This window comes from Centropristis striata, chromosome 17 (genome assembly GCF_030273125.1).
Source record: "Centropristis striata isolate RG_2023a ecotype Rhode Island chromosome 17, C.striata_1.0, whole genome shotgun sequence".
Classification (NCBI taxonomy): Eukaryota; Metazoa; Chordata; class Actinopteri; order Perciformes; family Serranidae; genus Centropristis; species Centropristis striata.
Window position 1 is genome coordinate 12836789 of NC_081533.1, and position 262968 is coordinate 13099756.

General features: G+C 38.0%; 10 protein-coding genes across 16 annotated transcripts; 7 read left to right on the top strand and 3 right to left on the bottom strand.

Moving 5' to 3' along the window:
* The first annotated feature begins 2917 nt into the window (after positions 1–2917).
* bcl6b (BCL6B transcription repressor) lies at positions 2918–9297 on the top strand. 2 transcript variants are annotated; one of them, XM_059354820.1, is made up of 12 exons: positions 2918–3079; positions 3421–3498; positions 3612–3838; positions 4182–4430; positions 4540–4671; positions 4828–5020; positions 5114–5322; positions 5938–6044; positions 6134–6268; positions 6351–6481; positions 7603–7740; positions 8328–9297. In XM_059354820.1, the coding sequence occupies exons 3-12, from the start codon at positions 3618–3620 to the stop codon at positions 8466–8468; spliced, it is 1656 nt and encodes a 551-aa protein (XP_059210803.1). In that variant the 5' UTR covers positions 2918–3079; positions 3421–3498; positions 3612–3617; the 3' UTR covers positions 8469–9297. The 2 variants fall into 2 exon arrangements, with proteins under 2 accessions (XP_059210803.1, XP_059210802.1); XM_059354819.1 differs by having other exon boundaries at positions 2920–3079; positions 4537–4671.
* Positions 9298–14033: 4736 nt separating this feature from the next.
* On the top strand, positions 14034–26196 carry slc16a13 (solute carrier family 16 member 13). 3 transcript variants are annotated; one of them, XM_059355463.1, is made up of 7 exons: positions 14034–14190; positions 15190–15246; positions 17254–17499; positions 19340–19483; positions 20060–20316; positions 21153–21684; positions 24156–26196. In XM_059355463.1, the coding sequence occupies exons 3-7, from the start codon at positions 17271–17273 to the stop codon at positions 24416–24418; spliced, it is 1425 nt and encodes a 474-aa protein (XP_059211446.1). In that variant the 5' UTR covers positions 14034–14190; positions 15190–15246; positions 17254–17270; the 3' UTR covers positions 24419–26196. The 3 variants fall into 3 exon arrangements, with proteins under 3 accessions (XP_059211446.1, XP_059211445.1, XP_059211444.1); XM_059355462.1 differs by lacking the exon at positions 15190–15246; XM_059355461.1 differs by lacking the exons at positions 14034–14190; positions 15190–15246 and having other exon boundaries at positions 16760–17499.
* A 2295-nt stretch (positions 26197–28491) lies between these two features.
* acap1 (ArfGAP with coiled-coil, ankyrin repeat and PH domains 1) lies at positions 28492–65292 on the bottom strand. Of its 2 annotated transcripts, none has more exons than XR_009395970.1 (23): positions 64156–65292; positions 59196–59253; positions 53715–53834; positions 51919–51972; positions 51670–51728; positions 49444–49627; positions 48392–48436; positions 48178–48273; positions 44506–44580; positions 44270–44382; positions 44010–44061; positions 43781–43881; positions 43455–43566; positions 42806–43014; positions 42652–42721; positions 42376–42470; positions 39774–39964; positions 38620–38664; positions 38277–38452; positions 36313–36422; positions 31959–32069; positions 30558–31878; positions 28492–29176 (listed from the first exon to the last, which is right to left on the bottom strand). XR_009395970.1 is itself a non-coding variant. In XM_059354950.1 (23 exons), exons 1-23 carry the CDS (start codon positions 64206–64208, stop codon positions 29079–29081), a joined length of 2289 nt encoding a protein of 762 aa, XP_059210933.1. In that variant the 5' UTR covers positions 64209–65290; the 3' UTR covers positions 28492–29078. The 2 variants fall into 2 exon arrangements, 1 of the variants encoding a protein (XP_059210933.1); XM_059354950.1 differs by having other exon boundaries at positions 31817–31878; positions 64156–65290.
* Positions 65293–72959: 7667 nt separating this feature from the next.
* Positions 72960–97622, top strand: agfg2 (ArfGAP with FG repeats 2). 2 transcript variants are annotated; one of them, XM_059354947.1, is made up of 14 exons: positions 72960–73367; positions 74217–74310; positions 77340–77455; positions 79644–79788; positions 80956–81076; positions 81178–81282; positions 83832–83864; positions 86884–87132; positions 89409–89481; positions 89604–89647; positions 89844–89936; positions 91377–91496; positions 94831–94901; positions 96583–97622. In XM_059354947.1, the coding sequence occupies exons 1-14, from the start codon at positions 73201–73203 to the stop codon at positions 96628–96630; spliced, it is 1479 nt and encodes a 492-aa protein (XP_059210930.1). In that variant the 5' UTR covers positions 72960–73200; the 3' UTR covers positions 96631–97622. The 2 variants fall into 2 exon arrangements, with proteins under 2 accessions (XP_059210930.1, XP_059210931.1); XM_059354948.1 differs by lacking the exon at positions 83832–83864 and having other exon boundaries at positions 72961–73367.
* Positions 97623–103639: 6017 nt separating this feature from the next.
* Positions 103640–159412, top strand: si:ch73-335l21.1 (insulin receptor substrate 1-B). The gene is made up of 4 exons (XM_059354610.1): positions 103640–104499; positions 117209–117510; positions 118066–121249; positions 158854–159412. The coding sequence occupies exons 1-4, from the start codon at positions 104151–104153 to the stop codon at positions 158859–158861; spliced, it is 3843 nt and encodes a 1280-aa protein (XP_059210593.1). The 5' UTR covers positions 103640–104150; the 3' UTR covers positions 158862–159412.
* Positions 159413–177911: 18499 nt separating this feature from the next.
* On the bottom strand, positions 177912–184403 carry LOC131989678 (uncharacterized). 2 transcript variants are annotated; one of them, XM_059354981.1, is made up of 3 exons: positions 184125–184403; positions 183911–183981; positions 177912–180495 (listed from the first exon to the last, which is right to left on the bottom strand). In XM_059354981.1, exon 3 carries the CDS (start codon positions 180345–180347, stop codon positions 177948–177950), a length of 2400 nt encoding a protein of 799 aa, XP_059210964.1. In that variant the 5' UTR covers positions 180348–180495; positions 183911–183981; positions 184125–184403; the 3' UTR covers positions 177912–177947. The 2 variants fall into 2 exon arrangements, with proteins under 2 accessions (XP_059210964.1, XP_059210963.1); XM_059354980.1 differs by having other exon boundaries at positions 177912–180499; positions 184125–184395.
* An 805-nt stretch (positions 184404–185208) lies between these two features.
* On the bottom strand, positions 185209–187470 carry si:ch73-335l21.4 (E3 ubiquitin-protein ligase-like). Its single transcript, XM_059355303.1, has 2 exons — positions 186952–187470; positions 185209–185610 (listed from the first exon to the last, which is right to left on the bottom strand). The coding sequence occupies exons 1-2, from the start codon at positions 187421–187423 to the stop codon at positions 185552–185554; spliced, it is 531 nt and encodes a 176-aa protein (XP_059211286.1). The 5' UTR covers positions 187424–187470; the 3' UTR covers positions 185209–185551.
* Positions 187471–197471: 10001 nt separating this feature from the next.
* si:ch73-335l21.2 (RING finger domain-containing protein) lies at positions 197472–198125 on the top strand. Its single transcript, XM_059354387.1, has one exon. It carries the CDS (start codon positions 197478–197480, stop codon positions 198123–198125), a length of 648 nt encoding a protein of 215 aa, XP_059210370.1. The 5' UTR covers positions 197472–197477.
* A 5610-nt stretch (positions 198126–203735) lies between these two features.
* Positions 203736–232757, top strand: dvl2 (dishevelled segment polarity protein 2). The gene is made up of 15 exons (XM_059355431.1): positions 203736–204205; positions 212596–212665; positions 216250–216404; positions 219406–219515; positions 219763–219892; positions 220756–220846; positions 220958–221027; positions 222198–222337; positions 223616–223692; positions 224784–224851; positions 224934–225068; positions 226961–227092; positions 228830–229006; positions 229438–229662; positions 231075–232757. The coding sequence occupies exons 1-15, from the start codon at positions 204045–204047 to the stop codon at positions 231635–231637; spliced, it is 2304 nt and encodes a 767-aa protein (XP_059211414.1). The 5' UTR covers positions 203736–204044; the 3' UTR covers positions 231638–232757.
* A 4496-nt stretch (positions 232758–237253) lies between these two features.
* Positions 237254–261888, top strand: acadvl (acyl-CoA dehydrogenase very long chain). The gene is made up of 21 exons (XM_059355034.1): positions 237254–237367; positions 237586–237673; positions 237761–237824; positions 240611–240682; positions 240880–240952; positions 241058–241122; positions 241232–241366; positions 242094–242238; positions 244419–244548; positions 244688–244813; positions 246158–246356; positions 247515–247619; positions 248410–248496; positions 248983–249045; positions 253086–253187; positions 254566–254663; positions 256953–257025; positions 257148–257220; positions 258348–258420; positions 258622–258697; positions 259928–261888. The coding sequence occupies exons 2-21, from the start codon at positions 237600–237602 to the stop codon at positions 260063–260065; spliced, it is 1971 nt and encodes a 656-aa protein (XP_059211017.1). The 5' UTR covers positions 237254–237367; positions 237586–237599; the 3' UTR covers positions 260066–261888.
* Positions 261889–262968: the final 1080 nt, after the last annotated feature.

The following is a 262968-nucleotide window of genomic DNA, read 5'->3' on the forward strand; positions in this document are numbered from 1 at the left end:
TGGTTTTTTCCTTTTTTTTCTGTTACAAAGCACACAATTGATCGGACCTCCATCCAAACAAATAAAAGCACAAGGACACGCGCACAGGCTGAGCCACCACATGCAAACACTTCACTTCCGATTGATATTTTTCAAAGGATTTATACCCAAACATGGTCATGTTTTCTGATTTATTTCATGTTTGACACATTTGCTTTACATAAAACACATCTATAAAATATATTTTACTGTTTTATAAGTTGCAGCTCAAAACTAATCCTGATCTGACCTCCGTCCAAGCACCAAAACTATAGTCTCAGTTAATAGTTACACACCCCAATGATGTTTACTACTACTTCTAGTTTACTATATGTGCTGATTTCTACAATACCACACACTAGGGCTGCAAATAACGGTTATCTTCTTTATTATTTAATCTGCTGATTTTTTCTTGATTAATCGTTTGGTCTATAAAATGTCATAAAATAGTGAAAAATGTCCATCCCAGTTTCTCAAAGTCCAAGGTAATGTCTTTAATGTCTTGTTTTGTCACTCTTAAACCCAAAGATATTCAGCTAAATATGATATTAAAAAGAGAAAAAATGAAAATCATGATGTTTGAGCATTTTCTGCCATCTTTGCATTAAAAATGACTTTAATTGATGATCAAATACTTGTTTTTATGTGTACCAACTACTTGATTAGTTGACTAATCGTTGCAGCTCTACCATTGTTTTTTCTATTATTAACACACTGTATACACTCTTTATACATTCTTGCATCATCCTGCAATCCAGGCAGTACTTATCTCAGATTTCTCTCCTCCTTCTCCTACTTCTGTAACATACTTTGATGTGAAGGAAATACAGTTCATAGTTCAGTTTGCGGCGCCTCAATTAACTGTCCTGCCTCTAGTTCTCTGTGAACCCAAGGCTACACTGAGGATGAGGTGACTTTCCGCTTGTTTTTTTAGTTATTCATGACCTCTGAGCCCTTGTCCCTCACTGCATTGCCCCCCTCCTCCATGTCCATTCCTCCTCCCTTGTCTCCTGCTCGCTTTATTATTGACGGATGTCCTGCGCAGGCGTTTTCATCCATGTCTCTGAGCAGCTTTGCAGGATGCATTCAGAAGTGTATGTGTGTGTGTGTGTGTGTGTGTGTGTGTGTGTGTGTGTGTGTGTGTGTGTGTGTGTGTGTAGGGCAGCAGTTCCTGCACATCTGTCGGCTGCATTTCTCTCAGTCGGGGCGGGGCAAAGGTTGTTTTTCACCACCCGGAGAAGGTGTCTCCCATCCAGAACGATCGATTTGGTCTTGCTTCCTTCCTTTTGGTCCTCATAACACAACGCCTCTGCTCTCGGGCAGCAAGCCAGAAGCTTCCGGACTGTGGAGCACTTACTAATGCCCCTTTACCTGAAATGGTCAACTCAGCAATGACACAGTTTCTGTTATTTTCTAATATTTAGTGGTATCCTGGAGAAGAAGAAGAAATGACATGAAATAAAAGTGAAAGTTGTATGAGTAATACAAAAAACTCCCCTGATAAGATAGAATTTCAATGATAAGGACACAGCTTGTTTATTTAACAAAAAGTGAAACAATAGTTAGTCTTCCAGCTATCTCTGTCCATATATGGAGTTGGGCACATACTATGGGGCCCAAAGTGTCAGGATTCCACCTACCAACCACAAAGACAACTACAAAGAGACTCAAAAGGACTTGAAAAAGAAACTAAATTACCTCAAAGACGCACAAAACAACTACAAAGAGACACAAAATGAACACAAAGAGACACAAAACAACTACAGAGAAATGCTAAATGATGACAAAAACACCACAAAAAAACATAAAGAAACACAAAACAACTACAAATAAATGCAAAATGACCACAAAGTGACACAAAAAACTACAAAGAGATGCAAAATTATGAAAAAACACCACAAACAATTTCAAAAAGATACAAAATGACCACAACGAGACACAAAACAATGACAAAGAAATGCAAAATGACCACAAAGTGCCACAAAACAACTACAAAGAGATGCAAAATTATGGGGAATAAACACCACAAAACAACTCCAGAGAAATGCTAAATGATGACAAAAACACCACAAACAACCACAAAGAGACACAAAACAACTAAAAATAAATGCAAAATGACCACAAAGTGACACAAACAACTACAATGAAATGCAAAATTTTGAAAAAAACAAAACAAAACACCACAAACAACTTCAAAAAGATACAAAATGACCACAAAGAGACACAAAACAACTACAAAGAGATGCAAAATTGTGGGAAAAAACACCACAAACAACTATAAAGAGATGCAAAATGACTGAAAAGAAACACAAAACAACCACAGTGACACAAACACCTACTAAAAAGAGGCAAAATAATAGATAAAACAATTACAAAAAATCAAACAATTACAAAGTGACACCAAAGAGACACAAAACAACAACAAAAATGAGATGTCAATGTGTGACTTCTCAACTCGCCAAATGGGACGCTCCAAGGAGCATGTGAATGCACTTTTGGCACCATGGTGAGCTGGAGGAGAGTTGGAGGGGCCTTCAGCATGTCGGTGCCCAGGGGCCCATTATCTCTAGAGTCCGCCCATGTCTGTCCTGGAGAGGGCCGAAGGGTAGGAAAGCGTTGGCGGGGGAAGCCTCATGCTCTCGTGCTTACCCCTGGATATTCAGGCACGTACCGCCTCTCCCTGAGGGTCCTCGTATATATTTTTTCAACTTGGCACAAAAACACACTATGCTTTCCTGCCATTACTTTGCTCAGAGCTATGGGGGTTTAGAAAAACTAATAGGCCACTAAAAATACTTGGAGCCCGGGGCTTTTCCTGCGTTGCTTCCAGTGTACGCGTGGGCCATTGAGGAAAGAGGAAACGAGCAGCCCTGGTTGCACGGGGGCTTCCTGCACGACATTATAAAGAGTTCCCTCCTCCAGCCTCTGCTTACAGTGCTGTTCAGAGCCAGTGGAGACTGTGGGTGAGCCCCTGCTCCACATCTTTGATTGTAAACTGAACACCGAGCCGGGGGTTTGACGTCAGCGCGGTGCACGTTAGTTCTCGTCCCTGCTGGTCGGGGTGAGTTGGAAAATTATTTTCTCTGTTAATTTTTTTATTTTGAATGGGCTGCTTTGATTGGTTTGTTTATTTTTAAGTGGAAATGTTAATGATTTTGTCATTTTTGGATTCAAAGTTTAAGTTGAGGATGTATTTTGATTTAAATTGTTTTCCCTGAGGTCAATGCAAGACTTAGAAATTGGTTGAATTTTAGATTTTTCGGAACATTTAATGTCCTGATGAGCTTTCAGTTATCACTACTTTGCTGCATTTTGCAACTTCTTTGTTTTCTGCAATAATGTGAATAGTAAAGCTGATGAATTCATATTCAAGAATGGATCTTATTTTTTTCTCTTATGCAGGTACGAGTAGGGAGCTGGTCTCACCTAACAGATGTGTCTGGGACACTCCAGTCTATTTATTCTATCAGTTACATATAGGTAGGTGATTATTGTGCATCCTGATTTTAAAAAAAATCAAAAATTCACTTCATGCAAACATGCAAAATAGTGTGCATTGGTGGATTTCTTCATACATAATGCCTCATCTACAGATACAGATGAGCATGATGGAAGTGTTGGAAGGATACAGGGTGGACAGAGTGCAGGAGATGAGGCCAGCTGCCCTGGCTGAGGGATATGTGAAGGAGTTCACGCGCCACTCCCATGACGTGCTGCTGAACCTGAACGAACTCCGGCACCGCAACATCCTGACTGACACCACCCTGGTTGTTGGCAACGTACAGCTACGGGCGCACTGTGCTGTGCTTGTGGCCTGCAGGTTGGTGCACTGGTCAATGCATTTGCACAAAATAGTCCCTCTGGAGGAGGAGATTTTGAAGGAATTTGTTTGTTTACAAGGAACAGTATTCTTTTCCTTTTATGGCACCGTCCTCTTTGTTCTTTCCTCTCTTCCTCTGGCTGACTCATAGCTGTTTTTGTCCTTCTAATTGTGCCTTCCATTCACATTTTCTGTTTTCCAATCGGGACATCCATTGTCTCCTCCTTCCCATCTACTCTCCAAAGTTTCTGCCTCATCACCTATATTTTAAACACTGGATATAAATAACCTAGATCAAATGCAAATCCCTTAAATATGTCTCTCTTCCCGTCTCTCCTCTCAGTGGTTTCTTCTACACGCTGTACTCCCGCCGCGTGTTGCTTCAAGGGCGTGGTGGCAGCGGGGAGCAGCTCATGACGGTGTCCCTCCCCAACACCTTGGACCCATCCAGCATCTCCCTGCTGCTGGACTTCATGTACACCTCCCACCTCCCTCTGACAACCAGCACCGTCCCCGGGGTGCTCGCTGTTGCAACCTACCTGCAGATGGACCACGTGGCCGATACCTGCCGGGATTTCATGCAGCTGCACTGGTGAGAGACTGAGAAGAAAATTTGTTGTCAGGCCAGGACCGGTGCAGTTATTACGCCATCTTGCATGATTTTGACTTGAGTTGCTAACATATTCTTTGTTTTTCAGCAGGGAGAATATGAGTGCAAGGCACCCTCAACTGGAGCTGGACTCCAGGGTGTCTGTGGCCTCTGTAGCCCCCAAAGGAGGGGACCTGCCCAGTTCAGGACCCCAGAGAGCTCTCCCAACTGCAGTGGCAACAAGGTAGGAGCATTATGTGTGGTCTGAAGGTGTCTGAAAGTGCTCTGTGGGTGCGACTTTGGGTTTTATTGGGTTTTTGTTTACAGCTGCTGTGCCTTGCGTGCCTTTGTCTGTTGACAGGTTTAGCTCATTACAGCACTTCCTCTGTTTCTCCTGCAGGGTCCCTGGGGAGGTCGGGGACTCTCTCAAGCCAGGGGCTTTCCCGACCTGCCAGCCCGGGTCAAAGGAGCTGAAAGGACAGCCCGAGTCGCCCCTCATGGGCAGTCCGACTCCATCTCCAGACAGCCCCGCCCGCTCCAGCTGCCAACCGAACTCTCCGGCCGAATCCAACACCTGCAACAAAAACCTTGTGGTGAGTTTAAAGAAGACTTTTAAGAGTGTTTTTTTTCTGTTTACATATCAGAGTTTTCTTTAACATTTGACTGGGTTTTGCTTATTTCTCTAGAGTGATATCAAAGCCACGCCAAACCCAAAGGCTTGCAATTGGAAAAAATACAAGTACATCGTCCTGAACCCTCTCTGTGCAGCCACCACAGTGAAGGAAGAGGAGATGGAGGAACCACAAAGTCACACATCACCTGTTGTTGACAGGATGGGCTCGACACCCAAAGCAACAGAGGCGTGGTCTGGAGAAGTGCCTGGTCAGATTGATAGGTAAACTAAAATCAAGTGAATATGAGATATGGAACTAGGCCTGTCACGATAACACATATTTTAGGACGATATATTTTCCCAGAAACTATCACGATAGATCAATGTCGTTTTAGTTTTATAACGATATTAGAGCATAATAAGTACATCCTTTTCCACAGCAATGAATTTTTAAATCTCGAGAATATTAAACATTGGAATTGAAATGTGGAAAAGAAATATAAAAATATCCTAGATAAATAAAACATAAATAAATAAACTACAAGCAAAACAAATAAAATAGACTTTCAGGCTGTTAACAAAAAATTGCACTGAGATAATCATTATGTATTATCTTATATTATTATTAAAAGTAACATATAAACAGCTGGAATGGCTGCTTGGGAAGTATAATATTTTTACTGCCTGTCAAACATTAGCATCATTAATTTAAACACAACACAAAAAAGCACAAAAAGTCACGCATGTAAACAACAAAATATTGAGTCCCGAAAAAAACTATTGTGTCCATTTTTATATATTGAACGATAAGTTGATATTGTAATTATCGTGACAGGCATATATGGGACTAATAAGACATTTTTTGCAAATATAAAATAATGAACCCTTCTTCCTCAGACAGGGGCAGGCCTCCTGCTACGAGGGTTCTGGCCGAGCCCCTCCCCTCGGGCCACCCCCCTCTGTGGACCACCCAACAGTGACTCACACTCACAAGCAAGGAAAAGGTACAAACCAAAGGCATTTTACTTTATCCAAAGGCAAACATTATGCCTTTAATATTTAAAATGTAAAACTATTTTTCCTGCCTCCTCAGTCTCACCTTGCACCGTTTTCCCGAACCTGCACCCGACCGATCCAGAGGCCGCCCAGCATGCAATCAAGCGTGAGAACTACTATGTGCCCTACTGTTATTCTGGCAACATTCAAGGAGCCAAGACTGTCTGCTCAGGTGAGGCTATGAGAAAAAATCTCTTTCTCATTCTCTTTATTTCTTTAAAACCAATACCTGACGTTGACCTTTGCCCCAGCAGGTGACAAGCCGTATCGCTGTAACGTGTGCGGCGCCCAGTTCAACCGACCGGCCAACCTGAAGACTCACTCTCGCATCCACTCAGGAGAGAAACCTTACCGCTGTGACACCTGCGGAGCACGATTTGTTCAGGTGAGGGTTAACTCTGTGTGTGTGCGTGTGTGTGCTTGAGGCAAGAGGAAGCGCACTCATTCATAAACACATGTCAGACAGAGGGTTTCCTCTTTTCTCATAAAACGACGTCAGGCATAATAAATGTCAGATTCAGTTCGTTTAACCCTGTTTGACATTTATAGCACCTGCTCCAGCATGTATCCAGTCGTGTGTGTGTGTGTGTGTGTGTGTGTGTGTGTGTGTGTGTGTGTGTGTGTGTGGTCCTGGAAACACCTACTGAAGTACTCTGACAGGTGTCTGTCTGTGGAGTGAAATTGACAGCATGATAGTGTCATAACTGTGAAAGATGCAGTCAGGAAACTTCACAGGTTTGTAGTTAAGATCCATATGAAGGCCGGGTTTATAGATGGGTGTGGTCCGAGCCAGGGTAGGGGGTTGGATTTGACATTGTGGCTGGTGATAAAGTGGTCTTTAGTTCACATTTTAATAACAAAATATAATTATTTCTAAGAACTATAGGGGAACAAAAACATCAAAAAGTGAAATGCATCTGGAAACTCAAGAAACTAGAAAGTACAGTCATGGAAATGATTAGACCACACTTTTCCTCCAATGTCTTTTTCATTTTAATACCTGGTACAACTAAAGGTACATTTGTTTGGACAAATATATTGATAACAACAAAAATAGCTCATGAGAGTTTAATTTAAGAGCTGATATCTAGCCATTTTCGTTGGTTTTCTTGGTAATAACCAAAATCATTATCAAGAAAACCATGGAAAATGTCTAAATATCAGCTCTTAAATTAAACTCTTATGAGCTATTTTTGTTGTTATCATTATATTTGTCCAAACAAATGTACCTTTATTTGTACCAGGCATTGAGATGCACCTGTGAAAACAGGTGAAAACAATACCAGCCACACACCATCGGGGCATGTAATCATTCAGTTGGATCTCAGATAATTCTTGAATGCTTGCAAGAAACTATTTGAAAATCAAACTGTGACTTCTTCCGGGCAGGAAACATATTGTACCCGAGTTATGTGATGTCTAAGGGTTGAGGCTGCTAAACATTTTTAAAAAGCTCAAATCCTGTCACGCTTCTAAACATGTTTGTGTGGTTGTTGATGGTGCTAGGTTGCCCACCTGAGGGCCCACGTTCTGATCCATACGGGGGAGAAACCTTACCCCTGCCACACCTGCGGCACCCGCTTCCGCCACCTGCAGACCCTGAAGAGCCATCTGCGCATTCACACTGGAGAGAAGCCGTACACTGTGAGTCACACACACACACACACACACACACACACACACACACACACACACACACACACAGAGTTATATATAATCCAACAAACATGCAGAATGTAACACACAGAGGATCATAAGATAAGATAAGATAAGATAAGATAATATAGGATAACATAACATAACATAACATATTAATAATAACTTTATTCATCCCGCAGTGGGGAAATTTAGTCATAGATAAGAATAAGAATATAAAAAATAAGGCATATATATACATGATATAGATGCATTTCTGCTATTTGGCATTATTATTAATATATATTATTGTGTTGTTTGTTTTCCTGAGAGTACTTTGCATTTTACAGATATTGCACATTGGAAAAAAAATACATTTTAGCATGTTAAAAAGGTTAAATAAGTTGTTGCATGTAGTAGTATGACATCAATGAATAAATATATTTAAATATATGCAGAGATATACACAGTATAAGTGGTATATGAGAAATATAATACAGGAAAAAACACAGAAGGGCTAATATAGGCCTAATGTGGTCAGATGTAAACAGAGATAGTGCATGTCATGACCTGCTGTTTCATCTGTTGTTTTTCAGTGTGAGAAGTGCGACCTGCACTTCCGCCACAAGAGTCAGCTGCGTCTTCACCTGCGTCAGAAACACGGGGCCGTCACCAACACCAAGATCCGCTACAAGGTCCTGACTGAGCCCTACCAGCCCATTCTGCAGGCCTGCTGAAGACATCTGACCTTTGACCTCTTAAATCACACCCAGCACATTGGTCAGAATAATATGAAAAATTTGAAATTTGGTGAATGAATTTAACATCAGCAGTTTTTAAAATTCTTAGCACCTGTTTGTTTAATAAAAGGTGATAATTCATAACTTAAAAAACTGGTAAGAAGTCCTAATGGACATGACATGAAAAGTTGAGACGGATTTGGAGAACGAGACATTTTAGCATCAACATGTTGTTGGAGGAGGTTTGGAGCTTGGAGATAATTGTTTGTATGAATCTATATAATTCATTAGGGTGGCTTTGAGATGGAGATGGTGTGAAGGAAAAGTTTTTGTTGTTTTTGAAGGTTTGTGAAGTGATGGAAAGAAGAGAACGAGACATGGGAAAAAAAAGTGAAATATTTCAGGTTGTGTGTACACTGAATTTTGCAGAGTATGTGAACAGTTTAAACGAAAGATAAAGCAAGTTTTATGAAGGAGATGTGGTGGATTTGTAAAGTTTTGGAGTAAATGAAATCCTTACATTTATTTTAAGCCTGGAAGTTTTCTTCTTAAATGTGTATTTATCTTAACTTTGAGGCCTGGGGCCTGCATGTTCTTTAAAAAGTATGCAGTGATATCTGCTTTATAGTCCGAGCAGGCAAAGGACTTAGTCACATGTACTGAGTGTAAAGTATAGAAATGAAAAGATATATTGTTTCTGACAATTTAAATAAGATGCCTGTAAGCAATTGGATGAGTAATAATGATATTACAGTTGTATGAGTTTATTTGCTGGACAAAGATGGTTTTGTAAGATCTAAATTAAATCATTTTTATATGAATTGGAGCTGTTTGTGTTCAGTGTCTCACTTATTATTATACAGTCATGTAAAAAATATTAGACACATTATTGTTCATTTTAATGCCTGGTACAACTAAAGGTACATTTGTTTGGAAAAATAAAATGATAACAACAAAAATAGCTCATAAAAATGTAATTTAAGATTTTCCATGGTTTTCTTGATAATAACCAAAATCATTATAAAGAAAACCATGGTAAATGTCTATCAGCTCTTAAATTAAACTCTTATGAGCTATTTTTGTTATTAACTTCCAACTATCCAAAGAAATATACCTTTAGTTGTACTAGGCATTAAAATTAGAGATATTAGAGAAAAACAAGGGTGGTCTAATATGTTTTTTCCATGACTTTACTATTACCTGAAACGTCTCTGGAATAAAACAAATTGCTAATATGAAAATGTTCAAAGTGCTGACCAGACTCCACACATTTTTCTGCTCTTTTAACAGCATAAACTCCTTCCACACTTCCCTCCTTCGGCCTTTCTCCTCCCTGAACTTCCTTCCTCTCATTAACACACTTTTTCTACCCATGAATCATGTCTTCTGTTAAGGGCAAATCCGTCCTGCCATTTTTTTTTTTTTGCAGATTTTGTTTTGTTTTTTCTTGGTTTTGCTTTTGTGGAAACAATGAAGCCGAGGGCACCTGTTTCCTCCAGGTCCCTAACACTGGGCACTCACTCCACCAGCCGACAACACGTGTGTGAGCTCACCGCTGCTTCCTGAAGGTGAGGGGGGAGGGGAGGGGGGGAGTGCAGACTCCTGCTGAACTCTCCCACCCTCTGTCATCCCCGCTTCCTGCTCCCTGATGAGTTGTGGCGAGCTGGCCTTATTGTCCGTGCTCAGCAGACAAACGTTGGAAGTCTGACGGGACTTTCCAACCTTCATCCCCTCTCGTCTGAAGAAAAATTAAACCCGTTACAGAGTTTTTCCCCCTCATCAACGTGTGCCCCATGACACAAAGTAACGGGGTCTTCCCAAAAATCAATTCAGAAAAATCGCAAAAGGGTTTATCAGAAAATAGGACTACTGTGGAACACATTTCAGGAACTGAATATGACATGGGGAAAAAGTGTGGAACTTATTTAATAAAGTGCATATTATCAGAAACCAAAAAAAAGCAATGAATATCACTGTGTAGATATGATTTGAAGACATATAGCAATTGGTGGTTTCTCTCCCTCTTTTCCCATGTTGTTTCTATCCTGTTGCCTTTGAGAATGGAAACTCAATTAGTCATTATTTTGAAAAAGTTCCTCACTATAATGGCTGACATGATTTTTTTCTCATGACATTGACAGAAATTGGCTTCCATATTTAGGCATCTATCAGCAACTTTGGAAACATAAATACATTGAGGAATTTGCAGCATGTAAGGACAACATTAACTGAAATATTTAGGAATAATATTGCAAACATAACACTTATTTTATAATTTTATATGTCCTTATTATTGTTATTATTATTATTAACATTATTATTAACATTATTATTATTATTATATTTTCAGTACTTCTTAAATTTCATTATTACATTTTATTTGGATATATTCTTTTTATATTTACTATGTACTGTTTTTCTTTAGCTGATTTTTTAATGCTTCTTAAATTGTACAATTCTTTTTTAATTTATTATATATATTTTAGATCTTTTTATATTTAATATTTTCAATTTTTCTTGAATGTTTTTTTAGTACTTATGCATTTTATAACCTTTTCTTTTGCTTCTTAATTTGTATTACTACATTTTCTTTTATTATATTTATTTTATGTATTTTTATTCAATACTAATTGTTTTTCTTCAATTGATTTTTTAATGCTTCTAAAGTTGTATAATTCATTTTTTATTTGATTATATATTTTTAGATCTTTTTATATTTAATATTTTCTGTTTTTCTTGAAAGTATTTTTAGTACTTGCAAGAATTTATTGTTACCTTTTTTTAAATATATATTTTATGTGTCTTTTTATATTTACGATGTACTATTTTTATGGATTTTTTAGTGCTTCTCAAATTGTATTATTACGTTTTTATTTCATTATATACATCTTATATTTTTTATATTCAATACTAACTGTTTTATTTGAATGGATTTTTAAAAATGTTATTATATCTTATATGTCTTTTTAAATTTACTATTTTTCTTCAGTGGATTATCAGTGGTTAATGCTTCTTAATTTTATCGTTACAATTTATTCATTACATTTAATATATCTTCTTATATTTCATTTTTTTAAAATGGGGTCTCACAGTGAAAGAATTTCACATGATTGTACTTGTATAACTGAAGTGATGATAAACATCTTGAATCTTGAAGAGAAATCACCTCAAAGCATTTTCTCTTCAATCCACATTTCCAGAGCTTGTGGTTGCCTCCATCTAGTGTCAGACACGTGGAACCATGAAGATAATAAAATCTGTCTATCCTCTGTGGTGGCTGCTGCTTTTTGTAAAACATGCATACTGAGCTGTAAATATATAATTAAAATGTATCTCTTTGACTTTCAACAATGGATCTTCACTCTTACTGGCTCTATGTTTTATTTATTTTGTTAATGCTCCATATTTCCATGGTAAATATGTTGCCTTGCCTCAAGCTGTGCACTCGTGGCTTTTGATCTTTTTCATTTCTAAAAAAGGATCCTTTCTTTTCAAGCTTGTGTGAGCAAAACACATCCAGTCATGTGTTTTATCACGTAAGAAATTAGGGCCTAAATATTAAGTCTTTGAGAATATTTGATGACATTTTTTCAGCTAATATTGTACATTTATAAGCATGAGCGTAAACTAAACTTTTCCAACTGTCTAGCTCATTCCTGGTCCGACTATAAGTTTTCTTTTTAATATATATATATTTTTAATGAATATATCTGAGCATGCTGGAAAAATTAAAAGAAAGAAATGTGTTGGAGTTACTTCAAACTTGAGAACCGGGGCTACCTGCATTTGTTGACTGGACAAAATTAATTATTTAGAGAAAGTTAAATCTTTGAGAGCAGATTTTCATTAAATATGAATAGAAACAAACCTTTGAGTGTACTTTTTTAGTCTCCCTATGTGTATTATTTTAGTCTTTAGTGGGCTTATGTTTCTTCATTACTGTGATTATTTTTCTGTTTTGTTTCATAAGCTGTCTTTCTTTAAAAATCTATAAACATTAACATGGAAATGTACCGATAGAACAGGTAATATTTATCTAATGTTGGACGAGTCTGGAGAAGGTTCATTTTAGCATCTGTAATAGAGGTCATAAAAACTACTGTTGAGCAATATAAGTGTTGCATTTTTATGTGTTGCAAATGTGTCAATTGTAATGCACCCCTTTGGAGTTTTGTAATTGTAAATTATATTATAATACTTCACTTCTAATGTAATTAAAATTAATTTAATTTAGTCATTTTCAATCATTTTAATAGTTTATTCATTAATATGTCTGTATCTATGCATATATTGTGTATATGTGTATTATAAAACTGTATATTTGCAAATAAGCACACACATTAGTAATATTATTACTTATAAAATGAAAGCTCAATAGTTTAATTCTTATAAAATAGTACTATACTGCCATAAATCTACGTGACTAGATGTTTTACTCAATTGAAATGAGAAATGCTGACATGTTAAAGTGCTTCAAAGTATTTCTTCCTGTCAGGCAGTAGCGGAATGTAATACATTTGCAAAAAAATCTGTACTGAAGTATTATTTTGAGGTATTTGTACTTTCCATTTGGTGCTGGACTCACTGGGGGTAGTGGTGTAGAGATGCATAAGGAGTAAGCTGGTGGAAGAAGCCCTCTTGACCCCCTGTGAAGCTTTGGCGAGACCTAGTTGGGGTTTGGGACCCTCAGATTGGGAACCAGTCGGCCTATATGGATGGAATAAGCAGGCTTCATGAAACCACTAAAACAGATCTGTTGTGAGATTTAAATGTTGATGTAGTGTCATAATTAAACTTAATGTTAACCTTAATGTTGATATCAAGACTTACCCTTTTTAAATTTGGCTTTTACTTGAACCATTGGCCTAATTGATTAACTGATAATTAAGGGTTTTGCACTGCACTTCTTAGGAGACATGTCATCAATACAATTACATAATCCCATTATAACTACACTGTTTACAGCCCTGGCTGTCGCCAAGAAAACAATCCTCCTAAACTGGAAAACAAGAAAAAAACTGAACATCACACACTGGAAGAATTTGTTAATAGACCTAATCTCAATGGAAAAAAAATGTCAGCATCAATTAATCACAATATACCCTGATTCAACAAAACTTGGTCTACATTTATTCAAAGATTCACGTCTACAAATGCCTGATCCCAGTTCCACAGAACTTTGCAACACATCTCTTTTTTCCTCCCTGAAATGTCCACACATATATACAAGCACTTATAAATACAAAGTACACGCACACTTACACACACACTCACACACACATACGCATCAATAGCATTTACAAAAAATTCCCCCATTGGTCTGTCTGTCTGTCTGCTGATTTCCTTATCAGCATACCTGTATGGCCACACAATAGCCCTCCTCCTACTTCTGATTTACTATCAGAAATCAATGTTAACAGCAACTGGTATTGTAAATATCTACTCTTTATTTTTTTGATTATTTACTTTATTTTTTGTTTAAGTTGTTAGACATCTTCTTGTTCTGTAAATAAAAAAGGTTATGCACATATGCACTGTTATTATCTAGGCATTAAGACTGCGCATGCGCACCGTGAGCTCCTCGCTGTGTCGGTAGTGACCACGGTGACTGTTGAACTTTTCCCCCGCTGCTCCTGCTGCTGGAGGCACCGACACTTGTCCTGTTTACCACCGTGAACTTGGACCATGTGCTGCTCCGGAGGAAGCTGACACGCCGGGGGTGAGTACTATCCTCGAGTTAAGCCGAAACTTGTACAAGCCCGTTGACGGTTTTTATATTACTTGAATAGCAACGGTTGCTAAGACGTCTTAAAGGTTTCAGCTGGTTATGAAACGGTTAATTTCTCATCATTCGTACCGCCACAGCAAAAACCTGACCAGCAACAGTTCAAGAATAATTCAAAAACACTCTAACATACATAAACATTATCACTATATTATCAAAAATATCCACAAGCCGGGACAGTTTTGAACATTATGTTTTTTGTGTGTCTAATACAGCTGTGTGTGTATGTGTGTGTGTGTGTGTGTGTGTGACAGCCAGTGCGCAGGCGCAGTGTGAAGCTTGCGTCATTTACGTGAGTTATGTTATGACAGATTGGAGAGGCCACATGCACTGTTTTTAGTGCGCGTTCCCGCCTGTCTCCCTGTTCATGGCTGACAGTGTAATTAATAATAAATGAGGCTGACTGCTACTGGGAGGAAAGGCTGGGTTAACACGTGATTGCAGGTGTGTGTGTGTGTGTGTGTGTGTGTGTGTCTCTCTCTCTCTCTATTATTATTACATTTTAGGCATTTAGTAGCCTCTACATGGGTCAAATAATCTCAAAGATTATTAGAAGATTTTTATCTAGTCACAATCTATTGCCGAATAAGGTAACATAATGGTGATTGAGCACTTGCATTTGCAGTTTTTTAATAACTTGGTGTCTGTGGCGAAATTCCTGGCAAAAATTCATACAATTTATGATGTCAACAGTAGCTGCTGCCCCTTTAGTCTTAACTTTGTGATTGGTGATTTTGGCCGATATAAATAAAATGGATTTAACTCAACTACAGCCCTCACCAACACCACTATAGAAGTTAAGAATGGGGACTTGTGTCATGATGCTTGTGCCTCGGAAGTAGATATCTTTGATTATTTACCTGTCTTCAGTGCAGAGCTAATATAACTTAAAGATCACATGAGCCTTGTGTAAGATCTTGCATTGCTCTGCAGATTTTTGCTTCACTGAAATCTGGTGTTTGTGAACCTCCTGCACTTCCCCTTCAGCAGGTAGGTTTCATATTATACAGCAATGTCTTTAATTCTATATGTAAATACACCGAAGAGACACACAAACAGTCTTCAAACTAATATGAAATCACGTTTTTTAAGCCATTTGGGTATTTCCTAAAGTCTTATTGCATGTTTGTTTGTGAGAGTGCAGGGCGCAAAATTCCTGTCATTCCTGCAGCAGTGAAGTGAGTGGCATTATGTTAGGATTGTTAGGCTTATTTTGAACTCAAGACAAAAACTCACCAAAATTGTGCAACAGAGGAGAAAACACTGGTCAACCAACAGCACGAAAAAACTGAATTACACAGTATAGTAGTACAGAGTTTGGTTTTACATATTATATTGTAAGTATATGACCAGAAGTGTTTCCACTTTCCACTTTTTCTGTTTAACTGTGGACATTTTTTGCAGGAAAGTTTACAGAAAGCAGCTGCAGGAAAAATAAAACAAAGCACGTTCATGTTGAGAGCACATGACAGATTTTTTTCTATGTCAGTGAGCTGATCGGCTACATCAAACAGGAGGTACAGTTTACAGGAAATCATAAAGTATACCAGCTGACAGATGATTAAAAAACAAGAAGTGTGAAAATGGGAAAGATTCCTCCGGAAATAATAAAACACGGACAGTCCGTGCATGTTGGCAGCAGCAGTTAACAGCTGTGGTCAGTGTCGGAAGAGGAACTTCAGTCCTGTTTGCTGATTGTGCAGAAGAAGAACTGGTTAGAAGGAACATACAGAGTTGCATCTGACTTTGACTTTTATCCTTCATAAACCACTAAAAGGTGCATTTGTATAGTGGTCTGCATGTGGTTAACAGACGACAATGTCATCATGAATTTAGGATAATTTTGCAAATAGTCTTATAACTGCATTTATAACGACTTAAAGTAAGAAATGAACTTTTCGAGACTGCTAAAGAACAAGTGAAGAATGAAAAAAGCTAAGTCTGCTCAGTGATGGAAAAATCATATTTTGATTATTTATGTTGATATTGACATCACAGTTATTTAAAATTAATTTTTATTAATGTTAGAAGCATCATGCATTTATTAAACTTGAAAAAAACCCCACTTGTCTTCTTAACAGTGGATTTTCTTGAACTATATAAATATAACTAAAAAATAAATAAAAATTAACTGAAAAAAATAAAAACTGAAAAAATAACAAAATAACTGAAAAACAAATGAGAAAATACACGTAAAAAAACGTATACACAAATAATGAATACAATTATACATAATATCTAAATATATATATACAGTCATGGAAAAAACATTAGACCATTTTATTTTTCAATTTCATGTTCATTTTAATACCTGGTACAACTAAATGTACATTTCTTTGGACAATTATAATGGCAACAACAAAATTACCTATACATATATATATATATATATATATACATATATAATACTATGTTGTAATGTACATGTAACATACAGACAATTCTTAAACATTTATTCAACAGTCTTATAAACTATATATTCAATATAGTTAAGCATGTTTATAAAGATTTATAACACACAGATCATTCTTTTATATTGATTATTTTGTTTTATACTCAAAAATTAAATATATTACAAGCAATAACATGAAAACCTCTTTGAAAAAAGTCAAACGAGGAACAAATGCATGTCACCCACTTTATTTTTCTGTGTCACATCTTCTGACCACTATTGTAAAAACCTGCAAAGTTGATGAAGGGTTCTTTTTTTAATCTATTGAACATGCAACTACTTCTTCAGCAGTCACCTCTCACCTACATCTTGCTCTCAAATGAAGGCCAACTTGTTAACCAGCGTTGCCACACTTACATGACTGGCCAGGGCCTTGATTGGCCTGTTGGGAGTTAATCATTACGGCTATTGACATGCACAGAGAGAGTCTGAGGCTAAAGCAGACAGCTGTCACCTGCTGATGCTTTTATCTTCATGTTCTTGCTGCCTCCTTTCACTTCTAATCTGCCCTCTTTGCTCTGCTTGTGTTGATTTTTTTTTTACAGATAAATCTCTCTTAGACATGTCCAACACCAAGCCCAAAGCGGAGAGCCAGAGCGATGAAGCGGAGGGCCCGGACGGAGGCTGGGGCTGGGTGCTGGTCGGCGCCCTGTTCATCAGCACGAGCCTGGTGTTCGGCCTGATGCGGAGCTTGGGGATCTTCTTCGTGGAGTTCGTCCAGTACTTTGAGGAGAGCGCTCAGGCCATCTCCTGGATCTCTTCCACGGGCCTGGCAGCACAGCAGTTCTTCAGTGAGTCGCTGTTAAAGTAGGAATGTGTTTTGTTTTGTAATGATGGCTACGCCCAGCAAATGTGTTCATCACTGATTAATCTGTTGACATGAAACCGGCCAAATCATGGGTAATTTGTCTTATTTCATCTACAGTCATGGAAAAAATTATTAGAGCATTGTTTTCTTCAATTTCTTGTTCATTTTAATGCCTGGGACAACTAAAGGTACATTTGTTTGGACAAATATAATGATAACAACAAAAATAGCTCATAAGATTTAATTTAAGAGTTGATATCTAGACATCTGCCATGATTTTCTTGATAATAACCAAACTAATCATCAAGAAAACTGTGGAAAATGGCTAGATATCAGCTCTTAAATTAAACTCTTACAAGCTATTTTTGTTGTTATCATTATATTTGTCTAAACAATTGTTGTACCAGGCATTAAATGAACAAGAAAGCAAAGAGAAAACAAGGGTGGTCTAATAATATTTTTCATGACTGTATACCGATGACACAGGAAGAGGTGTAGCCAAAGAAGTGACAATTTCTAGAAGGATTTTTTAAAACTTTTGAGCCATTTTAGACAGGTCTGTCACAATAATTATAAGTTTGAGTCATCAAGCAAGAGCTTAAGATGTCTTAAACTTTTTTAGCACAGAGACTTTTCCACATTGTAAAAGCTAAATAAACAGAAAAAAAGAAAAAGAAAACTATTAATTTTGCTAAAATTTCTGGTTGCACTACTTTTGCAATGATATTGTTCATTGCAATTATTTCTGGGACAATATGTCAAATGAGGAGGCCAAATTTTACATGTGGTTTGTGAGAAAGGAGCTGCAACTCATTAACTGTTTAACAAGCACCAGTGGGTCACTCATTGCAAACTCAAACAACATTGGAAACATTGTCCAACCTCACAGAACGTGTTGAAATTTCCACAGATGCCAACTATGTCCGAATTTAGGAGAAATGTGTAGAACTGATGCACTACATATATTAATTTAATTTTTATTGCAGTGTAAACATCATATACAGTCATGGCAAAACTATTAGACCATTGTTTTCTTCAGTTTCTTGTTCATTTTAATGCCTGGTACAACTAAAGGTAGTTTTTTTTGGACAAATATAATGATAACAACAAAAATAGCTCATAAGAGTTTAATTTAAGAGCTGGTCTAGCTATTTTCCATGGTTTTCTTGATAATGATTTTGGTTATTATTGTACCTTTAGTTATACCAGGCATTAAAATAGACAAGAAATTGAAGAAAAACAATGCTCTAATAATTTTTTCCATGACTCTAGCTTCAACGAAGAGCTGGAACAAGCTGATGTAGAATATATGTACTTTATTTTAATAACTTGAAAAGTACTTGAGGTGAAACAAAAGAAGAAAGTTGTACATTATTGTTTCAAAATGAAGATGACTTTAATATTTTGTTTGGTATTTATTGTCAGCCATTAAGATAAGAGATAAGATATGTCTTTATTTATCCCGCAGTGGGGAAATTTAGTTGTTACAGCAGCTCGAGATACAGACACATATAAGAACAGAATAAGAATATAAAACATGACACATACATACATTCTATACACATTATATACATACATTTCTGCTATATGGCATATATTATTAGTATATATTTTTGTGTTGTTTGTTTTCCTGACAGTACTTTGCATTTCACAGATATTGCACATTGGAAAAATTTATTTTAGCATGTTAAATAGGTTAAATAAGTTATTGCATGTAATGGTATGAACATCAATGAATAAATATATTTAAATATATGCCGAGATATACACAGTATACACAATAATAACAAATTAAAACGTGTGTGTGTGTGTTTGTTTTGCAGGTCCGCTGGGTGCAGCGTTGTGTAATGCATATGATGCCCGGGTGGTGGTGATGACGGGGGGCTGTCTGGCCGGGCTCGGCCTCATTCTGGCCTCACAGGCCACCTGCCTTCTTCACCTCTACCTCACTATGGGTGTTATTTCAGGTAATTAAAGCTTTACACAGCGTTCATACGGATGCTTGAAATCCTTGAAAATGCTTAAATTTTAATGTTGTATTTTCAAGGTTTGAAAAGTGCTTGGATTTTGGATAAAGTGCTTGAAAATGCTTGAAATTCTTACTGTATTTCTCATGCAATCTGACTGTAGATAATCACATGTTCAGTGAAAAAAATACTAAATTGAATATTGAGATTAGCAAACTGTTCTTTTGGTTGTTAAAAGCATAATACCATCGCTGTTGGTATGGTTGAGTGAAATTACCCCTTTTAGCATGTAAATACTCATCTAAAACATGCAACTTACAACCATTGTAAGGTCCTGGAAAAGCTTGAAAATGGACCTTGAAAGTCTTTGAAAAGTGCTTGAATTTGACCACTGAAAAAGTGTACGAACCTTGTTTACAACAACCATCAAGGCTTAGTTTTTGTTCTTAAGAGACAATTTGATCAGAAAACACCTTATTTTACGATGTTTTGTAAAGCAGGCCATCTTTTTTTACCCAGTTAACTGTTAGTTACATGCAGGGGACCAAGGTGCTCTCTCCCTCCCGTCTGCTTCAGGTTTGGGCTGGGGGCTGGTTTTCACTCCCATGGTTGCTACGGTGATGGCTAACTTCACTCGCCGGCGCACCCTGGCGTTAGGACTGGGGTTCTCCAGCATCGGCCTCTCCTCCTTCGCCTTCAACCCGCTCTTTCAATTCCTGGTGGAGATGTACGCCTGGCGAGGGGCCCTCCTCATTCTGGGGGGCCTCAGCCTCAACATCGTGCCCTGCGGAGCTCTCATCCGCCCACAGCGACGCTCAAAAGCCCCAGCAAAGGTGGGACAAGTCTCTACTGTCTTCCTCCAGCTTATAGATACAGTCATGGCAAAAAAATTATAGACCACCCTTTTTATTCATGTGTGCATTTTAATGCCTGGTACAACTAAAGGTACATTTGTTAAGACGAATATAATGATAACTAACTTTAAAAAAATAGCTCATAAGAGTTTGATTTAAGAGCTGATATCTAGACATTTTCCATGGTTTTCTTGATGATGACTTGGGGTTTTTGTCAAGAAAACTAGCTCTTAAATTAAACTCTTATGAGCAATTTTTGTTGTTATCATTAAAATTGTCCAAACAAATGTACCTTTAGTTGTACCAGGTATTAAAATGAGTAACAAATTGAAGAAAAAGAGTGATTAAATATTTTTTCCATGACTGTACACAGCAGAGAAGTTAGATCCACTTTCATCATTCCTGACACAATATGTTGTTCCACATGAATCAAAGCTGCTCCATGTCCCACAGAGTTTAACTAGCCAAGTGCAATTTAATCTTAAAAACACACAATCATGCAATTATAGTCATGTGGTGTGCGTGCAGATAAAAATTTAATGAGTAATTCACACAAAATCTGGTCCCAGATCTCTGAACCACTGCTCATATCTTAGGGTGGTGTGGATCTTTTTTCTGTCGTTTAGAAAGGAACTAAGTGTATCTGGCATGAGAACAAACACCCCAGCCTCCCAGGGTGAAAACATGGCTGCTAGGGAGTGGGGAATTATTTGTGGACCAGCAGACAAAGTGACCGATATAGCTGCTAAAAACAGGGACGATGGATGGCGTTACGTCTGAAACTCAGCATTTCTTGGTCCTCCTCTCTCCTCCAGGTGGATTCAGAGAACAGGTCATCATGTGCTGCAGTGCTGCACCGAGTCTCCTCCCACCTGGAGCTGTCGCTGCTCTTTGAGAGGCCTTACATCACCTACACGCTGGCCGTCACTCTCCTTAACGTCGGCTACTTCGTGCCGTATTTCCACCTGGTGGCCCACAGCCGCCAGTGTGGCTTCTCAGAGTACCAAGCTGCTTTCGTCATGTCCGCTGCCGGCGCTACAGACATTCTGGGCCGCATAGTGTCCGGCTGGTTCTCAGACCTGGGTCACTTTCGGCTGATTCATTTGCTGACCTCGTGGACGACGCTGGCGGGCGTGTTCATCATGCTGCTGCCCGTGAGCTCCTTGTCCGGTTCCTACACTGCACTGATGGCCATCAGCCTCCTGTACGGATTCTGCTCCGGGGCGTTGACCTCTCTCGTCTTCGCCGTCATTCCCATGATCGTGGGTGTGCAGCGTACGATGGGAGGCCTCGGGCTGCTGCAGCTCATCGAGAGCAGCGCCGGACTGCTGGGGACGCCTCTGTCAGGTACGACCTCATTAACCCATTAAGCCGGGAAAGCATTGCCGCATTTCTACCATTAAAACCAGGGGCGCTGTTGTGTTATTCTACCATTAAAGCCGGGAAAGCGGATACGTTGTTTTGTAGTATTTGTAGTTTTTCCACCTATTTTCGGTCTCTTGGCCAATGAAATGCATCAGAATACATGTGGGAGTGTCGCAATGCAACATGGGACTTTTCCAGAACGTTGAAATCATGGCGGAAGAGGACTATAGCGGAGGGAGCTCAGATATAACATATAAGCTCTCAAATACTTTTTAAAATTTCATTTCTATCTGCTACAGAGGCTGAAAAATCGGTTATTTAGTAGGAAGCGTTGACACTTTTGTTGAATTTCCAGAAAAACTTCAGGTTTTAGGGGGTTATTTTAAAATCGCCCAGAGGTTTTACAGGCATTTTGTCCAGGTGTTTTAGGCCTAAATGGGTTAAAGGAGCAGAAGTCTAGTCTTTATCTCCAGTGGAGGTCATGTCACCTTGTTTCCTCTAATCTCAAGTGACCTAAATCAGTCCATAACACAAGTTAAAACTAAAAGTAGTCAAACATTAACTAGGTAGGGGTCAGCCAGGTCTTTCACTATTCTTTCTGTTTTTTATTTTTATTTTTTTCATGTTTTACTTCAGACACACGCTCCTACAGGGGCAACTCAATAAATAAGAATATGACGGAAAAGTCCATTTCCAATAGTTCAAGTCAAATAGCCCCAACCAAGTATTGAGTCATATAGATGGACATACTTTTCAGAGGCCAACATTTCCATATTAAACATACTTTTTAAAATTGGTCTTTTGTAATATTAAATTTTTTTGAGACACTGAATTTTACGTCTTCAATAAATGTAAGCCATAATCATTAGAATTAGAATTTAAAAAAAATTAAGACATGAAATGTTTCATTCTGTGTGTAATGGATCTATATAATGTGTTATTTCCACTTTTTGAATTGAATTACTGACATAAACTTTTCTATGATATTCTAATTTATTGAGATGCACCTGTATATGGCGGATGGATGCTGACAAAATAATAAATGAATAGATAGCTCGGTAAATAAATGAAACAGTATAAAAAATACATGTTGGCATTCATTTTTTAAATAACAATAACATAAGTCACAAAAACATGACTTTTCTGTTTTAATTGGGTCTTAATTCATTTATCTTTTTATTACAACTACAGGGTACTTACAGTTTACATCCAGTAATACATTTAATTGCACTATTTACTTAACACTCCAATTCATCAGTTTACATGATCATTATCACATCACTGATGTCTTCATGTTGAAACCTAATCCATTTTTCCAAATTTCTGTTAAACTCATCTTCCTTCAATCTTAGAGAATAGGTCATTTTTTCCACTATAAATAATTCCTGTACTATATCCAGGGTTTGTACGGGTGCTTGAAATCCTTGAAAATGCTTGAATTTAAATGTTGTATTTTCAAGGTTTAAAAAGTTCTTGGATTTTGGATAAAGTGCTTGTAAATGCTTGAAATTCTTATGTATTTGTCTTGCAATCTGGCTATATCCATCTATAGACTATAGATAATCACATGTTCAATGTAAATAATAATGAGTAGTCTATTTAAATGAAGACCGTTCCTCCTAAAAGTCTAATACCACTGCTGTTGGTATGGTTAAGTGAAATCTCCCCTTTTAGTATGTAAGTACTCATCTGAAACATGCAATTTACAACCGGTGTAAGATACTGGAAAAGCTTGAAAATTGACGTTGAAAGTCCTTGAATAATGCTTAAATTTGACCACTGCTAAAGTGTACGAACCCTGTATATCTAACCACTGACTGTGTCTGGTAGGGCCAATTTCTTGTGATAGCTTTTCTGCTAGCTTTGAGCAACATTTTGGCTAAGTAATTATCTTCCTTTCACACCACATTAGTTATATTCTCTAGGTATAAAGCTAAACATATTTGGGAATTACATACCCTAATACAGGGGTGTTAAACTCAAATACACAATGGGCCAAAATTTTAAACTTGAATAAAATCGCGGGCCAACATTGAACAAATAAACCTTTTAATATATACCAAACATGTTTTGCTTTAACATTAAATATGGAACCAGCAACGCTTATAAACATACAATATATAACTAAATAGTGCAGATATGCAAAATCAAATTTCAAATAAAAAACACATCAATGTCATTAATTTACAATAATAATATAATAATTTGGTATTGCCTCGCGGGTCAAATAAAATTACACTGCGGGGCCAAATTTGGCCCGCGGGCCAGAGTTTGACACCCCTGCCCTAATACCTCTTTCCCAGAATGGCTCTATTTTGGGCAGCTCCAGAAGATATGTGAATGGTTTGCATCTATATGCCCAGTTTTATTTCTGATTTGAATTTAGGTATTTCTTATCTTTCTCATCTCTGTGTCCTTTTGTTCATGTATTGTGTGTTTTGCTGTCTCCCAAGGGTTACTTAAGGACGTCACAGGCAACTACGTCGCCTCCTTCCTGGTATCCGGCAGCTTCCTCGTCCTCGGCACTTTGACCATGACCACTCTGCCTCACTACTTCTCCTGCACGGACCCTCCGCTGCCTTCACCTGATGACAAAGATAAGGGCTTACATCAAGAGTTGGAACAGATGCACAGCTCCCAGTCTGACATAAACTACAGAGGAGTTAATGATCTGGCAGGTGAAGTAACCAATAAGCCAAAAGAGTGTGTAGGTTAAAGGGCTAAAGAGCCTTGTTGATACTCTTCAGTCCAGCCAATGTGGTGAAGACAATCTCTTCTTGAGCTGCTCTACATTATACCTCAGAGATTCAGACCCAAAGATGAAAGAAGTGCACTGTGAAAACTGCGACAGCATAAAGGGGCCAGTGAGTTCCTCACTCTGTTACACATCCTGACCTCAGTTTAATGGAAAAAACGCTGAGCATTTAAATGCACAGTAGGATTGTAAGCAAGATAGGAAACATGAAGGAAAATGTTTTTTGTTATTATAACTTGACTTAAGAAACAAGCAGAGGACTATTTTCTTTTCTTAGTATTTCATTTGAATCTGCAAATATAAGTTTTGCACATACTGTACATGATTAATCTTCACTTTACCTGATTTAAACTATATTCTGTTAATGAGGCGCATGCACATTGTTTAAAAGAAGTGGATGTGATGTCACCCACTGGTTTGTGTGGAGCACCAGTTGAAAGCCTTGAGTCAGCCATGCTGTAAAGCTCTTCTTTATCATCTATTTTACTCTAAATAAGAAAGAGTCATTTTATCATAAACTTACATATACGATCATGTCTACTTTTTGAAGCCGGTGGATCGTCCCCCGACTGGCCATTAGAAAGAATGCAGGATTAGGACCCTTCAAAGACTCTAGTTCCACTTCTTTTATACAGTCTACAGTCATGGAAAAAAATATTAGACCACCCTTGTTTTTTTAAATTAATTGAAGATGGGTTTTTTTTGATAATAACCAAAATCATTATCAAGAAACCATTGGAAAATGTCTAGATATCATAGATATTTTTTGTTGTTATCATTATATTTGTCCAAACAAATGTACCTTTAGTTGTACCAGGCATTAAAATGAACAAGAAATTGAAGAAAAAGGGTGGTCTAATAATTTTTTTCATGACTGTATGTGCAGAAATGACACAACATCATAGAGCCTACTGATCAGCAGGGCTGGATTAATTCAATATTGACCCTTTTCACAAAAAACATTTTGTCTTGTCAAAGCAGGAAAAGCACAATAACAATGGCTGCATGCCATTACGTGAGCCAGTTCCAGGGCTCAGCCATTGTCTGGGACATTTAATTGGAATAGAGCCATCGTTAATGCACCTGTGCGTTTCCTGCTTTAAAAAAAAATGGGTCTCGATGCTCATGTGTGTATGTACATCTCCAGAAAAATGTCAAGTACATACTACAGATACACATGGCAACATTTCTGTAAACAAGCCCCTCTAAAGTCTCAGGTAATGAAACAGGACTTATCACAAGTCCATTGTGCCTATAACATACAGGTGCATCTCAATGAAATTAGAATATCATAGAAAAGTTTATTTATGTCAGCAATTCAATTCAAAAAGTGGAAAAAACCCATTATATAGATCCATTACACACAGAATGAAACATTTCATGTCTTAATTTATTTAATTTATTCTAATTAGAATGATTGTGGCTTACATTTAACGAAGACCTAAAATCCAGTGTCTCAAAAAAAATTAATATTACAAATGACCAATTTTAAAAAAGTATGTTTAATATGGAAATGTTGACCTCTGAAAAGTATGTCCATCTATATGACTCAATACTTGGTTGGGGCTGTTTGACTTGAACTACTGGAAATGGACTTTTCCGTCATATTGTAATTTATTGAGAGGCACATGCACATACATATATATAGATATATATATACAGTACTGTGCAAAAGTTTTAGTCAGGTGTGGAAAAAATGCTGCAAATAAGAATGCTTTCAAAAAAAGACATGTTAATATTTTTTTGTAATCAATTAACGAAATGCAAAGTGAGTGAACAGAAGAAAAATCTAAATCAAATCAATGTTTGGTGTGACCACCCTTTACCTTCAAACCAGCATCAATTCTTCAAGGCATTTTTTCACACCTGTCTAAGACTTTTGCACAGTTCTGTATATATAGTCATGGAACCAATCGTATTCATTTTAATGCCTGGTACAACTACGACAAATATGATAGCAACAAAAATATCTGGTAACACTTTACAATAACCCTTATTTATAAATGGTAAACAGATAGTTTATTAATGTTTAATCATCATTTATAAACTGTATATAGACCATTTAGAATGGTAAATACATAATTTATTAATGTTTAACTAACTACATCATTCATAAATGACAAATAGATGGTATATTAATGTAAGTTTATAGTTACTTTACCATTAAGAAACCAATAAATTATAATTAATAGTTTATCAATAGTTTTAGTTACACTCATTTTAACATTTTTAACACCATTTTAAGTATGTTAATGATTTGAAATGATTCATATACCTTTAAGAAATTGGTTGAAAACATTTAAAGATTAAATATATAGCACTTTGTTAATGGTTAATAACTGGTTTATAAACCATCTATAAACATTATTTAGTTGGTTATTGTAAAGTGTTACCAAATATCTCATAAGAGTTTAATTTAAGAGCTGATATCTAGACATGTTCCATGGTTTTCTTGATAATAACCAACATAATTATCAAGAAAACCATGGAAAATGTCTAGATATCAGCTCTTAAATTAAACTATTGTGAGCTCTTTTTGTTGTTTTCATTATATTTGTCCAAACAAATGTACCTTTAATTGTACCAGGCATTAAAATGAACAATAAATTGAAGAAAGCAATGGTCTAATAATTTTTACATGACTGTATATATGGTTTTGGTCTTCACACTACCGTGTAAAGTGTGGAAATGGATTTATGAATTAAAGAAACTGAATGCCATAATGACCAGCTCTGTTTTCAGCAACTCTCTTTCATTCTCAGGACTTCAGCTTTTCATTCCTGGATGAAATACAACACCATCAGTTATCAAATCTATATTTTTTCTTTTCATACAATCATTGCACTTTGTACTTTGTGTAAACGACAAATTTATATCCTTGTAAATCAGAGATATTTGTCTTGGACAGCATGAGCAGGACAGAGACAGCTGGGTCACTGTGACATGCTGGATCATTTTCAAGGCACAAGGCACGTGACTTATAAGGATGTTATTTCATCATACTGGCAGCTACTAACCAGTGTGTAGTTGTTGAAAGGTGTAAAATGCTCATCTAACCAGCTTTTCCTGTCAGTCTGTGGTTCAAAGGTGTGACCCTATAAAGTTACCACTCGAGCATCCAGGCTGCTGCTGCCTGACTGTTTTATGTCAAATATTTTGTACTGACTCTTGATTAAAAAGCCATGTATTTTGTTTTAACGCGTCTTCACTTTTCGTCCTCTTGTGTCTCAGTCATTAACATATCAGGCAGAAGGGGAGGTTTGAATAGGAAAAGTTAAGGATGGGGGTATTGTAAGGAGGGGGAGCTCTAGGTTGTGTCTGGCAGATAATTCATTATTCTGCCTGTTCTTTCTGATTTTATTCAGATTTAAACTCTGTGCCTATTTCTTTAGTTTTTAATGACTCCAATGCTATATGCACCACTATAAAGTACCATGAAAAGTAATATACAGTCATGGACAAAAATTATTTGACCATTGTTTTCTTCAATTTCTTGTTCATTTTGAAGCCTGGTACAACCAAAGGTACATTTGTTTGGACAAATATAATGATAACAGCAAAAATAGCTCATAAGAGTTTAATTTAAGAGCTGATATCGAGACATTTTCCATGGTTTTCTTGATAATAACCAAAATCATCATCAAGAAAATCATGGAAAACGTCTAGATATCAGCTCTTAAATTAAACTCTCATGAGCTATTTTTGTTGTTATCATTATATTTGTCCAAACAAATGTACCTTTAGTTGTACCAGGCATTAAAATTAACAAGATATTGAAGAAAAGAAGGGTGGTCTAATATTTTTTATTATTTTCTTTTTGGTAAATATAGCAGCTTAAAAATATCTTAAAAAGATATTTGATTAAAAATAAAAAAAACTTACTGGCCATATCTTTTTAAGCAACTCAATGGTAAAAAGCCGGTGCCCTCTGCTGGGGATTTGTGCTCATGACAGGAAAATATATTACTGTACACTCTATTAAAAATAAGAATATAGAGTCTTGTAATCATTAAAAACTTAAACACACCTAAATGCAACTTTTGTACTGCAGTTTATTTTATCATGATACAAATCTCAAGTACCTCCACAGTTAAGTAGACATGATATGTCTAAAAAAAAAAAGTCCCACATGTAAAAATCTGTTTACATTAAAATCAATGGAAGACAGTTCACAAAAAATGTTAAGTCCATTTTAAACACTTTTCATGTAACAAATTCAAAAAAAGAAATGGCACAGGAACATAAAAAACAGCCCTTTTAGTTTAGAAAAAAATAAACAGATTTACTGGATTTAATTAAAAAATAAGTCTCAGCAGAGTGATGGTGTTAAAGACACCTCACGCTGGCCTCATAAAGCTGCTCCAGTGTTCCCACTTGGATGCAATTGTTCTGCTCTGACGTGTTCACACAAAGAATTCACTGTTTGCAGCGTTCATCCCCTCTGAAGTCAACACCAGCTGAGCTATGACTGAACATGTGGCAGGTAGCCAGCAGACGTGTGTGTGTGTCTGCATGTCTGTGGATTGGATACTAGCATGTTATATCTATGTGTGTGTGTGTGTGTATGTTTAAAAGTATGTGAGTGTGAAATGTGGCGGGGTGAAGAGGAGGCAACAGCTGGTTAAGTTTTGGGGTCTGCGCTGCGGCGTTTGAGCTTCTCGGGGTTGTTGGAGGCCATGTGGGAAAAGTCTCTGAAGATGTCGTGATAGGTGTCGTCACCTGGAAAACACCAAAGAAGAAGACATGAGCTTTGAAGTTTGACATTTTGTTAAAAGTATTAGAGGCTTCAAAGCAGTTAGCCTTTGTGCATCCTTTTAAAAAAAAAAAGTTGCTCTGAAAAATGTCTGCATCAAAAAACTGCCATAAAATGATATATTTATATTATTTTCCTTTTTCTTTGGAGTTAGTTTTTCAACCAACTTCAGTCCAAATTACAAATATTCATTAATTTTCAGAATTTTAACCAATTAAATACCAGTCTGTTTACATATTGCAATTGTTGTTGTTTTTCAGCAAAACTGAATGATTTTCTGTCAATTAAAAACTTTTTTAGCATTAGCAACATTGATTTTGAGGCATTTTTGTTTTTGTGCAGTGACAGATTTAAAAAAAACCCAAATATATTAACTCCCTATAAATATAAAGTATTTTTATTGCAGTTTTAGGAAGCGGGGATTTTTGTCCTCATAGATAACAACTGGGTGTTATTTTTCTTCATCTTTTTAAATATGACACTGCACAAAAATACAAATTTCTCTAAATCAATGCTGCTAAAGCCAAAAATAAATAAATTCCCTTCTAGTTTTTAGTAAAGAGAAAATCGTTCAATTTAGCTAAAACAATTAAAAATAAAATTCTTAACCAATTTTGGTCCAGATCTTTACTAAAAAAAGTTTTAAATTTAATTAAAATTCTGTATACTAGAGGCTGAATGGATTCTTTCCTCCCAGTCTGGGATACATCAGTGATTAGGAACAATATGAATTTTGATGAAGTGCATTAAACACTGCAGTGCTCCATAATAAAGTAGCAACAATAGAGGAAGCGAAGAAAAAAGCATGTATTTGCCCCATAGGGCAAACAGGAGAAAATGAATCAATCTAGTGGAAAATAGTAAAAACTACAATTTTGATTTTGGTTGAAAGTCTTGTGCTGAAATGGCTGTGGGATCAAAACTTTTAATGGGTTTCAATGGGACATTTTTGTCCTTAAGGGGTCTGAATTACTGTATTCTGGCTGCACAGTTTCTTATTATAGGAGCTGAGGAGCTGAAAAATGATGCCACATGCATTAACACAGCCAAAGTGATTGAAACATTAAAAATTGAAAAGCCTAAAATGTCCACAGTGATGCACAAGGGTTAAGTTTCAGAATCCATTTCCAAATGAATGCCATCTCTTCTGGTTTAAAATTCTTAGTCATCCCTCTAATGAGACACAGCTGTGTTTGAGCCATAACGTCTTTCACTGAAAGCTGCATAACTCTGGAGACGACATATTTAAGTTTTAATGGCTGCAACTATTTCCTGAACACATTCAGAGTTGTAGCCCTAAAGCAGGAAGCATGAACGAATAAATGAGGGCATGCACATGCACTTTACCTCTGAGTTTGCAGTAGGTGGCACACTGCACAAGCTAGTTGAGACCAGCTGGACATCTCAGCGGGCAGAAGGCAAAGAAACATGAGTGCACACACAACAAAGACACACAGTGATAAAGCACAGCACGTCAAATACTGACCAGCAGTTGTTTCAAGCAGACAAAAAGCGTCACGTTTCCATTCCTTCATGAGTGAGACTGATTAAATACAGCTGACACACACAAAAAAAGCCTCCATAGCCACTAAAAGACAATCATGAAAGAATGGACTTTGCAGCTTGAAAAGGAGCCAAATGACAAAATGCAAACAAAAAAACCCACTTTAAGCTCAAGAGCTGCAGCACAGCGCTCTTGAAATTGTGATAAATATAAACATGTAATATAAAACAGAGAGTTCAGACTATTCACAGAATAGCAGGATAAAATCGTCCTTCAGAACCAAACTGAAAATTGAACTTAGCTTACATAACCGCACTGAAAACCATCCATATACATACACATGGACACAATAAAATCTGAGAAAGCCAGAACACTGTACATACTGTATATAAAAATAACCCAAATATACAATATCCTGATATAGGTCTATTATATATACATTTTCTTGAACCTCTGTTATACAACAGTGGAAACACCCACACGCAGCGCTCCCTATTGACGGGGAGATTCTGTGGGTTTCAAAGTGCAGGATGATGTGCGTTTGTAATTCAAAGTGCAACGTGGACTCCTGTAACTCTCACAATGTTTCTTTTTTGTTTCACAAAGACATTTCCCTGTCTTCACTAATACAATAAATCTGTTATCACTTGCATCCTTGAGCCTTTATACGCTTGTACCCTGTGTTCTGGCTCTTTCTTAGTATACAAAATTGAATTTTATGCTTTCTCAATGAAAGCAATTTCTTTCTTTTTTTTTATCTTAGAAGTGATGACGCACGTTTCCTTGGATGTTGCGAGCTGAAGGCCGGGATCATTTCTCTGCAGATGCTGCAGATAAACAGCACATGACACTGCAAAACCAGTGATTTATGATGCGTAACTGCTTGACTTAAACATGTTTTTCCTTTTAGCGTACAACCAAAAACAAGCCCATTCCAGTCTCGCTGCCCGTCTGTGGTCCCAGACTGATTTTTAATCATTTTGCCCCCCCAGAGCCCAGCCACTTATGTGGTTCTTTATAGCTTGGAGGCTCTTCCTGGTGTGGGCCCGCCCACCTCCTGTCCCGCCCACTAAAACCCCAGATCCCTGCCCCCCCGAGTGACCTGATTGGCCAAAAGCTTCGTCCATCTCCCGCATCTCCTTGTTCATTTTGGCGATCCGCAGCCTGAAAAGGAAGAAGATCCGTTAGACAGGTTGTTAACTGCTTCGTCACATATGAGGCTTTATCTGGTCTTAAATACTCACAAAGTGACGATGTCAGCGTTGGCGGTGTCCACAGCGATAGTTATGGGGTCTTTCTGGTTCTTGTCTTTCGCGTTGTAGTCCGCGCCTCGCTTCAAGAAGAGACAAACCAACCTGGGAAAAGCAAAGATGAGTGAGAAAAGCTTAGACTTTCACTCAATGGCTCCTTGAACTCATTTGAAAGAACTTAGAGAGCTCTCTTAAATTATATTGAATCTTTGTCTCTGCCCGATTGTGACGACTGAGCCCCCCCCCTTTGAATTTTTTTTACATTGTTTTTAAATTGTATTCAATTTTATTTATTGATTTAATTTTAGCTAAAAAAAAATAACAACAACATTTTCTTAACCAACTTTGGTCCAGATCTTTACTAAAAAAAAGTTTTAAAATTAATTAAAATTCTGTATACTAGAGGCTGGATGGATTCTTTCCTCCCAGTCTGGGATACATCAGTGATTAGCAACAATATTATTTTGATGAAGTGCATTAAACACTGCTCCATAATAAAGTAGCAACAATAAAGGAAGCAAAGAAAAAAACATGTATGACGACTGAGCCCCCCCGCCCTTTTGAATTTGTTTTACATTTTTTTAAATTGTGTTTATTTATATGTTTGATTTATTTATTTATTTGTTTGTTTATTTATATATATATTTAATTTATTTATATATTTAATTTATTTAATTTATATTTAATTTTAATTTTGATTATTATTATTATTATCATTATTATTATTACTATTCTTATATTTGTTGTATGTATCCTGAACTGTTCACAAACCACTGTTCACTAATCTTCGTTTAGTTCCCTTTGGTGCCATTAAGTGGTAGAAAGTCATCGCTCTTTTCTTTGTTTACCTGTAGTAACCATTTTCTCGCATTACTCCACTACATCTTTACATAGTAAGTAGTTGTTTGCGGCTATATAAATGTTCTGAATGAAGTGTACGACCACTTTAATGCTTCCCCTCTGTAAGAGTCTTTTCTGTATCTGTTCATTACATGAATTTAAACACCAGATTTGAGCAACATTAAAAAGTAACAAAAAACAACACAATGGTGCTTTGATGTTGTTTCGTCATGTGTGTGTAAACTGCGTCTCAAAGATCACTGTCATTTTTTTTTATTCCTTTTTGTCTAGGGTCTTCAAGTGACGAGGGAATAGAAAAAGGGATGCACAAAAAAGGGAATTTTAGTTCCTGAATTAAATTGGTCAAAAACTAAAAATGTATATAGTATATATTGATACAAGCACATTTTTTAAATGTATATTTAATAGGATTTTTAATAAATTATACAATTATTATATTAAATATTACTACAATTTGCATTTTTATTGAATAAATGTATTTATTTTTCACGCTTGAAAAGTCTTAATGTTCATAAGGTGTCAAATCTATTTAGTACTTTTGTTTATTATGTCTCTAAAAGTCAATAAAAAGACAATTACAAAAAAATAAATACCAGACAAGAATCTTTCAAGATTCCAGGCACACAGATCTTTGATAAATTTGTCTAAAACTAAACCTGCTTCTTAAATGTACTTAAAAAATAAAACCATCTCTTGAATTATGACAAATAATGCTCTAAACTTGAGCTCCACAGCAGCAGCCTGCAGTCTGACCTCGGCCAGATGAGATTAGAGAAATATTCAGACTGTCTGATAAGCAGCACAGGTACAGGCTCCATGTTATCTGCAGTTTCTCCACGTTCGTCTGGCAAAGATCACTTAGGAGAAATGTTGCTGTAAAGCCACAACAGGCAACTTTACACTGCTGAAATGAAACGTTTGCCATCAACACCTGCAGACCATGTTACTGCACAAATCTGTAACGCTTAAACATAAAAAACGTTCTAAAGTCGAGCTGTAAAAAGTCTTAACGCCTCTTTGGGAGAGAATTTGCTTCGTTGTTTTAATCCATCACTTCCTTTGTGTTCAGATTTCCCACTATACACAACACAGGAATGTCATTTGGGCAAACAAGAGTGAATCTACTTAGCTTGTTAATGGTTCTGGGCTCCGTGCCTGAAGGCTTAAACAGATTTGCTTTGAGTGTGTGTATATAAAGTAAATAAGCTGTTTATTTTCCTGCACTTGCGTTTCTGCCCGAGACACAAAACTGTGTCCGTGTCTTATTGTTGTTTGCATTTGTCTCTGACTGTCAGCGAGTCTCTCTGCTGTTGTTTTTTTAAATATTATGTTGCATATTGAACTGGTCATTGTTGTGTAATGTGTGTGGAATAAAAGCGCTATATAAGTGCACTCTATTTGTTATTCAGATTTTTTTCTGATTTAGCTTGATTTATTTTAAGCAGTTGTATTTTATTTTATATTCTCTTTTTTTGTAAGTGTGCAGCAATTTTCCTATGAAATGTTATTGTTCTTATAACAGCCTACAAGAGTGCGTGTGTGTGTGACCCTGTGTTTGCGTGTGTCTGTGTGTGCGTTTGCCCCAGTGTGTGCGTGTGTGTGCATGCTTGTGTGTGTGTGTGTGTGCGTGCTAGCGTGTGCATGTGTGTGTGCCAGTGTGTGTTTCAGTGTGTACGTGTGTGTGTGCCAGTGTGTGTGTGTGTCTGCGTGTGTGTGCCAGTGTGTGTGTGTGTGTCTGCGTGTGTGTGCCAGTGCATGTGTGTGTGTGTGTGCGTGCCAGTGTGTGTGTGTCTGTATGCGTGTGTGTGTGTGTGTGCCAGTCTGTACGTGTGTGTGCGTGCGTGCCAGTGTGTGCATGCGTGTGTGTGTGTGTACGTGTGTGTGTGTGCCAGTTTGTACGTGAGTGTGTGCCTGTGTGTGTGTGCCAGTGTGTGCATGCCAGTGTGTGCATGTGTGTGTGTGTGTGTGTGTGTGTGTGTGTGTATGAGGGGTATTTTATGCCAGCACACTATACTTAAACGCCTAAAACACGTCGCCTGTGCCAGCATAAAGTCTGATTAATAGGCGTGCTTACAGACACGCGTATTGCGAGTACACCAGATGACATGGGTGACGGGTGAAAAGTGCCACGAGCGAACGTAGTGGACGCCTGTGTGTGTGTGTAACGCGTGTACGTTGACAGTGTGTTACTCTGTGTAACAGTTCAGCTGTTACACAGAGTCTCAGCTTCATATGGTATTGTTTATAAGAAAGCACAACTTACAGATGAACTCCAAGCCCCCACAGAGCTGTCAGGATATTTCTATTATTTTCAGGCCAGTTTTTATTTTCTTGTTAACGAAATCTCTCTCTCTCTCTCTCTCTCTCTCTCTCTCTCTCTCTCTCTCTCTCTCTCTCTCTCTCTCTCTCTCTAGGTTTGAATGATATCGAATTGATATTTAATGATAGCAAGGGTGAAAGGGATAATTAAAATAATTTCAGCTACTTAAAAATAGTAGGCTAATAGTAAAGTGCAACGCTCACAGCCAGTTCCCAGCTTCGCACGCGGACACACAGTTCATTAAGCACCAGCTGTAATTAGGTAGGTTTACCTGCCTGCAGAAGCGGTAATCGCTGTCACCCCTGAATATTAAGTAGCCATGCGGACCTATCTAATGAATATTCAGTAGCCATGTGGACAGAAGTCTGTTCACAATATGATTCCATCGGACCTTATATCTACACTGTTTAACCCAATTCGGCACTTATGCACAGTCCCATTATGTTTTACAGACATTCGTAGTTAACTAATGAGGTAAAACATTTTGTTTAAGCTGCATTTTGCTGACTTTCACTCCTAAAACAGGCTAATTAAGCCTCCGGTTTTGGCCGGAAAAACGTTAAGTTTATCTGGTAAGTACGAGATAGTCTTTCTCTTCATCTATAAGTTGTGCTTTCTTATAAACAATACCATATGAAGCTGAGACTCTGTGTAACAGCTGAACTGTTATAGGCTTACACGCGTTACACACACACACAGGCGTCCACTACGTTCGCTGGTGGCACTTTTCACCCGTCACCCATGTTATCTGGTGTACTCGCAATACGCGTGTCTGTACGCCTATGTAGAATTGTACTTAACAGTCACGCGGGTCTTCATGTCACGTATTTGAGGCGTAGTTAACCCGTCACGCAGCCGTCACGTAGGCGTATGTGCAACAACGCGTGTACAGCGTCTGCGTGACGCCTACGTGACGCCTGTCTGTCCATTGAAAGTGAATGGAATTTACACGCGCACGTTAGACGTTTGATGTCATCGCATAGGCGCTGTACACGCGTTTTAGTATAGTGTGCTGGCATAAAATGCCCCTCATAGTGTGTGTGTGCGTGCCAGTGTGTGCATGTGTGTGTGTGTGTGTGTGTGTGCATGCCAGTGTGTGCCTGTGTGTGTGTGTGTGTGTGCCAGTGTGTGCATGTGTGTGTGTGTGTGTGTGTGTGTGCGTCCTACCCGGTGTGACTCAGGATGGTGGCGTGGTGGAGCGGTCCTCTCCCGCTGCTGTCTGCCTGGTTGACGTTAGCACCGTTCTGCAGCAGGAACTCGCAGGCTGCCAAAGCATTCTGGGAAGGAAACAGGAACATGTGAGCTGCCATTTATATATTTTTAAAATATATTTTTAACACACACACAGCCTACATGGTCCTCCATGAAGCTCTCCCTAGTATCCCCTTGTCCAAACAGGTTAACCATCAGTGTAAAAAGCCCCAGTAGCGAGCCCTAAAGGCAAGAAAAGAAAGTCTTCGAGCTGTACCAGTCATTATGCAAAAAGACAGTGTAAAATGTATCCTGAGGGCTTATGGTAAACAAACTTAATGGCAAATATAACATATTTTGACTGCTAAAGGAAAACTCATGGAGTGTCCAAAATGGAAACAGTTTATCCTCTGCAGAACACTTTATGATACAGCCTGCAACCTTTAGTGGAGTTTCTGAACATTTGCTGTGCAAGTCCTCTTTAATCAGAGTGTAAAATTGTTGTATAAATCTGTAGAGCACTGAAAACACTCACCAGTTCGTACTGGTACTTAAATGTAGGTGCAGTGTAACAAGGGAGTAACAACAATACATTTCAAGTATGTTAAATTGTATTTCTTAAGTACTTGGTACCAATTTATTCATTCTGTTTTAGAGAAAAGGAGAAATGATTTATTCATTAAGTGTTTTTATAAGTACTGGGTACTAGACGCAGCCCTCTAAAATCTGGGCCTCACTGGCTCCATAATGGCTGAAGAAAAAATTTGGGGAGCTGATTATCTGCATTCACTGCAATTTATAAGCGTATGTTCCATACTGTTGCACCTCTTCACTAACGTGTCCGTGTGGTATCCCCTGCTTTCCGGGCGGGAATCTGTGGTGTGTTCAGGTTCTGTGACAAATACAAAATACTATTTTTCCGACTTTTTTCCTCATAAATCTGCTACTTTTGTCCTGTAGATTTGCCACTTTAATCTTGTAAATCTGCAACTTTTTCTCAAAATATTACCCTCTGCCCCAGGTCCGTTTTTTTTTTACATACTTGGCCCTAATATGCCGTCGTAGGGTACCATCGAGGTATAATAAAGTAAATAATTTATATTGTAAGTATTTTGTCAGCACTGGGTATCTTTACAGTACAACTTATTTCTTGTTTTCTCTAAAATACCCAAGTGTTACTCTCTTGTTCTTCTGTACCTGCAATTTTACACTTTCTTAATTAGTTTAAAAGTATATAATCTCAATATACTAACACACACAAGACAAATAAAAAAAAAAATGAAATAAATAGAAATACAACAAATTGTATATACATTCATGGCAAAAAATGATTAGACAACCCTTGTTTTCTTCAGTTTCTTGTTCATTTGAATGCCTGGTACAACTAAAGGTACATTTGTTTAGACAAATATAAAGATAACAACAAAAATAGCTCAGGAGAGTTTAATTTAAGAGCTGATATCTAGCCATTTTCCATGGTTTTCATGATAATAACCAAAATCATTATCAAGGGTGGTCTAATATTTTTTTCCATGACTGTATATATATATATATATATATATATATATAGCATATCAATACAAAGAAAAAAATAGGTGTTCCTATATTAAAGTACCATTAGGACTCAGTAAGTATTTTATTAAAAAATGTTTTTTTTTTTATGAACTAGTAAGTATTTTAAATGTTTCAAATGTACTAATTCATACAATGATATGAAGTTAAGAGCAAGTTAATGTCGGGATATAACAATATGAGTCACAGGCTGTATTATAACTGTTACAAATTACAGTTTAGTTTGCTGTTGATGTTTGTTTTTTTATATGTACATGTGGAAATTTTGGCAATAAAGGAGATTTAAGGAGGTTGTCAGAACCATCACTATTCATCCCCTGGCGAACATTTATATTAACATGCCATGGTGTACTTAATGCTGTCCTCACCGCTGAGACGGCCTGTATCAGCGGCGTGCTGGACTCCTCGGCCGCGTTGACCCAGTTGACGTCGGCTCCGTGGGCCAAAGCGTCGGCCATGACGGGGAAGTTCTGCAGGGCGGCCGAGCGGTACAGCAGGGCGCCGGGGTGAAGTCCACTCAGATCCTCCTCTTCCTCTGCAACATCTGAGGGGAGCACAAGGTTAACGTTTAACACATCTTACACATTTTTTTTCTCCTCCTGCAGAGGCCAAAGTTTAAAACTGTTCTAGTCTGACAGTTGGTGTTAAACACATTGTACGGGCTCGTTTTTGTTGTCAGGTCAGAGCGTGTGTGTGCATGTTTTATCTCACCTTTGTGTGCATTGTTCTTTTGGACAAGGTCACTGGGGCTCAGCCCTGAGGAAAGAGAGCCACGATTACAGGTTTATCCTGCTGACTGAAACACCACACACACACACACACACAACACACACACACATAGCACAAGGCACACTAGGCCCTTAGGATTATCAACTTCTGCTGGATCACCAACTTTGGGGATTGTGTGAGTGTGTGGGTGTGTTTGGGCTTTGTTGACATCAGCAGGAGTGTGAGGAGTGATGAAGTAGACGGCAAAGAAGCATCCAGCTGAGCTATTAGCCCACTGGTTTCCAACATAGACTGTATAAATAATGGATGTAGTGACTGTGACGTCACCCGTTGGTTTGTGGCCCATTTGAGGCATCAAGTTCATCGTTACACAAATCGCCATCTTGCGTCGCCATCTTTTTTTCGGAAACGCGGAGCAGACCATATTTGGACTGTTGCGGAGCAAGAGGGATCTGACGACACTGACTACAGCCTCTCTACACCTCAACCTGACTGAGAGAAGCCGCTGCTAATTCATGTTAGCATTAACTGGGATGTTAGTTTTGGCTAGCAAAAAACAAAAACAAATGAGCAGCGACTCCTTGGAGTGTCTGTTAGTCCAACCAAACGCCGAACAAGACATTTTAATGAACAAATCGTTCAAATAAATGGTAAAGAAATGGTCATTAAGTCGAAACATAGTGTGAAAGAGTCAAAGTTATGAGACCAAACCGGTAAAGGTCCTTTTTTTATATCTATATAACGTTATATATAAATTTATTGACACGTTGCTTCTCTCCTGATGACGGCTCGCCTTGTTAGTGACCTGTCAATCAAAGGTAGCCACGCCCCAAATCATACGATTCTTTATCTTCTATTTTCTTCTAAATGGGGCCAATATTTCAAATTGTCTTCACTAGTGATTGAGACCATAGTGTTGTCCTAAAAAAAAATTTCTGAGGTAATACATCAAGTGAGAAGTTTTCTCATTTTGTATTGAAATGAATGAACAGAAATGCTTCTGCAGCTGCAATCAGCAACTCCTGTTGAAATTTTCGGTAGAATGCAGCTTAAGGCACTTCCTGGTTTGCCTCCCTGCTCAGACCTGGAGGTTACCGCCTGGCTTCCATCCATCAGGCCTGATTCTTGTCTCTCACCTGTGACACGAGGCAGAGTGGCTCTGTTAGGTTTGGGTTTGAGCGGCGGCCGCTGTGCCGTCCGGTCCTGCGTGGCTGCTCGGTCCCTCCTGGCGCTGGACCGCCTCAGCAGGGTGTTCCTGGTCTCTGGCAGCTTTTGGATAAACTTCTTTTCTACGTATTTTGATCGGATCCATGACTCCTTGTCTCCTCTGAGGGGACAGAAATGATAGATTAGAAAGAAAGAAAACAGATGGAGGGAAACTGATTTATCTTCATCTCACACAACACAAAACAAGCCAACATGCAGGGCTGTTTTTTTTTATTTGTCAGTATGTTTCTGGTTTAACTTGATCTCAGCTTGACCTCACAACGTGCTTGTGCAGCTGTGAGACAAAAATGCTGCACACATGTCCCCGAGGCGCTCAGTGTCTTTTAATTAAGCCATAAATTCAGTTTAAAAGAGCTCTATTTAGGACCCAAAGTGCCTTCTTTCTTTGCCATTTAATTCCTGCCAAAATGCGAGCTGGAAGACACTATAGGTGAAAGGTATCTGAAATGTTATGTTTAAATGTGCAGATGAGGCATTATGGTGAATTTAGGAGAAATCTACAGACACAAATAGACAAAATGCAGTAAAATAAGTGATTTTTAAAATGTTTTCTTTCACTATGGTAGCATATTTGAGCTCAATATAATATAAGATAAAAGTAAGTAAAGTAATATTTCAAAATGCAGTAAAACAAAAATCCACATAAGCCCAAACAAGACAAGCTCATGCTGCAGAGAGCATGCAGCCCGATGCAGCCTAACACGTTTCCGGAAGAAACTCTAGTCACAACGTTAATCATGTGTATGGTGTACCTGTGGCACTTCCTGTCTGCTGCGACAAACACAGAGGAGAAGAGGAAGTCAAAAAATAAGTCTAAATAGAGCTGCAGGATGCTGATTTAATCATATTCAAACCACATAGGTCTTTGCAGATGTAACATTTTAAAGCTCAAGTCATCAAGTCTTCAATTTATGGACAAATAGAAAGAAATAAACTTTTATGTAATGTCAGGAATATGACGGCAGGAGGAGAAGAAGTGAGTGTATTTCTGGTAATTTCTTCTGGTTTTGCAGCGACGCAAATAGGGACAATCTTTATCATCAGGAAATAAGTTCCCTCAGAGACACATTAGTAGTGCAGGCGTGTCTGTTTGTCTCATATCTCATTAAAACATACTTTTATCTGAGAGAGCCTTTCCTGATTTTACCTGAACTTTAGCTTCACTTGAACTGTCTTTTAATTGCACAGAACTATGTAATTTTCAAACATTATTTTTATCTGTTGTTTTATGTCCATTTTTAACTTGTCTTAGTAAAGCACTTTGTAACATGTGTTTTGAAAAGTGATCTATAAATAAATGATTATATAAATTATTATTATTATTATTATTATTGTTATTATTAATATGGAGGACCAAGCAAGACTTAAAACAAACAAGTAAAATGCCTAAATCAATTGCTGGATGAATAAAATAACACATCAATACATTATTAGATAGATAAAAGCAACAAACAGACTACTATGGACTTGAAAAAAATTGTTCATTTTGTCTTTTGCTTTCATATGAGGATTCATTTTCCATCAGCAGAATTTATTTTCCCTTTTTTCAAAAGTTTTTCTCAGCTATATTTTCCAGGGGTATGGCTAAAACGTGGTGTGGCCTAATTATTCTGTGAAACATGCGCACGTATATCGTCACAGAAGTCCCACATGTGTGGTTTACCCTGTGTGGCAGACCAGACCTAACATCTACTTTAGTGCTCCTACTGCAACCAGACCACAATCTGCACTGCTTTCACAAGCACTAAATAAAACTGACAGCTAATTTGAGCAAAGCAACACGAACTACTGCCAACATTTTATTAAAACAAGATGTCTAGAATGGAGCTTGTATTTGATCACCCGAAGTTCACATAGATGCTTTGACATATGAAGAGTTTGATTGACAGCCTAACAGTTAGCAATGTGCTAACTGTGGGCCAGCAGGGGGCGACTCCACTGGCTCAATCTCTTGTTTCAAGTCTTCTTCAATACAACATGATGTTAATATAGCAAATAATGGTCCCATTTAGAATAAAATACACAGGCTCTACTGCCAGCATTATATTACACCAAGATGTCTAGTGTGGAGGTTGTATTTGATCACCAGAAGTTCACATAGATGCTTTGAGTGTTTGATTGACAACAGTTAGCGATGTGAGATAATATTATTATAATTTTTCATTCTTGAGGGTTTTTTGGGAACATTTCTTCAAAGAAATTAGAAAATTAAACATGATTGTTATTTAGTTTGAACCAAGCAGCAACCTCCAGGTCGAAAAAAGTAAAGCTGCTGCCTTAACCCTGCAGTCTTTCTAATGACCAGCAGGGGGCGATTACACTAGTTGGAAAAATATATCTCGATTGTATAGAAGTCTATGAGAAAATGCCCCTAATTCTAACTTGATTTATTACCCCAACAAACATTTCCCTAATGAGTTTATGGTCTTAATCTCTTGTTTCAAATCTTCTTCAATACAGCATGAGTAGTACTCCACAAACCAATAGGTGACATCAGTCTGTGATCCGTACCTGGGACTGGAGGGGTGGGGCTTCTTGATGGTGATCTCATCGATCCGGGCCTCATAGATCCTGTTGATGACTGTGTTCCCTAATTCACACATCAACTGAAGGGAGAGAGGAAACAAGGAAATGTAAATTTATTTCGGAGCTAATTGCTTAATTTGCAGAGTTTAGTCAAACTAAACGGTTACATAATTCATTGCATAATCGCCGCACTCGGTGGAACTTCTTGTTAAAATGTGATAATGAGGTTGTGTAGCTGCTGCAGTTAAAAGGTGAAATTACCTTAATGAGCTCCGGCTCCCAGGAGTCCAGAGTGAGGGAGCGTACTTTGGAGAAATGGACTCCCAGGCTCCTGATGGGAAAGGACACCATTAAAGCTGAGGTTTCAGGCCAAGTGTGTGTAGGAGTGTATGTGTGCGTCTGTGTGTGTTTGTACCTGTGTATTCCTGAGCAGACAATACAAAGCGTGATGCCCAGGTTGATGGAGGCCCAATCAGGACCGGGCTCCCCACAGTCGCAGCACTGCTTGTTCCCAGTGATCGCCTGGACCTCCTCCAGCGCTTTGCAGCCCTTGTTCTCCTGGTCTCCTCCTCCTCCGCCTCCCCCTCCTGCCAAAGCCGTCGACACCGAGCTGCAGCGCTGTCTCTGTCACACACACACAGATACAGGAGTGAATAGACGCACAAAGACACACAACTTCCTCTGTATCTCGTCGGATTAAACTCCCACTGAAAAATGCACACACAGTCATGAAAAAAAATTATTAAACCTCCCTCGTTTTCTTCAATTTCTTGTTAATTTTAATGCCTGGTACAACTAGAGGTACATTTGTTTGGACGAATATAATGATAACAACAAAAATAGTTCATAAGAGTTTATTTTATTGGTGATATCTAGACATTTTCCATTGTTTTCTTGAAAATGAATTTGGTTTATAGCAAGAAAACAATGGAAAATGTCTAGATATCATCTCTTAAATTAAACTCTTATGAGCTATTATAGTTGTTATCATTATATTTGTCATTATATGTGTGTTTTTTCGTGTGTGTGTGTGTGTGTGTGTGTGTGTGTGTGTGTGTGCTCACTGGGCTGTGTGTGTCCTCTCTGTGCTCCTGGAAGGCCGAGGCGATGCTGTTCTGGACAGCCCTGATCCACGCCTGCTGCTGCCTTTCTGAGTCTGCCTGCAACAAACAACACCTACACACATGCAAACACACATACGCACACATACAGAACATGAGAAATAGATGGGGACAGATTCTCACCACCACCACCCACCCCCCTGTTGCAGGACGCTCTAATCCACACACACTTATCACTGATGAAAATCCACCACAGTCACTGAAACACACGTATGCACAAATGCACAAACATGTTGCACACACACACACACACACACACACACACTCACTTTGATGGGGAGACCACTTCAAAGCAGAACCGTCTCTCGTTTTCACTGCTTTGCTTCACTGTGCAAAGACGCAAGTCCTCCACCACAACTGTAGGCTGGTCCTGAGAGAGCAAAGACCGGAAGACAGAAGAAAGTGCAGGTCAGACCGTGCATGTTATTATTATGCACATTTGCTTTATGTTTTGCTTTTCAAACCTTTTATAAATAGCGACACTTGTCTAAAATATACCTTGAATTTCTTCTGATACACCAGCTGATTCTTTTTAATTGAAAACCAGCGCCTGTAGTGGAGAGAGAGTATAAAAGGGACATAAAGTCAAGGATTAAGCCTTTAGAAAGACAAAAAAAAATAGTGCACAAACACTCAGTTTAGAAAATATTTTCCAACACATTTGACTTTTGAGACCTTTTCACGAGACATATGGACAGAAAAATGGACAAAGACAAAGCTGCTGCTCTGTGAGAGGTATTTCGTGGGTGAACTTGTACCTGCTCCAGGTCTTGAAGGCGTTGCTGGCTCTCTTGTAGAGGTATCCCTCCATGGCGATCCCATTAGAGGCATCAGCGTTGAAATCCATGATGGAGTCGTCGTACGACACGTCCTTGAAATATTTAACAGAAATAAATCTATGAAGTTTCTGTCAAGGGCCTTTTTCTATATATTTTTCTTAATTGTTAAGATATTTTTATGTGTAAAAATGTGCATTTAAGTGCTTCTGTAAGACCTTTTTCTTGATTGCAGCGTGTCTTTGCTCCATGTCCCTCTTCTCCCGGGCAGCGTTTAGGACAAACTGAGTGTGCTAATAAATCCAAAACAGACACAGAGGTCATTCTCCGTGCAGACACAAATATTGATTTTTAAATGATGTACTTTATTCCACTTATAATAACTCACCATCAACAGATTTAAACAGCTCTTGTGTATAATCTATTACGCTTTCTGATGCATTACCTGATTTCCAGTTTCACTCAAGCCAGCTCAGGAAAACAGGAAATGATTAAGTGCTTTGCTCGATGATAAAACAGCAGGCTAATGACCCAGTCCAACATTTATCACACTTATTTGGGCTATTCTACACTTTTACATTAAACACTCCGGAACTTAATACAATGTATGAAAATCCTGGATGATGTAATTCGTTTGTTGAAAAAAAAATCTACAAAGATGGGGAAATTGGTAAAAATATATAAAAGTTTAAATAATGCTATGTATATATACATTTAAAAAATGAATTAAAATACATAAATATGAATGAAAATATCAGCTAGGACAAATATAAAAAAAATGTAAAAGAATAATTGCATAAACTCTATGTAGATGCTTTTTTAGATGATTTATTTTTCTTTTTCTGCTTATTTAGTTGTTGTCTTTTTGGTGCAGTTGTTTTAAATTAGTATTATTTATTTATTTATTTATTTATTTTTTTGCAGCTGTTTTTGAAGAAAAACTGTAACATTTTGGTAAAAAAATAAAATAAATGACTATATAATAATAATAATAATAGTAATAATAGTAATAATAATAATAATAATAATAATTATTATTATTATAACAACAATAATGATGATGATGATAATAATAATAATAATCATCATCATCATCATCATAAAAATAATAAAATAAAAATAGAAAAACTCTGATTAAACTGTCTTTTCCGTCTATTCACTGTACTCGGGGACAACTTTCCCTTTTTTCTCTTTCCCTTTCCTCTCCAACGTGTTTTTGAGAATGACAGACATGAAGAGACATCAACAACCTCAGAGTTATCACTCCTGCAGTATTTGCTCTTCAGGAAACAGGAATTAGGAAGTGTTGAACCTCTTCCTACATCCTGTGTCAAACTGAAGGATAACACTGCTGCTGTTCAGTGTTTTATTTCTTTTAAGTGTCTCTCTCTCATCTGCTTATTCTCTGATAGTTCCTATCATTTCCTGTTGAAACAGGAAGAGCGCTTTTTTCTTCTTCTTTTGCGGTTGGATTCGGACGGTTAACGCTGACAAATTAATTTCCTGTTTTACATTTTTTCATTCAGTAGAAACACTATACAATAATTCTGCTGACGTTTAAAGTTGACGGTGCAAAAGGTTTCTTCATCCCAGTTTGGACAAAGCAGGAAAACACACGCACACAGGCAAGCACGCACACACGCACACACACACACACACACACACACACACACACACACACACACACACACACACACACACACACACACACAGCCATGTGAAATATTTCCTGTTGTTGCTCACTTTTTCCTGTCACGATGAAGTGTGATGTCATCTTGTGACTCCTCGTCCGTGCCTTCTTAGAAAGATGCCAAACGCTCGTCTGGTGAAACTTATAATTATGTCTTGTGATTTGAGGCACCATGTGGTTTATTTCACCCAAATATGTCTTGGTTTCCATATCCCTACGCTGATTTTGAATCCATTTGATTTTAACAAATCTGCAAAGGAACCTGCATTTTTTTTATCACAGCGTGTGGTCATCTTCACTCCCTGATTGGCTCATTTGAACAATTCTTAGATGATGCAAAAGGAAGCAAACTATCCAACATTTCTGAATAAAACAGTTTTAGAGAATAAAACGCATACAAAAAGGAAAATTATATGCATCAAAACTTTGTGTTTCCTTCCTCCAATCCCATTAACGTGCATTATGTCACCTCTACCTTGTATGATGCTGAGAAGATCCAAACAACATAGATACTTGCTCATAAAAACAATGCACTTATATTTTCAAAAACCTCCGGAACTGCAACAAAAGGGATTTTGTGGTGAGATTTTCTTGCCCACTTCTGTTTTAAAGTATATAAATCCAATAGATCCTCCATTTAGGGCAACCTGTGGCTCTTTGGCTACTCTCCAGTGGCTCCCTATTGCTTTCACCAAAAAATGACATGGAAATAAATAAATGTTGCTTCCATTTTAATTCTCATTTGTCACTGTTGTAGGCCTACATTCTTACATTCTCCAATTATAAAAAATATATAGCGTATAGACAGAAAAAAAGAGAAAATTTCAAATCTTAGCCTACGCATGTCTGGTCCTTCGCCCTATTCTCAAACTTTTGCCAAACCTTGCTATTGCCATAGATTTAAAACCCCAAAAAGAAAAGTCTCACTGAGAAATAGACAGATTTGTTTTCTTTCATCTAGCTTAGCGGTTTGCTTGCAAATAGGTTTCATTAGGTGCGTTTCCACTATAGTCGAATACCCGGAATGAGTCGGGTCTCCCTCGCCGAAACGCCCCTTTGAATGTGAGCAGTCTCTAGCGGCTGTTTGACTATTCTTTTTTTGGCCTGTCTAAGCGACAAGAAGCATGAGCCCCTTTCATTGTGCGGCCCCGCAAATGTCCCGCTATATTGCCGGAAAGATCTGTGCCGGCTATTCGCCTGAGGGCGTTCATAGTGATCCTGCGAAGGCAAAGTGATTTTCTGCCCTTTCCTAGTGCAGTCCAGCATCGCGGAACAAGGTGCACAGTACCACAGTGCTAACAGGCCAACAGTTAGCTCTGTAGCAGTACAGTGTGTATGTGCTGCACCAGTATGTGTTCAGTTAGCGATCTCTGTTTGTTTACAACAAGCACCGGACACTCCGTGTACAGTTAGCATGCCGGTTTGTTTACAATCCGCGGCAGACACTTTGTGTACAGTTAGCGCGCCCTTATCTTTACAATAAGCGGTGGACGCTGTGCACAGTTAGCGAGGGTGGCCGCAGTTGTTATACATGCTGTCGGAACTGTAACTAAGCGATTACGCGAAGATCGGAAACCACACGTCACCTCCGGAGTATCGTAAATCCCTCTGGGGCCTTTTTTTTGTAATGGAGACACGCCGAGTGAGTGGCCATTTGAGAGGGCGTGGCCTGACACTTTCCCAGCGGCCACTCTTTACCCTAATGGAAACACACCGATTATAAGGCTCAAAGATGGAGCTGCAAATGGATTTTTTTTTTTTTGGCCAAAAATGGCTCTTTAAATGGAAGAGGTTGCTGACCCCCGATTTAGGGAATGAGGATGGATGAGGATTCTTTAAAATGCTCAGATAAAACATGAAATTTAACATCTGCATGAGGAGTTTGATATCAAAATTACGTCTGTGCATTAAATAAAAGTTTAGCCTGGCTTAGCCTTCTTCTTCACCAGCACTTCCAAATTTTAATGATTGACAATCAGTATATATCTTTAAACTTTGAAGCAGGCTGGGTTAGCGGTTTCCCTCTGCTCCTCAACTTTTAGGCTGCTATACTGACTAAAATCCCCCAAAACAAAATACCAACAAATCACTTTCATAGACTCTTACCCAGCACTCCCACACAAGACTGTGTCTCCTTTTCCTGCACAGCTGTTATTTACTTAGTGATAATAAAAAGAAATCAAATCAATCAGGATTTTACCTCTTCATTCAGTTTCCGTCGATACTCGTCCAGGTCTGCCAGAGACTGGTGGCCATGTTGGAAGAGCTGAGCCTGGGCCTCCATCAGTGACAACATCTGACAGGAAGCACGAGAATGTACTCATAAAAAAAAAATCACATTTTCTAAAGTATGTAGACACCACGTATTGACAAAAGCAGCAGAACGAACTTAAAATAGGTCAACGTGAACTCACTGCCATCATAATGTCTGTCTTCTTCTTGGCCTCGATGACGTTGATCTGAAACAAAAGGAAGCAGTGGTTTGAGGCAGTGTTCATCTTTCCATAACCAAAAAACTCAGCCAGTTTAACGTCTGGGAGCCACAACCACAAGTGTGGACAGAGAAGCCCCGAGGCAAACCTGTTATCATTCAAAACAGCAAAAGCACAACTATAATTAGCCGTGCTGTTGTGTCCAGGCTGTTTTTGGCACCTGAATGCACTGACTGGTTCTCTGCTCTGAAACTGTTTTGGTGGACTGGGAAGCTTGTTTTCTCACATAGACAGTCTGAGTTGAAGTGGATCCTGCATAAACATTGTTTTAATGCAAACACAAGTGCAGGGAAATTAAGCAATATTTTAATTTCGGCTTTATTATTATATCAAATCAATCAATCAAATCAAATAGTCTTTATTGTCATTATATAGTTCACTATACAACGAAATTGAAAGTGCCACTGCATAAAGTGCATAGTTATGACAATCATAACACAAAACAACATGAGTAAAAACATTTAAAAAATACAGAGCTAAACAAGGACAAAAACAAGAACAAGGACGTGTGATGTAATAAATACGTATAAAAATAAATAAATGGCTAGTGAAAATGCTATAATTTATAGATGAGGTACATATTAATTGTATTGCACATGTCTGTTTTTTGCACATTTGAATTAATTAATCCTGTGTGGGTGTTGAGAGTTCTGACAGCCCAGGGGAAGAAACTGTTTTTTTCATCCTGCAACTTATAATTAGCCTTGATGGAAATTAAGATTCTTTAGCTGGCATTATCAAAAAGATCACAAGCAATATTCAAGGACATAAAAGCAATAAAATATGCAGAATATCTAAAAAATAGAATATACAAATATACCAGTGAAAACAGCAGCCAAAAATGAAAGGTAAGATAAGAGAAAGATAACACTATGGGTAATTCCAAATAGGGGAGAGGAGCTAAAAAAAATACAGTTCCTGTTAAGATAAAGTAAGATAAAGTGACAGTGACTTCCCTACAGCTTTCTTCTCACCTCCAGGACGTAGTCCAGGGCCTCGGACCGAAAGGCCCTGCGTGCGTTGAGCAGAGCATTGCTCGCCTCTTCGACTTCGTGGACTTTCTGCCGTGGGGCCTGAGCGTTCCTCACCAGCGCCCCCTCCAGGCATTCACTGCCTCGCTCAAACTCCTTGCGCACATCCTTGAACCGACGGACATCTCTGAAGGACAAGGAGGGAAGGACATTTAAAGATATTTAAAAGGTCCAATATTGTGTCTTGGTAATGTTAAACTGTCCCTTAAATGAGCTGTCAGAACTACAGGTGCATCTCGATACATTAGAATATCATGGTAAAGTCCATTTCCAGTAGTTTAAGTCAAATAGCAGAGGCCAACATTTCCAAATTAAACATACTTTTTAAAATTGGTCTTTTGTAATATTAAAGTTTTTTCAGTTTGAGACACTGAATTTTAGGAGAAATTAAATGAATTAAGACAAGAAATGTTTAATTCTGTGGATGGATCGATAAAATGTGTTATTTCCACTTTTTGAACTGAATTACTGACATAAATAAACTTTTCTACGATATTCTAATTCAGTGAGATGCACCTGTGCTGTAAGGTTTTATTAATCCTGACGAAAATTATTGCGATTCATGATTATTGAATCACAACAATGATTATTGAAAAGTCTTAAAACTGCAATAAAAACATACTGGCATCACTCTACATTACATTTTGGAAAGACACCACTTTTTTAATGAATGGAGACTTTAAATTGGAGGAGCTGGTGGTCCAGCAAATTCTGCAGGTGGGTACCTCATCTCCCTTTTATTTTTTAGGTGAGAATCCATAATATTTACACACATCTCATTTTAAGTAAATCAATAATGATTGTATGTTAGTGAGCTGGATAGCTTTTTCAAGTCACTCGTGTGAGGAAATTCAACAAATTCTCTGATGGAAATTTACCATTATCAACTTATTTTGAGTGTTTCATTTCGATCCACAATAAAATGATATATCGTCCCATCCCTGGTCACAACTATACCATATACATGTATAAAATGCTGCTACAGTGTTGTTTCTGATGGGGCAGAGAGGCAGTGAGCCCAGATGTGGAAAACCCAGAAACCATAACTAATCAGAGCAGCTTTTAAGGAAGAGGGGCTTAAAGAGACAGGCACTAAAAAAGAGTGTTTTAAAGAGTACAATACATGTATATTCAGACAGTGAGAAAAACTAAAACATTTCAACAGAAATCTTGAGTTTAACAATACAGCCAGAACTTCCTATTACGATATAATTACTCTGTGGGGCCTTCATTTTGAGAAATAGCTTTGTCCTGGTTTTCCTGTTATGACACAGTTACCTCTAAGGCTTTTATTCTATTAAACTTTCGCAATGAGAACTTGTTGCTTCAAGAGGCCATTATTCTATTAACCTACTCTGCTTCGTGTACAGTTGAAAATGCAACATGGATGGGAAATCTTAAACAGTGTGTTTTTAAACATAAATGCATGTAAACATATTCTACTACAAACCCAAAATCAACAAGTACATATGAGCCTGAAAATGAGCAAAATACGTCTCCTTTTTACCTTTATTTGACAAAAACTTTGTGACATTTGGCTGATGAAGAAATTACAGATTATATCCTGGAGTTTGGAGCTTTGGGTGACAGAGATTAAAGGAGAACACTGGTGGATGTGAGCTCAGAGGGTTATCTAAAGGTACATTTGTTTGGACAAATATAATGACAACAACAAAACTAGCTCATAAAAGTTTAATCTAAGAGCTGATATCTAGCCATTTCCCATAGTTTTCTTGATAATGATTTTGGCTATTATCAAGAAAACCATGGAAAATGGCTAGATATCAGCTCTTAGATTAAACTTTTATAAGCTATTTTTGTTGTTGTCATGATATTTGTCCAAACAAATGCACATTTAGATGCACCAGGCATTAAAATGAACAAGAAATTGAAGAAAACAAGGGTGGTCTAATCATATTTTCCATGACTGTATATCATCTGGCTAAAAATCCAGCTAATCAGTGTTGTCACATGCTATGAAACATCGTGTCTCTCATCTAATGCAGCGTATCATTTACACTAATAAAAGCAGACTGCAAGACAAAGTACAAGGAGAAGTCTAATGAAGAATCATAATCCTCTAATATCTTTTTAATGTGCGTGTTAATGGTTGGCAGAGTGACTGGCCCAGCGCAGCTGAATGATAAAAAAAAAGAGCATCTTACTCACTCTTTGACAAAGTTGTGCAGCTTCAACTTGACTGACTTCTGTGTGATCTCAATCACCTCCTAAAAAGGGAAAAGGAGACAGAGACAAACGTATCACCGTGACGACTAATAACTGTTAAATGTCAAATGTGTTCGGCAGTGTGCTGCAGCCTTGTTTGACCACATGCTGCGGCTGATAAGAGTCGTGACTAGAATGGAGACGGTGGTGCAGAGACGGTGAGTCAAAGCCCAGACAGACAGAGAGACTCACCTCCTGTGCCTCCAAGATGATAGACAGCTTTTTGGAAAATTTGTCCAAACACTCCTGCAGGAAAAACATCTTATATTAGAATCTGATAAAATCTTAACATCTTTTTTACTTTTTTACCCTTTTATTTGTCTTTTTTTATCTCTAACTCTGTTTTGGATTGAGCTTTTATTACTATTTTATTCTATTTTATGTTATTGTTTTACTGTTTTTAGTATTTTATTGTTTTCATTGTTTTTTATTTATACCTATTTGTGTATGATTTATTCTATTTTAATAACTGTACAGCACTTTGGTCAACTGAGGTTGTTTTTAAATGTCCTGTATAAATAAACTTTGACTGGACTTGACTTGACTTAACAGCATGGTAATGTCTGAATACTGACCACCAAGAGCCTCAAGGGACAACATGTATTTACTTTTTTTAAACTTTAACCAGAAAACACATTTCAGACAAACTTCTGCTTTTTTACCCCAGTAAATATTTTCCTAAAGACCTTAAGGTCTCAGTTTATAGTTTCAAATCTTCTTCAGTAGAATAGATGATAAAGCAGGATGTCCAACATTTTGATGATATGACAAGTCGCTACCATGATGTTTTTCATGTTTTGTCTGAGAACTTTGATCCTTTCATTAAAAATGTATTTTTAATGTCTAGTTGAAAAAAGACACTCCAAAGAGTCAGCTGGCATGATAATGTTTCTTATCCATAACAACCGTCTTTATTTAGTAGCAGGGAGGTTCTTTTAAATAGAAGTTTAAACTTGGACGAGTCAACTGGTCTTAAAGTGAGAAAACACTCGGAAAACAGTCAAAATTGACCACAGTTTCATCAATTAGGTTAAACATTTTCTGGAAACAATATTGCATGTATGATAAGAGCAATTTCAAATTGTTAATCATATATTTTTTTTATATATCATATTTTAAATGTGTAGCACTTTGCACCGTGGATTACAAACATTGCAAGTTATCTTACAAAACATAACAACAACTTGCAAAATAACATTATATTCTTAAGGAAAATTAATTGTTAGGAGACTGATTATTAGCATTAGTAGCTAACAGATGCTTGTTCTTTAAAAAGCAACATTTGACCAGGAAGACATGACATTTCAGTGCAAATAAATATGTCATTTTAAAAAAAATTCAATTATTTTTTAAAGAATTTTAATACTAAGTTTAGCTAACTAGAATTAATGGATAACAACATTTTATTGACAAGAAGATTAATTGTATACTTCCCTATTTTTAAGTTTTAAGTTAGTACAGATTGTGATTGTGATTCTGTGATTGTTTAATTCAGTCTCATTGACTGACACCACAAGTGTTGATTTTATGATTTTATGTTTATAAATGCATGTTTTATTTTGTGCGGGCAGTGCATTTTATTTATTTTATTTTATTCTATTTTATTCTATTTTACCTTATTGTATTTTATCGTTCTATTGTCTACTTCATCTTTTTATTGTCCTTTTATTGTGTTATCTATTCATTGTGTTTATCTTTTTGTGCAGCACTTTGGAAACCTTGTGTTTGCTAAAGTCTTGCTATATAAATAAAGTGGATTGGATTGATTGGATTTCAGGCTCCTTTTTGTGTAAAAAAGAAATACAAGTGTGCACAAAAAAATCCAGAATTTGACAGCTTAATAATTCAAATTAAAGTAGTATCCAGATGTACTTAATAGCTATAAACAAACACTTTCTTTTGGCAAATGTGACATAATCTGAGTAGAAAAAAAGGGGGATTCTATAAATAACTCCATGGTGATTGGTATGCCACCGTGCTCCTCTCACCTCCATCATCTTGTCCCCGGAGCAGTGTTGTCCCAGGTCCCGGAGGCCGTTGACGAAGCTCTTGCTGGTCTGGCAGTACGCTCTGCCGGCCTCCAGCATGGCCTGGCATTGTTTCACAAGCTGAAGGACACAAACACACAACAACACAGTCAAATTCATCCCGAACGCTCAAACGAGAGACACTCGAGGTAAATAACGGCTGGTCGTAAACAGTATGAATAATTAAACACAACAAGTTATTCCAGGAGTCCACACATTCAAGCAATGAAACAGTCAGAGTTAAAGATTATTCCAGTAGAGCGTAATCACTGAACATGCTGAATATTACCTCCAGCTTCTGTTAAATACACCGTCTGGAGCTCAATGAATGAATGAAGTGCAGTTTAGACAAACCATCACTAGATTTACAGGCTGGATTTTATTCTCTATAATTGGTTTTATAATTCTATATTTTGTATATCTGAAAACAATTTATAACCAGTATTTTATTTTACATATAGACATGTACTTTCACTGATTTGCAGATAAACTAAAGAATACCAACTGTACATTTAAGAGCTGATATCTAGCCATTTTCCATGGTTTTCTTGATAATGATTTTGGTTATTATCAAGAAAATCATGGAAAATGGATATCAGCTCTTAAATTACTCTTATGAGCAATTTTTGTTGTTATCATTATATTTGTCCAAATTTTTTTTACCTTTAGTTCTAACAGGCATTAAAATGAACAATAAATTGAAGAAAACAAGGGTGGTCTTATATTTTTTTCCATGACTGTACAATATTACATTTTTGACTAACAAAAAATAGTAAAAAACAAACAAACAAACCTACAAAACAGAAAATTATTTGTATTGGAGACTAATTAGCATTACTTTAATTGGCATTAGTATTTTTTTTGGCCACTCAGAAATGAAAACAGCTGTAAACACAAGATTTGACATTTCGTTATGCTAACATGTAAGCTAACAGTTACCTATTCATCATTAGCATTTATTTGGTGTCATGTTTCTGGCCACCTGACATGAGGCCAATATTCAGTCTTATTTTAGCTTTGTTTCAGTCTTTAGCCGCTAAATGCTTTACTGTGTTCACGAGCTAGTTGCTAACGAGGCTAGCTAGCTTGTAGCAAACAATGAACGACCCTGAAGTGTACCAAAACAGTAACATTATACGCTGAGTTGAAATATGACTATGAATAAAATAAATATGCCAAAAATAAGGTAATGAAAAGGTTAAATAAACATTTAAATTACACTTTAGCCTAACTGTTAACAGCTGTGTTTCACGCACACAGGTGTTTCCACTCTGGTCTGATTAGACCTCGTCTCAGGTGTGTACACCGCCTACAAAGCCTAACTGCAGTAACTACATTTTTGGTTGAAATTGAGTTATAACTAAAAATGAATTCCTTGATGTCTGTTTTATCTTGTGACAAAGTTTTAGATTTCAATTTTGCTTTATTTCAGAAAAATAATAATATTAAAACCACAAAATCCAACTCAAAAACCAAGCAGTAATTGCACTTACCATGATCTGCTTTGGATATATACAGTCATGTGAAAAAATTAGGACACCCCATTAAATATTCAGTTCTTTATTAAGAAATGTTCACATACCGATGTCTAATCTTGTTTTTATTTATCTCTGGGAAAGAATGTGATTTAATTGCAGCTAAACAACAAAAAATAACCTTGATTTACTCATTAAACAAAAGATAACAACAAAAATGCATATTTTAACTGAGGAAAAAGTTAGGACACCCTACCCCCTAATAGCTAGTATTACCCCCTTTGGCTGAAATAACTTCAGTGAGACGCTTCTTGTAGCTTCTACCAGTCTCTGACATCGGTCTGAGGAAAGTTTGCCCCACTCTTCAACAAATTCTTTCAGCTGTGAGATGTTTGAGGGGTTTCTTGCATGTACAGCCCGTTTCATGTCACCCCACAGCATCTCAATGGGATTAAGATCTGGGCTTTGGCTCGGCCATTCCAGGACTCTCCATTTCTTTTTTCAGCCAGTCCCTGGTGGATTTACTGGTATGTTTTGGATCATTGTCATGTTGCAGGGTCCAGTTCCTCTTCAGCGTTAATTTTTTTTACAGATGGTCTCACATGTTCCTCAAGCACTCTCTGATACACGGTAGAATTCATGGTGGATTCTATGACGGTGAGCTGGCCAGGTCCTGCTGCAGCAAAGCATCCCCAAACCATGACACTTCCACCTCCATGCTTCACAGTTGGGATGAGGTTCTTTTCCTGGAATGCTGTATTTGGTTTACGCCAAACATGTCCTCTGTTCTGGTGTCCAAATAATTCAATTTTGGACTCATCTGTCCAAAGAATATTATTCCAGAAGTCCTGGTCTTTGTCTATGTTCTCGCTGGCAAACTTTATTCTGGCCTTTATGTTTTTCTTAGAGAGCAATGGTTTCCTCGTTGCACACCTCCGATGAAAGTTAAACTTGTGTAGTCTCTCTCTGATTGTAGAGGCATGCACTTTCACATCAACAGTAGCAAGAGCCTGCTGTAGGTCCCATAATGACATTTTAGGGTCTTTGGTGACTAATTTCAGCATCTTGCGGTCTGCTCTCCAGGTGAACTTGCTTGGACAGCCAGACCTGGGCATGTTGGCAGTTGTTTTGAATGTCCCCCACTTATAGATTATTTTCCGGACAGTGGAATGGCTGATGTCAAATTCTTTTGAGATCATTTTAAATCGCTTACCAGACTCACTAGCTGCTACAATCTTCTTTCTGAAGGCCTCAGACAGCTCTTTTGATCTCACCATGGTCTTCACTCTCACTTCAACAGTCAGGAGCACACCAAACTAAATATCTGAGGTTTAAATAGGGCAAGCCTCCTTCAAAATGCTGAGTAACGATGTTCTAATCATGTGCACCTAATGTGATACACATGTGTGTGATTTTAGCCATTTTAAGTGGGAATAAATGTGGGGGTGTCCTAACTTATTCCTCACCAGAAATTTCATTTTTTTTAAATTATATTTTACAGAAGGTTTTAAAAAATATTTTATTCAGTTAAAATTGTTTAGCTGTATTACTTGAATCTCTCAGTATTGTTGAAATTGATATTAAATATCCATATGTCCAAATATGTGAAAAAAACCCACTTCTTTCATAGGGTGTCCTAATTTTTTCACATGACTGTATACTCATTTAAACATAAAAATAATAGAAATTATAAGTTTATTTGATAGGAAAATTATTATCTAGGTAGTAATGAAGTAAGAAAGTGAGATAAAATTATATAAATACTAAAATATAACAATTCTGATAATATTAAGTCTAAAATAGGCAAATCTTTGAATAGAGTTGTTAAACACTTTCAAATACACTGAAAACAAAATCAATTTGAAAATGTTTATTCAATGAAAACTGAATATAAAAGCTGAAAGAAGACAACAATGTTGTTACTGCACTCTGTTTGTGCATTACTTTTAGAACATTTTACAGCAAAACCAGAGTGCAGCAACTACATTTTTGGGGTCAAAGGTCAAATAAATCATCATGATTTTTGAGCATAACATTACATTATTAATACATGTAGAAACAAGCGTCATATCACTTATCTACATATAACCCATTTGGCTGACCAGTTAAAAAACGTTGAAAAAAACTTTAAAACAGTTTTTCTCAGTTTTACCTTTTGCGTAGTTACTGGAGTTAGACTTAGTAAGGCAGTACAGACTGCACTTAAAGTGAGACTACTTTCAAAAGAGGGACTAACCTGTTATTTTAGTTGCAAATTAAATGGTAACAACAAAAATAGCTCATAAGAGTTAATTTTAAGAGCTGATATCTCAACATTTTCCATGGTTTTCTTGATAATAACCAAATAATTGTCAAGAAAACCAAAATCATTATCAAGAAAACCATGGAAAATGTCTAGATATCAGCTCTTAAAATTAACTTTTATGAGCTATTTTTGTTTTTATCATTATATTTGTCCAAACAAATGTACCTTTAGTTGTACCAGGCATTAAAATGAACAAGAAAGCAAGGAGAAAACAAAGATGGTCTATTAATTTTTTCCATGACTCTAGGTGCCAAAACCACATGCTTAGGTTTAAGGATTCAGCAGAAAACTTTTCTTTGCATCCTTGTTTAACTTAGTTGAAACTCTAAGGACTGAGGAATCCTCAGGTAAGAATTGGGAAGTCCTGGATCACTAGAGTGTCACTTTTAAACGACATCTTGTGCCGTATGAACAGCTGTATCATCTTTCACTGGGCTTAACATAGAAAAAATCCTACACAGACCCTTGAGAATTAGTTTTACACACACACACACACACACACACACACACACACACACACACACACACACACACACACACACACACACACACACACACACACACACACACAGTGTATTCAGTTTCTGATATTATCTTTCTGCAAGTCAGGCATGTAACAGCATGATGTCATGAAGCGTGGTAGCAGAAGAGGAAAAACAGGATCACTTTGTTTGTCTAATCTCACAGTAAACTAAATGAATAAATACATTAACATGTTAAATTGCTCTTTCATTCATTGTCAGACGAGTTGAGCTGAGCAACACTGGAGCTGGTAATGCCTCATTTATTTCTGCACAGAGTAGATAAAAGCTGCTCCAGGGGTTTGGACCCAGTTAGTCCAGTTTTTCTAAATCTCTGTGTCTCCCTGCTGCTCCACATACAGTAAATCAGTTGCACAATGCTTTGCAGTGAAAGGTAAAGAGCTTTTTCCAGAACGAATAGGTTTCCAGTTTCCAGTTTAACCCCTTATTATTTTTATATCAAGGAACAGAAACACACAACATGTGACTATGCTTTATCAGATGAATGTTTCTGAAACTGTAACATGTATAAACACAAACACACAAAGGGGAATATGTGTTATTGTATCAAAGCAGAACAAACATCAGCTCTCTGCTGGAGGACAATCGATGGGGAAGCAGCACCTGCAGCTACTTCCTGCTCATTGTCAGGTGAGAAATACCTCAACAACCGCTGCCCACCTCTCACTTCACTGCCTCGTCACATGAGGAGCATGTGTCCCACAGCAACTGATACCTGTGTGTGTGTGTGTGTGTGTGCTTGTCTTTATATAGTTGTGAGGGCCAACCCTTGGCAGAACACCAACAGTGTGAGGACATTTGTAGTTGTGAGGACATTTTTCCCGGTCCTCACATAGAAAATGCTAGGATAGCCTCTAAAGGCCTTAATTAATAATCTGTATGAATTTCAGGGAAGGTCCTAACAGAGATGGTAAACCCTGAAATGTGTGTGTTGGGCTAGGGAAGTGGTGGTCCTCACAACTATATAGAGACATGTATGTGTGTGCGTGTGTGCGTGTGTGTGTGTGTGTGTGTGTGTGTGTGTGTGTGTGTGTGTGTGTGTGTGTGTGTGTGTGTGTGTGAGCAGTGACTCAGTGTGAGATGATACAAGTGTGTGTAGGTGTAGGTGCTTGTTTCTCACCTTTTCTAACCGTGTCTCGAGTTCACTCACATCGCTTTGGACCCCTTCGATGTCAGCTCTGAAACACACGAAAAGCACACACAGTTACACACAGGGGCTTGGGGTCAAAGGTCGTTCTATATATTTACTCACAGTAACACATAAACCCCAGTGTGCTGATATTTACGTTATTGGAGAGAAGCCAATGCCAAAGATTTGGATGTGTCGAATGGAAAGGTAAAACTCAAATTATTAGTTGATTCATTTAACTGAAATTAATTGACAAGAAGTTTTTATTTAAAAAAAATATTACAACTCTTCACAGTATTCAAACTTGTCATGTTTTCACTTTTACATCATTGTACGACTATTTATTAACATCATATACACCAATATTTTTTTTGCTCCACATATATTCATTACAGTATTCTCTTTTTATTATTTGTGCAAAGAAGTGGTTCCCAAACGTCTTTGGCAGGAGCCCCATTTTGTAAATATTAATATTTTCTACTTTTTTTTACAGAACATTTGATCCAAAAAAAAACATGCCTGGGGTGATTTAGAAATGCTGTTGGCTGTTTATTTATTTAATTAATTTCCATATTTAAATGGTTAACAATTGATTGATACTGAACACATCATAAGTCATCTTTATTTATCAATGCTGCCATACAGGACATACAGAGAATTTAAATTGTGTTTCCCTCTTATCCCGGTGCAAACAGCAATAAACATGAAATATAAAATATAAGTAAAATATATAAAATATAAATGTAAAAACATACATACACATAGTACTATTGTTTATTTTATCTTAATTTTATTTTTCCTCCTATTTAGAATTGGTTGACAATGTAAAATATTCTGTATGTGTAATGTACAGTAATGGTAAATATTTTTTATTTAAGTTATTTGTTCAAGAATGCAGCCTTCTGAGAATCTTTACATAGTAATATCATTTTCAATATCATTAGAGTTGAAAAAAAATCTTTTTTTTTAAATGGTATCTGTATTAGTCTCGAAAATCCCATATCAGACGGCCTCTAAAACTTAAGATTTAAAACAAAATTAAACCAAAATGTTGCAAAATTGTGTTCTTTTCCAGGGTTCAAAATAATGCCTGTACCTCTACTTTACTTGTACATATACTTTCTTTATTAAAACAGCAAAACATTAGACCCTGATTTGCTCTCGAGCTTTCAAACAAACACAAACAACATTGTTTATTTTGCTGTGTGACAATGGAATTCATGGTTGCATTGTTACATGAGATGGAAAATTCCTGTGCATCTTTTTATACTCATGTAATTGTAATTTAGCAGGACGTTATTTGTATTTTTAGCAACCTGAGGTCTTGAGTGGCATTTCAAAATAAAATGTCTGTGGGTTTGAACAGAGCTTAGATCGTGCAGAATGGGTCGTGCTGCAAGAATTCCTGCAGTAAAAGCAGAAATCTGATTGCTCAGTTATGGATTAAGTTTTTGAGCACATGTGCTGGCCTTCTCAAACATCTCACACACACGCACAAAGTGCTTCCGAGGTCCTGTGCATGGCTAGTTTGTCAGTTTCTCTTTCTGCCTCTCGCCTCTTCTCATACCAACAGCTCAAACATGTGGTTTCCGCTGCCTTCCACCAACAGTACAGAGATACAGAGAGACAGACAGAGGAAGAAAGAAAAAAAAAAAAGAAAAGAGGCGAGACTGAGTGGAGAGAGAAGAGAGGAGGGCCTGGTCAGACAGTAACTGTTTGTGTTTTCTGTGTTTGTTAGAGTCTGAGGTCATGTCCTCTTGAAATACGACCAAATGACAAGTCAGTTAAGGAGAGAGGATGAAACCATTCCTGCATAAACTCTATGGAGTCTTTGGTGCTTTTGAATCCTTTTCATCCTGCCTGTATACACCACTTAAAAAAGGTTTAAATGCCATGTTGGTATTTTTTTTCCAGCACAACCTCACCTATATGACCTAATAACTGTATTTCATTTGTTTCTTGTGTGTTTAGAGTAACAATTTTTGTCATTTTGTGTCTTTTTTTTGTCTTTTTGTGTCTTTTTTAGTCATTTTGTGTCTTCTTCTGTGTTTTATTTGGTCATTTTGTCTCCTCATGTGTTTCTTTTTTAGTCATTTTGTGTCTTTTTTGGTCATTTTGAGTCTTTTTGTGTCTTTTTATGTCTTTTTATTAGTCATTTTGAGTCTTTTTGTGTCTTTTTATGTCTTTTTATTAATCATTTTGTGTCTTTTTTTTTGGTCATTTTGTGTCTTTAGTCCTTTAGTCCAACATATAATGTGATTTTGAATCTTTTTTTACTTTCAAAACACTATCATGGTACTTCATCATATTGGTATATCATCATCATCAAACTGAAACTGGCCTCATGGAGTTTACAGCCAGAACTTTAGAGGTAAATTTACAGCAGGGCTCCATGCTACTTTGTTTTCTAGTCTGGATGTGATGAAGAAGTCATGCTTTGGCGCTTTTGGTGACTCCAGAGGGTTAAAGAGGCACATACTTTTCATTTCTCTCTGTGACAGAGAAGCAAATTAAGACAGAGCTAAAGCTGAGTTTCCGTCGTGGTTCTCCCCACAGAAAACACACTTCCTGTCTCTCCTGTTGATCACCTCAGCACATCTCGCTTCACTTCCTGTTACCCTCCCACCTCGCTGTTACGCAGCAACAGGAGGCAAAACATTTGAGTGCACTGTCCTGAAACAAAAAAAAAACTTTTAATCCTCTGTCTTCCCTGTCACATTTTCAGCTTATCTGTTTGATTGACCGTGTTTATAGGCCAGATAACTTTCCTTCCTCTGCTCACTGCCTGACACCAGACCTCACCACTGCAGCTGCCACAAGTCAAACTTTCCACCACTGTGCAAGCCTCATAAACTCAATACGGGCAACAGAGAGAGAGAGGGAGAAAGAGAGGCCGAGACTCTGGATTGAAATGTGCCAAATCAGCTGGAAGAGACGACACCAGCCGCTGTGACTCAGGCAGGATGCCAACAACGAGCAGGACACACCCAAACGCTGCCAAACTCTCTCTTGAGCTGCTTGCAACACTAATTTAGTGACACTTCCCGTTTGATTACAGCAGATGTTGTCTCTGTGTTGAAAGAAGACTTTTGAAGATTGTAGCTGACATGCAACACAGCTACACAGACATAGTTAGCACACTGTAGAAGAGGCTTTTAATGAGGGTTTAGAGGCTCAAAGTGAGCCAGTAAGTAGCTCGGAAGAGCAAAAACCACAAATTAAGTGATTGGCACCAACCCACGAGTGCAGTATCTGTAAAACGTGATACCCTGAATGTCAGTGGAGGGATATAAATAAGTGCATTTACTCAACTACTTAAGGTTCTGGGTCTTTACTTGAGTCTTGACACTTTCTACGACTATTTTTTACAAGCTTCCTGTGCTACAATGACATGTCAAACCTCAGATCAGTGTTTGCAGCCCTGCAGGCCTGCATGCTTTACTCTTACCGACCCCAACCACTAGCAGCAATAAGACAGGGCATGACCTCAGACCCAGAGGAACTGCTGGTTGTCAGCATCAGCAGCTCAACTGACTCATAAACCAGCATGAAATGCCTTAAATGTCCATTTTTTAAGCCAAAACATGAGGCTATTGCCCTATAGAGCGTCAAATGGGAATATTATAAGTATATGTTGATTTTGTAGCAATATAATGAGGTTTGTCCATAGCTCAATTTTAAACCCTGTATCATTATTATAGCGATATAGTGATATGACAGCAGATACAATCTTAGATTTTGGAATTCGTAATGTTGTCTTTTCCTTGCTTTAAAGGCTGCATTACTGTAAAATAATATTATTGTGTCAGTTACTGTATTTCTGTTCTGTTAGCTGCATTTTTCAAATCCATTGCATGAACAGTTAAACATTGTGTAAATATTTTCGATATTGAGGCATTTGGTAAAAAATATTGTGATATTATATATAATTTTACTTTTATACAACATATCTTTCTTGGGGGTTGTTTGGGAGGGGGCAGTTGAAATAGACAACATGTAAACTCTTATATTGGTATTTCACAAAAAAATGTATCACAAAGTTGCTATGTTGTTGGAATATAAGGGGGGAAATGTGCTATTTGAGTTTATCCATATTAGAGATGAACAATGAAGGCAAAATCTTTGTGCAATATAGGCCAATTTATATCTCGATAACACTATATATATCACAATATAGCATGTTTTCTCGTTATTCAATACATAAATAGTCGATGTGAAATAAACACATGGTAAAGCCTTTATTACATGTCCATGTTAGTAAAACAGGGCCTCTCAGAGCGTAAATAGTTGTCCAAAATTACCTAAATATTGCCATAATGTCTGTCAAAAATAGAAAAATATACAGAAAAATACAAAATATATACTTTTTTGAAATATGGTTTTCATTATAGGCCTACAGTCATGGAAAAAATATTAGACCACCCTTGTTTTCTTCAATTCCTTGTTCATTTTAATGCCTTTTACAACTAAAGGTACATTTGTTTGGACAAATATAATAACAACAAAATCATTATCAAGAAAACCATGGAAAATGTCTAGATATCAGATCTTAACTTAAACTCTTAATTGCTATTTTTGTTGTCATCATTATATTTGTCCAAACAAATGTACCTTTAGTTGTACCAGGCATTGAAATGAACAAGAAACTGAAGAAAGCAAGGGTGGTCTAATCATTATTTCCATTACTGTATATATCGTCATATCGCCCAGCACTGGCGCTTGTATTTTATCGATTTAGATGACGTAATACTGAATCGCGATATCTCGATATAACTTCATAATATGCTTCCACTGAAAAACGATACATTTCCATGTTGCATTACCACACAGGCCTACTTCAGAAGGTTAATTATCATATTTCTTAAGGTGTTTGCCGCTGGGATCAGCCCCTCTCTGCTTTTTTTTTTTTTTTTTTTTACATGCTTATCACTAAAGGACAGGTGAATCTTACCTGAAGCGCGGAGAGTCTTTCAAACACTCCTCAAAGTCCAACTTGACTGTCATCCCTCCGGTTAAAGTCGCAGATCACACAAACACTTCACTGGATTTCTCTGAATCCTCTTCGGGGCTGGAAGTGGACAGCAGCCTCACAAAAAGACACACTACACACAAATCTCCGGGTTTTTTTACGGCTCCACACCGGCAGCTTGTCTCATTCTTCTTGTCGGACGGTTTTTCTTTCACCAGTATAATTTGTATTCCTCCCGCAGCTCGTCCTGCTCTGCTTTTCTGTCTCTTGAATGGACACCGTGTGCCTTGATCTGCACTCCTCTGTCGCACATCCGAGCCACAAGACGACTTGTTGTCACCGCTTATGAATGAGATGTCAGCTGCTTTATTGTTACCATTTCATCCGGATAATAAAAAAGCGAGAGTCCGGATGATGCTGCACAAAGTTCCCCTAGGAAAAAAGTTTCCTCTATTGATCGATATTCCCAAAAGATCAACTCAGATCAGCAGCCGGCGGATTTGATGTTTCTTCCCAAGAGAGCAGACAGCAACTTCTCTCTCTCTCTGCCCCCTCACACACACACACATACACACACGAGGTCCAACCCCCAACATCTCACTATTTCCGGGTTTGACTCATGGCAAATTGTGGTTTTGAAGTAGGAAACTGCACAAAATGAGAGGTTAGACTTTTAAAAAAAAAGTCCCTAATGCACAGTTTAGACTGGATCTACACGGTGAGTCATGTGAAAATGTAATGTTTTGTTATTTGTTGTTATGTTTAATTTTTATTTTATTTTTTTTTTTCCTTTTTCTTATTTTTCAACACTCAATATTGTTGATATGTTTGGTTGGTAGTATTGCCATTGTTATTTATTTATTTATTGTTCATATGCTTCACTACCATTTTATCTTCTTTGTTGATGTTGCTATTATTGACCAATTGATGCTTGCCACACCTGCTTGACTTATAGTTTCGGCTGTACTTGTATCAACTGTTGGAAAGATTATTTCATAACAAAACTACTTATTTAACTAACTCTTTGTTCATTAACTGCACTACTAGTTTTTTTTAATTTGGTTTTGTTAGTTTGTTTGTTTGTTTGTTTGTTAGTATGTTTATTTTGTACTACTTATACATATTTTTTTATATTTATTCTATTTCATTTTTATTATTCTATTTTTATTCTATTTCATTTTTATCATTCTATTTTTATTTTATTTTTATTGTTCTGTTTTTATTTTATTTTTATTCTTCTATTTTTATTTTTATTTATTTTTATTACTTTTTATTTTTATTCATTTTTATTATTATTAATTTTTATTATTTTTTATTTTAATTCATTTTTATTATTATTTATTATTTTATTATTATTATTTTATTTTATTTTGTATTTCATTTTTATCATTCTATTTTTATTTTATTTAATTTAATTTAATTTCATTTTTATTTTTTATTTTTTTTTTATTATTTTGTATTTCATTTTTATTTTTATTATCTATCTTTATGACCTTAATCTGTCTTTACTCTGTACTTGTGCTGCTGCAACACCTGAATTTCCCTTATGGGGGATCAATAAATGAATATCTTATCTTATCTCATCTTATCTTAACTATTTTTTAAATGTTTTTTATTGTAAAATTCACAAGTTTTAAGTTGTCCTATAAATGTAGTGCAGTAAAAAGTAAAATATTCCTTTTAATTGTAGTGGAGTCAAAGAATAAAGTGGCATGAAATGAAACAACTCAAGTAAAGTACCTTAAATTTGCACTAAAGTACAGTACTTTCCGTACACAGTAGGCCATGTGGATATATTTAATTTGGTTTCTCCTTTTGTTTGTGTATTGGGCTCTTCAGTTTCAGTGAACTGTGCAGAGAGAGAGAGAGAGAGAGAGAGAGAGAGAGAGAGAGAGAGAGAGAGACAGGGTGTGTATTCTTGTCTGGCAACCTCGAAGTGTGAAGAGGGCTGCCTCTGCAAATGAGTCCATTACTGTGGAGGCACATTCCTGGAAAGTAACGCACCATTCAAATAAAAATACTCATGGTAAGTCAAAGTTATGCAACTGTGAGTTAAAATGTTTAAATCCCGAGCAAATATTCTGACTTACTAGATAAAAAATGATGAGATAACTAGTCACAAATAGAGTTTTTTTCTGTTAAGATAAGACTGCAATGTCTAAATATTGACACTAAGATTGTGAGATTTTAAGTCAATGGTATGAGATAGAGAGTTAATCATTTCAAAATAAATCAAAATAACAAGCATATAATAGTACATGATAATGATCAAATGCCAAGTGAAAACCAGACCTACTTAGTCAAAGTATGAGACACCTAGTAGCACTTGTAATATTCTAATGTAAAATTATGAGATACTAAATTAAACTAAATGGGAAAAGTATTAGATTCTGAGTCAAAACAAAAACGAGGTAAAAAATAATAATAAATTGGGGGATACCAAGTCCAAAGTATGAGATACTATGTCAAAAATATGGAGGACGACATCAAAATTATGAGTTTTGAGTCAATATTAAGTCAATATTGAGTCAATATTAAGATATGTTAAGTCAACATTAAGAGATATTAAATAAAAATTATGAGATATTAAGTCAAAATTATGAGTTGTTAAGTCAGAATTATGAGTTATGAAGTAAATTTTATGAAATATTTCAGAATTATGAGATATGAAGTCAAAAGTATTAGATATTGAGTCAAAATTATGAGATGTTAAGTCACAACTATGAGATATTAAGTCAAAATTATGAGATGTTAGTCAAATTTATAAGATATTAAGTCAGAATTAAAGTTAAAAAAAAAAAAGACATTAAAACAGTGATATAGTGATTCTAAACAAAGAAATTCTAAGTAGAAAAAACAAGAGATACCACATCTTGACTTGCTGTCAACATTAGAATTTGACTTAGTAAATCCCAACTTACTGTGAGTATTTTTCTTTTTTTGGGGTCAGAAAGAGGCTTCCCTAATCCGTCAACAAAAGACAAAACAGCCTGTTACAACGTGTTGGGCAACACTAAATAAGCAACCTGCACTTTGTCATCATCACCACAGACTGAAGTCAGACAATATGAAGCCTGTGGATCACTGAGAGCTGTAGAGTAATTACAGCAGATCAACTGTCTGTCTGCTCCTGGTGTGTCACAACACACATAATCCATATCTATCCATCCATCCATCCATCCATCCATCCATCCATCCATCCATCCATCCATCCATCCAGTTATCTGTCTGTCTGTCTGTCTCTCTCTTCTATCTATCTATCTATCTATCTATCTATCTATCTATCTATCTATCTATCTATCTATCTATCTATCTATCCATCATTCCATCCACCCATCCATCCATCCATCTATCTGTCTGTCTGTCTGTCTGTCTGTCTGTCTGTCTCTCTCTTCTATCTATCTATCTATCTATCTATCTATCTATCTATCTATCTATCTATCTATCTATCTATCTATCTATCCATCCATCCATCCATCCATCCATCCATCCATCCATCCATCCATCCATCTATCTATCTATCTATCTATCTATCTATCTATCTATCTATCTATCTATCTATCTGGTGGTGTGTGTGGCTCCCCCTGCCGGTCACCAGTAGTCACTGCAGCTCATTTTAAAAACAATGTTGATTATTTTCTTCCTTCATTTGTAGCAGATTATCTTTTTCTCTCTCTGTCTCTCAGGGGATCACCGTGCTGTGATGCCTTCACTGACCACTACACTGATCGGAATGTTTCTGTCTGTGCGCCAATGTGTTTTAAATATCACGCAGACGTCACAGAAAGGGCGTAGTTGGGTCTGTTGTGTTGCTTAGTTGCTTCATCAAAATAAATAGTCAGGAGGTGTTTTCTCACGGCAAAGACATTTGCAGTAACATGTGGTTAAAATGATTCGTTCAACCAAAGCCTTGTGGGGAATTTGATCAAGAAAAACCGGTTTAAAAAGAAAATGATTTTTAAAAAATCTGTACAAACTCTTTATGTGACGTACAACTGACTTTTATTCACTTTAAATAGACCGATTTATTCATTAAAAAAATATTTGATATGCCTTCACTTTCCAGAGCTATCCTTAAAATAATCTGTCCCGTTCTCAGAGCGCGCTGGAGCGTCAGGAGCGCAGCGTTGCGCCAAAAAATAAAATAAACAGGGGGGCGTGTGCGTAAATGGCGCAGAAAGAGAGCGCAGCAGCGTGAGACATTTGGGACAGATAGTCGGTTCTGAAAGACGGTTTTCGGAAGATATCAAACTTGGCTGCTCGACAGGTTCTTGTTTGTCTTTGACAGGAGATTCCCAACGCAGCTGTCCAAGTGTCAAACCACACAGAATGTCAGGTAGCACCGGGATTTCAAAATAAAAGCATGGCTGGCATCAAAACACTAGGATGGTAGGCTGTTTGAAAACGATGCATACAGGTTTTGTACCACACAGATCAGCCTTCTCAGACAAACATGATTTATTTCAGAATATGCACCATGTGAACAACATAATTTGGATTATTTAAAGGTTTAGAAATAGATTTTGGGTGGGTTCAGCTCATCTTCATGCGTGTTTATTCCCATTGTCCTTCCCATTTTGAAAAGTATTTGGTTCCATATGTCTTTATATCCACTCAGACATATGCAATAGCCCTTTTTCTTTGTCTCCAGATATTTCAAAAAGGCGGGAGCAGGTTATTCCAATACAAATCTCATTATGATTGGAAAGATTTTCCTCTTTTTTGAAATCTATAGTCAGGGGAAAAAAGTATTAGATCATTTTTTTCTTCCATTTCTTGTTCATAAAAAAAAAAAGCACAGGTGATGCTTAAGGTAACAGTCAATTTTACTTTCAAGTTGCCTGTTTCTTTAAAAAAATGTTCCAGTAAAACCACTGGTTATCTCATCAAACTGTTAGTAGGTCAAAGTATTTTCCAGTGTATTATGTGAATCAGCTGATTTCACATCACAGGGACACAGAGACAATATCAAATATGCACAATTTAACATGTTTTAAGTTTTGAAGAATGAAGATGTACAGTCATGGAAAAAAATATTGGACCACCCTTGTTTCTCTAATATCTTGTTTATTTTAATGCCTGGTACAACTAAAGGTACATTTATTTGGACAATATAATGATAACAACAAAAATAAAAAAAAGTTTGATTTAAGATCTGATATCTAGACATTTTCCATGGTTTTCTTGATAATGATTTTGGTTATTATCAAGAATATATGGAAAAAAACAGCTCTTAAATTAAAACCTTATAAGCAATTTCTGTTGTTATCATTATATGTGTCCAAATAAATGTACATTGAGTTGTATCAGGCATTAAAATGAACAAATTGAAGAAAACAATGGTGGTCTAATCATTTTTTACATGACTGTTAATTAGCTCTGTCTGCTGCTTCAGGGCATCTTTATTTTCTCATCCTAAAACATGTTTATGCTTTTAATTTGTATGTACTGTGGGTAAGAGAAGTTGAAAGAGCTGTCTGTGTATTTGCAGTGCATGTGTGTCATGTAAAGCTGTTTTTGTTTTATAATTTGGCACAAAATCCTTTCAGTAAATCCACATTCAGGGGTTAATACATCGACCATAAACTGCTGACCAATATCCTCGGTTCACGTCTGGTCAAGGACCTTTGTTGCATGTTATTCACTGTCTCGCTCTCCTTTCATTTCCTGTCATCTCTTTGCTGCCAAATAGCAAATAAAGACACAAAATGCACCAGAACAAGCTGGATTTTTCCGCAGGATTACTACAAGAGTGGTCATCATGACCCACTTTAACACACATATTTTAAGTTTATATTGTGCTTTAGTGGCTCATATAACCAAACAAATTCACTAATTAATTAAATGACCACAAAGTATTTGTTCCACAGACACTGTCCAGTCTATAAAACACAGCCAGTGGCCAGTTTTTATTTAATTTAATTAGGTATTTCTGAAATTACAAACAATGTGCTGTGAAGCTTTTGATCTTCCTCAACAGATGAGAGTTTAATCCTAACTTTAAACCAACATGCTTGAGAAAAATGGATATTTAAACATCTTCATCAATGCAAACTCCATTTGCTGTTGAAGTGATATAATAAAAGTACCCAGATAGTACCTAAATATAATTTTAAATTAAAAAAAGTAAAATTATGTCAAGTATCAGCATAAAATATACTTTAGGTAAACTTAATATTATGCAAAATGGCCCTTTTTATAATTATGTATATTATAGTATTACATTATAATGATTGGTGCCTTAATATGTACATAATTTTAATATTGAAGGTGGTGAATATAAGGTTTAATTTTACACTGCAATAATACAAAATGTATCTGCTTATTATATTTTGAATTATTAATCTGAATCTGCATAATTATAGTGGGAAAAAATACAATATTTGTCTCTAAGAAGTAGTGTAGTAGAAGTACAAAGTAGCAGAAAAATTAAAATACTCAAGTACAAGAAACTCAAAATTGTACTTAAGTACAGAACAGAGAAAATGTCTGCAAAAAGAGTTCATATGGGAGCTGGAAAAAAAATGATGCATGTATGTGAATTTCTATTTTCAATAAAAAGAGATAAAGAAGAAAATGCTTTAAATGTCCAAATGGATGCCAAGTCTCTTTTGAAGCAGGTGAAATATTGCAAAACATGAAACTCTGTTGTATTTTTCTTGAGTTTGTTTAATTCATTTTAGTGGTTTATAGCACAATAGCAACTCAAATAACTTGATGAGGAAGTGACATATAAGTATACTGTATATAAGGTGCTGGAAAAGCCTGAAAATGCTTGAATTCTCCTGTGGAAAAGTCCTGTGGCTGCCCTTGAAAAGTTTACAGTGTTGCATGGAGTATGCAGAGAACGGAGACATGCTGAACTTTGCATGCTGGTTTGTATATTGGAACAAAAGACACACCACAAGGGCAAGCTCCATTCATAATATAAATATTCAAATTGTTGACGAATATCTTGCTACTGTGTTGATCTTAATACTGAACTTATTGCCAAACGGGGTCAACAAAGGATTAATTTAATGCTGAAGCCTAATTCTTTCGATGTCTGTGATATGATCTTGTGTAACTTTTACCATTCACTTAGTGAAAGCCTTTTAACCTTTTATCTGCTGGTTTAACAGGTTGTCTGTGTAAAAAAGAACAGTATTTCAAGCAGTTAAAGTGCTCAAAGATGATTTTAGTTCAGCATTAGGCACAATTTGGGAGACTAAAGGCATGTTTCCACTGAGTACTTTGAGTACTTTTTGGAAAGAGCCTTTTGGCTCCGCCCACTAGTGAGTTCCCCTCGGCCTCTGTTCCCATGCAGCTACTTTTGTAGCGGCGAACCAACAGAATCTGAATGTGACAACAGACAGATGCAGCAAGCATCGTTGCCAACTTAGCGACTTTGTCTCTATATTTAGCGACTATTCAGACCCCTCTAACAACTATTTTTTTTAAAGCGAGTAGCGACAAATCTATCAACTCTTTCTGGTGTTATTGGAGACTTTTGGAGACTCGTTCCTACTCTTCTTAATGAGTAGCGCCGTCCCAAAGCACTCACAAGCGGCCCAGTCCTCCCGCAGCAGTCTCTCCCTGCTGCAGTGAGAGCAGGAGATGTTAACCCCTCAGCGTCCAGTTTGAACCACTATTCAAATGAATCACGCACGCACGAAATTGCCATTCAGTAAAGGCTCAGAAAGCACCTACCCTAGGCAGGTACTTTCTGAGCTGCTACCTGAGCCGCTAACCAGTCTCTCCCAAGCCACACCCATAGTGGCTCACTAGAGGGAAAAGTACCTAATGGAAACACACCTTAAGATTATCTCTAATGCCTTCAGGCCGACGTTACAATGTGCCCTTACAGACAACAAATCGTTACTCTTTTCCCCTCTTTTTTCCCTTCCGCTATTAAGCTTCTCGACACAGATCGTACTGATTTTAAGTGACCAATATTTTAGAGTCGCCCCTCCTCAGCTCTTATAATAAACACTTTTTTTTTTTGTTTTTGTTTTTTTCCTAAATCATCTCCTCATGACGCCGGCCACCTATGGTAAAATCTCCTACATCCTCAGTTGATCAGATCATGTGCTTTTTCCCCTTTAAGATAATGGCCTATGTCAAGTGTGTGACTTAAGCGGATTTATTATGCCTAAGTCAAAATAAAATGTGACTTTTTTGAACATGCCTTTGTGACTCAAGCAAGATATGGTAACACCTTATTTTGAAAGTGTCTACATAAGAGTGACATGAGCGTGTCATAAACATGACATGGGATGTGTCATGAACATTAATGACACTTTGAAGTAACATTAATGCTCATGATACTTGTCATGTCATGTTTCTGACATTTGTGTCACTCTTATGTAGACACCTTCAAAATAAAGTGTTACCATATCTTGCTTAAGTCACAAAGGCATGTTCAAAAAAATTGCCTAAGTCATTTATTTGTCTTAAGTTACGTAATTTACACACAGTGTTATTACTATGCCAATAGCCATCCTTTGTTACATCCTTTTTGAGTGAAATGATCAATAAATGTCATATGTTACACTTTTGGTAAAGTTTTTTGTGTTTCCTGCAAAACTTGAAAAAAAAAAAACATGTTAAATTGTGCATCTTTCATATTGTCTCTGTGTCCCTGTGATGTGGAAACAGCTGATTCACATAATACACTGGAAAATACTTTGACCTACTAACAGTTTGATGAGATAACCAGTGGTTTTATTGGAACAAATTTTTAAAGAAACAGGCAACTTGAAAGTAAAATTCACTGTTACCTAAATCATCACCTGTCCTTTTTTCCCCCTTTTACTTTGAAGGAGAATCCGCAGTATTTCCGGCGCGCGCGCAGCTCCGTGCGTGCGACTTGACGTGCCTCTCCTCTGTGTGTTGCGTTGGGGTGAAGCCGCATAAAAAGCGTTTCCATAATAATGCGGGCGTGAAGTGCTCCATGTAGTAAAGCGGAGGGGGCTTCAGGAGGAGGACAGCGGAGGGTTACCGGCGCCACACCGAGCCCTGTCAGCCAGGCACCGGGGACGGGATAAAATGTCGAACCGAAAGCACCGGGACAACCAGGAGATATGCGCCCGCAAGGTCCGCGAGCTGGCCCAGTCTGGAGTAAACAAACACTGCTTCGAGTGCAACCAGCCCGGGGTGACTTACACCGACATCACGGTGGGCAGCTTCGTCTGCACGTCGTGCTCCGGAATGCTGTGAGTGAAAAACCTGCCGCGCCTCCCGGGCTCATTTACTGCACATTATAGCATCAGTGTGAGGACAAACACATACTGATAGAGTAAAAAAAAAAAAAAAGTACCAGGCCTGAGATTGCACCATGCACCACCCAGAGATGTACAGTGTGTTATTCTTATTTTTCAGCGTTAACAGGGAGTGTTGTCGTGGTGCAACAGCCGAGGTTGTGTGCACAAATTAATTTACGCAGTGTCTACCTCTCTCTCTCTCTCTCTCTCTCTCTCTCTCTCTCCCTCTCTCTATCTCTCTCTTTCTCTCGTGCGTGTCTTCCAACAGCTTCATAAACGACAAACCGCTAGTTGGTCATTTTCCAGCTCTGAGTTACGTTTCATTTCGTCATGGTGCAGGTTTGACACTACCCCCTCCCCTCTCTCTCTCTCTCTCTCTCTCTCTCTCTCTAGGCTCCTCTCCAGTGTGGGTGTGTATTATGAGTGTGTGTGTGTGTGTGTGTGTGTGTGCTGTCACATTTTGTTCTGCATGTTCAGCCTAGTCCCAACACTCCTCAGGAAAGACGGGTTCGCGAGCGTTATTGCGCAATCCTGCACATGTACAGCAGTTGTCCCACTTTGTGTCCCCAGCATGGAGATAATAGGAGGTTCCTGGTAGCTGAAAAACACACGTCTCTCTGTCACAAGGCACCTATTTCACACCGATTCTGCCCTTTTCACGGTCACATGTCAGATGTTTCCTCTCCCACCTGCTCCGTCCCCACCATGTCCTGTCTTGAGGAATCACTACACATCTTTTTTTAATTTTTTAAATCTTTCCCACCTTAGTTTACTCTAAATTCCTCTCTCCGTCTCTCCCAGGAGAGGCCTCAACCCTCCACACAGAGTCAAGTCTATCTCCATGACCACCTTCTCCCAGCAGGAAGTGGAGTTCCTCCAAAACCACGGCAACGAGGTGAGTGATGCTCAGACGTCTGCAGCTTCAGCTGGGCGTGGAGGCACCTGTGGATAAGAATGTGTTTTTTTTCCTGTACTGTTGACACTTAAAGTCATCTGAGGTCATGAAACAAGTTTCGAAGTTCACTAGTTCCTGTTTTTCTTGTTCAAGTTCACTACCTGGTTGCATAAACCTCCTTTTTTTTCGCCTATGCACAGTATTTCCTGAAGTTAAAGGCTTAAATTTAGAAGCCTCCTAGGTTGTCTCCTTGGCAAAGTGTTTAAGATCAGATAAACCTTTATTCGTCCCCGGATAGGGAAATAGCACTGTTACAGCATCAAGTGGATAGCAGAAAGAAGGATCAGTATAAACAAGGGTAGAATAAAAAATAACATAAATATAAATACAACAGTGTAGAACAATAAGGAGCAAACAAAATGACATATTTTTGTAGGCCAACCCAGAACATAGCATCTCCATTGGGTCTATTAAGAATTCGTCTATAGGATTTTTGCATTGGATTTTGGATCATTGCAGAAAATCAGCTCTGTGGCAAACACATGTTTGTGATGCTGACACATTTTGTTCAGCAGGTTAATCTTCACAAATGAACAACACTTTTATGATGTTTGAGGTGTTATTGCAGCCGACAAAAGTAAAAAGCTAACATTATGCTACTGTTAGCTTCAGATGGTCTCCAACAAGCTAACCAGCGGTTTTGACACCTAGAGAAACTGTAGCCTGATAAATTGTTTATTACCCTAATCTACAATCTACAAGAGTTTGCAAGAGTACTGAGAAACAGGACTAGAGGCTGTGAGGCGGACTAGTGAGAGAGTTCCTGTCCATGTCCTGCGTGATGACGTTTAATGAAATCGGTATAGAAATATATAGATAAATGTCCCCGACAACCACTGTTGTCTCATGTAGCCACTTGTTAGCAACCGCCTTTTCTTCTTCTTTTTTTTTTAAACAATATGTTTATTGATTTTCACAGCACACAGTGAAAAACAAACAAACACAATGAAGAAATCAAACAAATAAAATAAAATGTATAAAAATAAAATAAAAAAACCCACACTGGGCTATACTACACTACAACTCGGCTCACAGACACACAGAAAAATACATATCGACAGATGATTCAGAAATTATATAGATACAAAAATAAATGACAGTTAAGCACTCCACATGTTACAGTCCTATGTAAATCCTCGTGTAAATATGGTTGAAATATAACCGCCTTTTTAAGGACACAAAAAAATAAAAAATTCACAAGTGGGGTATTTTACTGACATATTTTATGTTGTACAAAAAAATGTGAACATCTCTTCAGCTTTTGTTAACCACAGACTTTATATCAGGCTTCTAACCACCAACACGTTCAACATCCTCATTGAGTTTGAGGGGTTAGACCCCAGGGTGCTAACATGCTAACTCACTTCCCTGTTCGCACAGGAACTTAAGATGTAAACGAGATGTAGTGAACATTATTGCACCAGAGATCAAAAGGGTTTTCACTTACAACATCCTAAGGAAATCCATTAGGTGATTTAATGCATTTTTTTTTCTTCCTAAGGCATCCTTAGATGAAAATGTAAGCTCAACCTTAGCCAAAGTGGTTTTTATGCAACTGGGTTCAGGTTTTTAAAGTCACCTTCTGTTTCCGATGCAGAATATGAAACGTGCCTCATGGCTACCAGTTGAACCAGTCTTTGTTGTCTGGCTTTTTTTGGGGGGAAGAATGTTACTGCCAAGAAACAAAAGGACCAGCACTCTCCGGTCCCACCCAAGCCACGATCTGTTTCCTCTGTGAGAGTGTGTGTATGTGTGTGTGTGTGTGTGTGTGTGTGTGTGTGTGTATGTGTGTGTGCGTGTGTGTGTAGGCAGGCCGGCGGCTCTCAAACTTTTCTAAACCAGGGCATCACTTCATAGAGATTTTTCAACTGTAAAATGTCCACGCTCAGCACATTTCTCGGTCACAGTGAAATAATAAACAATAAAATAAGGGAGAAAACTTATTTAAGGGACCGTTATTAACAGTTTGTTTCTATGATTTGTTTATATATGTATGAAAACAAGGATTATCAGCAGATTAGGGCTGCATCTAATTGCTTTTTTTTATCGGATAACAGTCTAAAACCCCCAAATTATTCTGTCTGCTATCACAAAATACAACTTAACAGATGAGAAGCTGGAAACAGTGAATGTTTAGCATTTTTTCTGGATAAAATTACCTTAAAATATAGTTTTTTTTGGTTATTTCTTCCTCTCAACATAATTATCAACATGCATATGATATTACTGTGGCCTCGGTTGTTCATGTGATGACCGTTTAATAAAAATTACCTTAAAAATATAGTTTTTTGGTTATTTTTTCCACTCTGAAATATTTAAAACATAATTATTAACATGCATATAATGTTACTGTGGCCTCGGTTGATCATGTGATGACCGTTTAATAAAAATTACCTTAAAAATATAGTTTTTTGGTTATTTCTTCCACTCTGAAATATTTAAAACATAATTATTAACATGCATTTAATGTAACTGTCGCCTCGCTTCTTCATGTGATGACGCTTTAATAAAAAAGGCACCCCATAGCACCAGTTTCAGGAACGACTGGTGTGGGCAGCACTCACTGCTGAGCTTATATCACGCAAATAAACGGTGAAGTGTTTCAGGCTATCAGGATGAGTGCTGACCGTTTTTATGAGCTCGCTGTTGGCCAGGATGTGTGTGTGTGTGTGTGTGAGTCAAGTATAATGTGAGGGGAGGCGTCCAGCTTTTTCTCCACATCATCCTCTGAGAGTGGAGTCATGATTCAAACGCAGTAATATTTGCCGCACACTTGACTTTTAACCCGGATGTGAATCACTGAAGAGAAAATGTGTTTGTGAGAGATTCTCTGCGACTGAATGTAAATGAGACATGTACCGACCCTTTCTGCTTTCTGCCGCATGAATCACGACCTGCAGAATTGTCACTAATTTTTTCTTTTTGTTCTCTGCCAAATTTTGTGTGTGTGTGTGTGTGTGTGTGTTCAGGTTGGGAGGAGGACTTGGCTGTGCGTGTTCGACCCAAAGACAGACGGCTGCTCCGACATGAAGGACTCACAGAAGTTCAAAGAGTTCCTGCAGGACAAATACGAGAAGAAGAAGTGGTGAGAATTAGAATTAGAAGACCAGTTATTTGTATAAAAAAGCACACACATGCCGGTTGCAAAAAAAACTGGTCGCCAATAAGAACACTGTGATCGCAAAGAAAACTAACTGGCAAAAAAGACTGCTTTCTCACAGATTCTTTCTTTATTTTACTATTGAAATTCTGTCTTGATATTATAACAACTTGTCACTCAGGGATGGGCAGGTATGAAAATATTATAAACATTACATAATGAGTAAACATTAAACCTGCTAAACATCAGCTTGTTAAGCAGGGGACAAACTACGCAACTTTCGCAGTCTTCACAGATTTTGAAGACTTGGCGTACACACTACATGATAGTTTCAGCAGATTTTTGTATGACGACTGAAAGACTGGGGATCACACACTGAACAACTGCACCTGATGAGGGATTACACACTACATGATTTGTCATACCAACTAAAGGAACTGAACGCATCAAACTCTAATGAGGGCGACAGTTTAAAGGGTAACAAAACGGCAGTAAAACCTTTAAGAAGAAGAAGAGGAGGAGGAAGGAGTAAACAAACAAACATGGACGACGCTCGCTGCAGCTATCTGCTGGGAAAAAACATCAAGATGAAAAAAAAAACGGGTTGGAGTAAATATATTCTGCTACTTCCAGTTGTCTTCTGAAGCTATTTTCTGTGTCCCACCCTCTCTTTTTCATTGGCTGTTTGCAGTTGGGTCGGTAATCAGTTCACACTACCCAATTGCGTCCAGAATCTAAAAAAATGAATTCATTGAGCATTGAGAACATGCAAACTCCACACAGAAGAGCCGCAGGACGGAGTCGAGCTGGTGACCCTCTTGCTGTGAGGCAAGAGTGCTAACCACTACACCACCGTGCAGCCCTCAAAAAATTCAATCATGTTCAAACAGATTTGTGTCTTTGTCCCACAAACGCAAACAGATTTTTGTGCCAACTGGACATGCCGACTGTCCACAACTAGTGCAGATGAGTGCAGACTTTGCCCAACTGGGAATCGTGGGTAAAATCTGGCAAAAAAAAATCTTGTAGTGTATCCTCAGCTTTAGCGTTGTGAAGATTACTTTATGAACCCATTTAAGCAGGGAAAGCATTACCGCATTTCTACCATTAAAACCAGGGTCACTCTTGCGTTATTCTACCATTAAAGCTGGGGAAGCGGATATGTCGCTTTGTAATGTTTGTAGTTTCTTCCACCTATTTTCGGTCTCTTGGCCAATGAAATGCATCAATTAAATATGCATCATTCTGATGCATATTTCTGATAATATGTGGGAGTGTTGCAATGCAACATGGGACTTTTCCAGAACTGAAATCATGGTGGAAGACGACTATAGTGGAGGGAGCTCAGATATAACAGCTATAAGCTCTCAAATACTTTTTGAATTTCATTTCTATCTGCTACAGAGGCTGAAAAATCAATTATTTAGTAGAAGCGTTGACACTTTTGTTGAATTTCCAGAAAAACTTCAGGTTTTAGGGTTATTTTTAAAAATCGCACAGAGGTTTTACAGGCATTTTTTCCAGGCGTTTTAGGCCTAAATGGGTTAATCCCACAATGGGGAAAATTCAAACTCTGCATTTAACCAGTAAACACACCATGCTTAATAGCAGTAAGCATCATATTACTGCACCCTGTGTGTGGGGTGGGGGGTTAGGTGCCTTGGTCAAGGGCACTTCAGGCTTTGGAATTCGACCGGCGAACCCTCTGCTTACCAGCCCATTTCCTAACCTAACGTAGTTAAACAAGTGAAGTTTATTATTAGATTGCAAGCTTGCTGACATGAGCATTGTACTGCTGTGTCTCAGTTCAGCTCCACAGAGCATGATTGTAGACTCTTCGTCTTGTTTTGGCATTTTTCGTTAAAAACAATTGTGGGGTGAAATTAAATCCAAACAACAACTGATGACGTCCGTTCCAAATTTAGACATTCACTGTTTTGAAATGGAGACGCCCACTCAGAAAAAGTAGCTCAAGGATAAGAGCTGCTTTCATGCTGGGAATAAAAGAGCAGCCATTGTTTTGGGTTTAGTGTCGAGCCCTTGGAAAGACTCTTTGTCAGGATGTTTGATAGGTGGTTAACAGACTTCATGTCAAGTCTTAATTGTGCTTTTTATGAGGCCAGTTTGTCACAGAGGCCCATTCTAACCGCACTTATTAACCTTTCTCTTGCAGGCATTTTTCAAAAAGTAAGAACCGGAGAGATGTGGAGGGTCCTTGGAGTCCGGGGGTCCAGGGAGTGCCCCCTTCCCATGGTCCCTTAGCGAGCCAGGCCCCCTCCCATAACCTGCCCCCTAACGCCAGGTCCACAAGGCCTCTGGTGAGAGAACTTTATGTGTCTTTATTGTGCATGTAATGGACTGAGAGGGTCATGAAGACGAAGGGGAGAGTATGGTTGGGTGTGGCAGAAAAGAGGAAGTGAAAGAAGACTGTTTTTTTGAAGTTTGAAGTTTTTTTTATTTTGCACAAATAAGACAAAAGACAAGGATAATGAGATAACAACAAAATGAAAGTGCAAGGTAGCGGCAAGAAATCCAAAAGGACTTATACAGGGCCTCTACCTATATTAAAATTCACAAGTTATTTTTTTTTTAATTTACTTTGTATTTTATTTATGTCATTTTTAATTTCTGTCTTTGTTTTTTTGTTTTGTTTTGTTTTGTTTTTTCCCAAATGTATATATATATGTCTGGGTATATTAATATATATAAGTACAATCTTGTTTCTTAAAGTAACCCCCTTTATCTGTTTTTTTTTCATACTGAGATATATTAGTTAATATAATATAAATTACACTTATATGTGATTGTGTACGTGTAAATGTGTATCGTGGATGTGTGACTGTTATGTTTTATGTTCAAAATTAGAAAATTAATAAAGATAATAATAAAATAAAAAAATTCACAAGTTAAATTAAAACAAGTAACTATCACACAAAAATAAAATAAAATAAAAACGGAGCAAATTATAACAATATTAAAAGCAAAATAAAACAAAAGTGTAGATATGTGTGCATGCGCGTGTGTGTGTGTGTGCATGCGTACCTCTGCATGAGCGTGTGTACTACTTAGTGACCTGAGCAATCAGAGCAGCCACTAAATTGTTCTTGTATATATTCAGAGAGGAAAACTGTATTGAACTATTAAATCGATCATTCCAGAGTATTGTTCCTCTGTATTTTAAGGAAAATTGCCCGAGGGTAGTACGATAGAGAGGCGGGTGTAATCTTGTTAATTGTCTATTGTACTTATAAAATAAAATATTTTAAAATAGAGAAATGGAATAGAAGGTGAAGACACGACCCGAGCTCGCTTCCACTCCGCAGCGGAGAGACAGAGACTGATGGGTCGGGCCAGGTAGCCTCCACATCAAAGCTGCTGCTTATGAATTATTGAGAAACCATGAAAGAGACTCACTTCTTCTGCCTTTGTGTCTTTCTTTCTACCTCCCATCTGCTCCTGTCTTCCCTTCTCACCTCGTCCACCAGTCTCAGTCCCAGCTGCCGTCCTGGGATCGAGCGCCTGTGATCTCACCTGCAGACATGCGGACGGACGTGTTCACTGCTCGGCCGTCGCGCTCCCAAAGCTTCAGAGACCCCCCTCTTAAAGGTCGGAGGTTGATCTTCATCAGGGGTATTTCGGGACCGAACGTGATCGATCGTTTCACCTGTTTGTCCTTTTCTTTTGTCTGTTGCCTCTCTCTGATATAGATCCCACCCTGTGCGGGATAGAAAGGCAGCGGCCAGGCTCCCTGTCGTCTGCGCTCGGAGCTCAGAGCCACATTCCCTCCTTCCCCGCCCTCCCGCGGCCCTCAGGTGTGTCCCCCACTGTCCACCACATTCACGTCATTCAACACACTTTAACAAATTACACACAAATCAATAGATGGCATGTTATATGTGATATAGTACACAGGAAAAGTACAAAAAAAAACTACAGAAGAGAGTGTATCTGTTGTAATGTAAGTATGTATTAATCCGCCACTGAAAATAGTCCCTAAAAATCACACTACAGTCATGGAAAAAATGATTAGACCACCCTCGTTTTCTCTATTTCTTGTTCATTTTAATGCCTGGTACAACTAAAGGTACAAAAATAAGAGTTTAATTTAAGAGCTGATATCTAGCCCTTTTTTCTTGATAATGATTTTGGTTATTATAAAAAAAAACATGGGAAATGTCTAGATTTCAGCTCTTAAATTAAACTCTTATCAGCTATTTTTGTTGTTATCATTATATTTGTCCAAACAAATGTAGCTTTAGTTGTACCAGGCATTAAAATGAACAAGAAACTAAAGAAAACAATGTTTTTACCAAGTGTGTATTAATTCGCCACTGAAAATAGTCCCTAAAAATTACAAATTGTGTAACATTGCTAAAAACTACACTGTCCGCTTTCACAAGGAACTAATGTACCTGGGTCTGAGAACCACAGACAGGCTAGGGAAGTCAGAAAATATAAAGGGATGGACTGTTTGTTTTTGGTCTTTTCATGGTGTTTGTTGAAAATAAGAAAAATCTAGCAAGCCTTATGATTTAAGCAGCTTTCCTCATGGAATCATGGAATGTGATTTGGCAATTTAGTACCAGTTAGATGAGGCTTAAACTGTAGTCGATGAAGAGCCTAATTCCTCCTTCTGTTGCAACCATAGACTGTATAAAAGAAATGGACATAGCATCTAAGAAGTAAACCAATGTAAACCTGCATTCTTTCTAATGGCCAGCAGGGGGCGACTCCACTGGTGGCAAAAAGAAGTCAGATTGTATAGAAGTCTATAAGAAAGTGACTCTATTTCTCACTTGATTAAGTACCTCAGTAAACATTTAACCTAAAGTGTTTATGGTCTCAGTCGGTAGTTTCAAGTCTTCTTCATTACAGCATGATGTTCATTTTGTAAATTTTGGTCCCATTTAGAGTAAAATAGATGATGAAGCAGGGTATGATTCAAGGCGTGGCTGCCTTGTGATCGATATGTTGCTGCTAGTAAATTGAACCAATCTTTTTCAAGTCAGTTTGTTAATTTCGTTCATCTTAATGAGAGCAGGGCCCACAGCTCTGTGGCTGAGCTGCCTGTGACAAATGAACCAGAGACTCAAACTTGAGGATGCAGTGTTGAGTCAAACTAATTCTATTTCCTGTCCTGACTGAGCATGTTACAAGGGAACGTACTGCGTGAAAATGATCAAATCACTCACTAAGACTTCTCATTACTACCAGCATATACAAGATTAGTTCAAAGTGAAGGAAACGTTCACAAACAACACACCACTACTACGGTGCTGTCTGGTTTGGCAGTTGGCCGTGTTTTCTTCTGTGTAGAACTTTGACCCTGTCACGGTTTGTTATCATTTCACAAGAGTTAATTGTACCATTTTATCACCTAAAAACCTCTTAATTATTCTAAAAGACACTGTAAGGAATTGGCTGTTGATTTTGTGAAATGCTTGCTGATAATTTCACGGAAGTCTACAAACCAGTAGGTGCACGTCACGGTGTCGACCTCCATTTCTTTCATACAGTCTATTATTACACCTTAATGTGATATAATGAAGGTGATAGCTCTACGTGGATTAATGCAATAAATAATACTATACACTATACTTTATTGTATTCTATGGGGCCTCTAGCTGTAAAACTCGTAATTATTTGGTCTGATTATCACTGTCGTCACGTCAACTCATCACTGTTGACCATAGGTCTCTATGGGAAAGACAAAGAGACACTTGACAGTGTTTTGTTTTTTTACTTACAGTTGTGGAAAAAATGATTAGACCACCCTTGTTTTCTCCAATTTCTTGTTCATTTTAACGCCTGGTACAACTAAAGGTACATTTGTTTGGACAAATATAATGATAACAACGAAAATAGCCCATAAGAGTTTAATTTAAGAGATGATATCTAGCCATTTTTTTCTAGCCATGGTTTTCTTGATAATAACCAAAATCATTATCAAGAAAACCACAGAAAATCAGCTCTTAATATTTTTTTCCATGACTGTAAAGAAGATAATAGCACCACATTAATAAATGCAATAAATAATACTAAACTGTATTCTATTCTATGGGGCCTCTAGCTGTAAAACTTGCAAAATATTTGTACTGATTCTCGCGAACTCATCAATGTTGACCATAGGTCTCTATGGGAAGGACAAAGAGACACTTGTTAGTTGTTTTACCCTATCATATATCATGTGGGTTTAAAACAGCTCCATGTCATCAACTTAGCACACTGGGCAGCTTTTCATGAATAGCAACTTCAACTGGAATCAACAGTTTGATCCGCTGTCAGTGACGACCTCTCTCTCTCTCCACTCCTCCCGTAACTTCTCCCCCTCTCTCTTGTCTTGTTTGTTTCAACCTCGTAGCCAGTAGCTCTTTCAAAAACCACTTCACTTTAGGTAAGACGCGGCACCAACCGACGCATTTGAATGTGTGCTGAATGGCTGAGATCAATACGCTCTTCCTTTTGCTGTATCATTCATAATAAACGGCCAATCACAGGCTCATGCTGGACGGCCCTGCCTCACATGGATGTGAATTTGGCTTCATTTCTGTGACAGTTTGAGGCGAAGACGCAGCACTCTGTATTCATTTAGAGACACGGCTGTCCGGTGGCACATGCAGCGATTGGGGTCGATATTTTTTTCCTCATCAGTCTTCAGTTCAAAGCCAGATCTGACGGCTGGGAGGGTCAACGAGACACATACACACACACTGATCCCCCCCAGAGGAAAAAGAACAAGTTTAAAGTAATGCTATATTTAGGCGCTAGCTGCTGCTGAGGGCCGCTGATATTTCGCACCACGTTGGCGTTGAAGCACTTAAAAACTATGTAGGACACAGCTGTAATCCCACGATGCACATTAATATCCCAAACAAGTATTTCAGGTATGTTTGCAAAGATAGGCCCTATCTGGAGCTCTACAGCACCATATGATCACATCCACAAAACATCCATGCTGTGTATCTTCAGACAATCTCTCTCCAGTCAAGTCTGGTCTGGTTTCTGTCACCGACTCCTCCCGCTGAGGAAGACGAGCTGGATTTAAAAAAACAAACAATACCATTTTCATTCGTATTCCCATGCTAACATTTTTTGGCTGATACCAGCATGCTTTGTGGCTCTTGTTTGTGGAAAGCTTGCTACCTGCAAAGACCTTAATTTCCTGCCTTTGTTCCCATCTAACAATTGTGTATTTTTGTGGTTGGTGCTTTGAAAACTATCCAAGAATTTGTCAGCTTGCTGCTGGATTTTTTTGTCAATGCTTACACGTGATAACTGTACATGTTAATCCTGCATTTGACAAGATTCGTAACATGGAAATGTTACAGTAGCATGGGATAAATTACTCTGATTTAGGTAGTATATGGGTAGTTTTATGTGTCTATACCTCTCCTTTCATCACATGTGCCCATATGAATAATAATATACAGTCATGGAAAAAATTATTAGACTATTTTTCTTCAATTTCTTGTTCATTTTAATGCCTGGTACAAATAAAGGTACATTTGTTTGCACAAATATAAGGATAAAGACACAAATAGGTCATAAGAGTTTAATTTAAGAGCTGATATTTAGACATTTTTCATGGTTTTGGTTATTATCAAGAAAACCATGGAAAATGGCGAGATATCAGCTCTTAAATTAAACTTTTATTATTATAAGCTATTATTATCTCGCCATTTCCCATGGTTTTCTTTATAATAACCAAAGTCATTATCAAGAAAACCATGGAAAATGGCTAGATATCAGCTCTTAAATTAAACTCTTATCAGCTATTTTTGTTGTTTTCATTATATTTGTCCAAACAAATGTACCTTTAGTTGTACCAGGCATTAAAATGAACAAGAAATTGAAGAAAACAAGGGTCTAATATTTTTTTCCAGGACTGCAATTCCTACATTACAAATATAACTAAGTGTTGTCACATAATCAGATTGATGTGCATGAATTGATCTGGGTTTAACATGATAAAACACTCAAATAACATCCCTTAATTAGTTTTGGTCTTTTGACAAAACAATCCTACTTTAGTTTAGTCCAGATAGATTCCCTGTTGTCATCTAATGGGAGATGTTTACATTTCCAGGTTGTTTTTGGGGCATTTTAAGGACTTTGTCCCCTTTAAATCTGAGGTACTTAAAGGGATAGTTTGGATTTATTGCAGTGGTTGTAGGTGGCAGTTTGGAGAAGCAGGCAAGAGAACTGATACAGAAAGTAAGCAATTAAGTATGATTTTAAGGTACTTATACTTTACTTGAGTATTTCCATTTTTATGTAACTCTATTCTTTTACTCCACTACATTTAGCTGCCAACTTTAGTTACTTTTCAGGTTGAGATTCAACATAAAAACACATACATTAAGAATGATGAAGCGTGTTCATAAGTTAAACCACATAAAAGTAGTAAAATGAGCCCTACCTTGAGAAAATGTCAACGCTGCTTACATAAATGCATCACTAATAATAATCCAATAATATATTAAGAATATATAAAACAGTCTGAGTGGGTCCATTCTGCATAACGAGTACCTTTAATTTTGATACTTTAAGTACATTTTGATGCTGATACTTTTGTACTTAAACTTCAGTAAGTTTTGAATGCAGTACTTTAACTTGTAGTGGAGTCATTTCACAGTGTGGTATTAGTACTTTTACTGAAGTAAGAGATCTGAATACTTCTTCCACCACTGCTGCTTTACCTTGCCATCAAACAGCCCAGTTTAAGTTTAAATGGTTGAGCTGGAGCTGTTATCTATTCTCTCTTTAAAGCCACCAGACTCCATTGACAAAAACAGTAATTTAAGCTCACAGAACAGTTGCTGGTCTACTGCTGCCTTGTTAGTTTGTGCTGTTGTGTGACTTTGCTGTTTAAAACGGTGAGTTGGTATTCATCAGAGTCACATAATAACACAAGCAAACTAGCTAACTGACTGATCTAGGCAGAGGTAAACCAGCAACTCCTGTCTGATGAGAGAGAACAGATTATGGTTTCACTTCCCCTTTGGAGAGCGCTGTCTGACAGCAGGGAAAACTATATTCTAAAAAGCTAAATATTCTAAAAAAATACACTTAAACTGAATTTTTGTCAATGGCTAAAATCAATTTTTGCTGTTGCCTCGTCCACAGCAGTACATTGTTTAGCTTTTGTGTCAGTATTCCTAATTAGTACCTCATACAACCCCACTTTAAAAAATCCAAACTGTCCCTTTAAAAGTCGTGTAAAGTCACAAGTTGGAATTTAAATATCTCACTTCTTCATGACTGGTTTAACTAAGATTAAATGTTGTTTCACAGCCCTGTTTCTCGGCTCACTTTGACCGATACAAAAGTCATTTATCAAGGTTTTATTAAGTCAGTCCATTGAGTCTCTCCTGTCTTTGCACTGAATCCCAGTCTGGTTTTCTCGCCCTCAGGTCGTACAGTATCAGCCTCGGGGACCACGGGTCCCTTCAGGGCCTTCCCCAAGTCTCTCAGCGTGGACTTCGGAGGCCTGAGCCATCCTCCTCAGCAGCAGTCTCTGCCTCAGTCTCTGTCCCAGCAGCAGCAGCCTGTCAGCGCCGGCCAGACCACACCGCCGACCGTCGGCAGATCCAACCAGTCGGACAGATACGCTGCGGTGTCGCACCTGGACAGCGTCTTCTCTGACACAACGACGCCCACAGGTTGGAAATATTTCAGCTTTTAATGTTTAATGTTTAATGTTAACTTTACTTTTCTTTAAAAAAAATCCCCCAAATTACATAATTTATCATGGCTAGAAACTATAAAAATTATTATAATTTATTTTTTTATTGTTAGATTTTAAAATTTCTGACAGCCGTTGTAGGAATCATGTGTGACGAAAGCTTCAGGAAAGATAACTAAATTTAAGCTTGAAATATCACGACAGTGTATTAGGGACAGTATGAAAAAAGAAAAAGAAAATACAGACCTGGGGGAGGCAAATCTACAAAAAAAAGTTGCAGATTTACAAGATTAAAAGTGGCAAATTTGCAAGAAAAAAATTGCAGATATATGAGGAAAAAAAGGCAAATCTATGAGAAAAAGGTAGCAGATTTATGAGAGAAATCTTGTAAATCTGCAACTTTTTTTTGTAGATTTGCCACTTTAACCTCGCAAATTTACGACTTTTTTCTCGAAATATTACCCCCTTCCCCGGGTCCGTATTATTATTATTATCATGTTTTTCATACTTGGCCATAATACGCCGTTGTAAAATAGTGATATTTAATCCAAAAACTATTTATTCTTCATGTCTCTTTTAAAATGTAGCCAAAAATAAACTGTTCACACTAGCGAGATCCTGTAAAAAACATTAAATTCTGAGGTCTACAACGCAACCAAAAAACCATAAACCACAGGTCTGAGACCAACAGTCGTGTGACAAAAATTTGTGAAACTTTTTCTGAACTACAGGCTGTTTACACAGAGCAGAGAGGAGAGGACAAGAGTGGTTGTAAGTAGAGTATTTGAGGGATATTGATGTCATGAACAGTAAGTATCTGAAGTTAACCCCAAATCCAAAAAAGTTGCATAAAATGTTGCATTTAAGATTTAAAAACACGAGTGTACAAAAAAACACACATTTGTTAAAGATCAAACCTGTTGCTCCCAGTCTTTTTGTCTTGAGGCCCCTCATGAAGAACAATGTCCAGTTGGGGCTCAATGTCATGTTTCAGAGCTTTAAAACTTCCCAAAAAGGGGAAAAAAACAATATTTCACTTGAGCAAAGACTATATAAAGTCCTCTAAAATTGTGAAACTTTTTCTGAACTACAGGCTGTTTACACAGATCAGAGAGGAGCGGACAAGAGCGGTTGTAAGTGAAGTAAACATGTAAATAGTTCAACTTGTAAAGCATGTGGAGCCCCCATTTTCCCCTAATATAACACTTGTGGTCACTTGGAAAATGCTGTGACCAATTCCAAAAAAGTTGGAACATTGTGTAAAACGTTGAAAACAAAACAAACACACATTTGTTAAAGATCAAACCTGTTGCTCCCAGTCTTTTTCTCTTGAGGCCCCTCGTGAAGAAACAATGTCCAGTTGGGGCTCAATGTCATGTTTCAGAGCTTTTAAACTTCCCAAAAAGGGGAAAAAAACAATATTTCACTTAAACAAAGACTAGATAAAGTCCTCTAAAATTGTGAAACTTTTTCTGAACTACAGGCTGTTTACACAGATCAGAGAGGAGCGGACAAGAGCGGTTGTAAGTGAAGTAAACATGTAAATAGTTCTTACTATTTTAGTTCTTACTAGTATTTTTATGTATCAGAAGTACTTTTAAGTCCATTTTTGCTATTAATACTTATGTACTTTTGCTTTGGAGTGTTTTTACATTGTGTTACTGGCACTTTTACTGCAGTAAAGGACCTGAGTCCTTCTTCCAGCACGAGGTAAAAGACAGATAGAGAGGCAGAGGGAGAGCTGGAGTGTGTGTGTGATACAGATTGTCACAGCCAGCTCAACTAGGTTGCATAACATCCTTATACTCCAAATGCCAAGGCTTTCAGCAGCTGAATTATGCTCATTGTGTTTGCTCCGGATCGCGCTCAGCCTGTGTTGTAAAATCAGCTGTATTTGTTTATAAACCGAGGCGGCGGATTTAATGTATAGCATTCATGCAGAGGAGCCCTCGAGCTTCGTACGAGAAGCTTTGTTGTTCTCCACCTTCATCACAGCCGCCCCTGCCTGGCAGAGCAAGGAGGTTATTGATTTTCTGCCCCGGCTCGCTTTGATTCATATCAAGCTGAACACACAGACGATATTTTATTCAGGGGATTTGTAATGCTTTTGTTCATCAGATGGCTTAAGATCAACCAGTTGAGCTCTTTGTGGGATTTCTACTCACATTTCAAGATAATGGTAGCACTTGATCTCTTGAATTAGCGCTCATTAAAGCCCTGAGGTGATGTCCTGTGTGAAACGCTTGTCCACAGCTCCCCCTGGTGGCCCCCCGCAGTACAACGCCATCTTCGGCAGCAGGCTCTCGTCCAGCTCTACTCCTGCCAGGTAGAGCAGTTTTGTCAAATCAGATTTTTGTTTAACGTGACATATTTTTAAATTCCCTGCCAGCTGAGCCCTTTAAAGGTCATATTCTGATCGATCCCCTGTTTTTCTGCTTTTCCCCCCAGTTCCCCCGGTGTGGATACAGTCTCCGGCTCACAAACCTTTGCAAGTAGGTGTTGCATCGATTCCTCCTGCTAACCTGCACTGTATTTACATTCAGCTCCTTCATCTGTGGAGCCTGATTAGGATGCGTGTGTGCGACTCGGAGCGGTGTCGGTTTGAATAGACTGGAATGTAGCCTGTTAACCTCACGCACTGAATTATCTGCCCGTCTCTTTTGCCCCCCTCCTGTCTCTGTGTCTCAGATTTCCCCAACCCATTCAGCTCCGGCTCCAGCTCCGCTTCCCAGCAGCCCGTTGCCCTCTCCCCCAGTAACCCCTTCAGCAACGCATCAGGAGGTGAGACTCGTGTTCAGGGTCCCTCAGACACATCATAACTCTGTTACCAACTTTTTTTAGAAGGGGAAAGGTCACTACACTACACATGTTTTCCTCAGGACTTCTAACCATGTTGAATCAGGAGTATGGTGACTTTTAGATGGAGGGGTTTTGTGTTTCTGGCAATACTTTGCAGAATTATATCATCCAGATTCTGTCTTGTTATTCTTAATCTATTCTGAAAAAATCTTAAGTAAGATTTAGCTTTTTTTCAACCGTTTGGAGGTTAAATTTAAATTGCAAAAATTAGTTGTTGATCATTAAGGTCAGAAAATTTAATTGCCAAGACGTTAAATATTAGAATAATTATTTCAGTTGCTTAATCAAGGAAATAGGCCATAATATTTGCTGCTTTTGTGTGTTTTATATTATTTTAAATGTAATATTTATGGAAAACAGGCATCATCTTGGACTCTTGGAACTTTTATTGGCATTTGCTTGTCTTTTTTTTTTTTTTACTTTATTACACCAAATTATTTTTTTTAAAGGATAGATTTAATTGATTATTATAATATTATTATAATATAATCCTTGGTTGGTCATTATTAGTATTAGTATTATTTATTAATTAATTTGTTGTTGAAAAAAATGCAAATTTTTACTATTTATCTTAAAGGTACCTACATTAACCAAAGCCCCCTATTATTATATTATTTTTCCTATTATTAGCACTAAGTAATGAATGTATTTATGTGTGTATATATATATATATATATATATATATATATATATATATATATATATATATATATATATATATATATATATATATAAATTGAAGAAAAAGGGTGGTCTAATATTTCATGACTGTGTATATATATATATATATATATACATACACAGTCATGGAAAAAGATATTAGACCATCCTTTTTCTTCAATTTCTTGTTGAAATGCCTGGTTCATCTAAAGGTACATTTGTTTGGATAAATATAATGATAACAACAAAAATAGCTCATAAGAAATAGCTCATTTTCCATGGTTTCCTTGACGATGATTTTGGTTATTATCAAGAAAACCATGGAAAATGGCTAGATTTCAGCTCTTAGATTAAATGATCTAATATTTCGTGTATATAATTCTAATTAAGCGGATAGAGACAGAGGATTTCTATGTTATCTTCAAACTCAAAAAAAGAAAGAAATGATCAGTCATGGTTTATTTGACTTTATTACATGAACTACAGCATCAATATTAAAACTCTTCCTGCAGCTCTATTTTAATATATTCAACAATATAATTTATTGATGTGCTCAGTTTGCATTTGACCAGTCAGATCTCTCATTACTGCTGATGTTTCCTCCTGTAGAGTTAATGTAAAAGTGATTCTTGTGATGACTCTGTCTCTGATATGTTTTGCTGAGCTGTCTCTGATGTGTGTGTGGGTGCTTCTTCTCTCCAGGTGACTCCAGCGCGTTTGTCACCTCGCCCACCTCCGTCTTTCCTCCGTCCGCCTCCTTCCCAGGACCCAACACCCAGAATGCATTTCATCATGAGTCAGCCAGCAACCAGGAAGCCAATGGTAGTATATTTATTGTTTTATTCTTGCCCTGCTCACTGACTGAATCATTCTGTCCTGGATTACCACAGCACCACCACACACTTCACCAAGTGGTGTGAGGACAACCATCTCCATCTCAATGTCAGTAAAACTCAAGAAATTATCATTTCCCCCCACAACGCAACACCCCTTTACCATCAACAACCAAAAAATTGCAATGTTAGACAGTTTAAAATACCTGGGAGTAACACTGGACAATATACTTGAAGTGCCTTAAGCTGCATTCTACCAAAAAAATCCAGCAGGGGGCGCTAAGTTTGGCTACAAAAATGTTTCTGTCCATTCATTTCAATGCAAAATTAGAAAACTTCTCACTTGATTTATTACCTCAGAATTTTTTTTTAGGACAACACTATGGTCTCAATCACTAGTGAAAAATCTTCTTCAAGACAATTTGATGTTAATAGTTCTAATAATGGCCCCATTTAGAAGAAAATAGAAGATAATGAATCATATGATTTGGGGTGTGGCTACCTTTGATTGACAGGTCACTAACAACGCGAGCCATCAACAGGAGAGAAGCAGAACAATGCGTATCCACGGCAACGTGTCAATAAAGTTATATATAACGCTATATAGATATAAAAAAGGACGTTTAGCAGTTTGGTCTCATAACTTTGACCCTTTCACTGTATTTTCACTTAATGACAGTTTATTTGAACGTTTAGTTCAGTATAAATGTCTCGTTCAGTGTTTGGTTGGACTAACAGACACTCCAAGGAGTCGCCGCTCATTTTTCTTCGATAAGTAATGTACATTTTGTTTTTGTTTATTGCTAGCCAAAACTAACATCCCAGTTAATGCTCCTGTTAATGCTAACATGAATTAGCAGCGGCTTCTCTCAGTCAGGTTGAGGTGTAGAGAGGCTGTAGTCAGTGATCAGATCCCTCTCACTCCTCCACAGTCAAAATATGGTCTGCTCCCCGTATCGGAAACAAGATGGCGACGAGTTTAACGATGAACTGATGCTTCCAACGGGCCACGTCACGGTCACTATGTCCATTAATTATACAGTCTATGGTTTCAACCAACACACCACCAACATTTTCAAAAGGAACCAACAAAGACTGTCTGTCATCTGTAAACTCAAAGGACTGTTCGTTTCCCCTCATCGCTTCTCCAACATGTTAACTGTCACCAAACGGGCCAAACTCACACACATCACCAACACTGCTGCCAAAAAAATCAGACTCCCAACACCCAGTCTCACAGAGCTGAACAGCAGGGACATCTCACACTGCAACCACAATAAAACAGGACATTACACACCCACTCATCCAGGACCTCACCCCACCGCCTTCTGGTCAGAGGTACAGAACCATAAGGTGTAAAAAGGCTCGCCTAGGGAAAAACCTGACCCCTGCAGCCATCGCTGCTCTAAATAAAAGAGCGATATGAGCACTGAATGTTATGTTGTATTTGTTAAAATGTCAGTGCTATGAATATGAATATGAATTTCCCCTTGGGAACATAAATCTAAATGTGCAGAGGTTTCTCTGTCTTTACATCAAAACATACAATAGGAGTAAATTATTTAAACAGCAGAGGAAATCGTCTTAATGCACCATTTGGTTTCATTAATATATAATGAAAATATAATGAGGCTTTGAATTCACATGTTTATTATAGTTGTAGTCAATTATAGGCTATTATAAGACATAAAATGGACTTTATTGGCACCTAATTATATGGCATCACATGACATATAAAGCCTTTCTTCTTCCATAAATTCTGCTTTCTACACAATATGTGTGTAAGTTACACTGATGAAGACACAGCACTGTGGAAACATTTGCACAAGCAACAGTTGCAAACTAATCACTGTGCACTTTCTCTTTATTCCTCATGCAATTTGCAATAAATGTGATGAAAATTGGAGCCTACACTGTAGAATAAATTAATCACATCACAGTTGAGTGTGTTTGCACGCCCACATTTGCTTATTAGCAATAAATGCACAGTTTGTGATTTCTGCCACCAGGGGGCTTTCAATCAAAACTACAATATGCAAAATATGGACTTTGTAGTGTGGGATCATGGGAGTTGTTGTTTTATTGTTAAACAATCATTGTTGATGAAAATCGGATTTGACTCAGACATAAAATAATGTTCACAGATGATTTAATATGTCAAAGCATTTTTATTCATGCTACTTTTAGTAGTAGTAATAATAATGATGATGATAATAATTATGCATCAGAATTACAGCATCAGCCAAAAGTTTGGACACACCTTCTCATTCAATATTTTTTCTTTATTTTTTAAAATTATTTTCAACATTTTAGATTCATATTATAAAAAGTTAGAACTATGAAAGAACACATATGGAATAATGTAGTACACAAAAAAAGGTGTTAAAAAAGAGCTGATATCTAGACATTTTTCATGGTTTTCTTGATAATAACCAAAATCATTTTCAAGAAAAACATATAGATATCAGCTCTTAAATTAAACTCTTATGAGCTATTTTAGTTTTTATCATTATATTTGTCCAAACAAAAGTACCTTTAGTTGTACCAGGCATTAAAATTAACAATAAGTTGAAGAAGAAAACAATAGTCTAATCACTTTTTCCATGACTGTATTATATAATTTACAGTTACTCTATGACATATCATTTGGTGTTTCCCAGAAAGTTAGAGATTTCCAAGTGAAATGCATCATTACCTTGACTAAGATTATAGACTTCTCTGGGTTTGAACATTGTTGGAAAGATTTTGGAATAATGTAAATACACAAACTCAGCAGAACATATAACATAAGTCTAGTTTTTTGGCATTTTAATGTGGATATGTAGCAGATTTTACCTTTTTAAAGCACAGCTGAGATTGGTTGGAATCCAAGAAATCTAAAATATTGCATTGCCACCAAAATGATCAATGCAACCTGAGGGGGACAGTATGTACATTTCACAGCAATCCGTTCACCGATTGTTTAGATATTTTATTTAAGTTGCGGACGTTGCCTTCCCTGGAGCCATAAATAGAATAAATATCCCCTCTGCTGCTGCATTGTGCTGGTGAATGGCAGTGAAACGACAGCCTGACACCCTCTCGTCCACATATTGAACATTAAAAATGAAAAACCTCCGCTCGCTGGTGGCTGTGGCTGTCAGTGTGACATGTCCTGTATGTGCACTGGCTGCAGATGAAACACTGAGGAGCTGCGAGGCATCAACACACCTCGAATGTTTCATGATTCCAACACAGTGACCAGCAGCAGCAGCAGGAATACCAATGCACACACACTCTCACACTCTGTCTTGAAGTTGCTGTTTTGTGTTTGTGTGTTCCAGGTTTTGCCTCCTTCCCTGCGCCCGACTCTCAGCCCAAAGTCCCTCGGCCGATGTCGGTGAACCCGTTCACGGTGAGTTGGATTGGTTTATTGGTTTGTTTATTTGCACAGTTAGAATTACATAAAATGGGGGCTCACATTGGTAGAGCGCTTACCATTAAGGCTGAGTCCTTGCTGCGGTGGAGCCGGGTTCGAATCCGGCCTGAGTTTCCTTTGCCGCATGTCTTCCCCTCTGTCACCCCCTTTCAATCTATCACTTTCAATAAAGCAAAAAATAATCTTAAAAAAAAAAAAAAAAAAAAATTACATAAAATGACAAAAATAACAAATAGTGTAAAGAGCAGGGAGAGGCAGAAAACCATTATTTCATAGTTAATAATAATAATACATTTTATTTATAAAGCACTTTTCATAAAGAAATCTCAAAGTGCTACAGAAACCAGAAACAAAAAACAAGACTAAGAGAAAACTCGGACACATTAAAATCAGCAGTAGATGAAAAAGACACAGGTAATAAAGTACATTATTAAGAGATTATGGTGCAGAGATAATAATAAAAACATCCAGGGACAACCTAAAAAAAGTTCTGAGAAAGTAATAACAAACTGATAATAGAAAAAACATATGTATGTAAAAAATGTTTGGAGTGTTTTTTTTGTCTTAAAATAGACCAAATAAACATAATGTGAAGAAATTTTATAATTCTTTTTTTTTTTTTGGAAGTTTTTGGGGGTTTGTTGCCCGTAGGCAACATTGTACCATAATGGTGCTCAAGTGAAAAAGAAGTTTTTAAAATTAATTTTAACATAATTTATTTAATAAATATGTGTAAAAGATTCAGTAGCTTCAACAGGGTACAATACATAACATTTAAAATTTAAATTAAATTATAAAAGGAACTTTTTTAACCGGTTTCTTGTCTGAATGTTGCCTGTAAGAAACATTGTACCATTGATATATCCGCTTTCCCGGCCTTAAAGGTAGAATAACACAACAGCGCTCATCCAGCGCTTATAATAATAATAATAATAATAATACATTTTATTTGGAGGCGCCTTTCTTGGCACTCAAGGACACCATACAAAAAAGATAGAAAAGATTCAGCAATAAAATAAACAGAATTAATAACAATACAATGCAAAAGATAGATTGGACAGGTCAATTGTGATCAGAGGGAATAAGCAGTTTTAAACAGATGTGTTTTGAGTTGTGATTTGAAATGGGGCAGTGAGTCAATGTTCCTGAGGTGGGGTGGTCGTGAGTTCCAGAGGCTGAATGCTCTGCTCCCCATGGTGGTGAGACGGGCGGAGGGGACAGACAGGCATTTGGAGGAAGAGGATCTGAGGGAGCGGGAGGGAGTGGGAACATGGAGGAGGTGGGACAGATATGGGGGGGCGAGGTCGTGGATAGCCTTGAAAGTTACCATAACCCATTTGGCTTAAATGGGTTAATATGGCTATAAAAAAGCTTGTTGCATTTTTTTTTTTTTTTGAAGGTGTGGGGGATTGGGGGTGCGTCAACCCGGTTGGGACATAGAAGGGGGTGCGCAGCTAAAAAAAGAAATTAAATTAAACAAAGTGTACAAAGACAGTTGGTAGTAACCAGAAAGAGTTCACTGCCTTGCAAACAAAGTGCACTCTAGAGGCGGGTGGGGGGGTAAAAAGGGGGCTAATTGGCAGTTTGCAAGCTCTCTTTCTCCGCAAACAGGAAGTGTAGTAAAGTCCTTCTCACCCTGCCTCTCTTGTCTTTTCAGGGGAATGTTTACCCGAGTCGAGGGACGTCGAGAAACCCTTTTATCTGACCTCCCTCAGCCCCCTCCGTCTCCCCTTCTCCCTCCTTCACCCAGCCATCCGTCTCTGGGAACCGACAGAGGAGTGAACTTGAGGAGTCGCTGCCATTTCAAAGCCTCTGGAGTATTCTCACCCTCTCTCTCTCTCTCTCTCTCCCCCCTCTCTGTCTGTGTTTACGTGTTCGTGGAGGATAAAAAACAACAACAAAGTGTGAATGTAATTATGAAATTCATGTATGTATGAGATCGGTCGCCTGCTGTGTTTGTACAACGTCAAAAAAGGTGTTTGTGTGCCAGTAGACGCCACCTCAGGGCTCTGTGGGAGTCACGAGTAAACGACGCCTCTATGATTTTTTCTGCAGACACATATATGACACACATGTTGCTGCTGCTGCTGCTGCTACTTTGCTTTCATCTCCTGCTTACAAGTGCATAAAAAAAAAGAAACAGCCCACCAGTAAATGCATCAGCGTCGGTCCCGGTTTGAAAACGTCTCTCAGTTGTCTAAAAGGAAGAGCCAGTGGAGACGGTGCATCACGAGTCTCCTCAGATGGTAATTACAGCCTTAATGCATGTGAATTAGCGTCGACAGATAAGACGGGCTTCTCTCTGTAGTGGGTGTGTGGAACATGTTTGCATTCGTCACTGTTAATTCATTTTATTTTTTCCCTTTTTGAAGGATAATCTACGTTTTTTCCACTTCCTAGGCTGCATGCGCTTAGAGGGCTAAAAGGAGATGCTACTGAATGTAAAAGCAATTTCAGAATAACTTAAATGTGTAAAAAAAAAAGAAAAAAAAAAGACTTCATCGCTTCATGTTTTTCCGGACCAAAATGTTTCTCGCTTGTTCATTTTTTCGGTTAACATGGAGGCGAAGTTTATTACTATTACCTTTATTTTGCCAAAAAATTACACAACAAAAAAAAACAGAAGAGAGATTCATGTAACAACATCTTTGTAATGACAAGTATTCATGTTCATAAAATCAGTTTGTTGCTTCTTAAGACAGCCTGGCTCTGCGTGGTTCTTTCAGTGGTTAGTCATTAATATAATAATGTGATCAGTTTATCTCATAAACAGGAAAACTAGCTTGAAATAACACTGTCCTACTCTTTTTTTGTGTTTTTTTTTAACTTTCAGTTTAATAGATAAAGTTTAAGTTGCAAAAATGAGTTGCTTACTGGATTTGTTGATCAGAAACATCAGAAAATTAAATTGCAAGAATTTAGATATTAGAATAATAATTATTTCTGTTGCTTAGTTAAGTAAACAGGCCATAATATTTGTTTGCTTTTGTGTGTTTTATATTATTTTAAATTCAATATTTTGTTTGGGAAAAACGGGCATCATCTTGCCACTTTTATTGGCATTTGCCACTTTTTTTTTTTTTTTTTTTTTTTTTACATTATTACACCAAATGATTATTTGAATATAATAAGGATAAATTATTTGATTTTTAATATAATCATTGGTTGCAGTCCTACCCTTTTTTAACATTTAATTTAATGCACTCCATTATGTGTTATAGTTTGGTAAAAGTGTAGAAATAATGCACACAATGACACAATTCTTTTCTAAAGAAGCTAGAAAAAGAGATGTGCTTAATGCAAAAAACCAAAAAAAAAACAATTGAGAACTCAATGGATAATGAGTGTATGAAGGAAATAAAAGAGAGAGCGCAAAAAAAATAAACTGTTGAATTAATACATTGTCTGTTCTGTGGAATATTGGCTGGAAACAGCTAAGAAATGTAATTTCCTGCATCATTTAAACTTACATATTACACAAGTATTCATTATTTATACATATATACTGAGTGGTTCTTTTCATGGTTAGTCATTCATATGGAAATGTGATCAGTTAATCTCATAAACAGGAATACAAGCTTGAAATTACGCTGATAAAATATTAGTTCTTGAGTGAAATAGAATCTTGTTTTTGGTTGGTACTTTACAAGCAAAAATTTTCATGCACTGGTCAATTTTGAGATTTTGCTTCCATTACATGTCTTCTTTCAGACTAGAAAACATACAAAAATACACATTTAGCTGTTTATTTTACAACAGTTTGTCTATTTGTGTCTGTAGATTTCTTCTAAATTCACCAAACGTTAGCATTAGATAATGCCTCATTGCCATATTTAACATACAATTTTAGAAAACTTGCAAAAAATGGTCTTAATTTCAGTAACCTATCTGTTAGTTCAATTGTTTGCTGCTTTTTTTTGTTGCAAAATTTGTGGATTTCCCCCACCAATACTTATCTTTAAAGGTTGTTTTCTCAAAACTCAGAGCCAGAAATCAACACTTCAGTATCACTTATACATCAAACTTTCATTCTTCTTTTCTTTTATTCTGAAAGTATTAGTTTACAGAGGGGTTTTGTTCAACATTTTATTCCTAAAGAACATGGAGAAGAAAATGGCTGTTAACAGTGTTTTCTGACTTTTTGAGCGATAAAAGGTAATACAACCAACTGCTGTAATATGTCAACAAAATGAAACAAAAACTTTTGAACCTGGCTTTATCCAATGTTTACATTTCTCTTCTTGATAGTTATGATTTTTATTTTCTTTTTCAAAATCCAATACATTTTGCAAGAAGCTGTCAACAAATCTAGAGTAAAAAAGTGCAATATTTGCCTCCAAAATATGTGAAAATATGTAAAACAAATACATGAAAGCAGTTGTTGACAATGGTTTATATGGAATATGGAGAAGGAAGTAAAGTTTAATGTAATTAAGTGATACAGAAGTGAAGCTTTCCACCTCAGAGTTTGAGGAGAAACTCGTTTAGAGAAAAAAGCCTTTAAAGATACAGTATGTGTTGGAACAGACAGCTGAATTAATGCATATCTGTATGACAGTTCCCTGGGTTATTGCTTAAATTCAGACTTTTTTTTGTATGACAAGTTTCCTGAAATTGCATGTTCAAATTCAGTCATGGAAAAAAATATTAGACCATCGTTTTCTTCAATTTATTGTCTATTTTAATGCCTGGTACAACTAAAGGTACCAAGCATATACTGATAACAACAAAATAGCTCATAAGAGTTTAATTTAAGATCTGATATCTAGACATTTTCCATGGTTTTCTTAATAATAACCAAAATAGTTTTGAGGAAAACCATGGAAAATGTCTAGATATCAGCTCTTAAATCAAACTCTTATGAGCTATTTTTGTTGTTATTTTATTTGTCCAAAAAATTGTACCTTTAGTTGTACCAGGCATTAGAATGAACGAGAAACTGATGAAAAGGGGTGGTCTAATAATGTTTTCCATGACTTTAGACAAGGAATTAAAGTTTAAAGTATGTAAGTGATACTGAAGTGGAGATTTCTGCATCCGAGTTTGAGGAGAAACTAATTTAGAGAAAACAGCCTTTAAAGATACAGTATTAGAAAATATTGCATACATTTTGAAAAGAGGCAAACAATTTAACTAATGCATATCAGTATGACATTTCCCCAGGTTATTACTTAAATTCAAACAAATATTTTTCTTGTATGACAAGTTTCATAAAATTGCATGTTTATATATGAAAATGAGGAGTTATTTAATGCTCCGTTTTGGTGACTTTAGAGACAAAAATCGACAAAGTGGAGTAAAATAAACGCCTTAATATGTATTTTTGATGTTTTCTAATCTGAAAGAAGACATGTAATAGATGCAAAATCTCAAAGTTGACCAGTGCATGAAAAAACTATATTTTGGCTTGTAGTGTACCCAAAAAAACAAGATTCTATTTAACTCAAGAACTAATATTTTCTCAGAGTAATATCAAGCTTGTACTTGTTTTTATGAAATTAACTGATCACATTTCCATATTAATGAGTAACCACTAAAAGAACCATGCAGTATATATATGTATAAATAATGAATATTTATGTAATATTTGAGTTTAAATGATGCAGGAAATGACATTTCTTAGCTGTTTCCAGCAAATATTTAAAAAAAGACATGTAATAGAAGCAAAATAGCCCAAAATCTCAATTAATTTGTGTCAGCAGTGTCTCCTCTTAAAGGCTGTAATGGTTTGTTGAAACAGCAGGGGGCGTGTGATATCCACTTTTCTCTGACCTCGTGCACAAGGTTACTTTTGGATGCATATTGCATAACAACATACATACTGCATAAGCATACAGTACAAAGATAGAACCCCTTTATGGCTTTCGGAGTGACTATTTATAGGTCATTTTAAATCATTTATTGCCATTTAAAATTCAGATCAAATCCCAAAACATGCACATTATTCATCAGTCCTATATGTGTGTTATTTGATGGGATTTCTTGCAGCCATGCAGCAGAGAGATGGAGGTCTCACTGCTCACACAGACAGACAGTCGACACAGATCATCATTGTTCTCAGACAGTCAGAAATATGACCTCGTTAATTCAATAACAGCAGCTTAATCGGCTGTTTGTGCAACATTTAGAGATAAATAAAGATGAAAAAAATGGACTGTATTCCCACAGGATGTAATGGCTTCACTCTTAACCTAGATTTAAAATATGTTTTATGCGACATCCTGCTGCATTTCATGTAACTAATGTTTACAAATCTGCAGGGCGCTTTGAAAGTGGAGTTGATATATAACACATATGAATACAGCACAGAGGGGGATTTCTTTCTTTTTTTTTTTTTTTTTACAATAAATAGAACAGGATGGACTCTTGGTAGAGCCAACGCTGAAATCTTACTCCACACACAGTGGAAGTGCTGCTGCCTTCATGTACTGTGGGACATATTGGTTGCTGGTTGAGTGAACCTCAGATAAACTCCCAGGATGCAATAAAAATGCAATAAATGGAGGAAATAAATATATAAATAAATAAATAAATGAGAAAATAGTATACGTTTATTTCCAAAGCTACTTTATACACATATTACATTATTTTACCAGGTAGAGCATACTATATTAGTATATTATTGTTATTTTGCACTGTCCAAATATTATGGTTATACTATAATATAACTACTATTTATTATTATTATTATTATTATTATTATTATTATTATTATTATTATTATTATATTAATATATATTTTTAGCTTTTGTGCCAATAAAGCCTTTTTTTTTTTAAACATGCATTTTTTGTTTTAAAACATCCAACACTTAAAACATTAAGAACATATGGCAGTAATAAAAAATAATATCTAAAATATTAATAATACTGACAGGACCAAAAATAAATGAATAAGTAAATAAATGTAGGTAGCAAAAAATAAACAACACAATTAAATAAATACAATTTGAGCCAACAAAGCCTTTTAAGTTGATTGTTTGGGGGAAAAATATACTCAACAAAGTTCAATAAAATAAAATAAAAAGTGCTCATTCAATCAGCCTGTTTCAGAATCATGCATTTTAAATGACTTGATTATAATGTTTAAGCATTAATGTGCCACTTTAATGTTGCAGCCAGTAAACATGGAGCTTATTTCAAATACTTTGTTTCATAGTTTAATTTATAATAATATCACAATGCATTAGTTTATTTATATTTTGCAGGAATACAATGAATCTGCAAAGTAACTAAAGCTGTCAAAATAAATCTAGAGGATCAAAAAATGCAACATTTGCCTCCAAAATGTAGGTTTGAGATCTTTATTTATAAAGAATAAAACAATTACATATAGAAGCAGTTGTTGACAATTGAAATCTTGAGTCTCAGGCTCCCTCCAAAAGTAGTAATAAATTATATCTAGAAAGAAAAGAAAGAAGATCACATGAGTAAAGACAACACAACAATCTAAACTAAACAATTGCAAATTTAAACAAGGAATACAGTAGAATATAAAAAAACCCTAAAATAAAGTTATATGAATTAGGCTGTAATTGTGATTAATAAAATAAAGGTAGCAATACCACAGTGTAGAAATACGCTGTTACAAGTCCTGCATTCAAACTATAACTTATGTAAAAGCACACAGTATTTGCATTAAAGATACTTGAAGTAACAAATGTAAAATTACTCATAATGTGGAATGCCCCATTTCAGAGAAATGTGTATGATATAACTGGATTAATGGATGCAGTCCTTTAATGCTCCATTAAAGGACTATTATAAATTAAATATTTAGTTGAATTACAGACATTATTATCATGTATGGGGCAAAAGCAGAGTATTATGAGAAAATGTACAAAAGCTGTTTTTAGGACAAGGACCATTGTTTTTTGATAATATTTTGGATTAATTAATTAATTATGTGAATATTTTATTAGGAATGACCCCTTGAGATAAAAAAGTAAATAATAAAATTAAAATAAAATAATAAAATACAAAGTAAAAGACAATAAAATTAATAAAATTAACACAAAAAAGAAAGGGAGATGCTACCAGAGGATCTTACATTCATATATTATGTTATATTAATAATAATACAATATAAAGTATTATCTTATAGTAAAACAATATAATAATAATAATAATAATAATAATAATAATAATAATAATAATAATATTGTAATCGTACAAGAAATAATATTAGAGATAATGTATATACACATACATAATAGACAATATGATATTAATAATAGTATAATAGCTTTTACTATATTAGTAAAAATTCAACTGATAATAATAATAATAATAATAATAATAATAATAATAATAACATATTGGTAATCGTACAAGAAATTATATTAGAGAAAATATATACATACACATACATATAATAGACAACATGATATTAATAATAATATAATAATAGCTCATACTATATTAGTAAAAAATTAACTGATAATAATATAACAATATATACATAACAGATAATAATATATAATATATAACAGATCATATCATACAAGTAATAGTAGTAGGTTGGTTGCATAGACTGTATAAATAATGTTGGTTGTAGTGATGATAGAGAGGAATGTCCTGGAATGTGCTAAAGACATGCTGGGAGCTCAGCTGTCGGAGCTCGGAGCTGGGTCCGTGAACGCAGCAGAGTTCCAGAGTACTAGTAGAGCGGTGAGTGACAGTCCTGCTCCACGGTAGCTGCTCCGCTCCTCTCCGCTCTACAGCAACGAGACCGGAGCCGAGCCGAGCAGGGCAGGGGTGGGGGGACAGGCTGACAGACAGACAGACAGACAGACAGACTGACAGACAGACAGGCTGCAGCAGGATGGGCTCCGTGCTGTGTGATGTGCACTAAATGGGATTAAAACGCTCAGACAGCGCTTGGAAACACTCGCAGCAGTAGTAGTAGTAGTAGTGGAGAGTGAGCTCCGCGCCGAGCTGCGCCGCATGTGCTCAGCCCGTGTGGGAAAACTTGACAGAAAAAACAACCGAAAGAAGAGGAAAACTAACGCTCCCTGCAGCCGTCAACTAACCCGGGTCCGGTGTCAGAGCAGCGGGACTGTGTGTGGCAGCTACCCCTGCCTCCCCTCTCACATGCCTGCGTTGATGTGGGAGAGAGAGAGGGGAGCGGAACCGGGGGATGTTTGAATTACTGCTCGAAACTTGCACGAATACTACAAGCTACTAAAAGAGTTTGTTTTGCGTGACATAAAGGAGATATCTGGTGTCATGGAGAGCCAAGCGGTAGACCTCCAGAGCTGCGAGGACGTGCGTAAGAGCGGCTACCTCCGCAAGCAGAAGTCCATGCACCGGCGGTACTTCGTGCTGCGCGCCGCCTCGGAGCGCGGCCCGGCCCGCCTGGAGTACTACGAGAGCGAGAAGAAATTCCGCGGCAAGGCCCCCGTCCCGAAGAAAGCGGTGGCGCTGGAGACGTGCTTCAACATCAACAAGCGGGCCGACTCCAAGAACAAGCACATGATCGTGCTGTACACCCGGGCCGAGAGTTTCGCCATCGCCGCGGAGAACGAGGCGGACCAGGATGAGTGGTACCAGGCCATGGTGGACCTGCAGTGCAAAAGTAAGTCATCATGCACGCACGATCGCTCGCTCGCATGCATGCACATACACTCCAAACTGTGTGAGGCATGAGAGGAGAAACGTGGCAGGGACTGCAGAGCTTGAACGCTGCAGATCGGGACATGTTTTGTGTGCAGGGATTGTTTAAAACCATTACAGCTTGCCAAGCCAAGTTTACATAGCTCGTGTCTGTGGAGGGTGCACTCCCATTGCTTGTGCATTTTTCACATTTTAAGGAGGGTGGTGTTCACTTTTACACTTTTTTAAACAGGTCGTGGTTGTTTACAAATGGCCTCTGAGGTGTTTGTGTGTGTGTGTGTGTGTGTGTGTGTGTGTAAACATGCGCCTTTAAGCTGCACTGTGGAGCTTATCCTCCTCCACCAGTCCTTATCATGCTGGTGTCAGGCTTGATATTTACTCCCAGTCGTCCTCCAGACTTTTTGGGTTTTTCTCTCTGTGGGCCTCAGCTGTGTGCAAGCTTTGTCCCTCTTTCCCAACTCAAACACACCCTGCCCACTTGTTTACTTTGCCTGCTCTGCTTTTCTGCTGACACTGCGATATTACATCAGGCATTGATCCCACAAAAGGACAAAAAAAAAATGTCCCAGAAGATGTGAGAAAGAAGCACCTGTACCGGCTCAGCTCACTCATCAAACAATTCTGTTTCTTGTCCCGTCAACTGTATCCAGTCCTGCAAATGGCCTCACATTCCCTCTTTAAAATCACCCATGTAGATATTTCTCAACTCGTGTCTATCAGCAGTCTGTTTCAACACAGCTGTCGGAGCAAAAGTGGCGAGCAGGGCAACTTCAAATCACCTGTTGGGCCCTGCTGGGAGAGACCAGATAGACACAAGGGACACATGACGCAACCTAGGCAAAGATAGGAGTTCAAGGTGTGCATGACCTCCTGCCTCTGTTACATAAGGCGCCTTTCGGTTTATTTAGGAGTGCCAAAACGTTGCATTAGTCCTGGAGATTTGGAACTGGTGCCATTATTGTCCCTCCCCTGTTTCTTTTAAATATCATTTCAAGTGTTCACTGCATTCAGAATATTTTCACTGCTTTACTTTGCCCTAAAAATCCTGTTTAAGTTCATGCAGGGGTGACTGAAGCCAGCTCTCTTCAAAGCCACCAGACTCCATTAACAAAAACAGTATTTTTATCATGCACAACACAGAAGTTGCTGCTCTATCGCTGCCTCAGTCGGTTAGTTTGTTCGTGTTGTTGTGTGACTTTGGGTGTTTTAACGGGTTAGTTTGGATTCATCAGTCACACAATATTAAGAACGAACAAACTAATTGAGGCAGTGGTTGACCAACGTCTGTTAGGGGAAAAATGTCAAATGTTTTTGTCAATGAAGTCTGGTGGCTTTGAAGAGAGCTTTAATAAAGGCTTCGGTTCCCCGTCAAAAAGGGCCCACAGACGACAAGATAAAGTGAAAATATGCTAAATACAGATTTTTACTGTGGAGTAAGTACCTCATACAACCCCACTTCTAACACAACTGTGTTTGTGTGTGTGCGGCCCACTCTTCCCAAGTATTTGACGAGTTTCCGCGAGACGGTAGAGTGAATAGACAGATGTTGGAGCCTAGGGAGTTGTGGGAAACTTTACGGCCTTTTTTTCCCTCCCAAATAACGCCTCTAAAGCACAAATAATCTAATCTACAGTTACTCAGCGTTTTGTGTGTAAAGGTCAGGTGTGCAGCTCAGCAGGTGAGTGCGTCCGGGCCTTCCAAGGAAACCAGACAAGTGGCCGTCTCGAGCATCGTAATGCCGTCGCTGCCGTGAGTTGTCTTTGAAATTACAGGTCCGGTGTGCTTCGCTGACGGCCACTCGTCTCCCTCTTTTGTTGCTTCAAGTGTTGGGTTTCTCGTGTAAATCAGCCTCGCTGACAGTGACAAAGCGCTGCGGCTGAGCTGCTGTGTAAACCAGCACATTGGCAGGCATTTTCTTGTGGTATGTGTGCTGCAGTTCGCGCACAGTTTCTGCTCATACAAAAGAAATGAGGCCACATACACACACACACACACACACACACACACACACACACACACACACACACATACACACACATATCACCCAGGCATGAGTTTTGTAACAGGGGGAGTTGTAGGGTCATTGCTGCCTAAACCTGCATGTGCGAAAATAGCTTAAATGCACACACACACACACACACACACACACATGCGCTGAACACTGTCAGGATTCCTGCCTGTAATAACCCTCCTCTGGTATGTGCAGCTCATACACAGTTTCAAGTCTTTGGTGTCTGTATGTTGATTGAAACTCTGCACCCGCCCCATGCTGTCCCCCCTCCAGCCCTGTCCACACACACACTGTCCCTCCACTACAGTGAAGTATGTGTCCCCCACTCGGGGAGACGGAAGAATTCACAGGCTGCAGACGGAGAACAGGGCGAAGCTGACGGGGCGCCGAGCCAAGAGATGCTGCACTGTCTGTCTCGCATACTTTCAGAGCACCACTCCCTCCATGTGATACCTGTGTAGCTGCTCGTATTAAGCCCCCCTCAGTTGCTACATGAAGGGAAGCTCTCAGCTGCACGTCTCAGCTGGAGCTGGAATCAAAGTTGTGGGTTTGAAGTTTGGAATGATTGGCTTCGAGCGTGCACAGCGAGAGGTTGCAGGATAGTGAGTGTGCACACGGTGGAAGCACAATAAATACCGCTCACATCCGTGGTGCCGTATAGTGCTCCGGTCCTGGGAAACTCACCTAAACCGCCCAATATCACACAGCCTTTCCCCTCGAGCCGGCGGTAATTACACAAACACGAGCCAGCTGCCGTGCAGGGCGATATTAGGATCCCAGTTATTTATTCAGCTGAGTCCAGTAAGACCCTTTCGGGCAGCGAGTACAGTATCAGGCTTGAGGGCAGCTATTTGCTCAACTATTAGGAGTCAGTCGAGTGTGTAAAGGCTTAACCTCGACGAAACGGGGCGGAGGCGCGGCCCACGGTCGCCGTCTGCCAGGAAAACTGTCCCGCAGCTCCAGCACAACCTCAGGAGTTGTTGTTGACCTCAATAAAACAATATGGCGGAGACAAACTTTGGAGCCAGTTGCACTGAGCGAGAGAGGAACACCCACACATGTACACATATGCAGAAAAGCGGCAGGTAAAGCAGTTTATGACATTTTTATATTGATTTGATGATTTATGTTGTCGTATCGCTCAGCTCTACTACAATCGTTTTGATAGTCAGTTCATTGTTGAGGTTATTCAACAGAAATATTTGCTGCTTTTTTCCCTGTCTTATATGAGAATTTAACATATTTGGCTTTTGTGCTGCTGATTCAGAAGACGTCACATTTTGCTCTGGGGAATAATGATCGGCCTTGAGTAGGGGTGTCGAGATTTAAATCAGAGATTTATCTGAATTAGCCATAAAGTTCAAATGATCAAAATCCAAAGCAGCATCAATGATCAATGAAATCTAAATTGTTAATACTTACTCTATATTTCTACTTGTTTAAATTGTTAATACTTTTAAATATTTTTTACTTGTCTAATTGTTAATACTTTTCTTTTATTTCTAGTTTATACTACTTTTTTGGTATACTACATTGGTACAAACTAGGGCTGGACGATATATCAATATAAAAATATATCTAGATATAAAAATATATCTATACATTTTTAAATGTGATATTGAATTAGACCATATCGCATATATCGATAAATCGACAGCATTTATGTTTACTTAAACTGTTTCAATAAAACTACTTTTGACATGTCATATTCGGCTTTGATTTAAAAATAAATAAAATAAAAATATCGGGATATATATCGTATATCGATATTCAGCCTAAATATATGGGGATATGACTTTTGGTCCATATCGCCCAGCCCTAGTGCAAATAGAGATCTCCTGGAAAGTCCCGTGTTTTTGCCCAATACATCTACACTGACCACCACTGCCTACATGGACTTACATAAAATAAGAAAATAAATGTATTTGTGCTACCAAAATCAATCATAACTCAGGAGAAAACCTTGAAATGTATTTCAAAATGCAGCTAAGTTGCGTTGGAATGTAACTTTTGGGAGACCAGGTCCATGTTCCGAGTTTACCAAATAAGCCATATTTTGGTTAATGTGACTCATTTATTAGTTGATTCGTTCCATAAAGCAAATTCAAAACATAATTTGAAAAGTGAAACTGGCAACTTGCAGTGGAAAAACTAGTTGAATTTGCTAAATTGAACCAAATCAACTGAAAATGAGTCAGACGGACTGAAATAAGAGCTTATTTGGCGAACTTTCTCCATGGAACAGGTTGTTCAAATGAACCCCAACAAGATTTGTTTTCAAGAGACCATTCACTCAAAAGCTACTTTTATTCTGACAAAAATATCTGAACGCAAGATCCACTTACTGGCTTATTTTTTCCATTTCCATTTGAGCTGCATTAAGTGAAAATCAATAAGCGATTATTGGAGGACCAATCATCAGCTTAAACTGTAATGAAACTAATCTTTTAGCTGCAGCTCTGACAAACGGCAGCGTCCATCTATTCCCGTGGAGGTCTGTTGACATCGCAGCAGTACAGTAAATCCCTGTGGAATTTACTTTTCCGCATCCAAAGCTCCAAAAAATGACATTTGAAACACTGAGAAACAACATCTGCTTCCAAATGTAATGATATGGTTGTTCATGCTGATCCACAAACCTCAATGTGAGCAGTTTCTCCTCCACTGTAAATCTGTTCCCAGTTAGCTCTGTGGATTATCACGATGTTGCTTTTGACACTTTTAAGCACCACAAAACAAATGGAGTTGATGGCGGCGTGTCAGACTGACTGACAGCCAATATTTAAAGCTCACTTGATCACACTTAACTCTCACATCTGAACACGTATGAGGTGAAAGAGGGTTTCTGAGTGAGACAGACTCTCTGTCTTTGCCTCTGGAGGGTTTTTTTATGTGCTGTTTGGCTGCTCCGACCAACGAGATCTGGATCTCACCAGCGGCTCGCCGATTAAACGTTAAGCCGCGCTTAAGCACTGCTCATCTCCCTAATTAGGCAGTAATTATTGTCTCGAGGGTCAGCCGCTGGTGGCCCAGCAGAGGCTGTGTGCTAACAAAGTCACAAAGGAGAGATTCACAGGGGAGGTTGTTACATCTAGAGTTTAGAAGATGACCACTGCCCCTTTTTTTAGTCTTTTCTCACTCATTAAGTCCTCCAATCCTGGCTCGAGAGCGGTGAGCTGCCACAGGTTATTTCCTCTGCATAAATAGTTTGCACACGTTAACACCCTGTAATTTCATTTAACACGACAAGCTGGCCAGCCGGGCTCTGGCTTGTTTGTGATGCAGCATCACAGTGAAGCGTCTGAAACAGCCTTGAGCACTTAAAACCAAATGATCTGCTGATATTTTACAAATTAAGAGTCGATAGTCGAACAGTGTGGCATAGCTTTCAGTGCTTAAAAAAGTTTGCATTAAAAGACATTTAATAAAGTTGTGACCTTTTTTAAAATCGAAAGTTTATTTGAGTCTTCAATGTGGAGAATTCTGACCCCCTTGGCTTCTATTCACTTAGACATTTTGCAGACAATTAACCAAAATGATCAAGCATATGAAACAATAATGCAAATAAGTTTGTTGTAGCTTAGCTCCGATTCAAATGCAAAGCTGTCTTCTAAATAAATTATGTTGTCATATAAAAAAATCTGCATTCTTGATCATGTTTCAAAAGAAAAAAAAATTTTTTCACCTAGATTACATTCTTAACACAGTTTGGTTAAATTTAGCCAACAAAACTACATGTTTAGGTTTAGGAAAAGATCATGGTTTGGGGTAAATAAGTAGGGTTAGGGTTAATGGGTTGTTACATAAAGTATGTATGTTTCTTCCATAATTTACATTATAAATGTGAGTTAGACATGAGTAGTTAAAACATTGGTACAAACAGCGATCTCCTGGGTGAAAGTCCTGTCTTTTTGCCCAATTCATCTACACTGACCACCACCTACATGGACTTACATAAATAAAGAAAAGAAATGTATTTGTGCTACCAAACACAATTATAGTTTAGGAGAAAACCCTGAAATGTAATTCAAAACGCGGCTATGTTGCATTGGAATGTGACTTTTTGGAGACAAGGTCCATGTTCCAAGTTAACCAAATAAGCCACATTTTGGTTAATGTGACTCATTTTCAGTTGATTTGTTCCATTAAGCAAATTCAAAACATATTTTAAAAAGTGAAACTGGCAACTTATAGTGGAAAACTAGTTGATTTTTTTGAATTACATGCTTAACACAGCTTGGTTAAGTTTAGCCAACAAAACTACATGTTTAGGTTTAGAAAAAAGACCATGGTTTGGGGTAAATAAGTAGGGTTAGAGTTAGTGGTTTGTTACATAAAATATGTCTTTGATTCTACCATAATTTACATTATAAATGTGAGTTAGAACCTTTGGCAGCTCACCGCTCTCAAGCCAGGATTGGAGGGCTAAATTAATCAGAAAAGACTAAAAAAAGGGGCACTGGTCATCTTCTAAACCCTAGATGTATTAATCTCCTCTGTGAGTCTCTCCTCTCTTCTCTCTCTCTCACTCTCCGTGTCTTGTTTTGTGCATCGAGGTCGGCTTGGCGCTGAGGCAGAACCCGCCAATTAAGCGCTCGGGTTTGATCGGCAGGAAAACAGGGCCGGGGGGCTAGCAGGATCCATTTAGTCAATGAGTGGCCATATGTCGAGCAGGATAGAGCCGCTGGGCTTTAAATGCATAGTAACCTTTTATAGCGAGACGTATTGATTACTGCTGGTTGATACCCGGCCATTACCACTGTCACAGCCGAGGTCAGGAAGTGCATGAGCTGGGATTTATCAGCCTTACGGTGAATGCATTAGGAAGAGACTTGAGTGAAAACCTTGCTCATTAGCTTGTGTGCTGCTCCTCCAGGGAGATACGAGATACTGCGTTGATGGGATGTACACCAGCGCCTCCACATACCATGAAACTGCCTCTTCCAATCTTTGCTGTAAAGATTTAGACTCATCTTTAGCTGTTTTTGTATTTGCAAATGTGAAAAAAAAAACCATAAAGAGACCTTTCTTCTTTTTGGAAAAAAGTCCAGGGGTTGTTGAGTTAAATGAGGTGAAAGAGGTTTAAAACATTTGTTTTCTACATCTTGGCACAAAGGAATATAAACAGGGTGTCAAAGAGTTGGACACACTCTTCGCCCCTGCAAATGTTTCCATACAGTGCTTATAGATAATATATTTAACTAGGGTTGCATGATTTGGGAAAGATGTAATTATGATTACTTTGGCTGACATTGCAACTGTGATACGAGTCCCGAAAGTGAAAAAGATCATCTTTGACTCATTGTTTTGAATTTAATTGAAAAATATATATTACATATATATATATTTGTTCGTCTGGGACATCTCCAAATTATATTTTCACACATTTTTCCTTTATGAAAATATAGAGCCTCATGAGATTTGGGTATTGCATTCATGCATATTGGAATTTTGATAAAATTCAAAATTTGTATCCTTCTATATGTAACTAAAATGAGCTGGAATGAAAATAATTATTTTCTATGTGGACTGTGCACTGACTTTGCCCCGATATGACTCTGCAAAGGTACTCCGAAAACAGTTTTCTTAAACTGTATGAAAGAATATTTTGCATTGTTAAACATTACACGCAAAATGTATTATATTGTCAACCAATTCTGTCAAGGAAAATGAGAAAATCTATAAAATGAATGGGGAAAAACCATTTCTAAATCACCCCATGCATTACTTGCACTGCATTAAATCTTGAAAAAAGTCTTCATATTGGACAGGATATACACTGATGCCAATAGCTTTAATTCTTTTGTCACATTTTTATTATTAAGCTGATTTATAACTAATAAGGGGACGAAAAATGCTTTTAGTCCAGTCATAAGTATGTGTACATGCTTGTTTATAGATGCTACAATTCTAAACAAATTTTATGTTTAAACCATAATTTAATTTTCTGCATTTTATATGCTTCCATATAAATACTTTCTGTAAAAGCAGAAACTTGGAGAGACCACTCGCCCAGAAGACCAGAACAAATTCCTGAATGATTTAATTCCAAATTTAATTTATCCGCTTTGGAAAATGTGTGCAATACGAACCTTTATGAAATAAAAAAAATCTTATTAGAAAAAATAACCGTTTTGGAAGTCAAGGCCCCTAAAAATGATGCTTTATCCCAATAAAGCACATTATTGTTCACATGTAGAGTCACTCCGGGGACTCTGCCTGTTCCGACCCGATATTACTGAGACGTTGTGTTTACTAACTCTGAGCCAGGCTCACCAGCAAAGTCCAAAGATGGCTGCCAGTTTGGTGAAAGCTGGTTTCAGATAAGTTTTTTTGCATGTCTTGTCAAGGGACGGCAAACCTTGGCTGCGTCACCAATAATTTCATGCACTTATGTGTGTGTGTGTGCTCCTCTGGCTAACACAAACCACATGTGAAGTGAACCTCAGGCAGATGCCGGTGTCGGGGAGGCATTGTGTCCCTGAGTGTGGGCCCAGATAGGGGGGCTTACAGCTGGTAGAGATGGATGAAGAGATAGGAAGTGGAGGAGTTGAAAAAGAGGAAAACGGGCACACATGGGAGCAAGAGATTACAGAAACTGTTTTCGCTGCCGGGTGGCTTCGCTGTCTTTTCTCTCTCTTAGATGCATGTGAGGACAAAAAGCACACAGCTGTCTCCTATCTGGTAACCTGGTATGGCAGAGGGGGCGGTGTGGGGGGGCACAGTGGCTGAATTAAACGGGATTTGAGCCCTCAGAAGTTTGTGTGCAGCGTTTTGCGGTGTTATGGCGCAGCACAGCATGCTAGGGCAATGAGGTCAGAAACTTGAAACAGAACCGAGTGAGAGCCAGCCGGTTCACTGCCAGAGTAGTTTTCCCTGATTTACAGGCTGCATTAGCTAACTAAGAAGGAGGATTTTATGCTGAATCTTGCCATAAATTTCAAAACACTTTTTATTTCCAGCACATCTGAATAGAAATGTGTCAAATAAAGATTGTTGCTGGATTCGCTACTTTTTGGTTTTGTTTTAGTGGCAAACATCAGCCCTTTGGATTTTAACGGGAGACACGACATCACCAGGAAACCTTCCCACGCTGATTATTTGTACAAGGCCGATTCTTCTTTTTTATGACATGTTTTCTGAAATATGTTCAGCAGAAATCTACATACACAAGAAGACAAAATGAAGTAAAATAAACACCTAAATATGCATTTTGCATGTTTTCTTTCCACTACTCTGTATAAAACAATGTTGTTGCTTGCAGTGTCTCGCCCTAAAACTTAATCTTAAATCAACTGGAATCCCACCCAGCGGTGCAGCACTTTAATAACAATACCCTCCATCCTGTTCTTGGTGTGAGCGAGCTGATGCAATCCACAGGCCCCTTGGACCCCTATGGAAGACCTACTTCCTTAGGATTTGTGTGACAACCATAACAATAATCAGCCTGTCACTCAGGGAGGAGCTGTCGATATCCCAGCAGGCATCTGGCAGCCCCCGGGGGTAAATATCTCAGCCCCTAAACAAACCCCCAGCCCCTTATAGAATGATAGAAAGCAAGGGAGACACGGAGCCGCCTCGACGGCAATAAAGTCATTTTTAAAATCCCAGTTTGAGAAAATTAGGTTAGATCGTGGCCTCTTTATGTTCAGTTGATGTTCTCCGGGGAGCTCAGCTCGAGCATAGCAAATACATGGCATGAATAGGCGGCAGTGTTGGCCACGTAGGTCGCTCCGTCTCGAGCCGCACGTAACACTGAAAGTTTGATGTGTGGTCGCGGCGAAAGTGAAGTAAACAACTGGTGCGTGAATAAGCCAGTGTGAGTTGTTTTCAAGTTGCTAAAAAGGGAAACGCTATCCTGAATCTCTGAAATGAGTACCATTACCTTGCATGAACTATTTGACTCGATATACACCCTCCGTCAAGGTTGCATCAAGGTTGGCTAAATGTTTTTTTCCGCACGCATCTCCCTTATTCAGCCAGCAAGCTCAACACACAAGCTTTATTAGCTCCAGGTGTGTTTTGCTTTCATGTGCATCCGCCTTTAGTCTTTAGATGCGTCTCCTGCTAGGGGCCGTTGCTTTGCATAGGGGTGATGCGTGTTAGCCGACCGGCTGATAACCCCTTCATGCAGAGTGGGAGAAAATATACAGCTGCCGTGCAGGCCCCTCAGAGGAAACTCAGGGGCAATCTATAATTCATACAGCTCCATGTAGGATCAACTCCGCCTTATGTAACCATGAAGAAAGGTCTGTGATGTTCGATAGGGGTGTATCAGTCTGCAGCCCTGTTGGAGTCCCGAGAAGCCTCTTAAAGGTTTGCAGTGCTTTTCGAGAGTCTTCGATAAGTGCCTGAGTGTCCCTGAGATCAAGGGTGTTTGTGTGTGGAAGTGCTGTTGAGGGCACAGCTGAGGTTTAAGGCTGCACTGTACTCAAAACAAACAACGCACTTGTGCTCTCTGAAAGTCACGTTAAATGGGCTCTTGAAAAGGAAAAGATACTCTTTGAGGAATATGCTGCGCTCTTGAGAAGCAACTGGAAGAGTTTTGGGATAAATACAGCCTGTGATTAGATTTGTTTTAACCCAAGCAATCCTAAAATAACCGTTCCTCCTTAAAGATTCTTTTAAAAGGGCCATGCTTTCCCTCTCATATCTCTTTGCAATCTCCTGCAGTCCCTCATTCCCTCAGTCCCCACTGAAAAAATCCCCAAACCATCCCTTCCTGTTGTAAATCTAAATCGAGGAGGCAAACAGGACTCCTCGCACACAGAGAAAAAACAGTGCATGAAACAGCCATGCATGGCCTTGAGTGAGTCATCTAATGTAGGGGGAGTGCCTTCACACACACACACACACACACACACACACACATAGCCACGAAGCCACAGCCTCCACGGCTTTCAACAAAACATCTATTCTAAGTCGCTTTCAAGTTGCAAGCGATCCTCCAATTTTGGGGAAGCGAAGTGGAAGAAGACACGTCAGACTTCCCCCCCTGCGCCTCTTTTGCAATCGCAAGTAAAAATGTTTTGGAAAGAGGATCTTTGGGGGAAATGTTTGTCATAACGGAAGCTCAGCTAATATGGCGCTATCCACCGTGCACGCCGAGGCTTCTTGTCTACATATGGTTGTCATTGTAGGATTTGCAGCAGAGGCATGGGAAAACAGAGAACAAACACATGCAGACATACAGTACAATCATATATTTGTAATTTTGTGGTCTGGGTGCACTGTGATTATCCTGATTGGACCAAAATCATTGCTTAAAGTAGAATACCACACAAACTTTAGCGAAAATAGGATCTGTCACAAAAAAATCATCATTGCGCCAGATGTGATGGCCTAATAAGACAGGTGCTCATAATTATACAAAGAACATCCTGTTCCTGCAATGGGGAACAGGTGAGCCTCCTCATGGAGGTTAGTTTCTGCAGTCCTGTCATGCAGTTGATTGATTCTGTCCTGTAGGTTTTTTAGTTATCATGCTCAGACATACCCAACCTGGCACTTTGACAGAGACATCTCTGGTAGATGGGAAGAAAGGGTCCATGTTTAAGGAACATTTTAGGGTGGCTCCTTGAAAGAAGAATAAGAATCCGCCCTAAAACATGAGTCACCTATAATTTCTAAACTTTCTCGTCAACAGATGTGAGGTCCCTTGTGGCTGCAAGTTAAAGAGCTTAGAGGTAAATCTGTGATATATTCAGGGGTGGTGTCAATAGCTGCTGACAATGGGCTGCACACCATGATAGAATTAAGGTAATTTTCTGGGTTCCTGCTTCAAATGTGTGAACAATAAGGTGACTTAAAACACCAAACAGACAGCTAAACGTTGTAGTGAGTAAGTACCAGGCCTTTGTATGGCCCCTACCAACCCTGGATCAAATCTCACCAAGAGCTTTCTCTTTTCCCCCGCCTCAGTAATTCCCTACTGTCTGAATACAAACACACAAAGGGTGAATGGACTGCCTGTACTGCCGCTAAAAGACACTAGATTTTATTAGTTTACAAAGCCAGTTTATTGTCAGCAGAGCCGCTCCAGAAAACAGCTCTTTAAGAGCTTATTGAGTGCTTTGCTATTAGGTTTCTGGTCGTCTGTTGGCATTGTTTGCTTTGGTTTTGGAGGCGATTCACTTGTTAAGCGTTTTCCAAGTTGGTTCACTTGCGTTTTTCCACAACGGTTGCTTTTCTTTCATCACTCTTGTGCGGGGCTTCAGTTGTCAACGGTTTCATTTTTCCACACTGGTATGTGTGTTGTGTGTGTGTGTGTGTCAGAATGTACATGTATGGTTGAAAAATGAGACCCCAGGTATGGCGCCTGCAGGTACAGTGTCTCACAAGCTCCTGCATGCTCTGTTTGAACTCAGATCTGGTTTTAAAATCAGTGAAAAGCTCAATATCAGCAGAACTTGCATAATAAAGGTACTTTGCCCTCCACTTATAGGTAAATAGTGGTGGTTTCACCTGGTGTTCCCTTTGTTCACAGATGCATGAAGGTCATGTCAGTGCTTTGTTCAGCAGTTGTGCTTGCTAGAGTTCTTCACAAATGTTCCTCTGACACTTTAATTACTTCTCTGTTTTGTCTAATCCAGTCATATCCTCCTCTTTTTCACTCCAACAACCTTTTTAATCTGCTTCTATCTCTGTTCTGTCCCTGCAGGTAAAAACCCTACTGACAGCGGGGAAGGAGGAGACTACGGAGTGCCCAATCCTGGGCCTGCATTCAAAGAGGTTTGGCAGGTCAAGGTGTGGCCCAAAGGCCTCGGTCAAGCCAAGAACTTGGTGGGCATCTACCGTCTTTGCTTGACTGACAAGACGGTCAACTTTGTAAAGCTCAACTCTGATGCTGCTGCTGTGGTACTACAGCTGATGAACGTCAGACGGTGCGGCCATTCAGAAAACTTTTTCTTCGTCGAGGTGGGGCGTTCTGCCGTGACAGGCCCGGGCGAGTTCTGGATGCAGGTGAGCCTGTAATCTGCAGCCCCCTTTACGTTGAGAATTGCAGCCTCCAATACCACTTGTATACGTGAAGAGCCTTTAATTAACAGTGTCAGAGAAACTGTAAACTTACCCAAAGTTACGGTTAAAGTTCATGTAACCCTACATTATGGTCCAATTCATAAAGGTTGTTGCTTGACCAAAACTGAAGGAGGAAATGAAAGGCGGTGGAGACACTATACTTAAAAATTGTTTTAGTGTCTAAACATGAGGCCTTTAGATATTATAACTCAATCTTAAAACCAATTTAATTACATTAAACTGCAGTTAAATGGATCCCAGAAGGCATTAAAATTAAAGAAAATTGCAAACTATGAGTAATTGACTTGTCAGCATTCAAAGATAGTCCTTAAATGCACATTTTCTTCAAAACATGGTTTTCCATAAAGATGCCCAACTATTAAAAAAAAAAAAAAAAAAAAAAAAAAAAGGTTCAGTTTAAATTCTCCCAGTGGTTTGATTCTTTCAGAATTATGATTTTAGTTCAGTGTTTGAGAGGTTTATTGTATCATGTCTCAGGTGGATGATTCGGTGGTGGCCCAGAACATGCATGAAACCTTGCTAGAGGCCATGAAGGCGCTGAGCGAGGAGTTCCGCCAACGCAGCAAGTCTCAGTCGAACTCCGGCCCTGGAGGTGGCGCAACAGCTTCTAACCCCATCAGTGTTCCCTCCCGCCGCCATCATCCGAACCCTCCTCCCAGCCAGGTGGGCTTCACCCGCCGGCCCCGAACTGAGCCTCCTGGAGGAGCTAACGGTGGAGCCGGGGTCAGCAGTGCCAATGCCTCTCCCACCCCACGGCATAGCTTCCCAAGGTCTCGTACTGCCAGTGATGGAGGGAAAGGTGATGATGGCATGGCAGGGACCACACCACTCCAAGGTCCGTGCTCCAGCCCCTCCACCAATGGCTCCTGCTCCACCACCCCAATCCTCAGGTCAAAGTCAGCCCGTTCAGCCCCCACCACAACTGCAAAAACACCTCTCGGGTTGATGCGATCCATCTCCACCCCGGCGCCGTCCCCTGCCCCAAGCCTCTCCTCCAGCTCAGGGCATGGCTCGGAGTTTGGAGGCGTGACATCTGCTGGTGCTGGTCAAGGATCTGGTGCATACAGTCGTGTCCCCTCCCATCGTGCCTCTGTCTCAGGCTCACCCAGTGACTACGGCTCTTCAGACGAATATGGCTCTAGTCCTGGGGACCACACTCTCCTCCCCTCTCCAAGCCTCCCTGGAAGCTCTGTTGGTAGTGCCGGCAGCCAGTCCCTTGGGGATGAGGGAGCCAACTATATCCTGATGGGCCAACGTAGTGGCGGTGGTAGCAGCAGTAACCAAGGGAACGTGACATCCAGCTCCATGCCAGCACCAGGAACACCAGCCTCAGGCTCCCAGCCGCAGACCAGGAGAGTGCTGCGCCGCTCCTTCAGCCGTGAATGTGAAGCTGAACGTAGAATGCTGAGCAAGCGGGCTTCATTACCCCCTATGGCCCTGGAGAGGCTGGCCCCACGTCAGCGCAGAGCAGAGGAGCCAGCAGATGAAGATTCAGCAGATTATGCCATCATGTCCAGGAGCACCAGCCGTGAGTCCTTTGCCTCCACCTCCTCTTCAACGCAGAGGGAATCTGTCATGGGTGCTGGGTCAGTAGGGGGAGGAGGAGGGTACTTGGATGTGGCGGGTGAGTTTAAAAGTGAAGGTGGAGGAGGAGCAAGTGGTCCAGTGGACAATGGGTACATGTCCATGCTGCCTGGCGTCACTCAGCCTCCAGCGTCCCTGTCCCAATCTTTGGCTGTGTCCGTCCCAGACTCAGATTCCAAACCTGCTGATGACTACATGGCCATGACCCCTAACAACAGCGTGTCCCCACCACAGCAGATCCGACCTCCGCCAGCTTCTGATGGCTATATGATAATGTCCCCCAATAGCAGCTGCTCCCCTGACCAACGTGGAGGTCTGTCTGGAGGGGCTTGGCCGGGCAGTGGTAGTGCAGACAGCAGGGCGGGCAGTGACTATATGAACATGTCTCCAATCAGTGCACGTTCTGTAAATGGGAGCCCTCCACCTCCTGAGCACACTGCTCATTTGGAGACCAGTTCTCAACAGCAAGCCCCCAAAATGGTGTATTCTTACTATTCCCTTCCCCGCTCATACAAACATAACCCCTCTGCTGGACACTTTGACGATGGGCCCGGGCGAGGCAGAAGGCCCAATGGGAGTTGTAGTAGGGGAATGGGTGGAGGTAGGACAATGGGAGGGCGTCAGGAGCAAACAGCAGTAGGCAATTCAACGGTTGGACGCCACCTGTCCCTCTCCTCTTCCTCATACTCCTCTAGCTCAGCCAGCAGCGAGAGCCTCGGGGACAGTGAGGACCGAGCTACCCAGGCAGTGAGCACCATGACTGGGGGAGCGCAGTCCAAAGATGGGAGTAAGCTCCAGCAAAGACGGGGCAACGGTGGATTGTCCAAGCAGGGTAGCCATAGTAGGAGCAGACCAGTGAGCCTGTTTGTCGATGTATCCAAGGCTAACACCCTTCCGAGGGTTCGTGAAAACCCCCTGCCTCCAGAACCTAAGAGTCCTGGGGAGTATGTAAGCATTGAGTTTAAGGGGGAGAAGAGCAGCCAGACTGGGGTTGGAGGAGGGCGTGGCAGAGGTCTCAGGCACGGCTTATCACTGCCTCATGGCTCAAGCAGCAAGCATCCTCAACACAGGCCCACTTCCTGCTTAGGAAACTTTATCCCCCTCTCCCGTAGCCCCTCTGCCCCCATCACTCCCCCGTCTGCCTCTGAGTATGTAAACATGGACTTGGGCCCTTCTCCGTCCCCCTCACCCCTCTCACTTACACCATTAGTTTTCCCCTCTTTCCACACCCCTCCCACGCCACCAACTCTTGCTCATGCCCCCAAGGCCTGTGATGAGGGTGCTACAAGCCCTCGTGAAGAGGGGGCCAAAGTGGCAGAGGCCCCACTAAGGAAAAGCAGAGAAAGCGTCCCATCAGTGTCGGAGTCAGAGTCCCCAACATCCTGTGGAGACTACACAGAGATGGCCTTCAGCTTGAACAGCAACACCGTCCCTAGGTCGTCATCCAGTGTCTCCCCCAAAGCCCCTTCCCCCACAAGGACTGATACCTCTGTTCCAGTGCTTTCACGGGGTCTAGACTTCCCCCTTGCCAAACCCGGACCCAACCCAGACCACGGGGCTAAAGTTATCCGGGCCGACCCCCAGGGACGCAGGCGACACTGCTCAGAAACCTTCCTTGCCTCGCCTTCCCTCCCAACCTCTACCTCTACTTCCTCTTCCTCCACTGCCTCCCTTTTTCCAGAACACGCCCAAGCTGTGGCACGCCGGCTGGGCTTTGAAAACATGCTGTGGGGGAACGGTGCTGTGACTGATAACCCCACCCAGTTTGCCCTCCCTGGACAGCAGCCCCTTCCCACAAACTCTCAGACTTCGTCCACAGAGCAGGGCCTTAACTACATAGACTTGGACTTGGCCAGCAAAGAGGGCCCCCATTTGGGCTTGGATGGACCCTCAGGTAGCCAGGCCCCATCTCGCCTCTTCTCTGTGCTGGGTGGAGGTTCTGGGGTAGGGGGAGTCAGTGCTACAGTCGGCAGCAGCAGCAGCAGCAACAGCTCAACGCTCAACACTTACGCCAGCATCGACTTCTACAAATCAGAGGAGCTGCGAACGCACCAGAATGGAAACAAGGAGGGAACAGGTAAGAGTTTATCCTTTTTAAAACATATTTGTTAGACTGTTGGCATCGTCTTTTGCCTTCACACAAACACACTCTCTCCCTTTCACTTCCTTCTCGAACTCTGTGACATTATTCAGATGCAAAAGAATATTTTATTTCAGGATAATCCAATGGAGCACATCCTCCCTTTCCATCTATTCTAATCAAACTTCACCTGGCGCCAGATTACAATGTAGACACCAGTCTGACTTGTATGACTGGCTGCATAATCCACAATATGAAATATTGATCGACTGCTCTGACAATTCACAAATACATTTCCTTCTCTAAATGCATATGCACGCTTTACTTTCTGTGATAATTTAGGGCGGCAAAGGCCGGATAACCTATTGTAATGTCAATGAATATAGATATTCTGGAAATGACTATTGATCGCCTCGAGGCTTCTTCTCAGTGCTAGACCCCCACCTCAATTCAGTTTTTTCTTCCAGTGTTTGGGTGCAGATTCCGGACACGGACACATATATGACAAGCTGCAGAGTCCTTGTGCTCCAACTGAGCCATTGTTTTCCAATAAGAAGAGCTGTCGCAAACAATTTGCCACAGTGCCACTCTTTGCAAGGAAAGCATTCACACTTACCATTAAAGCATGAGCATAACATTTCAGAAAATAGTCAAAAAAAGCTTTAAATTTGTTTTGTCAGTCCTAAACCCAAATATATTCAGTGTAATATGATATAAAACAGAGAAAATCAGCAAATCTCTGTATGTCAGACGCTGAAAAAGCATTTACTGCCTAAAAAAATTACTTTAACGATTAATCAATTATCAAAATAGCTCTCTTAATTGACTAGTAGACTATTTATTGCAGCTCTATTGAACTTTGAACCCTGTTTTTCTCATTGACTTGACGACGACATCCAATGCAACATGAGAGGTAGAAAGCAATGGAGGAGAAAAGTGATTCTTCCATAAATCACATTTCAGACTTTATGTTGATTTAATGAGTTTCCAGAACCCTAAAACTTTAAAATGCTGATGATGTTATGAAGGAAAATATGCAAGCATTGAAGTGCGGTTGCCAGGTTTGTAAATATGGCTATAAGAATATTGTTTACAATGATTTGTACATGGCTCAATCCAAGCAGAAAGCTGTGGTTCTTTCGTTTGGCTGACAACAGGGCTCCTTTTTTCTGTGGTCACATATTAAAATGCATCCACAAAAATCTGCTTTTTTTGTCGGGGAGGGAGGTCAATAAGGTCAGATGATGAATTTTCTTTGTATTTCCATTTTTCCCTGCTGTGTGGGGCAATTCTCTAGCGGTGGGGGACCACTGCAGCTAAACAATGCCTCAACTAGGTCACTGTGAGACGTTTCCTCATAGAAAAACATTCTCTTTGAGCCACTGTCTGCACTAAATTGGCCCGTTAAGAAATAGACGCCTGCAGTTTAAGCAGATAGAGAAGCATTTAAATGGAGATGTGGATTTATATGCATCAGTAAAACACTCAGTAGTCCAACCTAACCTTCCACAGTGGGGCTCTTGTGATGAATGCATCCTGCCAAGCCTTGTTGTTTATGTAGCCCTGCTAGCTTCCACATGATTTGTACCGAAGGTTGTGTCAGACTTAAACCTCATGGGTTTCTGTGGTGAACACTTCATACCCGGGCTGGATTTAATGAAGAATTTGAGGCATTAGCAAAAAGTCATCATTGGATCTTGTGGCTTGTGCAGCACGGCTGAGCTCAACAGTTGGTTTTTATATATTCCACATATGGAAATGAATCGTCCATACGTCTCCGTGTTGGTTTTATTGGGGTAGTGGAGGCCATGTTGGTGGAAGCAGGCAGTGTTGCTGGGTGTATTTTAAATATAAAAGCTCTCAGGCCACCACAGTGGGACCATATGGGCTCTGGCTGCTGAGTATGTCAGCGGGGCAGCGTGGGGGAGAATGTTACACATTGGCTGTGAATGTTGAGATGGGGCCAGTGTTTCACTCACACAGCTCTCAAATGCCTCTGTACAGTGTTCCCCCTGCTTTCATCCCTCCATTCCGCCTCCCCCTCTTTCCTCCTCCAATAAATGATCCTTTTGTTCGAGTGTTTTTGCCGCGGTGGGCTGGCAGGCCTCAGCAGGGCCGAGCCCCAAGACTGGTGGACTCTCCTGAAACACTTTTCTCCCGCAGTCCATAATTTGCGGCCTCTCTATCTTCGCCTTCTTGACTCTCTTCGCACCTTATTTTCCTCTTTACAGCCGCCTTTGTTTTCTGCCTTCGCACTTATTCATCCTTCCCCAATCTTTGTCCTCAACCGACATGCCGTCTGACAGATATTTGACATTCCTTCCCTCCCTTCTGTTCACTACACTTTCTGTTGTGCTACATTTTTTTTCGCCAAAACCTCTCTTGTCTTTCCGCCTTCCCTCCTCCTCCTGTTCACATTGTGTTTCACTCATCCTTTTTAAATGCTTGCAGAGACGCTCAAAAATAGCTTTCAGTTCGACGTTGAGACGTTTTCCTTTCGCAGAGCAGAAAGCAACACGAGAAAGACGTAAACAAAAACAAAAAAATGAAAAGCGAAAAGACAGAGATGGTGCATAGCGACCAATCTATCCGCTACGATAAACAAAATACAGTTTGGAAACGATTAATTATCTTGTCTGCGTGGATCCTGTGTGCTTTTTTTAAGACTTCTGCTCTGCTGTAATTACAGGGATTTTTTCCCCTCAACAGGAACCAGCTTGTATAGGAGAAGAGTGTGTACGTTCAGAGCTGCATACTTTTGGCACAGAGACTAAATTTGAACATCAGTAGTGGGACGTGTGCCAAAAACAATCTGATTTGACACTGTTATGTAATATGTAATGTAAAAATAACCTCATGATTTAAATAATGAGGGAGAACAGGGTGAGCTATTTCACTCCAAATAACGTCTTTTTAGAAATCAAAATGTGACTTTGTCCCCCTTTTGGCAAACATTTTAAGGCTGCGTGTCTTTGAGTGGAAACTACGAGTGTGTGTGTTGATGTGTCTGCTTTTTATGAAGTTCAGCCAAAGTGTGATGTGGGTATTTTTCTTAGATGTGTGGATCTTTGCATGCGTGTTGTTGTTGTTTCCCTTTATAATGTTATGTGGTGACCTTCAGCAGAATCGAGGGAAACATTAGTTTATGGAGTGGAGAGGTTTTCTCGGGACAAAATGTTAATTAAATTAAATCCGTCACCACTCCCGCAGTCTCCTCCAGGAAAATCACGTGACAGAATTTTATTACCCGTGCTTCCAGCTGTCCCTTAACTTTATTTCTTTACCATCTGGAGGAGGATGCGTGTGCCAGTCTCAAAATAACCTGTAGCCCTTTTAAAAAAGCTCTCCCTGGGAACACGCTACATACAGGAAGAAGGTTTTAATGGGGAGATCCGTGCATATCCATACTGTAGACTCTAGCCTAGATGCTTCTGGAAACATTGTTGTTGTTCACAGAAGTGAGACTGTTTACATTTGTTTACTGTTGGCTAATTGGGCAAAAGTCATGCTTAACTGACTAAATGGATCAGTATCTACAATGTGTGTGTGTATAGAAGCTGCCAGAGTAAATAAAGGACTCCACGAATACATTAATATGCCATTGAATGCACAAAAAATTATATAAAAAATAAATGTAGGCATTAATTATTTGATCAAATTTTATATGTCTTTTTTTAATCTGCTTGTTTATTTATTTACCTTGGTATTAATCACCCTATTTATTTATTTATTTTTAATTTTTTAAATTTTCCTATTTCATTTTTTATTTTTTTATAAATACCACAATATTAGTAATATTAATTTTGGTACACTTATTGGCATATTCATTCATTAATTAAAATCATTTTATAAATAAATAAATAAATATATATATATATATATATATATATATATATATAATATTTTCTTTTTCTTTTTGGCAGCTTCCATCCTCCATATATGTGCCACTGCCTCCTATTTATACTCTTACTTTTTGCAAATGCTTTGTAGTTTATCTTTTATCAGTATTCATAACCTGTCAAGATCTTACAGATAAATGTTATAAATAGATTTTCTCTTGTATTAATGCAGTGTCTTTTAGATAAAAGGCCAAAAACTATGAAAAATGAATTGTCATTTAGTTGGATTTCAGTATAGTTAGGGATAGGCGGTATGATACAAAATTTTTTTCACTGTTTATGTCATTTTATATAGTAATAGTGATTTATAATGTGACAAATATTCTTAAATATGTTTAAGATGCTGTTTCAAGGTAAATAAACCATTAAAATAAGATTGTAAGATAAACGTTTATCATTTCAAAGTAATTTGTATTAGAAATTATATCTATGTATACAAAAAACATCAGAAATAGCAGAAATACTAAAATATAATTGAAATATATCTATACTGATGTTGTGGTTGTGGTGTAGCGGCACCAATAAATGCAGTTTTATTGGTAAACTGCTGGACTTCTCGGCCCAGTTGGCAGCCGGTCGTCACTTCCTCTGAGTCTTAGGTCATCGGGTCCACGAAGAGGTAAACATACTTAAAGTCAGTCAGTGGAGCCACCTGGAACTCACACACAACAAAGTCCTTTTAGCAACCAACACCAGTGTAATTCACTCCCAGTCCCTCCAGCTGTCTGAGTTTCACTGTGAATGTTGGAAATGAAAGACAGGGATTGACAATTTAGTAGATAAAAAAGACTTAATAAAGGATAAAGGTCTTTTATTGGCTGTTCTCAACAAAAGTAAGTACTGAGTCAGATGATCAGATAGGTTGTAAACAGGCCAAGTTTTTATCCCCAAACCACTTTATTTGGTGTTGAAACTGAACATGAATGCACTTTAAATGTCAATCTATTTATTGCACAGGTGCACACAGCTTTGGTAAGTATGATAGGATAAAGTTAAGGCCAAAAGGTAGAGATTCCTCCAGATAAGTTTCTATCTATTTAAAAGAAACATATAATAACACATCAGCATCATGAACTTGGTGAATGTGTTAACCCTTGTGTTGTATTAGGGGTCAAAATTGACCCACCACTATGTTTAACAGCAGAGGAAACCCCCTTAATGATCATTTTTCAACTTGAAATTCAATGACTTTTCCTAGAATGACCCCAACATGAAGAAAAGACATTCTCATACCTCAAAAAACATTTTAAAAAACCATGCACGCACATACACATGCATGCTTGCTAAAAAAATATGTTTACACCTATGCAGTAGCTTTAGTAATAATAATAACAAAAAATAAACCCTACTTTAGTAAAACCATTATTACAGGTATGTTGTAATAAAAGTGAGTTGATTCCTATGATTAAATCCATTTTTTCTAAAAACCTAGATATTCACAAAGTTTGTGATAAATGTTGTTTCTTCATGCAAAATAGTTTTGTTTTTTAAAATGCAACTAAGCTGCTTTATTTAAGGGGCATTTCTGACCTTTAGGACAAGTTAAAACAACGCAAAGGTTAATATTAATGATAGGAATGATAATCAAGGCTTCAAAACAGTTGTCAGTTTTATCCAGATAAGACCCAAGATGTGATAAATCAAAACTATTGTTTAGTCATTTAATTATTAAACTGACTATTTAATGAGGCCATGTTGTAACAACACACTCATACATTCATTCCTCTGCACAGAACACACAGTTTTCTCATGCAGCTGACAGACTTTTCAGGCTGGGTGTGTAATCTAGGGCAACACTAGGTTAGGCTAACAGCTATAGTAGTGTTATGTAAAACACACCCACGTGGTGAATGGGACATGACCCCCGACGGTAGGGTGAGGCTCAGGGCGCTGTGTCTGTGTGTGTGTGTGTGTGTGCATTCAGTTGCTTATCTGTCAGGGGGGGAGTTTTAACCTGGTTTTTGCAGACTGAGCTCCAGACTGTTTTATAGACTGTTTTAGGCTCTCAGCACAGTGACACACAGCTCTGCTCACATTTCTGCAGAGTGTCAACGCACACAGATGTGGAGGACAAAAACCAAGATCAATATTTATCTTTTAAAAAATCCACTTTCTTTTTATTTTGGCCGTTTGAGATTAACCAGACAAAGCTAAGAGACCAGCAGCGATGTATTTGGTTAAAGCTGGGTAAAGGCAATTTCATAATAGCAAATTTTAAGTACGTTTTAGCCTCCCAGACTTTTCTTATGTAATAGACTATATGGGCATAAAAACCAGGACAAGATGAGAGGTACACCCCTGCTTCCTATGATTACATAATCCGTGGAAGATGGAAATTAGCTCAACTTTCTCTGCATTGCAACTCTTACTTCATTAGCCTAATTACAGCCTTACACAACTGATTTGCCCTCACGGGAAGATGCAGCAAAACCTGCGTAGTTGCATGAGGACAGCAGAGAGGCCTGGGTCCATTTCCTCGCCAAAAGCTACATTTCTGTTTATCTCATATTTTCCCAACACATTTAGACAGGTTTCCCTGGAGGAGGATCTTTATTTTGGGATGGTTTGTTTCTGTTAAAGACGAGAACGTTTAGTTCTCTGATGTCCGGTTCTCTTTGTTTGGGTGGTCTGTTCAGGGAGTCACCGAACTCACACCGCACATAGCAACAACTCGCCTCTGTTTGGGTTTTTCAAGGAGTGCTGAAGGTTGTGTGTCCGACTCCACCACACACATTTATTAGAGGACTCGAAGGCTGAGATGTTTTTTCCCACTGACTTCAAGCACAGACCATGTGATGAGGTCATCTGCGTGCGCCGTGGCAGCATCGACTCATTACGGGCCCTCGCCTCTGTCCAATTAGGCGAAACTGAGGGCTCGAAGAGTAATCTGAGTTGAATGCTAACACATACACACACACACACACACATATACAGCTTTGTGACGGATGATCGAGCGGTCACACACACCGCTGTGGGACCGCACATGGAGACACTCTTGACTGGTGAAAAGTCCCGGAGAACTCTCTTTATTCACTCGATTTATTCTGCTCTCAGCTGAATGCAAAACTGCCGACAAACCTGCATGAGCCAGTAGAAGTCTGTAGTGCAGAAATGGAGAATAGCCTGCTCCAGCTTTGGAGCGTCACCAACAATCTCTTTGCAGCCACATCTGGCGCCATCATGGAGATCCACTGGAGAGTTTTGCTGCAGTGTCAAAACAAAGTGTTAAATATATAACAGGTGCAGTAGAGTATGTTTAGTATGTTCGGGGTCAAAATGTCACTATTTGTTATGTAACAGTCTGTTTTTATTGAAGAAATTTCAGGTTTTGCTTCTCCTGCATAAATATTTTGCAAGTGCACGAAGCCTATAGGGTCTATAAAGGCTGTCTCTCTTTTAACATCTTTTAACACAACACTACCACAGGGCAGACACGTAAGCCCCTTTCATAGTGTGGTCCCGCAAATGTCCCGCTATGTTGCCGTAAATATCTGTGCCAGCTTTTCACCTTAGAGCGTTCATAGTGATCCCAGTTCTAATAGGCTACACAGTTTGGTCTGTAGCAACATGTGTTCACTTAGCAGTCTCCGTTTGTTTACATAAGCACCGGACACTCTGTGCATAGTTAGTGATGCCGGTTTGTCTATGATCAGCGGCGGACACCACGTGTACAGTTATCATGCCGGTTTGTTTACAATAAGCACCGGCACTCTGTGCATAGTTAGTGATGCCGGTTTGTTTACAATAAGCGGCGGACGCTGTGCACAGTTAGCAACGGCGGCCGCAGTGAACAGTGATTTGATGACTGTTGGACTGGGAGGTGTGTGTTAGACGTCACTCGCGACGTCAAATATCCCGCTTCGCCCCGATGGCCCGTTCATAGTGGTCCTGCTTCCAACAGTCCCACCAATTTTACGCCTCTGTGACTACCTCTTGAGGCGAAAAATTGGTGGGATCACTTGATCCCGGCATCCTGCTTCGGACCCGTTCATAGTGGAGGCGAGACGTTATAGAGCTGTAAATGTCCGGGCATGAAACGGCACTATGAAAGGGGCTATAGAGACACACAACCATTCACAGTCTCATTCACTCCTACGGGTAATTTAGAATCACCAGTTAAAACTAAGCTGCATGTCTTTGGACTGTGGGAGGAACCCGGAGGGCCCGGAGAGAACCCATGCTTACATCATGCAACTACATGCAAAGAGCTGCAAGGCAGAATTCGAAACCGCGACCCTCTGGCTGTGAGGTGAAAGTGCTAACCACTAAACCACCATGTAGCCAGCAGGTTCACATGGAAAACATGCAACTGTTGCATGTAGTGCAAGTAGTTGCATGTGTGTCGGCATGTTACCTCAGGTACAAGCAAAGCAATGACATGAGATCAGGGATGAGTGATACGTAAATTAATTTGGAGGCTTATCAGATATATCATGAGGAAGTTCATTACAATGGCAATCATTCACCAGGTTAAGGGCAGAAATATGGCTGCCATGTCATAAAGTAATCCACCTGGAATGTGCACCTGCATGCTGGAGCCAAGTTCAGAATGTCTGCAACCCAACTTTTTCCCTTCTTCATCAGCACCTCCACATCATTTAAGTGAATGAAAAGGTTGCATTGATTCATGCAGCTGGAACACGGCCTCATTGTGCAAACGATCAGTTTACATTAATTACATTCAATGATGGACGACACAACCTCAACCTCGGACACAAAATCGATCAGATGTGTGTTCGGGGGAATATCAGTTTCCTGACATAAAGTGCAAATCTCAACAAGGACCCGTGTTATGTTATCATGCAGCTGTTCACTCCAGTTGACTTCTCAGATCTGGGAAATCAAAACAGCACTAAAAAATAAAATGTATCTACTTTTTTTAAGCGGGGTTAATGGTGTCATTTAAAGGGATAGTAGTAACTCTTGGCTTCATCAGGAAGTAATGTCAGGACCTCTCTCTCTCTCTCTCTCTCTCTCTCTCTCTCTCTCTCTCTCTCTCTCTCTCTCTCTCTCTCTCTCTCTCTCTCTCTCTCTCTCTCTCTCTCTCTCTCTCTCTCTCTGAGTGTGTGTGTATTGTTTCAGTTATTGCCTGAGGTCCACTCCACCACAGACATAATCTTCCATTGACTTCAGTGTAAGGGAGAGGAGGAAATGGGTGGATTTGGTTCTGCACAATGAATAGAGACTAAATCTCTGCTGTGTGCGTGTCATCGTGCAGTCTTGTGCACTTGTTGAACCTTCACACACCATCATCTGTAATCACTATTACACCCAGCACTGTATATTTCAGTCTTCTGTCATTTTTAATGGAAATTTTTCCCGTATGTGCGTGCGTAATATTTACCGCCACTCCTGCATATTTGCCTCCATACTATTACTATTTGCCTCATTTCGACGGACATCAAAAGGCCTTTTCATGAAGCGATGTTGACACTCAAACATTGGCGCTGGACACGGATGAAGATGCTTTTCACGAGAGAGGGAAGATGGATGTTTGAAAGACAAGGAAAGGATTAGTGCTGGAGAAAGAATAGGGATGATTGACAGGTGGAGAGCAAAGGGAGGAGGTGTGGTGCATTTCCAAAGTGTAGATCAAAACTCATATGTTTCATTATTTGGTTAGTTCATTTGAATTACTATGGTAAATTAAGATGTGAAGATATTCCTGAGCCAAATTCCTGTTAGGAAAAAACAGCAAATCCAAGCTTAAAAATGTGATATTTTATAGAAAAAACTCAACATTTGTCATTTAAAATTCTGCGAAAAATAAACATTTTGCACTAACTAGATCCTGAAAAAAACACAAAATTCCATTTTTTCCCCAAATATTCACAACACTTGTTGTATAGATCTTATTCTTTAATTTTTCAGAAATGAATTATCTAAAAATGTATGATATTATATATGTTTTATACTGCATAAAAGACATTGCGCAGTTCTCTCAACATCTTGCCATGACTGTGCTGTTTCCATACAGGTGCAGGACTTATATCTTGCAGTGAAAAACAAGCATTAAAAAGAGAAAGTGGAGTGGCATGGTTTGATGTCATGTGTTTGTTGCCTTGGCAATCACCAGTGAAGAAACTCATTCACTCGTCTGCTCTGACGTCTCTCCATCTCTCGGCTTCTCTCACCAGCCTGTTATCATCCGGCTGCCTTTGTTTTCAGTCGCTCATCTTCCCAAGACCTTGACCAGGCTGCACCACCCATCTCCCCCATATATACACGCCCATTGTTGCATCTTTCTGCTTGGTGTGTGTGTGCTGATAGTTGCAGAAAAGTCCTGTCTGTTTGACGTTGACGGCATATTCACGAGGTCAGGGTGACTGTAGCAGCAGCAGCAGACCTGAGTGGCTTCATTCTTGAGTTTATCACATGTAGAAGCCTGAAGGGGGACAGATGAACCGATAGGACAAGGTGTGTGTGTGTGTGTGTATAATTCCAGTAATTCCACACAGGCGACGGGGGTTCAGGTGTTGCTTCCGATAATGTGACAGACTCCACAGTATCTCTTACATACTCACGTAACACACACACCTTATCTATCAATGTTTTATCAGTTGCTGCTCAAACTAACAAGTTAAACACAGATGTAAAAAGTTATTGTGAAGTCATAGCTACACCTGTCAGGTAAATAAGGGCTTATTCAACAAGGTGAGGTGTTCAGGAAGTCAGAAACGGGTTTAAAACTAAAGATTACACACTTCTCTGACTGCACAACCCATACTGGGTTTTTTGAGCCCATATCAATATTGGAGAGGTTAATCTGGTGTTTATTTTCTTGCTGTTTCCTGGTTGTTTTGTCTGTAAAGGTGACGTCTTTAGATCGCTTGTCTGGTCAAACCGACAGCACTAAAACCCAAATACACAATCTGAAACAAGCAACGTTTGTCATTTTGGTTTAATCATCTAACGCTGAATTTGCTATCAGCTGATGTTGTTTAACCACACGGCACAAAGTTAACCCTGAACATGCATTGTTTTATTGTTTCGGATCACTTAAGAGTTGATTATTAAAGAAAGAGGGAGATCTCTCTTTATGCAAACTTGTTAAAAACAAGCAAAATAGTCATAGTAATAATATAATAACAATTATAATGGAATAAAAACAAAGAATCACAATACTCTTTTCTGCAGAAATTTAGCAAAATCACAATAATTGTTAATAAAATAATAAAAGTATATAATAAATGAATATTTCATGCCCGAAAAGGACTTTTGTTTAGCTTTTTTATTTAACATATTTTTAAACTACTAGTGTTATTACACTGCACAAATATGAGAAAATGCACTCTATAAACTGTTAAAAAATTAGAATTATAATAAAGTATACAGTAGAAATATAGAGTATATTTCCTAACAGTATTTTTATTTTATTTTTTAGGATCAAAACAACCTGTTTTTTCACATTTATAGCAAAGATTTGATGCATTAGGCAGCATTATCTGCATCCAAAGTGAAGAAATTATGTCTTCATAATAACAGAGCTGCTTCTGGAGGAAAAAATGAATCATAAGGAGATTGACAAGCATATGCCTGGATTAATTTTAATTCCCTGTGATCCCTTCAATCTCATTTTTGCTTTTTAAAATGCATAAAATGTCTTAATTGGAGCAGCTTGCTATGGTTTTATTGGTTTGTCCTCATAGATGAACTGCTCTTTTTTCAGAAACAAATCCGTCACTTACCCCTGTGCCTATTTGAGGTTTAAGTGCCTTGCTCAAGGGCTCCTCAAGCATGGATCTTTCCTTTTGTGTGTGTGTGTGTGTGTGTGTGTGTGTGTGTGTGTGTGTGTGTGTGTGTGTGTGTGTGTGTGTGTGTGTGTGTGTGTGTGTGAGGTGTGTGTGTGTGTGTGTGTGTGTGTGTTCTGGTGCGCTGCCTGGCCAAGCGAATGATAATTAGGTAGTAAAACGTCGTCTAATGACTCAGTACTCTGGTCATGTTTTGACTGACTAGTGCCTCTTTTACATGCATTTGGCACACACACACACACACACACACACACACACACACACACACAGAGAGAGAAGAACACAGAACACAGCAGCAGGGGAATGAATTGTATTGGCAGCTTGGTCAGTCAAAGAGGCGCCGTCGGACTAAGTGTGTATGTGTGTGTGTATTTGTGTATGTGTGTATTTGTGTGTGTGTGTGTGCTTGAAGACTTTAGCCATTGAACTTGTCATTGGATGAGACAGAAAAACACTTGATCACCTGTGCATGCTTGCTTTTCAATCCGGAGCTCTTTAGTTACGTTAAAAAGCTTCGATTTATGTGCACGAATACAACGTTAAAAAGCTTCGATTTATGTGCACGAATACACTAACATAAATTACACAGACTCACACACACACACACACACACACACACACACACACACACACAGACTCACAGAAGGCTCAAGTCTGTGTTGCTCTTAATAAGAAAAGCTGAGACAGATCCTCCAAGCCAATCACCTTTCAGGAAGCAGGGATCAGCCAAAAGCTCCTCAACTAATGGCCAAAGTTACCTTCACTGACCTGGCTCACACACACACACACACACACACCCTCTCTCTTTTGTCCATACTGTTTTGCTCATTCTGTTCTGAACAAAGCCCGTCTGCCCCACCATGCGATCTCCAAAACCTCTCTTTCTCCTCCACCTCTTCCTGTCTTTTCTCTGTCTCTTGCAAGACTCTTTTGTTTTGTTTTTTTTAACTTTCACACCAGACTTTTTTCTTTTTCTTTCCCATAATCATGTCCCACAAATTCAGGAGCTTTCAGTTGGGCGTGTGAGTCGAGTTTGTGAAGGTGTTTTCTCCTCAAATGAATGAATAAATGAACGTCTTGTTGGGTCGCTGTGAACTTCTATAATATACACATGTAATTAAGTTGGATCAAAGAAAAAATAACTTCCAGTGGATGTCTAAGTTAAGTTATCGCTGCCAAACAGCATGTTGTTTTAGTTTAAAGACTTAAGGCGAGGCTCCTGCTAAAGCCTGAATGTATCTGTCATGTCTGCAGAATGCATACTCTGTTAGTTTGAATGCAAGATGTATTGCTTCGTCAACTTGTTTGTGTGTTCGTGCATTTCTGTCACTTCGAAGTAGGAATAGTTTGACATTTTGGAAAAGTACAGTCAATGACTTTCTTGTTGAACATTAACCCTCCAGAAGCCCTTCGAATTCATCCTGAAGGCGAATATTTAACGTGTGGTTCGGATTTATTGAAGTGGCGTTGTATTTATACATACAGTCATGGAAAAAATGATTAGATAGTTTTTTTTCAATTTCTTGTTCATTTTAATGCCTGGTACAGCTTTTCTTGATAATAACTGAAAATCATTACCAAGAAAACCATGGAAATGTCTAGATATCAGCTCTGAATGTGGCCAATCACAGAAGTGAACCTCATGTAGGGCTGGGCGATATGGACCAAAAGTCATATCCCGATATATTTAGCCTGAATATTGATATATGATATATATCCCAATATTTTTATCGCAAAGTGAGAGCAAATGTTCAGTCAAAGTCAAAGCCAAATATGAAATGTCACAAGTAGTTTTATTGAAACCATTTATTTAAGTGAATATAAACACTGTATAACAGGAATATTTTTAAAAAAATCAAAGCTCCATAAATACACATTTAAATAAAAAAAAATCTTACATAAAAATAGCCTATGAAATAAAATAGGCCAATCTTTTTCCGAAATAAATATATTTATATGAGAAAAGAATAACGAACATTACAAAAAAACTAAATATGACAAACCCTAGTAAGGGCAGCATTTATATATAAAGAAATAAAGTAAATTGAACTATATCGATATATGCGATATGGTCTAATTCCATATCACATTTAAAAATATATTGATATATGTTTTATATAAATATATCGCCCAGCCCTAACCTCATGGTGCCTTTAAAGTCAGTAGGATTCCTCCTCCGCTTCCTGCAGATACCTGCACCAAATCTCACATCAACCCATTCAACAGTTGAGATTTTTCAGTCTGGATGAACAAGTTACACTGACACTTTCCTCTGCAGTGTGTACTGTATCTTCCCCTGTGTGTGTGTGTGTGTGTCTCCGTGTCTGTATGTACATGCCTCTGAGATTGTGTGTGTTAGCTTGGCGGCGTGCCAGCTCGCTGTATGAGTGTGATCCTGGCTACAGAGCGCTGATTGTGCGCTGTGGTATGGGATGTATGCCGGGCGCTGCCTAAAAGAACTGAGCAGCCACCCACCAACCTACTGGGGTTACTGAGGGCACAAGAGGAGGAGGAGGGAGTGTTTCACACACACTCCTTTTTATTTGTCCGCTTTTTCCCCCTCCTCCTCCTCCTCCTCCTTCCTCACACTCTCCCTGGAAAACATTTGGGCTTCTCTTTCTGCTTTATTTGAGTTTTTTGTGTGCAGTTCTTCTGACTCCATGTTGCTTCTTTTCTTCTCCGTCTGTGTCCCACGTAGATGTATTTTCTAGGGGTGGGCAATATGGCCCTAAAGGAAAATCACGATATTGCAGGCTATTTTTGCGATGACGATATTCTTGACGATATTAGGAAATACTTAAAAAGATATAGAAAATATGATTTTTTTTTTAGTCTGTATAAATAAAATCTAACATGTAGTTTGAAGTGAAAATCTCAACAGTTGCCAAATAAAAAAAAATCGAAGAGTATCAGCAATAATAAAAATAACCATTTAGGGGTTCTGGGGGCATATTTTTAATGAAATTTTGTAAAGGAGAATAAAGGTTCTTGTATGTTTTATTTAAGGCATCTTATTTTGATAGTCTTCTTGTAAATTATGTGGTGGATTCTGTTAACACGCTGTGCTCTTATTTTGAAAGCTGCATGTGTTTAGCGAGAGGGAGTAATCGTAGCTTTTTATGATTAAAACAACTTTAACCACTTCATCAAGAAGTAGGAGCGTTGCCAATATCATGATATGCATTTCTTTAACCATAAAAAAAAAATACAGATATTATCGTGATCGATACGATATGGCACGCCCCCAGTATTTTCTCTAGCGCTCTGTCTCAGATGATCGTCTGACACCACCACAGTGTTTCTCCCCACGTCTCCACCATGATCTGTTGTGCGTCTGACTGTGTGTGCGTCTCATAGGATTCGTGGGCCGTGGCATCACTCAGCTGCTACTTCTCTAACTGGGTTTGTCTGTAAAGAGCTTAGCGCCGGTGGGCGTTGGAGAGCACTAAGCTGATTACCGTCTGCTAACGAGCCACTTCTCACATGGAGACTGCGTATGTGTGTGTGCACGTCTGTTGGGGTATGATGATGTTTGTTTACATGGCAGCGTGTACACAGACTTACGTGCGGGGGTGTGTGTTGTGTGTCGAGCCGTGCCAAGGCCGGATGGATCAGGTGGAGGAGGGTCAGGGGATGAGACGACGAGGTCAGAGTTGATCTTTTCGGGGTCGGCTGAAGTGCTGACGGAGACAACAGGGTGAGAACCCAGCTAAGACTCCTGCAGAGGGGGTCAAGTTATTCTCAGAGGAGCTGACATGAAATCTCTTTTTTTTTCCAATTGGGCTTTGCAAGTAAAGCCCTGATCTGACTAGACTGTTAGGACTGTGCCCAGTTAAGCCTTTTTAGAGCGGATGACTGTTTTAATGAGCCTTCGCCTTTTGGGAAGATGGAAACAGTCACAATATACTAAGGCCCTCGCCTTCATTTTTAAATTTGAACTAGAGGGGGGCAATATATATCGTCTACGATAATATCAACTTTGTTTTGATGATATGCAATTTCACATTATCGAGTATTTATAATATCTCAAAAATAAAAAAACAAACTGGTGTTTATTTATTTAATGTCTCTACATTGAAGTTTAACAGGGAGTCTCTTGAATGCTGAAGTTTAAAGAAAATAAACAAGCGCTGTTGTTCTGAAACATTGTGTCCATCCATAGATGTCCTGGTAAGCAAGAAGAGTCTTAACAGCTTTTTTTTTTTTGCTAAAGAAATCACATTTCAAAGGATGTCGTCAGATTATTGTTATTGGAGTTTTTTTTTTAAATAGTCAAAATTGTTTTGTTTTTTTGCCCATATCGCCCATCCCTAACTTTAACTCAAGGTTGCCAGTTTGGGATCCGAATATTAGCCGTGTTTTCATTGTTGAAAAAAATTGTTGAAAAAAAAGGAAAGACATGTAAATTAAGGTGCGTTACCATTAACTGGTTTGGTGCAAATAAACAAAGCTAGAGGTTGTTGCTTTAGCATTGGGACTGTAATCCTACAGTAAACAGTAAAAGAGGTTCTGAAAACATAACAAGTTGCCTTTGCCATATAACCCACAGTGTTTCCAACAAATAGGCTTTACTTGGGCGGGCCGCCCGGCTAAATTTGGCAAACCTTTTTAGCATATCATCAATTTGCTCATTTAAGCTTCTGCTGATTCAAGTGCGACACATAGTGGAAAAAATTGGTGTCCTGGTCTGGTCCTTTATTTGGTGGAATATGAAACTAAATAGGTTTAAAAATGGTAAGTGAATAAGCAAATAAACTTAAAAATAATAGCAATAATTATATACAAAAAATAATTAATGTCACTTGTAAAATCTAATATCTCAAGCCACTTCCATGCATAATAAGATACTTTAGAATGTGCATAAAAACTAAAACAGCTACTGTCATCAAACTGCTGCTTTACTATTATAATAGTAATAATAATTATTATGCATTATTAGTACATTATTCATGGCCTGCGCACTGCAGAGCAGCAGCAGCAAACTCTCCACTCTAAACTCACAAAACATTGCAGCATGTACCTCTGTTTGAGTATTTCTTCTTTCACATCTGTGTACTGCCTCAAATATTCCTAGACTAATCCAGCTTGCAGACATTTTAATTAACTTAGTTGTAATGAGCGACAGGTGATTAAATTTGCCAGTGACAGTTGTAGGTCGCAGCTCACAGAATCGACTCTTCAAACTTATTAAGAGGACAAATAAAAAGGCTTTTACTAACTTTTAGTAGAACCAGAAGCAGTTTGCTTACCTGTCATACAGTAATGGCTGAATTTATGAGTTAACGACAGGATAGCCTGGAGTAACCTGGAGGCAGCATGCAGTTCCTTTTATTTTTTTTTGGTGTGTAAAGTGAGAAGTGAGAAATGCAATTTAACAATTTGTATTTGTAGCTTTAGCTACAACGGATGCTGCAGCTTGGGGTTTGCAGGACTTTCTGCAAAGTGAAATGCGAGTTTAGAAATTGTTTCAAATGAGAAACAAAAGGATCATGGGACCATCTGTTAACATCATACATATTGCTCAACTCGAACTGCCTGGAGGGAAACTATAGACTAAACACACAAGCCTACACTCCAGTTACCTAACCGACACATCGAGCAGGGTCCACATTCTCTGCAGCTCTGTACGAACTGACAAAGAGTCAAGAATGTCATTATAGAGAAACAACAGGAACGTTTTCCAATGTGCATGCAGGGACAGAGAGGTTTAGATTACCCCCGACTCAAATATACATGCAAGTATGAACAAAACTCAACATACGGCCCCCTGCACACTTTCCATAGTCAAGATCGTTGAAATCTTCTGCGTGGTGATTGAGAGAAAGAACAAACAGTCCTTCGACCCGCCTTATGTAACTCATCAGTGCAGATCGAATGAAGGAGCCGTGATGTTTGCTCACCGCTGTCATTATTGGCCTGAGAACGGTCGTTAACCTTTAGAGTGCTGCCTCACCTCGACGTCACCTCGGCGTCAGCAGCACCGTTAACCGGGCCTCAGTGGTAGAACTAACAGCTTCCTGTGCTTTGCAAGGCTTTCTTTATTAAATTGGCCAAATTGCTGTGGGGCACATGGTGTGTGTGTGTGTGTGTGTGTGCGTGTGCGTGTGCGTGTGTGTGTGTGTGTGTGTATATGGGTGGACTGACTGGAAATGGTTTTTTGGGTTTTAAATAGATTTTTGGATTAGGGGAGACAAGTCTGTAACCTGTAGTGCCCAGCCATTAGCCCAAATAGACCGAATAATTCATCAGTTAAATATATTTATTATTTTTAAATGACTTTTTGCTCTCGGTGAAAGATTGTCCTGCTATTACTTGAAATTTGTGGTCATTTTTAAAACAATTGGTTTGCAATTTCACACACACACAAAAAAAAAGGTTTCTCATTTCTGGCAGTTGACCGTAAGCCAACTAACACTCAAACTCTTTAACTTCACTGAAAACTTCTCTCCAGCTTTTGTTTACCCTCATTATAAGCATATAATTGTATGTTCCAGGCCTGGACAGCTATTTTCTAACCTTACACCTCACAAAAGAATGTATTAGCCTCAACCTTTTCGTTAACTTACTACTGAAGGTAGCTAGCATGCTAACGTTTGTAGCTTATGTTAAAGGTGACAAACACATGGTTTAATCCATACTTGGCTTGTTTTTTTGGGGTAGCGGTAAGGCTAAGAAAACACTTTGAAGGCCTAGCATCACTTTAAATTGAGGCCCATGCACACTCTTTACGCATAGTTATAGTTGTCGAGGTTTATGGTCAAAAGACATAGGCAGTTGCTGCCAACTAGGTAACGTCACTGTATCCCAAATCGGACACCGTTCGGCTGAGATTCTATCAAAATTTCACATTAACTACTAATATAAATTATCATGTTATGCTTCCAATTAATTAAATGGTGTGAAAGTAAAGTCTTACTTCGTATATTTCGAACCGTATAATGTTTTAACCGTGTACGTTAGCCTCAGGTTTACCAGAGTCGGCAAAAAGGAAGCTAACGCCGGTAAATTAGCAGTGTGCTAACTTTATCCCAAATCAGACACTAGGATCTCAACACATCCGGACCGTACTTCTGTTCTTCACAATAAAATACAGTAAAGTAAATATACAGATGTACTCATCAGAGTTACTTTCGTATCGTAATTAGACATGTAAATCTCCATATACATAAATTAAATTTCACATGTAGATTGTTATATATGTATAAATCAATTATACCTACACTGGTGGTGGTGGCGATCTTATTCAAAATGACCGTGAAACACTGGAAAGTGCGGCATTGCAGATGTGTCCGATTTGGGATACAGTCTCTATATCTTACGTTAAAGATGACAAACACACGGTTTAATCCATACTTTGCTTGTTTTTTGGGTTAACGGTAAGGCTAAAAAACACTTTAAATTGAGGCCCGTGCACACTGCATACACATACTTATTGATGTCAAGGCTTATGGTTGAAAGACATAGGCAGTTGCTGTGTGGTTAAAACCTGTCGTAGAGAAAGAAAAAATAGACGAGCTGCGTGAAGTCGATTTGCTTCCGTGGTCAGTGCAGCAGCTTCAGTTTTTGTAGTGGACCCGCCGCTGAGGCAGACGTGTATTTTGGCCATTAGTGTACAGTCAATAGACGTGTGTGCTCCATTTGATCTCGCTGCAAACACCCTGTAGCTGCAGAGGGGGGGAGCGGAGAGAAAACTGCTTAAACTAAGTGCTGACGGCAGGGATTATCACGGCTGAACCTGTGGTGACCTTGTTCCTGGAGGATGAGTTGTGATAGGAATCCACAAGACAAATAAATGTTAATAAGAGCATCATATACAGCTTACTATTACACGTATTGTAATCACTGTTGAGGCCAAACTTGAATTCCATCCCAAGACAACTTGCAGCTGTGGGCAGTTGTAGATTCAGCAGCGGTGCCAAGCTCTTACCTTTCATCATGTTTGCCAAGATTTATTTTTCTTGCCACTCAAGTGCCAACTTTAAATTACGTGTAAACCACGCCCCATAGTAGCATGAATTCCCGCACCAGTGTTTATATTTCTCTACATTTAAATGAGCATCATGTTTGTGAGTCTGTGTGTGTTTGCCTGCGGTGTAAACTCAAGCCGTGCACACGCTGCTGGCTGTATGCTCGTGTGCCGTTTATGAGCATATTTTAAAATGTTTGTGTCTTTTTTGACTTGATGTTCTCTTCCTGTTGCCCAGACGAAGACCATCACTGGAATCTTCAATTATAAACCCCCACACTACACCTCTCCACAGCCCTCAACACAATGTTCTCCTCCGCTTCGGGCGTCACAGCGCCTCACCAGAGCATTAAAAGCCTGGAAATCGTCAGAGGAGAGGAAATTAAATGCGCGCAACTCTCCCGTCTACTTATTAGTCATATGTGGTCAAGAGCAAACAAGCAGAAAATAGCATGTGGAAGAGACGGCGAGTCGGGAGGGGTTGCAAATGTGCGTGCACGCTCTGTGTTTACCGTTTATGCTCTTGCTGAATTTCATTTAGCATTAATGAAATTGTTTGTATTCATGACCAGTTGTCATCCAGAGGAGCCGAAAAAAAACGTGGCATGAGTTTTTGTTTGCACGTGTTGTGTGCGAGTGTGTTTTGTAGGTGTAGAGGAGCACGTGTTTCCGCTGCGAGCTGATGATGCCGGAGCTGAGGGCTTTTTAGAGTTCAGCAGCAGAATCTGAATATGAATCATCACCTCCTGTCCAAAACAACACACACACACACACCCACACACGGAGCGCGAGTGATCGTCCGTGCGTCATGGCGCGGCTCATTTACATGACGTGTGTCCACTGGGATCTTACCTGATACACCTGTGTGACTGAGAGAGTATGGTTACAGTGAAAAGTACCACTTCACGTCCCTTTGCATGATGTGAGTGTTTGTTCGGCTGCTCTGTGTGTGACTGTGTGTGTGTTTTCTTCTCCAGTCATAAGCTGTAGTAATGCGCTTGTGCAGCCATGACCCAAGCCAGCTACCACTGTCGCCTCACTGCCCAGCTCTACTCCACACACACACACACACACACACACACACATACTCATTTCCCAACGGCTTGCGGTGCATTGACTCATACATTACGCACACGACCAGCGTGTCCTGTTATTGTGCCATCTGACACTTGCATCCAGGCCTCCGTTTAGGTCCCTTTAACTGCCGTGCTTTTTTCTGACGTTATTTTCTTGTTTCAAGACATTTTTATCCATGTCAGAACAACAACTACGCACACAGAAAAGCTTCTTAAAGGAGCCTGTTTACTACAAATCAGCCCTGAATGTGTCCAGTTTTGCAAACTCACACCCACAAAACTGAGCTAACCCGTTACCCCCATTATGTCCAAGTCAAATCTGGCACCGCCCCGATCCGGTAATAAAAATCCTGCTGCCCAATCCGTGATTTAGAGCAGGGGCATCCCTCTACCTTTAAAAAACTCCTGAAGACCCAGCTCTTCAGAGAGCATCTTCTCTCCTAGACCACATGATAATTCTACTCCTTAAAGAATTGTCACTAGCACTTATTGATGCACTAATAGCTCTTATTGCACTATACCTTCATTGTTTGCTATTATTCTTCCTGTAAGTCACTTTGGATAAAAGCATCCGCTAAATGACTAAATGTAAATGTGATTTCACAGGCTACACAGTCACTTACTTCAAAGTTATTTTCCATCACTTTGCTCCTGTAGCTGTTAATAGCCATGTTTCCATTAAAGTCAAGCCGAATTTTGAAGCAGAAGTTTGAAATGCGGCGTTAAAGAAAATGCGAATTAGTGACGTTTTCATCAACTGGTTTAGAGCAAATAAAAAAAGCTGCATAGACGCACTTTGGTCAGAAGATGGCAGTGTAATGTATTGTTGGAGGCTAATCCGTCAGTACAGTAGAAGAAGAGGAGATTGCACGAGAGAGAGAAAAAAAAGAGGTTGCTAATCGGAAAACTTTGGACACCCACGAGAGAAAATGGAGAGAACTCTCAGGAATTAAATTAAATTGGGCAACTTATAACTGTTCTTTCATGTCGGAGTGGAAACAGCTGATCAGTCATCAGTGATGTAAATGTTCGATATGTCATTATTTATTTCGAAAAACATTGGTCCCTTTAGTCCCTCATGGATTGTGCACAATTTGTTTTTCACCACTGGCTATTTTTGTCCTCTATTTTGATGTTCTAGCACGCTGCCAGCTTACATTCCTTATGGTTCAGAATTATTAGTATTATTCTGCGGGCTGTGAATTAAAGAGTTGAAGGTTGTTTCAAAGGCTTTCACAATAAAACATACAAAAAATCATGGCAGCTGATTAATATTGTAGCAACATTTTTCTTCCCAAACATGGTAATTTTTCTGAGTTTTCTTGGTGCGGATAAAAGCAACACTCAGTTACGTTGTGTTTAATACCACACCAAACAGTAAACTTTTATTCCTTTCAACCTTGATCAAGGTTCTTAAATTTCACAATAAAGGTCCATTGCTTAAACACTGAGTCAATGTTAATTAAAGGAAACTTAAATTAATTCAGAGAATTTTGCTTGAAGGAAACTATATAGGAATATATGTAGGAAGCTATACATATAGAACATATAGGAAGATATATGACAACTTACCAAACTGCTGATGTTGCTCTGCGTCACTAGGATCAAGGTAGTTGGTCCTCTGTTGTGAATGTATTGAAACCTTTTATTGAATAAGTGTTGCAGCTGTCGCAAAAGTTTAGATGTCATAAATACTGCACAGTCATTTTCATTTCTGACGTGTTCTCACCTGCTGCCTGCTTGCATTTAGTTCACTTTTGCCCATGCAAATTAATGTATATAAATATTCTGTTTATCCATTATATATCTTACACATGTGCTTGACATTACAGCTGAACATTTTTTCACACCATGCAGGAGTTGGCAGCAGCATTTTACCCCCGTAGTTATTTTTAATGCTGGAGTAAAGAGAGAGAGAAAAATGTGTCACTGGTTCAAAAAAATCCAAAAAAAAATGTCCTAATTGTTGAGGACAGAGGAAGGATGGAGCACAACGAGGAGGCTTAAAACAGGATGGAGATGAAGCGTAGAAGCAGAGGACTCCTTTTAATTAATGTTTTTTCCTCCTGTGCAGACATAGAGCAGGCTAGAAGCGTATAGCGGAGCCTCCAGAAGGTCCGTAGATAAATATTTGCTGTGCATGTTGGCCAAGTCTGGCTGTCTAACCACAGTCAGCCACACACACACACACACACACACACACACAGACACTCGTTCACACCTACACTCATTACATGCACAGTCAGTTACAGAGTGAGCACACAGTCACACTGCTGGTTACTGCCCTTAATAAAGCCGCATGCAGTAACTTAATACGATCGGGGCAGCTACTGTGATGTGTGTCTCTATTAATAATTACACAATTCATCATCCGACTGGACCAGAGGCCAGTAGCTGGCACGTGGGCACACACACACACACAGAGGCACTGTGAAACACAGATTGGCATGAGTTTCTAAATACACGGGACAGGGTTTCCAAACGCAAACCAGATTCCACACTGACAGCCCCCATGCACGCTTGTCACTTTAAAGATCCAAAGGTTTGTCGAGTGCTCTCCGTACCTAATGACTCCGTGGAAACACTCACAGACCCTGAAACAACACAGTGAATTGGGTTTTGTAGGTAAGTGAGGACCACATTTATTATTTATAGTCCTGATTTAGCAGAAGAAGGGAAGCTTTAGATTAATCTCAGATGGAGAAGAACCACAAGTGAGCCGATATGAGCGTGAAGCAGGTCTGAGTTTTAAATTAGTAATGATGCTAGAACAGGACTATTCATCTCAACACTTCTTGAAACTGGGCAATTATTCAGTATTATTGTATATAATGTTTTCTGGGAACTTATAGTGATAAATCTGAAGCACAAATGGAAATTAGCTTCAAGCTTCTGCTCATGAAAGACATCAAATGGTCACATTTAGGTTTTTATATTGTACATAGTTTCTTACAAATAGGGTTACAAAATTCCAGGAATTTTCAAAATTGGAAACTTTCCATGGAAATTAACGGGAATGTATGGGAATAAATTGGGAATAAATTGGGAATTTACAAAATTGAAGGTTGGCCCTTAACAGGAAACTTAAAGTATTTTATATCGTAACATTCTGAACAGGTGGGGTTGGGGGTGATGAGTTATATTTTACTCAACATTCTTGTTTTTGTTGTTCACTGAAATAATTAAAACTTGATAAAGTTCTACTTAAATAAAAAAATAAATCTGTTGAAATTTCATTTTTTTTTTATTGTATTAGTTTGCATGTGTTTCTTCTTATGACAAAACAAAATGTTTATATTTATGTTTGGATATGATACATTTTGTGTAAATTACCCCCAATTTCCAGTTAATTCCCATATATTTCCATAATTCCCATGGAAAGTTTCCGATTTGGAAATTTTCCACCCCTTTGCAACCCTACTTACAAATAAAAAAATATGTAAGTATATTCTATAATCATATTTATTGGGTTGAAGTAAATAATAATAATAATAATAAAGCAAATAATAAGTATATAAGTAATTAAATCTGTTGGATAGGATACATATATAGGAGAGTGGCAGACCCCAAACAAAACTGTTAAGTAGAGAGTTAATTACAGAATGGAAATAAATTCTATGGCTATTTCTGAGAAAATGCAGACCATAAATGGTGTTCAAATTAAGTTTTGATTTTTAAAAAAAAATAAGCACTGTTATTCAAACATGGGGAAATTCAAGACCTACACAAGGCAGTATTTGAAGGTTTTGACATATCATTTGATTTCTTCTATAGAACTCTTTTATAATTGATTTCCTCTTCTAATGTTGGTCAGATGAGCGAGACGAGAGCGCACCTTCCTCTGATTACATGTACCAACATTGATTCAAGGAGATTACAGGCACAATGTGAGCTCTTTGACAGTGATGGGTCTCCAGGATTGAAACCATGTGCTACTGGAACTGAAAGTTTTACCTTCCCATTTACGAGTTAACAAAAAGCCTGATAAGGTTCCCCCCGTGGTTGGAACAAAAGACTTCTCCTTCTGACTGTTAGTTCTGAGCTATGCTGCTCTGACACAGTGCCGAGTGAAGCAAGAACGAGGAACAAATGTCTCAACAGCAGCTCCGTCGCTCAGCTGCCTTTCTTAAAAATGGTGCAACAGCTTCTTGTGTTTCATTTTGTTAGCGGCTCCGCGTCAGAGAGCCGAAGAGAGCTGGCATTCTGGAAAAAGCCTTACTCAGAACTGAGGTCCCCACCTGCTTCTGCTATCACTCTATATATCACTTCAGTCAAGACGCCGCCCACGTGTGTGTGTGTGTGTGTGTGTGTGTGTGTTCATGAGGACCATCTACATTGGCAGAAAGTGGCAGAACTGGTGGAGCAGCACGACACACAGAGACGGGGAGAAATCGGTGGTCTGAGTCAGCGAACAATGAAAAGTGTGTGTGTGTGTTCTTGTTCTTCCAACATAGTGAGGACCGGAACACGTTTTGAACCAACTGAGTGAGGACATTTTGGCCGGTCCTCACTTCTTTTTTTGAGATTTCAGACTTTGTTTTAAGGGTTCAGGTTACATTAGTAACCTGAACCCTTTCCTTAAAACAAAGTAACTAAAACTAACGTTTTTGTCTTTGTCAACTTTTTTCATACATAATGAAGATGGATCAGACAAAGATAGTAGTACAAGAATGTGTGTGTGTGTGCGTGTGCGTGTGCGTGTGCGTGTGTGTGTCTGAGAGAGAAAAGTTTTAGAACCCTTTAGTCCTGTTGGCTTTAGCTCTGTGTGTCCTATCCAGGGACAGGACGTCCCCTGTCAGATTTCAGTACAGTAGCCAGTTTCTGTTACACGAGGACGCCCACGTTTTTAAATGCTATATTTACAACCACTAAAGGAAGTTTCTACTCGAACGGGGTGCAACTTTTATACAAATCCAAAGTGTTTTAAAGATATGATATCCTATACTTCCACAGTAAAATGTCTAAAATCCACTGGAGCTACAGTCATGGAAAAAATGATTAGACCACCCTTTTTCTTCAATTTCTTGTTCATTTTAATGCCTGGTACAACTAAAGGTGCATTCGTTTGGACAAATATAATGATAACAACAAAAATAGCTCATAAGAGTTTAATTTAAGAGCTGATATCTAGACGTTTTCCATGTTTTTTCTTCATAATTTTGGTTAATATGAATAAAACTATTGAAAATGGCTAGATATCAGCTCTTAAATTAAACTCTTATGAGCTATTGTTGTTGTTATCATTATATTTGTCCAAACAAATGTACCTTTAGATATACCAGGCATTAAAACGAACAAGAAATTAGAGAAAACAAGGGTGGTTTAATATTTTTTTCCATGACTGTACGTTATATAACATGTTGGGTTGTGTACTTATATCAACCCAAATGTTTCCAACAAGTTTCAAACCCAGAGAAATGCTTTTTATTAAGGTAACGGCCCGTTTCATTTGGTCTCCTTTCAATGGCGTCACATCCCCGTTTCACATGCGTCAGCGCTGTGGTCGTCTGTCAGAAGCTCTCATAAATTAACTTTTTAACCGGATGAATGATTTTAGTCATCAAACATCTGGATCTTAAGTTATCCGAGAAACAAGCTGACTCGCTGCCCCTCAGAGACATTCTGTTTATGCCAAACTGTGTTGAAGAAACACTCTTTTTTTTATTTATTTTTTTACGTTAAACAGCTTTATTTAGTGATTTTACCTGTTTCAATCACCTGGTCAGTTTGTTTCAGAGAGGAGTAGACCTCTACGCATAATGCGGCTCTGGTAAAAACCTCCTGAACGACACTAAAGGAATTGTACCCGGGAGAAGCCAGCAGCAAGTGGTACAGTCCGAAGCTGGATCATATTGAAACTCCATCTTTAGTTTTTTATCAAAAGACCCCTAGAGGCATATCTCTTCACCCCTTGAGCTGCATGTTTGGACCCACACATTCTTAGTTGTCTGCAGAAATTTACATTTTGTGTTTGTGTGTATCAGCACAAAACCATTTCCCTCTTAGCAAGATGCAACTATAATAACTAACTTGGTAAATGTTTGTTGTTTCTATCAATCTCATTGGAGGTTTTACAGATACAGTTTTGTGGGTTTTTAAAATTTTCGTGACATCTCTTAAGGGTAACACGATCAAAACTCTCCTATTATAATTTTTTTTTTTTTAAAAACAAAATATTTAATTTACAGTGATATAAAAAAGTTATATTTGGTGTTTTTGTTTTAAAAAATAAAATAGCCCTAATAAAAAGTGTTGTAGTGATACCTGCAGACAACATGGTAGGTTGCACTGAACCACCCACTACATGATTGAAAATATTTTTTAAAAGCTACCTGGTGCACGCACGCACGCACACACACACACACACGCATGCATGCACACACACACACACACACACACATTCTTGTACTTCTATCTTTGTGCTTTAGTTTTAGGTTAGTTTTTATTAGTTTTAGTTTTTTGTAATGGGGTATTTGTTGGGTGGGAGATTAAAAGAGGTCACAGTAAATTTTGCCTTTATTTCCTTTGTCTTATCCATCTTTATTATGTATGAAAAAAGTTGACAACGATGAAAACGAAGGACATTTTCGCTGTAATTTTAGTTAGTTTTGTAACACACAATACAATGTCAGTTAATTATCCTTATCATGTAACGTGAACCCTTAAAACAAAGTCTGAAATCTCCAAAAAGTGAGGACCGGCCGAAATGTCCTCACGTTGCAAAAATGCCCTCACTCTGTTGGTTTAAAACATGTTCCGGTCCTCACTATGTAGGAAGTACAAGAACACACACACACACACACACACACACACAGGGGCCAATGTCAGGTTCATCTAAGTCTCCAGCTTCCTTTTCATAAATTTTTCTAAATATCAAAGTCTCGTGCCGTTTACAACCTGCTGACAGTGGAGTTGTAGGCCGACATGCTTCGCCCACAGTTCTGAGGGAATAACGAATGCAAACCGGATGTTCAGATTTTGTCCAGGGGTGATCTAAAAATACTCTGATGTGAAGCTGCACGTGGGCAGTGAATGTGTTTCTCCCGCGAATGTGCTTTTTTTTTTTTCGCCCCCTTTTTCCCCCACTCAGCACTGCTGCTCTGTCTCTGTCTGTCTCTTCCTGTCCCCACACATTCCTGCTCCTCTGTGTGCCGTAACACACCCACTCAGTCTCTCTGTGTCGCTGCATAATGAAACGAGCCTGCAGCCTTGTGCCTCTTTTTTTTTTTTTTTTTTTAATCATTATACAATCATGTCAAAAAATCTTGACACAACACAGGCAGGAATTCCAACATTTAATGAGTTAAAGCTTTTAATATGTCACGTAGATGTTTGCTTTTGGCCTTTTCTCACTTACTCACTTTCTCTCTCTCTTGAGATTTCATAACACCTTCTGATCGACTCCGGTGGGTTCTTGCATGTGTGAGTATCCTCAGCCCACCTGGGCATCGGTACACCTACACATAGCCTCGTACGTGCATATACATTACACGCTCCCACATGCACACACACTTGTATAATTGGTTGTTATGTTGCTGTTGTGGCTGCAGCAAATGTGATTGACAGCAGCAGTGTTAGAGCAGGACAGAGTGTGTGGGAAAGTGCAAAAAGAACACCCAGCGCTCATCTTTATCTGCCAAATGCATACTGTAATGTATGGAGCTCAGTCGACCTGTCAATCAATCAGACTTTATTTATATTGCACTTTTCATACAAGAGAAATGTAACACAAAGTGCTTCACATAAAAAAAGGGCAAAAAAGAATAAGAAGGAAACATAAAATCAAGCAAACACCCTCCGCCCTTCCCCAATTCTCCACCCTGACCCTCCATCCAACCATCCCGTCATAAACGAAGCACAAGCTGAGGAAGCTCCATCTCAACGTCGAGCAGGGAGGAAACACTGGAGGCAGGTTAGAAATGAATTAGATTAAATAAATAAAAAATAAAGTAAGGTAAGATTTAAAAATAAAAAGGTAAATAACAATAAAAAGAAGAAAAGCTAGATAAAAAGATGAAAATAATAATATATATATATATATATATTCATACACACACATAAATAGACTAATAAATAATAGCAAATAAATAAAAGAGAAGATGTAACACTGAGATGCGTAAGCAGAAAAAGAAAAAAAGCTAGATACAAAAGATGAAAATAAATAAAAAGTAATGCATGATATATATACACACACACACACACACACACACACACATAAATAGACTAATAAATAATAGCAAATAAATAAAAGAAGATGTAACACTAAGATGCATAAGCAGAAAAAGAAAAAAAGCTAGGTAAATAAAAAGTAAAGCATGATATATATATATATAAAATGGTTCAGGTAAAAGCCAAATTAAAAAGATAAGTCTTAAGTTTGCTTTTAAAAATATGAACAGTCTGATGGCCTCAGGTCTTCAGGGAGGCTGTTCCACAAACATGGACCACAAACGTGGACCACAGTGACAAAATGGGTTTTCATTCTAACTTTTGGTATTATTAGTAAAAGGCCACTCCCAGACGAGCTGAGGGTCCTCGAGGGTTCATAGAATAAAAGTAAATCAGATAAATAGGCTGGACTAAGACCATTAAGAGATTTATAAACCAGTGAAAGAAGATGTACAGACATAAAGGGAAAATGTGCTGCTTTCACTGTTCTCATAACGGGCCTGTTCAAAACAATAAAATGTATTAAGGTGTTGTTATCACCCTGAAGTGTTTGTGCTCGTGTCACTTTACTTCCCAGACATCACTTGTCAGTGAAGCATGGTGGGCAGTGCTGCAACGCCTCCTTCCTTTGATTTTCTGTTGATGCTTTCAGCCCCGCCAACGATTGATGCTCACCCACCGGCCAGCTCTTCTTGTATTTAATCCAAACAAGCTGCTGCCGGTGTTTCTGCGAACACAAAAAAAGACTTCCTGTGTCCCCGAAGACTCTTCCTAGGAAAGACGTGTCTGTTTTAGCTGTTCAGCAAACTGAGAAAATGTAGCAGTTTTTATCAGCCAATCCAAATTTTTTTAATAGGTTAAATCAACATTGTTGTAGAAAGTCCATCCATCCATTTTCCTCCGCTTATCTGGGGGCCGGGTCGCGGGGGCCGCAGGCTAAAAGTGGAAACACAAAAACATACAAGCAATATTTTAGAAAATTTGGTCAAACTGCAGTACAACCCTCTATTGACTCTATTGACTTACAGGTGCATCTCATTAAATTAGAATATCATAGAAAAGTTTATTTATGTCAGTAATTCAATTCAAAAAGTGGAAATCACACATTATATAGATCCATTACACACATAATTAAACATTTCATATCTTAATTTATTTAATTTCTTCTAATTATAATGACTATGGCTTACATTTAATGAATACCTAAAATTCAGACTCTCAAAAAATGTAATATTACAAAAGGCCAATTTTAAAAAAAGTATGTTTAATATGTAAATGTTGGCCTCTGAAAAGTCTGTCCATCTATATGCACTTAATACTTGGTTGGGGCTGTTTGACTTGAACTACTGGAAATGGACTTTTCCATCATATTCTAATTTATTAAGGTGCACCTGTATTTACATTTTGGCTTAAAAACCTGTCTTGTCCTTTCCTCTCTGCTCTGTGTAAACAGTCTAGAGCTCAGTTGAAGATTCACTGATTTTTGTCACATGACTGTTGGTCTCAACAGTCGTTCTTGGCCTCCCAGTGAAATTTGTGAAATTTAAATTGGAGATGTAGTATAAAATAAGTTTTCAAAATTTTAAGCTTAGTTTTGGGTTGTTTTTTTTTCAGACGGAAGCCTTTGTCTCATGATTTGTTCAAGGAACGTCAGAAATTTGAGAATCAACAATATTTTCAGTTTTGACTACTTTCAGTTTGATTTTTAAACCCACTGGCAGGTCTTGTGGTTCAGAGAGTTTGAGTGTTGGAAGGCTCACTTTTCCTGCATTTTATTTTCCTCCAACTTTTCTTCAGAGCTGTCATATCATCAGTGGACTTCTATCAAACCGGTTGGATGTATTCTCTCTGAGTCAGCGTCCCTGACAGCCAACTCCACCCAAAGGCTGTTGTCTCAGTATCAAACACATTCCCTGTAGCCTTTAAAGCTGCTTTTTTGCAGACCAGGCTGTGGCTTCATGCATTGTTTTTATTGCTTGTTATTTCCCTCTTTAATTGATCCCTCATTTTGCCTATAAAATATCTGAAAATGGTGACAAATGCTAGCTAGAATTCCCCATTAAGGACTGGATTTGGTGAATTTGATCTGGTCCGAGCCATGGAGAGTTGGAAGATCCTCCACAGGGTTCTGCCTGAGGATTGATTGCAGTTTTTTTTGTTGTAAATGCGACTTTTTAGAGCATGATGAGTGTTGGACCACATTTTGTTAATTATTCACACACGTTGTTAACCCTCTGAACATTTTTTTGCTGGAGGTCAATGGAGGCTCTATGGACTTATTTACATTTTGGCTTAAAACCTGTCTTGTCCTTTCCTCTCTGCTCTGTGTAAACAGTCTGGAGTTCAGTTGAAGATTCGCTGATTTTTTGTCACATGAGTCATTCTTGGCTTCCCAGATGTCTATAAAATGTCTGAAAATGGTGACAAATGCTCGCTAAAATTCCCCATTAGGGACTGGATTTGATGAATTTGATCTGGTCTGAGCCATGGAGAGTTGGAAGATCCTCCGCAGGGTTCTGCCTGAGGATTGATTGCAGTTTTTTGTTGTAAATGCGACTATTCAGAGCATGATGAGTGTTGGACCACAGAGAAGTGGGTTATGCTGCACGAAACACAAGAACATAAAAGCAATATTTTGCAAATTTTGCTAATTATTCACACACATTCTTAACCCTCTGGACATTTTTTGCTGGAGGTCAATGGAGGCTCTATGGACCTATTTACATTTTGGCTTAAAACCTGTCTTGTCCTTTCCTCTCTGCTCTGTGTAAACAGTCTAGAGCTCAGTTGAAGATTCGCTGATTTTTTTTCACATGACTGTTGGTCTCAACAGAGTCATTCTTGGCTTCCCAGATGTCAATAAAACGTCTGAAAATGGTGACAATTGCTCGCTAAAATTCCCCATTAGGGACTGGATTTGGTGAATTTGATCTGGTCTGAGCCATGGAGAGTTGGAAGATCCTCCGCAGGGTTCTGCCTGAGGATTGATTGCAGTTTTTTTGTTGTTGTAAATGTGACTTTTCAGAGCACGATGAGTGTTGGACCACAGAGAAGTGGGTTGTGCTGCACGGGTTGTTTTACAAGTTATTATGGCTGTTCTGATACTTTTGTTTCACTGTGAAACTGGGTCATTGCAACCCATTCTAACTGAACACAAACAGACTGTAGCCACCGCCCTGCATGAAGAAGCAATACTCAAACCACCTTTTGAATCCCCCAGGACGCTTGATACTCACACATAGATTTTTGGGGTGGAGTATCACTTTAATCATCATCCACAAAGGTGCCAGATTCATGACTAACATATAAGTGCTGTGAAATCACACACATACGCTGCGGTCACGCTGCGAACATTATATCTTCATAACTGACAGACTTTCTGGCGTCCTTGGGAGGAATAAAACGAGGTGACACAGGAGCTCCGTCAGACTGCCGGCCGGCCATCATTCAGTGAGTCCGCAGCTGCTTTGACGCTGAACTCATGTTGATGATTTAATGGAATCAAGTAGAATAACGGTGCGGGAGGATGAAGTTGCGGGCACCGAAAACTGCTGCCATTGTGGAAAAAGCAGCTTGAGTGGGATGTGTACATCCTTATAATGATGTAATTCCTTAATTATTTCCAGGAGAGAGTTGCTTCTACAGCATGTAGGTCAGAGGTCAGGCTTCAGAGCTGCACCCTGGAAGGAATTTATGATCTCGCACAGAGACATCTCTGCAGGTTGGATGCCTGCTCGCATTGGCTGTTGAAGAAAAATCTCCCAAACATCGAGGATTTTTGTGCCTGAATTAGGGCTGGGCGATATGGCCCTAAAGCAATATCACAATATTTCAGGGTATTTTTCAGTAACGATATTCTTGACGATATTACAAAATTCTGAAAATGTATAGAAAATATTATTTATTTTTTTTGTCTGTATGACTAATTAAAAAACGAAAATCAATCATACATCTAAAATGTGGTGTAAATTGCAAGTCTCAACAGTTGCCAAATACTGTCTCTTGAGTATTGGCAAATAATTAAAAATAACCATCTATGGCAGGGGTCTCAAACTCAAATTATCTGGGAGCCACTGGAGGCAGTATCAAAATGACCAAAAAAAAAGACACAAAATTATGAAAAAATACACAAAATGATCAAAAAACACACAAAATTACAAAAAAAAGACACAAAATGACTGAAAAAACATTAAATTACTTTTAAAAAATACACAAAATGTCAAGAAAATACACACAAATACCAAAAAAGACAAAATGATTTAAAAAAAACACAAAATGACACAAAAAGACACAAAATGACAGAACAAAAACTAAATTACTTTAAAAAGAAACAACATGACCAAAAAAAGACACAAATTGACAAAAAATACACAGAATTACCAAAAAAAAGACACAAAATTACAAAAAAGACACAAAATGATTAAAAAAAAGACACACAATTATTAAAAAAAAGACACAAAATTACCAAAAAAAGTAATTAAAGGGACCTTCCAAACACAACACGGTAAAGTGCCATTCATATAAAACTCACATTAAACTTTCATATCAAGGTGGGGGCCACAAAATATCGTCACGACGATGTGACGTTAGTGCAGCACATGAGACTCTGGTGGGCACAGTGGTCATTAATAACCGTTATGCTACTACGTGCTAACGTGCTACTACGTTAAGAAGTAGGAATGTTGCCAATATCATGATATGCAATTTTTTTCTCATAAAAAAAGTATACCGGTATAATCGTGAACGATATGATATGGCACAGCCCTAGTCTGGATGCAAAGCGCAGATTGATGCATCCATGGAGTGGAACATTTTGTGCCTCGAGGCTTATATGAGGTGCTTGAGAAAGGGGAAAAAAAGAGAAATAGTGATAGACACCACAGGGATTTCCAGTCATTCATCTTTGTGAACCACCGCTGATGCTTTTTGTTTCCATGCAGGTTGTTTCATTTAGTGTAACCACATGATGGGGTCTAATAAAACTCCTATAGGTCTCCTTTAAAGTAAAATAAGACGTAACTCAAGCCGACTTAGTGACCAGTGGACTGGGTGACTCACGTGTCGTTGCTCAAGCGAGCGATGTGTCTTGCGGGAGCCGGGGCGGCATGAAAATGACAGACTGACACACTGGATTTACGAGCAGAGAACAGGGTGGCTTTCAATTTTAGGCCGCCCGGGATTGAGACATCACATAGACCCAGACTCTCCTAATTACACACACACACATACACACACACTCACAGGCTGCTGGAGGGAACAGTTATTGGCTAGACACGAAGTGCGGAGGCAGATAGCCTTGTCTAACCTCTTGATTTAAACAGTCTGGCAGAGAAAAAGGGGAAAAGAGGCACATACATACAGTACAAAACGATCCTCACCGCGGTCATTATTGCATCGATTTGCCCCTCAGATGGACAAACGATTCGGCGACATAAGTCGATAGACAAACCGCCATGGGAGGGTCAAAAGTGAAGCAGGGGAAATAAGAAGGCGATATTTGATTAGAGTGGAAACATTTCCTAAAACAGGGTGCATTTGCATTAGCATGAGGCTTTGGAGAGTTGTTTCCCTGTATAATTTCCTACGTCTGTGTTTGGGGAAAGGTCATCATTAAGTGAATGTCATCCGCATAATTATAGTATCTTCCTCTGTGTCCCTTTGTGCGTGTGGTTTCATGTGTGTGTCCATGGCAGTGCACCAGTGCGTGTCCGGCCTGTCTCCTCCGGTCCCTCTGGTTGGCTGGCTTGATTGTTTGTGTTGCCGTTTTTTTGAGCTGAATGAGGGAGCCGATCCGCTGCCGATCTGCTCCGCTTTAGGCCGTCATGGCTTGGCCGGCTGGCGGGCACCGTCTGTGCTGAGGGGGGCTAAATATAGCTCACTGCACCAGGAAGAGGAGAGAGAGAGAGAGAGAGAGAGAGAGAGAGAGAGAGAGAGAGGGATAGAGGGAGAGGGAGGGGCATAAATATAGAGTACCCTCGTGCAATTAGAGAGTGGAGCGCTGCTGGGAAATTTAAGGGAAAGAGACACAGGGAACTCTCTCCCTCTCAGCCTGTTCTCTTTACTAGCTTTGTTATTTTAGCTGACGGCAGCCTGAGTGCCTTTTCTATGAGTCATCACATCTGACAGAAAGTAAGCCAGTTTAAAGGGCATCGACTAATCTTTATAGTCATGATCCTGCTTTCGCTGCAAACTCCTCAAGCCGCTGCAACATGCATGACAAGGCCTTTTACAGGTGCGACCAAGCAACTATAGCGTACGCAGAAATCATCAACAATACCCTCGTAAAGAACAATAACGCACCGTTGTCGGTTTAAAAGGCCGTGCACATGATGTGATAACTGCTATCTTGAAGGTTAATTGCGTATCACACTGGGTCGGTCAGAATGTATGTCAGACTTTGTGTGATATCAGTTTTAAAGAATGTCAGACTTTGCACAGTTGGCGGGTCAGCCGGTGTATTGTGTGCATAATCTCATTCTGGTTTCTGATTGGCTGCTGTGAGATTGGAGCAATATAGAATCATCTAGGGCGGATCGTGGCACCGTGCACGTCTAATCAGAGCTTGTTGTCTTTCGTAGGTGCCAACCCCAACAACGTTATCTGTGTTATGCTTTGGCATGTTTACAGCTTTTATGTGTCTTATAAAAGTCAGTTGCTAAGTGGGTAAATGAGACAATAGAGTTTTCTAGGGACATTTAACATTATATAAGTATATAGTATATAAGTGGTGGGGACGTTAAGGTCATGTGGCCGGGCTGTACATCATAAAAATGGTGTTTATGTGGGAATTACAGACCGACTGATATGGGATTTATAATGATTTTAGAAGGGGAAAAAGAATCGATAACCGATATGTTGGTGGATATAATAAGTTTTTGAGCTGGAATGAAAATAAACCCTTTATATGTGGATTGTGCACCGCTTTTTTCACCACTCTGCAAATGTACCCAGAGAGCTACTCTCTCAAACATAAAATTTAAAATGAAATAAAATAGTATTTTATATTTGTATACATTATATAAACAATGAGTTACATTGTCAGCCAATTATATAAATGATAACTGAAAAAAATAAGAGTAAAAAGGAATAAAATAAATGGCTAAATAAACATAATTAAACATAATTATTTCTGTTCAGTTTCAGTCAAATGCTGATTATTTAAAAAAAAAATTAAAAAAAGTATAGATAACACCATTTCTTAATCACACCAAGCAACATTTTTTGCATTATATATTGTATAAAAAAAGTTTCCATAATGTCAGTCATGGAAAAAATTATTAAACCACCTTTGTTTAGCTTCTTTTTCTTGTTTTATTTTAATGCCTGGTACAACTAAAGGTACATTTGTTTGGACAAACATAATGATAACAACAAAAATAGCTCATAAGAGTTTTATTTAAGAGCTGATATCTAGACATTTTCTATGGTTTTCTTGATCATAACCAAAATCATTAACAAGAAAACCATGGAAAATGTGTAGATATCAGCTCTTAAATAAAACTCTTATCAGCTATTTTTGCTGTTATCATTATATTTGTCCAAACAAATGTACCTTTAGTTGTACCAGGCATTAAAATGAACAAGATGTTGAAGAAAACGGGTGGTCTAATAATTTTTCCCATGGCTGTATACGATACCAATACGCCAATATCGGCTGATAATATCTGTCAACAGATATATCTTTCAGGCTGTAGTGGGAAAATGATCTTGCTGAAAGTAACATGTATCATAAACTTTTGTTTGCAAAGAGCTTGGTTTCTGCAACCAGAGCTTGTAGTCGAGCCACTGCTCCATCTGATTAGGATGCCTCCTTTGGGCCTCTGGGCATGTGCGACTGGTTAGAAGTCCTGGGGTAGACCCAGAACACATTGGAGAGATTATATATCTTTTATGGCCTGGGAATGCCTTGGGGTTGCCCAGGAAGAGCTGGACTACATTGCTTGGGGATTGGGACATCTGGAACCCGGCCCTGGGTGAGCAGATGGAAAAGGATTGATGGATTTTAAGCGCGCAAACCCCTTAAATCAGCTGTAGATGGTGTCTCACAGTGATTGATCAGCAAAGATTTCACCAGGTTCCTCTCACAGTTGTCCACTTTCGTTTGGGACAGCCCCAGATCACAAAGTGCACGTGGGCCATAAAAACGAGCAGATGGCTGGTCCGACACCATGTGATCGGCCTCTACTCCGGAGCAGAATTATCATTAAGTCTGCATTCCTGCTAATCCTATCAACTGTGCAAACAAGGGCAGGAAAGACTGGTGTGCGCCGGCCGAGCTCGACCTTTTTGAATTATTACAATAGTGACATTTTCCTGGCGATAGACACCTGTGTGTTCACATGGCTGATGTGATGAGAAGAGCTGATATTGCCAGAAAAACCTGCCATGATTCCTGCTTCTCCTTCCTGCTAGAACACACACACACACTTGGCTGCGCCTGCAGCCATAGGTGTCCTCACTTTCTTCTCCCTCAGTTCCCTTTATCGCAATCTTCCCATCCGAATCTGAGAGTCTTTTTCCAGCTTATTTGGATCCATTGTTTATTCCTGTTGTCTGGTTTAGGTTCACTGTGTTCCCGGGCCGATAAGCAGACACAGATATCTTACATTAGATATTATAATTAACCTGATAAGCTAGAGACGCTGTATATTCATGTCATAATATTTATTTCTTCTCCATATCTGCGTTATTGTTTATTCTAACAGTTTCCTCTTTCTGTGTGTCTTTTTTTTTCTTCCAGAGTGCTGATGTCAGCGCGTCGTCCTTTGGGAAACAATCTGGTGCCACTCAGAGAGTTTCGTGGCTCCGCCGCTTCCTTTTGTGACAACCAATCACATGGAGAGAGCAGCTGGATGGGACACGCCCCCTGAAGCACTTTGACAGAAAGACAGATGGATGGAAAACTTATTGTTCTTTGCTTTCATCTTGTTGGTTGTGGAAACCAATGGGGATGTGTGCCAAATGACATTCTTGAAAAAGCTATTTGCTGCTCTCATTCCTCAAGTGAAAGCCAATCAGAGAAGGGTACAAACAATGGAGATTGGTGTTTTTTTTGTTTTTTTCCAAGAGAAAAAAATTCTAATCATTAAGAGTATTATGGTGGCTATTTCGTTTGTGAAAAAAAGAAAATGAATAGAATCATATATCTGCTCAAAAAGTGCCTCATTTTCAGATTGTAGCCATTTTACAAAGAACTTCAACTTAGCCTGGACTAACTGAAGCTTTGGGTATTGGGGTTTTTTTGCTTGATTTGATGTAGTTACAAAAATAATGCAGCAGAAGATATAGCTAAAAGGGGAGGGGGGGAATGGGGGGGGGGGGGGGGGGGGGGGGGTAGCACTGGTTTGAGCTTTTGCTGCGTTCATGTCATACAGGATGGTTCCAGTAGTCATTTTTCCATCAACAAATTTCTTGCACATTTTGAAGATTTGCATGAGAAAAGCTTGATGGAAACACCAAAATTTGATATAACGTTCCAAAATGCAGATAAAAGCTTTCATCCTCGCTTGAGGTGGTTTTTTTTGTCTTTTTCCGAAAAATCAAGTTAATGCGCTAAACAGGAGATGAAACACTTTTTCCGTAGCACGTAACGAACATTTAAATCACATGACTTATCAGCTGTTTCCGCTCTGACATGAAACAAGTATAAGTTGCCCGATTTAATTTAATTCCTGAAGACTTCTCTCCATTTTCTCTCATGGGTGGCCAAAGTTGTCTTCTTCTACACAACAGCGACACATTACACTGCCATCTTCTGACCAAAGTATGTTACTGCAGCTTTGTTTATTCGCCCTAAACCAGTTGATGGAATCGTCCCTAATTCACATTTTCTTCCACGCGATATTTCAAAATTTTGCCTCAAAATTTGCTTTAATGGAAACACGGCTATTGAGTCTAAGTCAGATGTAGAGTTTAACATTTAAAGAGCAAAATAATGGATCTGAAAAAACAGTTGTTTTTCCAAGTTAGGAGGTTGTTCACATTAATTTTTCTAGTCTGGAACAAATTTTCTAATTTTTCAAATTATCAACAACACAAAATTGTTGATGAAAGTGAAAATGTCAGTACCTTCAAATCCCCCGTTTAATGTTTAAAGTCAAAACACGTAATCAAAACCACTATTAATATTATTGAAACCATCCATGGTCAACATTTTTTCAGAAATAGCCCTACAGTGTGTTTACGTTACCTAATTAACTCTCGATGTTGAATTCTTTATTAGTTGTTTGTGAGGGAGTCCGCCATTTCCCGGCATTACCTTTTTACCGTTCACTCTCCTACAGATGTTTCGTATTGAATGTAACATGCTTAATTAATGCTAATGCAAGAAGATGGACTAGAAGATTTCCATTAAGGCCATACCATATTTGGCAGCATTCATTTCAACAAGTTTAATGACAATCAGGCCAGTAATTTTTCAGAAATCCTGCTGACAAACAAACAAATCAAGCTGAAACATTGATCTCCTTGGTGGAGCTAATTATGACTTGGATGTTGCCATGAGCAATATTTACAAGTGGAAAACTGGAAATCCCAGCAAATCTGATATGACATCAACGCAGCATTGTCGCTAACACCAATAATGATAACGGTACTAGCCAATCTGCTGGCCTTCCTGTCTACTGTGAGAAATATTAGCGTAGCCTGTGTTAGCATTCAGCTCATTATACCTTGTGCTGCTTCTATTCTGTCTTTTTCTCTTTTTCCGTTCACTCTTTAACAAAGCCATACACCTAAAGTATTAAAACACACAGGCTTGAAAACAAAAGGCACTTGTAGCAAGGGGTTGCGGTAGTTAGCTTAAGCCAGCTAGGTCAGATTAACATATTAGCATCGTGCCAGGACGTAAATTCACTGTCCTGCTGACCACAGCTCAGGGTGAGACTCCTGATACAGAGCCAAGCAATCCCATTAGTGCTATTAGCTCCAGAAACTTGTGTCTCATTTAATCGTCTCAGGATGCTAAATAACATTAGGTACTGAGGATAGAGACCCTATCAATAGCCATGCTAATGCTAGCTTTGTCGCGGTCAGCACACTGCTTTTAGCACCGTAAAAAAGGGCGTCAGCACTTCAATTCTGTCAGCGTGAAATGACAAATTTGTTCTCAGTTATTTTATACAGTAAGGTACCAAACATTTTAAGGTTTTTACATTTTTAAACTGGTTGAATTGAAAGTGCTCTGACCCAGAATCCTCCTCTAAGACTCTGTGTTTCTATCTCCTTCCCTCCCTCCTTTCTGTCTTTTGCTTAGCTCTTACTTTAATCTCCGCTATGCATCAGCACTTAAGTGCCTGTCTGTCCTTTTTATCTGTCTGTCTCTCTGCCCCGTCTTAGCAGCTAGCACTAATAGGGCTGTCCTAGCAGAATATATATTAAGTCTATTTTTGTGTCTATTTTTGTCTCTTTTTCGGGCTGTACAGTTCTCATGAAATAACTTTTGTTTATGTTGGAGTGATGATGATCTATCAGATGACTTGACTGACAGCCATGACCCTGATCGTAGGAGTTTTGGACTGTTTCTCTTTGCCGGTTAGTGGAGGACTTAATTGTCGCAGGGCCGTCAGTGCCAAAACACAAGACTGAGCTCCAGCAGCACCTCAAGAAGCAACCTTCAGCTCTCTCTGGACGAATTGATTTTGTTTTGTTTTAAAAATGTAACCTTTTGTGTTCCCCTGCTGTTTTTCTTTTTGCAGCGGTGGGGAGGAGCTGTGACATATCTGGCCTTGCCGTCTGCTTATGTGACACTTGTGGAGATAAAAGTCGTCGTGAGGACTCGCTTTAACCTTGAATTCGCCTACGACTTTCTTTGACCAGAGGACTTAAATAAAAAAAAGAGAAAAACAACCCTGAGATGCATGAAGAGAAAGAAAAAGGCCACCAAGAAAAACAAAATGTCTAAACACATGTGCGTCTATGTAGCTGCAAATTGTACTCATGTGTTTGCCTGCCTGTCTTGGGAAGTTCATGAACTCGCTCACTCTGGTCACATGACTTTCGGGGGGCCTGGAGCATAACAAAGCAGCTTTATTATGAGCAGATTGGGAAAGTGTGGTTGGAATTGCCTGTAATAATGGCAGAAGTGTGGGGGGGAGAAGAAAAACACGTACATCCAAGATTTTCATGCGGGCAAACACATGATGAAATGTTTCTGTTGTCTTTTGGAGATGTTCTCATATTAAAACTCAGCAGTTTTCAGCCAAATGCTTGAAGGTACTTGTAGCTTAGAGAGAGAGAGAGTGCACAAACTGTCAAAGCGGACATTATCATCCTGCCATTTAGAGCCCCATTTGAGCTTTTTTTTTACTTTGTCAAACTGCCTGCAGTCCGGGAATGTTTCCCTTTGACTGCCTGTGGCAAAGTTTCATGACATATCATGACTAAAGTTCCTTTGGGCGAGCTCAGACGGCCGGGGTTAAAGATTTAATTCACAGCGTTGTTAGCGAGATGTTAATAAAAATGTGCAGGAAAAGGGCTGCTGCTGTTCTAAATTGTTTTATCTCTTCCTCCTGCTCCCCCGAGGGACGGTACTAAATGGGGACATTGTTGAGATTTGCCATTGGTGTAGACTTTTGTTGCTTTAGAAAAAGGAAAAAAAAAATCTGACTAAAAGGAGAAAAAAATAGTCAAACAACAAAAAGGACTTGTGGTTTCTTTTGCGTCTGTACTGCTGAGTTGTTCCTTTTGAGTGATGTAATTGGGGCTTAAGACAGAAAAACAACAGTGCTACTGATTTAAAGAGGAGAAGAAGAAGAAGAGCGGAAGACGCTGCAATTTACGGGCTGGGGCAAAGTGTGAACATCTGCATGAAATGCCACAGAGGCGGGTGGGCGGGCGGGCTCATGCCCCACACACACACACACACACACACACTCTCTCTCTCTTTTGACACACACAGACACACACACACACTCTTTTGACTCACACACGGAGGCCTGCGACCACAGCAGATGTCACGCTGCAATGTGGAAAAGAAAACAGCCTGATTATTACCCGCGCAGCCTCTTTAGCTGCACATTCACCACTCCCATTGATAAGATCATTTGCACTCAGAGTCGGCGGGTTGCCAGCAGAGTTAATCACTCGCCTTACTGGTAATATGACCAACGTGCTGTTTGCCGGGCTCCCTCCCTCCCTCTCTCTCCTCTTTTATTTGACACCACCCTCTCACTCAGCACTCGGTTTAATTAAATAAGCTTTTTTAGGCTCGATAAATCTGTGCTTCTTTCTTCCTCCTGTTCTTATCATGTATGGGGTCTTGTGTCGTCCTCGTCCACAGATGGCCGAGTCGCTCAACCCACACGGAGGCAGTGTAGGAATTAATAGAAATGAGAACACACAGAGGGATCAGGCCTGCACCTGCACATCCTCTCACTCCCCTTATTGAGAGAAAAGAAGGCGAGCGTGCACAGTGAAAAAAAAAAAGCACCTGTGTGAGTAAGGAAATAGCCCCCACACCCACACCAGAAGGGCTACTGACACTTACACTCAAAGCTTAAACAAAAAGTGTGTCCCGAGGGGATTCGAGCCCTACTTCAGATTCATTCATTAATATTACCAAGAATGTTCCCTGTTGAAGCTCAAGGTTTTCTGAATGAATGAACTGATTATGAATTTTCCGTGTGATGCCCCCATAGGCGACAGAAAGCAATGAATCCACCATAGTTACAGTAAAGAGACACTACAGGTCATTAAGGGGAAATTTTTCAACAAATAGCTGACAAATAACATTAAGACCATATTTTTTTGTGTTACAAGTTTTCTAAAAAACTGATGTTTAAAGATGCAAATGAGGCAATATCTTATCTAAACATGGATGAAGCTATAGGCTCAAAATTCTTGTTTCATTGAGTCAAAAGGTTTTACAGTAGGAATATCTCTTCTTGTCACTTCATAAATTAAGAAAATATTGTCGCCAGCCATTGATTTTAGGAATAAAATGTTCTATAAAATCAGGATATGAGTGATTTATGAACAAACTGCTACTTAAATGAGGATTTCTAGCTCAATGTTTTTCAAAAAACACCTAATTTTTCATCAACATTATTTCATTTGCAGGAAACTACAGATGAATGGGATTAAAATTTTAACTTATAGATATGATCATGAAGCTTCCCCAGCTGATAACTTAACATTAAGACAATATTTTTTTGTATTACAAGTTTTCTAAAAATGTGATGTTTAAATATGCAAATGAGGTAATATCTTATAAAATATGTGCTTATTTCTATTTTCTGGCTCAGAGTGTGTAAAAAATAATATTAATTTAGAGAAAGTTACCTTAAAAGACATGTTATAAAATCCCATAAATAGGGTAAAAAGTTATTAGAACTTATGTATATATCATTGTTAAACTTTCCCAGTTGATTACTAACATTAAGTCAACATTAACTTTTCTAAAATGTGATGTTTAAATATACAAATGAGGCAATATCTTATTTAATCAAGGTCACTAGATAAAGCCAGGTTCAAAATTATTGATTCATTTTGTTGACATATTAGAGTCAATGTGTTTTACAGATTTGTATTTCTTAAATCGCTCAAATACTGTCGACAGCAATATAAAATAAAATAAAAATGCCATAAGTTTATGAACATAATGTTCCATAAATTACACTTTTGATGATGTATTAACAAACCCCTCAATAAAAACCTTCAGAATATAGATAGGAATAAAACTGGAAAGTAAGGTGTATTTAAGTGCCTCAAAGTATGTGAAAACAAATAATTTTAAGATAATTTATTTTAAGATAAAAAAATATATATACATTAAAAATATTCGAGAGAAAACAACCTTTAAATTTTATATTATAAAATTACATAAAATCTGACAAGACACAACAGGTAAATAGCGTAAAAAAAATAATTGTAATATTTATTTTTATTTATTTAAGTAATACAGATCATCATGAAACTTCCCCAGTTAATTACTTACATGTGGATTATTTTCTGTATTACGTTTTCTGAAATTGTATGAATAAATATGCAAATGATGCATAATCAAATGTTAACTTTGGTGAATTTAGGAGAAATCTACAGACACAAATCAGGTCAAATAAACCCTAAATGTGTTTTTTAAATGTTTTTTACCTACTAATAATTTTAATAGATTTATTTTTACTTATTTAAGTAATACATATCATTGTGAAACTTCCCCAGTTAATTACTTACATGTGGATTATTTTCTGTATTACGTTTTATGAAATTGAATGAATAAATATGCAAATGATGCACAATCAAATGTTAACTTAGGAGAAATCTACAGACACAAATCAGGTCAAATAAACCCTAAATGTGTTTTTTTCCTACTAGTCTGGAAAAACAACATATAACAGAAGCAAAAAAAAGCCCACAATCTTAAACTTGACCAGTTCATGAAGAGTGTTTCGCCTTTAATTCTCTGGTTGACATGAGAAGTCAGATAAACTCTCATTCCCAGCCGTGTGGACAAACAGACGGCCAGAGAAAGGAGAAGCAGAGGCAGGCAGGCGGACGGGCACAGCTGCCATCTGGTTGTCGTGGCGACGGGCAGCGACAATGCCTGCCTCGGCCGTGGTGGCAACATCTCCGGTCAAGACGAGAGAGTGAAAGAAAGGAGGAGGAGGAGGAGGAAGGGAGGAGGGAGACTGGATGGAGGCCAAGGTAAGAGGACACAGAGTTCAGAGGGAGAGAGGTGGGCTGGATGGAGGCCAACAGGTGACCTGATGTGTGTGTATCATCTCCTCATAGTGTGATACTGTGTCTCTGCACCTACATGCACCTGCTGGCACACACACACACACACACCCACACACACACACACACACCCCCACACCGCAGCAGCAGCAATGGACTCAATAACCTCGCTTGTTTATACACTGCAGGGTGGATACGGGAACACTTGCACAGACTCAGACCAATTTTTTTTTGATAGAAAAAAAAATAGTTACAAAAATCTTTTTATTTTACTTGTCTCAAAATGCAGCTCCGTTCTTTAAATACTGGACACTTTTACTCGTTCACGCCTGCAAAAATCATTCAAGTTAGAAGTAAAAATCACTAATTGCACACTAATTAGGGTGGACACAGGAACACTTGTACAGAGTCAGACCAATTGATTTTTAAAAATAGTTACAAAAATCTTTTTATTTTACTTTTCTCAAAATGCAGCTCCGTTCTTTAAATACTGGTCACTTTTAGGGTGAATTCGGGTAATGTGGGACACTTTTTGCAATTTTGACTTTGTTATATTTTTCTAAATTTAAAAATATTTTATGTAATTTAAGTCACATGACACCCATGGTAGACCAATAGTAAAGGTTTTGATGACTATATTTACTTTAAGCAGGAAATAAAGCAGCCAAACCTTAAGTGTCCCACATTACTCGAATCCACCCTACTTGTTAACGCCTGCAAAAATCAATTACATTTGAAGTAAAAATCACTAATTGCACACTAATTAGAGTGGACACAGGAACACTTGCACAGACTCAGACCAATTGATTTAAAAAAATAGTTACAAAAATCTTTTTATTTTACTTTTCTCAAAATGCAGCTCCGTTCTTTAAATACTGGAAACTTTTACTTGTTCACGCCTGCAAAAATCATTCAAATTTGAAGTAAAAATCACTAATTGCACACTAAGATCATATGTGTTTCTCTCAGGATGATGTTTAGTCGAGGTGTTGGGCCATCCTGACTCTTATTTAATTTATTATTAAAGGTATTTTATTAACTTTTTCAATGCATATGAAGACATCATGGCAGGGCGTCCCGGATCACTAAGGGGCGCAGGTTTAAATCTGGCTCAGGGCTCCTATACTGCATGTCTTCCCCTTTCACCCTCTGTTACTGCCAAATAAAGCATTTAATGCCAAAAACAAAAAATAAGTTTACAAATTTTTTTATAAATAAATAAAAACCACAATGACTTATGATGATGATGATCTATTTTCTACAGTAGATCAAAAAAATTAAAATTAAAAAATAAAACAAAATAAATAGAGAAATAAAATAAAAATAAATACAATTAAAAAAATAATTATGAAATTAGGTGAATGACGACCTTAGAAATTGTCACACTAATATATATATATATATATATATAATATAATATAATATAATACATTATATATTATACTATAATATAATATATTATACTAGAGACTCTTTCAGGAATCAATATACAAACCAAAGTCCTATTATTTTTGTTTCTATCCACAATTTGTTCTTATTAGATTCTTTTTTTTAATAATTAGTATTTTCATTATAATTATTTATGTATTTTATTCTTAGCCATTCATTTTCTGGGATTCACCAATATTTCTTATTTTTATTTCTTGTTTTCACGGTCCACAAATTGTTTTTTCAACACAAGAAAACATAGGTTTTAAATTTGAGAAACAAATAAACAAAAAAAAATGCATGAAAATTTTGTTTTTTTTTATTTCAGAACCCTCAGAAAGATACACAATGAAAGAACAAACAACAACAACAGACAGAACACCATTGAAAAACATTAAAAACATTAAAAATAGTTACAATCAAAGGAGGAGTAATTAATCAGGCGGCTTAGGACCAGATTTGAGAAGAATGAAGACACGTCAGACAAAAGCAGCAATTTTTTCCCGCATGCTCTCTTTCACCATAAATTTCAATTTTCAAGATTGCGGATCGGAGATGGCAGCCATATAAAGTCTATGAGAACCAATATATCTTCCAAGCCACTTAGAAGGTCAATCATGGTGTCAAAATATACATTTTCTGGGTCAAGAAATCCGTTAAAGCTATTGAGAATATCACTAGATGTTTATTTTAACAAATAGATATGTTTATTTTCGCCATGTATTTACGTAATTTCCAAGTTCCTAAACAGTCAGACATACATATATTATTATAGGTCAAATACAGTACATGTAAATTGGTTATCATAGTTTTAAATTTATATGTTTTAGTTAGGTTTTCTGACTCTCTGGAAAATCACATGTTCATTTTATCAGTCTGTCCATCTAAAGTTCTTCTCACACCAAATGTTGTGTGTGTGCCAGAATATTTGCACATTTACATTTAACACCTGCCGTTATCTGGTGTTTCAGGGGCGTTATCTATGCAAATAAACAATCACGACCAAGTGGGATTCATCACTCAGAACACCTGGGTAAGAGCCGATTAGCAAGTTAAAAATGTTTGGTGCTTTTGGAGTTTCTCTTTACAGAAAATGAAGATAATATTCAGAATATCTTGCCACACGAGGCCAGTTAGATGTGTGACATTTGTTGTGTGAAACAGTCATCTGCTCCTTTTTCTAAACAGTTTTTTATTACAGTGTTTTAATTAATTTTTTAAAGATGTAGACACTGTACAAAAATAACTGGGGTGGTGAGAGAAGGCTGACGTGTGGTTGCATGAGATCCATGGTCAGTGTTTTAGCTACAGGAGGCGGCAGGCAGCCACCATGTTGTTTGTTCTCTTCAAAGCCACCAGACTCCACTGACAGAAACAGTCATTTTACCTCAGACAGCTCAGGAGTCGCTGCTCTCAAACGTTTAGCTTGTTTGTGTTGTTGTGTGACTTTGGTGTTTTAACCATAGACTGTATAAATAATGGACGTAGTGACCGTCATCTTGTTTCTGATACGGGGAGCAGACTTTATGTGGACTGTGGAGGAGCGAGAGGGATCTGATCTCCGAATACACACTCCTCTACACTGCTAATTCATGTTAGCATTAACTGAGATGTTAGTTTTGGCTAGCAGCAAACAAAAACAAAATGTTCATGAATTAGCTCAAAAAATGACCAGCGACTCCTTGGTGTGTCTGTTAGTCCAACCAAACGCTGAACAAGACATTTTTACTGAACAAAACATTCAAATAAACTGTCATTAAGTGAAAATACAGTGTGAAAGTTATGAGCCCAAACCGGTAAACGTCCTTTTTTATATGTATATAACGTCATATATAACTTTATTGACAAGTTGCCATGGATACACATTGTTCTGCTTCCCTCCTGATGATGGCTCGTCTTGTTAGTGACCTGTCAATCAAAGGTAGCCACGCCCCAAATCATACAAAATATATCTTCTATTTTCTTCTAAATGGGGCCATTATTTGAACTTCAAATTGTCTTAAAGAAGATTTTTTACTAGCGATTGAGACTATATTGTTGTCTTTAAAAAAGAATTCTGATGTAATAAATCAAGTGAGAAGTTTTCTCATTTTGTATTGAAATGAATGGACCGACATGCTTTTGCAGCCGCCATCAGCGCCCCCTGCTGGAATTTTTGGTAGAATGCAGCTTAAGGCACTTCCTGGTTTGCCTCCCTGCTCAGACCCGGAGGTTGCCACCTGGTTTTAACGGCTACGTTCGAGTTCACTAGAGTCTCTGACAGTAGATACAGCTCAGTGTTAAATTAGTACAACTTAAATTGATTGTGTAAAATGAGACAAAGTTATATTAGACAAAGTTAAGTTAAATACGATTTGGAGGTACCTGTACTTTACTTAAGTATTTCCATTTTATGTAACTTTATACTTCTACTCCACTACATTTTGAAGCAGATGTTGTATTTTTTACTCCACTACATATAGCTGACAGCTTTAGTTACTTTTTAGGTGAAGATTTAACTTAACCCTCCTGTTATGTTCGTTTCTCAGGAACAGCAATAATGTTCGTGGGTCAATTTGACCCGGGGCATGTTTAATTATCCAAAAGTGTCCCGATAAAATCCCAATAAACACTGTTTATATTTCATGATTATCTCCATTACGAACCATTTCAATCAATATTTAGTGCAATGGTGTTCTTTTCCTCTCACAGATCATGGTTAAATGAGGATAATTCACCCGTTTTTCATTAAAAAAATGCATATTACAACTTTTTTTTAATGTACATTGGAACGACCTATATTTAAAATACAATGGTTTGACATGATGTTGATTTTTTTTTAAAATTTATTATTATGTTATTATTATTATTTATTTAATAATAATCAAAGTATTTTTATTGATTTTCATATTTCATAATTTATAGATAAATAAAAATGACAAGAATAATAATAATAATATCCATTAATTCATTAATTCATTAAAATAAAATAAAAAAAAATAAAATGAAATAAAATAAAATAAAATAAAATAAAATAAAATAAAATAAAATAAAAGGGGGGGGGGGGGGGGGGGGTTCAGAAGCTGCCAAGGTATTAGTACTCTTACTGAAGTAATGGATCTGAATACTTTTTGCACCACTGAACCATGTGAAACATGTAAAAACGAAGCTTATATAAATCTATATAAAGAGCTGTGCAGTCAGTGTGCAGTCAGATGTCTCTTTGATCGAGCTGAGTGCTATTTTTATGGCGTTTGCATCACTGCTCCCTGGCCTTTTTCGGAGCATGTACAGTCTGTACTGCTGCTGCTACATGTTGGCAACAATACAGGAAGTCTTCCCGTCTTTATGACTTCCTGCACGGAGCGGACCACAGGAAACTCGCTGGATGTCGGACACGGAAATAGCTCTCACTCCCATAGCAGCAGATGTGGGAATGTTAACGTAGGCTCTGTTCCATGCTCCTAAATTACTTCCTTCCCATCATTCATACTAATTCGACTGTATAGTAAAGGCTGGATGTGAGTTATGGTACAGAAAGTGTATCTGCACTTGTGACTGGGACACATTATGAGACAGTGGGCCTAACATCTTGTATCCTCAGTCTCAAACTGTCTACTTTTTAGTCATTCTGCATCCCTTTCTTGTTGTTTTGTATTGTTTTTTAAAGTATTTCTGCTTCTTTGTGAAAATGTTGTAGTTTTGTATCTGTAGTATCTGTTGTTTTTTTTGTTTTTTTAGGAATTTTGCATCTTTCTGTGTTAGATTTGTATCTATTTCCATTGTGTGTTTTGTGTATTTTTTATGTCTCTTTATATTTGTAATTTTGCATTTTGTAATTGCTTTTGCATTATTTGCGGTCAATTTGTGTCTCTTTGTAGTCTTTTTGGATGCCTTTAGTCATTTTGTGTCATTTTTTCCACAAAAATAGCTCATAAGAGTTTAATGTAAGTAAAGTAATTCTGCTTCTTTGTGAAAATGTTGTAGTTTTGTATCTGTAGTCAAACTCTGGGGTTTTTTGGGGATAGCCTATATTTTTAGGAATTTTGCATCTTTCTGTGTTAGATTTGTATCTATTTCCATTGTGTTTTGTGTGTCTTTGTGAATATTTTGCACCTGTTTTTAGTAATTTTGGATCTCTGCTGTAAGTATTTTTACGTCTCTTTATATTTGTAATTTTGCATTTTGTAGTTCCTTTTGCATTATTTGCGGTCAATTTGTGTCTCTTTGTAGTCTTTTTGGATGCCTTTAGTCATTTTGTGTCTTTTTTTCACAAAAATTGCTCATAAGAGTTAAATGTAAGAGCTGTTGTCTAGATATTTTGCATGGTTTTCTTGAGAATGATTTTGATGATTATTGTTTTGTATCTTTTTTTTCAAAGTAATTCTGCTTCTTTGTGAAAAATGTTGTAGTTTTATATCTGAAGTCAAACTCTGTGGGGTTTTTTGGGGGATAGCCTATATTTTTTAGGAATTTTGCATCTTTCTGTGTTAGATTTGGATCTATTTCAATTGTGTTTTGTGTGTCTTTGTGAATATTTTGCATCTCTGTTGTAAATTTAAGTCATTTTTATGTCTCTTTATATTTGTAATTTTGCATTTTGTAGTTGCTTTTGCATTATTTGCGGTCAGTTTGTGTCTCTTTATAGTCTTTTTGGATGCCTTTAGTCATTTTGTGTCTTTTCTGATAATTTTATGGTTATTTGGAGTCATTTTAATGTGTCGTTATGGTCATTTACATCTATTTTTGGTCATTTTAAACCTCCTTGTGGTCATTTTGTGTCTGTTTTGCATTCCTTTTGTAGTCTTTTTCATCTCATAGTCATTTTTAATCTACTTTAAGTAGTTTTACATTTCCTTGTCATCATTTTGTGTCTCTTTTTAATCATTTTGGGGTTGTTTGTAGTTGTTCAATGTGTCTTCATGCTCATTTTACATCTATTTTAGTTATTCTCGATCACTTTTAAGTAATTGTATACCTACTGCTGGTCATTTTGTGTGTCTTTGTAGTCTTTTTGGATCTCTTTAGTCATGTTGTGTCTCTTTTTAATCATTTTGGGTGTGTTTGTAGTTGTTTAATGTGTCTTCATGCTCATTTTACATCTATTTTAGTCATTTGTTTCTTTTTTTCATAATTTTAGGGAGTTTGTGGTTGTTTTAATGCGTCTTTGTGGTCATTTACATCCATTTTTAGTTAATTAAAACCTCCTTGTGGTAATTTTGTGGCTGATTTGTATCCCTTTGTAGTTGTTTTGCATCTCTGTCATTGTTTTGAATCAATTTTTAGGCATTTTGCATTTTTTGTGGTAGTTTTGCACCTAATTTTCATTCAGTCATTTTGCCTGTTTTTGCAGTCTCTTTTCTGCAGTGATTGGGATACGTGGAGGACAGATTCTAATGCATGTTGCCATAATAAACAACACAAGTACAGGTGTTTTAGCTTAGGTAAACCTACTGTGTGTTGACTGAGCCAATAAAGCTCTGGATTACTGTCAGTACACTGCAAACCGCCTCTGCTAATCCACCCAACTTTCCCTCTCTTTTCCCCTTCTGCAGTCTGTACATAAAGGCCAAAGTTAATCACTCAAAAACATACATGATCAAACCGGCTGACGGTTCTGTCCGTCCGTCTGTCTGCCTGCTGCATGGCATGTGAGGTAATCTGAGCCACAAATACCACAGCAAACTCAACCATTTTCTAATGTATTTCCAGCTCTCTTTTCCTCACCGCCCCCTCTTTCACATAGTGTACTTAGCCAAACAAAAAGCCTTTCTCTGTCTTTGCCTCCCTCCCCTTTTTTCTTTTTCTCTCCCCCACCACCACCACCACCACCAACTGACGCTCGCTCTCTCTCGACTCACATGTGCATGTTTGCCGTGATTATGGATTTGTCTTTATTACAGGCTGCACGAGAAATTAGCTGTCACTCAGTGGCTTGCTGGGAAAAAGGGTTTAAACTGTACAAAAAGTGCCACATGGAGTGAGTGAGTGAGTGAGAAGGGGAGGATAGAGGAGGGAGGGAAGGAGGTAAGGAGGGCGTTTTGGGGAAGTGGTGGTGGTGTAGGGGTGAGGGGGGGGGGCACTGTGAGGCCTCTGTGCTTTTTTTTTTTTTCCTTGAAAGCTCCCTGAAAACCGCAGACACATGGTACAGAATTCCCCTCACAGTAGGAGAGAGGGGGAGGGCCGGCTTTGCAAGAGAACACCACACTGTCTGTGATAAACACACACACACACACACACACACACACACACACAGAGAGGCGAGAACACACACTTAGAAAACTGAGGCGGTGTGTGAACCAGACGCACAAACACTCGGTTACACAAAAGGCAGCAGAGAATGAGGGGAACTTTGAAGGAGCCGCCGGGCCAACGCCTCAACATGCCTCACAACATCATATCACCTTAATTCCTCTCAGCTCGATGGGAAAGTGGTCGCTCCCACTTTCCACGGGTGTTGGTATGGCGGTGGTGGTGGCGGCCGTGGGAGGGAGGGGGGGGGGCGTTAATCCAATGTACAATGTGTTTAACTTTGACTGGCAGGTCCCTCGAACCCTCCCACCCCTCTCCTCTCTTTGGGGCCCCTTTGAGCTCGTAGATCGAGGACAAACTGGTATTTAGGTGGTGTTGGCTGACTGGGAAAAGGTGAAGGGTCAGGTGGTGTGAATGGACCTGTGATGTGGGCTTAGCGTGGACCCGCTGCCCTTGAAACAGCACGTTTGGTTGGTTGATTGATAAGGGTGGAAGGAGGATCACAACTCTAAGTTTTTTTTTTTTTTGCTTTTTTTTTTTAAGCTTAAGAAGGCTGAAAACCATAACAGTAATTGTGCAGTTTATCTTATCCTCTTTAGTCCTTGTGCTTCAGAGTTACGTAGCCCAAAAGGACACCACAGCATGAGAACTAAAACATCCAGTACTTGAGGTCACACGTGGGATTTAAAAGAAAATGGATGAGTATCGCCATCTAGTGGAAGATCTGGCATCTGCTCGCAGGTGTAATATACCAACAGCTCATAAGAGTTGAATTTAAGAGCTGATATCTAGCCATTTTCCATGGTTTTCTTGATAATAATTTTGGTTATGATCAAGAAAACCATGGAAAATATCTAGATATCAGCTCTTAAATTCAACTCTTATAAGCTATTTTTGTTGTTGTCATTATATTTGTCCAAACAAATGTACCTTTAGTTGTACCAGGCTTTAAAATGAACAAGAAATTGAAGAAAACAATGATCTATTTTTTTTTTCCATTACTGTAAATCAGTTCTTTTACAGTCTATGGACACATAGACTACTTTCAGTAGTTTCTGTTGCAAATGTAGATATTTTTTTATGTCTCTTATTATTTGTCATTTTGCATCTATTTTTTGTTTCTTCTTTTTATTTCTTTGTGGTAATTTTGTGTCTCTTTGTAGTCTATTTGGATGTCTTAGGTCATTTTGTTTTTTTCATTATTTTAGGGATATGTTTGTCATCGTTTTAATGCGTCTTTGTGGTCATTTACATCTATTTTTAGTCATTTTAATACTCCTTGTGGTAATTTTGTGGCTGTTTTGCATCTCATTGTCATTTTTTATCTACTTTTAGTTGTTTTACATTTCCTTGTCATCATTTTCTATCTCTTTAGTCATTTTGTGTCTCTTTTTATTCATTTTAGGGTTGTTTGGAGTTTGTCAGAGGTAATTCTAGATCACTTCTAAGTATTTTTATACCTACTTCTGGTCATTTTGTGTCTCTTTGTAGGCTCTTGGGATCTCTTTAGTCATGTTGTGTCTCTTTTTAATCATTTTTGGGGATGTTTGTAGTTGTTTAATGTGTCTTCATGCTCATTTTACATGCATGTTTAGCCATTTTACACTCCTTGTGGTGATTGTGTGGCTGATTTGCATCCTTTTGTAGTTGTTTTGCATCTCTATTATAGTTTTGCATCTAATTTTAGTCATTTTGCCTGTGTTTGTACCAACTGTAGGTCTCTTTGTGGTCATTTTGCATCTTGTAGTTATTTTGCATTCCATTTGTTGTTGTTTAACATTTATTTGCAGTCATTTTCTGCTTTTGTCGTCTTTTCGGATTTCTTTAGTCATTGTTTGTATGTTTGTATCTGTTTAATGTGTCTTCATTGTCATTTTACATCTAATTTTAGTCATTTGGCACCTCCTTATGGTCATTTTATGACTGATTTGCATATTTTTGTAGTTGTTTTGCATCTCTGTTAGCGTTCCACAGCTAATTTTAGTCATTTGGATGTATTTGTAGTAACTGTAGGTCTATTTGTGGTCATTTTGCATCTCTTAGTTGTCTAATTTTGGTTGTTTAACATTTCATTGCAGTCGTTTTGTGTCTTTTTGTTTTTGCCACTCATAGTAATTTAGTGAATGTTAGTGGTCATTTAGTGTCTTTTTGTTTTTGTGGGTTTTTTTCAGCTACATTTAGTGAGTCAGGACCCCTGACCCCTCTGGCCCTCAGCCTGCGCCCTGTCGGCCCCTTCACTAATCCATTCATTACGGTCTTCCTTTATGGCTTCAATCAGTCGGAACAAACCACACAGTTACTTGTTTTCTTCAATGACTCTTTACTTATACTTCTTATTAATGGCTTGGCAAAGCCACTAAAAGGCCTTCTAACAAAGAGGAAGATCAGGTTTTTCCATCTCGTGGCGTGTTAACTTAGAGACCAGCATGTCTCCTTGTGAGCTCACAGAAGAGGTGGAAAATGTGTGTCAGCACAGAGCCTGCCTGGGAATGAGGACACAAGGAATGGGAATACGATCAATTTATAAAAAGCCTCAAGTATGACCTTCCTCTGTTGTTCCTCTTCGTACTTGACATTATGTTATGTAAATCATTTGCCCAAAAAATTAAAATAAATAACATAAAATTAACAAATAAATTAAACATTTATTTAAAATTTTTAAATTAAATAAAAAAAAAATTTAAAATTAAAATTAAATTAAAATTAAAAAAAAATAAAATTAAAAATGTAATAAAATTAAAAATGAAACATAAAAATGAAAAAAATTAAATTCAAATAAATTAAAAAAAAAATTAAATAAAAAAATTAAATTAAAGATTAAAAATGAGGAATAAAAATAAAAATAAATCATAAATGAAAATAAATAAAAAACAATTAAATAAAAAATGCTCTTCTTCTTTTCTCTAAAGTACTCCTGTGTCAGTTACAGTTGGCTCTTAAAAGTTATGTACTTAATTGGTTCCTGTGGTCTGAGGCTAGTACAATCAGGTTGAATGCACTTATTGTAAGTCGCTTTGGACAAAATCTGCCAAATGACATGGAAAATATCACCCGAAAGTTCTGTTCAGAAATCCATGTTTGACCTCTGTAAGGTTTCACGTACCAGGAGAGAACATTTGGGGGATGCTGCTTTAATAAAAAATGCTTTGTAACCAGTCATGATTTACGGCACGTAGTATTTTTCCAATAATTCCCAGCAAACATCTGCTCGTCCTGCCAGATGTGTGGTTTTTACCACAATGAATGAAAGAATGGGGAAACTAATCTGAGGCAAACTATTTGGACAGTGGGTTCATTTATTTTCTCACTAACAAGAAAATGCCTCGAGCTGATTGATAATGATCAGGATGGCTGGCTAATAACCTCCATTATTTTCTTTATTTAACAGTCTGTAAAAACAGAAGCAGATAGTTGCTTTGCTTTAACCCAGCTGCAGAATAAAGACTGAAAACATGTTGACTAACTCTCCCCAAAGGTAAACGATATGTGTATGTCTTGTTTGTTTAAATATCTGCAAGAAATTCATTGTAAAAACACTTTTCAAGCCTCTTCTTAGCCTGGACCCAGTTACCTTTTGGAGGACTGTGACAAAAATGTATTTATGTTATATTAATTAATTCTCCTATTTATCTAATTAATGACTTATTTAATTTTATCTTATTTATTTGTAATCTTTTTTAATGTATTTATTTTTGTATTTTTTATTTCAAATTACTCATTATTTTAGTTTATGCATCACCCCCCCCCCCATTAATTTTTGCAACAAAAAATCGGAATAATTATCTTTCCATTCCTTTATGCATTTCTTCTTCATTATGCAATAAAACATTTTAAAATGTAATATATATATATATATATATATATATATATATATATATATATATATATATATAAAAAAAGGTGAAATATTAAATGGAAAGTGGTTTAATATAAATATATATAAATAATTTAATATATTAAATAATGCTTGTATTTATTTTTCATTTGTTTTTGGTACATTTAATGCCTTATTAATACATTTATCACATTATTTATCACTTTATTTATATATAAAAATATAAAACATTTAATATATATATATATATATATATATATATATATATAAAGGACAAATATTAAATTGGAAGTGGTTAAATATAAATATATATAAATAATTTAATATATTAAAGAATGCCTGTATTTATTTTTCATTTTATTTTTGGTACATTTAATGCCTTATTAATACATTTATCACTTTTTATTTATAAATATATATATTTATATATTTGACAAATTTAACAGCTTCCATCCTTCATACTCATCAGTTCCAAAACGTCAAATAATTTATTAATTAAAATATATTTTCAGACACATTTGGATAGTTATCACATTAGTTATCAAACACTAAGGATTTTCTTGTGAGATTCATGAATAAAACACATTAATTCTGTCATTTTGCATAAGAATTCTTCACAAAAACACAAGTACTAGTGCAACTTTTATTGAGATTATTCCAACCACTCATTTCTCTACATGGCTTTGCTTCGTTGACTTGGAGAAGTTCCCAGCTGATATTTGTAGATAATCTAGTTCTAACAAATCCTCACTGAGCCCCAGACTCTTAGTGCTCGAGACAACATCAGTCACATTAAACCCCTCGCTTCCACTTCCTTCTCTCTCCATGAAGAAATCTGATGTTTCCACGTCACCGTCTCCTTCCACGACACTCGTCTTGTTTCCTTCAACACGACTGAAATCCACCTCGACATGAGCTTCAGGACTGCTCCCGTTGCTTCTACTGGCCGCAGCTTCTGTAGAGTTCAAACTCCAGTTACCTGCTTCTTCTTCTTGCCCTGTCGTCGCTGTAGTGTTCGGAAAATAATCCTTATCAGCCGGTGTGATTGTGGTCTGGGTTGTAGCTGCGACACCACTGAACGAAGCACTTCCCAGAATATCAGTGTAGGTGATAGCTATGACCTTCACAGGCCGCTTCGGAGGCCTGAATATGGCTGCATTTCTAGTCTTATTGATGAAAAAAGAAGACCCGTATCGATTTTTGCCATTTAGTTTCACACGTCTGCCTCTCACGGTGCTGCTGGTGGAGCTGCTCACCTCCATTGCAACAGGTCTGGTTTTGTTGGGTGTTTTTGACTCAGATTGTGGACTGGACTGAATTGGGAGTTTCTCTGCTGATATGAGAGAAGTCGAGGAGATCATTTGACTTGGTGGTGCTGTAGTTGGATCCAGCTTTTTGTGCTTCAGGAGTGTTTTCTCATCAGGTTTTCCTATTCTGTTCTGAACCGGCCGAAAGCCCAGAAAAGTGTAGATTTTACGTGTCTTTTTGTACCTGCCAGGTGTAAATTCTGCACTTCCTGTCGTCTTTAAAAGTGGTTTAAAGTCTTCACTGCTCAGCTCATTAGTTCTCATTGTGGACACATGGCTGCTGCCTCCAATTGTTTTACCGTCCCATATGTGAATCCTGCTGCTTTTTGGTTGTGTGCTTCTGAGTTTAAAACCCTCAAAACCCTGCTGGAGTCTGGCAGAGTTTACTGGCTCGCTCACTGAAGTTTTGGCTCCCTCGTGTGGTCGAAATCCTTTCACACCATATATTCTGTTAGAGACTCTGAACTGTCTGCGCTCTGGGTTGCTGTCTGTGCCGGCGTCACTTTCAGGAAGCAGAGGCCGGCCTCCGTCAGTTCCTGGCTTTGGAGTATTCTTAGCTCGGATGAAAGTGCCAGGAGACGGTGAGGAATAACCTGTGGGTGTCCTCATGAGTTTAGCTGGTGATTCTCTCTGGCCAAAACTGTACTTTGATGACATAAACTGGTACGGATTTGCAATTTTAGAGTCCTGTCCTTTGTATCCTCGGGAGCTCTCAGCTCTCCATTCAGGTTTTTCAAAACCTCTGAAGCCATAGATGCTCTTTACGACTCCTCCAGGTTTATAAGCCTGCACAGATCCTCTTCTGGTCTCATTAATGAAGCTACTTATTGCAGATTTCTCTCTGCCAGTGGCGTAGTTTCTCTGGAAATCTGCTTTAGGTAAAGAGACAAAATGTGTCATGGGGGGGTCTTTTTCTGGAGCAGGACTGGTGTTTGGATATTGAGTGAAACTATCTGTTGGAGCACCATACTGGGCATCATTATGATACAGTGGATCGGCATTAACAGAGAGATATGACACGTCTTTGTTTGGGTTTTCTCTCTGTGATTTTATAACATTTGAAGAAAACCTGTGGGAAAGTTGCCCATCCGAGGCCCTTTGCTCATGTGGTGTTGTGGAAAAACCAGCGGCTCCATCATGAGCCGTCTCATGTCCACCATAAGACGTCTGGGAGTCCTTGAACAGATACGAGTGGACCTTGGGTGTCTTGTGCGGCCCCTGGGAGGAATCCGTGATGGATGAAGTCAGTTTTTCCAGACTGGGGATGCTTTTAATAACAGAGGCGTCAAGGCCGTTGCTGATTGATGGCGCATGGGGGACAGTTTGACTTGCGAAGCTGAGAAATTTGCTTGATTGAATCCCAGTCGATGTAGCCGCAGCGAGCTCATTTGTCTCTTTATAGCCACTGGAATGTCCTCTTGAAGTGCTCCAATATCTGCCTGTCTGGGGTGAAAAAAGAGAATGTGACTCTGGGAGTTTTTTTATTATGTAGGATTTCTGAGCATCCCAAACTTGTGAAGGACTCGAGCTCCGATCAAAGGGACCGGCGGCTTCTTTATGAGATGGTTTTCTAATGATTGCTGAGTTGTAAGAGGTTCCAGAGAGAGCTGTTGGCCTCGATCCACTCCGCACTATAGTCCCCCCTGCTCGAGACCGTCCTCTATCTGGGCTGTGTTGTTTGTAGCCACTTCCAGTGAACCGTAGAGGATTTGATTTATGGTCAATGATTGACGAGGCTCCTCTATAATTCCCGCTCATATCAGTTTCACCATTAGTTCCAGTTTGGAGTCCAGTTTCGGTTAATGGTGGACCGGTAAAGAGGGGACGGTGTTGACTGTGCAGAGGAGTGTAGAGTCGCCTCAGGACTTTGTGCTTCACTTCCTCATCCACTTGGCTTGTTACAGGGCTGGCTGAGGTGAACGGGGAGAGAAAAAATGTATTTTTCTACTGGTAAATCATTTGTGCGACACTTATAATGATATATAACCCTCATTTTAGAGCCTAATTTTACTGAAATATAACCAGTCATGGAAAAAATTATTAGACCACCCTTTTTCTTCAATTTCTGGTTCATTTTAATGCCACTAAAGGTGCATCTGGTTGGACAAATATAATGATAATGAAAATAGCTCATAAGAGTTTAATTTAAGAGGTGATATCTAGACATTTTACATGGTTTTCTTGATAATAACCAAAAACAGAATCAAGAAAACCATGGAAAATGTCTAGATATCAGCTATTAAATTAAAATCTTATGAGCTATTTTTGTTGTTATCATCAAGTGTCCAACAAATGTACCTTTAGTTGTACCAGGCATTAAAATGAACAAGAAATTGAAGAAAACAATGGTCTCATGATTTTTTACATGACTGTATAACCCTCATTTTAGACCCTAATTTTACTGAAATATAACCTAGATCAGCCTCATGTGGCTCTTCAGGCCGTCTGCAGTGGCTCCATGTGACTGCGACAAACAAATTATACGGTTATTTCTTTACATTCAGATTTTCAATTAACATTGTTGTCAGCCCAAAGCAATTCATATTCTTTCACTGTAAAAATGTATAGCTTATATACAACATTGAAACATTCTTTTGTAACATTTTAGTCGACTAAAATAAGCATCATAGCTTACAAAAGTCGAAAATGTTCAATCTTCGGGTCTAAATTTGAGTTTCCCTAGCTGGGCTAGCTATCGATATTTCTTCAACCTCTCATTTGCATTTGCTGACAAAAACATTAAAACATGCTCATCATGACCTACAGTCATGGGAAAGAAATATTAGACCACCCTTGTTTGCTTCAATGTCTTGTTCATTTTAATGCCTGGTACAACTAAAGTTACATTTGTTTGAACAAATATAATGATTTCAACAAAAATAGCTGATAAAAGTTTAATTTAAGAGCTGATATCTAGACATTTTCCAACGTTTTCTTGATAATGATTTTGTTTATTATCAAGAAAACCATGTAAAATGTCTAGATATCAGCTCTTAAACTTTTATATACTACTAATGCTTTTTATATGTTGGTAGGCTAATTAGGACTTCATAGGCTAAGCTCTTCTTCATTGTAAGGCTCAAAATAAGGTTTTGTGGCTCCATTCCAATATTTTTATTCTTTTTTAATTTAGTTTTTACAACAATGGCTCTTTGGTTAGTAAAGGTTGCCGACCCCTGACCTAGATCATAAGACTTCTTAAAACATTTTAGTACACAGACCCTCATCAGCTTATTTCAACTATTTATAGGTTGGGCAACACAAAAAGGGGTCACGTTACAGACGACAACTGTTATATAAAATCCTGGCAGCGTAGGCCAACAATATGGATATAAAACAATATAGCCTCATGTCCAAAAAGCAGTTGATGTGTAACTGTTTAAAGGTGACTTAGTTTCTAACTTGCTGTAATGAGATGTTCTCCTTGAATGGATGGATTATTTTAAGAATGTTTTTGCCCTCTAACCGAATTTCTTCTCCTTTCTTGTCAACAGGCTGTAAGCTTTTTGGTTAAACTCCTACTAGATTTGAAACACATTAACCTTGATTTGGCAGCTTTTTGAGCTGCACAAAGCTTATTTTTAAGCTCCAACCTGATCGTTTCATCTTGGAAGGTTATTCTTTCTTTATTCTGACTATGAGCATTTTGAGGCACTTGGTTCTTCTCTATGAATTTTTATTTTAAGCGTTCCCATACTATCACGATTTTTAGTATGCCAGAAAAAATATTTAGCATGTCCCAATGCAGAGTTTGTCAACTGCCGCATGCTTAAAATAACAGGATGTTGTACTACATCCGGTCACATTTTGCAGGATTCAAGCCAGCATTAGTTTTTCTGGCTATTCTTACCGAGAATCCTGTGCAGCAGAAGATTGTGGGTATATACACATAGTCATGGAAAAAAATTATTAGACCACCCCTTTGAGCTGGTATCTAGACATTTTTCATGGTTTTCTTCATAATAACCAAGATCATTATCAATAAAACCATGGAAAATGTCTAGATATCAGCTCTTATATTAAACTCTTATGAGCTATTTTTGTTGTTATCATTATATTTGACCAAATAAATGTACCTTTAGTTGTATCAGGCATTAAAATTAACAAGAAATTGAAGAAAACAATGGTCTAATATTTTTTTCCATGACTGTATGCACACTGCATGCAACAGAATGTACTTTGCAAGGGCAGCTGCAGTACTTATTACAAGTCAATTTAAAAAGGTATGTGCTGTGGTGGCAGAATGTGATTATAATATTTGATTGATTCAATGTCATTCTGTGAATTACCTGATTGGTTCACGTGGACCAACCAGCCTATGGACTCTACTTTTATCCTTAACCCATAAGAACCCAGACCCAGTAATCCTTAAAGGAAAACTATGGGGGATTTCCACAGACCAAGTGGACCACATAGAACACATTTATGATGTTTTAAAAAAAAAAATACTACCCCTAAATGTCAACGATCTGTAATGTGACATATACGTTACAATAGGTTTATGGTATTTATGTTTATGATATTTCTTTTTTTTTTTTAAACTAGACACATTTTCTGCTTACAGAAACAGAAATTTGCCTTTTTCTTTGCGTCTCCACAACATATATCAAAATTGTGACATTAATAGTGCTGTTTAACAACTAATTTTACTTAAAAACAAATTTTCGGATTTGTTTTTAAGTAAAAAAATAAGAATAAATCAATAATAAATAAAAACAAATAACAATTTGCCTTTTTGTTTGCATCTCTATAACATATATCAAAATTGTGACTTTAATTTGTTCAGTTCCCTATTAATGGATTAGAATTGTTAAATGGGTTTAAACTTAACCTCGTAACAAAAAAATAAGCTTTTTGAAATTAGCTGCTTTTTCACATTTCTGTTTCCAGTCACACACATAATTTGAAGTCACTTCCTGTCACAGTCACATGACCACCACACCAGGGTGTTTATTGAGTTCAGGTGAAGCATAAAGCTGAATATGGGAGATTAAAGAACATTTAAAGTGTTTGTTACACCAGTGTCACCATTCTTATGGGTTAAAATACCACAAACACTGTAATCTGACTACAAGTATAGAGGACAGTGTGCAGGATCCTTCTGCTATTTTACTTTAATATTACCTGAACTTGAGATCAAACAAATTCCTCAATGTGTTTACATAAGCTGCTATAAATCCTTTTATGAAAATTAAATCCTTATCTCAATCAACAATCGACAGCTCCACCTAACCCAGTCAGCCAACACATCGCATGCTTTATGACATTATCTCGCCGAAACTGCAGACTCGGCAGTATTAGCCTGCCATGTTTGTGCTCACCTCCTGCAGCATGTGACCACATGATTAACGACATGACAGCTGCACACACCAGCAAAGTGACAAACAAGGATCTGCAGAAGAAGAAAAACAACAACACTCAAAGGAATATTTTTGTAATTTATGATAATCGTAAAGCTGTCAGTCAAAAATAATCACCAGCCCTTTTCATATTTTATGATTACATGAGCGTAAAGCTTGTAAAATTTATATTTACCTTGAGCAGAGAGCAGAATTTCCACACATGATGGACAGCTTTCTCCCAGGGTTTGTATTTCGATCAGAAAAAATTATCTATCATAGTGTTGTTGTCGATCCGTGTGTTTTACTTGTCAAACAAGTGGATCATTGAGCTGTGACGCTCTGCTGCTGGTTGTGAGTCTGATTGGATGCAATGCTGTTCACCTGGCCTCAATAACACACTGAAGGCAAGTCTAGCATATTATATAAAGACTCACTTCTTTAAATATTCAGTCTTTAACCAGATTTTGTCAGTTTATTATGTTTTTTCTTCCGTTTGCTTCCTCCTTGAATTAAATTATGCTTTTATTCAGGCTCAGAGATTTGACACAGTGTTATTTTAACTGCAAATACACACACTGCAAAAAATGTGTCTAAAAACAAGATAAAAACACTTAATCTGAGGTAAATGATCTTGCTGCATGGACAGATAATTTCACTTGACAAGATTTCTTAAATTAAGATTGTTAAATCTAGAAATAAGCATGTTAAATGCTTAAAATAAGAAATGGATTCTTAAAACAAGATAAATTATCTAACACTTCTAAATCTAAAGGTTTTTTTGTCTTGGTAAGAGACAAATAATTTGCAGTGCACTCTGCTCGGACCAGTTCATCACTGCTTGTAGCTTTAATTTATCTTGATTTAAGAGTTAATTTCTTATTTTAAGCATACAACATGCTTATTCCTAGATTTAATAATCTTAATTTAAAACAAGATAAATTAAAGCTGCAAGCAGCGATGAACTGGCCCGAGCAGAGTGCACTGCAATTCTTTTTGTTTCTTACCAAGATATAAAAAAACTTTAGATTTAGAGATGTTAGAAAATGTATTTTGTTTGAAGAGTTATTTCTTATTTTAAGCATACAACATGCTTGTTCCTCGAATTAATAATTCTATTTTAAGAAATCTTGTCAAGTGAAATTATCTGTCCATGCAGCAAGATAATTTCCCTCAGATTTAGTGTTTTTATCTTGTTTTTAGACACTTTTTTGCAGTGCACATACACACGTTCTCTCATCAAAAAAGATTCAAAAAGAGTTAAAAACAGAACTCATTTATTGTTCCTTAAATATTGAATATTTGAAAAAATACAATACATTTATCAAAAGAATAAATATTACATACATTAGTCGTGCATAAATAGACCTAAAAAGGGCCACTTAGTCAATTCACAAGTTTTCCATTTTTTCATCAATATGAGTGCAAAAGCTACATAGTGTTTGTCATTTATAAAAGGAATCAGAGAGCTGATAATCATTGTCTGTGTTACAGTTTCATCATCATCATCATCATCATCATCATCATCATCATCATCATCATCGCAGGTCCATGTTACGAAGGAGACTCGTTAATAAATAAATAAGTGTCACATTGTCCAGGGTATCTGAAGTGGTGGAGTCCTTAAAACATGTAGCAGGTCATCATGGCGTAGTTCCTCAAGTCCTCGTTGGTCATAATGTCTGTTAAAGAAAAACAGGACACATTAGAAAAAACAAATCCACTGCTTTTTAAATGAAGCTTCAATGTTATTTTGGATACTAAAAAGTAATTAAGAAAATAATTTGTCACCAAAATTATTCTTGTGTATTTACTTCTGTAGCTGTGTTTTTTTCTTTCTTCCTTAAAAGGAATTGATAATTTTTTTTAAAGAAGTTGCAAATTGCAGCATAATAAAAAAGGAGAGCCTCTGAAGAAATTCCTAAGAAATTGTATCTATCAATCTATCTTCTAACAGAACCATGAAGGCTTTTATGAGCTATTGTTGTTGTTTTCATTATATTTGTCCAAACAAATGTACCTTTAGTTGTACCAGGCATTAAAATGAACAAGAAATTGAAGAAAACAAGGGTGGTCTAGTATTTTTTTCCATGACTGTTATTCTGAAATTTGTCGACATACATAACAAGTACTTTTGCTGTTTTTAGTAGTTGATCTTGACTATATTTGGATGCTAATACTTTTGTACTTTTACTTAATTTTGAATGTGAAGGTACACTTGTTTGGACAAATATAATGATAACAACAAAAATTCCCATAAGATTTTAATTCAAGAGCTGATATCTAGCCATGTTCCATGGTTTTCTTGATAATAACCAAAATAACTATCAAGAAAGCCAATTCGATAAATGATAACTGAAAAAAATAAGAATAAAAAGGAATAAAAATAATGGCTAAATAAACATAATTAAACATAATTATTTCTGTTCAGTTTCAGTCAATTGCTGACTATTTAAAAAAAAAAAAAATCTATAGATAACACAATTTCTTAATCACACCAAGCAACATTTTCCACATTATACATTGTATAAAAAACTTTCCATAATGGACAGCATATACAGTCATGGAAAAAAATTATTAGACCACCTTTGTTTCCTTCTTTTTCTTGTTTTATTATAATGCCAGGTACAACTCAAGGTACATTTGTTTGGACAAATATAATGATAGCTCATAAGAGTTTAATTTAAGGGCTGATATCTAGACATTTCCCATGGTTTTCTTGATAATGATTTTGGTTATATTTCCCCATGACTGTAGGCTCTTATTCTGAAATTTGTCGACATACACAACGAGTACTTTTGCTGTTTTTAGTTCAAGTAGACATTGACTATATTTGGATGCTAATACTTTTGTACTTTCACTTTAGTAGCATTTTGAATGTGAGTTAGCCGACACTGTGGTACTTTTACTTTTACCACCAAACCCCATTCAAAAACTGCTCTTTTTAAGAGCTCCTCAACCCCAGCAACAACAGCACAGCTTGAAAAAATAAAAATAAACCACATAACCCGCTGTATACTTACTTTCTCTGCTCCTCGGCCGTGAGCTCTGCCCGCTAAGTATCTTCCAAACTTTCCGACAACACCGCCGGTGCCTGCCTCCTCTGGAGCCCGCCAGCGAGACGCTCTCCTCGGCTGGAGGTTCGAGAATCTTCCCGGTGACGTCACCGCGGTGGAGCCCCTCCTCCCCTTCCTCCTCCGGGTCTCCCTCTTCTCCGTAGAGGACTCCGGAGGCGACCAGCCGCTCCAGGACGCACTCGTCCACCCTCAGCTGGGCTCTCAGCTTCCTCTCCCCGGAGATGGATGTGGTGTCGCGGCAGAGAGGGCACACTATGAGTCGGTCCGCTCCCGGAGCTGCCCCGTCGGCCCCCAGGGGCCGAGACAGGGCCAGCAGGCAGCTCTCACAGAAGCTGTGTTTACAGTGGAGCTCCCGGGGACACCGCACACCTGTGTTGTAGGTCAGGTAGCAAATTCCGCACTCATGCTCTGAGTACATCCTGCTGTTTTTGATCTGATCCGGAGTGCCTGTTGCTCAGTGATTTACCTCAAAGGGTTTGAATCGGTTTGAATGAAGTCCCAAGTGAGCTGTCCAGACTTTAATAGTGTGTGGTGAAGTGTGTGGGAGGAGCAGCTGGGCAGAAACTGCTACTGGATTTGAGCCAACATGTGAGTCATCAGGCTCTACGTTCTAGTGATGCAATGAAAGTCACTGGATAACCAGACTATGACACACACCTTCTCATGTTTACTTGTGTATGAGACCAGCAGCATGTAGGCCTGAGTGTGTTTCCCCCCAGCTGATGCAACGTAACCAGGGGTCAAAGTAAGGAGGCTACTAGAGAAGTGGACTTGGGACTTAGACATGAATCGACTCAAGTCAGAAAAATGAACGACCTGTGACTAGACTTGAGACACAATGCCTTAACCCTCGAGGCACCTTAGGGACTAAACGTGTACATTCTGCTAATTTTATGTTTTTGATTCTCAACATATCGGTCAGTTTAAAGCAGTGGCGGTTCTACACAGGGGCCTACAGGGGCCACTGCCCCTGTGTAGAAGCCTTTGGCCCCTGCTGTGGCCCCTGTGTCAAATTAATAATTAAATGATACATTTATAATGATGAACAACGGAACAATTCTTACCTATTTTTTGTTAGGCTATGTCATTGTACACAAAGGGAACCCAGAATGTGTCCATTATATGGCAGTCTAATTGTGCAATAAAAGCTTAAAAATGTGTATCTTCCAAATACACTTCAATGAGATTTAAGAAAGAAAAAAAAAAGCTAAAATAAAGGTTTTGAATGCTTAAATATCACTTTTGCCATTTTTTAATGTGCCCTCTGATTAAACACTGGCCCCTCCTTGGCCCCCACAGTAAAACTGGTCTAGAACCGCCACTGGTTTAAAGGATAATTGTATGAAACTTGGCCAGGGTTTGTTTTTTATTATAATTTAAAAAAATCCAAAATTCCTCTTTTGCAAGGCGTATAGAATAGGAGATATGCAAATGAGCCTTAAGGCCTGTTTTGGGCCCATTGACTCCCATTTTAAACACATATTTTCGATACACTGTAATCCTGACATAATATAATGCTTTCCCCATGAATACCTAATAAATCTAAGCCTCCCCCTTCAAAATACATGGAAAATAGGTTTTAGGTCGGATGAGGAGCTAAATCACATACAGTTTAATGGTTCTCTTACCTTGCAAAATGCATGGCAATGAAAAAGCTGAACACCATAAAAATAGTCTTGGTGTGTTAGGATTGATATAAAGGAGTTATCAATTACTGACCTAGTCAAGGCTGTAATAACCTCACCCCAAATATTCCACTTTGCACCTTATTATTGAAAATATTGCATATTTTATGTTTTTGTCATAAGAACCCCTGATTTTCTCAAGGGCAAAAAGGGCATTAAAACATAAAAAATGAAAAAAAATGTATATCTATGGTTAGGTCAGAAGCTGCTAAAAATGATTGATGCGGTGAAAGTGAAAAAAAATATTTATATATCACATTTTTATGACACTTGTATGAGAGGGACCGTTTAGGGACCTTGAGGTGTAAAGTGTATGTAATTTTAAAGAGGCCTCGAGGGTTAATATCACATTACTTAGCCCATAAGAACCCAGACCCAGTAATAAGTTCATCCGTTTCATAATTATTAAAATTAAAATAATTATTAATTTTAAAGTATTTGTTCCCGTCTCTGGTATTACAGTAAATTAAACCACCCAACAGTATAAAAAGTGAATAAAATAAGCTTCTCATCTCATTTATGTAACCTGATAATTATTTTTTCACTTTGACTTACTGGATCAACATTTTGAACCTTAAAGAAACCAAAAAACAACAACCCTTTGAAACAATAACACTCAATGAGTTTTAAATGTTGCAAATGTGTTTACAGGTTGCAAATATAACGTATAAGTTCTATATTTTTATACTAAATATATTTGACCTTATCTCTGTTTTACTTGGGTTATCATCATTAAACAAAACCTGGAGTTTCAAGCCAGTCCTTTAGAGGGAAGCTGACGGCAGGACACCTTTTTTATGTTGTAACGTCATGAAGAAGTAATGCGCCCGTGATTTCATTTCCTTGATCCTTAGCCTTTATGTTAGTTTAAAAAAAAGTACTTTATTGAATGTTCAGGAAAAAAATGTATAAAGGCCTTCCCATGATAAGATTTCCCCTACTTAATCCAACTTGGCCTTACTGACACTCCAGGGTGTGTGTGTGTGTGTGTGTGTGTGTGTGTGTGTGTGTGTGTGTGTGTGTGTGTGTATGTGTGTGTGTGTGTGTGTGTGTTGTGACGTCAACTCTCCATGGTAATCCCCAAACAGCCCGGCTCCCAACAGTTGTTCAAGCAGGAACTCCTTTTACGGTCATTTCAACTGAAGTCTTGGCCAATAATCACAAACTGCACAAACTCTAAGTCTATGCCTCTGTGTGTGTGTGTGTGTGTGTGTGTGTGTGTTGTATAGTCTTTTGTTAATTGTTATTGTAGGCCTTTCCGCTTTTTTTGTGCCTCCAAGCATGGAAGTTACTGTAAAGGTGCCTTATCATGCAAAAAATTGTTTTTTTTACCCTTGTGACCGTAAAAAAAGAGAGACATTTCCCGAAAACTATGACTACTCCCGGGAAAAAAAACATTTCCAATTGTAAAAGGTTTGAAGGATCAATAGATTAATATGGAACATTTCTTCATTAGAATGTCAAAAACATACTGGAACCATTTATATTTGTTGAGTTATCACAAACGTTTCCAACAATCTGTAGATTTATTCAAGGTAACAGTGCGTTTTATTTCATATTCCCTTTAACTACGCAAAGAAATTACAAAGAACACAGATAAAAACACAGAAATTACAAAGGGGTTTTTTACCTTGGCTGAAAAATAATTAATGCATTAAATTGGACATGGAAACTTCTGTAAAAGCCAAAACTTTAGAGAAAAGCTGACAGCAGGGCTCCATGCTGCTTCATTTTTACGTCATGACGTCATGAAGAAGTCATAACCCTCAAGATAATGGCACACAAAGGAATGTGCTCAGGTGAAGCTTTTGGCAAGAGGTTACCAAATAGAATAAACATGCTGGGTAGAATTAAAATCCAATGCTCCAATATGTGTAGGGAAAGTTGTACAACCACCAGACTTAACTTCTCCGGCACTTTCGTGGACTCCAGAGGGTTAAGTCTGGTGGTTGTACAACTAGTCAAAGTAAACTTTATGAGTGTGTTGTGATCAGAGTTCAGTGGGACTGACAGGGTACATCACAGAGTCAGCGTACAGCATGTCTCTACAGGTCAAACTGGGACAAGGAAATCATTCAGTGGATACAGTACAGGTTGTGACTTTATTTATCTGTCAATAATCCAACCTACACTGTGTGTGCACTATGTGCTCCCACACATTAACTGTTCTGCCCCGGGGACATGTTTATAAGTGACGTCCACTACAATGTGAGATGCAGCATGTGGGAGTTTTTTAACCCTCTGACTCAAAGCCATTTAAGGGCGTTTTTTGGTCTTTTTACATTTTCCTCACTGCGTCCTTGTATTTCACTACAATACAGGTGCAGGAGACGGGAACAAATACTTAAAAATATATATATATTTTTTTACGAGGTACAAATACTTGCTCATTACATTCATAAAAAATTGAAATACACAATAATAGTATGAGGAAAAAAACAAATTTTAATGAAAAGAAACTGATATTATCCTATTTAAGGCACCTCAATATGTGTTATTAAATTAAATAAATATTTAAATTCAATATGTTTATTCAAGTACACTAATGCAGATTTCATCTTTTTTTTTCTCCAGCAAAATAAAAGTTAAAAAATACTGAAACATATTTGAATATGTATTTTAATTAACATTAATTTATATACAGCCCATCTCATATATTTATTGGGTTTGAACATTTTTAATATTTTACAATTTAATTTAATATGATTTATTTTTTAATAAAGTATTTACTATTTTTTTATATTATTTATTTATTTATTTATGCTATTTACAGGTGCATCTCAATAAATTAGAATATGATGGAAAAGTCCATTTCCAGTAGTTCAAGTCGAATAGCCCCGACCAAGTATTGAGTTAAACGTTAAAACTTTTTTTTTAATCTATTGTGGAAAAACCTAAAATACAATAGTTTTACGTCACATTGAGTTTTTGAAGATTTTATTTTACATTTTAAATGTTTTTCTTTTATGGAGTGAGAAGATAAATTAACACAAGTCACCTCAGTATCTATGTAAAATTAACATGCAAATATGTGAAATGAACCATTTTCATTTTATATGTAGATTACACCTATTAAGCCATGTAGAAGAAGTTCCATCCCGAAAAAATACTTTTAACTATTTTTTTTTTAGATTTTTAAACTTTGAAATGGGTCAATATGACCCACAACATAACAGGAGGGTTAACCGTTAATACCCTCATTGAAATACTTGCAAATTCCAAATTTCAACCCTAGAGAATAGGGGAGGGGGGTAGTATTTTGAGAAAAAAAATAAAGTTGATATCATTATATTATTATCATACTGATTGGTCAATGTCATGGTGTCACCGTCTGTGATGTAGCCTGATCTTTACTGATTAGCTGGAAGAAATCCATGTGGTTCTACAACCAAACAGAGAGACATGGGGACCTCATTTGGATATCCACTGAAGTTACCAAATATAGTTCTTGGCCCGTTAAAGGGTTAAAACTGGGGCCTGCTGACTGTGGGGAAGCATAATAACATAATATGTAAGTAGAGTCGAGTAAGTAATCTCCGAATCTGTCATTTTCTGTCTTGTGTCTTCTGGTTACCTTCACATCACCAAGGGTTTAATTACTGCAGAGCACACAGAGAAACCTCATGGGGGACGAGACAGGCAGACAGACAGACAGGCAGACAGACAGACAGATGAGGTGACACGGTGTGAAAACAGGAGGTTGCCAGTAAGCCAAGCTGCAGTTACGTAGCTACAGGACACTTTAGTTAGAAACTTGATTAATTCAGATTTAGCAGAAAGAGGAAGCCGCCCTGCAAGGATGCGATGTGTACCAACATGAATTATGAAATGTGAGAGGGGAAGTACCGGGGTCATCAAAGTGTGCTCTGATCAAAGAGGTGTGGGTAAGTGGCTCTCTTATCCGCTTCTTGGGTGTAAAGATGGATCGCTGCCAGTTTCTGTCATTATAATCTCACTGAACCTGCTGGCCTACATGCAGGAGGGCTCATTTATTTATACAGAGCAACTCAGTTACAACTTGTTTGGTATTATTTAGATTTTTGAGTTAATTGAAGTGCTTAGTGTCGGTGTGATTTATATTTAACCCTCTGGAGTCCATCTATTTATTGAAAATACACATGTTTTATTTACAGTGATAACTTTATTTATATATGATATGTAGACAAGCTGAGAAAGCCAGTTGAAAGTGCATCATAGGAGCTTTCAGTGTGCCATTTATGTTTCTAGACCATTTTTACAATGTGAATTTTCTTTCTACAATGAAAACTATTACTATTTTTAATTTACATGCAAATAGACTGTTTTGTAGTTTTATTATTTGTTATTATTTTTCTGCTGTGTTTGTGTGTATGAATGGTAATTGTATTTTCGGTTCCTGGCAACTTTATACTTTATTTAAAATAAAATGAAAAATCTGAATGATAGCCAAGTGTGTGGAGAAAATGGAGCCATGCATGTGATGTAAGGACAGACTGAAAGATGCTAAACAGAGACAGAAACAAATGCATAGGAAGTTGACAAATTTGAACCAAAATCTCCTCGACTTCAGAGGTTTAAATGCCTGTTTTTTCCTCTGATTCTATGAATGTGTTGTCGTCTCGTTAAAGGAAAGGTTTCAGGCGACGTGTTACTACTATTCAGAGGAGACCCCGTCTGCTAAGCAACAATCCCCACATGAGGGAACTTGTCTTGCCTTGTAGTTATCCCAGGAGAGCAAAAACAAAAAGTCGCAAAACAAATCTAATGCTTTGATTCACAAAGATGTGGACTCTGGTCAGACTCCAGTCACAAATTTGACTTTAGAAACTACACTGTAAAAAAGTTTGTAGAAATTACAATAAATAACTGTCAAATTGTGTCAGAAAAAGGGCATAAAATAAAAATTGAATATCACTATCGGAGATGCTTTTAATGACCGTAAATCAAGGAATAGAACAACATTTCTAAACTGTAGAAAATATTTTTTTTTCATGGAAAATGAAAGGAGAAATACCATAATGTGACAATTACCCTAAAACTCAGTCTAAATTGAAGTATGTTCCTGCATACTCAAGAATAACTTATATAAAAATGTATTAAATTATTCTTGAGTATGCAGGCACATAACCACAACTCTGAGGTTTATAACAAACCAAACCATTTGAAAATCTGTTTAAAATCCCAAATTGGGGTCGTGAGATGATTTCTGGGGGTCACCAAATCATTTTGGAAGTCAGCTCTGTCTCCACTGTGTTAAAGTGTTCATGTGTTTTAGTCTTTTTGGTCATTTAATGTCTTTTTTTTTTGGGTAATTTTGTGTTGTTTTTTTGTGGTAATTTTGTGTATTTTTTGATCATTTTGTGTCTTTTTTAGTCATTTTGTGTCTTTTTTTTGTCATTTTGTGGTCAATTTGTGTATTTTTTGGTCATTTTGTTTCCTTTTTTTGGTAATTTTGTGTCTTTTTTTTGTCATTTTGTGTCTTTTTTTGGTCAGTTTGTGTCTTTTCTGGTCGATTTGTGTCTTTTTTTGATCATTGTGTGTAATGTTGTGGTCAATTTGATCCTTTTTTGGGTAATTTTGTGTCTTTTCTGACAAATCCCTTAGTTATTACTTTAGTTAAGTTATTACTTTCCAAGGAGTCTCTGGCTTGAAGCTGACTGTTACACACTCAGGAGGTCAGAATGGACCTTTAAACTGATAGCAAAGGACTTAGATTAAAAGTTACAATAAAATATAAAAAATATACATAAATGCACAGACAGAGAGATGTTTTAGTTGTTGTCTGCTTCATTATTTGTCCAAAACGCGTCATATCAACTGAGTTTGTATGATCTGAACTGTGCGTGTGAGATTGTGTTCAGTGAGCGGGGGTCAAGGACAACATGCATGTTAAATTGTGGGTCCAACCAAAAAGGTTGAGAACTACTGCCTTAGACTATGATGTTATGAGTGGGCGAGCTGCCTGTGGCAAGATGGCCGCCGTATAGGGACGCTGGTGACTCCGCCATCTAGCCTTTCTCATATATGTCTATGGGTAGCTGTACCAAAACTGAAGACTAATAAACAAGTTGTGAGCTTTCAATGTGTGTTAGGAGTCTAACGTTAACCTTCTGACAGGGCTAGCTCCCCCTGCTGTTTATGCTAAGCTAAGCTAACAAGCTTCTGGCAGTTGCCTTATATTGAACACAGTGATATAAATCCTTTCATCTAACTCTTGACAATAAAGCTCCATATTACCCCAAATATCAAACTATCTACTTAACCATTTTGGCTGTCGAACATATATTTATGGTGTACAGTGTGCCTTAAGATCATCTTAAATGTTCCTTGGTGTATTAAGCTTCTCCATGAAGTTGTCAGACTTACAAGAAACAAACACACGAGATAAAGACCACTACATCATCGTGGTTATTTTCTCATACAACCCCATTTCAAAAATAGCTGTGATGCTGTGATAATGGAATAAAACAACATGGTCTCACAGGAATTTGTGAAATAACCACGGATTTGCTTAACTCAAAATCTGTGAAATAGCCACAGAATCACTCAAATTTCCGTGAAACTGACACGGATTTCGCTAAAATGCAAGTTAATGACAGTCATATCCCGTGGCTATTCCAACATACAAAGTGATTATGTACATTCACTGAGTGAATATTTAGAAAATAAAACATATATTTCTCGCTAGAAATGTTATCAAAATCCATTTCTATGCAGAAACTAAGTCAAAATATTGATTTTTTTCACTAAAAATGAGAGAACTGTCCGCCATGTTTTTTGTTCTGACCGCCGGGACCTTGAAAGTCACGTGACTTGGAACAAACCAATAGGAAAAAATACCCATGGAATAGCCATTAGCCAATAACTTGCATTGTAGCGAAATCCATGTCAGTTTCACGGAAATTTGAGATATTCCGTGGCTATTCCACGGATTTTGAGTTAAGCGAATCAGTGGCTATTTCACGGATTCCTGTGAGTCCAGGTTCTAATAAAAACAGAATGCATGATTTGCAATTCCTTTGCGACCCTCATGGGGATTGAAGGCAGAGGACATAACTGTTTTAACAGACTGAATAACGCTCTCTTAAATCAGTAGAATCAGTGGACTGGCCCTTTAATATATGACTACAACAATTCTGGTGTTTAAAAGTGGTGAAATGGTGAAAAATGGACGTGCACAAACACACATACACAGAGAGAAAGTGTCTGTTACAGTGACGTATTACTTCCTTTCTCAGGCCCTCTGTTGCTTTGCAAGTTTTTTCTTGTTTTTTTCTAACTTCATGAGCAGGCCAGCACACACTACGTGGACTCAGGGTGACTATGACAAGGTAAGGGGAGGGAGAGGAGGTTAGACGTTGGATGGCTGAGTGGTTAAATGGATGAACGCTATGACTCATGGCCTGTGGAATCTGTTCATAAAACTTAGAAGAAACAAAGCAGCACACCAGGGAGAGCAGTTTAACCCTCTGGAGTCTCCAAAAGCTCCAAATCATGACTTCTTCATCACATCCAGACTAGAAAACAAAGCAGCGTGGAGCCCTACTGTAAATTTACCTCTAAAGTTCTGGCTGTAAACTCCATGAGGCCAGTTTCAGTTTGATGATGATATACCAAGTAAAACTGGAGACAAGGTCAAATATATTTTGTATGAAATGATATAACTGGATGTAACCCTCTTATATGTTAGATTTGCAACCTTTGTTCACATTTGCAACATTTAAAATTCTTTATTGAGCATGATAGTGTTTTGAAAGTTAAAAAAAACTATTCAAAATCACATTTGATGTTGGACTAAAGGACTAAAAAAGATACAAAATTACAAAAAAAGACACAAAATGACGAAAAAGACACAAAATGACGAAGAAGACACAAAATGACTAAAAAAATACACAAAATGACCAAAATTGTTACGCTAAACACACAAGACACAAATAAAATAGTCACACTAGAATAAAAACCAGAGTTGGATGACAGGATCACACACAATCACAAGATCACATTTATGTTGGTTTTTCTTAAAAATCATTAGGTCATATCAGGTTGTGCTGGAAAAAAACAACAACAACATGGCATTTAAACATTTTTAAAGTGGTATATACAGGCAGGATGAAAAGGATTCAAAAAATGGACAAAATAGCCCCAGACTCCATAGAGTTAAAAGTCCAACATGGTCTCACAGGAATCCGTGAAATAGCCACGGATTTGCTTAACTCAAATTCCGTGGAATAGCCACGGAATCACTCAAATTTCCGTGAAACTGACACGGATTTCGCTACAATGTAAGTTAATGACAGTCCTATCCTGTGGCTATTCCAACATACTAAGTGATTATGTACATTCACTGAGTGAATATTTAGAAAATAAAACATATTTCTCGCTAGAAATGTGATCAAAATCCATTTTTATACAGAAACTACGTCAAAATATTGATTTTTTTCACTAAAAATGAGAGAACTGTCCGCCATGTTTTTTGTTCTGACCGCCGGGACCTTGAAAGTCACGTGACTTGGAACAAACCAATAGGAAAAAATATCCATGGAATAGCCACGGGATATGACTGTCATTAACTTGCATTGTAGCAACATCCGTGTCAGTTTCACAGAAATTTGAGTGATTCCGTGGCTATTCCACGGATTTTGAGTTAAGCGAATCCGTGGCTATTTCACGGATTCCTGTGAGACCATGTTCGAAAAGTCACATAATTCTCTGTGTTTAGCTGAAGTTGTTTTTTCTTCACAGATTACACCGTCTTCTGTTAAAGATTCATCTGTCTTGCTGCTACTAAGCACTGAGCCGTCCTCCGCCATGATAGGGGATGTTGTCCCAGCTCTGCAGCAGGAGGAGGCAGCTGCTGCAGCACCCAGCAGCCTCAGCAGCAGCGTCCCTGGGGACTCCATGGACGTGGAGTGTCCCATCTGCTACCAGGAGTACAACCCGTACAACAAATGCCCTCGGATGCTGGAGTGTCTCCATGTTTTCTGCACCGAGTGCCTCCAGAGGATCCAGCTCTGCCCCTGTGACCCCCACGGCCCGCAGGCCGTCCCCTGCCCCCTGTGCCGCCACCTCACCCCTCTGGCGGGCGGGGACGCTCTCTCTTTACCCTGCAACTCCCGCATCCTGTCCAGGCTGCCCCCCGCCGCCTTCCGCCTGCCCGTGAACATGGCGGCACGCTTCGCCACCGTCACCCAGAGAGTGGTGCTCTCTCTGGAGGGCGACAGCAGGGACACCCGCTTCATCATCCTGCCCACCGTCAGCCTGCGGGTGCAGCAGATGCACCCTGACAGGCTGTACGGCGCGGCGCCGGGCCTGGTGGGGGAGGAGGAGGTCATAGAGCAGAGCAAGAAGACGCTGTTCTGTGTGCAGCTGCTTGCTGTCACCTTCTGGGTGCTGTTTGTCATCACCTGCGTGGTCGGGGTGGTGTTCGGGCCACATTTCATGAACAGGAGACTTTAATAGGAAACACAGGAGTAGGATTTACAGGGTTCGTACGGGGGCTTGAAATCCTTGAAAATGCTTAAATGTTGTATTTTCATGGTTTAAAAGTGGTTGGGTTTTGGATAAAGTGCTCGTAAATGCTTGAAATTCTTACTGTATTTGTCTTGCAATCTGGCTATATCCATCTATATCAGGGGTCTCAAACTCAAATTACCTGGGGGCCGCTGGAGGCGGTATCAAAATGACCAAAAAAAGACACAAAATTACTAAAAAAAGACACAAAATGACAGAAAAAACCCCGAAATTACTTTAAAAAGACAGAAAATTACCAAAAAAGACATAACATTACTTAAAAAAAGACACAAAATGACCAAAACAAAACACAAAATGACAAAAAAAAAGACACAAAATGACCGAAAAAACATTAAATTACTTAAAAAATTACAAAAAAGACACAAAATGACTGAAAAAACACTAAATTACTTAAAAAAGACGGAAAATGACAAAAAATACCAAAAAAAAGATACAGAATTACCAAAAAGACACAAAATTATTAAAAAAAGACACACAATTAATAAAAAAAGACACAAAATTACCAAAAAAAGTAATTAAAGGGACCTTCCACACACATCACAGTAAAGTGCCATTCATATAAAACTGACATTAAACTTTCATATCAAAGTGAGGGCCACAAAATATCGTCATGAGGGCCGCAATTGGCCCACGGGCCACAAGTTTGAGACCCCTAAACTATAGACTATAGATAATCACATGTTCAATGTAAAAAATATGGATTTTTAGGGGGAGATAGTAGGTCAAGAATAAATGCCATATAGAGAGGGGTGTACAGCATCTGAAGATTAAAATGCAGCAAATTCAACACTATGTGTCAAGTTGTTCTGTTCATACATCTCTAATAAAAGACTTAATTAATTAGTTAATCAATAAGCATTTTAAGGTGTATGTGTGTTCAGAACATTAAAATATGGCTTTCTGAAGTCCATGTTCAACTATGTCCCAGAACTTGTTTTTGGGTTGATGCCATTTTGTTCCACACATTTGGTGCTGAATTAGGATTCTTTTTTTTTATATATCGAGAATGGATAAAATTGATCAGAAATCCCTCAGGAATATTACATCAATACACCAAGACCTTTCCCCCGCATTGTTACCGAGGGGCTAATATCTAGACATTTTCAATGGTTTTCTTGGTAATAACCAAAATAATTTTCAAGAAAACCATGGAAAATGTCTAGATATCAGCTCTTAAATTAAACTCTTATGAGCTATTTTTGTTGGTATCATTATATTTGTCTAAACAAATGTACCTTTAGTTGTACCAGGCATTAAAATGAACCAGAAATTGAAAAAGAAAATGTGGTCTAATAACTTTTTCCGTGACTAGAGTTGTTGGTACAGACTACAGGAAAACACTGTAAAAAGCAGGTTTATACATGACATTTTTAAGAAGTTAAAACACAAATTGTTTGATGAAGATATTTTCTGACCCTCTATGTATGTTATGGGACCAATGATATTTCAATTGTATTTATATAATGCCACTACTTACACCAATCCTTACTCAGTGTGCTGCATATCTGTTGCTCTTTTATACTTGATAAACTGGTGGAGAGCTCCCTCTAGTGGTTTATTTGGAAATAGATGAGCTGTGAATAAAACTAAATAAAATAATTAAAAACGAATGGTTTAATAGCTCCACATGATGCACATCTATAGACACCAGGAAGAAAATATGATAGATTTGCATCTCTTTTAGCCATATGCTTAAATGGAAGAAGAAAAATGTCCTTCAATACTTAAACTAACGATTAAAGACCGTTTTTACATTTGACATAAGAGAAAATGTCCCATTCTGCAAGAGGCTGAACTCTGTACTGTAAATATTGTTCTCTATGGTAACCGTTTAAACATTAAGTATGCCATTGATATTGTAATGTAGTTTTGCACTTCTGACCACACATTAATTATATTTTCCTAAATATTTTTGTATGTGTGTCTTAAAACTATTGTTTTTTTATTTGTTTTATTATAGTTTTAAATTTATTTTTAAATATTTTATTTGAGTTTTTGTGTTTTTCACGATTGATGTCACACTGAATGTATTTATATTAACATGTAAGGGTACAATAATACCAATTAATACTATATACTACACAACTACACTAGTAATACTATTATACTGAACTGGGGGTATATTATGTTAATCTCACTGTATCTGTGATTTATTAGATTTTATATGACTTTAAATACCAATAAAAAAGGCAAAAGGTTTCATAAAGTTGAATTAAGCATTTGAAATATTTAAATGAATGTCTTCAGTGGACAGGAAGGGAATGAAAAATTAAAATGTGAAGCTGTCAAAAAACTACATGTACCTCAAATTTTGTACTCAAGTACAATAGTTAAGTTAATATACTTATTAAACACTGCTAAACAACCTAATGAAGTATGATATGTTATTATAGGTTAAAGTACACAGCAGTATACAAAGTAACTACATTTACCAGCTGCAACATTATAGTGATGTTCACGTTAATGTATCAATGATAATTATCCAGTGAAATATAGATAGATATCACCAAGGTTGTTATTTACATTAAGATTTGTCTTTGATATGTTATTTTAGATATGCATATAAGAAGGGCTGCAACTAACGATTATTTTCATTATCGATTAATCTGTCGATTATTTAAACGATTAACCAATTAGTTGTTTGGTCAATAAAATGTTGAAAAATATCAATCAGTCAAACCACAAGATGACTTCCTCAAATCTCTTGTTTTGTCCAAAAACCAAAGAGATATTCAGTTCATTGTCATAAAGGAACAAAGAAACCAGAAATATTCACTTTGAAGAAGCTGAAATCAGAAAATTTGGTCTTATTTTCTTTAAAATAAACTACTCAAACTAATTATTCGATTATCAAAATAGTTGACTATTAATTAAATAATTATTTTTCGATTAATTGAATAATTGTTGCAGCACTACTAATGAGGTGTGAATTCATTAAATATGCACTAATTTGCTTATATTTCCAGGACATAAATCTGAACACCAAATTTAAAAAAAAATGATATTAAAAATTAAAAGGAAAATTCTAAGATTTTTTTTTATAGAAGGAACTCTGGATATCTCCTTTTATAATGTCATTAGTTTTCATTATTCAGAAAATACTGTCAAAAGCTATAAAAAATACATTTTCGTCATGTTTTTAGGAACAAAATGTTAAATGAATCAGGGTATAATTGATACACGGTCACCAATAAAGTTGTAATAATTTTTTTGAGACACAATCCTCTGTTTATTGTGGTTTCATTTTCATTGTAAGATGTTTGGAAGAGTTTGATTAATAAAGTTTTGAGAATATATACACTTTATCTGTCAAGAATAAATCACATTGTCACAATCATTTCATGGAAAGAGGTCAAATACAAAACAAAAAACTTCAGAATATAGTTAGGAATAAAACGTAAGTTTGGTATGTAGGTGTAGCTGAAGTTCAGATTTATGGCTCAGAGAATGAGAAAAAAATCATTTTGAGAAAATTGCCTTTAAAGACTTCATCAAATATAATAAAATATACATCTAAATGTTTGTTTTGGATGTTTTCTTTCCAGACTCTGAAATAAGACATGTGTCTATTTAAGCTGCCGAAGGGACTTAATGTACAGTCATGGAAAAAATGATTAGACCACCCTTGTTTTTTTCAGTTTCTTGTTCATTTTAATGCCTGGTACAACTAAAGGTACATTTGTTTGGGCAAATATAATGATAACAACAAAAACAGCACATAATAGTTTAATTTAAGAGCTGATCTAGCTATTTTTCATGGTTTTCTTGATAATGATTTTGGTTATTATAAAAAACAAACATGGAAAATTGCTAAATTTTAGATCTTAAATTAAACTCTTTAGAGCTATTTTTGTTGTTATCATTGTATTTGTCCAAACAAATGTACCTTTAGTTGTAGCAGGCTTTAAAATGAACAATAAATTAAAGAAAACAATTGGTCTAATATTTTTTTCCATGACAGTATATCTATATTTTAGAATTTTGTTTGTTCTTATGCACCAATACACCACAGCAAATTCCTGTATGTGAAAATATACTTGGCAATAAAAACAATTATGATTTTCATGATGGGAGAAAATAGCCCAGAGCCTCATGACTGACCAAATCAATGTTATGCCTCTACTGTTATGCCTTAAGGCTATTTTAAGTCTATTTTGAATTGTATTCTGTATCATTGCTACTTTTACTTCAGTAAACGATCTGAATATTTCTCTCATATTTGCTTATTCCTCTATAACGTCACACTGTTAAAATAATCGCTTCAGTAATTTTTGGTCAAAATTGTTTTTTTTTTGCCTAAATCATCTCCTCATGACGCCGGCCACCTATGGTAAAATCACCTACATCCTCAGTTGATCAGATCATGTGATTTTACCCCTTTAAGATAATGGCCTATGTCAAGTGTGTGACTTAAGCAGATTTATTATGCCTAAGTCAAAATAAAATGTGACTTAGGCAATTTTTTGAACATGCCTTTGTTACTTGAGCAAGATATGGTAACACTTTATTTTGAAGGTGTCTACATAAGAGTGACATGAGCGTGTCATAAACATGACATGGGATGTGTCATGAACATTAACGACACTTTGAAGTAACATTAATGCTCATGATACTTGTCATGTCATGTTTATGACACGCTTGTGTCACTCTTATGGTGATTTTTTTTTGTCTTTATTGACAATTTAGAAACATTACAATCATGAGGTCAGACAAAAAGGGATTAGAAGAAACAAATGTCACGAAACAAAGAACTAATCAGGAGAAATAGTAGTAAAAAAAAATAATAATAATAATAAAAAAAAAAAAGAGGTACATACATTGGTCATGCAGAGAGTACAAAGTACATCAAGTCTGTGCATTCACTGATAATGATTAAAAAAAACATATAGTTATTAGAAATTAAGGCTATGCATTCATCAGGCTGTCATAATATTGAAGAAATAGTTCATATTTTTGTGTTTTACAATTCTAAGAGACTTAAGAAGATAGTTGAATTCAAGTAGAAAGACCTTAAACTTTGGCTTAGCTTTGAGAAATCGGTGTTTGTGTATCAAGAACTTACAAGAGAGAATTAAGAAATTGGTTACAAATTCAACAGATTTGTTACAATGAGTAAAATAACAAAGAACATCTGTTTTGGTGAATAGGTATGAGACACTAAGAAAGTAGATAAATGATTTCTCAAGTCCATCCAAAAATCCTGCACAACATTACATTCACAAAATGCATGAGCAATAGATTCCTCCACATCACAGAAGACACATTTACTATCCATATCCATAAACTTAGATAGCATTGCATTGCAAGGGTAGATTTTGTATAAAATGCTAAAGTGTATTTCTTTAATCTTATTAGAGATGCAAAATGTATAAGGCAGTAACCATGCTTTCTTCCAGTCAACATCATCAATTAACTCATCCCAGTAGAATGTCCAAGTAAAAATAATGTTGGGAGGAAGGGGGGCTACGTAAAAAAAGGGGGGGTACGTGGTTACGTCACACGCCGCGTTGGCTCGCAAAAAGTGGTGAAAAGTTTTTAGACCCCCCTCCCCTCCTCCCTGTATGTTTTTGTTGGGGGAAAAGTTGTTGGTAGTTAGGTCGTGTGAATGTAGCGTGTCCGTGGTTTTTAGCCCCTCGGTAACAATGCGGAGGAAAGCGAGTTTTTTCCTTTTTTAAAGCCGGAGAGAAGCGAGCTTCTGAGCAGCGTTACGCCGCTTTACGTCCTCTGGCTCGGGCTGAAAATCTCAGTGGCCATCATCGTTTCACCTCTGCCGTCTCGTTAGCCACCTAGCTCATAGTGTGTTTCTGCTGGTAACTTCCAGCTTGGGAAAAAGACACCGTAGACATGGCGGAAACCAAAATAATTTATCACATCGACGAAGAGGAGACGCCGTATTTGGTGAAGATTCCCATTGCTGCCGAAAATATCACTTTGCTGGATTTTAAACAGGTCTTGAACAAGCCAAACTACAAATTCTTCTTCAAGTCTATGGACCAGGACTTCGGGTGAGCTGCTGGGATTTTTTTCTCCCTTTCGCAGGGAAGAGCTTTGTGGTTTGCATGTAACATGATCAATTCTGCTCAAAAGTTGTTAACAAGTAAGATAGTAAGAGTTAATAGTTAAATGTTGCGTTAAACGTTGGGAAACAATACTTAACCCTCTGGAGTCCATCTGTTTATTGCAAATACACGTTTTATTTACAGTGATAACTTTATTTATATATGATATGTAGACAAGCTGAGAAAGTCAGCTGAAAGTGCATCATAGGAGTTTTCACAGTGTGCCATTTATGTTTCTAGACCATTTTTAAAATGTGAATTCTCTTTCTACAATGAAAACTATTCCTATTTTTAATTTATATGCAAATAGACTGGTTTGCATTTTTATTATTTATTTATTTTTTCTGCTGTTTTTGTGTGTATAAATTGTAAAAAAAAAACAAAACAAAAAAAGGAACATTTCCATAGACACCGGTGTCTTTTGTTTGTATTTTCGGTTCCTGGCACTTTTATACTTTATTATTTAAAATAAAATGAAAAATCAGACTGATAGCCAAGTTTGTGTCGAGAAAAAAGGAGCCATGCATGTGATGTAAGGAAAGACTGAAAGATGCTAAACAGAGACAGAAACAAATGCATAGGAAGTTGACAAATTTGAACCAAAACCTCCTGGACTTCAGAGGTTTAAACGTTGGAAAACAGTACTTAAATGCGCCTTTATTTTGTGAGTTTAGGAGGATTAACTTCGCATACACTAAACATGCTTGGTTGATGAAACAAAAACACACATTTGAAAAAAATGCACGTCTGTTTGCGTGTCAAAAAGTCATGCAGTCCTATCTTGTGACCGGCTGTCGTGTATTTGTCACAGGGAATAACTTATGGTAGAGGGATAATAAACTTGAATAAAGCCAAGCAGGCAGGTCGCCATTCAACATCCCTAATCAGAAAGTGCAAACTTATAATACCTAGTGATGAATATCCAAGTGTTTCTATAAATACTAATGGTATGTAGGCAGGGACATTTCTCAGAAAACATCATCATTACAATGGGAGGCATTCCCTGTCCCTGCTGCTTTTCTTTGCACTAATCCTCATCCCTCCCTCCCTCCTTCAGTCCATCATCTTGTGAAATCCTCGCCTTTTCTTTCTTTCGGGACTGAAGCCAGGGTTTTGTCTCCCCTCTTTAGCACTTTGGCCTGCCAGCCATCCTTTCATTCCCCGGCCTCCTTCTCCCCCTTTCTCCCCAATCTACTCCTCCAGAAAGAGCTGTCTCCTCTCCTCTATCAATTAATCTTTTTTTTTTTTCTTTCTGTGTAGCTGCTGTGCATTTTCCTGCCTAGGAATGCATGTTTGCGGTTTATTCACCCAGTGAGACCCTTAGGGGCTTCTGTTAAATGCATTGTAGTCTTGGATGAGTATTAAGGCTGGGCTATTTGCCTCTTTTCCTCTTTGGATGGCACCATCGGAGGCTGTGCCAACAGTGCTGCAATATCAGCTCCAACAGCAAGATGAAATGGATGAGATGACTTTTCATTAGGCCTTGAAAGAGCTGGCGGGCTAAAGCTGCCCCTCAAATGCAGATCATTTGAATATTAATAGCAGCAACACCAGTGACTCACTTGTAGAGATGATACTTTGAGGAAAAATTGTGGCGAGTGCCCTTTAAAAGTACTCAATGTCTGGTGTTTGTGTAGTAATGATTAGGTTCAGTCAGTACATCCACAAATGCGTTGATCGCCATTTTATAAATTGCAGTTTCCCAATTGAACATATCTGCTTGCATTTTATTACTTTATCACAATAAATGATGCTTGGGTAGACATATGTATAAGTCTTAGAACATATCATCTATTGTCTTCAATTTAGTTTCCGGGGACTCTGGTTGTCCGGTATAGCCACTGGATATAGACCAGATAAGTTGTTTTTCTACAGTCTTATTAGCATCATGACACATGAGAGTAGCGTTGAAGTTAAGTGACGATAGGGCTGGGCGATATGGACCAAAAGTCATATCCCGATGTATTTAGGCTGTATATTGATATACGATATATATCCCGATATTTTTCTTGCAAAGTGAGAGCAAATGTTCAGTCAAAGCCAAGTATGACATGTCACAAGTAGATTTATTGAAACTGTTTATTTAAGTGAACATAAATACTGTATAACAACAGTACCTTGTTTTGTTTTTAAATCAAAGCTCCATAAAGTGCACATTTAAATAAAAAAACATCTAAAATAAAAGCGGCAGCTTGCCTGGAGCAAGGATCACAGTATGAATTTGAACTATATTGACATATGCGATATGGTCTAATTCCATATCACATTTAAAAATGTATAGATATATCTTTTATATCGATATATCGCCCAACCCTAAGTGACGATGTCTACGACCAGATTGTTTCTCTGAATACAGATCATTTTTAATAAAGCTAAACCATCGTCTTCATAGCTGATGGGTTCCAAGATTGCATTTTGACCAATGCGTTTCACTTCTTTCACTTTCCACGTTTACCCATAGTCAACAAAAGCTAGCTCAAATGTAAATACTCCTCAGACTACATATGGAAATCAGAGCGCTTTAGATAACAGAATCTTTAACATTCATATGTAGATATCTATCTGCAGAGATTAGACATCTTTGGACTCTTTCTTGTGCTTCTGCCATATTCAGGACATTTTCCAGGCTCAGTTATTCACTTGAGTTGGCACGATATGCTTTACTCCTGATATGATACTATCACAACTTCTGAGTGATGACTCGATATATATTGCAACACAATATTAAGATTTATTGCAATTTTTGTCACTTTTTCAACACTTGACAATGGGGAAAAAAAGTCTAATCACACACTTCTAGAGACTGTTTATGAGACATGTTCCCAATATCAATGCACGTCACTTCAGTCTTTCTGGAGTTCTTCAGCAGCATCATACATATTGAATTTCTATTGTTTTTACTCTTCAGTATGGGTGTAATCATATTTCACTGTATAGCTGCATGCAGCAAGAGATTAGCTCACTCCTCTTTGTCCCTATCTGTTTATCAGAGCTCTTATGACACAAGAATTAGTAAGAGTGCGTCACGGCCCCTCGTTCCCACTCCCCGCTGCTGAGACTGCTTCGGTGAGAGGAGAGCGAGCAGCAGCACCAAAAAAAATCTTATCAATTCAGGCATTAAAGGAACGTGATACTTGAATTGATTTTTCCACACAACTGTTGTTCACCATTTGACAAAATTATACAATAAATAATAACAGCAACCATTGTAGTAATGAGGACATCTCTGGAGCCTATATTACGTAAAACTTTAAAACCAACATTCTCGTGTTAATGGAGAAGAAGTTCTTTATCATGTAACACATAAGATTTTGTCCACTAATAAATTAGTTGATTTAATTGACAGATCTAAAAAAAATAGTTTCTCCACAAAGAATGATGCAAAAGCACCACTTTAAATCTTGTGTTTTCCAAAGTTGTCTCCACAGGTTTTTTGGAAAATCAGGAAATCAGGAAGTCTGCCGACTACGACCAATTGAAAAATTGCAACAACCAATTAGTCGATTAAGAGAGGGCAGCCCTACAAAATCAACCCACAAAACAACAGTTTATTATATTATAACTTTCACACGGGTAGGATTTATTGCAGGACTTGCAGGTTATTTTAAACTGCATTCATTTAACGAGGTGTACCTAATAAACCGGCAACTGTGTGTCTACAGCTAAAAACTGTGAAAAGTTAATAGGGACATGAGAAAAGATGTTATATTTTGTAATACTGTAAACATTCTCAAAACTTTTTAGTTTTTTTATTGATAGTTAACATACAAATGTTACACAAAATGTCTTTTAGTCAGATTTTATGCACGTGGTAGTGTGTTCTTTATTATTATTATTATTATTTTCATAAAAGTAAAAATATCACCATGCTAACAGAATTGTAATATATTGAATTGTAACTCGTTTCATGATGCGTATCCTACCACCAGCATCTTGCCAACGCACAGTCCAATCCTTAGGGTCTCTATTAATTAATTTAACTTGACTAGTGTTACCACAACCACCAGTGTAATTTCCACGTTAGCGGTCAAATTAAGAGCTTATCTCTGTGTAACCGTGCTGGACATGTTCAGGCCCTGTTTGCTTGTAAGCGAGCACAATGTCAGTGTTTTTCCAAAGGCAAAAAAACTCAAAAGAGCCACCCACGCTAAAATCTCTCTCAGCAGACCAAGGAAAGTTTTTCAAAGAGAATATGGCAGAAAAATTCCCATTTCTTTACTTAAATTGGGCCGCTTGGCTTCATCCTCTCTCATTTGAATATCTCCAACTGAGTTCAGATGAAGAATTTCAAACATAGCTTTGAGTCAGCTGTCCAATCAAAGCAGGGATGTTTTTTCCCCCTCTCTCCGACCCAAGAGAGAGGAGTGTGTAATAGTGTGTGTTTTCATTTGCCCTGGTACGAGGCCAGCTGTCGAGCAGAGCTGTGTGTGTGGCAGTGGGGGAGATCCATGGAGCAGAGCAGACCAGGGCCGGTGCTGGGAACCTGGGGCTGGACGGAGGCCATTTGCTTGGTGTCTTGGGTGTCCGTGGGGAGAAGAAAGGGGAGAAAGAGTGGGGTGTTGTTCGCTCAAGAGTTATTAGATATTCTTCTGTGTATGACTGCTGTTAAGGGGGCTCGGGGAGCTGTAGAAGTAAGATTAATTGTAAGAAAGGCGATGCTGTGTTGGGTGTGAGGAATTTAATGGTAGCAAGGGACTGGAAAACAGGGAAGTGGGTGAAAAACTTCAGGTTGTAATAAATCCAGCAGGACTCAGCATATTTCAGGCTTGTTTGTGCATTATTTGAGGCATTTTAGAGTGTGTGTGAGATGCTCCTCGACTGTGGTCACTTGTTTGTTTGGAGGGCCGAGGAATGAAGACAATTACACTCTCAGGAGAAGAATGTTGCATCTGTTCATCTGCTGTCTAGATGCAGTTTCTCGCAGCGTGAGCGGAGGAACGTTAAATAAATCAGACGGAGGAAAAGGTTGTTTGTTAACTAACATTCGGTAGCCACACGCGGGGCTCTAGAAAGCTATGTCTTCCTGCAACAGATCCCCCACCAGTGCCCACAACAATCTGGCCGTATGCTAACACTCACCCACAAAACCAGCTCTCAGCTGCTGCTTACGAAAGCCCAGTGGAGCCTGACCAAGTCTCGCACACATTAGAGGCTGGCAGTTGAAGCTGGAAAACTTTTGAAGGAGCTGGAGCAGTCAAGTGTCCTCTCTGTACCACTTGTGCCCAGCCCCTGTCCCAGCTAACTACTGTAATAACATGGTGGCAGGCTGCTGGGGGGAAATTACACAGCTGAGGCCGAATGTTTGTCTTTCTGACAAACATGGAGGAAGACTACAGACGAGGGAAACGTAGCCAGACGGATGTGTTGCCTTTGAGAAGCTTTGGCCATGTGGACACTGGGCCCTCGCGGTGGCTGTTACCAAGAGGTTATTGTTGTTATGTGTATTGGATTTGCATGCATGTTTAGTTGACTGGGTTGTGTAATTTGTCAAAGAGGCACAAAAGCAGTAAGTGTGTGTTTTAGCTCATTGGCTATTACAGAAGAAATTCCAAAGCGTCTGTCACTTTACAGAGGAGGCAAATTAATGTTGTTTGTCTTTTTCTTTGATATCTTCTGTGCTAATTCGTAGCTTCTTGGTTTGGGTAGTGTTCTGGTAAGACGATTAGACCAGAGTATAACCCCAGTGATATAACTGTGCTTTAATCACAAGTGGGTTTAGTTTTTTATGATGCAAATTGAAGCTGACTGGCTAAATGGTTGCTTTATATGGTCAGTTAACCAACTTACATCACTGAAGTCATGTTAAGATTAGATGGAGTACATAAATTCCACAAAGGGAAATTAAAGTTATGGTGTATAAAAAACCTTTCAGACAACAAGGCACATTTTGTCAAGTAAATACAGAAACAGATAATTTGGCAAAACTTGGATGAAGTTGAAAAGCAGTATGCAGTATGTGTGACATCATGCTGTACCTTCAGACCAGGAATGTAATAGTACACAGATGTTGTGGTTCGGTTCATACCCTGATTTAGGAATCACGGCACAGCAGGAGAATGCATAAAAATACATTTCTTTTAATTTATTATGAAAAAAAATACTTATTGTGTCAAAGACAGACAAAATCCTCTTCCTGGGGGCTGAGGCAACATTTATCCTCTGGCAATTTTGTGTATTACACTGTACAAAAACTGAGAAAACTGAGAAAAAGAACACAACAGGCTATAAAACTGAAAAGCAGCTTATGCTATAATAGTGAATAATACAAAAGTAAAACTTGTGTATTAGGAATAGTTTTATAAGTAGTTCCTACTTGGCTGTATGCCAATGTAAATGTCAATTACTTATGCAATTGTTTTTATCCCATTCTGCTTTTGCATTAAAATCCTGTTTGAAGGCAGTTCGGGTGAAGAGTTTAGCTTCAGTTTTGTTTTCTTCGTCCCGATGATCGGCTCATCTAGATGATGTTGTTGATGTAATAATAATGCATATTTATTTTACATTAAGTGGCTATATATAGAGATACAATTTCTTATTTTGAAGTGTTGAGTACCAGGGGAGAGGCCTAGATAAGTATTTTATACTTCAGCCTACTCCCTTTTTTTTCGAACCAAAATGATATAAGGAAATGCATATTGAATATTAAGTTAACTGGTTCTTATTTCTATCTTATTACTTAGACAGGGCAGATGCATGTATAGGCTTTATATACTGTATGTGTGTAAATGTTTATATGTTTATGTACATCTGTTTAATGGTGCCTATGTGAGTATGTGTATGAATATGTATATGCATCTAGCCTACGCTGTTGTAGTTTATTTTTTTCAGTTCGAAAAAAAAAGAATGTCCATTCACATACTCTACAACTACGGGCTAACACTCTTTGTTTTACACACAACACTGTCTCCGTTGCTGTTGTAGCTGACCACAAACCCACAAGCAGGTTGACGTAACTGACTCGAATGCAAATCTACCTGTTGTGCTAACCCTAGCATACAACACTTCACATTACCTGCATCATTATACAAATTGTATATTTGTTTTAGTTCTTTCATTTTCTTTATTTTATTTTATTGTATTTCCACTTCTTACTCTTTGAATATTTTTCACTGGGGTCTCTCTGACAAAAGTAATTTCCCCACCGGGGATTAATAAGGTACTTCAATCATCAAACCTTGTATTCTGCATGGACTGAAAAGTAACTCCAAACAAACATTTAGGTCAATATATGTATCTAATTGATTGGATTTAAAATCACTCAATATTAAGTCTAAAAGTTAATACGTTACCAGGCAACCATTCATCTAATTTAAAAATGCTTTTAACACTAATTTCTGGTTTTTAATTTTTAAGGGAATCTACAGCTGTTGATTCGATATAAGTTTCCATAAACAATTTTTTTTGTGTATTTTGAAGATTTGCATGAGAAAAGCTTGATGGAAACCAAAAAATTCAATAAAACTTACAAAAATATGCAGTAAGTTTAGGTTAGTTTAGTTTGTAAGTGTTTAAGCTCGCTTGAGGTGTTTTTTTTTCTTTTCCAAAAATAGTTAATGCGCTAAACGGGAGATGGAAACACTTTATTGCAAACAATTCTGAAGTAGCGAACATTTAATAACTCACATGTCTGTTCAGCGTTTTTACGCTGACATGAAACAATTATAAGTTGCCCAATTGAATTTAATTCCTGAAGACCTCTCTCCATTTTCTCTCGTTGGTGGCCAAGTTTTTCTTATTACCAACCTCTTTTTTGTTTTCTCTCTATTGCGTGATCTTCTTCTTCTCCTGTTAACTGATGGATTATCCTACAGCAAAACATTACACTGCCATCTTCTGACCAAAGTATGTTTATGCATCTTTATTTAGTTGCTCTTAACCAGTTGATGGAAACATGCCTAATTTCTTGAAGGCGACAAATCAAAATTTCGCTTCAAAATTTATTAAGACTAAAATGGAAACATGGCTGTAGGCTTAAGTCTTGCTCAACCAGAGCCTCTTCAGTCTGATCCATAAAACACTGGTAACACATGCAAAAGAAATATGGCAAGCGAAGAGAAGAACTTGTCAAAACATAATTTAGTCATATTTTAGAAATGAGTCCAGCATTTGATTTAGTTTAGCCATGTTGCTGCCATAGCCTAATATATTTTATGTAATGTGTCAGTAATGTAAACTGTTAAACTCCCCTGCAGTTTCACTTTTTGCTTTATGACTGGACTAAAATGTCGGTGTTGTGTTCCCACTGCACCACCCAGACACCACATACCGTGCTGTGATGTTATGAAGGTAGAACGATTTATACCTCCTGGACCTCACTGTGTCTTTCTGTTTTTCAGGGTGGTGAAGGAAGAGATTTCCGATGACAGTGCCAAGCTGCCATGTTTCAACGGAAGAGTGGTTTCATGGGTAAGAAACCGTAAACCTGTTGCATATATAAATGGGAACAGGGGGTATCCAGACTTCACTGGTGACCATTGCTCTAAATCCGCAAATGACCTAATTTCAATCATTTCCCGCTGAGGCCTCTGTGAAAATGTCAAGACTTGGTTTTTATCTGAAAAGTCAGCCAACATCAGCAGCCAGAGGGCTTTCCTGTGCACTCCCCAAGACCCCCCTCGGACCAATGATCTTGTCTAACGAGCAGCAATAAAATGGAAGTAATTAATTTCCAATTTGAGTCGTTAACGTTGCACGATTATTTATCATATTGCATCGTCTAGTTTCGGCTTGTGCTTTGGTGAGTGTTTTAAAAATACAATTATCTTGGCAAAAATCTCCTGGAAAGAGTGGGAAAGCTGAACCAGACAAACTGTGCAGCCAGGTTAAACAGGAGGAAACAGACTCACGGCATCTATGAGAAAAGACTTCTTGGAGCTTTAGCCACATTCTGAGTCACTGTAGCCAACAGCATGTACCAGTAGTTTCACCAGACGATAAAAATTCACCTTTGCTTCATTTAAACACATTCTCTGGTCTGGTTTTCAGTTTAATTGATTCCAGTACAAGGTGTTTTTGAATTATTTTTATATAATGTTTTACTTATAGCATAAGAGCAGAACGGAGTATATTTCTTATTCTACGGTCATAATATCAACACTGTTTTTTTTTTTAGATGTATCCATTGTTGTTGGTTGTAGTGAAACCAATTCTGAAGTTATGTCCTTTACAAATATTTCCCATATTATGCCAATTTCTTAAGGTCTGTGAGGTCTATTTTTGTTTTTCCAATTGCCATTTTTTTAGGTATTGCATTTTTACAGACAACCAGCCATGAACCTAAAATTGAGATTCCAAAAATAAGTGAAACAACTGTAAAGAAAAGCCAGTGTTTTTGTAAGTTTTGACAGTTTTATAAGTCTTTAAAGACACAAGTCAGGACTATGTAGTCAGCGTTGCTGTTTAAGCCATTTGAAAGGCACCAAGTTCACAGATGCATGACATAATCTAACAAATCTGCACATTACAATGATTATTTGACCATGCAACATGTGGAGCCAAATGGGCTTCTCTGAACGAATCATGGGAAAGACAAATGTCTCTCTCGTTGTGTTAATCGATACTCAAGCTTGTGAGCTACAAGCAGCCCAGCTTGTTACCAGTTACAGTAAAGCGAGTTGCCAGATACACTCTTCATACTTTCCATTTCTCTAGTAGAAGGCCCAGTTGTCCTACCTACCCCATGAGTTACATTTGAATAGAGACAAAACATCGGGACTGGGCCCAGATAAGCAGGTTTGAGGCCGAAGCATCTGTTAAGTGCATTTAAGGCATTAAAAGAGGGGGAACAAAGCTCAGAGACCAGAGGGACTGATATGTGATATATGTACTGATCTGCAGGCCAAGACGGATGGAGAGATCCCAGAAGACGAGTGTTTCATAGTCACATAGCCATTAGTTGGGAGGGGGAGAGCAGGGAGTGACTCAGTCTGTACAGGCTCCACTTGGTTGAGTTGTTTTGACGGGGAATGTGAAGCTTGTTTATCTGAAGTCATTTTGAATGCACCAAACCTATGGATTGGTGCACACATTTTTAAATGTTCTAGTTTTTTTTAAATGCATGGGTTCTGAATATCGTCAGCATTAAAGTGGAGAGAGACAACTTTTCAAACCCTTCCTGTATCACTTCAGTGCAGTATTCCTGTCGGCACTGCAGGCGCATAGACAAGCGGATCACTTTCCGTTTTTCCTCAGAGCCGAGCAGCCACCAGCAACCATGACAAACCCAATTTGTACTACAAACTTTGACACTCAGTGGTATCAAAGAACAGGCAGGTTTTGTTACTTACCGATCTGGTAAAAAGAACGCTGATTTTATTGAGTTGCCCCTAAGCAGTGATGTTAGGACTTTTATTGTGAAAGGAAAGAAGAAGAAAAAGAAGTGCTGTAATGTGCTGCCGTAGCCCATATGAGAGACGATAAAGAGAGTCTGCTGTCTTGGTTCAGACTATGGCGCCTCCTTGTTTTTATTATATTGCCTATAAGTATATTGGCAACCAATAACCCCGGCTACCCTACCTAAAGTGCTATCCTCTTCCTGTTTAGATTGCACAATGGTGAATGCACTTCTCTTGTGCTGTAAATGGAGCCTTCATTTTCCTTGGAGATGAGACCCAGTGGCAGACAGAACTGCATAGTAAAAGTTAGGCTGATAGAGAACCATTTTAAATACAGATGGTGTCATTATTCTATAGCCATTATAATGTGCACTCAACATTTACTTAATTGTAGCACCTTTCATAGTGCGGTATGCAAATGTCCCGATATATTGCCGGAAAGATCCGTGCCGGCTTTTCGCCTTAGGGTGTTCATAGTGATTCCACGAAGGCGTGATATTTGTGCCCTTTCATAGTGCAGTCCGGCGCCGTGGATCAAGGTGGGAGGAGATGATGATGAAGCACGATAGAGAGGCAGCAGTGCTGCGGGGTAGCACAGTGCTAATAGGCTACACAGTTAGCTTGGTAGCAGTACAGTATATGTGCTGCAGCATGTGTTCACTTAGCGACCTCCGTTTGTTTACAACAAGCACCGGACACACTGTGCACAGTTAGCGACGCAGGTTTGTTTACGATCATCAGCGCACACCACGTGTATAGTTGGCATGCTGGTTTGTTTACAATAAGCGGCGAACGCTGTGCACTGTTAGCGACAGCAGCCGCAGTGAACAGTGATCTGATGACTGTCGGACCAAGTGGGAGGTGTTTGTTAGACGTCACACGCGACGTCAAATATCCCGCTTCGCCCCGATGGCCCGTTCATAGTGGTCCCGCTTCCAACAGTCCCACCACCTTTCCACCTCTGTGACTATCTCTGGAGGCGGAAAATAGGTGGGATCACTTGATCCCAGCATCCCGCTTCGGGTGCATTCATATTGCAGGCGTGAAGTTACAGAGCCGTAAATGTCCCCGCATTAAATCACTATGAAAGGGGCTATTTACTGCATAATGACAAATTAAAGCAAAAACTTGACTATTACCTCTTAAGTAGACTTTTGTCTCTCACCAATACGCCCATGTTTTTTTTTTTTGGTCAACTGGTCTCTACACTGCATCTTATTCCCTTCCTGGATTTTTATGGTTCAGGTAATTGGATATCGAATGGCATTCATCCTAATTGTTGATGTGTGTGTTGTGTGTGTATGTGTGTGTGTGTGTGTGTTTGTGTGTGTGTGTGTGCGCTTGTAGGCACTTTTGTTGTATAATGAAGAGAGACAGGTTAAGTGTAGGATAGCATTTCAGTATGCCCTTGAGACGTCCATCTGAAAAGAGTACAGTGTTTGTGTGTCAAAGTAATTGACATCTTAGCTGCTTTCCCTCCTCCTCCCTCCTGCTCCTCTTTTCAATCCCCTCCTTTTCTCACCCTCTCTCCTCTCTGCCATTTGTGTTGTGCCAGTTTCTCTCCACTCCACATCCCGTTTCTCTACCTTTTTGTTTATTGGATTCTTCTTTTTTTTTTATGTTTTTGTGTCCTCACCTTTTTGTCTTTATTTCCAGCTGGTGTCTTCAGACACTCCGACAGCAGAGCCTCCAGTGGCCGTGGTCCCCCCTGTGGAAACACCTACCCAGCCTTCGCCTCCTCCTCCGCCCCTCCCACCCCCACCTGCAGAGAGGACCGGGGGCATCGGGGATTCCAGACCGCCCTCCTTCCAGTAAGCAAAGCACACCCACTCATTTGAAATATTTATTGCTCTGTTTATTTACCTGAAGAGAAGCACCACAGGGCCAAAAACCCTCTCAAAGCTGCACATCTCTCCAGTCCTTTAAAACTGTGACTCTCCCACAGCTGTAATGTCGATACTGTATCTTTTTTCTGAATATCTCATACACTCCCAGTATCAATTTCCCACAAGAATAGAAGGAATACTACAGCTCATTAGAACCTGATCTTAGCTGGGGCCGCCCTTGTTGTAAACCTTCTGGGAGAAGCTCTGTACATTAAACATACACACAGACTTGATTTTAAAATGTTCTTACACATAGTTTGAATGTGATGTCGAAATTCACTTATAAGTTCTTGCTTTTTAAATCTTAACGGTACATAATAAAGACCAAAATACCTGACTTTGTCCAGTGTTTAAAGAGATGATTTGGATTTTTTTGAGGTGGAGTTGTTTAAAATATATATATAAATACACTCATGGAAAAAATTATTAGACCACCATTGTTTTCTCAAATGTCTTATTCAATCTGTACATTTGTTTCGACAAATATAATAACAACAAAAATAGCTCATAAGAGTTTAATTTAAGAGCTGATATCTAGACATTTTCCATGTTTTTCGGTAATAATAATAATAATTATATGATAATGATTTTGGTTATCATCAAGAAAACCATGGAAAATGGCTAGATATCAGCTCTTAAATTAAACTTTTATGAGCTATTTTTGTTGGTATTACATGTGTCCAAATAAATGTACCAGACATTAAAAAGAACAAGAAATTGAAGAAAAGAAGGGTGGTCTAATATATATATCGCTATAGTTAGATTGTTCTTAATTTTCTGCTGGTTTTGTCAATGGAGTCTGGTGCTGTGACGGGAGTCTAGATAACAGCTTCTGTTTCTCGTTGGAAAGGGCCTCATAATGGCAAGGCAAAGCAGTGAAAAGATTATAAATATATTGTACACTTATTGTACACTTGTGCAACATTACTGTTCATTAGGATGATGTTCAGGCAACCTGATGATTGTAGGTTCAATATTCACTCTCTGTTGACTTCTGTTTTGCTTTTAACCAACTCTTTAAAGAAATATCTCCTTTGGCTGCTAAATGCTCCACAAATATCATCAGCTAGTTGCTAACTTTGTCTGCTGTTAAGTGCTGGGCAGATAGCGTGTAATGGGTTTAACAGAGCGTTTGCATTTAAATGTCACTAATTAGAGTGTTGACACTGAACCAAATTTGTTAAGTCACGGTCTGTAAAAAAAAAAAAGGAAAAAAAAGTAATTATGGCAGCTTTACAGAGTGTGAAACCACTAAAAAAAGTCTAGTCACAGACGCTTTCTGAATCAAATAATGATCCAAATAAAGGTTTTATTTTCATCCTTTAGCATCCATGTTATCCCACTGTAACTTGAATAGAGCCTGTAGAGTCCAAAACAAACTGTTTGTAATTTAAATAGCTTTTTAACGTCCCTCTAACTTCCTTGAGGAGCAAGTTGTCTGGAGCTCTTAAAGTTTGTTTTAGGGGTCAGCCGTAGTTCACATTGTCACTGCAACCTCCCATTAAGGCTGCAGCTCTCTCATTCATGTTTTATGTTTGGAGCCCGTCCCGTCTGTCTCCCGCGGCTGCAGGAGGGTGGCCTGATGGTTTTTGAATCCAATTTCAAATTAAGCAATTTCCTTTTAACTTCTCTATATGTGCGGTTTTCAGCCGGTGGAGAATTAACCACGTTTCTTTCCATACTGCATTTGGAGCTGGATCAACAACCATTGCTCATGCTGGAAAATGAAATATAATTCTAGTTGTAGGGTCTCTGCGACTGTCTGATGAGGAAAAGTATTTTTCTTTCATCATGAACCACAAAGCGTTCTCTGTGCGCCTATGTAATCAGCATATTTGTCGGTGTGTGCATAGCACTGACGTCTGCTGCCCCACGTCGTCTGACTGGAGCATTTGCTTGTTGCTACACGCATAATTAGCCTGTTTCCAGCTGTGGATGTGACGGTGCAGTCCTGTGGCTTCTGGCTGCTTCTTGCTCCTTTCTTCAGATGGTTTTGGTGACCAATACACCAATATTTCTGCTGATACTATCTCATTATAAGTACCAAATTAGGTTTGAGGTTGAGAAGGTGTTACCACATCCTGCTAAATGCATTCATTAGTAGCGGAGGGACAAAATATCAATAAGGGAAATGTATCGCATTACTTCCTCATATGATACAGTTGAAATCAGTACGTGCGTGTGTGAGTGTTAAAAAGGGCACTTAGCTAAGACCTCATGCACTTTGCCATTCATTGGTTCATCTCCGTTTTCTAATTGTATGAAACTGACACCACAATGCAGGGGGTAGATGCATATTTCCTGCTTTTTGCCTTTTTTTTTCTTCTTCAATTACACAGATTTTGTGATTTTCTTTTAAGGATTCTTTATGATGCTTACTTTTAAAGTGGAAATGAAACGTGACATTTTTAGGAAGTTAAAACACAAACTGTTTGAAGATATTTTCTGAGCCTGTATGTATGTTATGGGACCACCAACAGTCATGGAAAAATGATTAGACCGCACTTGTTATCTTTAATTTCTTGTTCATTTAATGCCTGGTACAACTAAAGGTACATTTGTTTGGACAAATATAATGATTTCAATGTTTTTTCCTGATAATAGCCAAAATCATTACCAAGAAATCCATGGAAAATGTCTAGATATCAGCTCTTAAATAAAACTCCCATGAGCTATTTTTGTTGTTATCATTATATTTGTCTAAACAAAAGTACCTTTAGTTGTTCCAGGCATTAAAATGAACAAGACATTTGAGAAAACAATGGTGGTCTAATAATTTTTCCATGACTGTAGATATGCCTTTGATAGGCCGATAAATATCTGTCAGTCGAAAAAACAGATGTCTCTTTGGTAAAATTATTACATTAAAACAGCAACAATTCTCTGATGTTCTGCTTCTTATCGGCTCCTGCTTCTTCTTTTATAGTCCCAATGCGACCGGCAGCGTGGAGACCTTGGACGACCAGACTGAAACGGAGTCTGTAGTTTCCTTCAGGAGGGAGAGGCCTCGGCACAGAGAGACCCTGGAGCCACACGGTGAGAAACAGCAGATCGCAGTGCTGATGAAAAATGCTCTTTTTACGACCCTATCAAGATTTGGCTCGCTCCCAAAATCCAAACAATGAATATATGCCATGTGATATAATCAAGGAATGTCCAGAAGTGAGGAATGTTTGTAATCTATAGACGAAAAGAAAAGCAAACGCAGACTTGAGCAAACATGAAATTCACGGTGAATGTTTTTCCCTCATCTTTGGGGGCTTCTTCTTCTGTGGTGTCCCAGGGCCTCGTTTGAACGGCCAGAGTCGCCTGGAGCGCCACCTGGCAGGGTACGAGAGCTCCAGCACAGTGATGAGCAGCGAGCTGGAAACCACCAGCTTCTGCGACTCCGAGGACGACGACACCATGAGCAGGTGGGAGATCGAAGAAAGAGAGGAGGGAGGAAGAGTTGGTGTGTCTTTGAGAGAGATGGTTTACTAAAGAACTCAGACACCCATTATTAGTGAGTTGGTTGTTAATGTTAGCCGGCTTTTACCACTCCTTCACTTAACTCAGGGATCAGCAGCTTTTTCTACGAGAAGAGACATGTTGGCCATAAAAAAGGTAAAGAAAAATTCACATGGAGCCACACTTTGAGCCATATAAACAAAGTAATTTGCCAGTTTCTTGTGCAGATGAAGCATATCACTAAGCGAGAAGCACTGGTGGCAAATGTCATATCGATATATGATATATATCCTGATATTTTTATCGCAAAGTAACAGCAAATGTTCAAAGTGAAAGCCAAATTTGACATGTCACATGTAGTTTTATTGAAATCGTTTATTTTAGTGAACATAACACCAGGAGAACCATTTTTTTTAAAAAGTTCCATAAAGTGCACATTTAAATAATAAAAAAAAATCTTTAATAAAAACAGCCTATGAAATGAAATAGGCCAATCTTTTTCTGAAATAAATATATTTAGGAGAAAAGATTAATGAACATTACAAAATAACTAAATATGACAAAGCCTAGTGAGGGCAGCTTTTATATATAAAGAAATAAAAAAAAATTGAAGTATATCGATATGGTCCATATGCGATAACATATTGCATTCAAAAATATGTTGATATATTCTTTATATCGCCCAGCCCTTCGAGAATAAGAATCTGTGATTAGCCTCACCAGTATCTTTATAGGTTTGAGACACAAAGGGGCGACAGAAGAAACCCTTTTTATTGGTTTGTGCAGACATGTTTCTCTCCTGACCTTTCACCTTTTGTTGAACTTGCAGGTTCAGCAGTGCAACAGAGCAGAGCACAGCCTCTAGGCTTCTTAAACGGCACCGCAGACGCAGGAAACAGCGCCCCCCACGCTTGGAGAGGGTATGTCCTATTTATTTGATCTTTCCTACCTCACTGCTCATGCTGTAATTGCTCAGTCAGTTATTTACAGAGTGGTTGTCAGTGTTTGTAAGCATGTTAAATCTTCTCCAGGCCTCCTCCTTCAGCAGTGTGACTGACTCCACCATGTCCTTGAACATCATCACCGTCACTCTAAACATGGGTCTGTAAACTCCTCCAGCATTCTTTTGTCTTTTACTCTGTTACTATTCAGAAGGAGGCCGTAGCGGGTTCAATTTTAGGGGTATACTAAATATAATGATACCATATGAAACAATAGGATCTAAGGAATCTATGCCTTTTATGCTTTATGCTGACAACATGCAGTTTGAGGCAAAAACCACATTGTTTTTTTTCTCATGTAGTACAAATTTGCCATTTCCGCCTACTGTATTTGAATATTTGTGGACACTGAGGTCCCTAAGCAGGCTTTGAATTACAAAAACTGGTTATCACTGGAAAGCTGAGACTCTTGTGGATTCAATGAAACCAGTTTTCTTCATGTGGGATGATGTTAGTCATCAGTAGTAGCCAATTCATTGCAGTGAGGGCATTTCTTGAGTCTTGATCTCAGTGTATAAAATGAGCTGCTGTGACCTCTAGGATAATCACCACCTCATGAAACTTCACAACTATAAAATAGAGTTTATACCTAGAACATTCAGATGATGTGCAGGTTTCCTAGGTATATTGACAATAAGAGGGTTTCTCAGCAGTTTGTAGAACAGAAGTGCTCGTCATCCAATCGCTGAAAATACAGAAATCTCCAAAATGACTAGTTCAAGTTTTTGAACCCAGATCTCAGTATGGATTCTTCTATGTTGTTCCAAAGGTCTTGGCATATTATTGTTATATTCTGGAGTTTTTTTCTAACCATTTTTATCCATTATGAATAAAATTGCATTATTGAGCACCAACTGTGTCTAACAAATTATATCAACCCAACAATTGCTGCAACAACTTCTGGGACACAGTTAAAAATGGACTGGACTTTAGAAAGCGTCCACTAATGTTATGAGCCTTTATTCACCATAATAGGCTTCATAATAGGCTTCAATTAATAAATAATTAATTCATTAAGTCATTTTTATTTGATATTTTTGACCAGAACAACTTGACACACAGTGCTGAGCTTCATCTCAAATTAATCTTCAGGTTTGCAGCTTTCAGATGATGTCACCACTTCTATGTGGCATTTATTGTTGACCTGCTATCTCCCCCTAAACATCCACTGCCCACAACCACCAAAAAGCTCTTTGAACAACAACAGGTTAAAGTTGGAACACGTGTGTGTGCATGGTGTTAACACTCCTCTGATTTCTCAACAATACAGAGAAGTACAATTTCCTGGGAATCAGCATTGTGGGCCAGAGCAACGAAAGAGGAGACGGAGGCATCTACATCGGCTCCATCATGAAGGGAGGAGCTGTGGCTGCAGACGGACGTATCGAGCCCGGTGACATGCTGCTGCAGGTGAGGAAGAATACAAGCTTAATCCCAGATCAGAGGCAGTGTGTTAAATTACTGTTTGTATGAAGGTTTTGCTGAATACTGGTGCAGCTTTTTTCGCTGTCAGACATTGTGAGGCCTGTTTTAGGATTTTTTCTCGAAGGTTCTTCAGTTTAGAAACACTGTTGGAAAAATTCCTTTTGGTGTCCTGAGATTTATAAACACCCTATAAACATAAATATTTATTGTGTTTATAGTTTTTTCAGTATAACTAGATTGATATCAAAGAAACCTTGAATTAGACGACACATCTACTTTAAAATAAGAAGAAATTAAATCGTAAAGTATGTACGGAAATGGCGCCCTGCTGCCATTTCCGTACGTACTTTACGATTTACCTTTTAATACCCTACCTTTTAATTTACCTATGAAGCCAGAGGGAAGTCAGATAGATATAAGGAAATATGGGACACAAACAAATATTATTATGTTTAATTATCCAAAAGTTTCCGAAAAACTAAAAAGTCCCAATAAACATTGTTTATATTTTATCAATAACTCCATTACTAAACATTTCAAACAATATTTAGTGCATTGGTGTTCTTTACCCCTCACAGTACATCTCATCTCATCACACCTCAAGTACATTGGAAAGACCTATATATAAAATACAATGGTTTAACATGATGTTGATTTTTTATTTTTTTTTTATTTTACATTTTATTATTTTATTATTTTTGTGAAAAAATACTTGTAACTATTTTTTTTAGATTTTTTAACTTTGAAATTGTTAAATTTGACCCGCAACATAACATTTAAAAATTATTTTAGCTTACATTTTGTTTTATTTTTATTTTTTTTTATGTTCTGTTTTTCCCCCTCAACCTCTATGACTGTTTGTTCTTTGGATTCTAGAAAACAATGAATGTTAAAACGAAATTCAATCAGTGTTGACGCGTAGGGCAGCTACAAAGGATTTTTCATTCTGGATTAATGTTTTGTTTTAATTGATGAATCACTTGGTTTATAATAATAATAATAGAATAATAATAATAGAAATTTGTGAAAATACATCAAAGCAACATCATTTTTTAGTTTGTTTTGTCCCGCAACAATCTGAAAACAAAAATAAACATGAGACCATGAAGACAAAAAGTCTTGAAAAGTGCCATGCTGGAACAAGGGATTCCAACAATTAAAATAATATTAAAATAGCTGCCTGGTTTTTGTCAGTTAATAATTTCAGCTTTAAATCTCTCAGTCTAACTGAAATCATTTTCCTATTCTTCAAACCCCTCCAAGGTGAATGACATCAACTTTGAGAATATGAGTAACGATGATGCCGTGCGGGTGCTGAGGGAGATTGTACACAAGCCGGGGTGAGTTGTTGTTTTTCTTATTTTCGATAAGTCAAAATCAATCAAATCAAAATTACTTTATTTATGCCCGAGGGGAAATTCAGTTAGTATGGTAACTCTGTTAGAATGAGACAGCCTGATGGCTGTAGGAGCAAAGGATCTTTTGAATCTCTCCGTCCTGCAACGAAGAGAGAGGAACCGTCCACTGCTGTTTTTTTGGTCCATAAAGGTTTTGTGTAGCGGATGATCTGGGTATTTCAGGATGGCCTCCAACATCTTAACAGTTCATCTCTCCACCACCTCCTCCAGTGTGTCCAACCTGGCTCCAACCACAGAACCAGCTCTTTAGACCAGTCTGTCCAACTGCCTTCATCTCTGTGTCTGATGCTGCCTCCCCAGCAGACTGCAGCATAAAACAACACACTACCACCACAGACTGATAAAACATCTGCAGCATCTTACTACACATGTCCATAGATCTGAGATCCTTAAGAAAAAGAGGCGGCTCTGCCCCTTTTTGTAGAGAGCGTCTGTGTTTAGGGACCAGTCCAACTTATTATCCAGGTATACACCCAGATACTTATAACTTGGCACCACCTCCATGTCCACCCCACAGGTATTCACTGGCTGAAGAGGGGGCTTGAACCTGCGGAAATCTATGATCATTTCCTTAGTCTTTGAGGTGTTCAGTAGCAGATAGTTCTTGTGACTCCAGTCACTGAAGGCTTTTATCAGATCCCTATATTCAGATTCCTGTCCATTCCTGATACACGCCACAATAGCAGTGTCGTCCGAGTACTTCTGGATGTGGCAGGACTCAGAGTTGTATTTGAAGTCCGCTGTGTACAGTGTAAACAGGAATGGAGCCAGAACAGTGCCTTGTGGAGCCCCTGTGCTGCTCATGAATGACCCAGAAACACAGTTCCCCAACCTGACAAAATGTGGTCTTTTTCTGTCAGTTAATCTGTGATCCAGGAGATGAAGGAAAGATCCACCATCATCTCTGTGAGCTTGTTTTTGAGTATGTTAGGTTGGATGCTGTTGAATGCGCTTGAAAAATCAAGTGGTCAACAATGATTATAATGACTTGTGGTTGTGGTGTTTTTTTCCAGGCCCATCATCCTCACAGTGGCTAAGTGCTGGGACCCTTCTCCTCAGGGCTACTTCACTCTGCCTCGCAGTAAGTACACGGCTGCCTGGTTGTTATTTGGTCGTTTGCTGATGTCAGGCTCGTTTCCTAATCTTCTTCTCCGTCCGTGCAGATGAACCGATCCGACCCATTGACCCAGCAGCGTGGGTGAGCCACTCTGTGGCCATGACCGGGGCCTACCCGCCCTTCCCAGGCAGCTCCTCGCTCAGCACCATCACCTCTTCTTCCTCCGTCACCGAGACTGAACGTGAGTCTCCATAATCATCAAACTCTCTGTCTCAGTTCTTTCACATCCACCCAATCCTCTCATGAAACTAAATCCTTCACATTTAATCGTTCTGCCTCACTAGGGACAGGTCTGGCTTTTTTTATTTTACATTTTTTCGATCATCAAAATACAGCCGGAGAGACCCTTGAGGATAAAAAATGTCCACACTGAAATCCATTAAAACCACCATTTAAAGTGTTTAGTTTTTACTGTTTTCCACCAGATTGAGCCTTTTTTCTCAGACAGATAGACAGACAGACAGATAGACAGACAGACAGACAGACAGACAGACAGACAGACAGACAGACAGACAGACAGACAGACAGACAGACAGACAGACAGACAGACAGACAGACAGACAGACAGACAGACAGACAGACAGACAGACAAGGTTCCCTCAGGAAATTGCACTTCCAGCAGCAGCACAACATCACTGAACTGTTATATATTTATGATAATTAATATTTGCCCAATGCTGCAAATACATGCTATTTTCCTGATTTCCACTGGAGTTATTGCTGCTTTACAATGAATCACTTTTAGTATTTGATACAATGCCCCAACTTCAGGGTTGTTGCAAATCATCGACATATACCAGACTGTGAAATGAATAAATAAACCCCCTCCCTATCATTTAGTAAAAGGAAAATAATGCAGCTTTTGTGTGTTTTTAATACAAACCACCCTGGCATTCTCTCAACAAACTGGCATTAAAGGGTTAAAATTCTGAAAATGAAAATATTAGGTAATTATGATCTGATTTTTGATGTGGACATTTTGTCCTCTAAGGACATCAAAGGGCCCAGTTTTTGTTTTAGTTTTTTTGCACTGAAAAGAGAAAATTGGTAACCAACTTTAAGAAATTACTTCAATTGGTAACTCTAATGAATTAAGTGGTTTTGTATCAAGTTAACAAGTTAGATTGACAGTATCTTTGAAATTGAGTTTCACTTAACCCTGAGTTTACACACTTGTACTGCTTAGTGCATAAAATGCACTCTTAAAAATATTATACATTATTATATTCTACTTTAATTGCAAAATTGGTTTCAATGGATCAACCTTAAGAATGTAACTATTGTTTGTACACAGCATATTTTATTATTAGTAATAATAATAATAATACATTTAATTTATAGAGCGCTTTTCAGGGTACACAAAGACACTTTACAGTTAGAACAGTTAAAATGCAGTTAAAGATACAACAAACAGTTAAAATCAACAACAAAGTTCACACATTAAAAGCAGTTCTGAACAGGTGAGTTTTGAGGAGTTTTTTTTTATGTGGATTGATCTGAGCAGTCTCTGATGTTTTTGGGTAGAGAGTTCCAGAGGGAGGGGGCGGCGATAGAAAATTTTAGCCTTACTGCAGGAGCCGAGCTGGAAATAACAAGAGCAAATCAAAACGCACAATCTTGCCAAAATTCATGCCAAATGCATGAACGCAGTTAAAACTATTTACTAATGAAGAATGAAAAGCGTGTGAAATGTGCTCAACCTGCCCTGAGGTATTTTGACTGGGGTTTTATTTAGTTTTTTTGGTCAACAAAATTCCTTTTTCAGTGTTTTAGGGTGGATATTGAAGCCCTGAATGATTTTCATCCTTGTGTAGTATCTTTTTCCTGTTTCACTCTCCTGTTTTTCTCCTCTAATGATGTTGGCGCGAGCATCATCTTTCACATCTGTCTCTCAGCCTTTGTCGCTCTTGTTACGTGATGTGATAAATGATGTCTGCTGCTTTCCTGCCTTTGATCTCCACCTCAAAGTTCCACGTCTAGCCTCCTTGTTTTGACCCAGATTTCACCTCTGGGTAATCTGTCATGTCGACACGTCCTTCCTCTTTCCTAAAATGCCCTTCTGTCTCTCTCCAGGTTTCGATGACTTCAACTTATCACTGCACTCTGACATGGCATCCGTTGCCAAGGCCATGGCCTCGCCAGAGTCGGGTCTCGAAGTCAGGGACCGCATGTGGCTTAAAATTACCATCCCCAACGCCTTCCTCGGTAAGACTAAACAGCGGAGACGAGGCATAATAGAGTACATTAGTTACATGAACTGTGTGTGCCTCACAGGACTTTACAGGGCAGCCATTATGTTCTCAGAATTAAAACCGTGTGACTTGTACAGAGAAAAAAAACAAACCCAAAGTGCCTGCTTTGACTAAAAACATCTGTTAAATTGGAATCACCTGCCGCTGAATCACAAGAAGAGTTTTCTTTTTTTTTTTTTTACATAAACTACATTTTGGGCTTTTTAAACACACTGTATGTAATTTCTGCTGCAATCAAAACATTAACAAAACACTTTGATGATGTGGTGAAGCAGCGTGGGATCATGGGAATTGTTGTCTTTAATGTTAAATAAACACAATCCTTGATGTAGATATTGAATTACAGCCTGACTTATATGTGATTTTTGAGACTGATACTGATTTTAAAGGGGGGAATAACCGTTTTGGCGGATGATAGTAATTTTTTGAGCTTGAATGAAAATATTTTTCATATATTTTATGTGGATGCTGCACTGATTTTTCATCAGTCTGCAAAAAAAAATTCTAAACATAAACTTTATTAAATAATATTTAAAATTGTTAAAATTAAATTTTATACATTATACAAACAATGTCAGCCAATTCTAAAAACTGAGACAATAAAGAATAAATGGGAATAAAATAAATACCTTTATAAACATCATTACTGTTCACTTTCAGTCAATTGCTGACTATAACAAAAATATCTTCTTTTTTCTTCTTTTAGTTTTCTAGATAATAACCAAAATAATTATCATATCAGGCTAGATATCAGTTCTTAAATTAAACTCTTATGAGTTATTTTTGTTGTTATCATTATATTTGTCCAAACAAACATACCTTTACCTTGTACCAGGCATTAAAATGAACAAGAAACTGAAGAAAACAAGGGTGGTCTAGTATTTATTTTCCATCACTGTATCTGCCACTCACAGCTTATTATGCTGGTTTATCTACATAGAAAACAGCTTTCATTATCAAGCTGTGTAACAACGTTTTCTTGTTAGTTACTGAATTTTCCACTGGAGCTTCTTGATGAAAATACTGCAAACCACAAATCGTTTGCCCCCATGTGGAGTATTATTTTATTGTATCTGTATAATTTGCAACAAATTTGTAGTTAATTGTTGTCTTTTTTATTAATTGTTTTCTTTGTATTTTATACTGTAAAAAAAAAGAGAGTATACATTTTTGATTATAATTTTTGGTATTTTATTTTACTTTTTTTTGTGTAGATACTACATTTGTTTTTATTTTTTGTATTTTATTACACTTAATATTTATAGATAGTATTTTTTTCCATTAGTAGTATTTTTTTTAACTTCGTATGTATGGATGGTATTTCTATTTTTTATTTTGATCTTTTGATCTTTTTGTATTTATTACACAATATAAATAGATATGAATCTATATTTTTGTATTTTATTACACTTATGTATAGATAGTATCTATATTTTTATATTATACTTAATATATATAGTATATATTTTTATGTAATTTAAACTTATGTATAGGTAGTATATATTTTATTTTTACAGATTTAGTATTAATTTATAATTATAATTTTGTTTGTTTATTAGATTTTCTATAGATTGATGATGTTCAGTTATTTAACCTTATATTATTAAGTATACCTGGACATTTTTCTCACAGATATTTCCTTTGGGTTGAATTAAATTCTTCTTCGTGTTTCATGTCGTGTCACCACCAGGCTCAGACGTGGTGGAGTGGCTCTTCCACCACATCGAGGGCTTCCAGGACCGCCGTGAAGCCAGGAAGTACGCCAGCAACCTGCTGAAGGCCGGCTTCATCCGGCACACCGTCAACAAGATCACCTTCTCCGAACAATGTTACTACGTCTTTGGAGATTTAAGCGACTGTGAGAACTGTGAGTAACTCGAAAAAACACTGACCTCAAAAAAACTGACCGGCTCAGCCTGCATGAAAGTTACACTTAATCACATTTGCACACATTCCTTTTGTGGACACACTGACGGTTGCAATCATGTGACGTTTCAGTTATGGAACGATTTCTTTAATGTGCTGCCATCTCAGAAAACACTCGATAACATGCAGAAAAAAACAAACCGTTGCAAGCTGTAGCAGATATCACAGCTTTAGACTACACCCATTTCCTTGGCTTAAGTGTGACTTTCTCATTTCTTATGCATGCAAAAGAAAAAATGAATGTCAAATGGTAATATCTGAGGACACGGACGTAATGAGTATCTGTTGTAGATCTTTATCTGCAGGAGTATCACACGTTTGCTTGTTAATCCGTCTCGTTCACTCCTTCCATTGTTCTTGTCTCTCCCTCAGACATGGCCAACCTGTCCCTGAATGACAATGACGGCTCCAGTGGGGCCTCAGACCAGGACACCTTGGCCCCCCTGCCTCTCCCCGGGGCCTCCCCGTGGCCCATGATGCACACCTTCCCCTATCAGCCCTACCCGACACATGCCTTCTCCAGCCAGCCGCCTCCGTACCACGAGCTCACCAGCTACAGCTACGCCCCCGGCAGCACGGGCAGCCAGCACAGCGAAGGTGAGCGCAGACAGCATTCAGGTTTCACCCTGATGAGAAGCGTGTTAAAAAATCTGAAGGGACATTCAACAATCTGAAATCTTCGGCTATTATGTCTGTTAAAAAATCTGTTAACCCTTAATAGGGCACTCATTGAAATACTTGCAAATTCCAAATTTCAACCCTAGAGAATATTGGAGGATATTACATACAGCCAGAATGTGTAAAAAAAAACAAAAAACATACAGACCTGGAGGAGGGGGGTAATATTTTGAGTGGCAAATCTACGAGAAAAAAATGTGGAGATTTATGAGATTTAAAGTGGTGAATCTGCTAGAAAAAGTTGCTTTTTTCCACTTTTTTCTCATAAATCTGCTACTTTTTTTCTTGTACATTTGCCACTTTAATCTAGTAAATTTGCAACTTTTTTCTCTAAATATTCTCAAATGTCATGGTGTCATTGTCTGTGACGTAGCCTGATCTTTGCTGATTAGCTGGAAGAAATCCATGTGGTTCTACAACCAAGCAGAGACATGGAGACCCCATTGAGATATCCACTGAAGTTACCAAATATAGTTCTTCGCCCGATAAAGGGTTAACCCTCTAGAGTCCATGAAAGCACCTGCACATTACTTCTTCATGGCGTGAAGACATAAAAATGAAGCAACGTCGAGCTTTGCCATCAGCTTCCCTCTAAAGTTCTGGCTTGAAACCCAATGCCAGATTTAAAAAAAAAAAAAATTACAAATATATTTAGCATAAGAATATAGAACTAGAGAGTATCCTCATTTTACCTGTTATATGTTATATTTGCAACCTAAATTAATTTTTGCAACATTTAAAATTCTGTGTATTGAAATTTAATTTGATCAGATTTGATGTTTTCCTTTGTTTCTTTTGGGTTCAAAATTTAGTAATTCACGTAAGTCAAAGTTAAAAATTAATTATCAGGACATATAGAGGAGGTTGTTCTGAAAAAACTGAAACCAACATGGCATGGTAAAGATGTTTTCACAGATTTTTTTAAAGGACATAATAGCAAGATTTCAGAGGGTTAAACAATCTTCACCATGTAAAAAAACAAAGTAAAAAAAGTAATATTAGTTAAACTTTTTTCTGAAAATATTACTGAATATGTTTTTTTTACACATTCTGGCTGTATGTAATATCCTCAAATATTCTCTAGTGTTGAAATTCGGAATTTGCAAGTATTTCACTGAGTGTCCTATTAAGGGTTAAAAAAAAATCCGTCCACAAAACAGGATAACAGTAATTTTCAGTGTTGACAGTGCAGGAGGCCTCGAGCTACACAGTCTCTTTAAGTTGTTCATGTTTGACTAACTGGTTGGAAGTCTCTGGAAGTCGATGGTTAAAGCTGGCTTAACTACACAAACCGGCCCGGTCACCTAACGGCACTTTCTTCCCGCCCGCAGGGAGCCGAAGCAGCGGCTCGACGAGGAGCGAGGGCGAGCGCCGTCGCAGCACTAAAGGTCCCGGCAGCACCGTGGGGGGAGGGGAGAAATCCCCCTCTGGCGGTGGCGGCGGCGGAGAAGGCGCCGACTCCCGCTCCGGCAGCGGCAGCGAATCGGAATACTCCACCCGCAGCAGCCTGAGGCGCGGCCACGGCTCGGCCGCCCCCAGCGAGCACAGCCACGCCTCCTCCCAGCGCTCGCATCATCACCGCATCCCCCAGCCGCCCCACATGTCCCCCTACCCGCCGGGGATCCTGCCTTACAACCCCATGATGGTGATGATGGTCCCCCAGCACCCACACCCCGCCATGGCGGCCGCTCACGCTCTTCCTCACGCGCAGCAGATGGCCACAGCACCCATGCACCCGGCTCTAGGCCCGCCCCCCTCCTCCACCCCGGGGGGGCCTCCTGGCGCCCCGCCCACCCGTGACCTGGGCTCCGTTCCCCCGGAGCTGACTGCATCACGCCAGTCCTTCCACCTGGCCATGGGAAACCCCAGCGAGTTCTTTGTGGATGTCATGTAGTTGGTTTTTTTTCTGTCTTGGTGTTTGGTGACCAGTCATGTGAAGTTAGTGTACGGTTCCCACTTGCTTTGACGAGGATAGCTTTCCGAGCACACAAGGGCCTATTGGATTGAGGGCACTTGTTACAAATTTGGTCAGAACAGGGTTTAATGTTGACAAAGAAAATGAGACAAAATAAAAACAATTAACGGTCTGACTATGTCTCTTCAAAGTCTAGATTCTCTCATTAAAATCCACTACATAACAGTTATTTTACCATCCTAAATACAAAAAGACAAGCTCTACTTCCTTATCTCAGCAGTGAGCTTTTTTTTTCTCAGAAAGCACAAGATTGTAATTGCTTATCAGAGCTGTGCTGCACTATGGTTTTTTCAATCCTCAAACCCGAAATATAACCTTTTTAGGAGGGTAAACACTTTCCTGAATGAGCTACGAATGTCAGAGCTGTTCAATGTCAGGAAGCTCACGGACCACAGTTTGACACTAGAGGGCGCCAGGTACACGTGTACTTGAAAAGGATTCAATCCTGTATGAATATCTGGATCACCATGGCAGTTGTCGGCAGCACAGGAGTATGTTGAGTGCCTTACTCTTTGCGTTCTTAGAGACGTTTTCACACTCCAGGTACACAAAACAAATCGTTCCAGCATTGTTTGACAATGACCTTCTCTGTATATATCTACTACTCTTATGTAAATGAAACAATACAGAACAGCAAGCTCTAATGTGAAAAGAAAATAGGTCCAAAAATGTCAGGTGAACTTTAGTTATCACTGTCTAGGCCTAGTCGTCAAATAACTCTTATTGTGAGGAGTTTTCGGTATGGGACTGTAGAGGCTTAACGGTACTAATAGGTGACAAGACAAGATGCTGAAAGCGGTATTTTATGATTTACATACAGTGTATATCTTAAGTTACTGTGATCCAAATGCCCCATGCTTATTTTTATGTTACTGACTCGCATTATTCACCCATTTTCATTTTTGTATGAGTGACTATATAAATCATGTATAACCGAACTATTAAGGTGCTAAATGAAGATTCAACATTTCAAAAAAAAAAAGAATGACATGGACAGTGTCACATTGTTTGATTTCATATCGCCACCTTTGTTTGTGTACTTGAGAATAAATTTGATACTTAACATGTTGCCCGGACTTCATTATTTTAAGAAAGGGTTCCAGAAGTCAAGAAGTAGACTTAAGTAACAGGTTTGTGTTTGCTTTCAGTGTTTGTCTCGCTCTGTGTTGTTAATCATTCAGAGAAAACTAAGTGTCCTGGGGCAAGCAAAAGTTATGCATTCAAAATGTTAAACTAAATAGAAGGTTGGTGTGTTGGACTGTGTATACAGGTACATCTCAAAAAAATTGAATATCATGAAAAAGTTCAATATTTTTTGTCAATCATTTCAGAAAGTGAAACTCATACATTATATAGATTCATTACGCGTAGAGTGAAATATTTCAAGCCTGTTTTTCTTGTAATTTTGATGATTCTGGCTTAGAGATAATGGAAACACAAAACTCAGTGTCTCAGAAAATTAGAATATTGTGAGAAAGTTGAATATGTGAGTCCTCAGTCAGTCAGTGGTGATTTGGGGCCATGTCCTCTGCTGCTGTTGGTCCACTGTGTTTTCTGAAGTCCACAGTCAACATAGCAGCCGTCTAGCAGGACATTTAGAGTCTTCATGCTTCCACAAGCTCTTTGGAGATGCTGGTTTCATTTTCCAGCAGGACTTGGCACCTGTCCACACTGGCAAAGGTACCAAAAGCTGGTTCAGTGACCATGGTGTTACTGGGCTGGACTGGCCAGCAAACTGGGCTGACCTGAACCCCATAGGAGTCTATGGGCTGTTGTCAAGAGGAAGGTGAGAGACACCAGGGGCCGCAGAACCACTGCGTTCTGCGCACGCCGCAGCGACCCGCGCATCTTTTGTTAAATCCGACCTGAAAAGTTAAAAAAAAAAGTAAAGAAGTAAAAAGGACAGTGGTGGAAGAATTTTTCAGATCCTTTACTTCAGTAACAGTACTAATACCACACTGTGAAATGACTCCATTCCGCTCATTTTAACTACCTAATAAACTTTTAAGTGGTTTAATTTATAAAAATGGGTAATAATTTTAAATGTAACATGTTTTTCATTTTAAATCTTGACCTGAAGAGTAACTAAAGCTGTCAGCTAAATGTAGAGGAGTAAAAAGTACAATATTTGCCTAAAAATGTAGTGGAGTAGAAGTATAAAGTTACATAAAACGTACATAAAAGTACCTCAAAATTTTACTTTAAGTCCAGTACTTGAGTAAATGTACATAGTTACTTTCCACCATTTCTACCTGCCTCTTCAAACTTATACATATCAGTTAAGAGTCCTCCTTCAGACGCTGTATGAGGATTAAAGGGATAGTTTCTGCATTATTATACAAAACTTGGTACAATTACTGTCAACATGGTGCCGTAGGCTGATCTCCTACATGCCACCAAGTATTAATGCAGTAATTAATGCAAAAGGAGCCCAACCAAGTATTGAGTGTATAGAAATGAACATACCTTTCAGAAGCCTGACATTATGTCTTATATCTTATGTAATATTCTAATTTTCTGAGACACTGAGGCTTATGTTTTCATTTTCTCTAAGCCAGAATCATCAAAATTACTAGAAATACAGGCTTGAAATATTTCACTCTATGTGTAATGAAGCTATATGATATACCTTCTGCTACAGCAATATGTCTACCTGCATCATATAGTCATGGACAAAAATTCTTAGACCACCCTTTTTCTTCAATTTCTTGTTCATTTTAATGCCTGGTAAAAATAAAGGTACATTTGTTTGGACAAATATGATGATCACAAGAAAAATAGCTCATAAGAGTTGAACTTAAGAGCTGATATCTAGACATTTTCCATCGTTTCCTTGATAACCAAAATCATGACCAAGAAAAATGTCTAGATATCAGCTCTTAAATTCAACTCTTATGAGCTATTTTTGTTGTTAGAGTTTGGGGTTGGTGTTTCAACAGAAACTTTATTTAGAGTTGTGAGTCACAACTCTAAAATAAGTTTTTAGAGTTCATATATACATGAAATAAATATTTAACCCTTTGATGCACAACATGGATCAAAAATGACCCAAATTATTTTCCCATATTGCTTAATGCTTGCTGTGTGTTTCTGTGCTCTCTCGCCGTACCGGCTTACTTTCACCCCTTACTTGTGACTGATTATTACATTTATTTTGTTATTATTTGTTTCCAGTCGCATGTTTAGGCAACAAAACTTCTCTGTTTACAGGGGGGGAAATCATAGTTTGGGGTTAAAATCTTCTATCTATGGTTAAAATTGACCATTTCAAAACTTCACCAGTTATAAAATGTTTTCTTTTCCCAGTGCCTCATGGGATATGCAGTTTAACATCAGCAGTTAGGGTCATTCAAACAGCAGAAACTTATAAAATAATACAAGACAATAAATGTACTTCATTTAAAAGAAAAATCAGTACAATACCGAAACGTATTGCTGCCACACACACAAAAAGGCTCAGTATCATGTTATAACGTAATAAGTTTCACATTATAACGTGATACTGAGCCTTGTGTGTGTGTGTGTGTGTGTGTGTGTGTGTGTGTGTGTGTGTGTGTGGCAGCAATACGTTTCCGTACAATAACCACATACAATTATGAAAGATTTTCTCACAGGTCTGGTTCAATCTTAACGCAGCTTATTTTATAAATTGATTATGTTTTGAATGTAAAATCTAACACAAAAGGTTAGTAGAAACTATAGCTGTGTAAAAAGTTAAACATTTCCTTGCTGTGAGTAAAATATATATATTTTTTTACCACTGGTGCCTCTATAAGGACAATATAATCGAAACATCTAGGAATTACCTGTATTTTCATTAAATATTTATTTCATGTATACACTGTAATAAATTATGCTGTAGTCATTTCATTTTACTTAATATTGTTGATAAAATGTATTAAATATAAATGCATCCTTGATTTTGAGGCAGTTGTTTAAGTAATTTTAATATAAAAATGTTTGAGATAGAATCTACTTATTTTGACCACATTAAATATAATCTTTATGTGTATGTAATTCTAAATCAAGAGAATTTTGAATGAATCCAACACAATAGAATTAGTCCGTTTTTAATTGACACTTAACACTTCCTGTTAAGTTGTTATTAACTCAACTTGTAACGTAGTTAGATTTAATAAATAATATTGCGTGCAATCTGTTGCCTCAATTTTATTGAGTAGCTATTATTTATCTTTTTTTTTTACAGTGTATATGATGTAGGTAGCGTATTGCTATAGCAGAGAGTAGAAGTATTGCTAAAGTGCTTTTAACTTAACTAGGAAAGTGAGGAAAAGCTCCTAAAATTAAACACCTTAACTGCAGCCATTTGGATCATAACAGTAAATTTACTTTATGCTTACTTTATTTTTAAATTGGCAGCTTGCTCAATTGCAGCCTTGATAAGTAAATTTTGATTTTACTATCAATCACAATCTTGATTGATTGTTCTTAAATGAAACTTGATTAGATCAACAGTGCTGCTGTTCTGATTAAATCAGCTCCTCCCGACTTCAGTTTCTATAAATAAAGCCAGAATGCATAATAAAGGAGAAGGGTGTGGCTGTTCTGTTTAATGATTCTCTCCAAGGTAATGTAATGGAAACTTTGCCTCCTTTGAATATCTGGCTCTAGTTGGATTCTTCTTTGTTTCTATGTTCCTAAATGTCTACAGTATTTTCAGTAGTATTTTCATTAAATATGTATTTTATGTAAACACAGCCATGGAAAAAAATATTAGACCACCCTTTTTCTTCAATTTCTTCTTCATGGCTTTAATGGCTGGTACAACTAAAGGTACAATTGTTTGGACAAATATAAAGTAATTTTAAATAAAGTTATTTTACAGATACATTCTTTAAAAATATGGCTAATATACAGTTCAAATCTGTATTAATGAATGTATCTTAAAGTGTTTTTTGTTTTACTTTCATCTGACGGCAAGTAGCGACTTTTTACCCTTTTTTTTTTAGACCTTTTTTGTATTAAATTCAAAGTTTTACTGTAAGAAAACAGACATTTGCAGGTTACATTCAGCAATATGATGTGTATTTTTTGTATTTTTACATATTTTTTATAATTCAGAAAGACCATTAAGCGATTGAAAATCTAAAGTCATGGAAAATGATTAGACACATCCTTGTTTTCTTCAATTTCTTGTTCATTTCAATGCCTGGTACAACTACAGGTACATTTGTTTGGATAAATATAATGATAACAACAAAAATAGCTCATAAGAATTTAATTTAAGAGCTAGTATCTAGCCATTTTCAATGATTTTCTTGATAATAACCAAAATCATTATCAAGAAAACCATGGAAAATATTTCATTATTTCAAAATATTTAATTATAATATATTTGTCCAAACAAATGTACATTTAGTTGTAACAGGCATTAAAATTAACAAGAAATTGAAGAAAAAGGGTGATCTAATAATTATTTTTTAATGACTGCATGTTTTGTATACGTGTCTCTCGGACTACAAGATACTACTATTAAACTTCATTTCCCATGAAGCACCGCGCCGCGGGCAGACATCCGGGCGAGCCAACCCCCAAAGAGGAAAATTCAGGTTAAATACAAGTGGGTCATTTAGAGCAACAGAGTGCTTCTGGACGGACCAGGTGACGAGTTTTATTATAACCCGACAGGTGAGTAATGTATGTCGAAGTTCTCGACATTCGGTAGAGGAAAACACATATTTTACCTGTGTTTTCCTGCTTTTTCGTTAAACAAACCAACGTACGTTAACTGCTAGCTCGCCGTCGAACCCGGCTACGTAGCCTTTAACTGTTAACTAACGTTCCATGTGTTACATGTGTTATTTATCTAATCTATCTGATCTAATATGTCTCCGGTTTTGTTGTAGAACATAATATAATCATGCTGCTTCGTAAAGTGAGCCAGTCGTCCGCACTGTGCAGCTCCCTGCTCAGGATCCCTCCCGTGCTGTCTGGGTGGGTAAAGCTATTATTGAGCCTGTCGTCGACATACTACGAAAAATAAAAGTTAAAGTCACTTTGTTTTTCTTGTCTGGACTCCAGAGGTCATGTCGGGGCTGTGGTTGCTGCGCCAAACGCTCGTCTGTACGCCAGCCAAGCTGCAGAGGTAAGGTTGTTTCAACATAAGCCTTCATTAGAAAAGATAGCTCGATGTTATTTACACTTTGTCGTGTATATGTTGCTTTTATACGTTATTCCCCATTGTGTTGCCCTTGTTTGGCGTAGTGCAGGGGCTGGGTGACATAACGTAGGCATCTCCTCCCGCTGGAGGGAAGTGGGGGAAAGTTCACCGGTCACATGACGCAATGGTAACACAGGGAATGTAGGTGACACTGCTGTTGCCCAGACCAGTTCAGATCTGTATACAGTCTATGCTGCCCTACAAAGCCTAACTGCAGTAACTACTTTTTTGGTCGAAATTGACTTATGACTAAAAATGAACTCCTTTATCTCTGTTTTATCTTGTGACAAAGTTTTAGATTTGAATTTTACTTTATTTCAGAGAAAAAAATATGTAAAAATTGCAGTAACTACAAAATCCACTGTGATACAGTGTAGCCTTGTATTTCTTTATTGTGTGGAATAGTGAAGACAAGAATAATATAAATCATAAGTTTATTTTATAGGGAAATTGATATCTAGATAGTAATTAAGTTAAAAAAAAAAGTTAGATAAAATTATGTCAAGACTAAAATACACCATTACTTTATAATATTAAGTCTAAAATACACTTATCTTTGACTTGAGTTGTTAAACACTTTTAAAACAACATTGTAGTTACTGCACTCAGTTTTTGTATTACTATTAGATCATTTTACAGCAAAACCAGAGTGCAGTAACTACATTTTTTGTGACAAAGGTCAAATAAATCGTCAGAATTTTTTTTGCATAAAAATGACATCATCAATACATGTAGAAATAAGTGTCATATCACTAACCTACTTATAACCCATTTGGCTGGTCAGTTAAATAAAAAGTAAAAAAAAAAATTTCAAGCAGTTTTTCTCAGTTTTACCCTTTGCGTAGTTACTGCAGTTAGGCTTTGTAGGGCAGTATGGTTCAAACCAGGCAGTGATGGTGAAGATGTCGTTCATGTGCTTCTCTGCTACACATACACTCCTGTCAGAAAATATGCAACTCATTTCCTTTTTTCCATTCATAGTAGTAGTGGGGCGGCATAGCTCAATATATCATAACAATCGTTAATTTTGCATAAAAGCACCAAATTTGTTAGATGTGTTGATTATTATATTGGGAACAAAACTGGATATTGGGCCATCACAAATTCAGACCCTGGTTGCCAGCAGTTATTTAAACATTCCTTTCCCATTGGGCTAACGTGCAATAATGCACAATAGTGCATAATCTAGATCCTATAACCTTGATAGTCAAATCAAATGCTCATTCGCACTTTTACAGACTTTTACCAAGTAATTTTTCATCTCATTATATCATAATGTTATTATATATTGCAGGCGGAACATAGGAATGCCAAGGGGTTCCATTTATTTCTGTAACATGCAGAGGCAATCAGAACATTTTGTTGCATTTTCTTTAATTTTTTATTGTTTTACATTGTCATAAAATATATTTTTTGAACTTAAACGTAATTAGTATTTGTGGTGTTGAAAACATGTAAAGAGCAGCTTGGAGGTGCCCAGGTTATATCTACTTGTAACAGCCATTTTCCTAAATGGCCGCCATGGTCATCAGATTGCGAATATGCGATGACCCAATATCCAGTCTTTTTCTGAATATATTAAGCTATATATGTACCAAATTTGGTGCTTTTATCACAAAATGAACAATAGGTTAGCCATGCCGCCCCACGATAGATGAAGCTTCTTACTACACAAGTGGGTTGTTTGTTTTTCAGTAGAGACATTTTTAAGGATGCATCATCCGACTTCTCCACTCCTGACACTGACTTCTGGGCTTTGGTCATCAGCTGACACCTAATACAAACCTGATAACACTGTGTGACGTGACTGGGCTCATTATTTTATGTTTAAGGCAAAATCAGGCATGGGTTAAACATTACATCCAAAACAAAATGGAACAAATTACTGCATAGATATACATTTACTGAATTATTCATTTATTTATTTATTTATTTTTTTTTTTTAAAGTCATCCATCAGTGGTTGAAGGAGGATTTTCGGAATTAATAGGAGTTACAACTCCAGTGTAAACAATGTAAATGCAGCACAAAACAATTAAAAATATAAATATAATATTGAAATGAATATATAATGAGTGTCCCCACTGTCACCGGTTCCTGATCCAGTTATTTGAGTCAGTATGGATGTAAGTTTAGAGTAGTTTGTTGTGTTTAACAGACTTAAATAACATTTTCAGTTCATTTAGGTGTCCTAATAGATGCTCTATGCTTAATAGTTATATGATAATAGGTGTTTAAAGGTGTTTAATTTTTTCATAACTATTAAATAATGATGAAATTTCACATTTGTTCCATTACCTGGCAGCAGAAATGGAAAGCTATGCAAAAGAAAGAGAGCCATCAACAAATGAAATTAATAATAATAATAATAAGAAATCAATTTTAAGTAGTTGCTTTGATCTTGAATAAGGAATATATTGTGATGTTTAATTTATTTCAGATCCTCCAGCTCAACTCACTCACTGAGCTATAATTTCTTCTGTGTACTTTCACAAATGCAGTGATATATCAGGTTGACTCTGAGATACCAGTTTATTATCTGTATAATAAAATGCACTGTAATGGGCGGTCCCTGTAAGAAATCCTATCATTCCCCAATTACAAACTGTCCTGCTGCATGGACTCAGCTGGTAGCATATGCCCTTGGCATCACCTCTCACCCAGTTGGAGCTTGAGATTAGTCGCTGATCTCTGTTTGCATTTTCTCTTCAGGCGGTGCTGGAGAAACCAGCAGCAGTCGGCAGTGATGCTGCCACTCAAGTGGACAAGAAGACAGTTGCTACTGTATGTCGTTTCTGTTACTATCACTATTTGTTTCTTCTATTTGAGAGTGTTATTTGTGAGCAAGCTATTGTTGACATGGAGACAAATAGTTTCCTCTGGCTTCAGGCTCCACAATGGATTAATTAAACATTTGGGTAGTCTGATTGTGTTTGCACAAGATTAACACTTTTTTTTTTTTTTTACTTAACTTTTCACAGGAATCCAAATCATTTGCTGTCAACATTTTCAAGGGGCAGATTGCAACTGCTCAAGTGTTCCCCTACCCCAAAGGTAAACCAGAGGAAGTTATGTTAAAATTAGATTGAAACATTGCAACCATTTAATTAAAAAGCTCTGTAGAAAAATAAGTTGTGAAATAACGTTTGTTTGCCGTAGCCCTGAACGATGAGCAGGACCAGTTCCTTCGAGAGCTCGTGGGGCCTGTCGGCAAATTCTTTGAGGTAATTTCAAAACCTCCTTTAGCTCTTGGATGAAGTTGTTTCACCTCACACTCACAGACTTCCCCACATCCCTCATACTCACCCTCATGTTTCTGCTTCCTGTGGGCAGGAGGTGAACGATCCTGCCAAGAACGATGCCTTGGAGAAGGTAGAAGATCACACCATGGAGGGCCTGAAGGAGATGGGTGCCTTTGGTCTGCAGGTGCCGGCTGACCTGGGAGGCCTCGGCCTCTCAAACACACAGGTACGTCTTCTTCATGTTTTCGTAGACATTGTATAGTGCAGCAGTTCCCAAACTTTTTTTTAGCCGCGCACCTCCTTCCATGTCCCAACCAGGTTAACGCACCTCCAATCCCCCACACCTTCAAAAAACAAAACAAAATGCAATAAGCTTTTTTATCGGCATATTAAAGGCGGCATGTTTTATCATGCTGAAATGACCAGAACACACACATAATGAAATAATCAAGATCACAACAATGCGCTCTCGCGTTTGAATTAATCGGAAACACTGTAACTTTAGTTATGCACTATGCGCGTAACTTTTTAAGTTATGCGCAAGTATCCACTTTTAAGAGTAAAGAGGATGATGACAGGCTCAGGATCAGAGGCAGAAAGCTGATAAGTTGTGGAAAATGTTCTAATATTTTGAGCTGCATTGAACAAAAATAACTGCTTCTATGCTTAATTTTAAGATGAAATGCATTTTGAATAGCCTGCATTTATTTATTAATTAATAATACAGTTTTTGATTTTACAAAGGAAATGTTTATTTACACGTCTTTATTGTGTGGAGGGAAAAAATGCAATTGTGTAATTATCAGACCGCCATTACATTTTTCATATCGTGCACCCCCAGGGCGCACCACACCACACTTTGGGAATCCCTGGTGTAGTGTAATGGTTATGTAAACTGGCAAGGGCAGTGAGTTCAAATGTGATGGTCTTTATCTTTTCTTATCATCTTTTAGTATGCCCGGCTGGTGGAGATTGTTGGCAGTCATGACCTGGGTGTTGGCATCACTCTGGGTGCCCACCAGTCCATCGGCTTCAAAGGCATTCTGCTTTTTGGGAATCCAGCCCAGAAGGAGAAGTACCTGCCGAAGCTTGCCTCAGGTAAAGAAGATGCCATTTGACTATACACATCCTTTTAATGTAGCTGCATCATTGGTGTCAAATCCAATCAGTAACCGCAAACTGTTAACAAACAAGCAGTCCTAGTTCAGCTGTCTGGGAGAGTTGGGGCTCGTCCACTGAGGGCTGTGGACTTGTACGAGTCGCACAATCGCGGTGTTGCATTTCAGGGTTCATACGGATGCTTGAAATCCTCAAATGCTGAAATTTTAATGTCGTATTTTCAAGGTTCGAACAGTGCTTGGATTCTGGATAAAGTGCTTGAAAATGCTTGAAATTCTTACTGTATTTCTCGTGCAATCTGACTGTAGACAATCACATGTTCAATGAAAAAAATAGTGAATTGAATATTGAGATTAGCAAACTGTACTTTTGGTTGTTAAAAGCGTTAAACCACCGCTGTTTGTATGGTTGAGTGAAATGACCCCTTTTAGCATGTAAGTACTCATCTAAAACATGCAACTTCCAACCGTTGTAAGGTCCTGGAAAAGCTTGAAAATGGACCTTGAAAGTCCTTGAAAAGTGCTTGAATTTGACCACTGAAAAAATATATGAACCTTGGCATGTATTGTTGTGGACACATGCAGCCCCGTCCCCAAGTCTCTACTGGAAGTTTAACTGCAAGGTTGTCAGCTGTTTGTGTGCATATTCTGTGTTAGTAGGACAGACAGTTTAACTAGTTAATCCTTGTTGATATAGTTTGTTACCTATCTGGTGTGAGTGCCTTCCAGTGAGAGTAGGGTCGCGTTATCTGGACAAAATGTTCTATTCCAACATGGGACACTTCATTTATTGATAATGAAATATAGTATATCACCATATAGCATGTTTTCTGTCATTCAATACATAAATAGTCTAAATGGCAGTATACAAAATGTTTTATCATAAGGTTATTTCTCTGAATTAAATGTGACCAATGAAAAGTATTGAGTATTTTCTCATTTAATTCAGAGATTGCAAAATTAACTTGAGTTTAAATCTAGATTATAGAGAAAATAAATTATATATTTTCAGCTTTACACTGACTATGTTAATATACATGGTGTACTCTGTTTCATGACTTTATGGTTTTATGACTGTCCTTTAGTTTAGTGTTTGTACTTATGGTGTTTATGTGGGCACTCTCTCTGCTGAGATATACGTTTGGCAGAGAACAACCATGCTGCCTCTGTTATGCATGAAGTTAAGGTTTTTGATTCATCACACCGCATAGGTATATCTTTAGAGAACTAACCATTTCAAAAGATATTTCTCTCACTTTTTGATTTCATCACGATTTGGGGTGTAAATTTAGAGTTTACTCACGATACAAAATTCTATTGATCCTTTGGACAACAATACAATATAATGTTAACACAAAGTCTGTCATGATGCGATTTAGATTAATTCAGGGGCCTGTGATTCATATGAGACGATAGAATACGCTCAGTTACAAATTCATAAACTCACAAAGAGTAACTAAAATATGACTTGACAATTTTATTACTGAGCTCTTCCAGACATTTTGATGATAATGAATCTATTATTTTGAAAAAGAAACAGAAATATATAGTGGGTATTTCAAATTTAGCAGAAAAAAAGGGCTTAAAAGACACAAGCAAGTTGCGTAACCTACAGGTGCATCTCAATAAATTAGAATATGATGGAAAAGTCCATTTTCAGTAGTTCAAGTCAAATAGTCCCAACCAAATATTGAGTCATATAGATGGACATACTTTTCAGAGGCCAACATTTTCATATTACGGTAAACATACTTTTTAAAATTTGCATTTTGTAATATTACATTTTTTTTAAAACACTGAATTTTAGGTCTTCATTAAATGTAAGCCATAATCATTATAATTACAAGAAAATAAATTAAGACATGAAATGTTTCATTCTGTGTGTAATGGATCTATATAATGTGTTATTTCATCTTTTTGAATTGAATTACTGACATAAATAAACTTTCCTATGATATTCTAATTTATTGAGATGCACCTGTAACTGGGAAAAAAAACCCCAAACAGTTCAATTTATGGTATTCATCTATCAAAATGTACTGTCTATTAGTGGATAAATAGTTGATTATTAACATCCCTAATTGAGAAGGAACATAATCGAATGAAGGAAGAATGTGGAGCTGCTATAAGTTCTGCTGTCTGTCTATGTGTTTGACACAGGTGAGACTATTGCTGCTTTCTGCCTAACTGAACCGTCCAGTGGCTCTGATGCCGCCTCCATCAAGTCAATAGCTGTTCAGTCCGACTGCGGAAAGTACTTCACTCTCAATGGAAGCAAGATCTGGATCAGGTGAGGACACAGCAGCAGTGTGCATAATCTGAACTCGCCACAAGGAGGTGGCATTGTACAGTTTGTCCACTTACACAATGTAATGACTTGATGTTGCTTGTGTCTTTTCCTAATCTGATGCCCCTTTTGGTCTCATTAGTAATGGAGGTCTGGCTGAGATCTTCACAGTATTCGCCAAGACGCCCATGAAGGATCCCAAGACCGGGGAGATGAAGGACAAGATCTCAGCCTTCATCGTGGAGAGGAGCTTTGGAGGAGTGACCCAGTGAGAACACCTTCTCTTTACATTACCTACTGTAGTGAAGACACAGGGACTAGGCTGTATCTGTAGGGGGCTATCGCACAGTTCACACCGGGATGCCGCCCAGAAAATCAACGTAACGGCAATAAACTTTCAGAGGGTCCAAATGAAGAGGCAGGTGATGACTAGGGTTTATTTCTCTCCAGCAGGCAATGAGGTCATGTGTGGTTTTTCTATATCAAAAGAAAAATACACAAATGAATAAAGAGTAAAGCTCTCAATCTCTAATAAACATAATAAAGGAGTACTGAAATTACTAAATATCCATTTGCCTCTAATTACATGGCAACATTTACATAACGCTCACTGTAAACATCACACTAATGAGCTGGAGCGATAACAATAATGTAAGACGTGACGTACACTCGATCAAAGGCAGGTGAGCTAAATGCTACAACTAGCTTAAACGGCGATCACAGGGCAAGTGCTAAAGCTACACAACAGGCCAACAGATATAAACTACAGCAACGCAATTACAGTACATCAACAACATATACAGACATACTCATTTGTCATTCACGCACAGACCACTTGCTGTGACGTTAATAGTTTATAAAAAAAAATGCTCTTCTTTTCTCTTCTCTTCTTTTACTTCTTTAACATATAGCACTCCTGTAGCAGTTACAGATTGCTATTAAAGTTCTGTACTTACTTGATTCCTGTGGTCTAAGTCTAGTACCTTCAGGTTGAATGCACTTATTGTAACTCGCTTTGGACAAAAGCGTCACCTAAATGACATGTAATGTAATGTATCCCTCACTCTGCCGTCTCAGTGGAGCACACACCTTTCTGACCAAGTGTCGTCAGTTACGTAACATAACCAGCAGGGGGGGCCGCTCCCATATCCTGTACTGTTCTGATGTTTTCAAAGGGCGTTGCAGGCTCATTTTTAGGAATATCTATAGAGCCCGAGCATGTAAGGATGCTGATAACGTGCAGTTTAAGGCAAAAACACCATAGTTTTTTATCATATAGTACAAATTTGCCTTTTTAATTGGATATTTTTGACCAGAACAATGTGACACAGTGCTGAGCTGCATCTCAAATAATCTTCAGGTTCTCAGCTTTCAAAAGATCACTTCTGTGTGGCATTTATTGTTGACCTGCTATCTCCCCCTAATCATCCACTGCCCACAACCACCAACAAGGTCTCTGAGCAATAACATAACTACCTACATCTGAACATCACACAACAAACATATGTCCCAACTTTGGGACCTTTTCTACATCTTCAGTTAGTCACTAAACATCACCATGCCATCCTGATGTTTTTAACTCATGAAGTCTTCTCAATCTTCTTCATCACAGCGGCCCACCGGAGAAGAAAATGGGCATCAAGGCTTCGAACACAGCCGAGGTCTATTTCGACAACGTTCGCGTACCAGCTGACTGCTTGCTCGGCGAGCTGGGAGGCGGTTTCAAGGTAGCCATGAACATCCTAAACAACGGGCGGTTTGGCATGGCGGCCGCCCTCTCAGGCACCATGAAGGGAGTCATCAGCAAAGCTGTGAGTGAATTACCTTTAGCATTGTAAATGTATACAGTAAAACGAGCGGTGTGACAGTTTCTATGAACAGCTTTGTGTCTCTATATGTGTTGTTGTGTTTCCCATCTGCTGCATTGGTTTTTACACCCCTTCTCTCAATCGCGTGTTTCCTTCGTTGTGGGTTTGTGGGAAATTCCCCACATTCACTATGGCTTGTTTCTGTTATGCAACTTCCTGCTGAGGTTAAAGGCGCTATAGATACAAATGCGCTCTGAATGTTATAGAAAACAAAAGTAGTGACCAAAGTTTTCTTGACTGACTGAGGAACATCATTCTATACGTTACAAATACTTGGTTACATAAAGTACCGTCCTAAATGCTATTATTTTGTTAGCCTATTATCCAACCTATACTGCTACACAAGCAGTCATTTAATGCACCACACAGCAGGGGAAGATTTAACTGCCTCGTGTGCTGAAAAGTCAGCCTGTTTGAATATCAAGCAGAGGTTGTTTTTTTTTGTTTTGATGGACACTCTGAACATGTGCCACAAACTTTATTGTTAACACAGTGACCACTGTTGCATTAAGTTTTTTTATAATATTCCAATTTTTTTTGAGACACTGAAATTTAGGTCTTCATTAAATGTAAGCCGTAGTCATTATAATTAGATAATCAGATAATTAGAATAAAATAAAAAAAATATGACATGAAATGTTTCATTCTGTGTGTAATGGATCTATATAATGTGTTATTTCCACTTTTTTAATTGAATTACTGACATAAATAAGCTTTTTCTATGATATTCTAATTTATTGAGATGCACCTATGTATATAATTAAAAACTCTGCATATTTTAAGGTTTCCTATTGTTGGTCACAGACAAGACAAGCAAACACAAAGGAAATGCATCAATACAATTTGCAATCATTAATCGTTCGGCCGTAGACAAAGTTTAGCTTAACAACTCTAAGTTTATATAGTTTATAATTACCTATATTTACCTAGTAGTGCTGTAGAAAAATGTATTATAAAAATCCCATGTGCATAAGTGACTTTGTAGTATGAGGAAGAGCACAGGATTCGTGAATAAGTTATCTGTCTATTTCATACTGTTACAATACACAGCCTGCAACTATGAATTAGGATGTAATGGTGTCATTTTCCTCTTTTCATCAGGTGGATCATGCAGCCAACAGAACCCAGTTTGGGAGCAAAATCCACACCTATGGAAGCATCCAAGAGAAGATGGCTCGCATGACCATGATGCATTATGTAACTGAGGTCAGACGACATAATGGAATTTTTTTTTTGCCTGTACCACAGACTGATTCACATTTATCACAGCTGTTTTCCCACGATGATGACCAAAAACAGCAAAAGTTATTTCCTCCCTTTTATCGTCACACATTATATATTTTATTTTTTATATATATTATAATTTACATTTCTACCCCGTTCATGGTCATCTCACTGGTTTATATTTTGCACGAATCCTGTGTTAAAGACAGGGTTCATACGGGTGCTTGAAATCCTTGAAAATGCTTGAATTTAAATGTTGTATTTTCAAGGTTTAAAAAGTGCTTGGACTTTGGATAAAGTGCTTGTTAATGCTTGAAATTCTTACTGTATTTCTCTTGCAATCTGACTATATCCATCTATAGACTATAGATAATCACATGTTCAATGTAAAAAATAATGAGTAGCCTATCTGAAATGAAGACCGTTCCTCCTAAAAGTGTAATACCATCGCTGTTGGTATGGTTAAGTGAAACCTCCCCTTTTACTATGTAAGTACTCATCTAAAACATGCAATTTACAACCGGTGTAAGATACTGGAGAAGCTTGAAAATTGATCTTGAAAGTCCTTGGAAAATGCTTGAATTTGACCACTGCTAAAGTGTACAAACCCTGTGTGTTTAAGAGAGGTAGATTTTTTTTAATGTTGATTTCCCCCTTTTTTAACATAATGAGCAGAGATGTTTTGAACACCAATTCTTTACAATTTTAATGCTGAACACTTGAACAAGATGTCATATGTATGCTAACTTACTACCTCTTTGTGTTTTTGCAGTCTATGGGCTACATGATCAGTGCCAACATGGACAGCGGAGCAGCTGAATTCCAGATCGAAGCTGCCATCAGCAAGATCTTTGCCTCTGTAAGCGTTTAAATAGAAGCCGTCGCATTGATTACTCATGAAGACCAGAAGCTTTAATTGTTCCCATAATGCACTAAGGAACACAAAAACTCTTTCGAAATATTTCTGATGTTCCTTATTCTGTGGAAGACGGAAGCCTCGGGCTGGATAGAGGAAGTAGTCTCTTCAGACTTGTTTACAATAAGATAAAATGAGACTGATTTTTCTTTAAATTGTGACAGATAAAATGAGACTGTTTTTCTTTAAATTGTGACAGATAAAATGAGACTGTTTTTCTTTATATTGTGACAGATAAAATGAGACTGTTTTTCTTTATATTGTGACAGATAAAATAAGATAAAATGAGACTGTTTTTCTTTATATTGTGACAGATAAAATGAGACTGTTTTTCTTTATATTGTGACAGATAAAATGAGACTGTTTTTCTTTATATTGTGACAGATAAAATAAGATAAAATGAGACTGTTTTTCTTTAAATTGTGACAGGAAGCAGCTTGGACTGTGACTGATGAGTGCATCCAGATTATGGGCGGCATGGGGTTCATGAAGGTGAGTTATCAGTGCATCATGTTGCATACAAACCTGGCGGCTTCTGAGAAACTGCATGGGTCAAATAGATGTCAGCAGTTTTAACAAAAAAAAAAATTCAAGTTGTTGATTGGGTGTTTTGAAAAAAAAAAAAATGTATAGCCCTTTAAACAGATGCTACCATTCAGATTTAAAAGGAGAACACAACAGGTTATCAAAGGAAAGACGTTCACAATGCAAATGATCAATTAGTTTTTTGTGGAAAACTATTGGCAGGAATGAGTGAGTCCTATGCTCATTTTACCCTTTTTGCCAGAACCTCAGACCTTCTTAAGAACTCCGGAACTTAACCAGTTTTTTACTGGAGGAACTTAAGATCAAAGTAGTTTACACAATACTTCCTGGCCCACAAAAAAACTTCCCTTTTGTTTAAAGAAGAGACAGGAACTTTTTCTGAAACTATTTTAGGAACTAAAACTTGACTTGGGTCTAAATCGTTCCTCGACTTTGCTCACTGGCACCAACAATGTTCCCCTGTATATAGAAAAGCCCATTTTCTCCACAGGAACCCAGTAACCATTCAGAATCTTAACTATTTCAATAATACTTTTTTTTTTAAATCTTAAAACTTGCACTTCTGAGGACTAAAATCCTTCAAATACACAAAAAAATATATGGGCTTTAATGACCCTTGTTTTCTTCAGTTTCTTTTTAATTTTAATACCTGGTACAACTACAGGTACATTTTTTTTTTTGGACAAATATATTGATATCAACAAAAATGGCTAATAAAAGTTTAAATTAAGAGCTGATATCTAGACATTTTCCATGGTTTTCTTGATAAGAACCAAAATCATTAAGAAAATGTCTAGATATCAGCTCTTAAATTAAACCCTTATGAGCTACTTTTAATATCATTATATTTATCCAAACAAATGTACCTTTAGGTGTACCAGGCATTAAAACGAACCACATACTTTGTAAAAATGTGGCTTAAAAGTGGATAAAAAGCCAGTTTATGACAACCACAATGAAACTTGTTGGAAACATTCGTCATAATGTTACCAACCAATACAGCTCAACAAAATGTATAACATAGGTCAAGTTGTGGGTTGTTTTGTTTTTTTTTGGGTCATTTTAATGCAGAAAAGTTGCAAATTATTCCTTTAACATTGCCAGTTTATATATTGCAGTTATTTACTTTTGCACAAATACATTTCTGTTTAGATTGTCGTCACTCTTCAGTCACCTGTTCCACCTTTTGTACATTGACCTTTGAAACATTACAGTGGAGAATCGGCAAACTACAAAGAACATCACAATGGCTCTGTTGTGATTATAGTTTGCATAGTGAATTTGCCTCATCTTCATGGTAGAGTGCAAAATGTACTTTTAGGTTCTGTGTCATTTACTGACATCTTAGTCATAACAGTTTTTCTTGTTTTGCTACCTGGCTTTATCTACTGTATGTTAGCACTTAAACAGTCAAGCCTCTGTTTGCAGTTGCCAACTGCTTGAACTGATCATATTTATTCAACGGATCATTTTAACTGGTGACATGATCAGCCAGAACGAAAAGTCCTCGAAGCTTCAAACAAACGCTGCACGACGATGTGTATGGTTGAGGCAGAAGTCACGTAAACAGTGCCAGTGTGGGCTTGAGTCACGTTGTTGTTACATGCGAGAGCTCACGTTCAGTAAAACCAAGATACCACACGGATGGTTTCTGCAGGGGGAAAAAAGTCGACCAATTCACAAGAATAGATTGCATGCAGGTTAAAGATACGGGGGCGAAGTGAAGTCTTGACAAAGACTACAATGAACAAAACAACGATGATGCTCTCGGTAAGAACCAGACAACACATACAACACATAACGCATACAATGGAAAGTTTGGAACGGAACAACAACTAAAACACTAACCGTAGATGAGTTAATTGTTGTTAAGCACCTAAAAGTCTGGACAAATTAACCTGTAAAATTTAAAGCAATCTCATTAACTCAGTTTAAACTTCCAAATGTACTCATGTTGGAAGTAGTTGAGCTGTCCAAAAGGAAGAAGGGGGAAAACATAATTTCCAAAATGATGAGTCCTGCTACATTTTGACTCAGTGCTGATTTTTTTTTTTTTTTTTTTTTTTTTTTTTTACAAAGGAAGCTCAGTCTGAATGTTTGCCTGGTGCATTTTCATTTCTGCTCTTTCACCCGAAAGTCTGCACCCGAAAGTATAACCAGTATATGTCACATGCAGAGTATTAAAAAAAAAAGGCAGAAATGAATATAGACAGCCCCTGTTCCTCCTCGGAGGTTTTCACTACCTAATTTTAACTTGTGCAAGAAGCTGAGATCAAAACACACACAAAGCGGGGCTTTACCAAAGACGAGAAGAAACCCTGAAATCAAGAGAATTTCCATGCTGAGTTTTAATGGTTGACAACTAATCAACCTTTACAAATCTGCACACCATAGTAACTGCTGAGATGTAGGAACATAGCAACATTACTGCAAAAAAAAAGCATGCCCGACCAGAAGGGTTTAACCCTTGTGTTGTGTTCAAAAGCCGTTTCTGTCTGTGTTTGAGTGTTTTCGACAGAGTTAAATCATGGGTCAAATTATCATCAAAAATTGTTTCTACGACATCATAACTAACTTGTTATGCATTGATAACCAGACAATCCTGTTGTAATTTGGCCCCAAGAGACATTAAAACATGTATTTTTAAGTTAAAAAAGGGATTAACTTCACTCATTACATTCCCTATAGTGAAGACGGTGGGTAATTATGTTATCTGACTATAATAGACTAATATCAGAATAACGTCTCCCTGTTAAAATAATCGCCTAACTCATTTTTTCAAGTTTGTAGGAAACACAAAACTTCACCAAAGGTGTAACATATGACATTTATTGATCATTTCACTCAAAAAGGAGGTAACAAAGGATGGCTATTGGCATAGGAATAACACTGTGTGTAAATTATGTAACTTAATAGAAATAAATGACTTAGGCAATCCTTTGTGACTTAAGCGAGATATGGTAAAACCACTATTTTGAAGGTGTCTACATAAGAGTGACACAAGCCTGTCATAAACATGACATGGGATGTGTCATGAACATTAATGACACTTTGAAGTAACATTAATGCTCATGATACTTGTCATGTCATGTTTCTGACAGGCTTGTGTGACTCTTATGCAGACACCTTCAAAATAAGTGTTACCATATCTTGCTAAAGTCACAAAGGCATGTTCAAAAAATTGCCTTAGTCACGTTTTATTTTGACTTTGGCATAATAAATCCGCTTAAGTCACACACTTGGCATAGGCCATTATCTTAAAGGGGTAAAATCACATGATCTGATCAACTGAGGATGTAGGAGGTTTTACCATAGGTGGTCGGCGTCATGAGGAGATGATTTAGGCAAAAAAAAAAACAATTTTGACAAAAAATGACTTAAGCCTGATTTCCACCGGGCGTGTTACAGCCGATGAACGTCAGCGCCGCGGTCGCCGTTGCAAATAGGTAACACTCTAATCAATGAGAGCATTTCCACTGGGCGTGCTGCGGAACGTTACAGCAACGTCTCAGCCGCGGCTCTCTGCGAGCATTAGGTAGGACTTCTATTTTCTCCGCGAGCCGCTGCTAAACCGCGTAAATCTCAACGGAGCAGATGGCACCAGACAGGAAGTCCGACTCAGAATCAGCGTAAAACACTTCCGCCCCCTTTCAAAATAAAACACAATACGCAGTTCATGCAGCCTAAAACTACTTCACATCAACATTATGTTATGACCGAGGCACCAGATCAGCAATCAATCAATCAAAAGGTCTCCGAGGAGACCGCGGCTGGAACGCGTCCGCTGGAAATCCCCAGTTAAGCGATTATTTTAACAGTGTGACCATATAAAGTTCTAAAAACCTTTCAGCATTTCCAGAGAAGTTAACTGCAGTGCATTTGTAGCAGTAAATAAAGGGTCATACTGTATGTGATTTATGCAGCAAAAAACCTTAACTAAATAGTCCAAACAAGAGTTCATAATTTGTGTCTGTCTGTCTCTGCAGGACGCTGGAGTTGAGAGAGTGATGAGGGATCTGAGGATTTTCAGAATCTTTGAGGGTACCAACGACATCCTGAGGCTCTTCGTGGCCCTCAATGGCTTCCAGGTAACATTAAACGTCTGTGATGATCGACTGTGCTTGTCTGATGATACCCGTGTCGAAAAGTACACATGTTGTGTAGGAAGGAAGTGATTTCTGCTTCTTCTTTTTTTTTTTTTCACGTCTTGAAGGTTTTCAAATAGCTGATCATGAAGCAACTTCCTTTATACTGATTTTATACCTAGCATCAGTGGTTAGATAGTGTTTCCGTCTCATTATCTTTGTCTTCTTAAGGTAAAACAGAGAGTAGAGGAAGGGCGAGCTCACTAGAATGCAGCCTGAAACTTTTAATCAGGCCCACAATAAAACCAACACACTCAAAAAAACATCCACTCAAATAAGAAATAGCCCTGTAGATTCGTGGAAAACTGCATTATTTGGTAAAAAACAGACAGCACATCTGATATATAGGTGGTTTTCTACATTTCAGCTGTAGGATGTTACATTAAAATATCATTTTTGCTGTGAATAATGTTGAGTTAAAATTTTAAGGGTCTAATTCTAAAATACCAAATGCTGTTGACATCATCAGCTCTGCTACAGCTTATCTGTCATGCCTGCTGTTAGTGATGGCCGATAAAGCCAAAACTTTTCAACACATTATGTCTGTATCTGTCTCAAGATATTGATTTCAAAATACAGTCATTGTTTTGTAAATTCAATGAAGAACATACCATGCCTGATCACATTTAATTTGATAATTTCATTCTTCTATTTGGAACGTCCATACAAACAAAAAACCTCTTAACTCTTCAACGTTTTATTGAAATCATTTAAGTGAACATAAATACTGTAGAACAGGAAAATCAAAATCAAAGCTCCATAAATACACATTTAAATAAAAATAGCATATGAAATAAAATAGGCCAATCTTTTTCTGAAATGAATATTTTATGAGTAAAGATTAACGAACACTACAAAAGAACTAAATATGACAAGCCCCTAGCGATGGCAGCATTTATATATAAAGAGAGAGAAAAAATTGGACCATATCGCATATATTGATATGGTTTAAATTCCATATCACATTTAAAAATATTCATATATTTTTTATACCAATATATCGCCCAGCCCTAACTGGCAGTATATTTTGTGCTCTGTACATATTAAAGCTGAACTAATAATTATAAAGAGATCAACTTTGGCCACTGATGAGTGAAAATATGTCTTCAGGAATTAGATTCAAGTGGTCAACTTATAATTGTTCTTTAAATATTTGTGGGAAAAAGACAAGAAAACTTCTCAAGCGAGGCATAAAAACTTTTATGAGCATTTTCGTTTTATCCAATTTTGATGTTTCCACCAAGCTTTTCTCATGCAAATCTTCAAAATGTGCATAGAAACTCATTGATAGAAACGCATTTAATTCTCTGCTTCCTTCCAGAACGCTGGTAACCAGCTGAAGAGCTTACAGAAGGCTCTGAAGAACCCTCTCGGCAACGCTGGGCTGCTCGCAGGAGAAATCACCAAGAGAGCCAAAAGGTACACACACACACACACACACACACACACACACACACTCTGTCACTTCCTGTCCCCCAGACATGAGGAGACACAGAAAGCTGCTGGTGGGAGATGGGGGACTCCCCTTGCAATGCACAACACATGATGCAATTGATGATCTTAAGTGTCAATTCCATCCTGCATTACATCACTTTGTAGGTGCAGGGGAGCAGAAACGGCTAATTTCTTAGCTCAGTAGCTGATAATACAGTCATGGAAAAAATGATTAGACTACCCTTGTTTTCTTCCATTTCTGGTTCATTTTAATGCCTGGTACAACTAAAGGTACATTTGTTGGAAACTTGTAATGACAACCACAAAAATAGCTCATAAGAGTTTAATTTAAGAGCTGATATATAGACATTTTCCATGGTTTTCTTGATACTGAACTGGGAAAAACTGCATTCTCTTACTCAGCACCCTCGGTGGAACAATCTACAGAAAAAGCTTAAAATAGAAAGTCTATCAATCAATGAATTTAAAGCTACCATCAAGACTGTGGTGATAGAGACGTGCTTGTTTTTCTTAATAAGGCTCATTATGTTTTAATATTGTGTTATATTGCACTTGTTTTATTGTAAATGTTATTTTTTGGCACTATTGTTGAGTTTTGGATGCTATTTTGGCCAGGTCTCTCTTGAAAAAGAGATTCTGAATCTCAATGGGAATTCCTGGTTAAATAAAGGTTAAGTAAAAAATAAATATTAACCAAAATCACTTTCAAGAAAAACATGGAAAATGTCTAGATATCAGCTCTTATTTTAAACTCTTATGAGCTATTTTGTTGTTATCATTATACTTGTCCAAACAAATGTATCTTTAGTGGTACCAGGCATTAAAATTAACATGAAATTAGAGAAAACAAGGGTGGTTCAATAATTCTTTCATGACTTTAGTTGACCTGTCTGAGAGTTGACATAAAAATCGTGGAAATGTGACTTTTTTTATTCACAAACGGGTCTTTGAAGAAGTGAGGACCAGTTGAAATGTCTTCACTTCCCAAAAATGTCCTCACTCTGTTGATTAAAATGTGTTCTGATCCTTACTCTGTAGGAAGTACACACACACACACACACACACACACACACACACACACAGCGGCTGCACAATCTTTGTTTCCTGCTCTCTTCACTCTAAACTGGTTAGAAAACTTCCTCTAACTGTTCAGTCAATGCTTTCAGACAGTGTGCTGTTACAGTGAAGACAAAAGGCTAATCTTATTTTCATTGTAATGCAGCTAATGTGTCCTTGTGTTTCCCTGCTCAACTCTGACCGCTTATATTCCAGTAACTCTGGAAATTTGGGCTTGGGATGTTCCTAATGCCTGATTTCTGTGATGTTTTAAACAGTTTATACTTAGACCAGTCCACTAGTGTAAATGTAAGAAAACTCTCCAAAAACCGCAGGACCGTTTTGCATAACGTCACACTGTTAAAATAATCACCTATGTCATTTTGTGTCAATTTTTTTTTTTTTTGCCTAAATCATCTCCTCATGACGGCGACCACCTATGGTAAAATCGCCTACATCCTCAGTTGATCAGATCATGTGAAGATACCTCTTTAAGATCATCACTTCTTTGACATTTTGCCACATTCATAGGCATCAGATAAGAACCCAGCAAAGAAGAGCTAGAGGGAGATTGTTTAGTTATCAGTGTTTTATTGTTGACACTAATATTGGTAACACTTTATTTTGAAGGTGTCTACATAAGAGTGACATGAGCGTGTCATAAACATGACATGGGATGTGTCATGAACATTAATGACACTTTGAAGTAACATTAATGCTCATGATACTTGTCATGTCATGTTTCTGACAGGCTTGTGTCACTCTTATGTAGACACCTTCAAAATAAAGTGTTACCATATCTTGCTTAAGTCACAAAGGCATGTTCAAAAAATTGCCTAAGTCATTTATTTCTCTTAAGTTACATCATTTACACACAGTGTTATTACTATGCCAATAGCCATCCTTTGTTACATCCTTTTTGAGTGAAATGATCAATAAATGTCATATGTTACACTTTTGGTGAAGTTTTTTGTGTTTCCTGCAAAACTTGAAAAAATAAGTTAGGCGATTATTTTAACAGGGTGACGATATAGTCCTCTCTCACTCTCTGCCTTTGCAGTCTCAGTCTCTGCACATCAGATCAGATAAGAACTTATCTAAATACACTTTCCACCACATGTCAGGGGTAGGAAATGTGTTCCTGCACTTCCTCTGCCATGTTTGCTATAACAGCGTCTTCTTCTGTGGTGTTTCTAGGAAGGCCGGTTTGAGCACAGGGCTGACGCTGCAGGGGAGTGTACATCCTGACCTGGCACACAGCGGTGAACTGGTGAGTAATACATTTTACATTGAAGGCATATTTTAAAGGGGGGAGCTTGGACTATCTGAGTGAATGTCCAAGATTTTTTTCAGCTTTGTTCCCTTACTCATTGTTTTACATTTGATTTGCAGACCACTAAAGCCATCGAACAGTTCGGCGCGGTCGTCGAGGAGCTGCTCATCAAACACGGCAAGAAGATCATTGGTGAGTAGGAGTGAAAATGAGAAAATCCTGTGGGTGTTCAGTTAAATTCTGCAAAAAAAAAAAAATCCTCAACTGGTACAGGATTGGCATTTTGGATGAACAATAATGATAATAACTTTGTTTATATAGCACCTTTTTAAAAACTGCAGTTTGCAAAGTGCTTTGACAGAGAATGATGCCATAAGGCTAAAAAACAATTCTTACGTTAAAAAGAAAAACAATAAGAGACAGAGAAGAAAAAATCACAAGACATTCTCAGATACACAGAAAATAAAAGGTAAAAAGTGAAGAAGTAAATAGTAGTGGTGAGATAGAAAGCCTTACATAAAAGCAAGTCTATAAAGTGGGTTTTAAGAAGTGATTTAGAAGAAGTTACTGACTCTGCACACCTTATCTCGTCAGGCAGCTCGTTCCAAAGTTGGGGCGCGCTGGTGGATAAAGCCCGGTCACCTTTGGTTTTTAGTTTAGACTTTGGAACGGTCAGAAGGACCCGAGGGTCTAAAGAGGCGGGTCGGCTCATTTGGAGTTAATATTTCATTTAAATAGCTAGGAGCCAGACCTAAAAGAGCTTTTAGTCATCTGTAAAATCTTAAAATCAATCCCAGACGAACAGGGAGCCAGTGCAAAGAAACTAAAATCGGATTGGTGTCTGTTAACCCATTTAGGTCTAAAACGCTTGTAAAAAATGCCTGTGAAACCTCTGGGCGATTTTTAAAATAACCCCGTAAAACCTGAAGTTTTTCTGGAAATTCAACAGAAGTGTCAACACCAACTAAATAATATATTTTTCAGCCTCTGTAGCAGATAGAAATGAAATTCAAAAAGTATTGAGAGCTTATAGCTGTTATATCTGAGCTCCCTCCGCTATAGTCGTCTTCCGCCATGATTTCAGTTCTGGAAAAGTCCCATGTTGCATTGCAACACTCCCACATGTATTCTGATGCATTTAATTGGCCAAGAGACCGATGAGAAGCCGAGCTGCTGCGTTCTGAACCAGCTGGAGGCTAGATAGGAATTTCTGGGAGTTGCAGTAATCTAAACGGAGAGTGAGAAGGTTAATTTCACACATTGGGAACGCTTCTGTAAGAAAAAAAAAAAGTCTTATTCTTTAACTTGTTCCATTGCAGATGAACAATTTGTCCTGAAGAGAGTTGCAGATGCTGCCATTGACCTCTACGCCATGGTGGTGGTTCTGTCCAGGTATGCAAACATTCAAACCAGAGAATAGAAATCATTGCTGTCTTGCATCATCTCCTGTTTCCCTCTCCCCGTCTCTATTTCACACTCTCTCTCTCTTGCTTAACACCCCCACTCACTTTCTTTATGGTCTACTTTTATTCCACTTACAAACTCCTACGCAGACTGAAGTGACATTCTTTTGTTTTTCCCCTTTCTCTGCAGGGCTTCACGTGCTCTGAGTCAGGGCAGCGCCTCAGCTCAGCATGAGAAGATGCTGTGTGAGACCTGGTGTGCAGAGGTAAGATCCTCCACAGAGGCACACACACTGACAAAAATGTCTGAATGATGACATTTTATCTCATAATTAAGATGCATTGAGAAGTGCATAATAAATATCGAACACAAAATTGACGAACGTGATTACATTATATTCTAGATTATATTTTAACTTGATGCTTTTAATTATTTGGTACCATTATCGAGTAGTAGGGTGGCCAAAATATAAGGCTGGGTCAAATCAGAGGTGGAAAAAGTATTCCCTTAATTAAGTAAAAGTACTAATACCACACTGTGAAATTACTCCACTACAAGTAAAAGTCCTGCATTCAAAACTTACTGAAGTAAAAGTACAAAAGTATCAGCATCAAAATGTACTTAAAGTATCAAAAGTAAAAGTACTTGTTATGCAGAATAAACTCACTCAGATTTATATATTCCAAATATATTTTTATTATTATTGATGCATTTATGTAAGCAGAATTTTAATTTTAAAAAGACAAAGCTCATTTTAACAACTTAATATACTGTCATATGTCTAATCATTATAAATTGATTATGTTCTTCATTTTAAATCTCGACTTGAAAAGTAACTAAAGCTGTCAGCCAAATGTAGTGTCATAAAATATTTGGCTCAAAATATAGGAGTAGAAGTATAAAATTACTTAAAATGGAAATGCTCAAGTACAAGTACCTCAAAATGATACTTTAGTACAGTACTTGAGTAAATGTACTTAGTTACATTCCACCCCTTGTTATAATAAATTTAAAAAAATGAAATATCACATTACTTTGGCTACAAAGTGAATATCGTGAAGACTTAAACCTCGTGATTGAGAGGTAATAAATAAAGTGAGAAGTAGGGTCATTTTTCTCATACACTTCTATACTATCAGACTATTGCAGAGTTGTCCCTTTTTTCCACTGGAAACAATGGAGGTTTCAAGCATTTTTGCACTGAATCACCTTTCAGATTACTGCACAGCTTCCATCAGTCTAGTTAAACAACTTTCACACAAACATTTATTTCATTATTAATTCATTCAAATGCAACATGTGCAGCACAATCCTACACTAGACTGACGTTCTCTTCTTTTGTGGTGCCATGGCGGCCGCATGGTGATGACAAACAAATGCATTTTACAAGCAATATCAGCTTATCCAGACTTGAATGCAAAAATACTTCCACAACTAATGATTTCAATGTTTTGGAAACATTTCACCTGGATTTAACGCTGCTTTCTCTCCTCAGGCCTATGAGAGGATCATGCAGGACATCAAGACTTTGCGCTCCAGTGAGTCCAGACAGGTCTTCAAGAACCTGCGGGCCATCTCTGCAGCCGTGGTGGAGAACGGAGGCGTGGTGGCTACTCACCCCCTGGGTTTCTAAACGCACCACACCTCTGTAATCATGTCTTCTGCATCTCTAACCAGGTTCAGGGTCACATATGCCAAGTCCCCTTAAACTACTCCGTTAACCAGATCGCTCCATCACACAGCGAAAACATTGCATCAGCTTCGTTGCACCTACAACTTCGGGGGCCGAGTGAATCATCGTTTTTAAACAGGAAATCACAATTTGAATCCTTTGTTACCGTGGTATCTCGTTCACAATCAATTTCAGTGTCTTTGTGAAGCTGTTTCTATGTCACTTATTTATTTAATTCCAGCTCAAAAGTCCAACATTTGGGCTGGAAGTCTCAATTTGAGCTGAAAGCATTAGTCCGTGTCAAATGTAATTCATTAAATCAGGTCTGTAGGACAGAAAAGTCACTGTTATTGAGCCCCTGCATCTAAATCAACAGATGACTGAATTACTCCAGTGTGTGCATGGAGTGTTTTTAAAGCAGCATTTACATTGTATCTCAGCCTTCATTACTGTTGCAGATTGTAAAAATGGGAAAATAACTGTCTATTCAACTTTGGATAAAGAGGCCAGTAAACAAAGGAACTTTAATTTATACACAGACATTTTAAGATCTCTTTGATTTCTATACTTATCAGCACTGTGTTCAAATGTATATAATAGTGTGCCGTTTATGTACTTGAATGCCTTTTTTTGCATGTTAAGCTCGCTCGGTGCTCATCACAGAAACATTAATGTCAGAAATGCCTTAGAAACTGGTCAACAGATGCTGTTTAAAGTTTCTGTTGTGACCTGAGTTAAACAGTTGTTTTGTTTTTAACCTGCAGTTCAACTTAACTAACAGCCAACACCTTGATTTCCAGATTGTGAGTGTTAATTTCCTCAGCTAAAGGTAGCGGGCATCACTGTAACTACAGAATAAACAAGCTGTCAGTCTGCACACCGGGTACTTTTAGGAAATAATTTCTTGTACATGCTTCCGTTTTAATCTGCAGTGTCAAAGCTTTCACAAAACAAATTAGATCTGCACATTCTTGCCTTCCTATATCTTGTACTGTGACAAACAAAGCTGTCTAATCAGATCTAACTACAGATATGATCATCCTGCTTCTTGTTTTCTAAAATTAGTGTCTCAACAGCTGCCGGAGTCGGCGTTTGTGTAGATCTACTTTGAGCCTTTTTGCTTTGAAAACACACATGGTTATTGGGATTAAAAAAATATCTTTTCTACAAAAAAATATTAGACCATCGTTTCCTTCAATTTCTTCCTTTTAGTGCCTGGTACAGCTAAAGGTACATTTGTTTTGACAAATATTAATGAGAACAACAAAAATGGCTCATAAGAGTTTAATTTAAAAGCTGATATCTAGACATTTAACATTGTTTTCTTGATAATAACCAAAATCATCAAGAAAACCATGGAAAATGTCTAGATATTAGCTCTTAAATTAAACTCTTATGAGCTGCTTTTGTTGTCATTATATTTTTCCAAACATATGTACCTTTTACTTGTACCAGGCATTAAAATTAACAAGAAATTGAAGGAAAAAAGGGTGATCTAATATTTTTTTCCATGACTATTTATCAGTCTGGGCTTGCACCAGTGAGAGTGATGATCCATATTGGTTTATTTTTGCAGATGTTTTTCTCTCATTAAACATAACTTTTGTTAGGCTTTTGCCAGAATATAGTTTTTCCTCTGTAATGTCCCGATTCTTTAAATATTTTCTCACCATATCTATGAATGTGGCCTTTAACAGGCTTCTGGTTTCTTCTTGTACAAGCTTTTCTAACCTGTAAAAAAACCTACAATGATTAAAGATTAAACCTCAGCAGAAAATTAAAAATCCCACTGAAGCATTTTTTTTATCCCCTTCCCGCCCAAACTCGCTTCCTGTTTCTGTTGTACACATAACAAGCTGCAGCTCTGCTTTCACTTCTGCAGCCTCGGCTCCTTCAAGAGTACAAACACTTCACAGGAATGCCAGTAAAGTGTTGCTACTGTGGGTGCGAGACCGAGAGTTGGCGAGGGCTGTTCCAGCGCTGTGCGAGCCCTGTGGTTGAAACGTTGAGAATTTCCCCCGAATGCGTCTCTCCTTCTGACTAAAAAAACGAACCGACGAGCTCAGCAGTAAGTGTGCAACAGGTCGACTAAAGCAGACTCTTGTCTTTGCTTGTAAACACTCACTGATGACATTATTTCCTTTTATTAACAGTGGTAAACAGTACAGTAGAAGTCATCTTTGCTTTGAGAGAGTAAGAATTTTAGGCTCTACTCTATTTGGGTACCCAACTTGCGGATAAAAGCCAACATTTTTGGAAATGCAGTCATGGAAAAAAATATTAGACCATTGTTTTCTCTAATTTACAACTTAAGGTACAAAAATAGCTGATAAGAGTTTAATTTAAGAGTTGATATTTAAACATTTCCATGGTTTTCTTGATAATGATTTTGGTTTTTATCAAGAAAACCATGGAAAATGTCTAGATATCAGCTCTTAAATTAAACTCTTATCAGCTATTTTTGTTATCATTATGTTTGTCCAAACAAATGTACCTTTAGTTGCACCAGGCATTAAAATGATCAAGATATTTTTTCCATGACTGTATGTTCATGTTTCACTTAATTTTCACTTCACTTAATGCTGAGTTAGCTGGATGGAGAACTGAACCACTCTTTAAATGTGAAGCTAAAGCCATGATACGCTAAGCTAGCATAAGCCATAAAGACTGAAAAATGGGAAACCAGTTGGCCTTCAAGTTAGCTCCAACATCTGCCTAGCAGCATTGTTAAAAAAATAACGTTAAAAGTTAGAAAGTCTTGCAGCAAAAGTTTCCCAAAACTGTCCTCAAATAACAGTAAACACCTTAACCAAGTTATTTTACAGATCATTTTACAGTAAATATCTATTTAATAACTAAAGGTT

What these genes read in the sequence shown, in the direction of transcription:
- bcl6b (XM_059354819.1), top strand. Translation starts at nt 3,618, where the DNA reads ATGAGCATGATGGAAGTGTTGGAAGGATACAGGGTGGACAGAGTGCAG. An exon ending in CCTGCAACAAAAACCTTGTG is followed by an intron (nt 5,021 to 5,113) that starts GTGAGTTTAAAG and finishes TTATTTCTCTAG; the next exon opens with AGTGATATCAAAGCCACGCC. An exon ending in CTGGAGAGAAGCCGTACACT is followed by an intron (nt 7,741 to 8,327) that starts GTGAGTCACACA and finishes GTTGTTTTTCAG; the next exon opens with TGTGAGAAGTGCGACCTGCA.
- slc16a13 (XM_059355461.1), top strand. Translation starts at nt 17,169, where the DNA reads ATGCTTTTATCTTCATGTTCTTGCTGCCTCCTTTCACTTCTAATCTGC. An exon ending in GCTCAAAAGCCCCAGCAAAG is followed by an intron (nt 20,317 to 21,152) that starts GTGGGACAAGTC and finishes TCTCTCCTCCAG; the next exon opens with GTGGATTCAGAGAACAGGTC. An exon ending in GCTGGGGACGCCTCTGTCAG is followed by an intron (nt 21,685 to 24,155) that starts GTACGACCTCAT and finishes CTGTCTCCCAAG; the next exon opens with GGTTACTTAAGGACGTCACA.
- acap1 (XM_059354950.1), bottom strand. Translation starts at nt 64,208, where the DNA reads ATGACAGTCAAGTTGGACTTTGAGGAGTGTTTGAAAGACTCTCCGCGC. An exon ending in ACGCTGCAATCAAGAAAAAG is followed by an intron (nt 44,383 to 44,505) that starts GTCTTACAGAAG and finishes AAATATTTCAAG; the next exon opens with GACGTGTCGTACGACGACTC. An exon ending in CACTCTGCCTCGTGTCACAG is followed by an intron (nt 38,665 to 39,773) that starts GTGAGAGACAAG and finishes CTCTTTCCTCAG; the next exon opens with GGCTGAGCCCCAGTGACCTT.
- agfg2 (XM_059354947.1), top strand. Translation starts at nt 73,201, where the DNA reads ATGTCGAACCGAAAGCACCGGGACAACCAGGAGATATGCGCCCGCAAG. An exon ending in CTTCAGCAACGCATCAGGAG is followed by an intron (nt 89,937 to 91,376) that starts GTGAGACTCGTG and finishes TCTTCTCTCCAG; the next exon opens with GTGACTCCAGCGCGTTTGTC. An exon ending in CAGCAACCAGGAAGCCAATG is followed by an intron (nt 91,497 to 94,830) that starts GTAGTATATTTA and finishes TGTGTGTTCCAG; the next exon opens with GTTTTGCCTCCTTCCCTGCG.
- si:ch73-335l21.1 (XM_059354610.1), top strand. Translation starts at nt 104,151, where the DNA reads ATGGAGAGCCAAGCGGTAGACCTCCAGAGCTGCGAGGACGTGCGTAAG. An exon ending in GGTGGACCTGCAGTGCAAAA is followed by an intron (nt 104,500 to 117,208) that starts GTAAGTCATCAT and finishes CTGTCCCTGCAG; the next exon opens with GTAAAAACCCTACTGACAGC. An exon ending in CGGGCGAGTTCTGGATGCAG is followed by an intron (nt 117,511 to 118,065) that starts GTGAGCCTGTAA and finishes ATCATGTCTCAG; the next exon opens with GTGGATGATTCGGTGGTGGC.
- LOC131989678 (XM_059354980.1), bottom strand. Translation starts at nt 184,153, where the DNA reads ATGTGTGGAAATTCTGCTCTCTGCTCAAG. An exon ending in AATTCTGCTCTCTGCTCAAG is followed by an intron (nt 183,982 to 184,124) that starts GTAAATATAAAT and finishes CTTCTTCTGCAG; the next exon opens with ATCCTTGTTTGTCACTTTGC. An exon ending in GTGGTCACATGCTGCAGGAG is followed by an intron (nt 180,500 to 183,910) that starts GTGAGCACAAAC and finishes CGTTCACCTCAG; the next exon opens with CCAGCCCTGTAACAAGCCAA.
- si:ch73-335l21.4 (XM_059355303.1), bottom strand. Translation starts at nt 187,423, where the DNA reads ATGTACTCAGAGCATGAGTGCGGAATTTGCTACCTGACCTACAACACA. An exon ending in ACGGCCGAGGAGCAGAGAAA is followed by an intron (nt 185,611 to 186,951) that starts GTAAGTATACAG and finishes TTTCTTTAACAG; the next exon opens with ACATTATGACCAACGAGGAC.
- si:ch73-335l21.2 (XM_059354387.1), top strand. Translation starts at nt 197,478, where the DNA reads ATGATAGGGGATGTTGTCCCAGCTCTGCAGCAGGAGGAGGCAGCTGCT.
- dvl2 (XM_059355431.1), top strand. Translation starts at nt 204,045, where the DNA reads ATGGCGGAAACCAAAATAATTTATCACATCGACGAAGAGGAGACGCCG. An exon ending in TCTATGGACCAGGACTTCGG is followed by an intron (nt 204,206 to 212,595) that starts GTGAGCTGCTGG and finishes TCTGTTTTTCAG; the next exon opens with GGTGGTGAAGGAAGAGATTT. An exon ending in GAGATTGTACACAAGCCGGG is followed by an intron (nt 223,693 to 224,783) that starts GTGAGTTGTTGT and finishes GTTTTTTTCCAG; the next exon opens with GCCCATCATCCTCACAGTGG.
- acadvl (XM_059355034.1), top strand. Translation starts at nt 237,600, where the DNA reads ATGCTGCTTCGTAAAGTGAGCCAGTCGTCCGCACTGTGCAGCTCCCTG. An exon ending in ACACGGCAAGAAGATCATTG is followed by an intron (nt 257,221 to 258,347) that starts GTGAGTAGGAGT and finishes GTTCCATTGCAG; the next exon opens with ATGAACAATTTGTCCTGAAG. An exon ending in ATGGTGGTGGTTCTGTCCAG is followed by an intron (nt 258,421 to 258,621) that starts GTATGCAAACAT and finishes CTTTCTCTGCAG; the next exon opens with GGCTTCACGTGCTCTGAGTC.